Source organism: Tursiops truncatus, chromosome 3 (assembly GCF_011762595.2).
Source record: "Tursiops truncatus isolate mTurTru1 chromosome 3, mTurTru1.mat.Y, whole genome shotgun sequence".
Classification (NCBI taxonomy): Eukaryota; Metazoa; Chordata; class Mammalia; order Artiodactyla; family Delphinidae; genus Tursiops; species Tursiops truncatus.
The window spans coordinates 168,623,839-168,869,597 of NC_047036.1; the positions used below are offsets into that span (position 1 = coordinate 168,623,839).

At 48.2% G+C, this 245,759-nt stretch overlaps 4 protein-coding genes, 3 long non-coding RNA genes and 1 pseudogene across 27 annotated transcripts; 4 read left to right on the top strand and 4 right to left on the bottom strand.

The window, feature by feature from the left end:
- Window positions 1-5,923: 5,923 nt before the first annotated feature.
- Window positions 5,924-23,260, top strand: LOC117311810 (uncharacterized). Of its 5 annotated transcripts, none has more exons than XM_073803456.1 (5): window positions 5,954-6,088; window positions 8,039-8,474; window positions 18,669-18,840; window positions 20,860-21,040; window positions 21,671-23,260. In XM_073803456.1, exons 2-5 carry the CDS (start codon window positions 8,472-8,474, stop codon window positions 22,740-22,742), a joined length of 1,428 nt encoding a protein of 475 aa, XP_073659557.1. In that variant the 5' UTR covers window positions 5,954-6,088; window positions 8,039-8,471; the 3' UTR covers window positions 22,743-23,260. The 5 variants fall into 5 exon arrangements, with proteins under 5 accessions (XP_073659554.1, XP_073659556.1, XP_073659557.1 ...); XM_073803454.1 differs by having other exon boundaries at window positions 18,714-18,840; window positions 21,443-23,260; XM_073803453.1 differs by lacking the exon at window positions 8,039-8,474 and having other exon boundaries at window positions 5,924-6,088; window positions 21,443-23,260.
- Window positions 23,261-38,138: 14,878 nt separating this feature from the next.
- LOC141278407 (uncharacterized) lies at window positions 38,139-90,408 on the top strand. The gene is made up of 3 exons (XR_012331152.1): window positions 38,139-50,787; window positions 51,377-51,559; window positions 89,738-90,408. It is a non-coding gene; the product is annotated as an uncharacterized lncRNA (long non-coding RNA).
- LOC117311812 (uncharacterized) lies at window positions 69,551-122,279 on the bottom strand. Of its 2 annotated transcripts, none has more exons than XR_004526084.2 (4): window positions 122,148-122,279; window positions 121,373-121,555; window positions 98,781-98,906; window positions 69,551-72,534 (listed from the first exon to the last, which is right to left on the bottom strand). It is a non-coding gene; the product is annotated as an uncharacterized lncRNA (long non-coding RNA). The 2 variants fall into 2 exon arrangements; XR_004526082.2 differs by having other exon boundaries at window positions 69,551-74,949.
- Window positions 74,946-80,839, top strand: LOC141278406 (protein KHNYN pseudogene; annotated as a pseudogene).
- Window positions 122,280-129,666: 7,387 nt separating the features above from the next.
- LOC117311813 (uncharacterized) lies at window positions 129,667-166,482 on the bottom strand. Of its 5 annotated transcripts, XR_012331149.1 has the most exons (5): window positions 149,372-166,306; window positions 146,153-146,235; window positions 137,431-137,601; window positions 134,352-134,416; window positions 133,230-133,402 (listed from the first exon to the last, which is right to left on the bottom strand). It is a non-coding gene; the product is annotated as an uncharacterized lncRNA (long non-coding RNA). The 5 variants fall into 5 exon arrangements; XR_012331150.1 differs by lacking the exon at window positions 133,230-133,402 and adding an exon at window positions 129,667-130,583 and having other exon boundaries at window positions 137,431-146,235; window positions 149,372-166,482; XR_012331151.1 differs by lacking the exons at window positions 133,230-133,402; window positions 137,431-137,601 and adding an exon at window positions 129,667-130,583.
- Window positions 166,483-182,803: 16,321 nt separating this feature from the next.
- On the top strand, window positions 182,804-186,834 carry TLE6 (TLE family member 6, subcortical maternal complex member). The gene is given in 11 exon segments (XM_073803458.1): window positions 182,804-183,031; window positions 183,118-183,394; window positions 183,497-183,790; window positions 183,792-184,057; window positions 184,143-184,180; window positions 184,534-184,786; window positions 184,885-185,135; window positions 185,429-185,570; window positions 185,987-186,137; window positions 186,400-186,476; window positions 186,638-186,834. Coding segments are annotated over 11 exon segments (1,935 nt in total). The 5' UTR covers window positions 182,804-182,950; the 3' UTR covers window positions 186,743-186,834.
- A 1,760-nt stretch (window positions 186,835-188,594) lies between these two features.
- Window positions 188,595-208,600, bottom strand: TLE2 (TLE family member 2, transcriptional corepressor). 12 transcript variants are annotated; one of them, XM_033854715.2, is made up of 20 exons: window positions 208,288-208,595; window positions 208,113-208,210; window positions 207,665-207,728; window positions 207,136-207,180; window positions 204,638-204,700; window positions 202,213-202,287; window positions 201,811-201,991; window positions 201,448-201,467; window positions 199,750-199,857; window positions 199,358-199,402; window positions 198,620-198,769; window positions 196,966-197,104; window positions 195,975-196,135; window positions 194,842-194,918; window positions 193,824-194,073; window positions 193,147-193,394; window positions 192,870-193,017; window positions 191,139-191,289; window positions 190,275-190,351; window positions 188,595-188,886 (listed from the first exon to the last, which is right to left on the bottom strand). In XM_033854715.2, the coding sequence occupies exons 1-20, from the start codon at window positions 208,309-208,311 to the stop codon at window positions 188,779-188,781; spliced, it is 2,232 nt and encodes a 743-aa protein (XP_033710606.1). In that variant the 5' UTR covers window positions 208,312-208,595; the 3' UTR covers window positions 188,595-188,778. The 12 variants fall into 12 exon arrangements, 11 of the variants coding, with proteins under 11 accessions (XP_033710606.1, XP_033710604.1, XP_073659562.1 ...); XM_033854713.2 differs by having other exon boundaries at window positions 201,811-201,994; XM_073803461.1 differs by having other exon boundaries at window positions 201,811-201,994; window positions 207,136-207,194; window positions 208,288-208,594.
- Window positions 208,601-223,645: 15,045 nt separating this feature from the next.
- TLE5 (TLE family member 5, transcriptional modulator) lies at window positions 223,646-232,325 on the bottom strand. Its single transcript, XM_033854720.2, has 7 exons — window positions 232,104-232,325; window positions 230,911-231,008; window positions 228,484-228,547; window positions 227,041-227,085; window positions 226,323-226,385; window positions 224,858-224,932; window positions 223,646-224,768 (listed from the first exon to the last, which is right to left on the bottom strand). The coding sequence occupies exons 1-7, from the start codon at window positions 232,128-232,130 to the stop codon at window positions 224,547-224,549; spliced, it is 594 nt and encodes a 197-aa protein (XP_033710611.1). The 5' UTR covers window positions 232,131-232,325; the 3' UTR covers window positions 223,646-224,546.
- Between the last annotated feature and the right edge of the window lie 13,434 nt (window positions 232,326-245,759).

Consider the following 245,759-nt stretch of genomic DNA (forward strand, 5'->3'; position numbering starts at 1 on the left):
CACTTTTTGCTTCCTTTTATGGAGGAATTAAAGATATTCCATTGGTAAAAATGAGAAATTTTCTATGAAACAGCACGTTTCTAGAAAGTATAAACAGTTCTTGTAAGTTTGACAATTCTCCAAATGTTAATGTAAAGACAGTTGCTTACTTCTTAGTTCTAACTGTTAAGAATTCTAATTAATACATGTAATTAAAACTACTAAAAATAATTAGGGAAATAATTCTATTTTCGAGGAAAGTAAGATATGTTTTTTGTTTAGAAACAGTATGAGGTATGAGGGAAATGAAAGTGATTTTGTCTTACGGGACTTCATTGGCGGTCCAGTGGTTAAGACTCCCTGTTTCCACTGCAGGGGGCATGAGTTCCATCTGTGGTGGGGGAACTAAGATCCTGCATGCCGTGTGGCACGGCCAAAAAAAAAAGAAAAACAATTAAAAAAAAGAGAGAAAGTGATTTTGTCCTAAAGTAAAGCTGGTTATTTCCAAGAGAAAGAGAACAAGGGATAAACTAAAATGGACATAGAAAATTACAGAAAATTTATAAGAATGGAATCGGGGAAAATTTTTGTGTGTGATCGATAAATAAATATAAGAATTTTTAAAATTAGCTTTAATATCAATAGTGTACTTTTGTAAAACTGGGACTTCATTTAAATAACTAAGTTTGCTCAGAACTGTAATAGAGCGCTGCAGTGTGCAGCCCTTAGCCCTAGGCCGTTGCTACGAGCAGTTACCCCCCACCACCCACCACCTCCACCCTGTTACCAGGCAACTGTTACCGGGAGACCATTAACGCGGGAAGGTTAGAGCCACGTTAGAGGTCATGCTCAGCCATTGGTCGGCACAGTGGGCCCCGCCCCAAGCTAGCAGCTGTCAATGAGCAACCAGTGGAGGGGCATCGAGCCAAGGGTCGCCGGAGTGGTGGTCGTCAGGTGGAGAGTGGGGTAAGAGGCAGATCCTGGCCTTCTCCCCGGTGCCCTCCAGCTCACTCGGCCTCGGGTTGGCGGGTGAGCTGGGGGGCCCAGGGAACAGGCTGGGGGTGTGTCCTGCAGGGTTCCAGAGCCCTCACCAGGACCACCCACTGGCCGGGCCCAGGTCCTGAGGGGGCGGTGAACCTCTCCCCCATCCCCGCCTCTGCGACCTCATGGCAATGGTAGTCTGCGTGGGACACAGTCTGTGGGACCTGGCCCCCGCTGTTTGGGTGGCCTGAGGAGCCTGAGGGCCAATTGGGTCATGGGTGCCTTGCTCCCTCAGCGATGACAGCTGGGCAGGGTCTGGGGACCTGGCCCTGAGGGAGCCACCAACCGAGATCTGCCTCCTCTTAGCCAGCACCTGGACCTCAGAGAGTGAAAGTTGTGTCTTGGGACCTTGCCTTTTCTTGTCAGAGCAGAGAGTAACATTTGTTTGGTGGAGGTTTACAGGAATATCGTGACCTGACCGTGACCTGATCTCAAGAGCAAAGGCTCCGACACCAAGAAGTTGGCAACAACTAACTACGCCCCTCCCTCACTTTTCTTATAAAAGGGCTTTGCTGAAAGCTTTCGGGGAGTTTGGGGTTTTTCAGGCATGAGCCACCCATCTCCTTGCATGGCCCTGCAATAAACCTTTCTTTGTTCCAAACTCCAGTGTTTTGGTATTGTTTAGCCTCACTGTGCGTTGGGCACACGGACTTGCGTTACGGTAACAGTTCTCCTTGGGCCTATGAATGCTTGAATGGCTACCGCATAGCGGGCAATGCCTCTCACATTATCTAGCTGGGCTGCCACCTGTTTACAAACTTACTGAGACACCTTATTGCTCAACTCCCCTAAATTTACATTGTTAATTTAGAAAGGATTTTCCAGGAGGCGTCGATGACTCAGGATTTGCTTCCTTTGGCAGGACCCTACTTCCTGGTGAGGAATAAAGGTGAATGACACTTGATCAGGAACTGCCCCATAACTTCTGAAAGTATGGCAGAATCCACAGCTGCCCAACAAAGAACCTTAGACACTCTGGCCAGAGTTTTTCCTGATAATAGGATAGGCCTCGGTTATCTTACAGCTGAGCAAGGAGATGTGAATGCTGTGGCCAGCACCACCTGCTATCTGGATTAACACCTGGGAAAGTTGAAACTCAGTTACATGAGCTCACTGAGCAAGCCCCTTGGCTGAAAGAGGTGACTCTTTCGGTGGGGTCTTTCTTTGACTTACTTGATTTTCGATGGTTTGGATCTTGGGGAACATGGCTCTGAAGTGCACTCCGAACATTGGGCATTTTCCTGCTTATAATAATAACAATCATCATCATCATTGTCGTCGTCATCATCTTTCTGGTGCACTGTATTCATTCAAGAGCTTTATTATGTTTTATTTTTTTAATTTTAATTAATTAATTTCTAGTTGTCTGCAGTGAACATGGATTACTTGTAAAATTAGAAAGAAAACAATAAATGTCATTAAAAACAAAAAACCTGGGCATTAACTATCCCGCTACGTCCCCTTCATCCGTACTGCATATATTTTGTTATCTAGGTCTTTAACTAATTGTAGTTATATAAAACTCGTCTCATTTCCATTACAATGTCTTTTGGCCCCAGGGATGATAAATCGGTTTTGATTTGGGGTTTTTTTCTTTTGCAATTTGGTATAGGCTGACGTCCTTTTAGTGCACGTCGCTTTTTTTTTTTTTCCCCTCCCACCCCCGCGCCCAAAATGCACATCGCTTTAAGCCCATTGCAGATACTGGGGTTTTTTTTAATTTTTTTTTTTTTTTTTTTACAAATTTGTTTGTTAACACCAAAATAGTGGCTGGCAGTTGAATCAATACACGAAAATGGTATAGTCCTAGAAGGATAATAATAGATTAATAAAGTGAATGAAGGGCTAAGCGCAGGAAGATTGTAAATATCTTTGAACAAGAGATATTTGATATAAAATGATACATACTCTTTGATTCTATTTACGTGCAATATAAAACAGGGAAAATTATTGTATACTTAGGTGACGAAACTAGAGGGAGAAAGGAAATGACCTTTTATAAGTTTAGGATATTGGTGACTAAGCGGGCAGGTGGCTCTCCTGACAGGTCATCATAACCACTGGGATGTGAGGTGTAGCCGCAGCCTCTCTTTCTTGTCCAGTTTGTGATGTCATGATGTTTATTTTGTCATATTTCTGTCGAGTGTACATTTTGTGCATTTTTCTGCATTGCGTTTTCAAATATAAAATGCTGTGATATCATCAATATAACTCACCATAGTACCACATTTATAAAAAGCTATCTCAAATAATCTCAATGCATGGATAAAAAGTGTTTTATACTATTTAACATCCATGACAAATTTCTTACTAATTTAAGAATAGATGAGAACTTTCATAATCTTTTGAAAGGCATCTTCAAAATTTTTTTTCATGATAGAAAGTACACATAAGTAGTCAAAGGTCACTTATTCAATAAAATTGCATACCCATCACCCCTTTAGCAGTCTCCTAGATAGCCTAGCTGGTGCCAGGAGAAATAGGTATTTGAATTATAAAGGAAGAAAAAAAGTATCTTGTTGCTGAAACAGTTGTGCATATAGAACCTCAAAACCACATGGGGGTAACCATAAAAACGAAAGTGATTAACAGGTTTTCAGAATGCAAACCATATAAAAATAAACATCAATACCTTTCTAATCGTTACCAAAAAGAAGTTGAGTGTATAACTTAAAAGTTAACATGTCCAAAGGTAAAAATGAAATTATTCAATTATCAAAATAAGTCTAATTAATGAAACATATAGAGAGAACCATATGCAAAACATTTTTAATTATATTGAATGACATCAAAGCAGACTAAAATAAACGGAATGATGGAAAGGGTTCTAGGAAAGGAGAGAGCCATGTCACCACAATGTCAATATTTCACAAAGAGCTGTATGGTTGGTTTTTTTATATGTATACATTTATTTTATTTATTTATTTTTGGCTGCGTTGGGTTTTTCTTAATATATAAATTTATTTATTTATTTTTGGCTGAGTTGGGTCTTTGTTGCTGTGCGCGGGCTTTCTCTAGTTGCAGTGAGCGTGGACTACTCTTCGTTGCGGTGCGCAAGCTTCTCATTGTGGTGGCTTCTCTTGTTGCGGAGCACGGGCTCTAGGCGCGCGGGCTTCAGTAGTTGTGGCGCACGGGCTTCAGTAGTTGTGGCTCGCGGGCTTAGTTGCTCCGCGGCATGTGGGATCTTCCCGCATCAGGGCTTAAACCCGTGTCCCCTGCATTGGCAGACGGATTCTTATCCACTGCGCCACCAGGGAAGTCCGGGGATAAGGTTTTATTGTCCAGAATACATTAAAAACCTCACAGATCAGTAACAAAAATGCAAACAACCCAGTTAAAAAAACAACAAAGGACTTGACCTGCTGGAAGTCAAAGGCACAGTAATATATTTTCAATTTCATGCATCAAAATGACATACTGATATTTTACATGAAGTTCACCAAAGATACACCAAAGATACACCGTAAGCATGTACAAAGCAACCCCGTAAGTAACCATGACCCCTTACAAAGTTGGGAAAGAATGCTAATCTTCTAAGAAGCTACGTTGTTAGGGTCAGAAGAAAGGGAAAAAAAAAAAAAAAAGGATCTTTATGGTTGAGCAGGCATCCCATCTTTGAGGAGGTCTGGTTAATATATAAGGCAGATACTGCCCACTAAAGGGGAGGGAGGGAGGAGGCCAAAAAGGACAGAGAGAAATTTACATTTAAATTTTATTGTCCTGCCTCAAAATATACATTGTATTTCATAAAATGGATAAACAAAATATAGTCTGTACATAGGATGGAGCAGTATTTAACCATAAAATGGAAGAAAGCTCTGATATGCTGCAATGTGAATGAACCTTGAAATTATTATGCTGAGGAAAAAAGCCAGACACAAATGGCCAATATTGTATTATTCCATTTAGATATATAAAATGTCCAGAATAGGTAAATCCAGTGAGACAGAAAGTATTTTAGTGGTGATCAGGAGGTAGGGTTATCATGGATATAAAATAGCCTTATAATTTGTTTTTTTAAATGAAGATATATTTCACATACTCTCACATACGTTCACACTTTTAAGTGTAAAACTCAGTGGCTTTTTGTACATCGCACAGCTGTGCAACCACCGCTATACAATCTGAATAAGGAAATATAGACTTCTACGTTTCAAAATTCACTTGGACTGACTAAAGCCTGATCGGACACAAATTTCTTTGCAGTGTAAAATGCACACCTGAGAACGGTGACATTTCACACCTATGTATGTGCTGAGGCTGCAGGGAGGCTGGGGCCTCGGGGTCCGACTTCCCAGGGGGAAAGGTCCCTGGCTTTTGGGTTGCTGATCTCAAGCCCCAGAGGCAGGAAGCGGGGACGAAAAGTGGGACCTCCCCGTGTCAAGGGTCACACTTCAAAACCTAGCCTGACCCTGCCTTGCACGTGTTGATGTCACTGAGAGTTTGGTTCTTAACGGGCACATTCCCCCGGTGACTTCTCCCCAGTCAGTGTCCTGACTCCGGAGTTCACGAAGCCCTGTGTCTCGTCCTTTCTCATCCTCACTCCCGATATGGAGCGATCCGCGGGGAAACTGAATCTGGACTTCCAGGTGCAGGAGGAGGACACAGGGGAGCCGCCCAGCTGCGAGCAGATGCCACAGGGACCTCCTGGCTGGGAGCGGGTTCTTGCACGGAGGCCAAGTCCCGGGCTGGGGAATCAGCGACGCGTGTCCCTGTGGCCTGTCACTCGGAGCAGGGGCGGGGCCTGGTTGAACTGTCCAGTCAGCGGAGACTGGGCGGGGTCTCGACAACCAGCCAATCAGGGTAGGAAGGGACCAGGAGGACTGCCCATTGGGGCGGGGGCGGGGCAAGGGTTACCGCCCAATCAGGGCTCGGGCCCCGGAGCGCCGTCCAATGAGGGCGGGCGACGGGCGCGTTCCGAGCCCCCGGAAGTTTCTCTCAGCGGCCCGCACGCTGGTGCAAACTTGTCCCGCTCGGCCTTAGGTGTCGCGTCCCCGTCGGTCTTACCTGCCCAGGTCGGAGGGTCGCCTGGGGGACTCTTCAGAGAACCCGGAAGGAGGCGGAGATGGTGAGCTCGCGGCCCGGGGCCCGAACAAGGAAAAAGCTGCTTCGAACTGGCCGGACCTGCCGGAAGAGGCAGTCTGGCCAGGGTCTCCCTGCGTCCCACCCACTCCCGTGTCCAGACCCAATTCTCCCCCTCGGCCGCGGGGAGGGGACCCGGCTTCCAGTCCCGGGATCCCAACTTGACTCTCCCCCTTGGCGGCGGATTGGGGTCCGGGCATCCGGACTGAGCCCTGGGCGGAGTGGGCTTGCGAGGGAGGAAAGGACGGTCAGAAGCTGGGGGCGAGGGAGGTCTTCCCTGGATCTGACAGATAAAGTCAAGCCCGGACTTGGCAAGGAGACTGAATTGCAAATACTGTTGCGATAGCGCCGAGGCTCGGATCTCAGAGATATGTCAGCCTCTCCAACCGCGCAGAAAAAGGCTTTTTCTCTTCTGTGTGAGGAGGGAAGTTGGGCGAGTGAGGGCGGTGCGCGGACTGCGGGTCAGTGTGGCTGGACTGAACAGGGTCCCCTGGGTCTCCTATTCTCTGGAGAAGCTGACCAGGGGCTTTTTCGGAACCTCAGTGCTGCTCAGGTGTGGGGCCGTCCCAGCGTTCCCTCCTCCTGTGGGGAGGGAGCCTGGTGATGTGCGTAAGAAATGGGACGGGGAAAAGTTGGTGGAGCCCAGATGTGTGAGTAGGTCAGGAGGGCCGGACCTCCTAATGTCAAAGGTCAAAGTCAAACTGGCTCCTGCTTTGTTATAAAGCAGAAACTAACACACCGTTGTAAAGCAACTATACTCTAATAAAGGTGTTAAAAAAAAAAACCCACCAAAAAAACTGGCTCCTGCAATGCCTGCAGTGGTGTCACAGAGTGTCTTTGTTCTTAAAGGAAGGGCACAGATCCACAGTGACATTGCCCTCCATCCGTCCCCTGACCCAGGAGTTCGCCAGGTCCTCCTCTATCATGTTCAATAATAATCAGTATTGATGCCGCAAAGAACAAAGCGGTTTATTTGGGGGTCTTAAGAATTTCAATTTGGGGTACACAGGTTCTGGCAAAACCAGAGTGTTCTGGGGAAGAGAAAGAGTCAGGAGTTTATAAAGCACAAGTCACAAGGTTGTTAAAGTTGTCTGGCAGAAATTATGATTGACTCTGACAGACGCGGAGGAAAATTCAAGTAACCATTAAATTAAGAAGAAAGGGAATTTTATTCGAGCCAAACTAAGGATTATAACCCAGGAGACAGTCTCTCAGAAGCTCTGAGAACTGTTCCACCAGTTAGAAGTCGAAAACACAGTCATGTACATTTTTGAGATGAAAGATCGTACATCAAAATGACATACTGACATTTCACATAAAGTTCACCAAAGATACATAGTCCAGGTAAGCACGTACAAAAGGAGTAGTAAGACAGAAGTTACATTGCTAGCCTCAAAAGAAAGGGAAAATTTTGATCTTTACGTTTGAGAAGGCGTTCCCATCTTTGAAGAGGTGTGGTTACCGTGTAGTGCATATGCTTAAACACTAAGTGGGGAGGGAGGAGCTCCAAACAGACGGAGAGAGAGGGTTTTATGTTAAAATTTACTTGTGCTTTCTCAAAGTATAAATTTTATTTCATCACACAGGGAAGGAAATATTTGTCCTTAAGGGATAGGCTGTCACGAGTTATTTAGGGGAAGGGTCCAATAAGTATCTTGACTTTCTGGGTCATGGGGCAGATGTTCTGGATGCCTGCGTTAAGTCAGTAAGTGGTCAAAAGTTCAGATTCCATCTGGGCTGAGACCTGCATAAGCCCCACTTCCTCAGTGGCCTCCTGGCTCCATTTTAGAGCGCTCTCTTAGCAATACTGACTCCATTTTGATTTTCCTTTCACACCTGTCCCCTCGTGCCCCAGCCCTCGGACTAAAGGGCAGGGGCAGCCCTGGACAGGTGGGGATACTAGGAGGGGAGACTGAGTCAGCACTTTTCTGTTTAGGAGAAAGGGTCTGCAAGCTTTGGGCTGATGCTGTGTGGCCAGGAGCAGATTCTGCGTATAGCCCAGGATCCTGGCGGCCAGGTGTGGCGTCCCATAGAAAGCCAGGCGGTAAAGGGCTGAAGGCAACAAACGGCACTTCCGCCCTGCTCCGCCACGTGACCTACAGCTGGCCCTTCTCTCAGAATCAAGCCTGCAACGTTGTCAATCAGGGCCTGAAGGGGGTCCATCCAATCAGGGCGTGAGGGATCGAGCCTCATCCAATCAGAGCCGGGGGTGGGCGCATCCCCCCTGCGGGGACGTCGCTCTCCGCCTCCTGGGAGTCCAGCGCGCCACATGGGGTCCAGGTGTCCGCTCGCTGTCCCTCTCACCTGCGCGGGCGGTCGGGCCGCAGGGCCGCGGAGAGGACGCCGTGAGAACCGAGAGCAGGGCTGAGATGGTGAGTGCGCGGGCCATGCGCTGAGACCCGCCGGGGCTCGTTCCAACTGGCCGGAACGGGCCGCGGGCCCCGTCTCTCTGTCCGCAGTCCGCACTCAACTCTTTACCCTCTCCCACGAGTCCCATCCACGCACAGGGTCTGAGCGCCCTGATCTGTTCCTGGGCCGGGAGGGCAGGGGGTGGGGTCCGAGGTAGCACAAGCGGAGCAGACGCTCAGGCGCTGGTGGGGAGGGGACCCGCCCTGGACCTGACAGATGAAGTCCAGCCCAGACTTGTCAAGCAAGGAGCCTGTATTGCGAATGCTGTTGCGATAGCGCCGAGGCTGGGATCTCAGAGAGGTGCCAGCGTCTCCAACCACACAGCAAAGGGCTTTTCTCTTCTCTGTGAGGCGGGTGAGAGCAAGGCTGTTTTTCAGGATCGGGGCTCCCTGTGGTCAGCGCATTCTCGGCCCAGGTCTGCAAGGGCTTGTTCTGCAGCTCATTGTCTCTTGGGGTGGGGCTGCGGGTGAGGGTGGGGTTGAGGTGGGGGAGAAACCTAAAATCAGGGGCCTGTGGGTGAGAAGCCTGATCAAAGGTGGGCTAAGAAATAGTCGTTGACCTTAAAAATAAAAATCAGCTGTTTACCAGCAAAAATGGGTTTATTTGGGAACAACAAAGAATTGCAATTTGGGACAGACAACGAATAGTAAAAGCCATATGCAAGTCCAAGGAACTTACTTACTGGAGAGAAAGGATGGAGTTGGGAGAGGTTATAGTACTGAAGCAACTTCCACTGGAGAAAATGGAGAGTTCAGGGTGATGCTGGTTTCTCACTGGCTAGCTGCTGGGGTAGCCAGTTTCTTGAGCAGATGCCATGCATGCACATCTTTTCCTGTTGTGGCCTTCAATTGGTGATTCTTTCTTGTTTCCATTTGTTCTGTTGGGGTCTCTAATTGACACTTGTTCCTGTAACTGACATCACGTGGTACTGGCCGAGGCTCCCTCTTCTCCCCACCAACATCTTTTTTAGTGAGTTTTCTCTTAATTTTCACATGGCCACTGAGAATACTTGGTCAAGCCTGTAGCATAAAATAATCTAAACTTCAAAACAAGAGACCTTTATCCAAATGAGTTCCTGCAGGGGGAGAAGGGTCTGTTGCACCAGGCACAGGGGGCTCTGCAGGAAAGGGGACATCTGACCCTAAGATCTGCAAGCATCTCAGGAGTTGGGCAAAGAGAGTTTTTCTCTTATACAGAGGAGTAAACATCACCAGGAGGGACCAGGTGTGATGCTCGGATAGCAGATCCCTGAGGCCAGCCTGTCCTTAGGGGTCTGTCGTCTGGCTGCGGTGAGGCCAGGTCAGGGGGAAGGAGAGGAGCTGAACCAAAGTTTGGCCAACAAGCATTTGTTCTGCTTGGTCAGTGGGGGGAACAGTTCCACTAATCACTGATGAGGTGGAGATGGGGCTCTGAGGGGACTGCGTCTGGCCTTGTCCTGGATGAACAAGGAGCCTCCGTGTGAGTCTTATCTGAGTCAGGTGGGGCACGGGGGTGGTTTCTTGCAGCCTGCCATTTTCCAGAAGAACAAAGGGTGGGGGGTCCTTTCACCTTCCATCGAAGTTTCCAGGAGCACAGGGCTCAGGGAGGGTTCAGCATTGTCCCCTGACACCTGTGAGCAGCCTCCTCTGGGTCCAGCTCAGCACTAATAGCTTCCCCTGATCCAGCTTCCGGTTTCAGCAAGTGTAAAATTCCGCATTCTTTCTGCCTGGTTTCTTCTCCTTAGTGAGGGTAGTAAGCGTCTCAGGTCTTTGCCCTTTCCTGCTGACTTGTATTATTCTGGGTATTTGGGCCTTAACCAGAGATACCTCTGGGGAGAAGTGTGTCAGTACAGAAAATGTTTTCTCTTCCATTAGAATTTCAGGAAATGCAGGCAGTCCAACCCCTTCATGTGAAATGGGTGGACATACTGATTTAAAAGATTCATAGGAATCATAGTGGCTCTTCCATGCAGGGTGCAGAGTTCTGACACTGTCTGATTCTTGTCTACTTCCTGTTATTAGGTGGTCAACAGAGATGAATGGAAATTCTGTGAAATGTGACCAGTGCTACTGAGACTTGCTCACTTCTTTTTAGATGAGTTACAGCTCGTCATCATGAGGATATTAGTGAACTGATGCCTGTCTTCTGAAAGGGATGAGCAGTATCCTGTTCCTCAAATCATAAAAGTGCCCCAGAATTTCCCTAGGTGAAGGAACGTGGCCTTGGGTCCTGCTGTCCACCCTACCCCACTCCTACGCCGGTGGCCTCCAGGCCATAGAACCACCACAGAAGGATCTGTTTGTGGCATGAGCGTAGGGGAGGGGATCCACCTGCAGGAATGCTAGGGGTGGTTTGTCCTCTGAGGTTCTGCTGGCCTCAGCTGTTCCCTGACCTTTGCTTTTGGCTTCATCCAAGAGAGTTGATGCTCTGAGTGTTACGTGTGCACCCTGAGTGAGTCTGTGAAGGTCAGGCGTGGAGAAGGCTCCTTGAGCTCAACTGCTGTTGAGAGGGTTGATGAATTGGAGAGTTTCTCTGGGTCAGAACTTCAACTTGAGCGGTTTCCTCCTGGGTGAGAATTGAGACCCAGAAGGAGGGGGTATTTCCACACTGAGAGAGGCAGCACAGGCGTGTGGAGCTCTGGAGCTCAGTCCCTCCCCCTGCCCTGGGGGCGCCCAGCCAGGCTGTGTGTCAGCAGGGGGATCCCAGCCCCCCAGCTCGGATGGCTTTGACCTTCTGACTTGGGGTTTCCTTGTGCACCGTGGGCAGCAGGCCGCTGATCTGAGCGGCTCACACTTGGCTGCTCTTCCCTTTTGTTTCTTTGATGGAATCTTGTGTCATGTGACTCAGTGTGAGTACTGAAGACTTTTGTTCCTTTACTTGAAGGTGTAGATATTTATTCCCTTGGTTGGCTGGTAGCACTTCCCAGTGAGCGGCCCCCAGGGTGCCCATCATCCTGGTCTTATTTATTTATTTATTTATTTCCATACGCGGGCCTCTCACTGTTGTGGCCTCTCCCGTTGCGGAGCACAGGCTCCGGACGCGCAGGCTCAGCAGCCATGGCTCATGGGCCCTGCCGCTCCGCGGCATGTGGGATCTTCCCGGACCGGGGCACGAACCCGTGTCCCCTGCATCGGCAGGTGGACTCTCAACCACTGCACCACCAGGGAAGCCCCCGGTCTTTTTGTTATTCTTTGCAGCTTTACATATGTCCTTCATCACCAAGCATCATTTTGTTTGATTTTGCTTCTGCTGAATTTGTAATAAGTGAATATGACCCGTACCACACAAGTAATGCCACACAGAAGGCTTCTCTGTGGTTCTCAGCCCCAGTCTGTTTCACACGTGTTGGTTTCAGCGGTCACCTGGTTAAATCCTCCATCCAGTCGTGTGAGGCTTGAGTTGTCTCATGTTTAATTTTGATTTGTCAGCAGCGCCGTTAAACTCCTTGATTTCGTCTCCAAGTGCCAGTGCAATATAAATTTTGTACATGTGGAAGGAAAATTGTAGGATTGTAGATTATGGATATTTTCAAAATACTAGGAAGTGTGGATGGAGGGCTGGAGACGAGTGTTTATTCCACGTCATTTCCAGCAGATGGAGATTTGGAAATTCCAGCTTAATTTTGTTCATCTCAAGTGTGTAAAATGGATCTGCTTGTGATTGTATATTGGTCTTTACTGATAATCATTGAGTCTGAGCATTTCTTATAGGTGGTGGCTCATCTTCTGTGAGATAGTTTTCAGTTGTTTTCTCACCTTTAATTCATTTGTATATTTATTGATTTTTTATGTGTTATTTACATACACTGGACATTCATCTCTTTTCATTTCTAGGTATGGCAAAGATGTTCTCCCAAACTGTGGGTTATCGCTTCTTTTTTTCTTTTTTTTAATGTTTATTTATTTATTTATTTGGTTGCACCTGGTCTTAGTTGTGGCAGGCGGGCTCCTTAGTTGTGGCATGCAAACTCTTAGTTGCAGTGTGCATGTGGGAACTAGTTCCCTGACCAGGGATCGAACCCAGACCCCCTGCATTGGGAGTGCAGAGTCTTAACCAGTGCACCACCAGGGAAGTCCCTATCATTTCTTTTTATTCTACACTTCATGGACAATTCTTAACTTTAATAGCCTTGAACTGAATTTATCCACCTCTTCCGTTGTAGCTCTTTTTTCTTTTCGTGTATAGGAAAATTTCCCCTACTCTCAAGTCATGAGTGAGTTTGCCTGTAACTTCTCAATGTGTTCTACTTTCTTCTTTCACAGTTAAGTTCACAGTGAATTGGTTATTGCATGTGCAGTTACTAAGGAAAAAGATTTCTTATTCCCCTGTAAATACCCAGTAATCACTGCCCCTCAGGTCAAAGTGTCATCATCTGGCCCCTGCCCAGCAGCTTATGCTCTGGCGTTGATCCACTTGACAAAAACAGGTGGGCCTGTTTCAGTGCGCTGTTTTTCCATTGGTGTATTTGTCCATCCCTCTGTTAACACCATCCTGTCCTAATCACTGCAGTTTAAAACGCTTCAATGTCTGTTACGGAATATCCCACCACCTTGTTCCATAGAAAATTTTGGCTATTATTAGAAATTTGTTTTCCATTTCAGTTTTTAGAAGTAGTTTTTCTCTAAGTTCAAACAAAACAGAATCAAACCATCCCCAAAACAAGCCAATTTTAGATTTAATGGAATTTTCTTAAAACTCTTAACCTGTTCGGGAGAAGCTGACATCCTGGTCTCTTTTCTGTGGATATGCACCATCCCTTCATTCATTTCCTTCTAGGATGGTGTTAGTCAATAATGTTTTGAAATTTTTCCATTAAATTGTTTTATATTTTTTATTAAACATATTTTAGAAAGAAAGTTAATTTTAATGACAATTAGTTTAAATTATTTATTTATTTATTTTTGACTGCGCTACGTGTCATCTTAGTTCCCCAACCAGGGATCGAACCCATGCCCTCTGCAGTGGAAGCTCCAAGTCTTAACCACTGGACAGCCAGAGAAGTCCCCTAATGACAATTAGTTTTAAAAGTCTATGTTAAGAAAAGTCTGTTTAAACTTTTACATTTCTACTGCTTGTTTCTTTTTTTTTTTTAATTATTTTTTAAAATTGAAGTGTACTTGACTTACAGTGTTGTGTTAATTACTGCTGTATGGCAAAGTGATTCAGTTATTTCTTTTTTAAAATATTCTTTTCCATTATGGTATGTCATAGGATATTGAATATAGTTATCTGTGCTGTACAGTAGGACCTTGTTGTTTATCCATTCTGTATATAAAAGCTTACATCTGCTCACCCCAACCTCCCACCCCATTCTACCCCCAACTCCCTCCCCCTTGGCAACCACCAGTCTGTTCTCTGTGTCCGTGATTCTGTTTCTGTTTCAGAGGCAGGTTCATTTGTGTCATATTTTAGAGTCCACGTATAAGTGATATCATATGGTATTTGTCTTTCTCTATCTGACTTACTTCACTTAGTATGATAATCTCTAGTTGCATCCATTTTGCTGCCAATGGCATTATTTCATTCTTTTTTATGGCTGAGTAATATTCCATTGTGTACACATACCACATCTTCTTTATCCATTCCTCTGTTCATGGACACTTAGGTTGTTTCCATGTCTTGGCTATTGTGAACAGTGCTGCTATGAACATAGGGGTGCATGTATCTTTTTGAATTATGGTTTTGTCTGGACATATGTCTCAGAGTGGGATTGCTGGATCATATGGCAATTCTATTTTTAGTTTTATGGAGAATCTTCATACTGTTTTCCACAGTGACTGTACCAATTTACATTCCCACCAACAGTGTAGGAGGGTTCCCTTTCCTTTTCTCCGCACCTACTCTCCAGCGTTTGTTATTTGTAGACTTTTTAATGATGGCCATTGTCACTGGCATGAGGTGTAGTTTTTATTTCATTTCTCTAATAATTAGTGATGTTGAGCATCTTTTCATGTGCCTATTGGCCATCTGTATTTCTTCTTTGGAGAAATGCCTATTTAGGTCTTCTGCCCATTTTGGATTGGGTTGTTTTTGTTGTTGTTGTTGAGTTGTATGAGCTGTTTATATATTTTGGGTTTTTTTGTTTTTGTTTTTGTTTTTGTTTGCAGTACACGGGCCTCTCACCGCTGTGGCCTCTCCCGTTGCAGAGCACAGGCTCCAGAGGCGCAGGCTCAGCGGCCATGGCTCACAGGTCCAGCCGCTCCGCGGCATGGGGGATCCTCCCAGACCGGGGCATGAACCCGTGTCCCCTGCATTGGCAGGCGGACTCCCAACCACTGTGCCACCAGGGAATCCCTGTTTATATATTTTGGAATTAAGCCCTTGTTGGTCGCATCGTTTGCAAATATTTTCTCCTGTTGTGTAGGTTGTCTTCACTCTCCTCTATTAATAATTTTAAAAATCAAGCATGTATGGCAGATCAGTATTAGAGAGATTTCTGTGTCTGTTATTACCAAGAGCTCAGAGTGAGAAATATGTTTGAATACTTGAAAAGACTCTGAGCAGAAACAAGACTTGAAGTGTGGTTTTATGATAAACCACTCAGAAAACCTCAGTCATCCAATACTAAAAACACAGAAGATAAACAGGCATTTACTAAACTCATTGTCTCCAGCACATGACACATGACATATTAAGGCATCTTTTGCTCCCATCCTGGTATATGTAGCAAAACAACACGTTTTAAATAGAAACCAGCACTTCTGCTCAAATACATTGGGCAGCTTTTTTTTTTTTTTTTTTGCGGTACGCGGGCCTCTCACTGTTGTGGCCTCTCCCGTTGCGGAGCACAGGCTCGGACGCGCAGGCTCAGCGGCCATGGCTCACAGGCCTAGCCACTCAGCGGCATGTGGGATCCTCCCGGACCGGGGCACGAACCCGTGTCCCCTGCATCGGCAGGCGGACTCTCAACCACTGCGCCACCAGGGAAGCCCAGCAGATTTTTTAAAATATATTTTCCAATTCTACATACCCTGAAAGCTCTCATGGTCAATCACATCTTGACCCAAGGCAGCCCAGCAGTGTACACAGATATCTGTTTACTAAACAGGAGCAGTTCCCCATTGAACAATAGGAAGGAACTACAAAGCAGATAATGTTTAAAGTTCCAAGACTGGTATTTCAATTGCTTTCAAGCAATTTATGCCTTAGTGATAAGGAGATAGATGAGATGATTGAACGTGAGAGTCCATTAATATGGATCCTGCAGGGGAATAATTGTTCATTGGTATTTTGCCCCATTGGGATGAGAGTTTGAAAAGCACTTCATATTTCTTTCTTTCTTTCTTTTTTAATTTATATTTTTGGCTGCGTTGGGCCTTCATTGCTGCACACACGCTTTCTCTAGTTGTGGCGAGCTGGGGCTACTCTTCGTTGTGGTGTGTGGGCTTCTCATTGTGGTGGCTTCTCGTTGTGGAGTACGGGCTCTAGGCACATGGGCTTCAGTAGTTGTGAAACACAGGCTCAGTAGTTGTGGCACGCAGGCTCGGTAGTTGTGGCTCATGGGCTATAGAGCACAGGCTCAGTAGCTGTAGCACACAGGCTTAGTTGCTCCGTGACATGTGGGATCTTCCCGGACCAGGGCTCAAACCCGTGTCCCCTGCATTGGCAGGCGGATTCTCAACCACTGCACCACCAGGGAAGTCCTGAATCTATTTTTTAAACAGCTTTAGTTGACATATAATTTATATACCATAAGGTTTCCCTGTTCAGAGTGTAAAATTCCAGGGTGTTAGTATATTTACAATTGTGCAAGCATCCTCATATTCTGATTTTAAATCATTTTTATCACCCCAAAAGAAAACTTGTATCTGCTGGCAGTCACCCCTCATTCCAGGACTTCACCCGCCCTTGGTCTAGGCAGTTTATTAATCTACTTTCTTTTTCTTTTTTTAAGGGGAACTTTATTTTTATTTATTTATTTTTGGCTGTCTTGAGTCTTCGTTGCTGTGCAGGCTTTTCTCTAGTTGTGGCGAGCGGGGGCTACTCTTCGTTGCCGTGCGCAGGCTTCTCATTGCAGTGGATTATCTTGTTGTGGAGCATGGGCTTTAGGTGTGCGGTCTTCAGTAGTTGTGGCACGTGGGCTCAGTGGTTGCAGCACACAGGCTTAGTTGCTCCGCAACATGTGGGATCTTCCTGGACCAGGGCTCGAACCCGTGTCCCCCTGAATTGGCAGGCAGATTCTTAACCCCTGCACCACGGGGGAAGTCCTATTAATCTACATTCTATCTCTATAGATTTGCTCATTCTGTGCCTTTCGTATAAGTGTTATGTGGAGTCTTAATGTTCTTAAAGTTTATTGGTTTTGTGCCACCGATCAGTACAATATTCCTCTTCTGGCAAATAATATTCCACTGTGAGATTATATTGTGTTTGCTTATCCAAGTCACTTGATGATCTTTTGATTTGTTTCCACTTTTTGGCTGTCATAAGTCATGCTGCTGTGAATATCTGCGTATTAGTTTTTGTGTTGGTGTTCGCTTTCACCTCCTCTCTTGGGTAGATAGATACCTAGGGTGGAATTGCTGTGTTATGTGGTGACACTGTGTTATCATTTTGAGGATCTGCTGGACTGTCTTCCAAAGTGGCTTCACCATTTTACCTTCCCATCAACAGTGTGTGAGGTTCCAACTTCCCCACATCCTTGCCTGCCCCGCCTTGCCTTGTTTGTCCATCTTATATCCATCCTGGTGGGTGTGAAGTATCTGCCTGTAGCTTTGGCATTTCCCTGATGAGTGTCGTCCAGCATCTTTTCATGGGCTTATTGGCCACTTGTATTTATTCTTTGGAGAAATGTCTGCTCACATTATTTGTCCATTATTTATGCATTATTTGTTTTTCTCGTTGCCCTTTATTTTTTATTGTTATCCTATTAGTTTTTTAAAATGTATTTAAAATACAAGTTTCTTATCAGGTGTGTGATTAGCAAACCCCAGTCGCAGACTCAGGCGAGGCAGCCTTGCCTTCTTTGTAGCTGATGTATTTGGAATTTTTTATAATTTAGATTGTCAGACTATATTTTGGATTAAAATTCTAATTTATAAAAATAATTGCTTGCTTTATATTTCAGGGGTCTGGTGTCATCCATATTGTCCTAAAGATAATAACTAGGTGTTTTTTTCTCTCTGTTTAAGTCTCCTTTGGCCCTATTGCCGTCAGATCCTTCTGCGACTCTTCTTTGTGGAACATTTTCCTCCATTTCTGGGCACATGATTATCTGAGAGGCCCTGCTGGCTTGACAGATCCCTCAGGAAACAGGCTGTCTCTTACCCCACAGCTGTCCCAGGCCGTGGGCCCTGGCCTGCGTCTGTGCCCTCGGTGTCCACCTCATCCTGGCAGGGGGTCGTGTCTGCCTCTGTTGGATATGAGGGGACTGGCCCAGGCTTTTACATGCTGTTCAGTCCAGGCGAGAGTTGTTCAGATGCAGCGGCCCTGGAAAATCAGTGTTCACGACCTCCTGACAGTCTGCTCCTGCTTGGAGTTTCAAGGAAATAACTTTTGACCAAACCAAGTATTCATTTCCTTCTTATCTGAATGATGATTTTATTTTCAGTCTTTACCACCTCAGGTTCTGCTCTCTCACTAAAAACAATTTTTTTAAAAAATTGAAGTACAGTTGATTTACAGTATTGTGTTAGGGGACTTTCCTGGTGGTCCAATGGTTAAGACTCCGAGCTTCCACTTCAGGGGGTGCAGGTTCAATCCCTGGTCAGGGAACTAAGATCCCATGTCCTGGGTGGTGCAGCCAAAAAGTTAAAAAAAAATAAATTGTGTGTTAGTTTCAGGTGCACAGCAAAGTGATTCCCTTATACACACACACACACACACACACACACACACACACACACACACATATATGTCTGTATATATCTATAGTCTTTTTTTCCAATTATTTTCCATTATAGGTTATTACAGTATATTGAATATAGTTCCCTGTGTAAATTCTTATTGTTTATCTATTTTATATTTGGTAAAAAACAGTTCTTTTTAGTCATGTGTCTATAAGTCTACATCTGTTGTTGCTGTTACACGTTGCTTCAGTTTCCAGCACTTAGCATCACTGAGTAAAATGCATTTGATTGACTTGTGTGTGTTCATTTCCCACAAGAGTGTAAGCTCAGGAGTCCTAGGAATTGAGTCCGGTTTCCGACTGCCAGCCTCCCCATCCTCCCACACATAAGGGTGAAGAGGGAGCCTTGCTGACACGGAACCTGTGGCTGTTTCAGGACTTGGTGGTCTTTGAGGACGTGGCTGTGAACTTCACCGCAGAGGAGTGGGCTTTGCTGGACCTGGCTCAGAGGAAGCTCTACAGAGACGTGATGCTGGAGACCTTCAGGAACCTGGCCTCCGTGGGTGAGGACAGCTTCCTCCCTGCACTTAGTTTTTAGGGAACAAATATTTCTTACAATGTTCTTTCTTACTGGAACCAAGGAATAGGAATATGTTGAGAAACAGGCAGACGTGGTCCCCACCTTTATAGAACCTACCTAGAGTCAAATAGCTTTTCCATGACCATAAATATTTCTATATTGAATTGATTTTTATTGCTCTTGATCAGAATCCTGAGGCTCCCTAATTGTGTAAATGTGAGCGTGGTCTCCAGTGTTACTTTGGGGCAGTGAGAGCAGCGTTACGGTTTTCACCCTGTGAAAGTTACACTGTGATCAGTACACGTTTGACATGATAATCTTGCTGTAGTTAAACTCACACTCACCCATCCTCAGTGACTTGAGGACCAGAGAATCGGCCCATCTCATGGAGGGCTTGTTGTCCTCCATCCTCCCCCTGAGAAGCTTTTCTCCACGAGCAGGACAGCAGCCACGCACCATCTGATCTCCTAGTGGCAGCTGGGTCAGTGGAGATAGGCTTCGTCTAGGGCCTCTGTGCCTGCGATCACCAGGAGGGCACACCTCTCGGGAGGAGCAGGTTCTGTATCAGGGAGAGATATTTGGACATAACTGTTAGAAACATGACTCTGTCTTTGAGAAGTGACGTTTGTCGTTAACCTGGCTTCCCTGTTGGACTTTTAATCCATCGTTGCCCGCTTGAGAAGTCTTTCTGTAGCTCCTTTTATAAAGGGAGCATTTGGGAATGTGCATTTTGCCCAGTTTCTTGCTACTTTGCTTCTCTGGTAATATTGATCTCGACATCAGTCTCCATTCTTTTTGAGGTATTTCTTAGTGGACAGGCTGCCATTTTGACTCATTTTCTCTACCATTGCCAAAGTTCCAAATAGATGAGGTCTTCAGAGTTTTTCTTTGCTTGAGTGATAAGTTAGGTTCTGGACCCAATTGCATCATGTGTGTATCTGTGTGTTTGTGTGTTTAGGCTCCTCACAACTGGTCAACTCAATTCTGACAGCATCTACCCATGGTAGCCTCAAATTCCACAGCTTAAGGGTTCAGTCCTACAAGACTCACCCCTGGTCTTCACCTGCCCTCATCTGATACCAGTTTCAAGCTCAGGTTGTTACCAGTACTTGTGACCAACTGACTATAAATGAGAGAGGTTCCCGTGACCCCCCTCCTCAGGTTCAATTAATCTGCTAGTACACTCACAGGACTCAGAGAAACATTTCATGTACTTCATCACCAGTTTATTATAAAAGGATATAACTCAGGAACAGTCACATGGAAGAGATGCATAGGGCAGTATATGTCAGAAGGGTTTGGAGTTTCCATGCTGTCTCCAGGTGCCAGTCTTCCCATTATCTCCATGTTTTCACCAACATAGATGCTCTCTGAACTTCTTTTTGCTGGGGTGGGGGAGGTTATGGAGGCTTTATTACATATGCATGATTGATTAAATCATTGGCCATTGGCAAGTGATTGAAACTCTGGCTCCTCTCCCATCCCCAGAGGTGCTGGGGTGTCTGGGGGTGTGAGTGGGACTGAAAGTTCCACGCTTTAGTCACATGGTGTCTCCATTGGCAACGAGCCCCCATCCTGCGCTGCTTTTCAACAGTCACCTTCACGAATATAAACCCAATTGTGATGGAAAGGGCTTGTTATGAATAACAACACTTATTTCACCCTTCTGACCCTGAAGCATTTTCAGGAACTGAGAACAGGAGATCAAATATTATTCCATTGCTTTTATCACTCAGGAAATTCCAAAGGTTTTGGGAGCTGTGAGCAGGGAACTGTGGATGAGTACCTGATTTATGTGAGAAGTGTATGTTGGTCATCTGAATGACCAAATATATATGTATATATTTCTTATAAATCACAATATCACACATATATCCTTCCTTCCTTTATAAAACTATTTTACATTTTTGAATCAGCGTATGGAAAAAAAGTACAAATGGCCTCTTTCCTTTAACCCACCATTTCTTTCCCAAGGATTTAGTTATGTTACAAATTGTGGCAGGTTCTTGCCCTCAAGTTAAAACCAGTAGATCAAGTGCTCATTGGGATATTTTGGAGACTGGACTATGCAGTGAAGAGAAAATAGTAAGATTCACAAGAAATGATTCCTGCTCTTTTTTGGGAGAAAACTGGGCATTTCATAACATGAGAGATCAGCGTGTAACCCAGGAGAGGCATTTGAGGTGAGTGGCACTCCCACAAGGAGAAGGGGGATCTCGGCAGAGTGTTAGACTCACTTGAAATTAAATAAAAGTTATAAACCTAGGTAAACAATTGTGTACTCACAGAGTTTTTACAACACAATACTTTTATAAATGTGATGTAGACATTGAGCATCTGAAACTTAATTCAGTAGGAAATTTCAATGATCAGGAAACCCAATATGAAAAAAACACTGAAAGTTATGGCTCTGTTTGAGCCCTCAGCTGGAGCATTAAACTTGTTGAACTTTGTCACAATGCAGAGAGTGCCAAAAACATGCCAATTCAGTGCACATGGCAAATACGTAGTCAAAATAATCATTAACATCCATCAATAAATTATTAATAAAGAAATCTTTTTTTTTTTTTTTTTGCGGTACACAGGCCTCTCACTGTCGTGGCCTCTCCCGTTGCGGAGCACAGGCTCCGGACGCACAGGCTCAGTGGCTGTGGCTCACGGGCCCAGCCACTCCGCGGCATGTGGGATCTTCCCAGACCGGGGCACGAACCCGTGTCCCCTGCATCGGCAGGCGGACGCTCAACCACTGCACCACCAGGGGAGCCCAAGAAATCATTATTAATCCCTAATACTGTGCTTCCTACTTTGAACAGAAATCATTTGGTGGAGAGCCTCTGTGAAGGTAAAGAAGGCCATCAATGTCTAGAAACCCGGAACCAGCTTACAGACCTTACTGTGCATAAGGGTTATCTGACTGCAATTCAGCCCTGTAAATGCACTAAGTGTGGAAAAGCCTTCAGGGATTGTTCTTTCCAGAGGAATCAGCAAAGATCTCACACCAGACACAAACCTCATCCATGTAAAGAATGTGGGCAAACCTGCACCTGTGTCTCATGCCTAAATCCTCCTGGTGGAACAGACATTGTAGAGAAAACTGACAAACGTCAGGATGATGGGAGAGCATCTAAGAGATATGTGAAAAGTTACAGTAGCAAACAGTCTTTACAGTGTAAGAAATCTAAAAAATCATTCACTTGCCTGTCATCTGTCCAGCGACATGTGAGAGGTCATTATGGACAGAAAATCCACGTTTGTGAAGTATGTGGGAAATCCTTCAGTTATTATTCCCAGATTGCACGGCATGTGAGAACTCACACTGGAGAGAAACCCTATGAATGTAAAGAATGTGGGAAAGCTTTCACTCGCATCTCACACTTCCGAGAACATGTGAGAATGCACACTGGAGAGAAACCCTATGAATGTAAGCAGTGTGGCAAAGCTTTCAGTTGGTGCACTTACCTTCGAGAACACATGAGAACACACAGTGGAGAAAAACCCTATGAATGTAAGCAGTGCGGCAAAGCCTTCCCCTATCTCAAATCCCTGCAAGGACATGTGAGGATCCACACTGGAGAGAAACCTTATGTGTGTAAGGAATGTGGGAAATCCTACAGTTGTCCCAAATACTTTAGAAAACATGTGAAAACACACAGTGGAATAAAACCCTATGAATGTACAGAATGTGGGAAAATGTTTATTACTTCCTCATCCCTTCGACAACATATAAAAACACACAGTGAAGAGAAACCCTATCAGTGTCAGCAGTGTGGGAAAGCCTTCAGGTATCTGATATCCCTACAAAGACACATGAAGACACACACTGGTGAAAATTCTGAATACAAAACTGTGGAGAAGCCTTCCTTCTCCCTTAAAACCTCATTGTAAATGGAAGCAATCACATGGAGTGAAATCTTATGAATGGAAAGAATGTGGAAAAACCTTCAGCACTTCACTTATTTTGTAAATGAAAACTCAGGGCACAACAGAAATCTTTTGTTATAAACATGGTTTTTCCTTTGTAAGTGCCTCATCCTGAATAGGGATCCCAGTGTATTAATTTCTAGTTCGTGTTGCTGATCTGAACACTTAAGATAATTAATTATCCCTCCATGTCCCCTTCATCTGTACCTCATATAAAACTTGTCTCGTTTCCATTACACTGTCTTTTGAACCCAGGGATGTTAAGCGGTTTTTGGTTTTGGGGGTTTTTTCGGGTGCAACTTGGTATAATTTTAGATGAAAAAAGTTTTGATTCTTACGTCCCATTGTTTTCCTCATACGTGATCATGAGACCTGTATTGTTGAAATGTCTTTCCTGGTCTACTGTTACAGATACTGGAATTTTCTGACTCACTGTTTACCCTCCCCTGGAGTATTAAACTGAAATGTATGTCTTTTCCATGTTTCCTTGTTGCATATATGTCCTCACAGAAATTAGTAATTGTGCAAGGTCTTGGAGGACATTCTGTCTCATCTCATTATATTCATAAATTTGACCTCTGTTCATGTCCATGATCTTGGTTGGAAATTGGACATGATCCATGGAGTTAAGAAGAGTGACTTGCTGGCATGAAGATGAAAGTTCCTGTCCAGACAGTTCTACTGAATTGTGTTGTCAGCTTGGGTAAGGTGGGAAACTGTATATCCAGAGTCCTTCTATTAGTGGTTCTGAATTAAAGTTCATGGGAAGAAGAAGATGCATGAGGTCTGGAAAGCAGAAGCGGGGAAGCCATGATTCTTGGGTCTTCTGTACCATCAGGAGACAGAGATGCATGGCAACCTGGTGAGCCTGAGTTCCAGCACCGTTTTCTGACTTCTGGCTCTGCCCATGTGGAACAGCCCCCAACCAGACATGTGTTTGATGTTAGTTCCCTGTTGGGCAGCAGATTCCACACTTGTCCACAAGTTCTCTCATGGATCTTCTTTGGTTTTCAAGTGCACACAGATACTTGCATGTTCCTATGGCTCTTTGGTGTCCATCAGCCTACTTCTTCAGGCTTCAGAAGATCACCTAGTGATTTACTCATATCCTGTGACCCCCCCCCTTCATGTCCAATGATTCTCGTAATTATGTGATTTCTGTAAGAAGCATCTTGTTCCTTTAGTAGAGAGGCTGTTTTCTTCCCAACCAAATGCAGGAAACTTACTTCCCTGGTTGCACTGTTGAGGCTGCACTGACCCTACATTTGTTGTTTCTGGATACTTCTGTGATTGCAATAAGCACTTTTGAATGTATTTGGCCTATTGTGAGCGTTTTCTCTCTCTCTCTCTCTCTCTCTCTTTTTCTGACTCTGTTGGGTCTTCGTTGCTGCACATGGGTTTTCTCTAGTTGATGCAAGTGGGGGCTACTCTTCATTGCAGTGTGCAGGCTTCTCATTGTCATGGCTTCTCTTGTTGAAGAGCATGGGCTCTAGCAGGCTCAGTAGTTGTGGCACTTTGGCTTAGTTGCTCCACGGCATGTGGGATCTTCCCAGACCAGGGATCGAACCCGTGTCCCCTGCATTGGCAGGTGGATTCTTAATCACTGCACCACCAAGGAAGCCCATGTTTTCTCTTATAGCTGACTGCTCTCTAAGCCATAAACCTACTATATTTACTTACCTTGCATTTATAGATGTGATTACCCAGTGTTTAATTATTTCATTTTTTAAATGTTTTGTTTGTATTCATACTTGATATACCAGAGTTGTCAATAATTATACAATAATCAGAAAAACAAGCTGCAAGTTGGTGTCCCACTATCCCCTATGCATTGGTCCGTCTATCTGCATGATGGCTTATAGTACTGAGAGAAATAGCTTCTTCACCTGTACCTTCCAAACCTCTTGCAATTTAGGCTATTGGTGAATTATAACCCGAAATTATAAAGACGATTCTGGGAAGTATACATCCCAGCCTTACCCATAATGAAATAACGCAACGCAATAGAACCATATCTACCTTTCATTGACCTTTCATAATTAGCACAGTAGGGGCTAGAGGGATATGAAGATGGAGATTATATATATATGAAGTATATATATATATATATATATATATATATATATATGTGTGTGTGTATAAAATGTAAAATATTTCTGGTTCCAGAAAATAGTATAAGCAGAACAGTAAAATAACTATTTCAGATAACACTGGAAGTTGATACTTAAATGGATTATAAAATATATAAAAGTATACATATACTGAGTTCAGTAGTGTCCCCCCAAATTTTATGTCCATCTGGAACCTCAGAATATGATCTTTTTTGGAAATAAAATCTGATTTTATTTAAAAAAATCTGGGAGACAGTAGTCCAAAATGGAGTCACTTGTGTTAGGCAGCCAACCAAGACTTAATAACGAACCAAATTGCAGCGTCAACTTTTCCCAGGAATGTGGCCTTTAACCAGTGAACCTGGTATTTCCTGGTCTACAGTAGGAGGTATTTCACTGATAGACTGCCTACACTTCTGTTCCCCTCAGAAGGGTGACCTTGCCTGAAACAATGCACTCTTTGCTAATAACTTTCCTTTTTCTGTCCCTTCTCTGTCTTTAAAAAAACGATTATTTCTGCAGGTCTTTGGTCCTCCTTTCTGCTTGCTAGATGAAATGCTGCCTGATTCATGAGTCGTTTAATAAAGCCTATTAGATGTTTAAAAGTTACTCAGTTGAATTTTTGTTATTTAGCAGATTTGGTGGCAGTGATAGGATCTGAGGTGAACTTCTGATGGCATTTGGGAACAATGAGAAACACAGATGTGGTACGAGGGAACCCTTTGAGTTCACTGTCTTTCTGATTATCTCTGAGGGTTATGGGTAAGTTCCTCTTGGTTCTGATCTCTACTCTCTTTCCCTTGAGCTCTCACTCTTTTTAGTTTGCAATTTCCAGGTGTTTGAGTGGAAAACTCCAACCCTTTTTTTCTGTCCCAAGATCCACATGGGGACAGTTAGTAGCAGCTTGCGGTTCCCCAACCATGTGGAGTTCCTATTCCACAGTCCCCATTTATTGAGGTCTGCTGGATCAACCCTTTCCCTACTCCACAATTCCACAGAAATTGCTGGTGGTGCACACAGAGCTTCCTCTTGGGAAATCTGCAGTAATTAGGTTTGTGCTGTGACCAACACAACCTGCTGCACCTGGATCAACATTTCTGGGAAAGTTGAAACTCAGTTACGTGAGCTCACTGAGTAAGCCCTTTGGCTGAAAGAGGTGACTCTTTTGGTGGGGTCTTTCTTTGACTTATTTGATTTTGATTGGTTTGGGCCATGGAGAACGTGGCTGTAAAGTGCACTCTGAACATTGGGCATTATCTTCTTTCCACTAATAATAATAATACGCTTTCTGGTGCACTGTATCCCCTCAAGAGTCTTTAATGTGTGTTCATAGCTGCGAACCACCAGGCAAATGACCTAAGACTGGAATGTCAGAAAAGAAACAAGAGAATGACCAAATTTAAAATGGAAACCTGGGCTTCCCTGGTGGCGCAGTGGTTGAGAGTCCGCCTGCCGATGCAGGGGACAAGGATTCGTGCCCCAGTCCGGGAAGATCCCACATGCTGCGGAGCGGCTGGGCCTGTGAGCCACGGCCGCTGAGCCTGCGTGTCTGGAACCTGTGCTCCGCAATGGGAGAGGCCACAACAGTGAGAGGCCCGCATACCGAAAAGAAAAAAAAAGGAAACCTAAAGCTGTGACCTGTGAATATCACAAGGATTAAGCAAAAAGTGTCATGACATATGGATACCACACAAAGGATCAACAAAATTCACAAAGCTGTGAGAACTACAGGGTAACAGCTGAGTGGTACTAATGCCTTAAATTTTGAACACATTTCTCAGTAAAGCTGAGACTGATCAAAAGAGGGAAATGTTTAAAAAAGGAAACTATAGGCCTCAAATGGAGTCACTTGTGTTAGGCCCCAGCCCCACTGCAGCAAACTAAGTCTTAATACCTAACTGAATAGCAGTGTCAATTTTTCCCAGGAATGGGAGATCTCTTCCCAGGAAGAGATGCCAACCTGGCATCTCTTGGCCAACTGTAAGGTACTCCACTGGTAGACCCCTTCGGTTTCCCTTAGGAAGGTGACTTTGCCTGAAACAATGCATTCTTTGACGATAATTTCTTTTCTTCCACCTCATTCTTTCATTTTCTGTAGCTCTTTGGAGCTCCTTTCTACTTGCTAGATGAGATGTTGTCCAATTCATGACTCATTTAATAAACACAATTAAATCTTTTAAATATGATCAGTTGAATTTCTGTTTAACAGGTCTTTTCAGATATACTCAACACGAGTTCATAACAGATTAGAGTAGGTCTGGTCCAACGATGGACGTCCTTTTAGAAAGAGGGAACTTTGGACACAGACCTGCACAGAAGATAGATATGTCCTCACCACATGAGGTAAAAAGGAGCAAATTGGCATGATCTGTCCACAAGCCAAGGAATGCAAAGGGTTTTTGGCAACCACCAGAAGCTAGGAGAGGGGCCTGGAACATTCTCCGTCACAGCATCCAGAAGGAGCCAGTGCTGCCAACAGCTTGATTTCAGAATGTCAGACACCATTGCTTTGTTAGGGGACCTGAGCAGACTAATATAGTTCCTAAGGCAGCAGTAGGCCTTAGGTAATTTTAGGATAGCCAGAGGCCGGTGCACCTGGAGCAGAGTGAAATGATGAAACAACAGCAGAGGTCAGAGGACAGTGTGAGGGTGGTAGGCACATCATGTATTGATGCACTGGCCTGCCATGGTGCACTGACATTGGCCGTGAGTGACATGGAGCCTAAAATTGACCAGAGGAGGCAGCTTCACAAGATCCTTCTGTTTCCTTGAGAACAGGCACTAGGATGATGCTGTCAATCAAGGTAGTAGATCAGACTGGGTTGGTAGCAGTGGCAGTGTTGTATGGGGTTAGAGCCCAGACATAATTTGAAACTCAGGCTATTAGAATTTCTTGATGGCTGAAAGTTTGGGTGAGAGGAAGAATCAATGGTTCCTCCATTATTTTGCACAGAAAAAACAAAACCCAGCATGACTGAGTTGCTATAACTGAGATGCAGGTTGTCAGCCATGGAGAATAGTGCTGGAGTGTGATGAGTCCAACTCTAAGTGTGTCGGGATGGAGATGAGATCAAGACAAGCTGAAACAGAACATAAACCAATAAGACTTATTAGGTTTACTACAATTTAAATTTTTTTCAAAAATGTTACTAGAAACATTGGTCCAAAGAGTGAAAGTAACTGCTAGCAGTTGAATCAATACGTGAAAATGGTATTGTCCTACAAGGGTATGGATGACTAACCATTTTCAAAAGAAAGATATTTGATATAAAATTGTATATACCATTTATGTTTTCAAAGAACCAGCTGTGAATTTCATATATCTGTTCTATTTTTTTTAGTCTCTATTTATTTCTTCTCCAATCTTTGATTTCTTTCGTTCTGCTAACTTTGGGTTTTGTTTGTTCTCCTTTTTCTAGTTCCTTTAGGTGTAAGTTTAGATTGTTTACTTGAGATTTGTTTTGTTTCCTGAGGTAGGCTTGTATCACTGTGAACTTCCCTGTTAGAACTGCTTTTGTTACATCCCATAGATTTTGGAATGTTGTGTTTCCATTTTCATTTGTCTCCAGTTATTTTTTTATTTGCTCTTTGCTTTCTTCAGTCACTCATTTGTTATTTAGTAGCATATTATTTAGCCATCACGTATTTTTGGGTTTTGCCATTTTTTTTGCTTGTAGTTGATTTCTAGTCTCCTACTGTTGAGTTCAGGAACGATACTTAATATGATTTCAATCTTCTTAAATGTATTGAGACTTATTTTGTTACCTAGTATGTGGTCTATCCTGGAGAATGTTCCATGTGCACTTGAAAAGAATGTGTATTCTGCATTTGGGGGTGGAATGTTTATATATATATATATATAGTGATCTAATGTGTCATTTAAGGGCAGTGTTTCCTTATTGATTTTCTGTCTGGATGATCTGCCCATTGATGCAAGTGGGGTGTTAAATTTCCCTACTATTATTGAGTTACTGTCATTTCCTGTCTTTTTATTTGCTAATATTTATTTTATGTATTTAGGTGCTCCTATATTGGGTGCTCCAATATTTACAACTAGTATTGCTTCTTTTTTGTTTGATCCCTTGATCATTATGTTATGTCCTACTTTGTCCCCTGTTAGAGTCTTTGTTAAAGTCATTTTGTTTGATATAAGTATTCCTACCCCAGCTTTCTTTTCATTTCCATTTGCATGGAATACCTTTTTTTTTTTTTTTTTTTGCGGTACGCGGGACTCTCACTGTTGTGGCCTCTCCCATTGCAGAGCACAGGCTCCGGACGTGCAGGCTCAGCAGTCATGGCTCACAGGCCCAGCCGCTCCGCAGCATGTGGGATCTTCCCGGACCAGGCCACAAACCCGTGTCCCCTGCATTGGCAGGTGGACTCTCAACCACTGCGCCACCAGGGAAGCCTGGAATATCTCTTTTTATCCCCTCATTTTCAGTCTGTGTGTGTTTTTAGATCTGAATTGAGTCACCTGTAGGCAGCATATATATGGGTCTTGGTATTTTTGATCCATTCAGGCCCTCTTTTGATTGGGACATTTAGTCCATTTACATTGAAAGTAAGTATTGATTGGTGTGTATTTATTGTCACTTTGTTTATTGTTTTCTGGTTGTTTTGTAGTTCTTTTTTTGTTCCTTTCTTTTTCTTTCTTCCCTTGTGATTTGATGACTATCTTCAGTGTTATGTTTGGATTCCTTTCTCATTTCTATGTGTATATCTGTTATAGATTATGGTTTATGCTACCATGAGATTTTGTGGAACACCCTATATATATGTCATTATTTTAAGTTCATATCTTAAGTTCAGATGCTTTCTAGGAACCCTGGATCTTTACCACCACTACCCTCCCCTCAACATTTAATTTTTTTCTTTCTTTCTCTTTCTCTCTCTCTCTCGTTTTTTTTTTTTTTTTTTTTTTTTTTTTTTTTTTTTTTGCTGTGCCACACGGCATGTGGGATCTTAGTTCCCCAACCAGGGATCAAACCCATGCTCCCTGCAGTGGAAGCGCCATGTCCTAACCACTGAACCACCAGGGAAGTCCCACATGTAATGTTTTGACATCATATTTTGCATCTTTTATTTTGTGTGTATTCTTAAACTACTTATTGTGGATGTAGATGATTTTACTACTTTTGTCTTTTAATCTTCCTACTAGCTTTATAAGTGGTTGATCTACTACCTTTACTGTATGTTGCCTTTACCAAAGAAATATTTCCTTTCCTAATTTTCACATTTCTAGTTGTGATAGTTTCTTTTCCACTTACAGAAGTCCCTTTAATATTTCTGGTAAAGCTGGTTTAGAGGTGCTGAACTCTTTGAGCTTTTGCATGTCTCAAAAATGCTATCTCTCCTTCAAATCTGAATAATAGTTTGCTGGGTGGAGTATTCTTGGCTATGTGCTTTTCCCTTTCATAAGTTTTTATTTATTTACTTTTTTTAATTTTTGGCTGTGAGTCTGTTTCATAGACAGGTTCATTTGTGTCATATTTTAGATTCTACATATAAGTAATATCATACGGCATTTGTCTTTGTCTGACTTACTTCACTTAGTATGATAATCTGTACTTGCATCCATGTTGCTGCAAATGCCATTATTTCATTCATTTTTATGGCTGAGTAGTATTCCATTGTATACGTGTACCACATCTTCTTTATCCATTCATCTGTCAATGGACATTTAGGTGGTTTCCATGTCTTGGTTATCGTGAATAGTGCTGCTATGAACATAAGAGGTGCATGTATTGTTTTGAATTACAGTTTTGTCCAGGTACATGCCCAGGAGTGGGATTGCTGGATCATATGGTAATTCTGTTTTTAGTTTTCTGAGGAACCTCCATACTGTTCTCCATAGTGGCTGCACCAATTTACATTCCCACCAACAGTGTAGGAGGGTTCCCTTTTCTCCACACCCTCTCCAGCATTTGTTATTTCCTACTAGTGTATTTTTTATATAAATTTATTTAATTTTATTTTTTTTGGCTGCCTTGGGTCTTCATTGCTTCGTGAGGGCTTTCTCTGGTTGAGGCAAGTTGGGGCTACTCTTTGTTGCAGTGCGCAGGCTTCTCATTGCGTGGCTTCTCTTGTTGCAGAGCATGGGTTCTAGAGCGCAGGCTCAGTAGTTGTGGCACAGGGGCTCAGTAGTTGTGGCTCACGGGCTCTAGAGCGCAGGCTCAGTAGTTGTGGCTCACGGGCTTAGTTGCTCCATGGCATGTGGGGTCCTCCCAGACCAGGGCTCGAACCCGTGTCTCCTGCATTGGCAGGCGGATTCTTAACCAGTGCGCCACCACGGAAGCTCCCTACTGGTGTATTTAAAATTTCATTTATTGTATTCTTCAGCTCTGATTGGTTCTTCTTTATATTTTCTAACTCTTCATAAAAATCCTTGCTGTGTTCATTGTTCTTCTTCCAAGTTTGTTGAGCATCTTATGATCATTACCTTGAATTCTTTATTCATTTGATTGCTTATCTCCACTTCACTTAGTTCTTCTTCTGGGGTTTTGTCTTGTTCCTTCATTTGGAACATATTCCTTCTTCTCATTTTGTCTAATTCTCTGTGTCTATTTCTATGTATTATGTAGGTCAGTTTCATTTCCCAATCTTGTAGATGTGACCTTAATGTAAGAGACAACCTATGGTGCCCAGACGCAAACTCCCTTCTGGACACCTGTGCTATATGCTCGGGGGGTGCTCCCTAGGTGGGCTTATGGGTCCTTCTGTTGTGGTGAATCTGACCACTGTGGGTGCACTCATAGGTGGGACTGTTCCCTGGCCTGTTTGGCTCTCAGGCTTTGCTGACCCACTGGTGGTCAGGGGCCAGGTCCTGGAGTGACTGGTTGCTCATCCCATGGGGGACCCAGGACAGGTGCCGGCCTGCTGGTGGGCTAGCAAGCCCCCAGAGCTTATAGCCTAGATAGAGGACCCCAAAATGGTGCTTTTCAACAATGATGTCCTTGTGGTAAAACAAACTCCCCAAAATGGCTGTTGCCAGCCAAGATCGGTGTCCCTAAAGGGGATCCCAGATGCCTCCTACCTCTCTGAGATGTTCTACAAGATCAGCAAGTGGGACTGAACCAGTCCTGCAGGGAGGCTAGGGCCTCATGGTCCGGCTTCCCATGGTGGAGCCTTGGGTTGCTAACCTCAAGCCCCAGATGTGAGGGCGGGGATGAAGGACGAGGTCACCCCATGTCAAAGGTCACACGTCTGACAGAGTCTGACCCTGCCTTGAACGCGGTGACGTCACTGTCTTTGTTCTTAAACAAAGGGCATAGACCCAAGGCGATCTTAAATTGGGCAGACCACTGGCCCAGGACGTCACCAGATCCCCATCCCATCCTGTCCAGTCCTGGCTCCCTGGGGAAACTGAATCAAGACACACACATTGTTAAAAAAAAAAAAAAAAGACACACGTTTGGCTCCAGGAGGGTATGCCCACTCGGGACCAGGTTCAGCTCAGAGCCCAGGTCGGGGGTGGGCTGGTCAGCCACAGGTGTCCTGTTGACCTGTCACTGAAGAGGTGGGAGCAGGTCTTGGGAAATTGTCCAATCAGAGCCCTCCGTGAGAGGGTGAGCCCAGAGCACCCTCCAATCAGAGCTGGGGGCAGGCCCGCTGGCACCCTGCGTGGACCTCGCTCTCGCCCAGCTGCTGCGCTCACCTGCCACATGAGGTCCCAGGTGTACCGTCCCCATCGCTCTCACCTGCCTGGGCCGCGGAGCTGCAAGGAGAATGCCCCTGAGAGTCAGGAGGGCTGGAAGCAGCCATGGACCCGGTCCTACCCGATGGCTCACAATCCAAGTCTCCACCCTGCGCCGCGGGGTCAGGTACCGGCGTCCTGTCCGGACCTTACGCAGGGGTTCCGCCCCAGTCCTTTGCTGGGCAGTGGTCGGAGGGAGGATGGGACGGCCACTGGTTGCAGGGTGGATGTGGGGTGCAGTTCGTGTGGCTGCAGGGGACCCACCCTGGACCTGACGGTTCTGCGTTCACTCTGACCACAGGTTTCAGCAAAGGTAAAATAATGGATCTTTTCCCAATTTCCTCCACTTAGTGAAAATAAATGTTTCATTTCTGTTCTTTGCCTCCTGGTGGGGACGCTGTTGTTTTGACTTGTGCTGTTCTGGGGCTTAGTCTGGGAATGCGGCTGGGGAAGGAGTCACATCCGGCACAGGCAGAAAGTCCTGCCAGCACCCAGGAGAAAGGGGCCAGGTAGCAGGAGGACAGCGGGGTGAAAGCCGTGCTCAGCCTGGGCAAGGCGCCCCGAGCTGGGAGCTGCCCCTCCCCACCCCTAGTGTGAGTCAGGCCCTTGAGTACCTCATACACACGGAGATCACATCGGGCCGTGCCTGGCACCTAACAGCCCCTTCCTAGCACAGGCAACTAACCTGCAACGTGCTGACAGGGCCCTGGCCTCCTCCAGGCACCCGGGGACAGGAGGGAAGAGGCTCGGGACCAGAGATGCACTCCTGAGATGTGGGGGGCCCCCTGATACCCTGGGGATTCCACATCAGGCCCCACCCCCTCTGCCCCCAGCACTCCAGGACTCCCACCTCCCTGGGGTGGGGGGAAAGCCCAAGTCCTCCCCCGTGGCCGGCTAGGCCCTGCATGACCTGTGCTGTCCCCTCCCTGCCCTCACCCCCTCCCTCTCTCCCCCTTGTTCACACTGCTGCAGACACACGGGCCTCCTCACTATTCCTCCAACACACCAGGCCCGGTCCTGCCCCAGGACTTTTGCACATGCTGTGCCCTCTTCCTGAAACAGCCTTCCCTGTTCTCTCTAGGGTGGCAGGAACTCCTTATCTTCCATGTCTCACTGTGAACGTCACTTCCTCCGAGAAGCCCTTCCTGATTACTTTAGCTCAAAATCTTGACTCACTTTCACCCGTTCATCTTCTATTTTCTTTTAGGCGCTTACATTTTGTGAATCTTGTTTCTCTATTTATTTATTTGTCTCTCTTCTTCCCTTAGAGCTGCCGGGTCCTGTGAGGTAACCACTAGTCAAATGTGGCTCTTTAACCTTCAATCAGTTAAAATTCAGCTCCTTACAGGAGCTCAGTAGCCACATGTGGCTGGCGGGTGCCATATTGGACCCTGTTGATAGAAAACATCCCTATCATTGAGTCAGATCCTGTCCCTCCCCTGCTCAAACACCTCCCAGGGCTCTCAGTCTCCCAGAGTCAAAGCCGAAGTCCTCAGGTGGGTTTTGAAGGCCCCATGGGGTCTTTAGCACCCCTCTGACTTCAGTCCCTTTATTCCAGCCACACAGGCCTCCCTGCTAGTCCTTGAACACTACCTCAGGGCCTTTGCTCGGGCTGATTCTTGCCTGAAACAATCTTTGCTGGGACACTTGCAAAATGATGGTTTGAGCCCTGGAGAACTCCCCCAGCCTTGCCCTTGGGGCCTTGGCTTTCATCTCCTTAATTCTTTTAATGGCCCCATTGTCCCAGATTTGGCCAGTAGGAGCCCCTTCCGACTGGCTCCTGGGCTGTAGTGACAAGCCCCCATCATCTTCTGAGCACTTCCTGGCTTTCAGGAGTAACTAGATGCTCCAGGGTTACTGTCCCAGTCCCAGGATCATCTTTGTTGACATGCAGATTTCTGAGCTCAAGCCTGGTGCTTCTAGTTAGGGGATTCCTAGGAGAATGAGTAACTTTTTAAATTAAAAAAAAAAACCTTCCTGGTGGGTTAGGGTGGCAGGAAAACTAGGAGGAAGGTGGGTGTGATTATAAGGGCAACACAGGAGACCCTTGTGGTGATGAACATACTCTGTATCTTGACTGTGGATAAATGAACCCACCCAGGTGTTATAATTATATAGAACTTAATACACACAGACACACACACACACACACACACACACACAAACATACAAACACCCCTGAATAAAATAGATTGTATCAATGTTAAGATCCTGGTTGTGACATTGTACTATAGTTTTGAAAAATGTTACTACTGGGGAAAACTTGGAAAAATGTAGAAGAGATCTCTCTGAATTATTTCTTACAACTGCATGTGAATGTACAGTTCTCTCAATAAAAATTTTCAATTAAAAAAGAGACATACTGGGAATTCCCTGGCGGTCCGGTGGCTAGGACTCTGCCCAGTCACTGCTGAGGGCGCAGGTTCAATCTCTGGTCGGGGAACTAAGATTTCCAGAAGCCGTGCAGCGTGGTAAAAAAAAAAAAGAGAGAGAGAGAGACATACTAACAGAAACGTAAGAAAATGTTTTCATCATGGGAATGCCAATAACATGAGAGGCCATGAAAAAAATAAATAAAAGAGTACATGGGCTGCAGCTTCCAAGCAATGATTGTGTAGAGCTACATGAATGAATTTCCCCTGTCACTGTCCAACCTGCTTTTCAGAAATAAACATGAGATTAAAATTCAGGATGAAAAACAAAAAGAAAAAGGGTGACACAGAGAAGCAGCTTCATTTGGGACCCATTGTTTTCAACCACAGATAAGCTATTATAAAATTCCTTAAAGGGATGATCTTACCAGTTATATTCGTGGAAAACACAGCAATAAAACCAGGGATACAGTAAAACAAATGAAACCAAATGGTCACAGACAATTAAAAATGATGACTGGTGTTCTTTGTTCACTGGTTGGCTATCTATATGCTTTCTAGTACAAATTAGGAAACTATTTGCGGGGGGAACTTTTTATTTTGGTATAATTTCAAGCTTACAGAAAAGTTGCAAGATCAGTACAAAGAACTCCTGAATATTCCCTTCACCCAGTTTTCCCAACATTAATAGCTGGTCCCTTTTGCTTTTTCATTTTCTTTGTGTGTATATATACATATGTATATATAAATGATGCATATTTTCCCCCTTAACTGTGGGAGGAAATTGCATTCTGTGCCCCTATAACCAAGCAGGACCCTATGGGGCCTTTGCAGGACAAACCCACCCACCGTGTCCTCCACCTTCCTCTTGTCTGTAAAAAAACCTTTAGCCTCCTAGGCCTTCCTCGAGTTCCAAAGAATAAATTCAATCAGAGAAGGGAGAAAATGCAGAAAGAAAGTAAAACAGCCAAGCAAGACGAAATAGCAATGATATAGCCATTAAAGTCAAGGACCTGCCGTACCTCCTCAAGGGCTATAGATCATATTCTGAGCCGTGTCCTTTGAGCTGTTTTGGAGTTACTGAAAAAACCACTAGGTGGATGAAGTAAACTGCATGATGCCCACAAGCACGTAGACCCCAGACCAATTGGAACCAGGTTTATGATGTTGACGCCTGATTACCTCACCACCAACCAATCAGAAGAACGTCCACCAGCTGATCACGCACACACACCACCCCGTCCCTAACCCCGTCTTTAAAACCCTTTCCCTGAAAACTATTGGGGAGTGAGTCTGGGGCTTTTGAGCACTAGCTGCCTGGACTCCTGGCTTGGCGCCTGCGATAAACACTGCCCTTTCCTTCACCACAACCCGGGTCAGTAAACTGGCTTTACTGCCCGCAAGTGAGCAGACCCAGTTTGGTTCGGTAACATCCCCTTTATCCTGAAATACTTCAGTGGCTGTTCTGAAACAGCCAACTAGAAGGTTTTGCTAGTGAAAGGGCGCCCTCTTGTGGTCACTACTTTTCTCCACTGAACGCTTTCTTTGTATATTGTGGATACAATTACTTTGTCAGTGTCTGTTTCACAAATATCTTCTTGCTGTGGCTTGCCTGCTTGCTTTCTTCATAGTGCCTTTCAATGAGCAAATGTTTAAAAATTTAATGACCTACTTTATCTTTCCTTTGTGTGTATTTGCCGCATTTTGTATCCTAGCTAAGAAATCTTTGCCTAACCCAAGGTCACAAAGTTTTTTTTTTAATATTAATTTATTTATTTAGTTGCACTGGGTCTTAGTTGCGGCAGGTGGGCTCCTTAGTTGTGGCATGTGAACTCTTAGTTGTGGCATGCATGTGGGATCTAGTACCCTGACCAGGGATGGAACCCGGACCCCCTGCATTGGGAGCATGGAGTCCCAACCACTGCACCACCAGGGAAGTCCCAAGATTTTTCTCCTGTGTTTCTTCCAGATGTTTTAGAGTTTTATTTCTTACGTTCAGTTCCATGATTCACTCTGAATTGACTTGTGTACACTATATTATGATGAAGTTATCATTTCTGAATCGACAGACATGCCCTTAAAAAGAAGACCTATAAGAATTTTCAATTCTCCCAAAATTGAACCTGTTAATTTAATGCAAATAAACCAGCTGCAGCCCATCCTGGACACCATCCACTGCACATCTGAACTTCTCCAAGTGCCTAAGATGACAGTTCACAGCCAGGAACTGCTCGCAGAGCCCCCAGGCCTGTCCCAGCCTCACCTCAGTCACCCTGGCAGCCCTCCCTGTACCAGAAGCATCCTGCCTAGAACCTGGAAAAAGGCTGGGGATGGGTCCCTAAAGGGGGAGAGGGGGAGGTTAGGGCAGGGTAGAGGCTTCTCTGTGTGTGAGTGGAATCAAACAGCTGTGCAGGGCCCTGGGGAGGCAGCAGAAACAGCAGGTGCTCAGAGCCACTCCCCTGTCCACATTGGGATACATTATATTTATTATATATGCTCTTTATATAGTTAATTTTTGTCCCTCCCCACTGGAATCTAAGAAGGATGAGGGCAAGGATTTTTGCGTTCGTTTACTGCTGTCTCCCCCCGTGCAGACAATAGAGTCTGGAATACAGAGATGCTTAAAGAGCATTTTTTTTGAGGAATCCCCATGCATTTTTCCCGGATACACCCAATACAAATACATATATAGGTACAAAAGTGAAAACATGAGCTAGGTCGCCATCCAGTGGCCACCATAGGATATCACAAGGCATATATTAGTAACAAAAGCAACACGTAGAGAAATGAATAGAATATGACCCCATTTCCCCAAGAAATAAAAGACTTTAAGGGCAGAAACATTCCAACAATGGGAATGTCTTTTTATACGGGTGTGTTAGCATGAGGAACATGTTCGGAGAAATAAGCATTTATTGCTTATGCGAGCGGCCTTTGCTTATCAGAGTAACCTGGGCGTTCAAGGATTAGCGGGAGGCCACGCCCCCAGCAGCATCCCTGGGCCTTATTAGGCGATAACCATGCCCACGAAGGCGGATCCCTCCTCAACCGCGCCCACAACTTAATTTCGGTTTCAGGAATGACCTAGAGGGGAGAGGCCGGACATTGGGCCCAATCGCTTCCCGCGGGGGGGCGGGGGGAAAAAAAAAAATCGCCCTTCTCTGCTCGGCGATTGGAGGATGCTGTTGGCCCGCCCATCCTCGGGGCTCCACCAGTCCCAAGCCGAAGGCTTAGCCCCTTTTCCGCTCCCAGCAGCCCTGGAGCCGGAAGCAGAAGCGGTGGTCGTGGAGCGGGCGCCGGGGGCTGCGGTTGACTTTGCGCGCCATCCTGCTTCTCCAGAGGGAGGTTTTTCCTGTGTTCACCGCAGGTCCTGGCCCCGCGTCTGCTCGTCGGCCGAGGCTGGAGGAGTGGCGGGCGGCGGTGGGAATGAGTCAGAGGGCGGGGCATAGTTCCAAGAGTAGGGGGCGGGGTCATTAAAAGCGCGAATTCCCGGGTCCCGCCCGGGTGAAGGTCGGTGGGACTGTACTGAGACCCGGAGGTTTTGGTTAGCGCGGGACCTTCTGACCCCCTGGGCCTTAGGACCCGGGTCGGACTCACTGTAGGATTTTGGGGAAGGGTGGGTTGTAGGTGAGATGTAAATGCATCCTGGTTTCCATTGGCTCAGAGCAAAACTGAGCTCCGTGCAGAGGGGTCAGAGTTGGGTCTGAACGGCGACGTGGACCCAGGCCCTGTTTCCTTGGGAACCAAGAAGATAAGATGCCTGTGGATTGTATGTCCGGAAACCCCTTATCTGAGTCCTGCACCTGGGTGGAGATGGAGACGGATTCTTGGTATCTAAGAGAATCAGGCCTGACAGGCAGGAGAGGGACGTTGTCTTCCTTCTGATAGGACTTCGGTCAGAAGGTGTGCTTTTAATGGACAGAATACTCAGCGAGGTAGACGGGAATGGCTCAAAAGGGAGTTGTTTTGGCACTTTACAGCTGTAGCGTGTTCTTGGAGGATACGTTTCCCGATAATTTTGCATCTGGCTTTATCCGTCCTCCCAGCATGATGAATGACAGGGCAGGTACTTTCTCGGTTGATTTTTACTATCTCACTCGTGTCCCGTCAGACCTGCTCAGCTGGGCGCCAGTCGTAGCCCCAAGCCTTAATCAGCTCTCCGGTGGTAGTAGGCAAGTTGCTAAGCCTCAGAGCCTATTTCCAGCCTGTAAATCGAACGTACATAACGGGACGTGCATTTAGCAAGTGATGTGTGGGATGTAAAGTGTGGACTATTATTTGAATTCCCTGGCGGTCCAGTGGTTAGGCCTCTGAGCTTTCACCGACGAGGACCCGAGTTCAGTACCTGGTCGGGGAACTAAGATCCCGCATGCTAAGCGGTTTGGCCTAAAAAAAAAAAAAAAAAAGGTGTTGATTATTTTTAGTGTCAGCTCATCATTGTGGTCGTCCTCATATTAAAGTCTTAGACCCCTGAAATGCAGGCGGCAGAATGACAGCACTTACGACCTTGGACTTGGGAGAAAAGACGCTAGTATCAAATGAACGGTCTAGAGCAGTGATTTTTCAACCCTGGGACAGTTTTACCCCCAGGGACACTTGACAATATCTGGAGAAATTTTTGTACCACCTGGGGGATGGAGGTGGGGTGCTACTGGCATCTAGTGGGTGGAAGCCAGGGATGCTTCTCAACACCCTGCCCTGAATGGGGCCACACTTACAACTAAAATTATTTAATAGTGCAGATATGGAGAAACCCTGTCTAGAGTGAGTGATGCATGATGTGGAGTAGACATTCATTAGATACCATGATATCGTTATTCTATTATTGGTAATTTTTCAGAGAAATGATTTTCTTCCAGATCCAAAGTAATTCCTTAATCTTAACAAAACACCATTTCCATATTTGCTTTTTAATGAAATCATTCAAAGAAGTGTACACAGATTTTATATACAGAAGCAATATACAGATTTTCACACTTAGCCATACTTGCTGCACACATTTGTAAAACAGTATAGATATTTCTCCCCCTCCCTCCCCAGAGGTCGCCATTTCTAATTTGACATGTAGTCTTGTAGTTTATGTGTATATAGGCTTTTTTAAAACGTGTGTGCCCTTAAGCAGCACATGGTAATTTTTTGTGTGTTTTTAAAAACTGCCATAACAGCATCCTACTGTTAGGATTCATCGCCAGCTTTTTTTCTTTTCCTTCTTATTTTTGAGATTTAGTTTTTATACACCAGGGTTTCTGAAATTCAGCACCGCTGACGTTCAGGACCAGATCATTCCTTTTTGAGGGTCCTTTCTGTGCACTGTAGGGTGTGGACCAGCATCCCTGGTCTCCTTGCACCAGATCCCAGTAGCAACCCCTCCGCAGTCAGTCGTGAGGTTCAAACCTGTCTCCAAACACTGCCGGGGGTCCCCCCAGGGAGCAAAATTGCCCTTAGTGGAGAACCAGTTTATACAAAAAGATGTAATTAGTTCCTTACACCTGCCTTGTATATACCATGACTTATTTAACCATTTTCTTGTTGACGGTGTTTTGGTTTATTTTCTCAATGTTTCACTTTTGTTACCCACTCAGGTCCTCGGAGTCTGTAATCAATAGAAATTGATAAGAGGCCAAAGGAGAAATTCAGGAAAGGTCTCTTTGGGACTCGCTGTGAGGGAGTGAAAACAAGCAACAGGTGCCCTTGCTCGCCCTCCGAGGGGGTTGGATGGTTCCGTAAATGGGGTGGGGGGGGCAGACCTGGGTCGGGCCGGAGGCGTGGCTTAGACGGTCTGCCCCCGCTGCCGGTGGTGCCGTGTGCCGGGATCATGCACAGGACCCTGCTTTTCCAGAAATGGCAGTTGTGTTTTGGCCTTTTCCTATCTTATGTTCTTAATTGTCCCCGCTGGGCATGTTTGCAGTTACTTTTAGTCCCTTAGAGTTTCTTTGTATCCTGTTGCCGGAGAAGACGTTTGTCCAAGGGCAAGTGCAAGCACTGCAGTACAGGGTCCCAGCCTATCTCACTTTCACACACACCACCCATCCTTGCCCTTGAATCCTGTATGCAGCTGTGACAGTGGTCCAGAGAGGCGGTGCACAATCACAGGATCATTAACAGTTTGGTGACACAATTTTTATGGAGCCCCGTGTTTAAATATCATGATTTACGTGGAACACTTATGTGATTTGTGTCGCTAATTGAACAAATTCTCTGTGTGAAAAATTGGGCAAAGTATGGTACCAAATGGTATACTGTGAAAAGAGGTCCCATGCCAGTCCCCATGTCACTTCGTTGGGCCCATTGAAAGCCATCAGAATTTCCAGGTGCTTGTGGGGTTTTCAGATCTCTGCGTGTATCGACGTGTGATCTGTAAGCCCGAATGACCACTGACATGTACGTTTTAAATTGTAATAGAAACTGCCAGATTGTCGTTGGAATGGCTCCCAGGGTCTGAGAAGGGCTGTTCTCCCCCATTCTGGGCAATAGCTCTGAAGTTCATGGTCACATGGAAGGGTTGAGTCAGCCCTCAGTTGTGTTAGCTGGGTTCACCTTACTCACCGAAGCTAGCTTTGCATCTTTTCGAAGTTTCCTTCTATGGCAAGATTCCCTGGCCAGGTTTTGCAGAACTAGAAGATTTGATTCTTCTATTAATTTTAGTCCACACTTCTTTTTTTCCTACCATGTCTGACTTCTCAGAGTGAATTCTGGAAATTTTCAGTGTCCTACACGCTGTGGTTTTTCTGTTGTTTTTCTTTAACGGAGGCATGTGCTCTCCAATATGATAGCCAGTAGCCACATATCTTGTTTTTATTTAAAGAGTTTAGTGTGTATTTTTTAAAAAACAGCTTCATTGAACTATAACTCACATACCATACAATTCATCATTTAAAGTGTACGCTTTAGTGGCTTTTTGTATTCACAGACTTGTACAACCGTCATCACAAACATCTTTAGAATATCTTCACTACCTCAGAAAGAAACCCTATACCTTTTACCTGTCACCCCCTATCTCCCCAACCCCTACCCCAGCCCTAAGCAACCACTAATCTGCCTTCTTTCTCTATAGATTTCCTTCTTTGGGGTATTTCATATGAATAGGATCATATAGAATGTGGTCTTTTACGATTGGCTTCTTTCATAATGTTTTCATGGTTCATCCATGTTGTAGCCTGTGTCAGAATTTCCTTCCTTTTTAAGGCTGAATAATATTCCCGTGTAAGGATGGACCCCATGTTTATCCATTCATCTGCTGATGGACACTTGGGTGGCTAACATCTTTTGGCTGTTGTGAACACTTGTGTACAAGTATATGTTTGAAGCTGTTCTCAACTCTTTTGCTAGGTCCCTAGGAGTGGAATTGCTGGGTCATGTGGTAACTGTATGTTTACTCATTTGAGGAACTGCCAGACCTTTTTCCACAGCAGCTACACCATTTTACATTCCCACTAGCAGTGAATGAGGATTCTGATTTCTCCACGTGTCACCAAGACTCGTTATTTGACTTTTTGATTCCATCTGCCCTAGTGGGTGTGAGTGATACCTCGTCGTGGTTTGGGTTTGCACTTCCCTGGTGGCTCATGGTGTTGAGCATCCTTTCATGTGTTTATTGGCTCCCTTTGTACCTTTCTTGGAGAAATGTCTCTTTAGCTCCTTTGCCCACTTTTATTGGATAAGTTATCTTTTTATTCTTGAGTTGTAGGAGTGTTTAAAAATCTATGCTAGACACAATTCCCTTATCAGATTTATGATTTCCAATTATTTCCTCCTATTCTGTGGATTGGCTTTTCACTTTCTAGATCACGTAAACACATCCCCAGCCTTGTCCCAACCCCTGTTCAGTTACCTTGGGTGACCCCTCCAGCACCAGAAGCATTCCTTCTAGAACCTGGAAAAGGTTGGGGCTGGCTCTCTGGGGAGGTGGGGTGTGGGTGAGGTGGGGGTCAGGGCAGAGCAGAAGCTTCCCTGTGTGTGATGGGAAGTTTCAAGTTCTGTCCACATACCATGTGTCAATGCTTCATTCCTTTTCAAGACAGAATAATAATCGGCTGTGTTGATGGCTCACATCGGGTTTATCCACCCATCTGTTGATGGACACTTGAGTTGTTTCCACCTTTCAGTTGTGAGTAATACTGCAATGAACATTGATACACAAGTATCTATTTGAGTACTTGTTTTCAATTCCTTTGGATATATTTTGTTGACCTAAAACTATAAAACAGCAAAATGGGTTTATTTGGGAACAGCAAAATTGCAGTCCCGGACTTGTAATTTATGGTGAGCCACAGGCAAGTCTGGAGGACAAAAGAGAGCAGGATTCTTCTATAGAGGAGAAGGGGGAGTTGGGAGGGGCTGTTATAAACAGAGTCCATTGGAGGAAACTGGGGGTCCAGACTGTAGTGGTTTTTCATTGGCTGAGTGCTGGTGCTCTCTCATTGGCTGGGCTGTTGCCAGACAAGGAGAAATTCTTCCTCCTCCTGCTGAGTAGTAAAGTAGTAACCTTCCTGCTAGAGATGCAGAGATATGTCTCTTCCTATTGAGTTAGAAAGGCTTAAGAGCTCCCCCTTCTGGCCTCCCGAAATTTTAAGTGAGGATTTTGTTTATTTTCAGAATACCTAGGAGTGGAATTAATAGATCATATGCTAATTCTCTGTTTAACTTTTTGAGGAACCACCAAATATTTCTATAGCACCTGCCCCATCTTACACTCCCACCAGAAGTGTACAGGGGTTCCAGTTTCTCCACCTCCTCACCAATGCGTTACTCAAGGTTTTTTTTTTATTTTCTGTGTCCTGATGCTCTGACAGCCGGGGCCTCAATGACCCTAGAGGGATCTGCCCCTCCCAGGGGTGGCCAATCCCTAGACAGTAAACAACTCACCCATGAGTTCACCTTTCACACACAAACCAGCCAGTGCAGAGCTGCATCCCAGCCCCTCCTGTACGGGGCTCCCACACTCAGGGCCACTGTCCCCCTGTCCTAGTCACCCCAGCAGCCCCTCCTCCCCAGAGCCCTGGAATCATGCAAACTAGCCTATCCTGAGCCTGCTCATCCTGCCTGCCGGCTCCTTCCCCAGGGAACCGCAATAAAGCTTCTTGCCCACATTCTCCCTTCATCCCCCTGCCTCCTGAGCATGCCTGGTGCTTCCCCGTGTGGCCCTGTGTGCCCCCTCCCCTGGGGGGGGGGTGTCTGTGAGAACACATTATCTTTTCAGTGGCACTCACCTTCTAAACTGCTGGCCTCGCCATAGCTGAATAATAATAATCCCTGCATCTCAAAACAGCCAAGACTTGCTCCATTTTTTAACTTATAGCTTAATGAAATCTATTTTATCTTTTTTTTCTTCTTTTGTAGCTCATGCTTCCTGGGTTCTATCTAATAATTCTTTGTTCCTAGAACTCAAGGATAGACCCTAACGTTTCCTTCTCAAAGGTTTGCATTTTACAGATGGGCCAACAGGCACATGAAAAGATGCTCAACATCACTAATTAGTAGAGAAATGCAAATCAAAACTGCAATGAGATATCACCCCACACCAGTCAGAATGGCCATCATCTAAAAATCTACAAACGATAAATGCTGGAGAGGGTGTGGAGAAAAGGGAACCCTCCTACACTGTTGGTGGGAATGTAAATTAGTACAGCCACTATGAAGGACAGTATGGAGGGTCCTTTAGTATTTTTTTAAATATTTGTTTTTATTTCACTGCACCGGGTCTTAGTTTCGGCACAAGGGATCTTAGTTGCGGCATGTGGGATCTTTAGTTGTGGCATGCAGACTCTTAGTGGCGGCATGCATTCGGGATCTAGTTCCCTGACAGGGGATGGAACCTGGGCCCCCTGCATTGGGAGCATGGAGTCTTAACCGCTGGACCACCAGGGAAGTCCCTGGAGGTTCCTTTAACAACGAAAAATAGAGTTACCATATGATCCAGTAATCCCACTCCTGGGCATATAACCGAAAAAGACAAAAAAACTCTAATCTGAAAAGATACATGCACCCCATTGTTCACAGGAGCATTATTTACGATAGATAAGACATGGAAGCAACCACAGTGTCCACTGACAGATGAATGGATAAAGAAGATGTGAGATATATATATATATATATATATATATATACACACACCTACACAGTGGAATACTCCTCAGCCATAAAAAAGGAATGAGATAATGCCATTTGCAGCAACATGGATGGACTTAGAGATTATCATACTAAGTGAAGTAAGCCAGACAGAGAAAGACAAATACCATATGATATCACTTATATGTTGAATCTTAAAAAATGATATAAATGGGGCTTCCCTGGTGGCTCAGTGGTTGAGAGTCTGCCTGCCAGTGCAGGGGACGTGGGTTCGTGCCCCTGTCCGGGAGGATCCCACATGCTGCGGAGCGGCTGGGCCCGTGAGCCATGGCCTCGGAGCCTGCGTGTCCGGAGCCTGTGCTTCGCAACGGGAGAGGCCACGACAGTGAGAGGTCCGCGTATCGCAAAAAAAAAAAAAAAAAGATATAAATGAACTTATTTACAAAACAGAAATAGCCTCACAGACATAGAAAACAAACTTATGGTTACCAAAGAGGAAAGGTGGTATAAATTAGGAGTCTGGGATTAACAGATACTACTATATATGAAATAGATAAACAACAAGGTCCTGCTCTATAGCACAGGGAATTTTATACTCAATTTGTAATAACCTATAAGGGAAAAGAATCTGAAAAAGAATATAGGTAGATAGATATGTATAACTGAATCACTTTGTTGTACACCAGAAACAAACTATTTACAACTCTAGTTGTAAATCAACGGTACTTCAATAAATAAAAAGCTTTGTACTTTAGCTTTTACATTTAGATCTATAATCCATCTCAAAATAACTTTTGTTTATAGTGTGAAATTGGGATTAGAGTTTATTTTTGTATGGATTTCCAGGTGTTCCAGAACCATTTCTACCTTGAATTGCCTTTTGGCAAAATTAATGGAGCATATATGTAGGGTCTACCACTGGATATTTAAATTCCATTCATTGATGGAGTCAACTGTCCTTATGGCACTACAACACTGTCTTGATTACTACATGTATTGATTTGCTGGGGCTGCCATAGCAAAATACCACAGACTGGGTGGCTTAAACAACAGAAGTTTATTTTTCTTCCGATTCTAGAGGCTTAGAAGTTCAGACTTCTAAGATCCAGGTGTCAGCAGTGTTGGTTCTTTCTGAGGCCTCACCTTGGCTTGTAGTTGGCTGTATTCTCCCCTTCTCCCCGTGTCCTCACGTGGTTGTCCGTGTGTGTGTGTGTGTGTGTGTGTGTGTGTCCTAATCTCTTCTTATGAGGACACCAGTCAGATTGGATTAGTGTTGGAGTAAAATGAGGATTAGGGGAATTCCCTGGCGGTCCAGTGGTTAGGACTCAGCCGTTTCACTCCCTGGGCGCCGAGTTCAATACCCAGTCTTGGAACTAAGACCCCGAATGCCTCGGGGTGTGGCCAGAAAAAAAAAAAAGGGAAAAAAATAAAATGAGGATTAGGATCTCATTTTAACCTAATCACCTTTTTAAAGATCCCCGTCTCCAAATATAGTCACATTCTGAGATGTTGAGGGTCAGGGCTTTAACAAATGAATTGGGGGGCACACAATTCAGCTCTGCTGACACTAAACACTATCCTTATACTAAAATTTATAGAACTGCACACTGAAAGAATTAAATCAATTTTACTGTTTAATACTCTAAAAATAAAAAAAAGAAGATGCAACAAATGGTTTGTGTTGGATCTTGGTTAGGACAACCAGCTATAGAGAACACTTGGGGATAATTAAAGGAAATGAAGATACAGGCTATTGTCAACTAAAAAAAATGCACAACTTAAAAGCTGAGAATTGTTTTTTTGTGTGTGTTTTTTTTGTGGTACACGGGCCTCCTACTGTTGTGGCCTCTCCCGTTGGAGCACAGGCTCCGGACGCGCAGGCTCAGCAGCCATGGCTCACGGGCCTAGCCGCTCCGCGGCATGTGGGATCTTCCCAGACCGGGGCACAAACTCGTGTACTCTGCATCGGCAGGCGGACTCTCAACCATTGCGCCACCAGGGAAGCCCAAGAATTATGTTTTATTTGGTGGACTTTCGTAGGACTTCAGGCCCGGGAGACAGCATCTCAAATAACTCTGAGAGACTGCTCTGAAGAGGAAGGGGGGAAGCCAGGATATATAGGAGTCTTTGCAACAAAAGCAGGTAGAACAGAAAATGAATTTTTCTAGTTATAAGTAAAATGGTCAACTGTATAAAAGTTTACAGTTTTTTACTCCAACTCAAGTTGGAGGGTATTGTTTTTTAAATTTCTGTGAACTTTATTGACCCTCGCATGATACAGACCCTATGCTTAAGAACACACCTTGCAGCACTCGCCAGTTATTGCTGTATTTTATAGCAGAAATACACAAGCCATCTTTAAGGAAGAAAATATAAAAATGCTTATAAGTAGACATATGTTTTGCCAAAAGAAAGGTACGAAATGCCACATTCAAACTAAATGCTTCAAATGACCAATTGAAGGGGCTTCCCTGGATGGCGCATTGGTTAAGAATCTGCCTGCCAATGCAGAGGACACAGATTCGATCCCTGGTCTGGGAAGATCCCACATGCAGCGGAGCAACTAAGTCCATGCGCCCCAACTAGTGAGCCTGTGCTCTAGAGCCCGTGAGCCAGAGCTACTGAACCCACATGCCGCAACTAATAAGCCCATGTGCCTAGAGCCCATGCTCCACAACAAGAGAAGCCACTGCAATGAGAAGCCCTCACACCACAGCGAAGGGTAGTCCCTGCTGACCGCAACGAGAGAAAGCCCGCGCACAGCAACGAAGACCCAATGCAGCCAAAGATTATATATATATATATATATATGATTTTAAAAAAAGACCAGTTGGAGAACAAAACCGTCAGATTGGGAAGGTGTGTGGCATTTGGTTACAGTGAGACAATCACAAGACTGAGTGCTGAGGCCCCCAGACAAAATGGGTGCAGCCAGTGCAGAAAAGACAACTTCTAAAAGGTGTTGACAACCAGCCAGACACAGCCAGCCCACTGCCCCCACCTCCAAAAGGCCGTCTGTGCTTCTGGGTGAAGTCACCCAGCCATCAGCAGTGTGAGCAGATAAGCCACTAACTGCTGGGGTTCAGTGTCCAGAGGCTTCCGAGTGGCAGTCAATCTACCTTGAGTGCTGAGCTCACAGGTCTGGCTAAATACCACCAGTGGTTCATAGGCCCGAGGCAGCTCTTGTTGTAGCTCTAGTACCTGGTGTGTCTTTTAATAAAGGACTTGAAGTGGACAAACGCTAGCCTCAACCAGATGCCCTTAAAAACACATCAGCTGGGATTTTCCTGGTGGCATGGTGGTTAAGAAACAGCCTGCCAATGCAGGGGACATGAGTTTGACCCTTGGTCCAGGAAGATCCCACATGCTGTGGAGCAACTAAGCCCGTGTGCCACAACTATTGACCCTGCGCTCTAGAGCCCGCCACCCACAACTACTAAGCCCATGTGCTGCAACTACGCAAGCCCGCGGGGCTAGAGCCCGCGCTCCGCAACTAGAGAAGCCACCGCAATGAGAAGCCCGCGCACCACAACGAAGAGTAACCTCCGCTCGCCGCAACTAGAGAAAGCCCGTGGGCAGCAACAAAGACCCAACGCAGCCAAAAATAAATAAATAAATTTTTTTAAAAAATCAACTGATTTTCTTTGTCTACAGAAAGTAACAAACCAGGAGAGTATAGGGGAAGGTGACCCACTTTCAAAAGCCTGTCAAAGCACATCTTCCCCTAGAAGCTTCATCAACAGAAGACGTTTCCAATAAACTCAAGAGTAATTTGCCGCTTTACCTGGCAGATGGCGCGGTGTTGTTACCGTCCAGTAACTGCACGGCATCTACTAACTATTCACATCACCTCACTTAGCTGGGATCCCGTCTACCAGTCAGTGTAACCATCACTCATATTAGACTCTGACGTCAGCGTCAAGTCTTGAAACCACTGTCCGTTTGCAAATCTGAAGAACTCTAGATCAGAAAGCTGCTGTCTGCGCTGGCACTCTCAAGATCAGACAAGCAGCACGCTTTGGGGAACACGGCTCCATTTCTTTGATTCTTTCTCCAGCAATGGACAAAACTGATCTTTGGCTCATGCCTCACATAGGGAAACAAGCAGCTCCCTCATACAGAATACTCTCCGAAACACAAAATGAAATATGCTCAATTTTTATTGTTCAAGTTAAACTTGCACACTAGCAATTCGGTTCTATTTCCCCTAACCAAAATGTACCCCTTATAGAAATTAATAACAACCCAAATCTACTTTTCATTCAAAAAATCACGACAATTTTAAGAGTTTAAAAACTAGCTCCATTCCATTAACAAACCAAAACAATAACCACCCCTCAGACGTCTCTAGCTCAGGCCTCTGTCCTCTCCCTGTAACTCCCAGGCCAGTAGGCCAGCAGATAACTGGCCTTCCATCCTCAAGTTTACCCAGTAACTTCCCTGCTTCCAAAAAGCCTTTGTATTCCACCTCAAGAACTGCTACTCCAACAAGAGATGACAACGATTCGTATCAACAAATAAATGTCACACGTACTCAAATCAGTCCAGAATTGCTGCAAGAACTATTTCCCATTCCAGAGACCCAGAGGTTATTAACCCCCTTGGCAAGCAAGACCCTGCCACAGGCCAAGAAGAACACAGACACCTGGCTGAGAAACTGGCGGACACCAGCTCCTTTAAGAAAACCAAACAACCTTCCCTCGAGGTCCCAGGGAGGACAACAGTTTTACAAATCAGCAATATTTATGAAGGGTATTTTCTGAAATGAGCAGTCATATGAAATGCTATTAAGTGTTTTCGCCTAATTTAATCACAATATTAAGAGTTTTCACGTCCAATGGAAACTTATTTAAGCTTTTCTTGCTTTTTCTTATGTCAGTTAAAATAGTTCAGTTGCTTTAGGGATATCCCAGCCTTTTTGTATTTCAGAGTTTTCTAGCGACACAATAAAAAACGGAACTAAAAAACATTTCCTTGCAGTTTAAAATGCACACCTGAGAACTGTGGCATCTCACAACTGTGGATATGCTGACACGAGTTCTGCACGCCCGCTGCGGCCTCGGGGTCCGACTTCCCACGGGGGAAAGGTCCCTGGCCCTTGGGTTGCTGATCTCAAGCCCCAGAGGCGGGGGAGGGGACAAAGGGAGCGGCTTTCCCGTGTCAAAGGTGAACATGCTTTGCACGTGGTGATGTTAACTGCGAGTCTTTGTTTTTAAAGGGAACATTTCCACAGTGACCTCGGCCCTTGCAATGTCCCGCCTTTTCTCATCCTTACTCCGGATATGTAGCGAACAGCGGGGAAACTGAGTGTGGACTACCAGGTGCAGGAGGAGGACACAAGGGAGCCGCTCAGCTGTGGGCAGTTGCCACAGGGTCGGCCAAGCAGGGAGCCCAAGTTCCAGGCGATCGGATAAGCTACGCGTGTCCCTGTGGCCTATCACTCAGGAGTAGGGGCGGGGTCTGGTTAAAATGTCCAATCAGCGGCGACTGGGCGGCGTCCGGACAACTTGCAATCAGAGTAGGATGGGGTGAGGAGAATTGAGCGTGGGGGCGGGGCAAGGATTACTGTCCAATCAAGGTCGGGGGCGGACGCAATTTCTGTGCCAGGGAGAGGCTATGCGCCCTCTGCTTCGCTCGTGCGCACGCCGAGCTCGTGCGCGCCTGCCCCGCGTAGCCTCAGGTTTACGTTCCCCGTCGCTCTCACCTGCCCAAGTCTCGGGGCCGCTGACATGACGCCGGAGAGAGCTCTGAGCGAGGTGGAGATGGTGAGTGCCCGAGCCGGGGTCGGAGACCAGGAGGGGCTGGTTCGAACCGGCAAGGAACCCGCTGGAAGCTGACGGGGTCCCGCGTCTCCCTCCCCGCTCCCCCTGCTAGTCTCCACCCCAATAAGCTCTCCGCCCTGGGGTGGGGTCTTGGCGTCCTGTCCCGTCCCCACGCGGGGGTCCCTCCTCGAGTCCTTTGCTGGGTGGGGTCGGAGGGAGGACAGGACTTGGGGAGGGCGGTTGGGGTGGCTGCAGGGGACCCACCCTGGACCTGACGGTTCTGCTTTCACTCTGGCTTCAGTTTTCAGTTAAGGGAAAATAACGGATCCTTTCCCCCTCTCCTTCCACTTAGAGTAGTAAGTTCCTCAGGTCTGTTCTTGGTCTCCTGGCGCGGAGCGTGTTGTTTCGACTCGTGTTGTTCTGGGAAGGGTCTCAGGAATGTCCTGTCTTCCACTGCAGTTGTGGGGAAAATGCAGAAAGTTCTGTGGAATTAATTGAACGCTCAGCTAAAGTTGGAGTGGAAATGGGCCTATAGGGAGAGCTCTCTGCGTCCCCCTCCCTCTCCCCAAGCTTCATCAATTACTCCAAACAGGTAGAGACCACCCTCTACATCTCCAACGGAAAGGCGCATCTTACTACCCAGCAGAAAGAAGAAAACCTCTCTGGGCCAGGACAGCCCAGCCACTGAGAAGCCTCCATATTTTGGACGCCCAGCTCCTCCAATGGACTCCTCGGTTAATACAGCCCCTCCAAACTACTCCTTTTCCCTATAATAGTAAGCGCCCCTTCATTATTCTCTGGGTTTGCCGGTGGTCCGTCATAGATTGCGGTTACTCCCTCTATTGCTGAACTCACTTTTGCTGGTAAGATAAGTGGCTATTACACTGATAAACTTGACAGTACACTGAAATAAGGTCAACAAAGAGGTGGATTCATGTCTTTATAAAAATAATAGTGACTCTTCCATACAAGTTACAGAGTTCCTGACGCTCTGGTCCTGTTCCATTTCCTGTTAACACGTGGCATTCAGATTAATGAAAATTCTGTAAAATGTGACCTGTAAAAGCAACTAGTGTTCAATTCTGATTAATTTACAAACGCTGTGTTACCATGAGGGTATTAGCTGATAACTGTTACCTGGGTTCTTGGAGCCCTTAATCAGTAGAAATTGATCAGGCCAGGTGAAGAGTTCAGGCAAGGCTTTATTGAGGTTCCTGCTACAGCACGAGGGAGCGAGAACAAGTAACTGGTGCCTTTGCTGGATCCAGGAGGAGGGGCGGGCTGGTCCATTAAAGGGGGTGAGGGTGGGGGTAGGTGGGTGCGTCGGGCCGGGGGGCGGCTTAGATGGTCTAGGCCACCCCCTTGGTGGTGCAGTGTGCGGGGATCATGCACAGGACTCTGCTTTTGCTCCCGTACCTCGGAAGTGGCAATTGGGTTTTGGCCTTTTTGTATCTTGTTGTTCTTAATTTGCCCCCACTGCGCATGCGTGCAGTTATTTTTAGTCCCTTAGCGTTTCTTTGCATCTGTTGCTGGAGGAGATGGCTGTCCAGGTGCAAGCACTGCAGCAAAGGGTCCCAGGTCCCAGCCTGCCTCAATGCCTGTCTTCTGAAAGGAATAAGCAGGATCCAGTTATTAAAACCGTAAAAGTGCCCTAGAATTTTCCTCTGCGTTATCCGTGAACACAGGTGGAAGCAGATCCTGCAGGCTCCCATTCACAGTCTGGGAGGAGGGTCTTTGTCTCCTGTAAGTGACCCACGGAGCTTGAAGCAGGGGCATCCACTGGGGTGGGGGACAAGCTGAGCGCAAAGCTGAGCCTTCGAGGGAGGTGAAGGGAGGTGCCCTGGGGTCTTGCTGGCCCCTCACCCCATGCAGGTGGCCTCCAGACCATGGAACTACCACAGGAGGAGCTGTTGATGCCATGATCATGAGGGGAGGGGACCCACTTCCAGTAGTGCTGGGGGTAGTGTGTCCTCTCTGAGGTGTGCTGTGCTTGCCGTGGGGCTGCTCTTAAATCGTGTGACTTTTGCATTAAGTTAATGATGCCAAAATGATCTTGGCTCTGTGCACCGATGCGGAACAGAAATATGGAGAGAGAGTTTTGAGGAAAAGAAAGAATAGCTGGATTCTTTGCCAGGCAAAGAGGGGAACACAGGCTAGTGCCTCAAGAGCTGTGCCCCCTCGAGAGGGTAGAGAGAAGTTTTTTATACTCAGGACTCTCGGTCTGGGGTGGGTGATAAGGATCAAAGTTGTGAAGGTCTTGCATTTTTTTCTTGCATTATTTCAAAGTGGTCACAGCTGGCGTTAGGCAGCCTGGCAACCGGGTCTGGTATCCCTGAAGTTATAGGCCTGTGAAATAAAGAGCGCTACAAGGGAGTGTAGGGGGAGAAGAGTGCCAGGTGCAGAGTGTTGATTCATGTGGATTCCTAGAGTAATCAGCTTTGGGAAGGACAAGTCTAGCTACAGGTGTTTGTTAGTAGTAACAGCTACAGGATAACCAAGGTTGCTTATCTCTTTCAGGCCCGTTTGGCTGGTCTGTGCCTAAGCCCGTTTGCTTCTTTCTGTTTTGCTGCAACATTAATAACAACAGTATAAACACCTGTGGACTCAGCCCCCAGGTGTACAGGTAGGCCCTGGTACCTGTTGGCATCTCCGCACCTCCTGTGCTTCTCCCACATCTTCTCTCCCTCCTGTTGCCAAGGTGACCTCTGTCCTGATTCTTTGTTATTATTCATACCTTTACCATCTCTTATCACCATGCCGTGTGTCATCTGATTTTGCCCCTTCAGTTTCCAGTAAGTGAACGTTAGTTCGTAAATCACCAGTAATGTCACACAGAAGTTTCTCTGGGGTTTCTCAGCCCCAGTCTGTTTCACACGTGCTGGTGTCTGAGGCTCAGCTCTCCCCTTGACTCATGTGTTCCAGTGCCTTTGCTGCCGGGGTTCTTCCAAGAGTTTTTTTTCTTTTTTTGACTGCACCATGGCTTGTGGGATCTTAGTTCCTGGACCCCCTGCAGTAGAAGTGCAGAGCCCTAACCTCTGGATGTCCAGGGAATTCCCCCAAGTGCATTTTTTTTATTAGCTAGCAATGCTGCGACAGTCATTCTTGTTTTTATCTCCAAGTGCGAGATGCGACTTGAGTTTCTGCACTTCAGAGAAAAAAGCGTGGCTTCGTAGCTTATGGATAAGTTTAAATTTACTCAGAAAATGCTGGTCGTGTCTGGAGTGTATTCTTGCCCCGCTGTTTATTTCTTCCTTGTGGTCCCCATCGCTGAGTGACCTCGATAAATGTTTGTCCACCTCAAGTGGGAGCCGGGGTCTCTTCGTGGTTACGTAGGGTTCTTACCGGATGAGGGTGTGGTGGTTCATCTTCTGTGTGATGTGTGTATTTGTATATTGATTTCTTCAGTTTTCTTTAGATGCTCTGGGCATGAATCCTCTTTCGTTTGCAGGCACTGCCAATATTTTCTCCCCATGTGTGGTTTATCTTTTCATCCCCTTTATTCTGTGCTGGTGAATGGACTTAGGGTTAAAGGAAATAAATTGGTCAGGCTCCTCCTTTGTAGCTTCTTTTTTATTTTCCTTATATAAGAAAAATCTGTATACAGAAGTCGTGGAACACTTGCCTTTAACTTCTTAAAGTACTTCCCTGGTGGTCCAGTGGTAAAGACTCTGTGCTTCCACTGCAGGGGGTGCGGGTTCGATCCCTGGTCAGGAAACTAGGATCCCTCATGCCTCGGGGCTCGGCCGATGCCCCCCAATAATCTGCATTAAATGGATTATTATACATGACATTGACAGTGTTACCCACCCTCCTACCCCACCGCCCGTAGACAGCCGTTTGTCCTGCGCTGGAGGAGATTCCTGCCCCATGTCCATTCTTTCCCAGGTCTGTGAGTCCCTCCTCCTGCTAATGCTGTGTGGCCCCAACTACTGTCCGGACTTAAATGCTTTGATGTGTTTTAGGGAAAGTTCTTCCACCTTGTTCTGTAGGAAACTTGGCTATTCTTAGACATTTGACTCTCATTTGTTTTTAGAAGTAGTTTTTCATAAAGAAACCAAAAAACCCCACCTGGTTTTGGATGTAATGGAATTTTCTTAACACTCTGCATCTTTTTGGGAGAGTTTCTATCATGATGGCATTGCGTCTGTTTTCCGAGAACACGTGCTCTCTTTCTTTCTACTTTGATGTCGTTCGGTAACACTTTATAATTTTCCCTTTATGATCGTTTCAGGGACTTCCCTGGTGGTCCAGCGGTTAAGACTCTGAGCTTCCATTGCAGGGGGCCCGGGTTTGATCTCTCGTCGGGGAACTAAGATCCCGCAAGCCAAGTGGTGCGGCCGAAAAGATAAAAACCATCATTTTATGTCCTTCATTAGAGATTGCCTTGGAAGAAACTACAGCTGTCCGCACTGTGTTTGTCTGTTTTACTTTCACACAGAACATTTCACTTCTGATACTTCTGGTCACCAGAGCTATAGGGGTTTCCCAGACCCAGCAATTCTGTGACACCAACCAGGTGTCCTACAACCCAACTCAGTTCTGACACCGTCCACCTGGAGACAGTGTCAGACCCCCCCCACAGGTTAAGGGCTCAGTCCCTAAGGACCGTCCCCCCACCTTAGATGCTAATCAAAGGTAGTTGGTCCCTACGTTGCCCACAACTTCTGTCTGACTTGGCTACAGATCAGAGTTTCCCATCACCCCCTTCTCAGGTTCAGTTAATTTGCTAGAGTGGCTCTCAGACCTCAGGGAAACATTTGCTTATGTTTACCAGTTTAGTGAAGCATATGATAAAAGATACACACGGACGTCCAGATGAAGAGATACACAGGGCGAGGTCTGGGAGCGTCCCGAGTGCAGGAGCTTCTGTGCCCCTGGACCTGGGGTGTGTCACCCTCCTGGTGTGGATGTGTTCACCTTGAAGCTCTCAGAACCCCCTGCTACTGGGATTTTAAGGAGGCTTCTTCACACAGGCGTGATCACTTATTCACTCCGTTTCCGGCCCCTCTCCCCTTTGGAGGTTGGCGGGAGGGGTTAAAAAGCCCAAGCTTCCAATCATGGTGCAGCCTTTCTGCTGACCAGCCCCATCCTGGAGCCCATCCAGTTGCCTCCACAGAACAAAAGATGCTCCTGGTGCACTTATCGCTTAGGAATTTACAAGGGTTTTAAGAGCTCTGTGCCAGGAACTGGGGTAGAGATCCCTATATAAATTTGGTATTATTTCCCAGACATAGTTTAGGAGTTAAAATTTCTAACAAATTGAAAAGGTGCCATTAAAGTTAGTTTTAATGGTCTAGGTTATCCTCTCAAAATGTCTTTTAGCTGCTGTTAATAGTGATTCACAATGCACCAAGATCTGTTTTTGTATTGCATTTCTGGAAACTTACCAAAACCCCTATACTCTGATTTTAAGCTTATTCTCTGGTTCAGCTTCTTTGTGGATCTTCCATATGTAATACTTAGAGATATTTCATGTTGGACTGTATTTGGTTTACAATGTGATAGTTTCAGATGTACAGCAAAGTGATTCAGTTACACATATACATATATCTATTCTTTTTCAGTTTCTTTTCCCATTTAAGTTATTATGGAATATATATTTTTAAATTTTATTTATTTATGTTTGGCTGCGTTGGGTCTTCGTTGCTCCGCGGCATGTGGGATCTTCCCGGAGCAGGGCTCGAACCCGTGTTCCCTGCAGTGGCAAGCGGTTTCTTAACCACTGCGCCACCAGGGAAGCCCTATTATGGAATATTGAGTAGAGTTCCCGGTGGTCTTTTTGGTTCTTGTTGGTTATCTATTTTATATATAGTAGTGTGTGTATTTTTAAAAATTAATTTTTATTGGACTATAGTTGCTTTACATTGTTGTGTTAGAGTACTGTGTGTATGTTAATCCCAAGCTCCTAATTTATCCCACCCCCCAGGTTTACCCTTTGGTAACCATAAGTTCGTTTTCGAAATCTGTGAGTCTGTTTCTGTTTTGTAAATAAGTTCATTTGTATCATTTTTTTCAAATAAGATCCAACATATGAGTGTTATTATATATTTGTCTTTCTCTGTCTGACTTCACTTACTATGACAATTCCTAGGTTCATCCATGTTGCTGCAAATGACATTATTTCATTATTTTTAATGGCTAAAAAATTCCATTGTATATAGGTACCACATCTTCTTTATCCATTCATCTGTTGACGGACATTTAGGTTGTTTGCATGTCTTGGCTATTGTAAATAGCACTGCAGTGAACACTGGGGTGATGTATTCTTTCAAAGCATGGTTTTCTCCAGATATATGCCTAAGAGTAAGATTGCTGGATCATATGCTAGCTCTATTTTAAGTTTTTTTAAGGAACCTCCTTGCTGTTCTCTATAGTAGCTGTACAAATTTACATTAATACCAACAGGGTAGGAGGGTTCCCTTTTTTCCACACCCTCTCCAGCATTAGGATTTGTAGCCTGTTTGACGATGGCTATTCTGACTGGTGTGAGGTGATACCTCCTTGTTGTTTTGATTTGCATTTCTCTAATAATTAGCAATGTTGAGCATCTTTTTATGTGCCTCTTGGCCATCTGTATGTCTTCTTTGGAGAAATGTCTATTTAGGTCTTCTGCCTATTTTTTTCGTTTTTAAGATTATTTTTTTTGATGTGAACCATTTTTAAAGTCTTTATTGAATTTGTTACAATATTGCTTCTGTTTCGTGCCTTGGTTTTTTTGGCCATGAGACATGTGGGATCTTAGCTCCCCAACCAGGGATCGAACCCACCACCCTGCATTGGAAGGCGAGGTCTTAACCAGTGGACTGCCAGGGAAGTCCCTTTCTGCCTATGTTTTGATTGGGTGTTTGTTTTTTTGATATTGAGCTGCATGAGCTGTTTTTAAATATTGGCGATTAATCCCTTGTTGGTTGCATCGTTTCTAAATATATTCTCCCATTCTGTGGGTTGTCTTTTTGTTTTGTTTATGGTTTCCTTTGCTGTGGAAAAGCTTTTGAGTTTAATGAGGTCCCATATGTTTATTTTTGTCTTTATTTTCATTACTGTAGGAGATGGATCAAAAATACTGCTGCGATTTATGTCAAAGAGTGTTCTGCCTATGCTTTCCTCTAAGAATTTTATAGTGTCTGGTCTTACATTTAGGTCTTTAATCCATTTTATTTTTGTGTATGTTGTTAGAGAATATTCTAATTCCATTCTTTACATGCAGGTGTCCAGTTTTCCCAGCACCACTTACTGAAGAGACTGTTTTCTCCATTGTATATTCTTGCCTCCTTTATTGTACGTTAATTGACCATAGGTGCGTGGGTTTATCTCTGGGCTTTCTGTCCCGTTCCATTGATCTATATTTCTGTTTTTGCGTTAGTGACACACGGTCTTGATCACAGTAGCTCCGTAGTATAGTCTGAAGTTAGGGAGCCTGATTCCTCCAGCTCCGTTCTTTGTTGACCCAAAGATTGCTTTGGCTATTTGGGGGTCTTCTGTGTTTCCATACAAATTAAAAAATTTTTTGTTCTAGTTCTGTGAAAATTGCCATTGGTAATTTGATAGGGATTGCACTGATTCTGCAGATTGCCTTGGGTAGTATAGTCATTTTGACAATATTGATTCTGTCAATCCAAGAAAATGGTATATCATTCCATCTGTTTTTGTCATGTTCAGTTTCTGTCATCAGCATCTTACAGTTTTCAGAGTACAGGTCTTTGCCTCCTTAGGTAGGTTTATTCCTAGGCATTTTATTTTATTTTATTTTTTATTTTTTATTTTTTTGCGGTACGAGGGCCTCTTACCGCTGTGGCCTCTCCCGTTGCGGAGCACAGGCTCCGGATGCGCAGGCTCAGCGGCCATGGCTCACGGGCCCAGCCGCTCCGCGGCATGTGGGATCTTCCCAGACCGGGGCATGAACCCGTGTCCCCTGCATTGGCAGGCGGACTCTCAACCACTGCGCCACCAGGGAAGCCCCGGTATTTTATTCTTTTTGATGTGATGGTAAATGGAATTGTTTCCTTAATTTCTCTTTCTGATCTTTTGTTGTTAGTGTATAGGCATGCAACAGGTTTCTGTGTATTAATTTTGTATCCTGCAACTTTACCGAATTCCTTGATGAGCTCTAGTAGTTTTCTGTAGCATCTTTATGGTTTTCTATGTATAGTATCATGTCATCTGCAAAGAGTGACAGTTTTACTTCTTCTTTTCCTTTTATTTCTATTTCTTCTCTGATTGCCATGGCCAGAACTTGCAAAACTATGCTGAGTAAAAGTGGCGAGAGTGGACATCCTTGTCTTGTTCCTGATCTTAGAGGAAATGCTTTCAGCTTTTCACCATTGAGTGTGATGTTAGTTGTGGATTTGTCATATATGGACTTCATTATGTTGAGGTATGTTCCCTCTATGCCCACTCCCTGGAGGATTTTATCATAAATCGGTTTTGAATTTTGTCAAAAACCTTTTTTCTATCTATTGAGATGATCAGATGGTTAAAGTGGTGTATCACAGTGATCGATCTGCAGATATTGAAGCATCCTTATATCCCTGGGGTAAATCCCACTTGATCTTGGTGTATGATCCTTTTCATGTATTGTTGGATTTGGTTTGCTAGTTATTTATTTATTTATTTATTTATTTATTGCAATGCTGCATGGCTTATGGGGTTTTAGTTCCCTGACCAGAGATTGAACCCAGATCTTCAGCAGTGAGAGCATGGAGTCCTAACCCCTGGACCGCCAGGGAATTCCCACGGTTTGCTAGTATTTTGTTCAGGATTTTTGCGTGTGTGTTCACCACTGATATTGGACTACAATTTTCTTTTTGTTGTGGTATCTTTGTCTGGTTTTGGTATCAGAGTGATGGTGGCCTCATAAAATGAGTTTGGGAGTGTTCCTTCCTTTGCAGTGTTTTGGAATAGTTTCAGAAGCATAGGCATTAACGCTTCTCTAAATGTTTGATAGAATTCACCTGTGAAACAGTCTTGTCCTGGACTTTTGTTTGTTGGGAGTTTTTAAATCACAGTTTCAATTTTAATACTTGTGATTTTTCTCTTCATATTTTCTGTTTCTTCCTAGTTCAGTCTTGGGAGATTGTACTTTTCTAAGAATTTGTCCATTTCTTCTAGGTTGTCCATTTTATTGGCATATAGTTGCTTGTAGTAGTCTCTTATGATCCTTTGTATTTCTGTGGTGTCTGTTGTAACTTCTCCATTTTCATTTCTAATTTTTTTGATTTGAGCCCTTTCCATTTTTTCCTAGATGAGTCTGGCTAAAGGTTTATCAGTTTTGTTGTTTATCTTTTGAAAGAAGCAGCTTTTACTTTCATTGATCTTTTCTATTCCTTTGTCTTTAATTTTATTCATTTCTGCTCTGATCTTGATGACTTCTTTCCTTCTACTAACTTTGGGTTTTATTTATTCTTCTTTCTCTAGTTGCTTTAGGTGTAAAGTTAGGTTATTTATTTGATATTTTTCTTGTTTCCTGAGGTACAACTGTATTGCTATAAACTGCCTTCTTAGAACTGTTTTTGCTGCGTCTTGTAGGTTTTGAATCGTGTTTTCGTTTTCATTTGTCTCTAGGTATTTTTGATTTCTGCTTTGATGTCTTCAGTGATCCATTGGTTGTTTAGTAGCATATTGTTTATTTAGCCTATATGTGTTTGTGTTTTTTACAGTTTTTTCTTGTTGAATTATACTCTCATAGCGTTGTGATCAGAAAAGATGCTTGATATGATTTCAGTTTTATAAATTTACCGAGGCTTGCTTTGTGGCTCAGTATGTGTTCTATTTTGGAGAATGTTCCATGTGCCCTTGAGAAGGATGTGTATTCTGCTGCTTCTGGTTGGAATGCTCTATAAATATCAATTAAGTCCATCTGATCTAGGACTGCCATGGTGGCACAGTGGTTAAGAATCCGCCTGCCAATGCAGGGGACACAGGTTAGAGCCCTGGTCTGGGAAGATCCCACATGCTGCGGAGCAGCTAAGCCCATGCGCCACAATTACTGAGCCTATGCTCTAGAGCCTGTGAGCCAAAACACTGAGCCCGCGTGCCACAACTACTGAAGGCCCCGCGCCTAGAGCCTGTGCTCCACAACAAGAGAAGCCACTGAAATGAGAATCCTGTGCACCACAATCAACAGTAACCCCTGCTCACCGCAACTAAAGAAAGCCCATGCGCAGCAATGAAGACCCCTCGCAGCCAAAAATAAATAAATAAGTAAGTATTAAAAAGAGTCAATGTGGGGCTTCCCTGGTGGCGCAGTGTTTGGGAGTCCACCTGCCAGTGCAGGGGACGCGGGTTCGATCCCTGGCCCTGGAGGATCCCACATGCCACGGAGCAGCTGAGCCCGTGCACCACGGCTGCTGGGCCTGTGCTCTGGAGCCCATGAGCCACAAGTACTGAAGCCAGTACACCACGGCTGCTGAATCCGGTGTGCCTGGAGCCTGTGCTGTGCAGCGGGAGGGGCCACGACAATGAGAAGCCCGCACACCTCAGGGAGGAGTGGCCCCGGCTCACCACAGCTGGAGAGGGCCTGCTTCCGGGCTCTGTCCAGCTATTCCTGCCATGCTTTTGTGCAGCCTCGCCAGGGCTGTCTACCCCCATGCAATGAAAGGCCCCTTCAGGGAAACTGCCCCTGCCCTGGCTGGGCAACGAATAGTCCTCAGCCAGGCGGTCAGCAGCTCCACGGAAAGCATCTAAACACAAGGCGTCTGCTGCACGTGGCTCGAGTATTTGGGTATTTCCTGAGTGCCACCTGGGTTGTGGGCCCACAAGACCATCGTCACGTGGGAGGTGCTGGGGCACCAGTTCACCTCTGTCCTGCCAGCGCCAGTTCAGGAAGGAGGCCTCTGCAGGGGTGAGCCTGTGTGGTGCTGCAGGCACAGCCCAAGGCATCAGGGCAGCTGGGCGCCAGCAGCCCAGTCTCAGGGCCTGGAGGGCCTCAGCTCCAGCAGGGCCCAGCGCGTGGTCGTCGTGGTGCGCCACTGCTCTGTAGCGCTAGGAGGGCTACCAGATGCCCGAGCAGCTAACAGCACATAAATTGCCTGCCGTAAATTGGGCCTGTCGGCCTACAGACCCCTGGACGTGTGAGACGGTGTGTTTGTTCCAGTGGATGAACCTACACTGACATGTTGTCATCACCCACAGTCCACAGCTGACTTTGCATGTATGTTCTGTGGGTTTAGACGAAGATGCGTCCACCTTTATAGTGTCCTGCAAAGCATGTTCGCTGCCCTAAAAAATGCCCTGTGCGCCTCCTAGTCACCCCTCCCCCAACCCCAATCGCCAGCAACCACTGATCCTTTTACTACCATCTCCATAGTCTTGCCTTTTCAAATAGATTTAGAAAAATCTTTTGATATGCTGTGATTTTTGTTTAGACTGTTGAAGTGGTTTTTTTAAATTATTTTATTTTTATTATTTTTGGCTGTGTTGGGTCTTAGTTGCCGTACGTGGGATCTTTGTTGTGGCATGTGGGATCTTTCGTTGCAGCGCATGGGCTTCTCTCTAGTTGTGGCCCGCGGGCTTCCTAGTTGTGGTGCACGGGCTCCAGAGCACATGGGCTCTGTAGTTTGCAGCATGCTGGCTCCCTAGTTGAGGCGCGCAGGCTCAGTATTTGTGGTGCGTGGGCTTAGTTGCCCTGTGGCATGTGGGATCTTAGTTCCCTCACCAGGGATCAAACCCACGTCCCCTGCATTGGAAGGTGAATTCTTAACTACTGGACCACCAAGGAAGTCCCCTGAAGTGAATTTTGAATGTTGAGCCAGCCTTGCATACCTGGGATAAATACCACTTGGTTATGGTGTATAATTCTTCTATATTATTTGATTCAGTTTGTTAATATTTTTAAAAAATATTTATTTTGACTGCACTGGGTCTTAGTTGTGGCTTGCGGGATCTTCCTTGAGGCATGCGGTCTTCTTAGTTGCGGCATGCAAACTCTTAGTTGCGGCATGTGGGATCTAGTTCCCCGACCAGGGATCAAACCTGGGCCCCCCATGGAGTCTTACCCAATGGACTACCAGGGAAATCCCCAGTTTGTTAATATTTTGTTTGGGATTTTTACATCACTGTTTATGAGAGAGACTGATCTATAGCTTCCTTGTAATGTCTGTCTGGTTTTGTTATTAGGGAAATGCTTACCTCATAGAATGAGTTAGTGCACATTCCCTCTGCTTCTGTCCTCTGAAACTATTTGTAGAGAATTAATTTCTTCCTTAAATGTTTGGTAGAATTCACCAGTGAACCCATCTGGATCTGGTGTTTTCTGCTTTGGAAGGTTAGTAATTATATTATTTTTTACTTTACTTTTTTACTGAAGTATAGTTGATTTACAATAGTGTGTTAGTTTCAGGTGTACAGCACAGCGATTCAGTTTTATACACACACACGCACACGTATCTTTTTCAGATTCTTTACTCTTACAGGTTGTTATAAAATATTGAGTATAGTTCCCTGTGCTATACAGTAGGTCCTTGTTAGTTATCTATTTTATATATAGTAGTGTGTATATGTTAATCCCAACTTCCTAATATATCCCTCTGTCCATGCCCCTTTCTCCTTTGGTAACCATAAGTTTGTTTCCTATGTCTGTGAGTCTCTTTCTATTTTGGAAATAAGTTCATTTGTATGTTTTATTTTCTTTTACTTATTTTATGTTTTAGGTTCTACATATAAGCGATATATGATATTTGTCTTTCTCTGGTTTACTTCATTTAGTATGACTATCTCTAGGTCCATCCATGTTGCTGCAAATGGCATTATTTCATTCTTTTTTATGGCTGAGTAATATTCCATTGTATGTGTACCACATCTTCTTTATCCAGTCATCTGTTGATAGAAATTTAGGTTGCTTCCATGTCTTGGCTATTGTAAATAGTGCTGCTGTGAACATTGGGATGTATGTATCTTTTTGAGTTACAGTTTTGTCCAGATATATGCCCAGTAGTGGGATTGCTGGATCATATGGTAATTCTGTTTTCAGTTTTTTAAGGACCCTCCATACTGTTTTCCATAGTGGCTGCACCAATTTACATTGCCACCAACAGTGTAGCAAGGTTCCTGGAAGGTTACTGATTGTTCATTCAGTTTCTTTCATAGACATAGGGCTATTCAGATTATCTATTTCTTCTTCTGTGAATTCTTGCAGGCTGTGTCTTTCAAGGAATAGGGCCATTCCATCGAGGTTATTAAATTTTGGGGTATAGTTATTCATAGTATTCCATTATTACCCTTTCAATGTCCATAAGATGTGTAATGATATCCCCTAGTTCTTTGCTGATAATAATAATTTCTGTCTTCTCTATTTTTTTCCTAGTTAGCATATGATTTTATTGATCTTTTCAGAGAGCCAGCTTTTGGTTTAGTTGATGTTCTCTACCAATTTCCTGTTTTAAATTTTATTGATTTCTGCTCCAAATTTTAGTATTTTTTTCTTCTGATTTAGTATTGTTTTCTACTTTAGATTTAATTTGCCCTTTTTCTAGTTTCTTAAGGTAGAGGTTTAGATTATTGATTTTTGATCTTGCTTCTTTTTTAATATATCCTTTCAGTGCTTTCTCTAAGCATTGCTTTCACTGCATCCCTCGCATTTAAAAAAAATTTATTTTATTTTTGGCTGCATTGGGTATTCATTGCTTCGTGCGGGCTTTTCTCTAGTTGTGGCGAGCACGGGCTTCTCATTGCAGTGGCTTCTCTTGCTGCAGAGCATGGGCTCTAGGCACGCATGCTTCAGTAGTTGTGGCTCATTAGTTGTGGCACATGGGCTTAGTTGCTCCATGGCATCTTCCTGTACCAGGGCTTGAACCCGTGTCCCCTGCATTGCCAGGTGGTTCTTAACCACTGTACCACCAGGGAAGCCCGCCAGGCAGATTCTTTTTTTTTTTTTTTTTTTTTCCACCAGGCAGATTCTTAACCACTGGGCAGGTGGTTCTTAACCACTGAGCCACCAGGGAAGCCCTGCATCCCTCAAATTCTGATAAGTGTTATTTTCGTTTTCATTAAGTTCAAAATATTTTTTATTTCTCCGGAGATTTCTTCTTTGATCCATTTGTTATTTGGAAGTTTGTTGTTTACGAGTACTTGGGGGACTTTCCAGCTACCTTTATGTTATTTCCAACTTAATTCCACTGTGGCCTAAGAGCATCCAGTGTGATTTCTTCTTTTAAATTCATTAAGGTTTGTTTCATGGCCCAAGATATGGTGTTTGTTGGTGATGGTCCCGTGTGCACTTGAGAGGATCTGTGTGCTGCTGTCTTTGGATGACGTCGTCTGTAGTTGTGAATTATATCCAGTTGTGGATGGTACTGTTGAGTTCATTTATCTTCTTACTCACTTTTTGCCTCCAGGATCTGTCATTTCTGATAGAGATATACTGAAGTCTCTAACTTAAATAGTGGATTCATCCATTTTTCGATGCAGTCATATCAGTTTTTGTCTCTAGCATGTGGACTCTGTTGTTAGGCGCACACGCACTAAGGGTTGTTATGTCTTTTTGGAGAATCGATGCCTTTATCATCATGTCGTGCCTCTCTTTATCTCTGAGAATTTTCCTTCCTCTGAAATCTGCTCTGTGTGAAATACAGCTACTCAAGTTTTGTGGGTTTTTTGTTTTTCGGGGGTTTTTTTTTGGGGGGGGGGCTGCGTTGGGTCTTCGTTGCTGTGTGCAGGCTTTCTCTAGTTGCAGCGAGCGGGGGCTGCTCTTTGTTGTGGAGCATGGGCTCTAGGCGTGTGGGCTTCAGTAGTTGTGGCATGCGGGCTCAGTAGTTGTGGCTCGCGGGCTCTAGAGCACAGGCTCAGTAGTTGTGGTGCACGGGCTTAGCTGCTCCACGGCATGTGGGATCTTCCAGGGCCAGGGCTTGAACCCATGGCCCCTGCATTGGCAGGTGGATTCCCAAACACTGCACCACCAGGGAATTCCCTGCTGGGTGGCTTTTAATATTTGATGTTGCTCCTATGCCCCCCAGTCCATTGGTGATTGCCAGTCCCAACAGGACAGGGACAGGATGGCCCTTTCTGTGAGCAGGACAGCTCTAGTGGAAAAGTGTCAGAAGAGTGAAGGGTGTTGGGATCCTAAAAGGAAAAGTATTGTAACCGTAGGGGTTATCTCTGTGGATATGCTGCAGACTGGGCAGGGTCCAGTGGGCTTGCTCCTGACTGCTCGAGGCAGGTCCAAAGCAGAATCTGAATGAGGTGTTAATTATCATTTGGGGGCCGTGAGTGTACAGGGTGAGGGGCAGGCTTTGTGCTTGCATACAGTTAGTAGTAGCCTTTAGAAAGTACCACCACGACGGTGGGGGGGGGGGGTGGTTATTCTGGTTATCCTGATGCTTACCCTCAGGGTGCCCCGTACGGGGTCCTGATTAGGGGTTTGTTTAGCCTGAGTGAGGCTCAAGGTATTTTGGAGGGAATTAGCACACAGCTGATCACTGTGAGGAACTGCAGGTTAGTGACCTGGGGATGTAGGTCTGGCCCTGCGTAAAGACAGACAGCGTTGTTTTGCTTGTAAGGCCGAGGCTGCTGTCAGAGGTTTGCACAAATACATGTGTCCTGGCAGGTTGTGGCCTACTTGGTCGTGGTGTTGGAGGGGATTCTGGCGTATAGCGGGGAGTGGCTTGTGCCTACGATGTGGGTACAAAGGAGGGCAGCAGCTTTGAGTACAGAAGGTGGTGGTGGGAATAACGAGGGAGTCGGATCTGTTGTGGCTGCATCGGGTGGGGAGCAAACGCTGTCATCAGCGCATCAGCCGGCACACACGGTGGCAAGAGGTCCCTGATCACAGGCTCTAGGTAGGTCAAGGTAGGACCGTTGTGAGGAGGTGCCCCCGTGGCCGATGGGGGTTAGAACACACGGCTTGACTTGTCATGAAAGCCAAATGACGTTACTGGTGCCATGCAGTTGGCAGGGGACCTACTGTTTGTTTTTTTGCCTTTTTTTTAATTGGGGTAGTTGTTTTACAGTGTTGTTAGTTTCTACTGTACAGCAAAGTGGAGTTCCCTGTGCTATACAACAGGTTCTTAACAGTTCCCTATTTTATATATGGTAGTGCCTAGTAAGTATTGTGACAGCGGCAAGGAATTAGCCATTTCACAAAAACAGTCTTCTCGAGGGCCCCCAGCGTCTGTCACCTGGAGGCACTGGGGCAGCTCGACCTTGAGGTTGACCGTCACCAGTCTCTTCCCTGCTGATGTGAAGGTGTCCGGGAGGGGAAGGTCCCACCGTCCCACGAGCTTGGGGAGCATGATTTCCCTCGTAATTCTCTTGGGTTGAGACGTCACCCACTGAGACATTGGTGTGCCTGGGGTGGCCTTCCCAGGTGGAGACCCGTGAAGGGCAGAGTGGCTGAGAGGTGTTAAGTTCCGGGCAGATCTGCTGGAGGCCTGTGCAGGGCACAGATACAAGCACAGGCTCTGCCGGCGGTTGAGCGGATCAGCGCCATCGGAGCAGCAGGGGTGCATCTTGGGAAGGGCACGGCCGTGTCCAAGACCGAGCCTTGTGGGGACCCCATCCATGATGCACACAGATTCCGGACACATTGATGGGCTGATTGTAGGCACACGTTGCGGCCTACAGCTTCAGAATCCGGAGTTCACCCTATGAGACCATGGTAGGATCATGACAGCCCAAAACTGCCAGCCATCTGGGTCTGATTCGGTTAACACTGGGAAGGCCGTTTTTGCCTGGGATGTATAACTTGAGGTTTTGTAAAAGGAGGGAGCAACTTGTTTCAGCATCGTTTCTACCGGCACCATTTAACGTGGAGAGAGGTGAGCTCTGGTTAGAATCTACACCCAGTCACGTGCCAGCCGAAGCTCTTCTCACAGGGCCTGCCTGCACTGGCACTCAGCCATCCCGTGGTGCAGTCACGCACTTGGCTGACGTGTTCCCGCACAGCTCCTGGGACGGCACTGGGCTCCAGGGGTCCACTAGCAACCCTGCTCTCCGGGCTGTACACACTAAGAGCCACAACCAAGGAGAGTCAGATGTGCACTTGGCTTGCTGGGGCCGCCTTCGAGTTGAGAAGTGTGGATACTGTGTGTAGCTGCTCTGGGGCAAGAGGCTGTTTGTCTCTTTCTCTAAAGTCGGGTAGGGACCTGGCCCATGTCTGCTGATAGTGACACTGGACTCCGGGCTTCCCCTGTGGATTTCATTTCCTAACGACACCAGCATCCACTAGGTGGGGAGCCTCTTGTCTTTTCTCTGAGATCCACGCAAGTTTCGCTAGTGGGTCCTGGAGCTGTAATTTCAATCTCCTGCAAAACTTTTGATGAATATGGTTTAATAAACCAGCTGTTCAAAAAGTGAGGCGAAGCCAGAGGCCTTAAGATTTGCGGCTAGTCCTGGGCCATCATGTGGGCCAATAAAATCTGTGTAATCATGATCTCTAAGCAGTTGGGCAGGGGCTTGTCCCCTTGGGGGCTCTCTGTCTATATCACGTTGCACAACCAGCCCTTGATCGACCTGATTAGGTGCGTGGAAGACGGTGAGATGGTGGGCAAGGGGGGCATTCCTCTGCTGAGCAGATGTGAACGATGCCTGACGTCAGAGGACTGAGGGTTCCCTTTACGTGCTCACAGAGGAGTCCGTGGAGAAGACTGGCAGCTGGTGTGTGTATGGTGGGGTGTGGAGATCTGAGGGCCGGGGGTTAGGCAGTGTTAGAGCTTGTGGTCATGTTTTTTTGTCCATTTTGGGGACCACCTTTGTTTAAAGGCTTTGGGGGCGGGGGCCTGCCTTTGAGTAGACCATGGTATATCTCTAAGTTTAGCCACTTGGGGCTGCTAAGTTAGTTGGAAATTTTACAAGAGTCCATGTGCCAGAGCCCATGACCGAACAGACTGGGCGGTGAAATGGGTACCTTGATCTGAATCCATGATGCCTGGTGGGCCAAAAGGGACGGGCACATACCTGGTCAAGAAGGAGATTACAGCATTTCTGGAGGGAGTGGCCAGCAGAAGTCCAGGGGAGGAATCAATGACAGTGGTTGAATACCCACTACCTCTAGCAGAGGGTGGCAGCAGCCTGATAAAATCTATTTCTCACCAGAAGTAGGGTCTGTCACCCGGGGTGTATGCATGTGCCTACCTGGGAGGCTTCCAGAATTTTGTTTGAGAGCAGAGGGGGCAACTATCTACCACCACTTAGGCTTCCCCGTGGACCCACTGTGTTAGCAGGTGTGCATCTCTGGAGGAATAGCTGTGTCTGGACCTGTGTCACAGCTCACGTCGGGCTCTGGAACAGGTCTCCTTCTGGTGTTGGCATGTGTATGCAGAGCCACGAGTATCCATCATCAGTGTGTGTGTTGCCATCTCTTTCCAAGTGGAGGTGCCCCAAGGAGGCCATTGTCCAGACCAGACTGTGAGCCCATTGGCTACTGCTCGGGAGTCAGTGAAAATCTGTGTCCTTGGGGGTCTCGTTTTGATGGCCAGTGGTAGAGCCAGGCACACCACCATCAACTCTGCCAGGCAAGCCCTCCTAGATGGGGGATATGCCACCAGCAGGAAAGCACGGCACAGCTGTCCAGCAGGCGGCCTTGTGTACAGGGGTGGTGCTTCTGTCAGTGAAGAACACCAGCTCCCTTTCCGTGTCAGACAGTTGGTCCCAAGGGGCTTCGCAACTGTTAGGCCGACACTATCTTCATGTCAGAGGGCAAGGGGCTGAGCATGGGGGAAGCCACATCCTCCTGTATTCGGGAAAGGCCCTTGACATCAGGTATAGCCCTTTCCTTAAGGTGTAATTTCCATTTCAGCAGTGAGGCCTGCTGACGGAAAATCAAATAACAGTCAAGTTAAGAAAAAAGAAAAGAGAATTTTATTCGAGTCAAACTGAGGATTATAACCCAGGAAACATTCTCAGAAAGTCTGAAAACGGCTCCATTGATCAGGAGTCAGAGATGCAGTTTTATACATTTTTGAGACAAATTATGTCTCATATTGACAGGTTAGCACTGTGTACATAGCTCAATCCACAAGTTGGGGTTTTTTTCCCCTTAATATTGCATGTACAGACAAGCCTTTGGTCAGTGCGACCCCCTGTACCCTTGTATGAGATGAAAAAGAGATATATTAGTCATAGAATTACAATATTGAAATGCTGGCGTCTAAAGAAAGGGTCATGTTTTTCTCAAAGGTGGATTTCATCCTGCTGCTTTGAGGAGAGCCGGTTAATGTAGCCTATAGATATGCACACTGAACACTGGGAAAAGCTTGTCACAAAGGGAGCATGTCATTTGTTTTCTTTCTTAGTTTGATTGTCCTGCCATAAAATATTTATGATTTCCCTCATCATCTTCCCCCTTTAGATCATAAATCTTTTGCTAGAAAGCATTAGATGATCAACTATTTGGTCCTTTGGTGCCGAGGTGGTTGCTTACCTGCCTCCGATTCATCATGTCCCTCCATGCTGGGTCTCGAGAGCCCGGTCCTTTTTTTTCTTTTGCGGGGAGGGGGATGCGCTAGTAGGATGCTTGGCAAGGACTGGTAGCCAATTCTAGGGTGTCCAATAGGACTGAGGCCAGTTGTACTTTATGTGCACTGTATATGTCCATTACCTTATACAGAATTATAGAAATGATCAGCAGTTTCAATTTGTTTAAGCATCATTATATATTTTATCATAGTAATTTAATGCAGTAATCATAGAAATACACTGATGAAGGCAAGTTTTATAGATTATACATTTGATCAGTCATCTCAGTTTGTTGTACAATCATTGTAGGTGTGCTTTTGGCCGTAGACTTAGAACAAGCAGGGATACATGTCGTGAGTAATTTGATAGCCAGGAAAAGAATGGCAGTGCATAGAATAGCAATTGTCTGTAAAGCAAGAGGAAAATGTTGCCTAGTCCTGAGGGTAGCTGACTAAAAAGGTCACTTAAAGCAGGGGTCCCCAACCCTTGGGACGCGGACCACTACCAGTCCTCGGCCTGTTAGGAACCGGGCCGCACAGCAGGAGGTGAGTGGCACCTGCCACCCCCCATTACTTGCATCACTGCCTGAACCATACCTCCCTGCCCCCGCCCCGGTCCATGGAAAAACTGTCTTCCATGAAACCGGTCCCTGGTGCCAAAAAGACTGGGGACCGCTGACTTAAAGGATCACTCTTTCTTACATCTTGTAACCATTTTGCTCTTCGGAAAATTTTACCCGGGCATGTCTCAACCTCTGGAGGTGTTAACCTAAGTGCAACACGTGTGGCCAATAGCACAAACACCTCCCTGTTTGGGCAGTAGGAGATCTAGGGCAATTCCGTTATCTCACACAACTTGGGCTAAGGAATCTAAGCATTTCTGCTGTGCCGCAGTGCTTCTTGGAGTTTCTTCAACCATCTGACCAATGGTGGATGATAGGTTTCTAAACGTATCCCTGTTCACATATACTCCTGCGCTAGGAACCAAGATTCCAAAAAGACTTTGCCACCAGGTTTCTTTGGTATCCTCCTCTCGTGGATCTCCTGACTCTGTAATGGGGAGAAAAAGGAGGTCCATCTCTCTTTTTGGATAGACAATGGGGTAACGTAACGTCCCGCCTTCTACTTGCCAGCTCTTCACACATTTATGTGAATACCCTTGGGAAGGTGGGTCCGTTCCAATACCATATATGAAGACAAAACCTGGGGGAGCACAAGTGACTCCTCCCAGAGGGCTTTTGTTGATGGCTTCGTTAACTGGAAGTTCTCGTAACACAGTATTAAACCGTGGGCCATTTCTTTTGCAGACTTTCCAAAAGCTATCCGTATGATACTGGAGGTGGGGGAGTTGCTGGCATACGTGACTTGTATCTTTCTCTTTAAGACCTCTGTTAATTAAGTACGGGACACGGGGACTTCCCCGGCGGTCCAGTGGCTACGACTCCGTGCTTCCACTGCAGGGGGCTCGGGTCTGATCCCTGGTCGGGGAACTAAGATCCCGCAAGCTGTGCGGCACGGCCAAAAAAAAGTAAGCGACAGAGTGAGGAGGGCCTAGGGTGAGTTGTGTGCCATCTCTAAGAACCGAAGATAGTGTCAGTCAAGGGACGGACATATTAGTGTTTTGGAGAATTTGAACCTGAAAAGTTAGGCCAGAGGGAGGTGTGTCTGAGTAAGTGGTACCATTAGAAACATCTGAAAAGTCAGTGGCAGGAATTACAAGGGGTTTAATCGGCCTTGTACTGACAGATTAATGTGATGACAGCAATCAGTTAACCTCCCCCAGTACCTATACTTTGTGATAGTTTTACTAAAGAGTTTTCCTTCCACCCTAAACATTGGCCTAAGAACACAGCTAGAAACAGAACAGTAACTTTCCATTTCTTTTTCTATTTTTTGGCTGTGCCGCGCGGCATGCGGGATCTTAGTTCCCTGATCAGGGATGGAACCCGTGACCCCTGCAGGGAAGGCGGGGTGTCTTAACCACTGGGCCGCCAGGGAAGTCCCATAACTTTCCATTTTGATGGAGAGAGGCGGTTTCTTACAGGTCTGGTCTGGACTCTTGGGTTGGCTGTCTACCACTGCTGTCGTGTTCCTCTCATCCTGGTCTGATGGAGCCTCTCTTAGTGCAAGTGGGGTGTCACAAATAGGGGCTGCAGTCCATTCAGGAGGGGAGGCCCTTCTGAGGTGAGAGACGTGACTCCAAGAGATTAGTCCTTTAAGTTTTGCCCCCCCAGGGATTTGTTAAGAGTAGCTGGTATGGTCCTTTCCAACGTGGTTGTAGAGAGTCCCTTTTTTGACGTCTTTTCCAATATCTCCAGGCTGTAACCCGTGACCCTTAATAAGGTCGTCGTCTCCCAGGAGCTCACTGTGGAAGGAAATCAGTTACTAATTTTTCATTTTCTTTAAGCACTTTGATGAGTCCCTGACAGTAATGTAGAATGTGACCTTGAAGCAGCGCTGGTTCATACGTACCTTCATCTAAAGGCACAGGTCGCCACCCAGTAATTATTTCAAAGAGAGACAACTGATGTTTACCAAAGCGGGTAGAGCTAAGGTTGAGGAGTTACCAAGGGAAGAGCTTTTGGCCGTGGAAGATGAAAAGCCTCTGAAAATTTAGCCAATTGTGTTTTAATAGTGCTCTCACATTCAATATATTTTTCTTTTGGTGTTGGAGGAGGGAGAACAGGAAGGGCAGGGCAGAGCAGGGCAACTCAGAAAGAAGAGAACATAAAGAAGCTGGAGACGGAGGTTGAGGCTTTCTCTAATTCAGCCACCACCGTTTCTAATCATTTTTGGTTTGTTTCTTACAATGAAGCCATTTTATTATTTCCTCACTTGTGAGGATTCCAGGTCCCAATTAGAATATGCCTCCCTATATACACTACCGAATGTAAAATAGATCGCTAGTGGGAAGCAGCCGCATAGCACAGGGAGATCTGCTTGGTGCAGCTCGGTGCTTTGTGACCACCTAGAGGGGTGGGGTAGGGAGGGTGGGAGGGTGGGGTAGGGAGGGTGGGAGGGAGACGCAAGAGGGAGGGGATATGGGGACATGTGCATGCATATGGTGGATTCGCTTTGGTGTACAACAGAAACTAACACAGCATCGTGAAGCAATTATATACTCCAATAAAGATGTATGCTTTTTCTAATTAAACGTGCAAATAAACCAATGTAGGTAAATCAAAAGTACCCCATTTTGGCCATTTCAGGGACAAGTTATCTTTGGTCAGGTTTTCCCATTTGGTTAAATACTTGCAAGTATCAGTTCCATGGGCATCATACATAAACTCAGCTGGTGTTAGCACAGGTGGCTGTCTGTCCAGGAGCTATTCAGCTTTCAAGGCACGGTTTCCCACTGTTAATTTTGCTAGCCTGATTCAGATATGAGACATGATCTGAACAGTTTTCTAAGGGCAGTGCGATGGATCAGATGTGTGCGGCTTCTGAGTCTAGCTCGTCAGGGAGTAGCCCTTGGGTCGGTTTGACTCTGTTAAGTGCCTCGGTTTCTCCTTCTGACAGCCTAAAACTGCTGTGGGTGCTCGGGGCATCGGGGGATCAGCCTTTATTATGCCCCCCCGTGGTGAGCAGAACTGACCTAATGGTTGCAGCGGGATCCCCTGTGGGACTGGTACACATCATGAGGCTCTATCCTCAGACAACAAAAAATAAAATTAAGAAAAGTGGAAGCAAGTTGAGGTTGTGAGTCTTCAATTATTGGGGCCAAGTAAAACCTGTTGGCCGGATCCTGGACAGCTAGAGGTTGTGAGTCTTCAATTATTGGGGCCAAGTAAAACCTGTTGGCCGGATCCTGGACAGCTAAATAGGAGCCTTGAGATGTCAGTATCATGTCTGTAATACTGGGGATGGGAACCTTTGTGGCAGGAGCTGTGCGTCTGTTTCAACAGCACTGGCAGAGCGGGCTGTCACAGGATGACCCCTCTCTGATGATGGGCTGAAGGCCCCCTGCACATCACTCCAGGTGATACAGCTACCAATTCATGTTGCTGGTGGCACTGCAGGTGGTGCTTGGCCTGGTTCCCAGTTCCTATTCCCTGAGGTCAGTTGCAAGCATGACTCCATCCATCCTGTTTGTGATGCCAGTTTTTTCTTTGTTGTTTATTTACTTATTTAATTTTGTGCGTGGGCTTTCTCTAGTTGCGACGAGCGGGGGCCACTCCTTGCGGTGCGCGGGCTTCCCATTGCGGTGGCTTCTCTTCATATTCATAACTTTGAATGTGTTATCCCATTACCTGTAACCTCCCTGATTTCAGCTGAAAAGCCAGCTCATGGTCTTACAGTGGTTCGCTTTTAGGGGACAAGGTGTTTTTCTTGCTGCTTTCAAGCTTTTCTCCTTGTCTTTGACTTTCACCATGTTCACTGTGACGTATCTGTGTGTGGAACACTTGCAGTTTATTCTTCAGAGTCCATTGGACACCTCTATATGTAGTTTGGTGATTTTCAATAACTTTAGCACGTTTTCAGCCAGCACGTCTTTGAGTATTTGTCCTCTTCTTTCTCTCCTGCTGCCATCACCCGGTATTGGTGCACTAAACGCTGCCCCACATTTCTCTGAGGCTCTTCCACCTTCATTCATATTATTCTCTCTGTTCTTCAGATTGTACCATCAGTCAGTGTTCAAGTTCACTAATTCTTTCCTCTGCCAGTTTCAGTTGACTGTGAAGATCCTCTAGTGAATTACTTCTTATCATATTGTGGGGTGTCAGGGGTGTCCAAGACCAGCCCCAGGTCTGGGGATTCACTACAGAGCTCACAGGAGCACCTGTTTCAGAAAAGCAGTTATACACAGTTTATATTACAGGGAAAGGACATGTATTTAAATTAGTGAATTAGTACTTAGGGCAGAATCCAGGAGAAACTAGGCTCAGAGTTTGTTATCCTCAGTGGAGTTGCATGGGCAGAGCTTAATTTGCGACAACAGGTATGAAATATTACTGCTAACAGGAGAGCTCACCCTAACCTTGGAGTTGCGAGCCTGGGTTGTTTTATTTTCCTTTTTGTTTTTACTATTTTTGGCTGTGTTGGATCTTTGTTGCTGTTCACAGGCTTTCTCTAGTTGCGGTGAGCAGGAGCTACTCTTTGTTGTGGTGCACAGGCTTCTCATCACTGTGGCTTCTCTCGTTGCGGAGCACAGGCTCTAGGCACGCAAGCTTCAGTAGTTGTGGTGCTCAGGCTTAGTTGCTTCAAAGCATGTGGGATGTTCCTGGACCAGGGCTTGAACCCATGTCACCTGCATTGGCAGGCGGATTCTTAACCACTGTGCCAACAGAGAAGTCACCCACTCTCACCACTTTTTTGGAAGTCCTAGCCATGGCAATCAGAGAATAAAAAGAAATAATAGGAATCCAACTTGGAAAAGAAGAAGTAAAACTCACTGCAGATGAGATGATACTATATGTAGAAAATTGTAAAGATGCTACCAGAAAACTACTAGAGCTCATCAATGAATCTGGTAAAGTTGCAGGATACAAAAAATTGAGATACAAATTTGAGAAATCTGTTGCATTTCTGTATGCTAACAACGAAAGATCAGAAAGAGAAATTAAGGAATCTTTACTACCGCATCAAAAAGAATAAACTTACCTAAGGAGGCAAAAGACCCGTACTCCGAAAACTATAAGAAGTCAAAGATGACACAAACAGAAAGGTATACCATGTTTTTGGGTTGAAAGAATCAATATTTTCAAAATGACTATAACTACCCAAGGCAATCTATAGATTCAGTGCAATCCCTATCAAATCACCAATGTCATTCACAGAACTAGAACAAAAAAATTTTAAAATTCGGATGGAGACACAAAAGACCCCAAATAGACAAAGCAATCTTGAGAAAGAATATCAGAGCTGGAGGAATCGGGCTCCCTGCCTTCATACTATACTACAAACATGATGAAAACAGTACGGAACTGGCACAAAAGAACAGAAATATAGATCAATGGAACAGGATAGAAAGCCCAGAAGTAAACCCATGCACTATGGCCAAGTAATCTAAGAAAAGGACGCAAGAATATACAATGGCCAGTCTCTTCAACAAGTGGTGCTGGGAAAACTGGACTTCTACACATAACACCATGTACAAAATAAACTCAAAATGGATTAAAGACCTAAACATAGGAAGAACACTCTTTCACATAAATTGCAGCAATATCTTTTTTGATCTGTCTCCTAGAGTAATGGAAATAAAAACAAAAATAAACAAATGGAACCTTAATTAAACTCAAAAGCTTTTGCACAGCAAAGGAAACCATAAAGAAATGCAAAGACAACCCAGAGAAGGGGAGAAAATATTTGCAAATGATGCTAGAGACAAGGGATTAATCTCCAAAATCTACAAACAGCCCATGCAACTAAATATCAAAAAAAAACAAACACCCAATCAAAAAATGGGCAGAAGACCTAAAAAGACATTTCTCCAAAGAAGACACAAATGGCCAACAGGCATATGAAAAGATGCTCAACATCACCAATTATTAGAGAAATGCAAATCAAAACTGCAAAGAGATACCACCTTACACCAGTCAGAATGGCCATCATCAAAAAGTCTACACGTAATGCTGGAGAGGGTGTGGAGAAAAGGGACCCCTCCTACACTGTTGGTGTCAATGTAAATTTGTACAGCCACTATGGAGAACAGTATGGAGGTTCCTTAAAAAACTTAAAATAGAGCTACCAGCAATCCCACTCTGGGTATATATCTGGAGAAACATGGTTCGAAAGGATACATGCACCCCAATGTTCACTGCAGCACTGTTTCACTGTTTACAATAGCCAAGACATGAAAGGCAACCTAAATGTCTGTCAGAGGAATGGATAAAGAAGATGTGGTGCATATATACAATGGAGTATTACTCGGCCATTAAAAAGAAATAATGCCATTTGCAGCAACATGGATGGACCTGGAGATTATCATACTAAGTGATACTAAGTGAAGTAAGTCAGAGAAAGACATATCATATGATATCACTTACATGAGGAATCTTTAAATAAAAAAATGATACAAGTGAACTTATTTACAAAACAAATACACAAACTTAGAAAACAAACGTATGGTTACCAAAGGGGAAAGATGTAGGGGGAGGGATATATTGGGAGTTCGGGATTGACATATACACACTACTATATTTAAAATAGGACCTACTGTACTACTGTATAGCACAGGACACTCTGCTCAATATTCTGTAATAACCTAAATGGGAAAATAATTTGAAAAATAGATACATGTATAAGTACACTTGAAAGTAACACAATATTGTTAACCAACTATATATACCCCAATATTTTTTGCAGAAGGAGAAACCCATCATAAAATTCAAATTAGAATCTCAAGGGGTCTTGAAAAGCCGAAACAATATTGATAAAGAAGAATAAAACTGGACAACTCCTATATCCTGATTTCAAAGCTACAGTACTCAAAACAGTGTGGTACTGGTATAAAGACAGATGTATAGACCAAGGGAATAGAGTGAAAAGACCATCCAATGGGGGAGAGGACAGCATTTTCAATTAACTCTGGGGGGCTTGGGCCTGGGCCAAGGCTCTGGCCGCAGGCAGGGAGAAGCCTGCAGCTGGCAGGGGCAGGCGTGCGCTGGGGCTCAGTGTGCAGGCCCAGCCCCAGGAGGGGCCCAGCTTACTCCACCCCTGGCCAGGAAATGACTCAAAAAACTGTTCGTGATGTGGGGAAGAGAGGTCCCCGTTGGGGCTGGGCGGCCAAGGAGCCATGCCTACCTGGGGGGCTGGCTCCCCATCCCATGACCGTTTTGCGGTGTCTGCAGAGGCCGAGGACAAGGTGCAAGAACAGCAACCCCATGTGGAGCGCATCTTCAGGGTGGGGATGAGCGTCCTCCCGAAGGACTGTCCTGAGAACCCTCACATCTGGCTGCAGCTGGAGGGCCCCAAGGAGAACGCCAGCAGAGCCAAGGAGTACCTGAAGGGTCTCTGCAGCCCAGAGCTACAGAATGCAATTCACTACTCACCCAAACTGCACTGCGTCTTTCTGGGAGCCCAGGGCTTCTTCCTTGATTGTCTGACTTGGAGCACATCAGCCCACCTGGTGCCAGGGGCGCCCGGCTCGCTGATGGTCAGCGGCCTGACCGAGGCCTTTGTCATGGTCCTGGAGGAGCTGGTGGAGCGGCTGAGCTGGGACTTTCGGCTGGGGCCATCCCCTGGAGCCTCTCAGTGCGCTGGAGAGCTGAGAGAATTCTCTTCTCTGCTGCAGTCCCGGGGGGATGCCCACACAGAGGCCCTGCTGCAGCTGCCCCTTGCTGTCCAGGAAGAACTGCTGAGCCTGGTTCAAGAGGCATCCGGGGGGCAGGGGCCCCAAGCATTCCCGTCCTAGGAGTGGGGAAGCCCAGGTCTGCTGGGTGCTCAGCACCAGGGAGTCAGGAGTCCCCTGAGTGATGGCAGGGGTGGCAGGAGTCGAGGGGAGAGAGACATGCTATGGGGAAGGAGGGGACAAGCACGGTGGTCCCAGGGAGATGGATTTGGGGTAGAAGGAGTGGCCCGGGGAAGAGGCCTGGGAGAGACAAGTGGCCTTCAGGCCACAGGAGGAGGAGAGGCAGGGCAGGCAGTGCCTCTGAAAGGGAAGGCTCTGGGGAAGGAGGGGGTGCCTCAGGAGAGAGGAAGGTTCTGGGTCCAGGGCGAACCTCCTGGCACCCAGGGCCCCTTCAGAAGGCAGCCCAACCCCAGGGAGCCTCTCTCCTGCAGCAGCTCCATAATGGGGAAGCCTCACCTCCAAGAGTGTGCAGCCCCCCACCAGCGCCTGAACCCCCTTGGCACTGCGGAGATGGAGGGGACACAGGAGACTGGGCAGACAAGCAGCAGGTCGTGGCTCAAGGTAGGTCATGGTTCAAGGTCGGGGGTCTCCGTGGAAACGAGGCACCTGGGGGGGTAACTTGGTGACTGGCACGCAGCGTTTCCAGGAGGCCCTCCAGGACCCTTTCACCCTGTGCCTTGCCAATGTGCCACGCAAGCCAGACCTCCGCCATATTGTCATCGATGGCAGCAACGTGGCCATGGTGCATGGCCTCCAGCCGGGGCATTGCCATTGCTGTGCAGTACTTCTGGGACCGTGGCCACCGCGACATAACTGTCTTTGTGCCTCAGTGGCATTTCAGTAGGGACTCCAAGGTGTCAGAGAGGGTCACTTCCTGCATAAGCTGTATTCCCTCAGCCTGCTCTCCCTCACTCCCTCCTGGGTCTTGGATGGCAAGAGGATCTCTTCCTATGACGACAGGTTCATGGTGAAGCTGGCTGAAGAGACCAATGGGATCATCGGGACCTGGCAGAGGAGTCTGAGAAGTGGATGGCAATCATTAGAGCGCCTGCTGCCCCTCACCTTCGTGGGAAACCATGGTGCCTGATGACCCACTGAGGCGAAATGGCCCTACACTGGATGAGTTCCTGAAGAAGCCGGTCAGGGCACAGGGGTCTTCTAAGGCGCAGCATTCTGCCAGGGGCTTCACAGAACACAGTCAGCAGCAGCGGGGGAGAAAAGAAGAGGAAAAAGGCAGTGGTGGCATTCGGAAGACGCAGGAGCCAGAGCGGCTCCGGCACCAGCTGCTGGGTGTTTTGGACTTCATCCTGCGGCGGGAGCCGTACTGCCGGGACGTACTGCCGGGACGTCAACCAGCTCTCTGAGGCCCTGCTCAGTCTCACCTGTCTGAGTGACTGCCACCCCGTCAGCCCCAGCCTCATCCAGCTCAGCTCATTCTGTGAGGGTCCCTCTGCTGCTCAGACCCTGACCCAGTCTCACCGAGTTGGTGCTTTGTGTCAGGGAAGCACCAAGGAAGCGCATTCGTGTGTGGGGAATGCTCTTGCCTGGGGCACTTTGGGGACAGGTCTGGAAGGTGACCTGATCTCATCTTGAGTCAGGACCTCAACCAGCTCTCAGGAGGTTCTGCTCAGCCTTAACTTCTTAACCTTGCTTTATGCAGGGTTTCTGTAGGGAATGAGGGCTGCTGGGAAGGGTGGGTCACGGAGATGGGGACTGTCGGCCTCTCCTCTATGCTGAGCTGGGGATGGAGGCTAGAGTGGGTGGGAGGGGAATGTAGAACCGGTGGCTAGGAAGCTAAGCCTTCCTCCTCCTGGCTGCTGCTCTGACGGCCAGAGGACAGGACGAGTCCCAGGCCTGGCTGGGCTCCTGGGAGCATCAAAGGGAATGCTGGGCCCTGGAAAGGCTAGTGTTATGGGGTCTGGGTCACAGTGGGGCAGCAGGGATCTGCTGGAGAAGGCAGAGGGAGACTGGGCTTCTGGTCTCAGCTATGCCTGCCTGTGACCTTACAAGTCAGGGGTAAAAAAGCCTGTTGGGAGGAGAGATGAGAACGTGGAGGAAAGCTCCTTGGAGGAAAGGTACTTGGACCAAGCCTCAGGTGTGTCTGTCTGTGGTTGCACAGGCTTCCTAACCAAAACCTCACTTTCAGAGAGCTGAGGGTCTTCTGGCCCCAGGACCTGTGCCCTAGATTTTTTAACACTGCATCCTCAGTATAATATGCCCTATAATGGCTGCGTCCCTTTTAGGCAACCCCCCTGCAAATCCACATACAAAACGGTTAATTAGGGTTTGCAGAAAACTCTCAGGGTTCCTTCCTATCAATGGCAGCTCTCCTGTTGCATTCAGGTGTTTGTTTACAGTTGAACGAATGTGTCAGAAAGTCCGAAGTCCCTGGTTAATGCACTTGCTTGAGCGCTGAGCAGTCAAATAGCTCAAGGACCTAAATGTAAGACCTACAACAATAAAACTCTTGGAAGAAGACAGGACAAAAGTTTTGCAACAATGGATTTGGCAATAATTTCCTGGATATGACACCTGGATATGATACCAAAAGCCCAGGTAACAGAACAAAACAGTAAGGATAAATTGGGCTGCCTGAGATTAAAGTTGTGAATCTAAAGACATTCTCATCAGAGTAAAAAGGCAACACATAGAATGTGAGAAAACATTTGCAAATCATGTATCTGATAAGGGATTAATATCCAGAATATATAAAGAACTCCTGATGGCAGAAAAAAGGTAGACGGGAAATTGTTACGCTGGCTGTGCACACTTTCATACAAACGGGTCCTTCACAAGACCAAAGAGCAGAGGAAGCACCTGAGCGGTTGTTCCCGTGCCAGCCACCAGGAGAAGCAGCAAGAAAACACTTCCTACATCTGCAATTCAAAATGAAATCCTAAAGAAAAAATCCAGGCTTGAGTTGATCACAACCAATGGCGATAGCTCTGGACTCACCAGGCACTGACCACTCTGTCATCTTTGCCCAAAGTTGAAGGCTGATTCTCAATACCAAGCATCTCAGATGAGAGCCAAAATGAACCAGATGGAGAAAACCCACAAAGAAGTTACAGAACAATTGCAGGCCAAAAACCGAGAGCTCCTGAAGCCAAGCAGCTGCCTTGTCCAAGAACAAGAAGTCAGAGAAGTCAGCAGCTATAACCTCTCCATGAGAAACCACGAGAGACCACAAGAGACCACAAGGACGCTCCTGGCAATAGCAACGGATTCCTGGGTTAGGGTGGCAACCTGGCTGTTCTCTGGGAATTGCAAGCTTTCTTAAGAAATCTCTATTTTACTATAGTTACCCTTCTTTGTGCGATTGCAGTGGGCTGAATGGAAACACCTGCTTTGTGCTGTATTATGACTGCATGCTTGAATGATTTGGGGTTTCAGGCTCGCGCTCTCTCATACTCTCCCTCACTCCCCTCTCTCTATCCCAAACCCTTCTCTCAGTACTACTGTCTCTCTCGTTACTTGTGCGTGTGTGTGATGGTCACTGCAGAATGGTTTTTTGTTTTTGGTCCATCATTGCATCCTGCCACACCCGTGAGCAAACAGTTTGGCATTAATTACATCACTGCCACCCTCTGAACTTTGAAAACTGCCACCTTAAGACTTCGTACCGTGGAAGAGACTTTTTCTCTCCAATAAACCTTTTGCTTCAGGGTATACTCTTTGGGTTTTTTCCAGGTATATTATGTATGAACTTTATACTACGTATAGCCAGAGTTTTTAAAAAAACAAACTTTTTCTTGATAAAGGAATAATGATAGCCTAGCTCATTCTTCTTGTAAAAGTGATGCCTCTTAAAAAAAAGTCCTACTCTCTAGCGTTTAGCAAAAGAATCAGATCTTTTCTTTGTTACCTTGGAGTCTTAAAAACTGATGGCTAAGGTGAAACAATTCAATATGTAAGTATGGAGTTAAGTATCTTCTTACATGCTCTTCCAAGAAATCCTCCAAAAGGCACTTAAGGGCAGAAAGAAAGGTTGTCCAGGTTGTACTGGACACTTCTCTCCCCTACCGCTTTCTTGACTGTTTTATGTGACTGATTTTAAATTCTCACACTGCCACCTGTTTTTTAAAAAATACCCTTATATCCGTTGTCATACTGGGCCATTTTCAGGTAACTTTTTTTTTTTTTACCTGATTCAAAATGGGATAATATTTGGACTACAGAGCATTCTGGAGGTTAGTCTGAGCTGCTCTAGTAGGGACCGTAAGTCTGACTGGGGCAGTGACATCACTCCACCTCTTCCCCACTCCTCCCTACCCAGCCCTGCTTTTAATGGAAATGTGTTGAAAACAGGTGCTTCTCTATCAAAAGCAGCTTGGCCCCAGCCTGAATTTTGTCCTGTTTTCCCTTCAGGCCTTTTCCAGGTGAGAGGATAGATTGGCATTTCTAGCCATTGTCTCAGGTCCTCTATATGATGTTTGTGAAAGGAACTAGAGATGTGTATGTAGTGTGCCATGAAACAGGAAAACCAGCTACCTTGGAATCATTAATGCAGGGGGCGGAACTACAGTTAGAGGTAATCATAAGGGCAGACGACATTTGTACCTCAGTCTACCAAAAGTGTAGCAGTAAGTTTAACTTGCTAGGCGTTTCCGAGGAGCAAATGCTTCTAATCGGTGAGCATTCTCACAAGGCTCAGCTATGGCCTTAGAAAGGCCCTGTCACAGTCCGATAAATTGTAGCTGGGCCTGTGTGTATTTTTGATTGGACTAGCACAACCAACAGGTGTAATTTAATTAATGGTTACAGGACATGGTACTCCATTATTCCCCCCGGGCTCAAAAAACTCTATCTCATAGGGGTTTAACCCCCCCTTACCCCTCACAAAACTGATCGTCTGCTTTAATATTCACCACCCCCCTACACTGCTTCGTCCCTAGATCTACGCGCACTTTGATCGTCTGCTTTAATATTCACCACCCCCCTACACTGCTTCGTCCCTAGATCTACGCGCACTTTTTTTAATAAATCAATACTAAATCTGACACAAGCCCCATAATGCAATTATACAAATAATTTTCTACTCCACGGGTTAATGTAGCTTAAATTTTTATAAAGCAAGACACTGAAAATGTCTAGATGGGCATTACTGCCCCATCAACACAAAGGTTTGGTCCTAGCCTTTCTATTAGTTCTTAGCAGACTTACACATGCAAGCATCCGCATCCCAGTGAGAATGCCCTCCAAATCATTAGAGACTAAAAGGAGCGGGTATCAAGCACACTACGCTAGTAGCTCATAATGGCTAACTAGGGTTGGTAAATTTCGTGCCAGCCACCGCGGTCATATGATTGACCCAAATTAACAGACACCCGGCGTAAAGAGTGTCAAGGAGCAATACAAAAATAAAGTCAAGCCTTAATTAAGCTGTAAAAAGCCATAATTAAAATGAAGTTAAACTACGAAAGTAACTTCATCATAAACTGAGTACACGACAACTAAGACCCAAACTGGGATTAGATACCCCACTATGCTTAGTCGTAAACTTAAATAGTCCTATAACAAGACTATTCGCCAGAGTGCTCTCGGCAATAGCCCACAACTCAAAGGACTTGGCGGTGCTTCGCATCCTTCTAGAGGAGCCTGTTCTGTAAACGATAAACCCCGATCAACCTCACCAATCCTTGCTACTTCAGTCTATATACCGCCATCTTCAGCAAACCCTAAAAAAGGAACGAAAGTAAGCACAACTATCGCACATAAAAACGTTAGGTCAAGGTGTAACCTACGGATTGGGAAGAAATGGGCTACATTTTCTATAATAAGAACACCCCTTATAACCCACACGAAAGTTTTTATGAAACCTAAAAACTAAAGGAGGATTTAGCAGTAAATTAAGAATAGAATGCTTAATTGAATAAGGCCATGAAGCACGCACACACTGCCCGTCACCCTCCTCAAGTGCCATAGCAAAGCCCCAGATCGCTAACCCATGCTAAGCAAGCGTACAAGAGGAGACAAGTCGTAACAAGGTAAGCATACCGGAAGGTGTGCTTGGATAAACAAGATGTAGCTTAAATAAAGCATCTAGTTTACACCTAGAAGATTTCACAACTTGTGCACATCTTGAACTATATCTAGCCCATACCCCTCCCCATCACTACTACTATAAGTTAATCAAATAAAACATTTACCATACATTTAAAGTATAGGAGATAGAAATTTAAATATCAGTGGCGCTACAGAGAAAGTACCGTAAGGGAAAGATGAAAGAATTATTAAAAGTAGAAAAAAGCAAAGTTTACCCCTTGTACCTTTTGCATAATGACTTAACTAGTAATAATTTAGCAAAGAGACCTTAAGTTAAATTACCCGAAACCAGACGAGCTACTTATAAGCAGTAACTAGAACAAACTCATCAATGTGGCAAAATAGTGAGAAGACTTGTAAGTAGAGGTGAAAAGCCTAACGAGCCTGGTGATAGCTGGTCGTCCAAGAAAGGAATTTCAGTTCAACATTAAACAATACTAAAAACCACAGCAAGTTTCAACGTATGTTTAATTGTTAGTCTAAAAAGGTACAGCTTTTTAGAAATGGATACAACCTTTACTAGAGAGTAATATAAAACTTAAACCATAGTTGGCCTAAAAGCAGCCACCAATTAAGAAGGCGTTCAAGCTCAACAACAAAAATAAGTTTTAATTTCAACAATAAGTAAAATAACTCCTAGCCTGACTATTGGACTAATCTATTTAATTATAGAAGAAATACTGTTAACATGAGTAACAAGAAAAATTTTCTCCTCGAACAAGCTTATATCAGTGACTGATAATATACTGATAGTTAACAGCCAATAAATATAACCTAACACTAAACTATTTATTAAACATACTGTTAACCCAACACAGGTGTGCACCAAGGAAAGATTAAAAAAAGTAAAAGGAACTCGGCAAACACAAACCCCGCCTGTTTACCAAAAACATCACCTCTAGCATAACCAGTATTAGAGGCACTGCCTGCCCAGTGACAATCGTTAAACGGCCGCGGTATCTTGACCGTGCAAAGGCAGCATAATCACTTGTTCTCTAAATAAGGACTTGTATGAATGGCCACACGAGGGTTTTACTGTCTCTTACTCTTAATCAGTGAAATTGACCTCCCCGTGAAGAGGCGGGGATAACACAATAAGATGAGAAGACCCTATGGAGCTTTAATTAATCAACCCAAAAAGCACAAAATAATACCACCAAGGGATAACAAAGCTTTATATGAATTGACAATTTCGGTTGGGGTGACCTCAGAGTATAAAAAACCCTCCGAGTGATTAAAACCTAGGCCTACTAGCCAAAGTATAATATCACTTATTGATCCAAAATTTTGATCAACGGAACAAGTTACCCTAGGGATAACAGCGCAATCCTATTCTAGAGTCCATATCGACAATAGGGTTTACGACCTCGATGTTGGATCAGGACATCCTAATGGTGCAGCAGCTATTAAGGGTTCGTTTGTTCAACGATTAAAGTCCTACGTGATCTGAGTTCAGACCGGAGTAATCCAGGTCGGTTTCTATCTATTACGCATTTCTCCCAGTACGAAAGGACAAGAGAAGTAAGGCCAACTTTAAAAAAAGCGCCTTCAAACAATTAGTGACCCAGTCTCAACCTAATAAACTAGCGCAAACATACTCTGCCCAAGACCAGGGCTTTGTTGAAGTAGCAGAGTACGGCAATTGCATAAAACTTAAGCTTTTATACCCAGAGGTTCAAATCGTCTCTTCAACAAATGTTTATAATTAACATTTTAACACTCATCCTTCCCATTCTTTTAGCTGTAGCATTTCTAACATTAGTAGAACGCAAAATCCTAGGCTATATACAACTCCGAAAAGGACCCAACATCGTAGGTCCATATGGCTTATTACAACCCTTCGCCGATGCAATCAAACTATTCACCAAAGAACCCTTAGGACCAGCCACATCCTCCACCACCATATTCATCATCGCACCCGTACTCGCACTAACCCTGGCCCGCACAATATGAGCTCCCCTACCCATACCACACCCCCTCATCAACATAAACCTAGGAGTACTCTTCATATCAGCAATATCAAGCCTAGCGGTCTACTCTATTCTATGATCTGGATGAGCTTCTAATTCAAAATACGCCTTAATCGGAGCACTACGAGCAGTAGCACAAACAATCTCACATGAAGTAACATTAGCTATTATTCTTCTATCTGTACTTCTAATAAATGGCTCCTTCACTCTATCCACACTAAACACTACACAAGAAAAACTATGACTGCTCTTCCCCTCATGACCATTAGCCATAATATGATTTATTTCCACCTTAGCAGAAACTAACCGAGCCCCTTTCGACCTCACAGAAGGAGAATCAGAACTCGTATCTGGCTTTAATGTAGAATATGCAGCAGGCCCTTTCGCCCTGTGCTTCCCAGCAGAATATGCTAACATTATCGTAATAAACATATTCACAACTATCTTATTTCTAGGAGCATTCCACGACCCCTACACACCAGAACTATGCACAACAAACCTAATCATTAAATCGCTACTATTAACAATATCCTTCCTATGAATCCGAGCATCCTACCCCCGATTCCGATATGACCAACTAATACACCTCCTCTGAAAAAACTTCCTCCCACTGACACTAGCTCTCTGCCTATGACACATCTCACTACCCATTAATAACAGCAGGTATCCCACCCCAAACATAAAATAAGAAATATGTCTTACAAAAGAATTACTTTGATAGAGTAAATAATAGAGGTTTGAGTCCTCTTATTTCTAGAATAATAGGAATCGAACCTACCCTTAAGAATTCAAAATTCTCCGTGCTACCACACTACACCATAATCTACAGTAAGGTCAGCTAAATAAGCTCCCGGGCCCGCACCCCGGAAATGTTGGTTCATAGCCTTCCCATACTAATTAACCCATTCGTCTCCATCACCCTACTAACAACCCTCGTCCTAAGCACAATAATTGTCACCATTAGCTCCCATTGACTGTTCGCCTGAATTGGACTAGAAATAAACATGATAGCCATCATTCCTATCATAATAAAAAAACTAACCCCCGAGCCACAGAAGCCTCAGCCAAATACTTTCTAACACAGGCCACAGCGTCCTCATTACTCATACTAGCCATTATTATTAACCTAATACACGCCAGCCAATGAACTATCATAAAATTATTCGACCCAACAGCATCCGTTCTAATAACAATAGCTTTAGCCATTAAACTAGGATTATCCCCTTTTCACTTCTGAGTACCAGAAGTTACACAAGGTGTTCCCCTAAGCACAGGACTAATTCTACTTACGTGACAAAAACTCGCACCCATCTCAATCCTTTATCAAATCTCACCAATCAATCTACACCTAATAATCACTATATCCTTTCTATCGATTCTAATCGGAGGCTGAGGTGGACTAAACCAAACGCAACTCCGAAAAATCATAGCCTATTCATCAATTGCTCACATAGGATGAATAACCGCTATTTTATTATACAATCCAGCCCTCACCCTACTAAATCTATTAATTTACATTGTAATAACCTTCACCATATTTATACTACTCATCCAAAACTCCACTACCACCACACTACTACTATCCCAAACATGAAATACAATACCTGTTATAACAACCTTTACTATGCTCACCCTACTCTCCGTAGGAGGACTTCCTCCACTCACAGGCTTTATACCCAAATGAATGATTATTCAAGAACTAACAAAAAATGATACCCTCATCCTACCCACCCTCATAGCCATCACAGCTCTACTCAACCTATATTTCTATATACGCCTTACCTACTCCACAGCATTAACCCTATTCCAACAACATAAAAATAAAATGACAATTCCACTCCACAAAACAAATAACCCTTTTACCAACAGCAATCGTACTATCCACAATACTTCTACCTCTTACACCAGCACTCTTTGTCCTACTATAGGGGTTTAGGTTAAATAAGACCAAGAGCCTTCAAAGCCCTAAGCAAGTATAATTCTACTTAACCCCTGGCCAATAAGGATTGCAAGACCATATCTCACATCAACTGAATGCAAATCAAACACTTTAATTAAGCTAAATCCTCACTAGATTGGAGGGATACATCTCCCACGAACTTTTAGTTAACAGCTAAATACCCTAATAAACTGGCTTCAATCTACTTCTCCCGCCGCGAGAAAAAAAAGGTGGCAGAAGTCCCGGCAGGATTGAAGCTGCTTCTTTGAATTTGCAATTCAAAATGATTACTCACCACAGGACTTGGCAAAAAGAGGACTTTACCCCTGTCTTTAGATTTACAGTCTAATGCCTACTCGGCCATTTTACCTATGTTCATAAACCGATGACTATTCTCTACCAATCACAAAGACATTGGTACCCTGTATTTACTATTTGGCGCCTGGGCAGGAATAGTGGGTACTGGTCTCAGCTTGCTGATTCGTGCTGAATTAGGTCAGCCTGGCACACTTATCGGAGACGACCAACTTTATAATGTTCTAGTAACAGCCCACGCCTTCGTAATAATTTTCTTTATGGTTATACCTATCATAATTGGGGGATTTGGAAACTGACTAGTTCCCTTGATAATTGGAGCCCCTAACATAGCATTCCCTCGTCTAAACAACATAAGCTTCTGACTACTTCCCCCCCTTCCTTTCTACTACTGACAGCATCTTCAATAACTGAAGCCGGCGCAGGCACAGGCTGAACTGTATATCCTCCTCTAGCCGGAAACCTAGCACACGCAGGAGCCTCAGTAGACCTTACTATTTTCTCTCTACATTTAGCCAGTATATCTTCAATCCTTGGGGCTATTAACTTCATTACAACTATTATTAATATAAAACCGCCCGCTATAACCCAATACCAAACACCTCTCTTCGTGTGATCAGTCTTGGTCACAGCAGTTTTACTCTTACTGTCGCTACCCGTCTTAGCAGCCGGAATTACCATACTATTAACTGATCGAAACCTAAACACCACCTTTTTCGACCCGGCAGGAGGAGGCGACCCAATCCTGTATCAACACCTGTTCTGATTTTTTGGCCATCCCGAAGTATATATTCTAGTTCTGCCCGGCTTCGGAGTAATTTCACATTATCGTTACCTATTATTCGGGGAAAAAAGAACCTTTCGGGTATATGGGAATAGTATGAGCTATAGTTTCTATTGGTTTCCTGGGTTTTACTGTATGAGCTCATCATATATTTACAGTTGGAACAGACGTAGATACACGAGCATACTTTACATCAGCCACTATAATTATCGCTTATTCCTACAGGAGTAAAAGTCTTCAGCTGACTGGCAACACTTCACGGAGGAAATATTAAATGATCTCCCGCCCTAATATGAGCTTTAGGCTTTATTTTCTTATTCACAGTAGGAGGTCTAACTGGTATTATCCTGGCTAATTCATCCCTAGACATTATTCTCCACGACACCTATTATGTAGTTGCCCATTTTCACTATGTGCTTTCAACAGGAGCTGTCTTCGCCATCATAGGAGGTTTCGTCCACTGATTTCCACTATTTTCAGGCTATACACTTAACCCAACATGAACAAAAATCCAATTTATAATTATATTCGTAGGTGTAAATATGACATTCTTTCCACAGCACTTGCTAGGCCTATCTGGAATACCTCGCCGATACTCCGACTATCCAGATGCCTACACAACATGAAATACCATCTCGTCAATAGGCTCCTTTACCTCACTGACAGCAGTCATACTGATAATCTTCATTATCTGAGAAGCATTCGCATCTAAACGGGAAGTATTGGCAGTAGACCTCACCTCCACAAACCTTGAATGACTAAACGGATGTCCTCCACCATATCACACATTTGAGGAACCAGTATATGTTAACCTAAAATATTCAAGAAAGGAAGGAATCGAACCCCCTCTAATCGGTTTCAAGCCAACATCATAACCATTATGTCTTTCTTTATGAGTGAGATATTAGTAAAGTCTTACGTAACTTTGTCAAAGTTAAATCACAAGTGAAAATCCTGTATATCTCCATGGCATACCTTTTCCAACTAGGCTTACAAGACGCAGCATCACCTGTTATAGAAGAACTCCTACAGTTTCATGACCACGCATTACTGATTGTTTTCCTAATTAGCTCCCTAGTCCTCTATATTATTACCCTAATACTTACAACCAAATTAACACACACTAGTACAACAGACGCTCAAGAAGTAGAAACTATTTGAACTGTCCTCCCTGCCGTTATCTTAATTATAATCGCCTACCTTCTCTACGAATTCTCTACATAATAGACGAAATTAACAATCCCTCCCTTACCGTAAAAACAATAGGACATCAATGATATTGAAGCTATGAATATACTGACTACGAAGACCTAAATTTTGACTCCTACATGATTCCAACCTCGGACCTAAAACCAGGAGAACTATGATTGCTAGAAGTAGATAATCGAATGGTCCTACCCATACAAATAACAATCCGAATACTAGTTTCCTCAGAAGATGTATTACACTCATGAGCTGTTCCTTCCCTGGGTCTAAAAACAGATGCAATTCCTGGACGCCTAAACCAAACAACCCCAATATCAACACGACCTGGCCTGTTCTATGGACAATGTTCAGAAATCTGTGGCTCAAATCACAGCTTTATGCCAATCGTTCTCGAATTAGTACCCTTAGAGAACTTTGAAAAATGATCTGCATCCATATTATAACTTCATTAAGAAGCTGAACTAGCGTTAACCTTTTAAGTTAAAGATTGAGAGTTATAAACTCCCCTTAATGATATGCCACAACTAGATACATCAACATGGCTCCTTACCATCCTCTCTATGACCTTTACCCTCTTCACATTACTTCAACTAAAAATCTCAAAGCATTTTTATTCTCCTTCCCCCAAACCAATGTGCACTAAATTACAAAAACAACAAACCCCCTGAAATTACACATGAACGAAAATCTATTTGCCCCTTTCATAATCCCGATTATACTAGGTATTCCTATCACTACTCTAATTATTATATTTCCCACCATACTATTCCCAACACCAAATCGATTAATCAACAATCGTATAATCGCTATCCAACAATGACTAACCAAACTCACATCAAAGCAACTGATAGTTACACATAACCACAAAGGACAAACCTGATCTCTAATACTTATCTCACTTTTCCTATTCATCGCTTCCACAAATCTTCTTGGAATACTACCCCACTCATTTACACCCACTACTCAACTCTCTATAAATTTAGGCATAGCTATTCCATTATGAGCTGGCACTGTCTTTATCGGTTTCTGTAACAAGACAAAAATATCCCTAGCCCACCTTCTACCACTAGGCACACCCACTTTCCTGATCCCTATATTAGTAATAATCGAAACTATCAGCCTATTTATTCAGCCTTTAGCTCTAGCAGTACGGCTAACAGCGAACATCACAGCAGGTCACCTATTACTACACCTAATCGGAAGTGCAACTCTTGCATTAATAGATATTAGTCTATTCACAGCCCTCATCACATTCACCATCCTCACCTTATTAATCATCCTCGAATTCGCCGTAGCCCTAATCCAAGCCTACGTATTCACCTTACTAGTGAGCCTATACTTGCAGGACAATACATAATGACCCACCAAACCCACTCATATCATATAGTAAACCCCAGTCCTTGACCACTTACAGGAGCTCTCTCAGCATTTCTTATAACATCAGGCCTAATCATATGATTCCACTTCAACTCAATAATCTTACTGACTTTAAGCTTTTTGACAAATACCCTAACAATATACCAATGATGACGAGATATCGTCCGAGAAAGCACTTTCCAAGGCCACCACACACCAACCGTTGAAAAAGGACTTCGATATGGTATAATCTTATTTATCTTATCAGAAGTCCTATTCTTTACAGGCTTCTTCTGAGCCTTTTACCATTCAAGTCTTGCCCCTACTCCTGAACTAGGAGGCTCCTGACCACCAACGGGTATCCACCCCCTAAATCCACTAGAAGTCCCACTCCTCAATACCTCCGTGCTATTAGCTTCCGGTGTATCTATCACTTGAGCCCATCACAGTCTCATGGAAGGCGACCGCAAACACATACTCCAAGCTCTTCTCATCACAATCACACTCGGCCTCTATTTCACCCTACTTCAAGCATCAGAATACTATGAAGCCCCATTTACGATCTCAGACGGAGTTTATGGATCTACCTTCTTCGTAGCCACAGGCTTCCACGGACTACACGTCATCATCGGATCCACTTTCCTCATCGTCTGCTTCATACGCCAATTAACGTTCCACTTTACATCAAACCACCACTTTGGCTTCGAAGCCGCTGCTTGATACTGACATTTCGTAGACGTTGTATGATTATTCCTCTATGTATTAATCTATTGATGAGGTTCGTAGTCCTTTTAGTATTAACAAGTACAACTGACTTCCAATCAGTTAGTTTCGGTACACCCCGAAAAAGAACAATAAACCTTCTATTAACGTTACTGACGAATACAACCCTAGCCTTACTGCTCATACTTATCGGTTTTTGACTCCCCCAACTAAACGTCTATGCAGAAAAAACCAGCCCTTACGAATGTGGCTTTGACCCAATAGGATCTGCTCGCCTACCTTTTTCCATAAAATTTTTCCTAGTAGCAATTACTTTCCTCCTTCTTCGACCTAGAAATTGCCCTCCTGCTCCCCTTACCTTGAGCAATCCAAACAAATAACTTAACAACAATACTCCTTATGGCCCTATTCCTAATCTCCCTACTAGCAGCTAGCCTAGCCTATGAATGAACCCAAAAAGGCCTAGAATGAGATAAATATGATACTTAGTTTAAAATAAAACAATGTTTTATGCACATAATTGGACAGAGCCATGTTACTTATCTATCACTCTAGTAGAGGATGTAATTTTCCCTTCTAAGCAAGGGAAATGGCAGTGCTAAATAGTTTTGTAACTTTTGAATGAGAAACGTTTAGGTAAAAAACTGTCAGATAATATTTTTCAGATGCATTTACATTGACTATGGGGAAAAGACTGAAAAAAGTCATTTTTTTTTTAATTTTAAAGACTTGAGAAATTCTGTTACATGAAGTGACAATGTAAAACCACATTTAGTTTTATACTAAATCTTTTTTTAAGGTCTTGGCATTTAATATAAAGCAAATCCACACATTTTCTAACTTTCCACAAGTTCTAAAAAGGGAAGGCAGAAACCTCAGTCTTGAAATTTTGGTTTTTAAAAATCATGACACTCTTTTACCATGAAATTGAGTAGCTAACTTTTGGTGACACCTTTTGTTTATTTGTATGTTTGTAATAATGGACCTTTTAAAACACAGGAATGTTTTGATTTGTACAGACTTTGAAAAATGTGTGTTAATAAAAATTCATATTGAATAAAAAAAAGAAAAAAAAAGAAACATACGAGTGGCCAATAAGCACATGAAAAGATGCTCAGAATCACTAATCATTAGGGAAATGCAAACCCAAACTACAATAAGGTATCACCTCACACACATTAGGATGGCTATTATCAAAAAAAAAAAAAAAAAAAAACCCAGAAAGCAAGTATGGACAAGGATGTGGAAAAACTGGAATCCTTGTGCACTGCTGGTAGGGATGTAAGATGGAAAGCAGTTGTGGAAACAGTATGGTAGTTCCTCAGAAAACTGAAAGAATTACCATATTCTCCCGCAATTCCACTTCTGGGTATATACCCTTAAAGAATTGAAAGCAGGGTCTCCAAGAGATGCTTGTTTACCCATGTTCATGGCAGCATGATTCACAATCGTTAAAATATGTAAAGCAATGTAAGTGTTCAAAGAGTGAATGGATACACAAAGTGTGGTCCATCCATACACTGGAATAAAAGGAAGGAACTTCTTTACTGTGCTACAACATGCATGAACCTTGAGGGCATTGTGTTCATTGGAATCAGCTAATCACGAGTGACAAATACTGTATGATTCTACTTATAGGAGGTATGGAGTCACATCTCATAAAGACAGTAGAATGGTGGTTGCAGGGGCTGGGGGGGAGGGAGTAGGAGTTACTGTTTCAGTTTTACAAGATGAAGAGTTATGGGCTTGGACTATGATGGTTGCACAACAATGTGAATGTATTTAATACCACTTAAAATGGTTAAGATGGTAAATTTTATGTGTATCTATGATTTTAAAAAATGATTTTTAGAAGGATGTGAAAAGACACAATAAAACTGTATATATCCATTACTTTCCTAAAACACTTTTCAATTTTTGTTTCTACTCCACTCATTTCTCCACATAATTTTGAAGAAACTCTCAGATATACCATTTAATCCATGAATATTTGGGAATATATGTTTTTTTAAAAACATAATCTAAAGTCCATTATCACACCTAAAAATAAACAACCTGCGTTTACCATATTCAAATAACCACGAGCAGCAGTCAGCTTCCCTAATGATCCCTACAGGGATATAACAAGATCCATACATTTCCTTTTGTTCAAATGTCCTTGACCTGATAAGGGTTTAGTACCCGGAATATAAAGAACTCTTTCAGCAAGGCAACCCAGTTTTCAAAAATGGGCAATAGACTTGAACAGACATTTGTCTAATGAAGATACACAGTCAGCAAATACACGAGTAGAAGTTCAACATCATTGGTCACTTAGGCTATCACGGCATACCCACTATGGGGAGGTCACTTAGTCTATCACGGCATACCCACTATGGGGATTATAATGTAAAAAAAAAAACACAGGTTTTCCCAAAAGATGTGGAGAAATAGGAAACCTTGTACACTGCTGATGGGAATGTAAATGGTGCAGGTGCAGCCACTATGGAAAACAGTTTGGCAGTACCTCAAAAAGTCAAAGAATCACCACATGACCCAGCAACTCCACTCACAGGTATCCGCCTCACAGAGATGAATACTTAGGTGCACACAGAAACTTGTACACGGATGCTCAGAGCAGCAGGGGTTTCCTTCCACAACCAAAAGGTGGAAACAACCCCAATATCTATCAACGTACGAATGGATAGGCAAACTGTGGTGCACACAGACACAGTGGAATCACACGCTGCCATAAAAAGGAAAGAGGTGCTGACACAGGCTGCAACGTGCATGAGCCACAAAAACATTCTGAGTAAACACCAGACCCAAATGATCACATATTGTGTGACTGGGTTTTTTTTTTTGGGGGGGGTGGCCACACAGCATGGCATGTGGGAACTTGGTTCCCCAACCAGGGGTCCAACCTGCACCCCCTGCAGGGAGAGTCTTAACCACTGGACCCCCAGGGAAGTCCCCGTGTGACTGCTTTTATAAAAAATCACCAGAACGGGCAAATCCATACAGGCAGAGAGTAGACGAGCGCTTGCCGGGAAGGCTGCAGGGGAAAGAGGGGGCCACTGCTTAAAGGGCACAGGGTGTCCTGGCGTGAGGAAGAGGCTTTCACATTAGAGATGGTGGTTGCACAACACAGTGAACGGACCAAATTGTATATTATTAAATGGTTAGCTGTAGGTTTGTGAATTTCATCTCGATTTTTTTACAAAGCCGTGCAGATCTTTGCAAAAGACCGTCTAGATTTGGGGATATTTCCATTGACTGTGTTTGGTAACCTAGGACCCTGTCTTCGGGGAAAAAACATTTTTATTTCTAGGAAATTTCTGTGTTACAGTTGCCCTCCTCTCTTTAGAGGTTTAAATGCCACTGCAAGGACTTCCCTGGCGGTGCAGTGGTTAAGACTCCACTGCTCCCAATGCAGGGGGCCCGAGTTCGATCCCTGGTCAGGGAACTAGATCCCGCATGTGACAACTAAGAGCCCACATGTCACAACTAAAGATCCCGTGTGCCGCAACTAAGACCCAGTGCAGCCAAATAAATATTTAAAAAAAATAAATGCAGGGCTTCCCTGGTGGCGCAGTGGTTGAGAGTCTGCCTACCGATGCAGGGGACACGGATTCGTGCCCCGGTCCGGGAAGATCCCACGTGCCGCGGAGCAGCTGGGCCCGTGAGCCATGGCCGCTGAGCCTGCGCGTCGAAACCTGTGCTCCGCAACGGGAGAGGCCACAACAGTGAGAGGCCCGCGTACCGCAAAATAAATAAATAAATAAATGCAACTGCACAGCCATTGTCGCATCAGAGGATTCATCTGATCATTTTGCATCCAAAAAAAAAAAAAAAAAGGCAGGCGAGACTAATCCTATTCCAAGTACAGACATTCTCTGGACAAAATCTGTAATAAAGTTCTGGGTACCACACAGTAGGCTCTTGAGGCTGGACTTCATCTGCTTGTGGACAAAAGAACGGGCTGCCTGACAGCCCAACAGCTGACCTGGCACATACTGCCGGCGCTCACAGAATGGTCCACGGGTTCTGTTAAACAATCCGTGGGGCATAAAACCACACTACCGCTCTGATGGGGATGGAGAACACCCATAAGGCCACTGCACAGTCATGTCTAAAAACACAAGAAGTATTGCCCAAACCAAAAATAAGACCAGCTCTCAAACCTATTGTATCAATATTTGGAGGAACTTTCTCCACTTTCCCCAATTACAAGTTAGCTCCACTCCATTTTTCCAGCTCTGTAGGTAAGAATTCCTAAAATCCTTTCCATACACTACCCCATAAGTACGTCCAATCCACAAATCCTGCTTCCTTGCTCCTTCCACAAACCTGGCGGACACGGGGCGAGATCCCCTGATCAGGTCTCTCACACCGTCCTCCTGAGCGAACACACGGCTCCTCGTGGACTCACTGCAGTCAGTAAGCGGACGCTATTCCACCGTAACTGTGCTGCTGGGTGTGAGGAAGGAATAAAGGTTCTCCCACGTCTCACACTTACAAGGTGAGTGCTTTTATATATCGGGTAATGACGACGAGAGCCTTTCCCGCATTCCTTATATTCCCAAGACTTTATTCCATTATGAGTAGTCACGGGTCTTCTAAGGGCACAGCAATAAGTAAGAACCTTGCCATGTTCTTCCCCTTCATAGGTTTTCTGCTCACTTGTGACCACTGCCATGTCTGAAAAGATGAGTGACGGTAGAGTTCTGCCACATTCCTCACGTGGCATTTACCAGGGAGACATGTTTCTGAAGAGGAGAGAAAAGGAAAGGCCGTCCCACATTCCTGACACGGATAGGTTTTGTCTACAGCGTGAGATCTCACATCAGCGCTTAGATACGAGACCCGTCTGCCCAGCCTCACACTGAAGGCGGGAGTCTAGACTTGGGTATCCACTGCAGCCCCCCAGCACTCGGTACATTTGTAGGATTCGACTCCAGTAGGGTGTCCTTGTTTCACAATAAGACTGTAGTCTCGCTTTGGTTTCTCCCCACTGATCATCTGCAGCACTGTTGTCCCACATATGGACGAAGTACATTAACAATTCATAATCGGGCTTCCCTGGTGGCGCAGGGTTTAAGCACCCGCCCGCCAGTGCAGGGGACACGGGTTCCAGCCCTGGTCTGGAAAGAACCCACATGCCGCGGAGCAACTGAGCCCACGTGCCACAACTACTGAGCCTGCGCTCTAGAGCCCATGTGCCACCACTACAGAGCCTGCGCTCTAGAGCCCGTGAGCCACAACTACTGAGCCCGCGAACCACAACTACTGAAGCCCGCGCACCTAGAGCCCACGCTCCGCCACAAAAGAAGCCACTGCAATGAGAAGCCCACGCACCGCAACGAAGATCCAACGCAGCCAAAAATAAATAAATATTTTTAAAAATTCATAATCATTAATGATGTAAGGACTGATAGTTTTTCACGATTATTATAACGACACATTTCCCAATATTTGTGACTATGTTTTTGATGCTGCAGTGTGTTTTAAGCATAGTAATCCTCGGATAAGGGTGCCCCAACCCAACATTTGAAAACTATGCTCGCTTCTCAGTTTAAGGAGCCTCAAGAGAGAAATAAAAAGTCAGCTTAGGGACTTCCTGGCGGTCCAGTGGTTAAGGCTCCACGCTCCCAATGCGGGGGGGCCCGGGTTCGATCCCTGGTGGGGGAACTAGATAACCGCATGTTGCAAGGAAGATCTCGCACGTGGCAACGAAGATCCCGTGCGCCGCAACTAAGACCCAGGGCAGGCAAATAAATATTTTTTTAAAAAGTCAGCTTCAAACATCTTAAAAGATGTTGAAGCAGATCTTTGTTTTCACAGTAAAGCTGTTCATTAGTCTCAAGACTCCATGAGGCCTCTGACCACATCTGTGTGTCTGCTAACGTGTGCCCGCTTCTCAGCCCAAATCTCGGAACAAGGTCAACAGAGTAAGATAGGTTGTTCTCTAAAAGGACAAGTGAAGGAATGATGCCACCCCTACCTGCTGAGGCCGAGTTCCTGAAGGTTCGAAGCCTCACATCTCTGTGGAGTTCCTCTGAACAGGACTTAGCAAAGCCCACTCTGCCCAGGTGAAGTCCGCAGCCGCATCCTCAGAGAGCACTGAGTCCTGAAACAGAACACATGTGTTAGAGCAACAAACCCACGTCCTCCAGCACAAGCAGGAAGGCTGGTGCAGCTCACAGCCCAGGGGAACTGGACTCAATCATCCTACGTTCACCCAAGGCTCTGTCGTCCTCCAGCTTCAAATCTAAGCCTTAGGGGTCAGACCTTTCCACTCTATCCAGAGTCCTCTTGTTCACTGATCTCATCACATCCCATAGATCTAACAGCACCTGTGACAGCTTTTTTTTTTTTTTTCTTTTTTTGCCAAGCCACGGCAGCATGCAAGGTCCTAGTTCCCCGACCACAGACTGAACCCACGCCCCCTCAAGTGGAAGCATGGAGTCTTAAGCACTGGACTGCCAGGGAATTCCCCAAGCACCTCTGACATCCTGAACTTATTTCCCCAGCAGTTACATTGTGACCATTCCTGGTTTATTTTGTCCCCATGTGCACTATGAAGAAATGACAGAAATGCGCTAGAAATGAACCATGTCTGCATCAAGATCACCCATTTCAAATGACAACAACTATTTTATCTCCCTTTTCTTTGCCCAACACAGCTATCGGCACATGAGACAAGCATCAGATCTACCGAGGTGGTTAACAATGAGAAAACACTGAAGGACTGGGGAGCTGGTATTCTTTTTCATGCACCTTCCAAACTGTCAGAAACCCAGACGGAAATTAGAACGGCCACCACCAGTCTTGACTGGCCATCTTTCTGGAAGAACACTAGGCCATTAAGAGAACACAGGCTTACCGTGCACCACAACAAAGAGTAGCCCCCGCTCCCCGCAACTAGAGAAAGCCTGCGCACAGCAACAAAGACTCAACGCAGCCAATAATAAATAAAATAAAAAATAATAAATTAAAAAATAAAAAAGAACACAGGCCTACTTTCCCAATCGGAATGTTATTTTGGAGAATTTTTAGTTTGGACTTAAGTGTGAAGTTTTGTGCAAATTAACTGTGAGGGAGAAGCGCAAAGCTCTTGACACTGAACCCAAGGCCCCAAAGAAGTAAACAGGATTCTCTGAATTCAGATCCATCAAATATTGACAGGAATATGAAAACACCAAACACCCGTCAAGGTAAAGTTCATAATGTCTGGCATCTGATCAAATATAAGGCATTCGAAAAAGTTGAAATGTAGGGACTTCCCTGGCGGTCCAGTGGTTAAGACTCCACGCTTCTACTGCAGGGGGCATGGTTTCCATCCCTGATCGGGGAACTAAGATCTCACGTGCCTCGAGGTGTGGCCAAAAAAGAAATAAAAATTTTTAAAAGGTTGAAATGCAAGACTGATGATGATGAGACACCCCAGCACGGACACCATGTTAAACTTAGAGAAGGAACTTTTATAATTGTCTTCTATATCAGTGATCCCCAACCTTTCTGGCACCAGGGACCGGTTTTGTGGAAGACAATTTTTCCACGGATGGGGGGAGGGGGGGGGGTTCAGGCGGTAATGTGAGCAATGGGGACCGGCAGACGACGCTTCGCTTGCTTGCCCACCACTCACCTCCTGCTGTGCGGCCTGGTTCCTAACAGGCCCAGGTGTTGGGGACCCCTGTTCTATATGACAAAAACCTTATATAGAGAAATGGAGATATTATTTTAAAAGACCCAAATCAAACATCAGGACACGGAAACTACGACATCTCCGATGAAAAATATACTGAATGGAGGGACTTGCCTGGTGGTGCAGTGGTTAAGAATCCGCCTACCAATGCAGGGGACCGGGTTCGAGCCCTGGTCCGGGAAGATCCCACATGCCACGGAGCAGCTAAGCCCGTGCGCCACAACTACTGAGCCTGCACTCTAGAGCCCGCGAGCCACAACTACTGAGCCCGCACGCCTACAGCCTGTGCTCTGCAACAAGAGAGGCCACCGCAATGAGAAGCCCGTGCACCGCAACGAGGAGTAGCCCCCGCTCGCCCGAAGTAGAGAAAGCCCGCATGCAACAACAAAGACCCAACGCAGCCTAAAATAACGCAGCCTAAAATAACTAACTAAATTAACACACACACACACTGCATGGCATTAAAAGCAGATAAAATACTGCAGAAAAAAGAGAGGTGAACATAAAAGGATGGGTCTTTACTGCAAAGATGTGAACTCTGCAATAAAGTATCAAAAAACGTAGAGAGTATCTGTGAGCCGTGAAAGGACCCCTAACAACCAACTACACATGTAACTAGATTCCCAAATGAGAGAAGGAAGCTAGAAGAAAGTCTTCTAGCTATAATAATCAAAATTATTGCTGAGAATTTTTCAAAGTGAATGAAAAATATAAAGCCCATATCTAAGAAGGCTGACAATCAGCAAGCACAGGAAACAAGGAAATCTCCACCACGGCTTGTCATAACTGTATTTCTCAAAGCCAGAGACGAGGGAATGCCCCAGCTGTACGGTGGTTAGCACTCCATGCTTTCACTGCCCAGGGCCTGGGTTCCAACCCTGGCCAGGGAACTAAGATCCCACAAGCCATGCAGTGAGGCAAAATAAAACAAAAACCAGAGATGAAGAGAATATCTTCAAAGCACCCAGAGAAAAACAACACACAATACACAGATGAACAAACATAAGGTTGACACGAGTTCTCACTGGAAATAATGCCAGTGCACATACATTGCTGTAACATACTTAAAATGCTCAGAGCAAAACTGTATGTCACAGAAAATGTCTATACTAAGAGGAAACACCTTTCTACACTACGGCAACTGAGTCAGACACACAAATGCTGAAAGAATCCATTCCCAGCAAACTGGCACTACCAGAAAAGGGAAAGGAAGTCTTTCAGGCAGAAGAGACAGGACGTCAGCTAGAATGGGAGATCTGTACAAAGCTTGGAAGGTTCTGGATGTGTAGATACATGGACATAGATATAAGATGGAGGACTTCCCTGGTGGTGCACTAGTTAAGAATCTTCCTTCCAATGCAGGGGACACAGGTTTGATCCCTGGTCAGGGAACTAGGATCCTGGATGCCGCAGGGCAACTAAGCCCGTGCACCACAACTACTGAGCCTGAGCTCTAGAGCCCGCGACCCACAACTGCTGAAGCCTGTGCGCCTAGAGCCCATGCTCCGCAACAAGAAGCCACCACAGTGAGAAGCCTGCTCACCGCAACAAAGAGTAGCCCCCACTCGCCACAACTAAAGAAGGCCCACGCGCGGCAATGAAGACCCAACACAGCCAAAAAACAAACAAAAAAAAAAGCTTAGATGGTTTTTCATTTTTTTGTCATTTTAGTCTGAGAAATACTTGATTATTTCAATAAAACGCCGATATACTGGAGGGCTAGTATATATCTAGAAGTAAAACACATGACGACAGTTGCAGGAAGACCAAGAGAGTGGAAATGATGTCTTTTCTGTAGCGTTAGGTTTTTTCACTTCCTTTCCCGTTGGCTTACTTCCTTTTAAAGTTAGAACCGGTAATATCCTTTTTCCTCGTTTTCTCTACTGCTGTTCATTTGCTGTGAAGCCAGGGTAAGTGGCCCCTCATCTTGAAGAATGTCAACATGGGTGAGGGTCAGTCCTTTGACCCCTGGCTTCTGGCCCCATTCTCAAGGCCAACAGGTAGGAGCACCACATCTCTGCCATGAAGGTCAAGCTCAATTCGGGTGTCGACTCCCCAGGTGGCACTGCCACAGTGTGAAATCCTTGAGGGACCTGTAGATGCATAATCTACAATGCACCGATTTCTCCCCAACGTGAAGAAAATTTCTGATGTATTTGCAGTTAAGGATAAAAACAATTGGGACTTCCCTGGCGGTCCAGTGGTTAAGACTTCACGCTTCCACTGCAGGGGGCCCAGGTTTGATCCCTGATCGGGGGAGTAAGATCCCACAAGCTGCGCAGCACAGCCAAAAAAAAAAAAAAGGATAAAAACAAGACTGCAATTGCACTGCTGAACACACACACGCACACACCCCTGAAACAACAGAGGCCCCAAGAGCAAATGGATGAGTTAATCAGATGACTCACAGGTTCAGATACCAGCTTGCGTGAAACAGACGAGGCAAAGACAGAAAACATTTTCAATATGATATCAGTAGTATATTACTGGGAATACCCATTGATTAAAAGTTCGAAAGAAGCAAAATTACACCAAACACTCTTTGGTGATAAATAGGAGAGGGCAGGGGCTTCCCTGGTGGTGCAGTGGTTAAGAATCCCCCTGCCAATGCAGGGGCCATGGGTTCGCACCCTGGTCCTGGAAGATACCACATGCCATGGAGCAGCTAAGCCTGTACACCACAACTACTGAGCCTGTGCTCTAGAGCTCGCGAGCCACAACTACTGAGCCTGCGTGCCACAACTACTGAAGCCCACATGCCTGAGTCCATGCTCCGCTACAAGAGAAGCCACCGCAGTAAGAAGCCCGTGCACTGCAACGAAGAGCAACCCCTGCTCACCTCAACTAGAGAAAGCCTGCACACAGCAACTAAGACCCAACACAGCCGGAAAAAAAACAAAAAAAAAAAACGAAAAACGAAAAAAACACAAAACTTGAGTAGCTGTATTTCACATAGAGCAGATTTCAGAGGAAGGAAAATTCTCAGAGATAAAGGGAGGCATGACATGATGATAAAGGCATCGATTCTCCAAGAAGACATAACAACCCTTAGTGCGTGTGCACCTAACAACAGAGTCCACATGCTAGAGACAAAAACTGATATGACTGCATAGAGAAATGGATGAATCCACTATTTAAGTTAGAGACTTCAATATATCTCTATCAGAAATGACAGATGCTGGAGGCAAAAAGTGAGTAAGAAGATAAATGAACTCAACAGTACCATCCACAACTGGATATAATTCACAACTACGGACGACGTCATCCAAAGACAGCAGCACACAGATCCTCTCAAGTGCACACGGGACCATCACCAACAAACACCATATCTTGGGCCATGAAACAAACCTTAATGAATTTAAAAGAAGAAATCACACTGGATGCTCTTAGGCCACAGTAGAATTAAACTGGAAATAACATAAAGGTAGCTGGAAAGTCCTCCAAGTACTTGTAAACAACAAACTTCCAAATAACAAATGGATCAAAGAAGAAATCTCCAGAGAAATAAAAAATATTTTGAACTTAATGAAAACGAAAATAACACTTATCAGAATTTGAGGGATGCAGGGCTTCCCTGGTGGCTCAGTGGTTAAGAACCACCTGCCCAGTGGTTAAGAATCTGCCTGGCGGGCTTCCCTGGTGGCACAGTGGTTGAGAGTCCACCTGCCGACGCAGGGGACACGGGTTCGTGCCCCGGTCTGGGAAGATCCCATATGCCGCGGAGCGGCTGGGCCCGTGAGCCATGGCCGCTGAGCTTGCGCGTTCGGAGCCTGTGCTCCGCAACGGGAGAGGCCACAACAGTGAGATGCCTGCATACCACAAAAAAAAAATAATAAAAAAAATTTTTTTAAAAATCAATAATCTAAACCTCTACCTTAAGAAACTAGAAAAAGGGCAAATTAAATCTAAAGTAATCAGAAGAAAAAAATACTAAAATTTGGAGCAGAAATCAATAAAATTTAAAACAGGAAATTGGTAGAGAACATCAACTAAACCAAAAGCTGGCTCTCTGAAAAGATCAATAAAATCATACGCTAACTAGGAAAAAAATAGAGAAGACAGAAATTATTACTATCAGCAAAGAACTAGGTGATATCATTACATGTCTTATGGATGTTGAAAGGGTAATAATGGAATACTATTAATAACTATACCCACAAATTTAATAACCTCGATGGAATGGCCCTATTTCTTGAAAGACACAGCCTGCAAGAACTCACACAAGAAGAAACAGATAATCTGAATAGCCCTACATCTATGAAAGAAACTGAATGAACAATCAGTAACCTTCCAGGAACCTTGCTACACTGTTGGTGGCAATGTAAATTGGTGCAGCCACTATGGAAAATAGTATGGAGGGTCCTTAAAAAACTGAAAACAGAATTACCATATGATCCAGCAATCCTACTACTGGGCATATATCTGGACAAAACTGTAATTCAAAAAGATACATACATCCCAATGTTCACAGCAGCACTATTTACAATAGCCAAGACATGGAAGCAACCTAAATTTCTATCAACAGATGACTGGATAAAGAAGATGTGGTACACATACAATGGAATATTACTCAGCCATAAAAAAGAATGAAATAATGCCATTTGCAGCAACATGGATGGACCCAGAGATAGTCATACTAAGTGAAGTAAACCAGAGAAAGACAAATATCATATACCGCTTATATGTAGAATCTAAAACAGTAAATAAATAAAAGAAAATAAAATATACAAATGAACTTATTTCCAAAATAGAAAGAGACTCACAGACATAGGAAACAAACTTATGGTTACCAAAGGAGAAAGGGGCATGGACAGAGGGATATATTAGGAAGTTGGGATTAACATATACACACTATTATATATAAAATAGATAACCAACAAGGACCTACTGTATAGCACAGGGAACTATACTCAATATTTTGTAACAATCTGTAAGAGTAAAGAATCTGAAAAAGATATGTGTGCGTGTGTGTGTATAAAACTGAATCGCTGTGCTGTACACCTGAAACTAACACACTATTGTAAATCAACTATACTTCAGTAAAAAAGTAAAGTAAAAAATAATATAATTACTAACCTTCCAAAGCAGAAAACACCAGATCCAGATGGGTTCACTGGTGAATTCTACCTAACATTTAAGGACGAAATTAATTCTCTACAATTAGTTTCAGAGGACAGAAGCAGAGGGAATGTGTACTAACTCATTATATGAGGTAAGCATTTCCATAATAACAAAACCAGACAGGGACATGACAAGGAAACTACAGATCAGTCTCTCTCATAAACAGTGATGTAAAAGTCACAAACAAAGTATTAACAAACTGGGGACTTCCCTGGTAGTCCAGTGGGTAAGACTCCACGGGGGGCCCAGGTTTGATCCCTGGTCGAGGAACTAGATCCCACATGCCGCAACTAAGAGTTTGCCCGCCGCAACTAAGAAGACCGCATGCCTCATTGAAGATCCCACAAGCCACAGCTAAGACCCAGTGCAGTCAAAATAAATAAACATTTTTTTAAAATATTAACAAAATTGGGCTTCCCTGGTGGCGCAGTGGTTGAGAGTCTGCCTGCCAATGCAGGGGACACGGGTTCGTGCCCCAGTCCAGGAAGATGCCGCGGAGCAGCTGGGCCCGTGAGCTATGTCTGCTGAGCCTGTGCATCCGGAGCCTGTGCTATGCAACGGGAGAGGCCACAACAGTGAGAGGCCCGCGTACCGGGAAAAATAATAATAATAATAATATTAACAAACTGAAGCCAGTAATATAGAAGAATTATACACCATAAGCAAGTGGTATTTATCCCAGGTATGCAAGGTTGGCTCAACATTCAAGAATCACTTCAGGGGACTTCCTGGATGGACCAGTGGCTAAGAATCCACCTTCCAATGCAGGGGACATGGGTTTGATCCCTGGTGAGGGAACTAAGATCCCACATGACACAGGGCAACTAAGCCCAGGCACCACAACTACTGAGCCCGCGTGCCTCAACTAGAGAGCCAGCATGCTGCAAACTACAGAGCCCATGCGCTCTGGATCCTATGCATCACAACTAGAGAGCCCGTGGGCCGCAACTAGAGACAAGCCCATGCGCTGCAACGAACGATCCCACATGCCACAACGAAGATCCCACATACGGCAACTAAGACCCAACACAGCAAAAAATCATAAAAATAAATAATTTTTAAAAATCACTTCAACGGTCTAAAGAAGAAAAATCACAGCATATCAAAAGATTTTTCTAAATCTGTTTGAAAAGACAAGACTGTGGAGATGGCAGTAAAAGGACCAGTGGTTGCCGGGGATCGGGGTTGGGGGAGGGGTGACTAGGAGGCGCACAGGGCATTTTTTAGGGCAGCGAACGTGTTTCGCAGGACACTATAAAGGTGGACGCATCTTCATCTAGACCCACAGAACATACATGCAAAGTCAGCTGTGGACTGTGGGTGGTGACGACATGTCAGTGTAGGTTCATCCACTGGAACAAACACACCACCATCTCACACGTCCAAGGTTCTGTAGGCTGGCAGGCCCAATTTACCATGCGCCGTTAACTGCCCACGGGCATCTGGTAGCCCTCCTAGCAATACAGAGCAGTGGCGCACCACGACGGCTACTCCCTGGGCCCTGCTGGAGCCGAGGCCCTCCAGGCCCTGAGACCGGGCTGCTGGCCCCCAGCTGCCCTGATGCCTTGGGTTGCACATGCAGCACCACACAGGCTCACCCCTGCAGAGGCCTCCTTCCTGAACTGGCGCTGGCAGGACAGAGGTGAGCCAGAGCCCCGGCACCTCCCACGTGACGATGGTCTTGTGGGCCCACAGCCCAGGTGGCACTCAGGAAATACCCCAATACTCGAGCCACGTGCAGCAGATGCCTTGTGTTTAGATGCTTTCCGTGGAGCTGCTGGCCGCCTGGCTGAGAACTATTCGTTGCCCAGCCAGGGCAGGGGCAGTTTCCCTGAAGGGGCCTTTCACTGCATGTGGGTAGACAGCCCTGGCGAGGCTGCACAAAAGCATGGCAGGAATAGCTGGACAGAGCCCGGAAGCCCCCAGGGTGTCTCCCGCCCCTCTCCAATGCCCTGGGATTAAGCAGATTCCAACGCTCTTCCGACGTCTGCTGTCTCAACTACATTACACTGCTTGGGCACTAGGCTTCTAAGCTTCACACTCAGACAAGTTCATATTCGATTAGATGAGATGAGGTGTGTCAGTCTTCAACCAAACATCGGAGGTGAATTACAGTAAAGAGGCTGGATCCATTCGTGTTGGGATCTGTGGTCTGACTAGGAAGAACTTCCAGAGCCCCACCCTCTTCCCTGCCCTGCCCGGTCTATGCGAATGGATAAGGAGGCCCACGAGTGCCATGTGTCCTGTGGGTGGGAAGATCAAACCTCATAAACGCCCAGCCACGACGGAGGCCCCACCAGCTCTTCCTCTGGCCACCTGCAAGAGCGTACACCTGCGTCCATCTCCGCAGATTACCAACTATCTTCTGATCCTCTTGGTGCAAATGGCATCATCTTGACAACCAAGCCCATCTTGGGTGGGGGGCAGGGTTGATCCCCGTCCTATAGGGCAACCACAGAACAGAAGAGAAGATGTTTGGGGGCTGAGAAACAGGGGTCTAGTATGGGCAATTTGGAGAAGATGAGGCCGAGACATCCAAGTGTATACGATTTCCAAAGTTTTCAGAAGCACATATCATAGCAGAAAACCCTCGAGGCCACCCAAGTGGCTACTAGCAGTAGAATCAAGAAATGAACAGGGTGCAGCCCCATCACAGGGCCCTACAGACTAGCAAAAGTGACCAGACTGCCATCCCAGGGGCAGCTAACAGCACTGGGTAACGGAAAACTGACAGAATGCCATTTGCACTCCAAAGAAAGCACACAGAATTAAAACACAGTGACCCAGGGAGGCACACACTTGTCACTCACCCGACAGAGGAGGCCTGTCTGGGAGTCATGTTGAGCAGGGGCTGGTGTGAGGGATTCATCCAGGCCTTGGCCTGGCCGTCCTTCTGTGGATGTCCACTTTAGTAGGTTTAGGTGGGTCCCGCAATGGCTTATGCATTTTCTACAGACAGTATATTTGACAATTAAATCCTATGAAGTGGGGGCTTGGAGAGAAGATGGCAGAGTGGAAGGACGTTGAGTTCGCCCCCCTCATGAAAATACCAAAATCACAACTAACTGCTGAAAAACAACTGACCAAAAACTGCAGGAACCAAAAAAGTTACCCTACATCTAAAGACAAAGAAGAAGCCACAAAGAGACAGTAGGAGGGGCACAATCACGATGAAATCAAACTCCATCCCCACCGGCTGGGCAACCCACAAACTAGAAAATATTTACACTGGAAAGGTTCACACACAGGAGTTAAAGTTCTGAGCCCCACATCCGTCTCCCCAGCCAGCGAGTCTGGCATCGGGAGGGTGAGTGCCCAAACCAGCTGGGCTTGAAGGCCACTGGGGTTTGATCAGCAAATTCCACACGACTGGGGGAAACAGAAGCCCTACTCTCGCAGGAGGCACACAAGGTCTCGAGCACACCAGGACCCGGGAGGAAAAGCAGTGACCTCATAAGGGCCTGGGCCAGACCTACCTGCTGATGTTGGAGGATGTCCCGTGGAGGTGGGGGGGGGGGGGGTGCGGGCGGCTGTGGCTCACTGTGGGGACAGAGACACTGGCAGTGTAAGTTCTGGGAAGTGCTCATTGGCGTGAGACCACCTGGAGGCCAAGCTTTTCTCACTAAGACCCAGCCCCACCCAACAGCCTGTAGGCTCCAGTGCTGGGATGCCTCAGGCCAAAAAACCAACAGGGCGGGAACACAGCCCTGCCCATCGGAAGACAGGCTGCCTAATGTCTTCCTGATCCTACAGCTTCCTACTAAACACACCCCTTGACACGCCCTGCCAACCAGAGGGACAAGACCCAGCTATACCCACCAGTGAGCAGAAACCAGTCCCTCCTACCAGGAAGCCAGCACAAGCCCTTCGCCAGTCTCACCCACCAGGGGGCAGACACCTGAATCAAGAACTACAATCCCGGGCTTCCCTGGTGGCGCAGTGGTTGAGAATCTGCCTGCCAATGCAGGGGACACAGGTTCGAGCCCTGATCCAGGAAGATCCCACATGCCGCAGAGGAACTAAGCCCATGTGCCACAACTACTGAGCCTGCACTCTAGAGCCTGCGCACCTACTAAGACCGAGTGCCACAACTACTGAAGCTCACGCACCTAGAGCCCATGCTCCGCAACAAGAGGAGCCACCGCAATGAGAAGCCCGCGCACAACGAAGAGTAGCCCCTGCTCGTCACAACTAGAGAAAGCCCATGTGCAGCAATGAAGACTCAATGCAGCCAAAAATAAAATTAATTAATTAATTTAAAATAGAACTACAATCTTGCAGCCTGTGGAATGGAAACCACAATCACAGAAAGTTAGACAAAATTAGACAGCAGAGGAATATGTCCCAGACGAAGGAACAAGATAAAAGCCCAGAAGAACAACTAAGTAAAGTGGAGATAAGCAATTTACCCAAAAAAGAATCAGAGTAATGACAGTAAAGATGATCCAAGATCTCGGAAAAAGAATGGAGGCACAGACCAAGAAAATACAAGAAATGGTTAACAAAGACCTAGAGGATCTAAACAACAAACAGAAATGAACAATACAATAACTGAAATGAAAAATACACTAGAAGGAAACAATAGCAGAATAAGTGAGGCAGAAAAACAGATAAGTGAGCTGGAAGACAGAATAATGGAAATCACTACCCTGGAACGGAATAAAGAAAAAAGAATGAAAAGAAATAATGACAGTCTAAGAGGCCCTCTAGAACAACATTAAACACACCAAAATTTGTTCACATTATAGGGGTCCCAGAAGGATAAGAAAGGACCCGAGGAAATATTCGAAGAAATAATAGCTGAAAACTTCCTTATCACAAGAAAGGAAGCACAGAGAGTCCAGGCAGGATAAACCCAAGGAGGAACAAGCCAAGGCACATATTAATTAAATTTACAAAAACTGGGACTTCCCTGGTGGTCCAGTGGAGAAGACTGCACGCTCCCAATGCAGGGGGCCCAGGTTCCATCCCTCGTCAGGGAACTAGATCCTACATGCCACAACTGAGAGTTCACATGCCGCACTAAGGGTTTGCATGCCACAACTAAGAGTTTGCATGCCACAATAAAAGATGCTGCATGCTGCAACTCAAAATTCCACATGCCACAACAAAGACTGAAGATCCTGCGTGCCACAAATAAGACCCAGCATAGCCAAATACATAAAGATTTTATTAACTTACAAAAATTAAAGACAGAAAGAAAATACTAAAAGTAACAAGGGAAAAGCAACAAATAACATAAAAGGGAATCCCCATAAGGTGATAGGGTGATTTTCCAACAGAAACGCTACAGGCCCAAAGAAAGTGGCACAATATATTTAAAGTTATGAAAGGGAAAAACCTACAACCAACAATACCCTACTCAGCAAGGCTCTCATTCAGATTCAATGGAGAAATAGAAGCTTTGCAAAGAAACAAAAGCTAAGAGAATTCAGCACCACCAAACTAGCTTGACAACAAATGCTAAAGAAACTTCTCTAGGTGGAAAAGAAAAGGCCAAAACTACAAACAAGAAAATTACAAATGGGAAAGCTCACCACTAAAGGCAAACATACAGCAGAGGTAGGAAATCATCCACATACAAATATAATATCAAAACCAGCAATCGTGAGAAGAGGAAAGTACAAATACAGGATACTGGAAATGCATTCGAAATTAAAAGACCAGCAACTGAAAACAATCTTGTATGTATATAGACTGCTATATCATAATTCCATGATAACCTCAAACCGAAAATCTACAATAGATACACACACACAAAAGAATCCAAATACAACACTAAAGTCAGTCATCAAATCACAAGAGAAAAAAATCCTACAAAACCAAATCCAAAACGATTAACAAAATGGCAATAAGAACATACAAATCAATAATTACCTTAAACATAAATGGATTAAATACTCTAACCAAAAGACATAGACTGGCTGAATGGATACAAAAACAAGACTTGTACATATGCTGTCTAAAAAAGACCCACTTCATATCTAGGGACACATACAGACTGAAAGTGAAGGGATGTAAAAAGGTATTCCACACAAATGGAAATCAAATAAAAGCTCAGTAGCAATACTCATATCGGACGGAACAGACATGAAAATAAAAGCTGTTACAAGAGACAAAGAAAGACACTACGTAATGATCAAGGGATCAATCCAAGAAGAAGATATAACAATCGTAAAAATATACGCATACAACAGAGGAGCACCTCAATATATAAGGCAAATGCTAACAGCCATCGAAGGAGAAATTCACAGTAACTCAATAATACTGGGGAAACTTAACACCCCACTTTCATCAATGGACAGATCATCCAGACAGAAAACCAATAAGGAAACATAGGTCTTAAATGACATGTTACACCAGATGGACTTATTTACTTTTTATTTATTTATACATTGAGTCTTTTTAATGCTTATTTATTTATTTTTGGCTGCAATGGTACTTCATTGCTGCATGTGGACTTTCTTTAGTTGCAGCGAGCGGGGGTTACTCTTGATTGTGGTGCACAGGCTTCTCATTGCAGTAGCTTCTCTTGTTGTGGAGCACAGGCTCTAGGCGTGGGGGCTTCAGTAGTTGTGGCACGCAGGCTCAGTAGTTGTGGCTCACAGGCTCTAGAGCACAGGCTCAGTAGTTGTGGCGCATGGGCTTAGTTGCTCTGCAGCATGTGGGATCTTCCCAGACCAGGGCTCAAACCCATGTCCCCTGAATTGGCAGGCGGATTCTTAACCACTGTGCCACCATGGAAGTCCCTAGATCTGATGGACTTAATTGATATTTATAGAGCATTCCAACCAGAAGCAGCAGAATACAGATTCTTCTCAAGTGTACATGGAACATTCTCCAAAATAGAATACATGCTGAGCCACAAAGCAAGTCTCGGTAAATTTATGAAACTGAAATCATATCAAGCATCTTTTCTGATCACAATGCTATGAGATTATAATTCAACAAGAAAAAACTGTAAAAGACACAAACACATACAGGCTAAATATGCTACTGAACAACCAATGGATCACTGAAGAAGTCAAAGCAGAAATCGAAAATACCTAGAGACAAATGAAAACGAAAACACGATTCAAAACCTCCAGGACGCAGCAAAAAGAGTTCTAAGAAGGAAGTTTATAGCAATACAGTTGTGCCTCAGGAAACAAGAAAAATATCAAATAAACAACCTAACCTTACACCTAAAGCAACTAGAGAAAGAAAAACAAACAAAACCCAAACTTAGTAGAAGGAAAGAAATCATCAAGATCAGAGCAGAAATGAATGAAATTAGAGACAAAGTAATAGAAAAGATCAATGAGACTAAAAGCCGGTTCTTTCAAAAGATAAACAACAAAACTGATAAACCTTTAGCCAGACTAATCCAGAAAAAAATGGAGAGGGCTCAAATCAAAAAAATTAGAAATGCAAATGGAGAAGTTAAAACAGACACCACAGAAATACAAAGGATCATAAGAGACTACTACAAGCAACTATATGCCAATAAAATGGATAACCTAGAAGAAATGGACAAATTCTTAGGAAAGTACAATCTCCCAAGACTGAACTAGGAAGAAATAGAAAATATGAAGAGAAAAATCACAAGTACTGAAATTGAAACTGTGATTTAAAAACTCCCAACAAACGGAAGTCCAGGACAAGACTGTTTCACAGGTGAATTCTATCAAACACTTAGAGAAGAGTTAATGCCTATGCTTCTGAAACTATTCCAAAACACTGCAAAGGAAGGAACACTCCCAAACTCATTTTATGAGGCCACCATCACTCTGATACCAAAACCAGACAAAGATACCACAACAAAAAGAAAATTGTAGTCCAATATCACTGGTGAACACACACGCAAAAATCCTCAACAAAATACTAGCAAACCGTGGGAATTCCCTGGCGGTCCAGGGGTTAGGACTCCATGCTCTCACTACTGAGGGTCAGGGTTCGATCTCTGGTCAGGGAACTAAAACCCCATAAGCCATGCAGCATGGCCAAAAAAAAAAAATACTAGCAAACCAAATCCAACAATACATTAAAAGGATCATACACCATGATCAAGTGGGATTTACCCCAGGGATATAAGGATTCTTCAATATCTGCAGATCGATCACTGTGATACACCACTTTAACCATCTGATCATCTCGATAGAGAAAAGGTTTTTAACAAAATTCAAAACCGATTTATGATAAAAACTCTCCAGAGAGTGGGCATAGAGGGAACATACCTCAACATAATGAAGTCCATATATGACAAATCCACAACTAACATCACACTCAATGGTGAAAAGCTGAAAGCATTTCCTCTAAGATCAGGAACAAGACAAGGATGTCCACTCTCGCCACTTTTACTCAGCATAGTTTTGGAAGTTCTGGCCATGACAATCAGAGAAGAAAATGAAATAAAAGAAAAAGTAAAACTGTCACTCTTTACAGATGACATGATTCTATACATAGAAAACCATAAAGATGCTGCAGAAAACTACTAGAGCTCATCAAGGAATTCAGTAAAGTTGCAGGATACAAAATTAATACACAGAAACCTGTTGCATGCCTATACACTAACAACAAAAGATCAGAAAGAGAAATTAAGGAAACAGTTCCATTTACCATCACATCAAAAAGAATAAAATACCTAGGAATAAACCTACCTATGGAGGCAAAGACCTGTATTCTGAAAACTATGATATGCTGATGAAAGAAACTGAACATGACACAAACAGATGGAAAAACATACCATTTTCTTGGATTGACAGAATCAATATTGTCAAAATGACTATACTACCCAAGACTATCTACAGATTCAATGCAAGCCCTATCAAATTACCAATGGCATTTTTCACAGAACTAGAACAAAAAATTTTTTAATTTGTATGGAAACACAGAAGACCCCCAAAGAGCCAAAGCAATCTTTGGGTCAACAAAGAATGGAGCTGGAGGAATCAGGCTCCCTAACTTCAGACTATACTACGGAGCTACTGTGATCAAGACAGTGTGTTACTGACGCAAAAACAGAAATATAGATCAATGGAACGGGACAGAAAGCCCAGAGATAAACCCACGCACCTATGGTCAATTAACGTACAATAAAGGAGGCAAGAATATACAATGGAGGAAACAGTCTCTTCGGTAAGTGGTGCTGGGAAAACTGGACAGCTGCATATAAAAGAATGAAATTAGAACAATCTCTAACAACATACACAAAAATAAACTCAAAATGGATTAAAGACCTAAATGTAAGTCCGGACACTATAAAACTCTTAGAGGAAAGCATAGGCAGAACACTCTTTGACATAAATCGCAACCGTATTTTTGATCCATCTCCTACAGTAATGAAAATAAAGACAAAAATAAACATATGGGACCTCATTAAACTCAAAAGCTTTTCCACAGCAAAGGAAACCATAAACAAAAAGACAACCCACAGAATGGGAGAATATATTTAGAAACGATGCAACCAACAAGGGATTAATCGCCAACATTTACGAACAGCTCATACAGCTCAATATCAAAAAAACAAACACCCAATCAAAACATAGGCAGAAAGGGACTTCCCTGGCAGTCCACTGGTTAAGACCTCGCCTTCCAATGTATGGGGTGGGTTCGATCCCTGATCGGGAAGCTAAGAAACCACATGCCTCGTGGCCAAAAAAACCAAGGCATAAAACAGAAGCAATATTGTAACAAATTCAATAAAGACTTTAAAAATGGTTCACATCAAAAAAAAAAAATCTTTAAAAAAATTGGCAGACCTAAATAGACATTTCTCCAAAGAAGACATACAGATGGCCAGAGGCACATGAAAAGATGCTCAACATCGCTAATTATTAGAGAAATACAAATCAAAACTACGAGATACCACCTCACACCATTCAGAATAGCCATCATCAAAAAGTCTACAAATAGGGCTTCCCTGGTGGCGCAGTGGTTGAGAGTCCGCCAGCCGATGCAGGGGACACAGGTTTGTGCCCCGGTCTGGGAAGATCCCACATGCCGCAGAGCTGCTAGGCCCGTGAGCCATGGCTGCTGAGCCTGCGCGACCGGAGCCTGTGCTCCGCAAAAGGAGAGGCCACAACAGTGAGAGGTCCGTGTACTGCCAAAAAAAAAAAAAAAAAAAAAAAAAAGTCTACAAATAATAAATGCTGGAGAGGGTGTGGAAAAAAGGGAACCCTCCTACCCTGTTGGTATTAATGTAAACCTGTACAGCCACTATAGAGAACAGCATGGAGGTTCCTTAAAAAACTTAAAATAGAGCTAGCATATGATCCAGCAATCCTACTCTTGGGCATATATCTGTAGAAAACCATGCTTCGAAAGAATACGTCACCACAGTGTTCACTGAAGTACTGTTTACAATGGCCAAGACATGCAAGCAACCTAAATGTCCATCAACAGATGAATGGACAAAGATGTGGTACCTATATACAATGTAATTTTTCAGCCATTAACAAGAATGAAATAATGCCATTTGCAGCAACATGGATGGACCTAGAGATTGTCATACTAAGTGAAGTAAGTCAAACAGAGAAAGACAAATATATGATAACACTCATATGTTGGATCTTATTTGAAAAAAATGATACAAATGAACTTATTTACAAAACAGAAACAAACTCACAGATTTCAAAAGCGAACTTATGGTTACAAAGGGTAAACCTGGGGGGTGGGATAAATTAGGAGCTTGGGATTAACATACACACAGTACTCTAACACAACAATGTAAAGCAACTATAGTCCAATAAAAATTAATTTTAAAAAATACACGCACTACTATATATAAAATAGATAACCAACAAGACCACCGGGAACTCTACTCAATATTCCATAATAGGGCTTCCCTGGTGGCGCAGTGGTTAAGAATACGCTTGCCAATGCAGGGGACACGGGTTCGAGCCCTGCTCCGGGAAGATCCCACATGCCGTGGAGCAACGAAGACCCAACGCAGCCAAAAATAATAAAATTTAAAAATATATATTCCATAATAAATGGGAAAAGAAACTGAAAAAGAATAGATATATGTATATGTGTAACTGAATCACTTTGCTGTACATCTGAAACTATCATACTGTAAATCAAATACAGTCCAACATGAAATAACTCTAAGTATTACATATGGAAGATCCACAAAGAAGCTGAACCAGAGAATAAGCTTATAATCAGAGTACAGGGGTTTTGGTACGTTTCCAGAAATGCGATACAAAAACAGATCTTGGTGCATTGTGAATCACTAGTAACAGCAGCTAAAAGACATTTTGAGAGGATAACCTAGACCATTAAAACTAACTTTAATGGCACCTTTTCAATTTGTTAGAAATTTTAACTCCTAAACTATGTCTGGGAAATAATACCAAATTTATATAGGGATCCCTACCCCAGTTCCTGGCACAGAGCTCTTAAAACCCTTGTAAATTCCTAAGCGATAAGTGCACCAGGAGCATCTTTCGTTCTGTGGAGGCAACTGGGTGGGCTCCAGGATGGGGCTGGTCAGCAGAAAGGCTGTGCCATGATTGGAAGCTTGGGATTTTTAGCCCCACCCCCCAACCTCCAGAGAGGGGAGAGGGCCTGGAAACAGTGAATAAGTGATCACACCTGTGTGAAGAAGCCTCCTTAAAATCCCAGTTGCAGGGGGTTCTGAGAGCTTCAAGGTGAACACATCCACACCAGGAGGGTGACACACCCCAGGTCCAGGGGCACAGAAGCTCCTGCACTCGGGACGCTCCCAGACCTCGCCCTGTGTATCTCTTCATCTGGACGTCCGTGTGTATCTTTTATCATATCCTTCACTCAACTGGTAAACATAAGCAAATGTTCCCCTGAGGTCTGAGAGCCACTCTAGCAAATTAACTGAACCTGAGAAGGGGGTGATGGGAAACTCTGATCTGTAGCCAAGTCAGACAGAAGTTGTGGGCAACGTAGGGACCAACTACCTTCGATTAGCATCTAAGGTGGGGGGACGGTCCTTAGGGACTGAGCCCTTAACCTGTGGGGGGGGTCTGACACTGTCTCCAGGTGGACGGTGTCAGAACTGAGTTGGGTTGTAGGACACCTGGTTGGTGTCACAGAATTGCTGGGTCTGGGAAACCCCTATAGCTCTGGTGACCAGAAGTATCAGAAGTGAAATGTTCTGTGTGGAAGTAAAACAGACCGACACAGTGCGGACAGCTGTAGTTTCTTCCAAGGCAATCTCTAATGAAGGACATAAAATGATGTTTTTTTTCTTTTCATCCGCACCACTTGGCTTGCGGGATCTTAGTTCCCCGACGAGAGATCAAACCCGGGCCCCCTGCAATGGAAGCTCGGAGTCTTAACCGCTGGACCGCCAGGGAAGTCCCTGAAACGATCATAAAGGGAAAATTATAAAGTGTTACCGAACGACATCAATGTAGAAAGAAAGAGAGAGTACGTGTTCTCGGAAAAGAGACACAATGCCATCACGATAGCAACTCTCCCAAACAGATGCAGAGTGTTAACAAAATTCCATTACATCCAAAACTAGGTCTGGTTTTTTGCTTTATGAAAAACGACTTCTAAAAGCTGAAATGAGAGCCAAATGTCTAAAAATAGCCACGTTTCCTACAGAACAAGGTGGAAGAACTTTCCCTAAAACACATCAAAGCATTTAAGTCTGGACAGTAGTTGGGGCCACACAGCATTAGCAGGAGGAGGGACTCACAGACCTGGGGAAACAATGGACATGGGGCAGGAATCTCCTCCAGCGCAGGACAAACGGCTGTCTACGGGACGTGGGGTAGGAGGGTGGGTAACACTGTCAATGTCATGTATAATAATCCATTTAATGCAGATTTTGGGGGGTTTCTTTGGCCGAGGCCCGAGGCATTAGGGATCCTAGTTTCCTGACCAGGGATCGAACCCACACCCCCTGCAGTGGAAGCACAAAGTCTTTACCACTGGACCGCCAGGGAAGTACTTTCAGAAGTTAAAGGCAAGTGTCCCACGACTTCTGTATACAGATTTTTCTTATATAAAGAAAATAAAAAAGAAGCTACAAAGGAGGAGATTGACCTGTTAACCTTGAGTTCACTCACCACAGAATAAAGGGGATGAAAAGATAAACCACACATGGGGAGAAAATATTGGCAGTGCCTGCAAACGAAAGAGGATTCATGCCCAAAGCATCTAAAGAAAACTGAAGAAATCAATAAACATACAAATAAACACATCACACAGAAGATGAACCACCACACCCTCATCCGGTAAGAACCCTACATAACCACAAAGAGACCCCGGCTCCCACTCGAGGTGGACATTTATTGAGGTCACTCAGCAATGGGGACCACAAGGAAGAAATAAACAGCGGGGCAAGAATACACTCCAGACACGACCAGCATTTTCTGAGTAAATTTAAACTTATCCATAAGCTACGAAGCCACGCTTTTTTCTCTGAAGTGCAGAAACTCAAGTCGCATCTCGCACTTGGAGATAAAAAGAAGAATCACTGTCGCAGCATTGCTAACTAATCAAAAAATGCACTTGGGGAATTCCCTGGACATCCAGAGGTTAGGGCTCTGCGCTTCTACTGCAGGGGGCCCAGGAACTAAGATCCCACAAGCCATGGTGCAGCCAAAAAAAGAAAAAAAACACTTGGAAGAACCCAGGCAGCAAAGGCACTGGAACACATGAGTCAAGGGGAGAGCTGAGCCTCAGACACCAGCACGTGTGAAACAGACTGGGGCTGAGAAACCCCAGAGAAACTTCTGTGTGACATTACTGGTGATTTACGAACTAACGTTCACTTACTGGAAACTGAAGGGGCAAAATCAGATGACACACGGCATGGTGATAAGAGATGGTAAAGGTATGAATAATAACAAAGAATCAGGACAGAGGTCACCTTGGCAACAGGAGGGAGAGAAGATGTGGGAGAAGCACAGGAGGTGCGGAGATGCCAACAGGTACCAGGGCCTACCTGTACACCTGGGGGCTGAGTCCACAGGTGTTTATACTGTTGTTATTAATGTTGCAGCAAAACAGAAAGAAGCAAACGGGCTTAGGCACAGACCAGCCAAACGGGCCTGAAAGAGATAAGCAACCTTGGTTATCCTGTAGCTGTTACTACTAACAAACACCTGTAGCTAGACTTGTCCTTCCCAAAGCTGATTACTCTAGGAATCCACATGAATCAACACTCTGCACCTGGCACTCTTCTCCCCTACACTCCCTTGTAGCGCTCTTTATTTCACAGGCCTGTAACTTCAGGGATACCAGACCCGGCTGCCAGGCTGCCTAACGCCAGCTGTGACCACTTTCAAATAATGCAAGAAAAAAATGCAAGACCTTCACAACTTTGATCCTTATCACCCACCCCAGACCAAGAGTCCTGAGTATAAAAAACTTCTCTCTACCCTCTGGAGGGGGCACAGCTCTTGAGGCGCTAGCCTACTGTGTTCCCCCCTTTGCCTGGCAAAGAATCCAGCTATTCTTTCTTTTCCTCAAAACTCTCTCTCCATATTTCTGTTCCGCATCAGTGCACAGAGAGCCAAGATCATTTTGGCATCATTAACTTAATGCAAAAGTCACACGATTTAAGAGCAGCCCCACGGCAAGCACAGCACACCTCAGAGAGGACACACTACCCCCAGCACTACTGGAAGTGGGTCCCCTCCCCTCATGATCATGGCATCGACAGCTCCTCCTGTGGTAGTTCCATGGTCTGGAGGCCACCTGCATGGGGTGAGGGGGCAGCAAGACCCCAGGGCACCTCCCTTCACCTCCCTCGCAGGCTCAGCTTTGTGCTCAGCTTGTCCCCCACCCCAGGTGATGCCCCTGCTTCAAGCTCCGTGGGTCATTTACAGGAGACAAAGACCCTCCTCCCAGACTGTGAATGGGAGCCTGCAGGATCCCTGCTTCCACCTGTGCTCACGGATAACATAGAGGGAAATTCTAGGGCACTTTTACGGTTTTAATAAATGGATCCTGCTTATTCCTTTCAGAAGACAGGTATTGAGGCAGGCTGGGACCTGGGACCCTTTGCTGCAGTGCTTGCACCTGGACAGCCATCTCCTCCAGCAACAGATGCAAAGAAACGCTAAGGGACTAAAAATAACTGCACGCATGCGCAGTGGGGGCAAATTAAGAACAAGCTACAAAAAGGCCAAAACCCAATTGCCACTTCCGAGGTACGGGAGCAAAAGCAGAGTCCTGTGCATGATCCCCGCACACTGCACCACCAAGGGGGTGGCCTAGACCATCTAAGCCGCCCCTCCGGCCCCACGCACCCACCTACCCCCACCCTCACCCCCTTTAAGGGACCAGCCCGCCCCTCCTCCTGCATCCAGCAAAGGCACCAGTTACTTGTTCTCGCTCCCTCGTGCTGTAGCAGGAACCTCAATAAAGCCTTGCCTGAACTCTTCACCTGGTCTGATCAATTTCTACTGATTAAGGGCTCCAAGAACCCAGGTAACAGTTATCAGCTAATACCCTCATGGTAACACAGCGTTTGTAAATTAACCAGAATTGAACACTAGTTGCTTTTACAGGTCACATTTTACAGAATTTTCATTAATCTGAATGCCACGTGTTAACAGGAAATGGAACAGGACCAGAGCGTCAGGAACTCTGTACATTGTATGGAAGAGTCACTATTATTTTTATAAAGACATGAATCCACCTCTTTGTTGACCTTATTTCAGTGTACTGTCAAGTTTATCAGTGTAATAGCCACTTATCTTACCAGCAAAAGTGAGTTCAGCAATAGAGGGAGTAATTGCAATCTATGACGGACCACCGGCAAACCCAGAGAATAATGAAGGGGCGCTTACTATTATAGGGAAAAGGAGTAGTTTGGAGGGGCTGTAATAACCGAGGAGTCCATTGGAGGAGCTGGGCGTCCAAAATATGGAGGCTTCTCAGTGGCTGGGCTGTCCTGGCCCAGAGAGGTTTTCTTCTTTCTGCTGGGTAGTAAGATGCGCCTTTCCGTTGGAGATGTAGAGGGTGGTCTCTACCTGTTTGGAGTAATTGATGAAGCTTGGGGAGAGGGAGGGGGACGCAGAGAGCTCTCCCTATAGACCCATTTCCACTCCAACTTTAGCTGAGCTGTCTTCAATTAATTCCACAGAACTTTCTGCATTTTCCCCACAACTGCAGTGGAAGACAGGACATTCCTGAGACCCTTCCCAGAACAACACGAGTCGAAACAACACGCTCCGCGCCAGGAGACCAAGAACAGACCTGAGGAACTTACTACTCTAAGTGGAAAGAGAGGGGGAAAGGAGCCGTTCTTTTACCTTTACTGAAAACTGAGGCCAGAGTGAAAGCAGAACCGTCAGGTCCAGGGTGGGTCCCCTGCAGACACCCCAACCGCCCTCCCCAAGTCCTGTCCTCCCTCCGACCCCACCCAGCCAAGGACTCGGGGAGGGGCCCCCGTGTGGGGACGGGACAGGACGCCAAGACCCCACCCCGGGGCGGAGGACTTATTGGGGTGGAGACTAGCAGGGGGAGCGGGGAGGGAGACGCGGGGCCCCGTCAGCTTCCAGCGGGTTCTTTGCCGGTTGGAACCAGCCCCTCCTGGTCTCCGGCCCCAGCTCGGGCACTCACCATCTCCTCCTCGTTCTGAGCTCTCCCCGGCGTCACGCCAGCGGCCCCGAGACTTGGGCAGGTGAGAGCGATGGGGAACGTACACCTAGGATACCGTGGGCCAAGCGCGCAAGAGCTCGGCGTGCTCACGAGCTCAGCGTGCGCACCAGCGCTGCTTAAGTACAAGAGCCACGACAACACGGGCCGAAATTGCGCCCGCCCCAGACCCTAATTGGACGGTGCCCTGGGCCCCGCGCCCTGATTGGACGGAGTTCGGGACTCCAGCCCTGATTGGCGGGTTTCCAAATTCTTCCCTGACACTTGATTGGGCAGTTCTCCAGCCCCTACTTACAGGTGAGAGGTTAGTCCTCCAGGCCCCGCCCCCGCCGTTCCTAATTGAACAGCATCACGGACTCTCTGGGAACCCGAGCAAAAGGCCGGCTGAGGTCACGTGTTGTCTGCCTCAGACGGTACCTACGTGGCCTCCTTCCCGGGACGGGTCTCCGAGGGGAAACCCCTCCCTGCAAGGCGGACTCGCCGTCCGCCCCTTGTCCGGAGCGGGGACTGGAAGGACGAGAATGGGACAGGGCAGGGGGTCCTGTTGTGGTGACCTTCGGGGTCAGGGGTCGGCCCGATGCGCGGTCATCCTAGGCCTGTGCCCTTTAAGAACAAAGACTCAGTGACGTCACCGCGTGCAACGAAGGGTCAGGTTCCGTCCCACAGGTGACCTTTGACACGGGGAGGGCCCGCCTTCCATCCCCTTCCCCATCTCTTGGGCTAGAGGTCAGCAGTCCTCAGCTAGGGACCTTTGCCCCGTGGGAATTCGGACCCCCAGTCCCCAGACTACGTGCAGGACTGGTCTTAGCACAGCCACAGGTGTGAGAGGCCACAGACCTCAGGTGTGCATTTTACACTACAAGGAAATTTATGTCAGATCAGGCTTTAGTCAGTCCATGTGAAATTTGAAACGTTAAAAGCTATTATTTCCTTTTTCAGATTATAGAGTGATGGTTGCACAGGTGAGCGACATACAAAAAACAGTGAGTTTTACACTTAAAAGAGTGAACGGGGCTTCCCTGGTGGCGCAGTCGTTGAGAGTACGCCTGCCAATGCAGGGGACTCGGGTTCGTGCCCTGGTCTGGGAGGATCCGACATGGTGCAGAGCGGCTGGCCCCGTGAGCCATGGCCGCTGAGCCTGCGCGTCCGGAGCCTGTGCTCCGCAACGGGAGAGGCCACAACAGTGAGAGGCCCGCGTACCGCCAAAAAAAAAAAAAGTGAACGTTATGGTATGTGAGTTATATCGCCATTGAAAAAGAATTAAAAGCAGTAATAGCCATGATAACTCTACCTCCTACCTCCATTTAGTCACCACTAAAATGTTTTCTGACTCTAGATTTGCCTATTCTGGATCTTATATGTATATATAAATCATACAATATTGGCCTTTTCTGCCTGTTTTTTTCCTCAGCATGTTTTCAAGGTTCATCCACGTTGCAGCATGTGTCAGAGCTTCCTTCCTTTTTGTGACTATTATTCTCATCTTATGTACAGGTTACACTTTATCCATTCATCCACTGATAGACATTTGGAATGTTTCACCTTTTAGCTATTTTAAATAGTACTGCAACCAGTATTCATGTACACGTATTTGAGCATCTCTTTCAGTAAAGACAGGAGTGGAATAGTTGGGTCATAGGCTAATTCTATGTTTAACTTTCTGAGGAACTACCAACATCTTATCTGTAGTGGCTGCACCATTTTACATTCCCCCCAGCAGTGTACAGGGTTCTAATTTCTCCATATCCTTGACATTTCTTTTCTGACTTTTTAATTCTACCCGTCCTGGTGGTTGCAAAGTGGTTATCTCATTGTGGTTTTGACTTGCATTTCCCTGATGATTAGTGATGAATATTTTCATGTCTTTATTGGCTACTAGTATGTTATCCTTGGATAAATGTCTGTTTACCTCCTTGGCCCGTTTTTTGTGTTTTTGTTTTTTTTGTGTGTGGTACGCGGGCCTCTCACTCTTGTGGCCTCTCCCGTTGCAGAGCACAGGCTCCGGACGCGCAGGCTCAGCGGCCATGGCTCACGGGCCTAGCCGCTCTGCGGCATGTGGGAACCTCCTGGACCGGGGCACGAACCCGTGTCCCCTGCATCGGCAGGCGGACTCTCAACCACTGCGCCACCAGGGAAGCCCTTGGCCCGTTTTTTAATTGAGTTGTTTGCATTTTTGTGATTGACATGTTAGGCTTTTTAATGTTCTCTGGACAATAAAACCTTATCACATTTATGATTTGCAAATATGTTCTTCTATTCTGTAGGGATGTCTTTCCAGTATCCTTTGATGCACAAGAGATTTTAATTTTGATGATGTCCACTTTATTTTTTCTTGTGTTGCTTGTGCCTTTGGTGTCATATTAAGAAATCATTATGAAATCCAAGTTCATAGATTTATCCCTGTGTTTCCTTCATTCACTGGGTTACTCAGGATAGCCCGTGGGGTGGGGATGGGATTCTCAGCAGACACTTTCAACTCCTGGAACTGGAAAGAAGCTCCTGGTAAAGCAGGTGTCCCTAGGTAAATTTTTAATGTGAAAGCCAGTGAAGTTTAAGGTATATCACTCTTTTTTTTTTTTTACATCTTTATTGGTGTATAATTGCTTTACAATGGTGTGTTAGTTTCTGCTTTATAACAAAGTGAATCAGTTATACATATACATATGTTCCCATATCTCTTCCCTCTTGCGTCTCCCTCCCTCCCACCCTCCCTATCCCACCCCTCTAGGTGGTCACAAAGCACCGAGCTGTTCTCCCTGTGTTATGCGGCTGCTTCCCACTAGCTATCTATTTTACGTTTGGTAGTGTATATATGTTCATGCCACTCTCTCACTTTGTCACAGCTTACCCTTCTCCCTCCCCATATCCTCAAGTCTATTCTCTGGTAGGTCTGTGTCTTTATTCCTGTCTTACCCCTAGGTTCTTCATGACATTTTTTTTTCTTAGATTCCATATATATGTGTTAGCATACGGTATTTGTCTTTCTGACTTACTTCACTCTGTATGATGGACTCTAGGTCCATCCACCTCACTAGAAATAACTCAATTTCGTTTCTTTTTATGGCTGAGTAATATTCCATTGTATATATGTGCCACATCTTCTTTATCCATTCATCCATTCATCCGATGATGGACACTTAGGTTGTTTCCATCGCCTAGCTATTGTAAATACAGCTGCAATGAACATTTTGGTACATGACTTTTTGAATTGTAGTTTTCTCAGGGTATATGCCCAATAGTGGGATTGCTGGGTCATATGGTAGTTCTATTTGTAGTTTTTTAAGGAACCTCCATACTGTTCTCCATAGTGGCTGTATCAATTCACATTCCCACCAGCAGGGCAAGAGGGTTCCCTTTTCTCCACACCCTCTCCAGCACTTATTGTTTCTAGATTTTTTGATGATGGCCATTCTGACCAGTGTGAGATGATATCTCATTGTAGTTTTGATTTGCATTTATCTAATGATTAATAATGTTGAGCATTCTTTCATGTGTTTGTTGGCAGTCTGTATATCTTTCTTTGGAGAAATGTCTATTTAGGTCTTCTGCCCATTTTCACTCTTTTAAATGGTAATCATCCATTCCTATGGGAACATACTTTACTTTCATATTTTCATAATTAAGCTACCAATGTAAGTTTTTAATCCTTGATCATTTTAAGCTAACCACCCCCCAACGTTGTTTAGAAAAACACTGCTACTACTAAACATTTGTTCTTATTTGTAAAGCTTAGAAGTGAGATTTGTGAAGTTCTAAGAAACACTAATTGTAGAAAAAAGGGATTTTATGAAGACACTATAGGTATTTGTGAAGAATTGACATCACGGTGATACTGCTCTCTCCTTTCTTAGAACATGCTTTACCTTTCCATTTATTTGGTTTGATGTCATTCAACATAATCCTACATTTTTTACATTAGGTTCAATCTTTCATTAGACTTATTTTGACATGACTGTCATTTCTACTTTTGGACACATTATCTTTTTTTTTTTTTTTTTTTTTTGCGGTACGCGGGCCTCTCACTGTTGTGGCCTCTCCCGTTGCGGAGTACAGGCTCCGGACGCGCAGGCTCAGCGGCCATGGCTCACGGGTGCAGCCGCTCCGAGGCATGTGGGATCTTCCCGGACCGGGGCACGAACCCGTGCCCCCTGCATCGGCAGGCGTACTCTCAACCACTGCACCCAATGAAGCCCGACACATTATCTTTTAAATTAAATCCTCAACCTCTTTTCCATAGTGATTAGAAATGTAGTGACTTTTTTTTTTTTGTCTGTGTTGGGTCTTTGTTGCTGCACAGGCTTTCTCTAGTTGCGGTGAGCGGGGGCTACTCTTCGTTGTGGTGCGCGGGCTTCTCATTGCGGTGGCTTCTCTTGTTGTAGAGCACGGGCTCTAGGCATGCGGGCTTCAGTAGTTGTGGCACGTGGGCTCAGTAGTTGTGGCTCACATGCTCTAGAGCTCAGGCTCAGTAATTGTGGTACAAGGGCTTAGTTGCTCCACGGCATGTGGTATCTTCCTGGGCCAGGGCTCGAACCCGTGTCTCCTGCATTGGCAGGCGGATTCTTAACCACTGCGCCACCAAGGAAGTCCCAGATGGGGCCCTGTTGATAATTTAAAATTCTCTGGATCACCTGTCTTACTAGTTTACTATGATCCAGGAAATGTTTTCCCCTGTTGCTTTTTCCCATACCTAGAATTACACTATTACAATTGTTCTGTCTAGAGTTATAAATGAGATCTATTTCCTCAAGATGTTTAGCCATCATCAATTTTGTTGGAGGCCTGGTTACATACTGGGTAATGTAAGAGACAACAATCTTATAAAACAGACAGGATATAAGTAATATACCTAGTAACATTAATGAAGTCACAAGTAGGGATTTAAGCTACGAGCTTCCAGAGCAAAACCAGCTTCCCAAAAGTTCACCAAGGCTAGGAAGTAGGTCCTCTAAGGCAGCAATCTGATTTTTCAGGTAGCTTATTAAATGTACTATATTGGAGTATTCATCTGGTATGAAAACACAGGATTCCGTTTGAATTATGGCACAGGTGCCTCCCTGAGATGTTGTAAGGATATCAAGGACCATATGATTTTGTAACACAGCTTTCCTCATCATAGAGACTGTAAGGTCGGATCTTAACAAACGGCACCGCGAAACAAAGGAAAGCTTCATGTGAGCTTTATTAGGGAGCGCTCCCGGGCGAGGTTCACTGGTCTGAAAGAAAGGGGCCAGAGAAGTCGCGTCCAGTACTGGATGAGGGGGATTTTTATTGGGGTAAAAGCAGAAGGCGGCTTGCAAGGGGAGGGGGTGGTTTGCTATACAGGGTAATTCCTTATTTGGTGAGGATACAGCAGGGCCAGGTGTTGGTTGGTCTGTTGTGGGGCGTAAGCCCATTTTCCCTTCCCGTCAGCCCCATTGTTTTCTGGGCAGGAAGTTAGAGTCTCTTGTTGATTCCCAGAACAGGTGAAGTCGTTATGTCTCAATGCCTCTCCTACCTCATACTGGTCGATGTTTTCTCTTACCCCCCGGGCCTCCTTTCACCCGAACCAACGGACCTTACAGAGACCTCAGAATTCAGTAGGCTAATAGCCTGGTTACTATCATTTAAGGCCTTATGGTGAATTCTGTTAAGACTTCACTGTGGGAAATTACATCTTCCAGTCCTACTGAAGGTACAAAATAGCTGTTAAGTGATCCTACCAGTGAGACACAGATCTTTTGGTTCATCGGGCTCATATTGATGGTAAATTTGCTGGGGTTGCGTCTAAGGGAATCCCAAAGTACATCTTCCTATCCATCATGGCAGAAGTCAGGGCCATAGGTTGAACCCACAAAGCCATCGAGTCCCATTAGGTGCAACCCATTATATTCCTGGTCACCTGACCCAAAATGCTCCATACCAATCACTATCCTTTTTTTTTTTTTGGCCACAGCAAACGGCTTGTGGGATCTTAGTTCCCCAACCAGGGATCGAACCCCACTCTCCCAATGCAGGGGGCCCGTGTTTGATCCCTGTTCAGGGAACTAGATCCTGCATGCATGCCACAACCAAGAGTCCGCATACCGCAACTAAAGATCCCACGTGCCTCAACTAAAGATCCCGCTTGCCACAACTGAAGATCCTGAATGCTGCAACTAAGATCCGGCGCAACAAAAATAAATAAATAAAAATAACAAATAAATAAATATTAAAATCAATTTCCCTACTGATTGTGCTGTGGCACATCTACATGGGAATGCCTCAACCCAGTGTGAAAACGTACAAATCATAACAAGAACATATTGATAACCATGGGAAGGAGGCATTTGTATAAAACCAACCTGGTATACTTCAAAAGGACCCACAGGTAATGGAAAATGTCCTTGAGAACAATGGATTGGCTTCCATGGGTTATATTTGGGACAAGGACTGTATCCTGAATAGACTTTTGGAGGTATAGTAAAAGAAGGCTTCCAAAAATATTGTTTACCCCATAACACCATCTTATCTGGGTTCCAACGGGTTAACTCATGAGTATATTGTAAAATAGGATATTGAGCTCCAAACAGAAGGATAGGCTTCCCTTTTGGGCCTATCCACAGCTCTGTATTGGAGTTGAATCTTCCTGCATTCTGTGTCCAGGTGTCTTTTTCTTTGTCTGGTACCATTCTCTGAAACTTGAACAATATGTCAGTAAGGTTACTGGGAGGCTGAAAGGGAAAGGCAGCGGTTAGTTGGTCCTTGTTGGCTTGTAAAGCTTCTGCTTGGGAGTGTTATCCACTAGAGAATTTCCTTTTGCTTCTGCAGTGTCACCCTTAGAATGATCTGATGCCTTAACAATGGCAAGTGCCCTTGGTAGCAGAATTGCATCTAGGGACTTCCCTGGTGGTGCAGTGGTTAAGAATCCGCCTGCCAATGCAGGGGACACAGGTTCGAGCCCTGGTCCGGGAAGATCCCACATGCCGTGGAGCAACTAAGCCCGTGCGCCACTACTGAGCCTGCGCTCTAGAGCCCACAAGCCACAACTACTGAGCCCACGTGCCACAACTACTGAAGCCCACGCACCTAGAGCCCGTGCTCCGCAACAAGAGAAGCCACCGTAATGAGAAGCCTACCCACCGCGACGAAGAGTAGCCCCTGCTCGCCGCAACTAGAGAAAGCCCGAGGGCTGCAACAAAGACTCAAATTTAAATAAATTTAAAAAAAAAAAGAATTGCATCTAGTAACTCCACTACTTATTTCCTATTTTTTTAAATTTAAGTATAGCTGATTTTCAATGTTGTATTACTTTCTACTGTCCAGCAAAGTGATTCAGTTATGCATATATATATATATATATACATTCTTTTTTATACATATATTCTTTTCCAATATGGTTTATCACGGATATTGAATATGGTTCCCTGTGCTATATAGTAGGACCTTGTTGTCTATCCATTCTATATATAGTAGTTTGCATCTGCTAACCCCAAACTCCCAACCCATCCCTCCTCCACCACCCCCTCTGCCTTGGCATCTACAAGTCTATTCTCTCTCTCTTTTTTTTTTTAAATAAATTTATTTATTTATTTATTATTTATTTTTGGCTGTGTTGGGTCTTTGTTGCTGCACTCCGGCTTTCTCTAGTTGTGGCGAGCGGGGGCCACTCTTCGTTGCGGTGTACAGCTTCTCATTGCTGTGGCTTCTCTTGCTGCGGAGCACAGGCTCTAGGCGCTCAGGCTTCAGTAGTTGTGGCACGCGGGCTCAGTAGTTGTGGCTCGAGGGCTCTAGAGCTCAGGCTCAGTAGTTGTGGCGCGTGGGCTTAGTTGCTCCGCGGCATGTGGGATCTTCCCAGACCAGGGCTCGAACCCGTGTCCCCTGCATTGGCAGGCGGATTCTTAACCACTGCACCACCAGGGAAGTCCCCACAAGTCTATTCTCTATGTCTGTGAGTTTGTCTGTTTTGTAGATAGGTTCATTTGTGTCTGTTTCCCATTTTTGATACACGGTCCTGAGGATGTTAAAAAGTCCTCTTTGGAACTTCCCTGGCTGTCCAGTGGTTAAGACTCTACTTCCAATACAGGTGATATGGGTTCGATCCCTGGTTGGGGCACTAAGATTCCACATGCAGTGAGGCCCCAAAAAAAAAAAAAAGTCCTCTTTGTTTCCAAAGCATACCAAAATCATATGCCACTCCAAAAGCATACTAGTTGTGTAAATATTAACAAATTTTCCTTTTGCCAACAAACAGGCTCTTATTAGTGCTATTAATTCAGCCTGTTGGGTGGAAGAGATATAAGGCAAGGGACCATTTTCAAAGATAGACACTGGAGAAACAATGGCATAGCCAGCCTGGTACCTTCCTGAGGTCCTTGTAGACATGAACCATCAGTGAGTAATATAAAATCAGCATTATCCATTGGGCTTTCTCGAAGGTCAATCCTAGGAGATAAAGGATTGTCAGTTAATAAAAATAGAGTTGCCAGGTAAGCCAGCAATCCCACTCGTGGGCATATATCTAGACAAAACTGTAATTCAAAAAGATACATGCACCCCTATGTTCATAGCAGCACTATTTATAATAGCCAAGGCATGGAAACAACCTAAATGTCTATCGACAGATGACTAGATAAAGAAGATATGGTATATATATACAATGGAATATTACTCAGCCATAAAAAAGAATGAAATAATGCCATTTGCAGCAACATGGATGGCCCCAGAGATTACCATACTAAGTGAAGTAAGCCAGAAAGAGAAAGACAAATACCATAGGATATCATTTATATGTGGAATCTAAAATATGACACAGGGAATTCCCTGGAGCTCCAGTGGTTAGGATTCCATGCTCTCACTGCTGAGGGCCCGGGTTCAATCCCTGGTCAGGGAACTAAGATCCCACAAGCCTCGTGGTGCAGCCAAAAATTAAAAAATAAAGTAAAATACAACACAAATGAACTTATCTACAAAACAGAAACAGACTCACAGACATAGAGAACAGACTTGTGGTTGCCAAGGGAAGGGGGTGGAGGTGGGAAGGTGTGGGAGTTTGGGGTTAGCAGATGCAAACTATTATATATAGGATGCATAAACAAGGTCCTACTGTCTAGCACAGGGAACTATATTCAATATCCTGTGATAAACCATAATGGAAGAGAATATGAAGAAGAGTGTACACTTTGCTGTACAGCAGAAATTAACAACTCTACTTCAATAAAAATAATAATAATAATAAAATAGAGTAGCCAATTCACCATCTATGCCTTCTAAAAAGGCAGAGTTAAGTAGAGGATCATTTTGGTGGTTAGAGAATGAGTCAGGTGTCACGCCTGAATATTGTTTCGAAGTTTTCTCGAAGCCCTCATAGTAATCCACGATTGATTCCTCTGGTCTTTGTCTACATTGCTGAATCTTTGCCCAGTCTAAGGCTTTGGGGAAAAGCCCTGGGATAAGTCTGAGTAGTTTACCAGCCAACTGCCTGCATTCTGCTCCAGTCTGCGGGCTACGTAGATGGAAATTCTCTGAGGGTGTCTTTCAGCTTGCTTTCTCTATCCACTCCTGTGCTTTACTTTCGGAAACTAACAGCTATATTAATTGATATAGATCTGCAAAGCTGGGCTCATAGGTTCGGATGGTGAACTCAAACTCCTTAGCAAATCCCGGTGGATCTTGACTAGGTTTGGGAAATTCCTTAGCTAAAGCTCTAAGTTCTGCTCTGGTCCAAGGGTGTGCACCTAAGCACCAAGGACAGTTCATCTCTCCCTGTAACAGGTTTCTCCATAAAGGGAGCTGTGATTGCTTCTGATTTTCTGTCTTCCTTTGCTGGGAAAGGGGAAGCAGCAGGAGGCGAGGTTGATGGGGGGGGGAGAGAGAGAGAGAGAGAGAGAGCGAGCCTTGGGATCAGGCAATTCAGATAAAAGAGGAAGAGACAGTTAAGGCTAGTGGCTTTTTAAATTCCAAGATACACCTCAGCTATCTGGGGCCAGTATCCTGGGCTTTCTCATCCTGAGTGTCCTCAGGGTGCATCATTGGAGGGTGGGGGGTGGCTGCAGAGGCTGACAGCTTGCTGGGGGACATCCTGTCTCCACCTTGAGTTCCCTCGGGGCTCCCCTTCAGGGGTGGCTGTCCTGTGATGGCTGCAATGTCCTTTGTTTACTGATAGGGAAGGCAGCATTTTAATTTTTTTTATTTTTATTTAGTTTTTGGCTGCCCCGCAGGGCTTTGGGATCTTAGTTCCCCGAAAAGGGACTGAACCCGGGCCCCCCAGCAGTGAAAGCACCGAGTCCTAACCACTGGACCACCAGGGAATTCCCGGCAAGTAGCATTTTTAATTCACAAAGAGTTCAAAACAAGACCTCCTGCCAACCCAGAAAACCTCTCACAAATGTAGAAAAGAAAGAAAACAGATATAGAGTCATAGGTGTAGAAAACAAACTTATGGTTACCAGCGGGGAAAAGGGGGGAGGGATAAATTGGGAGATTGGGATTGACATACACACACTATTATATATAAAACAGATAACTAATAAGGACCTACTGTATAGCACAGGGAACTCTGCTCAATATTCTGTAATGATCTATATGGAAAAAGAATCTAAAAAAGAGTAGATATATGTATAACTTATTCACTTTGCTGTACAGCAGAAACTAACACAGCATTGTGAATCAACTATACTCCAATAAAAATTAAAAAAAAAACTTTTATTATTGACAGCACTAAGCCAAAATGTGAGGCACATGGCAGGCAATCCGCTAAGAGGTTGCAAAAACAGAAAAACATTTCGTCCCCTTTTGGAGCTAAATGGATGCAACTCATGAATACCTGTTCTCAAGATAAGCCATAACCAGTCCTCAGGTGAGAGACCCCGAGAGCATCGGTCACGCTTAGTTCAAATTCACTCCTCCTGGTAATTGGGTGACCGTCTGTGTTAGTTAACTGACTTTATTCAAAGGCAAAACCCACTTTTACCTTTAGGACAGGAGGGAGTTTTGCACAGAGGGGCACGGGCTCCCCTGACAATTGCATTTCAGGGAGAAGGCTCTCAGGTCCTCCCGAAAGACTCCCGGGTGGTAAAGCTCGCAAGAGCCTTATTTAGTTTTTAAAAAGGTTTATTTACATTTCAAAGGACAGAGAAAGAATTTACCCCACCACACGTTCTCTAAAGAAAATGCTCTACCAAAAGGAGAAGGGATAAATCTCTTTCCTTATTTTCAACAGGGAGAGTTAGGGCTCTTGTTCTCAATTTGATTTGCCCTTACATCTGTAAAAAACAAAAACAAAAACAAAACAATGGTTAAGTTTCAAGGGACCGGAATGAAAGATTTTAGAAGCTCTTCCAAACCAAGATTGGAATCAAAACTGGGAGGGACGGAGCCTGTGCTCCGCAACGGGAGAGGCCACAACAGTGAGAGGCCCGCGTACCGCAAAAAAAAAAAAAAAAAAACTGGGAGGGGGTGACCTAATATGGTGAAGAAAATATTGGAAAACTGGATATTGTTTCATGCTTAAAATCGCGTTTGAAATATTATGGAGAAGTACAATACGTGGCACTCAGAAAAGAATGCACTAAATGTTGTACGCTACATTTAATCATTTTAAGTTAAAAAAATCGTGTTCAGATTGTGAATGAAAAATGTTGCCTGCCACATCAGCAGACAAAGGGTGCTGTGGCCATAAAGCCATCAGCCACTACCAGCCCTACCCCGCCGCCCCCAAGCCCCAACAGTGAGCCAGGAGGGAACTCAGGATGGAGACAAAGGGGCTGCTGCCCGCCAAGTCCTCGGCCACTGCAGCCACCCCCCAAAACGGTGCACACTGGGGGCGGGGGGGTGGGGACTCAGGATTAGAAAGAACAAGATACTGGTCCTAGACAGTCAAGGTGCACAGCAAAGGAATGATGTCAATGAGCCCAGACTCCTGCATCTTCACATACCCAGAAAAGTGCTAAATTCATTAACTTGAGATGTCTGGATTTCTTTTTTTTTTTTTCCTTTTAATTTGTTTTTTTGTATTTTGCCCACACCGAGTGGCATGCGGGATGCTTCCCGGACCAGGGATCGAAACCAGGCCTTTGCAGTGAAAAGTCCAAATCCTAACCACTAGGCCACCAGGGAACTCCCTGGTTTTCTTTAATTAACAGTAATCTTTTTGCTGTTCCAACTACTTGGGTTTTGTTGCAAAACTTCTCTGTACCCTGGTTCCTCCCTTACCTCTTTGGAGCGGTCCCTCAGAGTGATCTGAGAAGCTGTCTTCTGGGCTTGAGTACTCAGAACATCTGCCAAATAAAACATAATTCTCAACATTTAGGTTGTGCTTTTTTTTTTTCTCTCGCTAAGCTTAAGGAATAAATAATAAACGGGCACCATAGACTGGGCACCCACACTTATGAACAGACTGAGGCAACTCCTGGTCTTTTGAGGGTGCCCCACTCTGACTGCTACTCCCCCAGCCCCCAGCGGTCACCACCACCCTGAATTTTGTGGTAATTCTTCATAACTTGTACCATCTATTATTTATTACTAAGCAGGGTTGGGTGTAATTCTGCCGCCTTTGAAATTTCAGAAACTATTCCTGGAATTACCCTGAAAAGCCTTTCCTGTGGTGTGTATGTGTCTATGTGTTCTTACCAGGCTCTGTTCAACCGAGTGTGTGCAGTTTCTTTTCTTTTTTTAAAAATTAATTAATTAATTAATTAATTTTATTTTTGGCTGCGTTGGGTCTTCGTAGCTGCGCCCGGGCTTTCTCTAGTTGCGGCAAGCGGGGGGCTACTCTTCCTTGTGGTGCACAGGCTTCTCATTGCGGTGGCTTCCCTTGTTGTGGAGCACTGGCTGTAGACGCACGGGCTTCAGTAGTTGTGGCGCACGGGCTCAGTAGTTGTGGCACACGGGCTTCAGTAGTTGTGGCGCCCAGGCTTAGCTGCTCCACAGCATGTGGGATCTTCCCGGACCAGGGCTCGAACCCGTGTCCCCTTCATTGGCAGGCAGAGTCTCAACCACCGCGCCACCAGGGAAGTCACTGTGTACAGTTTCTTAAGCTCACCTAGTGTTTCCCTCGGAGAAAACTGCACCCAAACAAATGTGAAGTTCATGTTATGCTCAATTCACTCCCTTATATGCAAGTCATCTTGTAAGCCATCTGTGCTCAAAACGCAGTTGTTCAGGCAGCCCTGACAGTGCCTGTCCTGGACTAAGAATGTTGCCTGCCCCATCAATAAACAAAGGATGTTGGGCCTGGCCAACCAGCAGCCCCTGCAGCCGCCCTCAGCGGTGCACCCTGGGGCGATTCAGGATGGAGAAAAGCAGGATACTGGCCCTAGATGGTTAAGGTGCATAGGAAAGGAATTATTTCAATCAGCCCAGACTAAAACAGAATAGAGGGACTTGCCTGGGTGGTCCAGTGGGTAAGACTCCCCACTCCCAAGGCAGGGGGCCCCGGTTCGATCCCTGGTCGGGGAACTAGATCCCGCGTGCCACAACTAAGAGTTTGCATGCCGCAGTGAAGACCCAGCACAGCCAAAACTAAAACACGCACACACACGCACACACACACACACACACACACACACACACACACACACAAAACAAGTACAGTACTGCAAAACTAGCATAGCGTCTTAAAAGAAAAAAGAATAAAATAACAGGGACCTACTCTATAGCACAGGAACTATGCTAAATATCTTGTAATAACCTATAATGGAAAAGAATCTGAAAAAGAATATAGATATATATGTATAATTGTATCACTTTGCTGTACACCTGAAACTAACACAACACTGTAAATCAGCTATACTTAAATTAATAAAGTTCAAAAAATAAAAATAAGCCCAGACTCCGCATCTTCCCTTACCTAGAAAAGTGCTAAATTCACTAACTTAAAAGATGTCTGGTTTCCTTTAATTAGCTGTTCTGACTACCTGGGGATTTTTTTGTTTTGCAAAAACTCATATGGGACTTCCCTGGTGGTCCAGTGGTTAAGACTCCGCCCTCCCAATGCAGGGGGCCAGGGTTCCATCCCTGGTTGGGGAACTAGATCCCACATGCATGCCACAATTAAGAGTGCCTGCCACAACTAAGGAGCCCGTCTGGTGCAACTAAGACCCAGCGCAACCAGATAAATAAACTACATAAAATTTAAAAAAAAACAAAACTCATATATATTCTGGCCCCTCCGTTATCTCTTTGGAGCAGTCCCTTAGACCTATCTGAAAGGCGTAATTCTCAACTTTTAGGTTGTGCATTCCTTCTCAATTGACAGTGCATATTTACTATTTATATCTAAGTCAAAATTGAAGGCAATGTTCACATCCCTGAATACTTCCAATTAGTTTTCCCCAACAAACTAATACATCTAGTAATCAAGACAGTGTTGTATTGCCATAAAGACAGTTGAATTGGGCTTCCCTGGTGGTGCAGTGGTTGGGAAGCCACCTGCCAATGCAGGGGACATGGGTTCGAGCCCTGGTCCGGGAAGATCCCACATGCGTGGAACAACTAAGCCCACGCGCCACAGCTACTGAGCCTGTGCTCTAGAGTCTGCAAGCCACAACTACTGAGCCCGCGTCCCACAACTACTGAAGCTCGTGCATCTAGAGGCTGTGCTCTGCAACAAGAGAAGCCATCGAAATGGGAAGACCACACACCGCAACAAGGAGTAGCCCCCGCTCGCCGCAACTAGAGAAAGTCCAAGCACAGCAACGAAGACCCAATGCAGCCAAAAATAAATAAGTTTATTTAAAATTTTTTTTTAAAAGATAGTTGAATTGATGGATGAAATGGAATTTAAAAATCCAGTGGTAGACCCTACATATATGTTCAATTAATTTTGCCAAAAGGCAATACAAGGTAGAAATTGTTCTGCAACACCTGGAAATCCATATATAAATAAATTCTAATCCCAATTTCACACTATAAACAAAAATTATTTTGAGATGAATTATAGATCAAAATGTAAGTGCTAAAGTACAAAGCTTTTTATTTATTGAAGTATAGTTGGTTTGCAATGTTGTGATAGTTTCTGGTGCACAGCAAAGTGATTCAGTTATACATGTATCTGTCTATCTATCTATACATGTATATATTCTTTTTCAGATTCTTTTCCATTATAGAGTATTACAAGATATTAAATATAGTTCCCTGTGCTATACAGTAGGACTTTATTTTATATATAGTAGTATCTGTTAATCCCAAACTCCTAATTAATCTCTCCCCACCTTCCCCTCTGATAACCATGTTTGTTTTCTATGTCTGTGAGTCTGTTTCTGTTTTGTAAATAAGTTCATTTCTGGCTTACTTAGTATGATCATCTCTAGGTCCATCCATGTTGCTGCAAATGGCATTATTTCATTTTTTTATGGCTGAGTAGTATTCCAGTGTGTGTGTGTGTACCACATCTTCTTTATCCATTCATCTGTTGATGGACACGTAGGTTGCTTCCATGTCTTGGCTACTGTAAATAGTGCTGCTATAATGTAAATAGTGCTGCTATGAACATAGGGGTACATGTATCTTTTTATTTTAATACATCTTTACTGGAGTATAATTGCTTCACAATACTGTGTTAGTTTCTGTTGCACAACAAAGCAAATCAGCCATATGCATACACATGTCCCCATATCCCCTCCCTCTTGAGCCTCCCTGCCATCCTCCCTATCCCACCCCTCTAGATCATCGCAAAGCACAGAGCCGATCTCCCTATGCTATGCTGCTGCTTCCCACTAGCTATCTATTTTACATTCAGTAGTGTACATATGTCGATGCTACTCTCACTTCGCCCCAGCTTTGCCCTCCCACCCCATGTCCTCAAGTCCATTCTCTATGTCTACCTCTTTATTCCTGCCGTGCCACTAGGTACATCAGTACCAATTTTTTTCCCCTAGATTCCATATATATGTGTTAGCATATGGTATTTGTTTTTCTCTTTCTGACTTACTTCACTCTGTATGACAGACTCTAGGTCCATCCACCTCACTACAAATGACTAAATTTCTTTTCTTTTTATGGCTAAGTAATATTCCATTGTATATATGTGCCACATCTTCTTTATCCATGCATCTGTTGATGGACATTTAGGTTGGTTCCGTGTCCTGGCCATTGTAAATAGTGCTGCAATGAACATTGTGGTACATGTCTCTTTCTGAATTATGGTTTTCTCAGGGTATATGCCCAGTAGTGGGATTGCTGGGTCACATGGTAGTTCTATTTTTAGTTTTTTAAGGAACCTCCATACTGTTCTCCATAGTGGCTGTATCAATTTACATTCCCATCAACAGTGCAAGAGGGTTCCCTTCTCACCACATCCTTTCCAGCATTTACTATTTCGAGATTTTTGGATAATGGTCATTCTGACCAGTGTGAGGTGATAACTCCTCGTAGTTTTGATTTGCATTTCTCTAGTAATAAGTGATGTTGAGCACCTTTTCATGTGCCTCTTGGCCATTTGTACGTCTTCCTTGGTGAAATGTCTATTTAGGTCTTCCGCCTTTTTTTTTTTTTTTTTTTTTTTTTTTGCGGTACGTGGACCTCTCACTGTTGTGGCCTCTCCCGTTGCAGAGCACAGCCTCCGGACGCACAGGCTTAGCGGCCATGGCTCACGGGACCAGCCGTTCTGCGACATGTGGGATCCTCCTGGGCCGGGAAATGAACTCGTGTCCCCCGCATCGGCAGGCGGACTCTCAACTACTGCGCCACCAGGGAAGCCCCCACCCATTTTTTAACTGGATTATTTGTTTTTTTGATATTGAGCTCCATGAGCTGTTTGTATATTTTGGAAATTAATCCTTTGTCTGTTGTTCCATTTGCAAATATTTCCTCCCATTCTGAGGGTTGTCTTTTTGTCTTGTTTATGGTTTCCTTTGCTGTGCAAAAGGTTTTAAGTCCCATTTGTTTATTTTTGTTTTTATTTCCATTACTTTAGGAGGTGGGTCAAAAAAGATCTTGCTGTGGTTTATGTCAAAGAGTGTTTTTCCAATATTTTCCTCTAAGAGTTTTATAGTGTCTGGTCTTACATTTAAGTCTTCAATCCATTTGGAGTTTATTTTTCTGTATGGTGTTAGGTAGTGTTCTAATTTCATTCTTTTACATGTAGCTGTCCAGTTTCCCCAGCACCACTTATTGAAGAGGCTGTCTTTTCTCCATTGTATATTCCTGACTCCTTTGTCATAAATTAGGTGCCCATATGTGCGTGGGTTTATCTCTGGCATTCTATCCTGTACCATTGATCTATATTTCTGTTTTTTTGCCAGTACCATACTGTCTTAATTACTGTAGCCTTGTGGTATAGTTTGAAGTCAGGGAGCCTGATTCCTCCATTTTTCTTTCTCAAGATTGCTTTGGCTATTCAGGGTCTTTTGTGTTTCCATACGAATTGTAAGATTTTTGTTCTAATTCTGTGAAGAATGCCATTGGTAGTTTGATAGGGATGGCATTGAATCTGTAGATTGCTTTGGGTACTATAGTCATTTTCACAATATTGATTCTTCCAATCCAAGAACATGGTATATTTCCCCATTTGTTTATGTCATCTTTGATTTCCTTCATCAGTGTATTATAGTTTTCTGAGTATGAGTCTTTCACCTCCTTAGGCAGGTTTATTCCTAGGTATTTTATTCTTTCTCTTGCGATGGTAAATGAGAGTGTTTCCTTAATTTCTCTTCCTGATTTTTCATTGTTGGTGTATAGGAATGCCAGAGATTTCTGTGCATTAATTTTGTATCCTGCAACCTTACCAAATTCATTGATTAGTTCTAGTAGTTTTCTGGTGGCATCTTTATGATTTTCTATGTACACTATCATGTCATCAGCAAACAGTGACAGTTTTACTTCTTCTTTTCCAATTTGTATTCCTTTTATTTCTTTTTCTTCTCTGATTGCTGTGGCTAGGACTTCCAAAACTATGTTGAATAAGAGTGGCAAGAGTGGATATCCTTGTCTTGTTCCTGATCTTAGTGGAAATGCTTTCAGTTTCTTATCATTGAGTATGATGCTTGCTGTGGGTTTATCATATATGGCCTCTATTATGTTGAGGTAGGTTCCCTCTATGCCCATTTTCTGGAGAGTTTTTATCATAAATGGTGTTGAATTTTGTCAAAAGGTTTTTCTGCATCTATTGAAATGATCATATGGTTTTTATTCCTTAATTTGTTAATGTGATGTATCACATTGATTGATTTCCATATATTGAAGAATCCTTGCATCCCTGGGATAAACCCCAGTTGATCATGGTGTATGATCCCTTTGATGTGCTGTTGGATTCTGTTTGCTAGTATTTTGTTCAGCATTTTTGCATCTATGTTCATCAGTGATACTGGTCTATAATTTTCTTTTTTTGTGATATCTTTTTTTGGTTTTGGTATCAGGGTGATGGTGGCTTCGTAGAATGAATTTGAGAGTGTTTCTCCCTCTCCAAGTTTTTGGAAGAGTTTGAGAAGGATTGGCCTTAGCTCCTCTCTAAATGTTTGACAGAATTTGCCTGTGAAGCCATCTGGCCCTGGACTTTTGTTTGTTGGAAGATTTGTAATTACGGTTTCAATTTCATTACTTGTGATAGGTCTGTTTATATTTTCTAATTCTTCCTGGTTCAGTCTTGGAAAATTGTACATTTCCAAGAATTTGTCCATTTCTTCATGGTTGTCCATTTTATTGGTATATAGTTGTTTGTAATAGTCTTATAATCCTTTGTATTTCTGCAGTGTCAGTTGTGATTTCTCCTTTTTCATTTCTGATTTTATTGATTTGCGTCCTCTCCCTTTTTTTCTTGATGAGTCTAGCTAAGGTTTATCAATTTTGTTTTTCTCAAAGAACCAGCTTTTAGTTTTATTGACCTTTGCTATTGTTTTCTTCATTTCTATTTCATTTATTTCTGCTCTGATCTTTATGATTGCTTTCCTTCTACTGACTTTGGGTTTTCTTTGTTCTTCTTTCTCTAGTTGTTTTAAGTGTAGGGTTAGATTGTTTGAGATTTTTCTTCTTTCTTGAGGTGAGATTGAATTGCTATAAACTTCCATCTTAGAACTGCTTTTGCTGCATTCCTGTAATTGATTTCCAATCTCATAGTGTTGTGGTCAGAAAAGATCTTGACATGATTTCAATTTTCTTAAATTTTCCGAGGCTTGATTTGTGACCCAAGATGTGATCTATCCTGGAGAATGTTCTGTGTGCCCTTGAGAAGAAAGTGTATTCTGCCACTTTTGGGTGGAATGTTCTATAAATATCAATTAGACCTATCTGGTATATTGTGTCATTTAAAGCTTGTGATTCCTTGTTTATTTTCTGTTTGGATGATCTGTCCATTTGTGTAAGTGGGGTGTTAAAGTCCCCTACTATTAATGTGTTACTGTCGATTTCTCCTTTCATGGTTGTTAGCATTTGCCTTATGTATTGAGGGGCTCCTATATTGGGTGCATAAACATTTATAGTTCTTATATCTTCTTCTTGGATTGATCCTTTGATAATTATGTAGTGTCCCTCCTTATCTCTTGTAACAGTCTTTATTTTAAAGTCTACTTTATCTGATACGAGTATTGCTACTCTAGCTTTCTTTTGATTTCCATTTGCATGGAATATCTTTTTCCATCCCTTCACTTTCAGTCTGTATGTGTCCCTAGGTCTGAAGTGGGTCTCTTGTAGACAGCATATATATATATATATATATATATATATATATAGGTCTTGTTTTGTATCCATTCAGCCAGTCTATATTTTTTGTTTGGGGCATTTAATCCATTTACATTCAAGGTTATTATCAATATGTATGTTTCTATTACCAGTTTCTTAATTCTTTTGGGTTTGTTTGTTTAATTTATTTATGTATCTTTGGCTGCACTGGGTCTTCTTTGTTGTGTGCGGGCTTTCTCTAGTTGCAGCAACTTCTTCATCATGGTACACGGGCTTCTCATTGTGGTGGCTTCTCTTGTTGCAGAGCATGGGCTCTAGGCATGCGGACTTTAGTTGTTGTTGTGCACAGGCTCAGTAGTTATGGCACACAGGCTTAGTTGCTCCATGGCATGTGGGATCTTCCCAGACCAGGGCTCAAACCTGTGTCCCCTACATTGGCAGGCAGATTCTTAACCACTGCGCCACCAAGGAAGTCCATTTGGGTGTGTTTTTGTGGGTCTTTTTCTTCTCTTGTGTTTCCTGCTTAGAGAAGTTTCTTTAGCATTTGTTGTAAAGCTGGTTTGGTGGTGCTGAATTCTCTTGGCTTTTGCTTGTCTGAAAAGCTTTTGATTTCCCCATCGAATCTGAATGAGTTCCTTGCTGGGTAGAGTAATCTTGGTTGTAGGTTTTTCTCTTTCATCACTTTAAGTTTATCCTGCCACTCCCTTCTGGCCTGCAGAGTTTCTGCTGAAAAATCAGTTGATAATGTTATGGGGATTCCATTGTATGTTATTTTTTGTTTTTCCCTTGCTGCTTTGAATACTTTTCCTTTGAATTTAATTTTTGTTAGTTTGATTAATATGTGCCTTGGTGTGTTTTTCCTAGGGTTTATCCTGTATGGGACTCTGTGCTTCCTGGACTTGGGTGACTATTTCCTTTCCCATGTTAAGGAGTGTATATATACATTCTTTTTCTTACTCTTTTCTATTATGGTTTATCACAGGACATTGTTACTGCTGTACATTGAATATAGTTCCCTGTGCTGTATAGTAAGACCTGTTGTTTATCCATTTATGTATTATAGTCTGCATCTGCTAATCCCAAACTCCCAGTCCAGCCCTTCCCCATCCCCTCTCCCGCTTGGCAACCACAGGTCTGTTCTCTATGTCTGCGAGTCTGTTTCTGGTTTGTAGGTAAGTACATCTGTGTCCTGTTTTAGATTCAACATATGAGTGACATCATTGGGTATTTGTCTTTCTCTTTCAGACTTACTTCACTTAGTATGAGAATCTCTAGGTCCATCCATGTTGCTGCAAATGGCATTATTTCATTCTTTTTTATGGTCAAGTAGTATTCTATTGTATATGTGTACCACATCTTTATCTGCTCATCTGTCAATGGAAGATGCAGTAATAGTACAGAGACCTCTCGTGTGCTTTTTCCCCAGCTTCCCCCAGCGGTAACATCTTATGTAACTGCAGTGTGGTGTCAAAACCAGGAGACTGGCTTTGGTACAATACAAAGGCCTTATTCAGATTTCGCCATTTTCTCATGCACACATTTGTGTGTGTGTGTGTGTGTGTGTGTGTGTGTGTATTTACATGTGTGTGGAGTCCTGTGCCATTTTACCATGTGAGTAGGTTCTTGCACCTGCCAACAAAATCAGGTCACACTGCTGTTTTTTGTTTTTAATTTTTATTTATTTGGTTGCATTGGGTCTTCGTTGCTGCGTGTAGGCTTTCTCTAGTTGCGGTGAGTGGGGTCTCCTCTTTGTTGTGGTTCGTGGGCTTTTCATTGCATTGGCTTCTCTTCTTGCGGAGCTTGGGCTTTAGGCGTGCGGGCTTCAGTAGTTGTGGCTCGTGGGCTCTAGAGCGCAGGCTCAGTAGTTGTGGTGCATGGGCTTAGTTGCTCCATGGCATGTGGGATCTTCCCAGACCAGGGCTCGAACCCATGTCCCCTGCATTGGCAGGTGGATTCTTTTTTTTTTTTTTTGCGGTACGCGGGCCTCTCACCGCTGTGGCCTTTCCCGTTGTGGAGCACAGGCTCCAGATGCACAGGCTCAGCGGCCATGGCTCATGGGCCCAGCCACTCCATGGCACGTGGGATCTTCCCGGACCAGGGCACGAACCCGTGTCCCCTGCATCGGCAGGCGGACTCTCAACCACTGCGCCACCAGGGAAGCCCCAGCAGGTGGATTCTTAACCACTGTGCAACCAGGGGAGTCCCCACACTGCTGTTTGTCACTACATAGATCCCTCTTTTAAAAAAAAAAATTATTTATTTATCTATTTCGGCTGAGCCAGGTCTTCATTGAGGCACGTGGGATCTTCGTTGCAGCATGTGTACTCTTAGTTGTGGCATGCGGACTTCTTCACCGTGGCATGTGAACTCTTAGTTGCAGCATGCATGCGGGATCTAGTTCTCCAACCAGGGATCAAACCCGGACCCCCTGCATTGGGAGCCTGATGTCTTACCCACTGGACCACCAGGGAAGTCCCTATAGATACGTTGTTTTTTTTTTTTGGAGATGTTGGGGGTAGGAGTTTATTAATTAATTAATTTATTTTTGCTGTGTTGCGTCTTCGTTTCTGTGCGAGGGCTTTCTCTAGTTGTGGCAAGCGGGGGCCACTCTTCATCGCGGTGAGCGGGCCTCTCACTGTTGCGGCCTCTCTTGTTGCAGAGCACAGGCTCCAGACGCACAGGCTCAGTAGTTGTGGCTCACGGGCCTAGTTGCTCCGCGGCATGTGGGATCCTCCCAGACCAGGGCTCAAGCCCGTGTCCCCTGCATTAACAGGCAGATTCTCAACCACTGTGCCATCAGGGAAGCCCTATAGATCCCTCTTGAAGCCATTGTTTTAAGGATGCTTGCAATCCCTGATGCGTCCAATATGTTGTTACTTTAACGTTAACTCTCCATGTGGGTTCGTTATGATTGTGTATTTTCTAATTGTTGGTTTAATAGTTTTATGTAAGTTCATTAGATCAAGCTATGAGAAAACCTGAAAAACAACTGTGTAAACTAATTTTTAACTGCTGGAACTTCCTCTTACTCAGAGAGTTGTGCCTAAATCTCCTTTTTTTTTTTTTTGCGGTACGCGGGCCTCTCACTGCTGTGGCCTCTCCCGTCGCAGAGCACAGGCTCCAGATGCACATGCTCAGCGGCCATGGCTCACGGGCCCAGCCGCTCCACGGCATGTGGGATCTTCCCGGACCGGGGCACGAACCCATGTCCCCTGCATTGGCAGGAGGACTCTCAACCACTGTGCCACGAGGGAAGCCCTAAATCTCCCATTTTGACTGTGAATTTTGCAGTTTCTCCTTTAATTTAATTTAATTTAATTCCTTTAATTCTTTTTTTCCTTACAGTATTTTGAGGCCAAGTTATTAGGTGCATACAGGTTTAGAAATTTTATAGAGCTCCCCAGACCCTTATCTGCAATTCCAAAATCCACAAGTCTTTGAATGTGTAATTTTGGCAACTCATTTTGCAGTAATGTAAGATCATTTCTGCATTAATTTTTGGGAAAATCTGACCTCAACTTTTGTACAGCACTTTGTAGTATTATTTATCCCACTTAGGATGACTCTTTCTACATTTCACTGTAGAATTATTAATATGTTTTGTGTGGGCTGAAGGCTCTGAGCACTGGGCATCCTTGCAGGGCCTGCCCCTGGTGAGTTCTCACACGCTTCCAGAAGGATGACGGACTTCCCAAGTTTCCTGCCGGTGCTTGTGCCACATCTGGGCTCCTCCTGGAGGCTCTTCTGCCCCATAGGGCCTTCCCCAGCACGAGCCCGGCTGTGATCACAGACGCAGAGTCTCTGGTTCTGGGCGAGTGTGAGCAAGTGAGAGAGGTGCCTGGGTCCTGAGTAAGTGTGTGTGAAGCGAGGAGGGTGAATGCATTGCCAGAGACTCAATCACATTTGTGGCTCTCCTGAGGCAGATTACAGGAAGTCAGTTTTGGATCCCTGTTTAATTCTGAATTCTCCTTCAAACACTCACTCCAACTGAGGAACGTCTGTGGAAATGTTTACTTCTGGGAATGTTCCAGAAAAAAAACTTTTGAGTTAGGTTTAGGGTGGGGCCGGCAAACTCTGGCCTGCCGGCCAAATCCAACCCCATGTAAATAAAGGGTTACTGGGAGGGAAAAAGGGGGTTATTGGAACACGGACACGTTCCTTCCTTTATTGCCTGAGGTGCTGTCATAGAAAACCCACGGACCTCAAAACCAAAAACATTTGCCAACTGGCTTTAGGCAGAAAAAGTTTGCATTAGTTTTCTCCTGATTCATACTTTTCAAAGACTTTCCCCAGAGATACAATTTGTCTTGAATAAAAGTCATTTGCCTCACATTTCTCTCCTGACCCCAACTGACTTTACTGAGAGCAAAGGACCAGGATCTATCCCTTCTGAATCTTACCATTTTTATGCCCTCAAATGTGTTTTCTCCAAAAATATCCTGTTTAGAAGTTGACTCCTTGGTTGTAAGCTGAGTCCTCCAGTCTACAATAAAATGGACAAAAAAATTACTAAAGTCTTAGAAAAAGAGAGTGACACTGAACAATAGAAAGAAAAAAAAACAATTAAAAATGGACAAAGGGGCTTCCCTGGTGGCGCAGTGGTTGAGAGTCTGCCTGCCGATGCAGGGGACACAGGTTCGTGCCCTGGTCCGGGAAGATCCCACATGCTGTGGAGCGGCTAGGTCCCTGAGCTATGGCTGCTGAGCCTGCGCATCCGGAGCCTGTGCTCCGCAACGGGAGAGGCCACAACAGTGAGAGGCCTGCGTACCGCAAAAAAAAAAAAAAAAAAAATGGACAAAGGATTTTAATACACATTTCTCCAAATAAGACATATAAATGGCCAATAAGCAGATGAAAAGATGTTCAACATCACTACTCAATAGGGAAATGTAAATCAAAACGACAATGAGATACCACTTCACACATAGTAGGATCAAGAAGACTCATACAGGGACTTTCCTGGTGGCTCAGTGGTTAGGAATCTGCCTGCCAATGCAGGGGACACAGGTTTGATCCCTGGTCCAGGAAGATCCCACATGCCGCGGAGCAACTAAGGCTGTGTGCCAAAACTACTGAGCCTGTGCTCTAGAGCCCACGAGCCGCAATTACTGAAGCCCATGCGCCTAGAGCCTGTGCTCAGCAACAACAGAAGCCACCTCAATAAGAAGCCCGAACACCGCAACAAAGAGTAGCCCCCGCTCGCTGCAACCAGAGAAAGCCCACATGCAGCAACAAAGACCCAATGCAGCCAAAACTAAATAAATTAATTAATTTATTAAAAAAAAAAAGAAGACTCATACAGGGGACTTCCCTGGTGATCCAGTGGTTAAGACTCCATGCTTCCACTGCAGGGGGGGCGGATTTGATTCCATGCTGCACAGCATGGCCGAAAACAAAAACTCATACAAAAGAGTGTTGGCGAAGATGTGGAGAAAGTGGACCTCATGCACTGCTGGTGGGAATGTTAAACTGTGCAGCCACTGTGGAAAAGTTTGGCAGTTCCCCAAGAAGTTAAACATGGAGTTACAAGAGAAATGAAAACAGATGTCCACACAAAAACTTGTACCCAAATGTTCACAGCAGCATGATTCACAACAGCCAAAACGTAGAAACAACCCAACCAAAACGTAGAAACAACCCACCCAAAACGTAGAAACAACCCAAATGTCCATCAATTGGTGATGGACATCCATTGTATGGATGTGTGCATCCATACAATGGAATATTACTCAGCCATGAAAAGGAGAGAAGCACTGACACTCACTACAACATGGATGGACCTTGAGAACACGATGCTCAGTGAGAGAAGCCAGACACAAAAGGACACACAGAGTGTGATTCCATTGATGCAAAACATCCAGAACAGACTTCCCTAGTGGCGCAGGGGTTAAGATTCTGCCTGCCAACGCAGGGGACACGGGTTCAATCCCTGGTCCGGGAAGATCCCACATGCCACGGAGCAACTAAGCCCATGCGCCACAACTACTGAGCCCACATGCCACAACTACTGAGGCTGCGTGCTGCAACTACCGAAGCATGTGCGCCTAGAGCCTGTGCGCCACAACAAAAGAATCCACTGCAATGAGCAGCCCGTGCACCACAACGAAGAGTAGCCCCTGCTCGCCACAACTAGGGAAAGCCCATGCACAGCAACGAAGACCTAAGGCAACCAAAAATAATAATAATAAAATAAAATAAAAATAATTTTTAAAAATTAAAAAAAAAAAACCCATCCAGAACAGGCAAATCTATAGAGAGTGCACCTGTGGTTGTCAGGGGCTGGGGAAGGAGGGTGGGGACTGACTACTAATGGGCAGGGGGTCTTGTTTTGGGAGTGATGAGAATGTTCTGGAACTAGATAGTGGTGATGGCTGCACAACCCTGTGAATATACTATAAACAAGTGAATTGGACCGTTTAAAATGGTGACTTTTATGGTATGTGAATTATATCTCAATTTTAAAATGCTAGAAAGAAAGAAAGAAATGGCTGGACAAAGGTGAGTAAAACCAGGCAAACCCCATAGAGATATCTTAAAACATGGGCCCCAAAATGTGAAGGGAAATGTGGGGAAGCAGCATCCACCACTGGGTAGAGAACAGGGCTGGTGTTGACCTCCGAGGGGTCTGCTGATGTTGGCAACAAAGGGTAGAAATAACAAATACTTTTTTTTTTTTTTTTTTTAGTTTTTTTAATTTAGTTTTTTCTCCAGGTGCCCTGGACAATTTTTCCATCCAGAGTCCCTGACTCTTCTTGGTCCCACTGGGAGATCCTGGGAGGTCTGTGGGGCTTCCTGATCGCACAGGAAGATGCGGGATGGATGGTGTAGGAGGACGCAGCCCCGAACTACAAATCCTTCCCTCAGACTGGAGCCGATACTGCCGTCTCCAGGGCTCCAAGGATTGGCAAATCTGACCCTAGACCTGCCAACGGGGACCCAGACTTCTGTGGACGCAGGTGATGGTTTTCACGGGACCAAATCCCCCAGCCGCCCTCACCCTGCACGCCAAAGGGGATCAGGAAACAGGAGGTCGAGTCACTGCTGGGGAAACGTGGCCGCCTGGGGAGGGCTCTTCACTGAGGGCGGGTCCCGGTGCTGTTGCCACGGCTCCCGAATCCGGGGGAACACTCCAGCAAGAGCATAAGCCAAATAAACACACCTTGCCTTAAGGTGTGAATCTGCCTGTTCTCACCCAGGTGAGCTTGCCCCTGGACACGCGCACATGTCTGGCGACCTCTGGGATTGTTACGACTGGGGGGCTCCCGGCATCGAGGGGGCGGGGCCAGGGATGCCACTCCAAACCCCACAGCGCCCAGGACGGCCCCCATGTCAGCAGTGCTGGGGAGCCCTGGCCCAGGGAACGTGGAGGAGTGGACAGTGTTCCCAAGCAAGGCCAGGTCTCCAGCATCATTTCTCTGTGGACATTCCTTTGGGAAGGATTCGGCAACACCCACCCCTCGGGGTGAAGTCCACGGCCACATCCTCAAACACTCCGGAGTCCTACGCCACCCCACACGCCTACGGGGCTGGCTGAGGAGGGGAACCAGCACACGCAGCGCTGTTCTGAGCCCGCCCTCCAACCTGGCCGGCACTGTGGGCGCCTGGCGGTGATCACCTACCAGCTAGAGGTTGCAGAATCTCTCTGATGCAGGTCTGGAGGCTGAATGTGGCTCTCTGCTGTCAGACGGGCTCGTCCTACCTCACCCAGACCTGTCCCGGGTCCACAGAGGCCCAGGCCCACTGAGGGCACGGAGGGAACATCCAGTGAACAAGTCAACATCTCCCCACGGGGACCACGAGTTCTTGGGACGTTGGGGCCTCACAGCTCCTTCTGTGTCCCCACAGGACCTCAGGACATGCAGCAACTAGTCGACTAAAAAGAGGTGTGAGAGAGACCCGTGTGTCAGGGCAGCCCCTCCAGCCCCTAAGAGGCCCAGGGACTTGAGGGAAACCGGAGCCCGGCCTTGGCTGGCTGCTGACTCCAGGCTGGGAAGGAGAGGTGTCCACCCTTGAGAAAATGGAAAGTCCTGGGACTTCCCTGGAGGTCCAGTGGTTAAGACTGCACCTTCCAGTGCAGGGGGTGTGGGTTCGATACCTGGTTGGGGAGCTAAGATCCCACATGCCTCGCAGCCAAAAGACCAAAACATAAAAACAGAAGCAATAGTGTAACAAGTTCAATAAAGACTTTAAAAGTGGTCCACGTGAAAAGAATCTTAAAAAAAAAAAGAAAAGGGAAAGTCCTTCTGAAGGAGGAGGGATTTTCCATTCATTCACTTACAACCAAATCATCAGCAAACGTCCCATCTTCTACTGAGTCCCCCTCATGGAGAGGACAAGATCCTGAGCAGGCAGGGCTGGAGGGAGTTGGGGAGACAGAGGCCAGGTGACGCCACGCATCCCCAAGTCCTCCAGGCCACCACACTCCCACCCCCAGAGACCTGTGGCCGCATCACACCCAGGGCCCACCCGCACAGCCCACGGAAGGGGTGACAATATCCCCGGTGTGCACGGGAGGAGACCAGCTCAGAGAGATTGGCTGTTTAAGGGGGCAAATGAACTTTTGAGTGGGGTTCTGGAGTTGCACCCTCAGAAAATGCCCTGCCCAACTCAGACATCAGCCAGCTGGGCGCCTGGGCCTCCATCTGGCCAGCCTCTGGCAGGACCATGCAGCATCCCCACTGAGGGAAGGTGCCCACACCAAGACCAGGGATTCACCTCACTCGGGGTGCCAGTCAGCAGCTGCCGTCTGGTGAGAACATCCGTACCACTGTTGCTGGGCTCAGCAGCAGCAATGCCAGAATGTTCCCCTTCATGGCCCTGTGGCCTCTCAGGGAATGGTTTCTGGGTCCTGTCTGAGCCATCAGTCACTAATGCCAGCCCCGAACAGGTCCCCATCCCAGAGGAAGAGGCTTAACATGAAAACCACCCCAAGTTTAAGATAGGGAACAGTCTTATTAATAATAAAAGACGCCACCCCTGAGCAATGATGACACACCAGATGGGCTGGGAACTCGGCACAGGTGAGTTCAGTAAATTTCATAATTCAGTGCCTGCTCAGGCTGCCATAACAGAATCCACAGACTGGGCACTAATCCCATCATGGGGCCCCACCCTCATGACTAATGACCTCCCAAAGGCCCCATCTCCCAACACCATCCCACGGAAGGGAGGGAGTAGGAGTCAGCATGAACTTGGGGGGACACATTCAGTCTACAGCAGATACTAAGCGTGGATATAAAAGGATGATAAAAGCAACAGAGTTCAAAGTGACCAAATACCGCACTGAAGTGTCAGAGAGTATAATGAACTTTATCAGGACCATGCAAGGGAACTATGCAGTGGTGCAAACAGGTGAGACTCCATATGGACATGGAAATTTGGCCATGTGGGAGAACAAAGGGAAGAGAGGGGGTGAACGTTCCCAGAACTGAAAGAACTCTGGACAGAGTGCTCCCTTGGGCCCCCCTCCTGGCTGCCACTGCACAGCCTCTTCTGTCCTAGGTCCTAAGTCTCTCTTTGCAATCAGGACAATGACTGGTACTGCTGGTGAGCAGGACAGTTTGTCCATTCCCAAAGGCTCTTCCGCCTATTTCTGCTACCCACACTCCCCCAAGTCATCCTCTCCCCATTGCCATCACCAACTTCCTCTCCGGTCTCTGTCACATCCCCCTCCCCTGTTCACTCCCCTTCTCCCTCTGGTGCTACCTAGCACCCTCGGAGCTGCATCATTCAGGGTCCCAAAGTCCCCAACAAGGACACTCCCAGTGCTCTGTCCTCCACATCCTGGACTCCTCACCGCCTAACCCGCCCCCCAACTCCCATGGCCTCTGCTCCTGCCTTGTCATCACCCGCCAGGGTCCCCCCTCTGCTGCAGGTCAAGTTGTGTCCTCCAAAAAGATATGTTCAAAGCCCAACCCCTGGCACCTGAGAAGTGGGCTTTATTTGGAAACAAGTCATGGCAGATTTCATTAGCTGAGATGAAGTCATACTGGAGTAGGGTGGGCCTTTATCTAATGACTGGTGACCTTATAAGAGGGAAACCCGACACAGACACACAAGGAAACGGCCATATGAAGGGACTTCCCAGGTGGTCCAATGGATAAGACTCTGCGCTCCCAATGCAGGGGGCCCGGCTTTGATCCCTGGTCAGGAACTAGATCCCACATGCCACGACTAAGACCTGGTGCAGCCTAAATAAAAAAATAAATATTAAAAAAAAAAGGCCACATGAAGATGCTGGCAGAGACTGGCGTGATGGTCTACAAGCCAAGGAGCACCAAGGGATTGCCAGCCACCAGAAGCTGGAGGAGACAGGAAGCATCCTCTTTCAGAGCCTTCAGACAACTGCCAACACCTTAATAAGCTCCCCGTTTGATGCCATCTGAGTTGGTGGTCCTTTGTTATGGCAGCCCCAGCCCAGGGGCCCTTCCCCTCAGCGCTCACCCACGCTCAGATCATTTTGATCTCAAACCAAAACTTTCAGCTGACTCCCTCTTCCCTCCTGCTATGTCTCTCTTACGGCACCCACAGGCCACCTGAAAGGCCCTGGCGCCAGCCAAGCTCTCCCAGATGTGATCTGTACCCACCCGTGCAACTGAGACACAGCACTTCCACCTGCAACCTCAACACCCCCACGATCCATGAAAGAAAGAATTGATAGGGACTTCTCTTGTGGCGTGGTGGTTAAGACTCCATGCTCCCAATGCAGGGGTTCAATCCCTGGTCAGGGAACTAGATCCCACATGCATGTCGCAACTAAGAGCTCACATGCCACAACTAAGGAGCTGGCAAGCCGCAACTAAGGAGCCCACGTGCCACAACTAAGACCCAGTGCAACAAAATAAATACATAAACATTTTTTTAAAAAAAGTTTGACAAGCTGGACTTCCTGCCCTGTGACAGGCGCTGCTAAGAGAATGAGAAGACAAGCCACAGACTGGCAGAAAAAAAATCTGCAAAACACACATCTGGGGCTTCCCTGGTGGCACAGTGGTTGGGAGTCCGCCTGCCAGTGCGGGGGACATGGGTTCGTGCCCCAGCCCGGGAAGATCCTACATGCCGTGGAGCGGCTGGGCCCGTGAGCCATGGCTGCTGAGCCTGAGCGTCCGGAGCCTGTGCTCTGCAAGGGGTAAGGCCACAGCAGTGAGAGGCCCGCGTACCGCAAAAAAAAAAAAACAAAAAAACAAAAAAACATAGATCTGATACAGGACTTGTGTTGAAAATATACAAAGCATGCTTCAAATTCAACAATAAGGAAACAAATGACCCAATCTAAAAATGGGCAGAAGACCTAAACAGACACCTCAGCAAAGAAGATACCAATGAGCATATGAAAAGATGCTCTACATCCTGTGTCATCAGGGAAATGCAAATTAAAATGAGAAACCACTACACATCTATGAGCATGGCCAAAATCCAGAACACTGACACCACCAAGTGCTGACAAGGATGTGGAGCTACAGGAACTCTCATCCATTGCTGGTGGGAATGCAAAGTGGTCCAGCCACTCTGGAAGGTTGGCGATTTCACAGGTTGGTGATTTCTTACAAAACTAAACATACTCTCACCATACGATCCAGCAATAGCACTCCCTGGTATTTATCCAAAGGAGTTGAAAACTTATATCCACACAAAAATTTGCACATGGATGTTTACAGCAGCCTTATTTGTAACTGACCAAAACTGGGAGCAACCAAGATATCCTTCAGTAGGTAAATGGATAAAGTATGGTACATTCAGACAGTGGAATGTTATTCAGTGATAAAGAGAAATGAGCCATCAAGCCACAAAAAGACACAGAGAAACCTCAAATGCATATTACTAAGTTAAAGAAGCCAATCTCAAAAGGCTACACACTATGATTCCAACTCTAGGACATTCTGAAAAAGGCAAAACTATGGAGACAATAAAAAGATAAGTGGCTGGACTTCCCTGGTGGCGCAGTGGTTAAGAATCCACCTGCCAGTGCAGGGGACATGGGTTCAAGCCCTGGTCCAGGAAGATTCCACATGCCGCAGAGCAACTAAGCCCATGCGCCACAACTACGGAGCCTTGCTCTAGAACCTGTGAGCCACAACTACTGAGCCCACGTGCCACAACTACTGAAGCCCACATGACTAGAGCCTGTGCTCAGCAAAAAGAGAAGCCACCTCAATGAGAAGCCTGCACACTGCAATGAAGAGTAGCCCCCGCTCGCCACAACTAGAGAAAGCCCATGCGCAGCATCGAAGACCCAATGCAGCCAAAAATAAAAAAAATAAAAAACTTTAAAAAGAAAATCAGTGGTTGCCAGGGGTTGGGGGAGGGAGGGATGAAGAGGTGGAGCACAGGGGATTTTTAGGGCAGTGACCCTATTCTGTATAATACAATAATGATGGACACATGCCATTATACATGTGTCGAAAACCACTGAACTGTACAAAGCCAAGGGTGAAACCTAATGTCAGCTAAGAACTTTAGTTAATAATAATGTATCTGGATAAACAAGGTCCTACTGTATAGTACAGGCAACTATATTCAATATCCTGTGATAAAACATAATGGAAAAGAATATTAAAAGAAAGGATGTCTATACGTGTATAACTGAGCCACTTTACTGTACAGCAGAGACTGGCACAACATTGTAAATCAACTATACTTCAATAAAAAATGTTAAAAATAATAATGAATCAATATCAGCTCATCAATTGTAACAAATGTACTACATGAATGCAAGGCAGGGAAACTCTCTGTGTGTGTGTGTGTGTGTGGGTGTGTGTGTGTGTGTGGTGGGCAAAGCGTAGGTGGGAACTTTCTGTACCCTCTGCTCAAATTTTCTACAAACCTAAAACTGCTCTAAAAGATAAGGTTTATTAATTAAAAAAAAATTTAACCAATTAAGATTATATATATATATATATATATCACAAAAAAAGAAAACTACAGGCCAGTATCATTGATGAAAAATAGATGTAAGAATCCTCAACAAAATACTAGCAAACCAACTCCAACAATACATCAAAAGGATCATACACCATGATCAAGTAGGATTTATCCCAGGGATGCAAAGATTCTTCAATATCCACAAATCAATCAATGTGATATACCACATTAACAAACTGAAGAATAAAAACCATATGATCACCTCAAGAGGTGTAGAAAAAGCTCTTCATAAAATTCAACATCCATTTATGATAAAAACTCTCAAAAAAGTGGGCATAGAGGGACTATATCTCAATATAATCAAGGCCATATATGACAAACCCATAGCTAACATCATACTCAATGGTGAAAAGCTGAAAGCATTTCCTCTAAATCAGGAACAAGACAAGGATGCCCACTCTCACCACTTTTATTCGACACAGCTTTGGAATTCCTAGCCACAGCAATCAGAGAAGACAAAGTAATAAAAGTAGTGCAAATTAGAAAAGAAGAAGTAGAAGTAAAACTGTCACTGTTTTGCAGACGACATGATACTATATGTACAAAATCCGAAAGATGCCAGAGAATTACTAGAACTCATTAATGAATTAGGTAAAGTTGTGGGATACAAAATTGATATACAGAAATTGCATTTCTATACACTAACAATGAAATAGCAGAAAGAGAAATTAAGGAAACAACCCCATTTACCACTGCATCGGAGAATAAAATACCTAGGAATAAACCTACCTAAGGGAGCAAAAGACTTGTACTCTGAAAACTATAAGATACTGATGAAAGAAATCAAAGAGGACAGAAACAGATGGAGAGATGTACCATGTTCTTGGATTGGAAGAATCAATATTGTTAAAATGACCATACTACCCAAGGCAATCTATAGATTCAATGCAATCCCTATCAAATTACCAATGGCATTTTTCACAGAACTAGAACAAAAATTTAAAAATTTGTATGGAAACACAAAAGATCCCAAAAAGCCAAAGCAATCTTGAGAAAGAAAAACAGAGCTGGAGGAATCAGGTTCCCTGACTTCAGACCATACTACAAAGCTACAGTCATCAAAACAGTATGGTAGGGCTTCCCTGGTGGCGCCGTGGTTGAGAGTCCGCCTGCTGATGCAGGGGACACGGGTTTGTGCCCCGGTCTGGGTAGATCCCACATGCTGCGGTGCGGCTGGGCCCGTGAGCCATGGCTGCTGAGCCTGTGCATCCAGAGCCTGTGCTCCGCAACAGGAGAGGCCACAACAGTGAGAGGCCTGCGTACTGCAAAAAACAAACAAACAAAAAACAAACAAAAAAACAGTACGGTAAGGGCACAAAGACAGAAACATTAAATCAATGGAACAGGATAGAAAGCCCAGAAATAAACCCATGAACTTATGGTCAATTAATCTACGACAAAGGAGGCAAGAATATACAATGGAGAAAAGACAGTCCCTTCAACAAGTGGTGCTGGGAAAACTGGACATCTACACATAAAAGAATCGAATTAGAACATTCTCTAACACCATGTACAAAATAAACTCAAAATGGATTAAAGACCTAAATGTAAGACCGGATACTATAAAACTCCTAGAGGACAACAGGCAGAACACTCTTTGACATAAATCGCAACAATATTTTTTTGGATCTCTGTCCTAGAGTGATAGAAATAAAAATAAACAAATGGGACCTAATTAAACTCAAAAGCTTTTGCTCAGCAAAGGAAATCATGAACAAAATGAAAAGACAACCTACAGAATAGGAGAAAATATTTGCAAATGATGTGACCCAGAAGGGATTAATTTCCAAAATATCCAAATGGCTCATACAGCTCTATATATAAAAAAATAAAAATAAAACAATGGGCAGAAGATCTAAATAGACATATCTCCAAAGAAGATGTACAGATGGCCAAAAAGCGCATGAAAATATGCTCAATATCACTAATTATTAGAGAAATGCAAATCAAAACTACAATGAGATATCACTTCACACCAGTCAGAATGGCCATCATCAAAAAGTCTACCAATAATAAATGCTAGAGAGGATGTGGAGAAAAGGGAACCCTCCTATGTTGTTGGTACGAATATAAATTGGTGCAGCCACTATGTAAAACAGTATGGAGGGTCCTTTAAAAAGTAAAAATAGAGTTACCATATGATCCAGTAATCCTGCTCCTGGGTATATATCCAGACAAAACCATAATTTGAAAAGATACACATACCCCAATGTTCATAGCAGCACTATTTACAATAGCCAAGACATGGAAGCAACCTAAGTGTCCCTCTACACATGAATGGATAAAGAAGATGCAGTACATATATGCAATGGAATACTACTCAGCCATAAAAATGAATGAAATATTGGCATTTGCAGCAACATGGATGGACCTAGAGATTATCATGCTAACTGAAGGAAGTCAGACAGAGAAAGACAAATATCATATGATATTGCTTATATGTGGAATCTAAAAAAAAAAAAAAAGAGATACAAATGAACTTACTTACAAAACAGAAACAGACTCACAGACATAGAAAACAAACTTATGGTTACCAAAGGGGAAAGTGGGGAGGGATAAATTAGGAGTTTGTGATTAAAATATATATACTACTGTATATAAAATAGATAACCAATAAGGTCCTACTGTAGAGCACAGGGAACTATACTCAATATCTTGTAATAATCTATAATGGAAAATAATCTTAAAAAGAATAGATATATATGTATAACTGAGTCACTTTGCCGTATACCTCAAACTACACATTGTAAATCAACTATATTTCAACAAAAATTTTAAAAAATTATATTATACATACTGCTTTGTAACATTTTCATTTAATAATATATATTGAACACTTTCCTCTGTCATCAGATAATTTAAATACAATTTTAATGACTGTTTCATAGTCTTTCAAAGATAGCTATGTGGGGCTTCCCTGGTGGCGCAGTGGTTGAGAGTCCGCCTGCCGATGCAGGGGACACAGGTTCGTGTCCCGGTCCGGGAATATCCCACATGCTGCGGAGAGGCTAGGCCCATGAGCCATGGACGCTGAGTCTGTGCGTCCGGAGCCTGTTGCTCCGCAACGGGAGAGGCCACAACAGTGAGAGGCCCGCGTACCGCAAAAAAAAAAAAAAAAAAAAAAAGATAGCTATGTGAAATACAATAAATACCATTTACATTTATGTAAACTTTCCAAAGCCAGAGAAGAATTCCACACACTGCTCAAGGATGCTCACTCAGGTAGTAAAAGTGTAACAACAGAAACAGAAAGACTCACAGACGCTAAACCCTGCTTACCTCTGGGGAGAGTGGAAGGGGCTTCAAAGGGAGCTTCAAATACATGTTTTATATTTTTATGCAGCCAAAATGCCACACTGTTCAATTTTATTAAACCTGGGTGGCAAATATGCGAGGGATTTGTTTTATTGGTCTCTGAACTTTCCTTTGTTTGAACTATTTCACACTCAACAAGAAATAAAATGCAGATGGAAGGAAATGGTTTAAATGCCCGAACACAAGATTCAAGAATTGGCTTCTGAAAGTAATTTGCGATGAAATTGAATAGTAATGAGGATGTCCCGTTTGTCAGAAATTGGTCTGCACCCTTTTGCACGTGCGATGGATGATGATAAAAATCTCAGCTGCACTAATACAATACTTGCCAGGTGCCGACACTGCTGGAAATGCTTCTGTGTTAGCCCATCAGGGCCTCCCCAGGCAAAGACCACCAGGCACATGCCTGTGGTTGAACAGAGTGGGTTTATCACTCCCTGCAGCCAGGAAGAACACATAGCATAAGGAATCATGGGGTTGCTCTAAGAGGGTGCTTGAAAAGACTTACAGTGATTTGGCTTAGGTGCGATGATACTGAGGGAATTCCCTGGCGGCCAGTGGTTAGGACTTGGTGCTTTCACTGCTGGGGGCACAGGTTCCATCCCTGGTTGGGGAACTAAGATCCCGCAAGCGGAGGTGGGGGGGCAAAAAAAAAAAAAAAAAATAAAAAGAAAGAAGGAAACTAGGTTTGGTGATATTGAGGAAGGCTTAAAGAGAGCCAGGCTTGGGCTTCCCTGGTGGCACAGGAGTTAAGAATCCGCCTGCCAATGCAGGGCACACGAGTTCGAGCCCTGGTCCGAGAAGATCCCACATACCATGGAGCAACTAAGCCCGTGCGCCACAACTACTGAGCCTGCGTTCTAGAGCCCGCGAGCCACAACTACTGAGCCTGTATGCCACAACTACTGAAGCCCACGCGCCTAGAGCCCGTGTCCAGCAACAAAGAGAAGCCACGGCAATGAGAAGCCCGCGCACCACAATGAAGAGTAGCCCACGCTCACCGCAACTAGAGAAAGCCCGCGTGCAACAATGAAAACCCAACGCAGCCAAAACTCAAATAAATAAATAAATAAATAGAGAATCTGAGGCAGTGGGAGGGGGCGCAACTCGCCCACCATGGCAGTGGCGCCGGCAGAGGAGTCTGGCGGCGGGACCATCGGGGGTCCCGGACTCCCGGGGTGAAAACGTCGGGAGCCCCTACCTAGGTCCCCGAGGTCCACCGGCCTTGGGAGCTACCTCCACGGGGCAGGAGACGTGTCAAAACGACCCTACCCGCTGCCCGTAGAGCTCCGCCCTGGCCTGTGACCACCCCACCCCTCGCTGAGCCCCGCTGGCCTCGGAGAACTGGGGCCGCAGCCAGCGGTGGCGGAAGCTACCACCACCACTCCGAGGCCGGAAGAGATGGGACGTTCTGGGAATTGGCGGAACCTCTGGGGTAGGAGGGGCGAGCAGCATCCGCTGATCATGGGCGGAAGCACTGGAGTTCCCGCCCACTGCAACGCGATTGGGCTCTAAGACAGAATCCGTGCATCTAGGGCGTGTTTTGAGGCTGAGACCGCCCCATGGGCGTAGCTGTATCTGTCCCCGCCCTTCTGGGGGCGTACCTAACAGATGCCGCTTCCTCGGGGGTGTGGTTTCTATTTGTCTCCACCTCTGCGTCGTAGTCTTTGTCCCCCACACCCACCCCGTCCCCCACACCCACCCCGTGCTCGAGGACAATATGCCCATATTCAGGATTTTCTCTTAATTTTTTTAGAAAAATGGGATCGTTTCATACACATTTCTATGCAACTAGTTTAAAAAAAAACAACTAAATAATACAATGATAATCTGCCCAAACCAAAGCATAGGGTCTCTTTGAAGGATAAGGATTTTTTGTGGCAATCCATTATCAATCAAAAGATCCTCTCAGTCCCAACACCCTGTCCCCCAGCGCTCTCCCCAAAGACTTTCTGTGTGTGCACAAACAAAAATGCGGCTGATTCCTCTAATAAATACTCATTAAACATCTCCTATGTCCCGGACCGGTCTCTGCACTGGACAATATGGTGGTAAATGACCGCAAAAATCCCTTACCCTTCTTAGATTCCAGTGAGGAGGGACAAGAAATAACCATATTGGGAATTCCCTGGCTGTCCAGTGGTTAGGACTCCATGCTTCCACTGCCAGGGGACCGGGTTCAATCTTTGGTGGGGGAACTAAGATCGCACAAGCCTCTGGGCAAGGCCAAAAAAATAAACAATGGATGCAACTAGAGATTATCATACTAAGTGAAGTAAGTTAGAAAGAGAAAGACAAATACCAAATAATATCACTTATATGTGGAATCTAAAATATGGCATAAGTGAACCCATCTACAAAACAGAAACAGACTCACAGACACAGAGATCAGACTTGTGGTTACCAAGGGGGAGGGGGCTGGGGGGAGAGATGGACTGGGATTTTGGGGTTGATAGATGCAAACTATTACATTTAGAATGGATAAGCAACAAGGTCCTAATGTATAGCACAGGGAACTATATTCAATATCCTGATAAACCATAATGGAAAAGAATTATAAAAAAATAATGTACATATATGTGTACGTATTTGTATAACTGAGTCACTCTGCTATACAGCAGAGACTGGCACAGTATTGTAAATCAACTATACTTCAATTTAAAATAAAGAAATAACCGTGCTTCCCTGGTGGCGCAGTTGTTGAGAGTCCACCTGCCGATGCAGGGGACACAGGTTCGTGCCCCGGTCCAGGAAGATCCCACATGCCGCAGAGCTGCTAGGCCCGTGAGCCATGGCTGCTGAGCCTGCGCGACCGGAGCCTGTGCTCCACAACGGGAGAGGCCACAACAGCGAGAGGCCCGCGTACCGCAAAGAAAAAAAAAAAAGAAAGAATTAACCATATTAAGAGCATATATAATAAATATAATATATCCCAGTATGGGGGCACATGTTAAGGGCATAGTACACAGGTAAGGAATAGGGGAGTGTCTGTGAGCACCTGTCCTCTGCTGCCTCTCCCAGGCCCAGCACAGCTGTTTGATTCCCATCACACACAGGGAAGCCTCTGCTCTGCCGACCCCCACCTCACCCACACCCCACCTCCCCAGAGAGCCAGCCCCAACCTTTTCCAGGTTCTAGAAGGAATGCTTCTGGTGCTGGAGGGCTCACCCAGGGTGACTGAACAGGGGTTGGGGCAAGACTGGGGATGTGTTTACGTGATCTAGAAAGTGAAAAGCCAATCCACAGAATAGGAGGAAATAATTGGAAATCATATATGTGATAAGGGAATTGTATCTAGAATGGATTTTTAAACACTCCTACAACTCAAGAATAAAAAGATGTTATCCAATAAAAGTGGGCAAAGGAGCTAAAGAGACATTTCTCCAAGAAAGGTACACAGGGAGCCAATAAACACATGAAAAGATGCTCAACACCATGAGCCACCAGGGAAGTGCAAACCCAAACCACGACGAGGTAACACTCACACCCACTAGGGCAGTTGGAGTCAAAAAGTCAAATAACAACGAGTCTTGGTGACATGTGGAGAAATCAGAATCCTCATTCACTGCTAGTGGGAATGTAAAATGGTGTAGCTGCTGTGGAAAAAGGTCTGGCAGTTCCTCAAATGAGTAAACATACAGTTACCACATGACCCAGCAATTCCACTCCCAGGGATCTAGCAAAAGAGTTGAGAACAGCTTCAAACACATACTTGTACACAAATGTTCACAACAGCCAAAAGGTGTTAGCCACCCAAGTGTCCATCAGCAGATGAATGGATAAACATGGGGTCCATCCTTACACAGGAATATTATTCAGCCTTAAAAAGGAAATTCTGACATATGCTACAACATGGATGAACCATGAAAACATAAATGAAGCCAATCACAAAAGACCACATATTGTATGATTCTATTTATATGAAATATCCCAAAGAGGGAAATCTCATAAGACAGAAGTAGATTGGTGGTTGCTTAGGGCTGGGGTAGGGGTTGGGGAGATAGGGGGCGACAGGTAAAGGGTACAGGGTTTCTTTTTGAGGTAGTGAAGATATTCTTAAAATGACTGCGACAGGAGTTCCCTGGTGGTGCAGTGGTTAAGAATCCGCCTACCAATGCAGGGGACACGGGTTCGATCCCTGGTCCGGGAAGATCCCACATGCCACGGAGCGACTAAGCCAGTGCGCCGCAACTACTGAGCCTGCGAGCCACAACTACTGAGTCCACATGCCACAACTACTGAGCCCGCGCACCTAGAGCTCGTGTTCTGCAACGAGAAGCCACCATAATGAGAAGCCCGAGCTCGCCACAACTAGAGAAGGCCCACACCCAGCAACGAAGACCCAATGCAGCTAAAAATAAATATAAATAAATTTATTTTAAAAAATGACTGTGATGATGGTTGTACAACTCTGTGAATAGGAAAAGCCATTAAAGTGTACACTTCAAATGGTGAATGGTATGGTACGTGAGTTATATTTCAATGAAGCTTTTTGAAAAAAAAATACACACTAAGCTGTTTAAATAAAAACAAGATTTGTGGCTACTGGCTATCATACTGGTCAGCACATGCCTCCGTGAAAGAAAAACACCAGAAAAATCAGAGCTTGCAGGACACTGAGAACTGCAAGTATTCACTCTGAGAAATCAGACATGGTAGAAAAAAAAAAAAACTGTGGACTAAAATTGACAGAAGAATCAAATCTTCTTAGCAAAAGTGAGCTCTGCAAAACCTGGCCAGGGAATCTTGCCATAGAAGGAAACTTCAAAAAGATGCAAAGCTAGCTTAGGTGAGTAAGGTGAACCCAGCCACACAAGTGAGAGCTGACTCAACCCTTCCACCTCACCATGAACTTGAGAGCTGTGTGCTTTCAAGTACTGGCCAGAATTCGGGGGGGGGGGGGAGCTCGTTTCACACCCCGGGGAGCCACTCTGAGGACAATGTGGCATTTTCTATTACAATCGAAAATGTCTCCATCAGTTGTCTTCTTGGGCTTAAAGAACACGCGTTGGTACACGCAGAGATCTAAAAACTCACAAAAGCAACTGGAAATTTTGATGGCTTTCAAGGAGCTCAACCAAATGACATGAGGACTGGCATGGGAGACCTCTTTTTCACAGTATACCATTTGGTGCCATACGTTGCCCAGTTTTTAACAAGGAGAATTTGTTCACTTAACTACACAAATTGAGGTAGGCTGGGACCTGAGACCCTTTGCTGCAGTGCTTGCACCTGGACAAACATCTCCTGGAGCACCAGAATCTCCGCAACAGAATACAGAGAAACTATAAGGGACTAAAAATAACTGCATCCAAGCATAGTTGTGGCGAATTCTGAACAAGATATAAAATGACCAAAAACCCAGTTGCTACTTCTGAGGTGCTGGGGGAAAAGCAGTGTACTGTGCATGATACCTGCACACAGCACCACCAAGGGCGTGAGGCCACCTACGCCACCCCTCTGGGGGGACTCATGGACCTGCCCCCCCATCCCATTTAAAGGACCAGCTCCCCCACCTCAGGGAGCGAGCAAGGGCCCCCGATCCTTGTTTTCTCTCCTTCACAGCACGAGTCCCAGTAAAGCCCTGCCTGAATTCCTCATCTGGCTTCCTATCAATTTCTATTGATTAAAGAGTCCAAGGAGCCAAGTGGGTAACAAAAGTAAAACACTGAGAAAAAAAATACCACATACAAAGGAGATGTCTGGAACTAATTACATCTTAACATATATACTGGTTCTCTACCAGGGGCAATTTTGCCCCCTGGTGGGACCTTGGCAGTGTCTGGAGACAGTTTTGAACGTCACGACTGATTGGGGAGGGGCTGTCACTGGCATCTGGTGAGTGGAGGCCAGGGATGCTGCTCAACACCCTACAGTGCACAGAACAGCCCCCCAAAAAAGAACTATCTGGTACTGAATGTCAACAGTGCTAAGTTTGAGAAACCCTGGGGTATAAAAACTAAATCCCAAAAATAATGTTGGAGGGGGGCAAAAAAAAAAAACGCAGGCGATAACTACACACAGTAGTATTCCGTTAGGGCAGTTTTTAAAAACACACACACACACACACACACACACACACACATACACACGCGCACACACACACCAATCAAACAAACAGGGCTTTCCTGGTGGCGCAGTGGCTGAGAATCTGCCTGCTAATGCAGGGGACACGGGTTCGAGCCCTGGTCTGGGAGGATACCACATGCCGCGGAGCAGCTAAGCCCGTGAGCCACAAAACTACTGAGCTTGTGCGTCTGGAGCCTGTGCTCCGCAACAAGAGAGGCCGTGATAGTGAGAGGCCCGCGCACCGCGATGAAGAGTGGCCCCCGCTTGCCACAACTAAAGAAAGCCCTCGCACAGAAATGAAGAACCAACACAGGAAAAATAAATAAACTGCTACCCCCAACATCTTCTAAAAAACAAACAAACAAAAAGCCTACATACACAGACTAGAAAGTGATATGTTGAATTACAGATGGCTACCTCTGGGGAGGGAGGGGGACAAATATCTGTACTGTTTTACCAGTGTGTGCAGCAAATATGGCTAAATGTTAAAATTGGTATATTACTTCTGTACATTTCTTTGAATTATTTCATTAAAAAGCAAATATGGAACTGGTGTTTCGTTGAGATTAAGGAATTACTTTGGATCTGGAAGAAAATCATTTCTCTGTGAAAACTCACCAATAATAGAATAATAACGATATCATGGTAGTTAATGAATGTCTACTCCACATCATGCATCACTCACTCTAGACAGGGTATCTCCGTATCTGCATTATTAAGCATTGGGGGATAATTCTTAGTTGTAAGTGCAGCCCCATTCAGGGCAGGGTGTTGAGAAGTATCCCTGGCTTCCACCCACTAGATGCCAGTAGTACCCCACCTCCACCCGCCAGGTGGTACAAAAATGTCTCCAGATATTGTCAAGTGTCCCTGGGGGTAAAATTATCCCAGGGTTGAAAAATCACTGCTCTAGACCGTTCATTTGATACTAGCGTCTTTTCTCCCAAGTCCAAGGTCGTTAAGTGCTGTCATTCTGCCGCCTGCATTTCAGGGGTCTAAGACTTTAATATGAGGAGGACGACCACAATGATGAGCTGACACTAAAAATAATCAACATCTTTTTTTTTTTTTTTTTTTTATTTTTTAGGCCAAACCGCTTAGCATGCGGGATCTTAGTTCCCCGACCAGGTACTGAACTCGGGTCCTCGTCGGTGAAAGCTCAGAGTCCTAACCACTGGACCGCCAGGGAATTCAAATAATAGTCCACACTTTACATCCCACACATTACTTGCTAAATGCACGTACCGTTATGTACGTTCGATTTACAGGCTGGAAATAGGCTCTGAGGCTTAGCAACTTGTCTACTACCACCAGAGAGCTGATTAAGGCTTGGGGCCACGACTGGCGCCCAGCTGAGCAGAAGGTCTGACGGGACACGAGATAGTAAAAATCAACTGAGAAAGTACCTGCCCTGTCATTCATCATGCTGGGAGGACGGATAAAGCCAGATGCAAAATTATCGGGAAACGTATCCTCCAAGAACACGCTACAGCTGTAAAGTGACAAAACAACTCCCTTTTGAGCCATTCCCGTCTACCTCGCTGAATACTCTGTCCATTAAAAGCACAGCTTCTGACCGAAGTCCAATCAGAAGGAAGACAACGTCCCTCTCCTGCCTGTCAGGCCTGATTCTCTTAGATACCAAGAATCCGTCTCCATCTCCACCCAGGTGCAGGGCTCAGATAAGAGGTTTCCGGACATACAATCCACAGGCATCTTATCTTCTTGGTTCCCAAGGACACAGGGCCTGGGTCCACTCGCCGTCCAGACCCAACGCTGACCCCTCTGCATGGAGCTCAGTTTTGCTCTGAGCCAATGGAAACCAGGATGCATTTACATCTCACCTACATCCACCCTTCCCCAAAATCCTACAGTGAGTCCGACCCAGGTCCTAAGGCCCAGGGGGTCAGAAGGTCCCACGCTAACCAAAACCTCCGGGGCTCAGTCCAGTCCCACCGACCTTCACCCGGGCGGGACCCGGGAATTCAAGCTTTTAAAGACCCCGTCCCCTACTCTTGGAACTGCGCCCCGCCCTCTGACTCATTCCCACCGCCGCCCGCCACTCCTCCAGCCTCGGCCGACGAGCAGACGCGGGGCCAGGACCTGCGGTGGACACAGGAAAAACCTCCCTCTGGAGAAGCAGGCTGGGCCGTGAAGGCAACCGCAACGCCCGACGCCCACTCTCCGACCGCCGCTCCCGCTTCCGGCTCCAGGGCTGCTGGGAGCGGAAAAGGGGGCAAGCCTTCGGCTTGGGACTGGTGGAGCCCCGAGGATGGGAGGGCCAACGGCATCCTCCAATCACCGAGCAGAGAAAGGCGATTTCCCCCGCCCCCCCCGCGGGACGCGGTTGGGCCCAATGTCCGGCCTCTCCCCGCTAGGTCATTCCTGAAACCAAAATTAAGTTGTGGGCGCGGTTAAGGAGGGATCCGCCTAGTGGGCGTGGTTATCGCCTAACGAGGCCCGGGGATACTGCTGGGGGCGTGGCCTCCCACTAATCTCTGAGCGCCCAGGTTACTCTGATAAGCAATGGCCGCTCGCATAAGCAATAAATGCTTATTTCTCCGAACATGTTCCTCATGCTAACACACCCGTATAAAAAGACATTCCCATTGTTGGAATGTTTCTCCCCTGAAAGTCTTTTATTTCTTGGGGAAATGGGGTCATATTTTATTCATTTCTCTACGTGTTGCTTTTGTTACTAAAATATGCCTTGTGATATCCTATAGTGGCCACTGGATGGCGACCTAGCTCATGTTTTCACTTTTGTACCTATATATGTATTTGTATTGGGTGATGGAAAAATGCATGGGGACTCCTAAAAAAAATGCTCTTTAAGCATCTCTGTATTCCAGACTCTATTGTCTGCACGGGGGAAGACAGCAGTAAACGAACACAAAAATCGTTGCCCTCCTCCTTCTTAGATTCCAGTGGGGAGGGACAAAAATTAACCATATAAAGAGCATATATAATATAATGTATCCCAATGTGGACAGGAGAGTGGCTCTGAGCACCTGCTGCTTCTGCTGCCTCCCCAGGGCCCTGCACAGATGTTTGTTCCAATCGCACACAGAGAAGCCTCTACTCTGCCCTAACCGCCCCCTCTCCCCTTTTAGGGACCCATCCCCAGCCTTTTTCCAGGTTCTAGGCAGGATGCTTCTCGTACAGGGAGGGCTGCCAGGGTGACTGAGGACAGGTGAGGCTGGGACAGGCCTGGGGACTCTGCGAGCAGTTCCTGGCTGTGAACTGTCATCTCAGGCGTTTGGAGAAGTTCAGATGTGCAGTGGATGGTGTCCAGGATGGGCTGCAGCTGGTTTATTTGCATTAAATTAACAGGCTCAATTTGGGGAGAATTGAAAATTCGTATAGGTATCCTTTTTTAAGGGCATGTCTGTCGATTCAGAAACGATAACTTCATCATAATATAGTGTACACAAGTCAGTTCAGAGTGAATTATGGAACTGAATGTAAGAGATAAAACACTAAAACATCCGGAAGAAACACAGGAGAAAAATCTTGGGACTTCCGTGGTGGCGCAGTGGTTGGGACTCCACGCTCCCAATGCAGGGCCCAGGTTCCATCCCTAGCCAGGGAACTAGATCCCACATGCATGCCACAACTAAGAGTTCACATGCCACAACTAAGGAGCCCACCTGCCGCAACTAAGGAGCCCATCCGCAACGAAGACCCAGCGCAACCAAATAAATAAATAAATATTAAAAAAAAAATCTTTGTGACCTTGGGTTAGGCAAAGAATTTTCAGCTAGGATACAAAATGTGGCAAATACACACAATGAAAAGATCAAGTTGGTCATTAAACTTTTAAACATTTGCTCATTGAAAGTCACTATGAAGAAAGCAAGCAGGCAAGCCACAACAAGGAGAAGATATTTGTGAAATAGACACAGACAAAGTAATTGTAACCACAATATACAAAGAAAACGTTCGGTGGAGAAAAATAGTGACCACAAGAGGGCGCCCTTTCACTAGCAAAACCTCCTAGTTGGCTGCTTCGAAACAGCCACTGAAGTATTTCAGGATAAAGGAGATGTTACTGAACCAAACTGGGTGTGCTCACCTGCGGGCAGTAAAGCCAGTTTACTGACCCGGGTTGTGGTGAAGGAAAGGGCAGTGTTTATCGCAGGCGCCAAGCCAGAAGTCCAGGAAGCTAGTGCTCAAAAGCCCCAGACTCACTCCCCAATAGTTTTCAGGGAAAGGGTTTTGAAGACGGGGTGAGGGAGGGGGTGGTGTGTGTGCGTGATCAGCTGGTGGTCGTTCTTCTGATTGGTTGGTGGTGAGGTAATCAGGCGTCAACATCATAAACCTGGTTCCAATTGGTCTGGGGTCTACGTGCTTGTGGGCATCATGCAGTTTACTTCATCCACCTAGTGGTTTTTTCAGTAACTCCAAAACAGCTCAAAGGACACGGCTCAGAATATGATCTATAGCCCTTGAGGAGATACGGAAGGTCCTTGACTTTAATGGCTAAATCATTGCTAGTTCGTCTTGCTTGGCTGTTTTACTTTCTTTCTGCATTTTCTCCCTTCTCTGATTGAATTTATTCTTCGGAACTCGAGGAAGGCCTAGGAGGCTAAAGGTTTTTTTACAGACAAGAGGAAGGTGGAGGACATGGTGGGTGGGTTTGTCCTGCAAAGGCCCCATAGGGTCCTGCTTGGTTACAGGGGCACAGAATGCAATTTACAGAGTTAAGGGGGGAAATATGAATAATTTACATATACGTATGTATATATACACAGAGAGAAGATGAAAAAGAAAAAGGGACAAGATATTAACATTGGGGAAAGTGGATGAATGGTATGTTCAGGAGTTCTTGGTCTGATCTTGCAACTTTTCTGTAAGCTTGAAATTATACCAAAATAAAAAGTTATCCCCAAATAATGTCCTAGTTTGTACTAGAAAGCATATAGATAGCCAACCAGTGATAAAAGAACATGAGTAATCTATTTTAATTGTCCGCGACCATTTGCTTTCATTCTTTTTCCTGGTTTTATTGCTGTGTTTTCCAAGAATATAACTGGTAAGATCATCCCTTTAAGGAATTTTATAATAGCTTATGTGTGGTTGAAAACAGTGGGTCCCAAATGAAGCTACTTCCCTCAGTCACGTGGAAGCTTTTTCTTTTTGGTTTTTCATGCCGAATTTTATTCTCACATGTATTTCCTTAAATAATAAACTAGACACACAGATTGGGACAGTAACAGGAGAAATTCTCCATCATCACGTGGAATCATCATGTCCAGCACTGCAAATCCAGGGAGAGCACAGGTTCTCACACTGGGATGGCCAGACCAACGGCATCAGCTACCCACTCCCCCCACCCCCGGCCTGGCTAGAAATGCAAATTCTCAAGCTCCCCCCGCCCACCAGTAGGGGTTCTTATTCACACACAAGTTTAAGAACCATTGACTCAAAAATATGAAGGTAAATAACCTAAGAAAAGTAACAAACAGCAGACTCCAAGGAACCCCACCGAGGACACGGCAGGGGATGCTCATTTGTCATTTGAGATCTTTGGGTTCCATTTGCTTCACTTTATTTTGTGTTTATATTTTTTAAATTGAAATCTAGTTGCTTTACAATATATTAGCGTCAGGTGTACAGCATTGTGATTCAGTATTATTACAGATTACACTCTTAAAAGTCATTACCGGGGCTTCCCTGGTGGCGCAGTGGTTGGGAGTCCGCCTGCCGATGCAGGGGACGCGGGTTCGTGCCCCGGTCCGGGCGGATCCCACATGCCGCGGAGCGGCTGGTCCCGTGGGCCATGGCCGCTGAGCCTGCGCGTCCGGAGCCTGTGCTCCGCAGCGGGAGAGGCCACAGCAGTGAGAGGCCCGTGTGCCGCAAAAAAAAAAAAAAAAAAAAAAAAAAAGTTATTACCAAAGAATGGATTTATTTCATGTTTAGAAGCAACGTGTCAGTGTACTTCTTTGGTGGAACATTATTTTAAAGTATCCTAGATGCTAGATAATAGAAAGATGGATAAACAGAGGAACTGAAGGGTCAGGGCTCCACCCACCACAACGACCCAGATCCATCTGACTCTGTGATTCTGGCATCCCATCTCAGAGGATGGGCAGAAATGAGCCTCTAAATCAGGACTGGAGGTGGACAGCCTAGAGGCTGATGAGGGAAAGCTGGCATCTGGCTACCAGGAGATCCCTTCTGAGAAGGAAGAAGTTCCTACCACCGTGAATCCCCTAATGTGAAAGGTTTCCCACTGGGAGGGTGTGAAGCAACTGGGCCCTCAGGCACTGCTGGGAAGGAGGGAACCACTCAAAACGGACAAAAGGGACATTTCTGAGGTGATGGAAAGTTGCTCAAATTGGATTGTGGTGATGGTTGTACAATTGGACAAATTTACTAAAAATCAAGGAACCCTGTGCTTAAACACAGGTCAACTCACATTTTGTACACGTCAATGAAGCTGTAATAAAAAGTTTCCCCAGAAGAGGGCGCCAGAGACCACAAATTCAACTCAGAACATGCCTTGGGTATGAGATCTACGGCCACCTTCCTCTCTTTCCACCTCATAAAGGGGGTGAGCTGGACCCCCAGGAAGGTGTTCTGCAGCCTCTCCACACCGTGGGGGTCTCGCTGGGCTAAAGCCACCACCTTCCTTTAGATGATGCCATTGGAGTGAACAACTGGCCAACTGGGAGTTTGCCCGTAAGCCCTCAGCAGCCTAAAATGCCTGGTTTAACCAACCTTAGTCCCGCTGAGCCTTAAATGTACACCAGGGGGCTGGATGGACAAGTCAGTTAAGCACGTGACACGGAGGGGTGATGTTGGGACATCACCTGGGTCACATCCCTTCACCAAGTCACAGCGGAGGGGTCTTTACAGGGCAAAGTATGAATTGGGATGAATTGACAATATGGGATGTAACAAGGAGGCCAGGGCTTGGCCATCAAAAGACCACCTCAGGGGACTTCCCTGGTGGTCCAGTGGTTAAGACTCTGCGCTCCCAGTGCAGGGGGCCTGGGTTCGATCCCTGATCAGGGAACTAGATCCCTCATGCCGCAAATAAGACCCAGTGCAGCCAAATAAAAAAGAAAGAAAGACAAAAAAGACAACCTCAGTACCACCACCCTGCCCAGCCCTGGTGGGGAAAAGTCAGAGGACGCAGAGCTTCCTGTGGGGGGCCATCTTGGACCCCCACCTGCGACCCAGCCATCTGGGAGAAATAAGCCCCCCAAAAATGCACTTGGAGGAACACAAGAGTCATCCACCCAGCCACCCTTTCAGCCACGCATGGACAGCACGGACAAGAAAGAATTAAATAGGGATTTCCCTGGTGGTCCAGTGGTTAAGAATCCTCCTTCCAATGCAGGGGACGCGGGTTCGATTCCTGGTCAGGGAACTAAGATCCCACATGCCGTGAGGCAACTAAGCCCGCATGCTGCGACTACTGAGCCTACGCACCACAGCTAAAGAGAAGCCTGTGTGCCACGACAAAGAGCCTGCGAACGGCAACAAAAGATCCCAAGTGCCACAACTAAGACCCGACACAGCCAAAAATAAAATAAATTGCAAAATAAGAATTAAATAAAACCAAAAAAATCACGGGGTGATGAGCAGGATTAGGGGAGCAAGAGAGAGAAAGTGATGGAGCCTTACTGAGAAGAGATTTTAAGTTGAGTTCTGGATGGCAGAAGATGATCCCTGTAAAAAGGGAAACAAGAAAGGCTGAAACATGGATAAATGTTCACCAGTGACCCAGCATTGAACCAGTGAAGCCACCTCCAGATTCCTGACCACTAGAACTCATGTGAGGTGATGTTTCTTATTTCAAGGCACTCAGCTAGGGGTCACTTTGTTATGCAGCAGTAGCTAACTAACACATCTGGATTTCTTCAGAAGTTGCAGGTCCCAGAGACCAAAAATCCACTTCTGGGATGGACACACCTTCCTCTAAGCTTAGGTCCATGGGATGGCTCAACCTATCGCTACATGGACAGTTCAAATGTGGGGCTTCCATGGGCTTCCCTGGTGGCGCAGTGGTTGAGAGTCTGCCTGCCGATGCAGGGGACACAGGTTCGTGCCCCGGTCTGGGAAGATCCCACATGCCGCGGAGCGGCTAGGCCCATGAGCCATGGCCGCTGAACCTGCACGTCCGGAGCCTGTGCTCCATAACGGGAGAGGCCACAACAGTGAGAGGCCTGTGTACCTCAAAAAAAAAAAAAAAAGTGGGGCTTCCAGCAATCCCACTCCTGGGCATATATCCTGAGAAAACCATAATTAGAAAAAATACATGCGCCCCAATGTTCATTGCAGCACTATTTACAATAGCCAAAACATGGAAGCAACCTAAACGTCTGTCAACAGAGGAATGGATAAAGAAGTTGTGGTACATATATTCAGTGGAATATTACTCAGCCATAAAAAAGAATGAAATAGTGCCATTTGCAGCAACATGGGTGGACCAAGAGATTGTCATACTAAGTGAAGTAAGTCAGACAGAGAAAGACAAATATCATATGATATCACTTATATTTGGAATCTAATTTTAAAAAATGATACAAATGAACTTATTTACAAAACAGAAACAGTCTTACGGATATCGGAAAAAAACTTAATGGCTACCAAAGGGGAAACGTGGTGAGGGTGAGGGATAAATCAGGAGCTTGGGAATAACATATACACACTACTATATATGAGATAGATAACCAACAAGGACCTACTGTATAGCACAGGGAACTCTACTCAATATTCTGTGATAACCTATATAAGAATCTGAAAAAATGAATATATGTATATGTATAACTGAATCACTTTGCTGTACACCTGAAACTAACACAGTATTGTAAATCAACTCTACTCCAATAAAAAAAATTTTTTTGTTTTTGGCTACACCACGTGGCTTGTGGAATCTTATTCCCCAACCAGGGATCAAACCCAAGCCCTCAGCAGTGAGAGCGTGGACCCCTAACCACTGGACTTCCAGGGCAGTCCCAACTATACTCCAATAAAATTTTTTTTGAAAATGAACCATTTCAGCAAGTCCTGAAATAAAGGAAAATTAATTTCATTTCGCAAAAAAAAAAAAAAATGTGGGAGCTTAATTTAGATCTGGGCATTAGGGCATAAGGGTTATGCATGTACGTCACGGGTTCAAATCCCAGCTTAGCCACTTAGTAACGGCACGACCCGGGGCAGGTCAGTTAACCTCTCTGAGCTTCATTTTCCTCCTCTGTAAAAGGGGGATGTCAGGATTCATGGAGGATAGAGTGGGTTGCTATAGTTACTTAATTTTTCTTTTGAGCCTTGTAGGGCGTAGAATTGTATCCCCTAAAAACATACATTTAAATCCTAACCCGCGTTAGCTGGGAACGGGACCTTGTTTGGAAAGAGGGTCTTTGCAGATGTAATTAGTTAAGATGAGGTCATACTGGAGTGGGGTGGCCCCAAACCCAGCGACTGGTGTCCTTGTAAGAAAAGGGACATTTGGATACAGGCATACACACGCACACAGACACCATGTGAAGACACAGGCAGAGCTTAGGGTGACGCTTCTGCCAACCAAGGATGCCAAGGATGGGCAGCAACTCCAGAAGCTGGAAGAGGCGGGAAGGATCCTCGCCTGAGCCTTCAGAGGGAGCAGGGCCCTGCCTGCCAAAGCCTTGATTTTGGACTTTCCGTCTCCGTCTCCAGAATGTGAGAGAAGAAATTTCTGTTGTTTTAAGCCACCCAGTCTGTGGTTATTTGTGACAGCGGTGCCAGGAAAGGAACACAAACCTCTTTCCACCAGGTGGCAGAAAGCAAACCTCAATCAATTCTGAGTAATTTGATAAATTCACTTTTCCTGGGGCCAGGCTAAGTTCAAGGAGATTCATGTGGTGGCTGAGTGGGGACAGCTGGGGGCATTGGGCCCTTGAGCAGCTCCCAGCCCGGCCAGTGTCTCTGGAGGGTCCCTGTCCTGCTGCTTCTTGGTCATTCATCTGTTGCCTGGACAGGAGGGCTGTTTACCTACAGGCTTCTGCAGCTTCCCCCTCATTCCTGTCACTTGGCTATGGTCTGTGGCCCACGAGGCCCACTGGGAGGTTCTGGGGATGGGGGAGAGAATTTGGGGGGTTGAAACCTGTCACTACCTCCCAGCTGTCACCTCCCTGAGGTCACTCCACAGGCCCCTCTCCACCCTGGGCTCTCTCTTGAGCCCTCTGGCTGGTCTACACCCAACCCAGGTGACCCTGTGGCCTCTGGGCATCCAGGTCTGAGGTCTCTGGGGGTGAGCCCAGGGAATTCCAAAGCTTTGGAAATGCAAACTGTTTTCCTCTCAAACTTTCATCCAGACCTTGGATTTCCAAAGTAAACCACAGCGACTTGAGAGCCAAGAAGGAAATCTTTGCTTCCTTCTCTCCTAGCTGCTGTGTCATCCATCCCCTTCCTGAGGGCTCAGGGAGGATGCTTCTCTGCCCGCCAGGCTGGAGCAAGCGGGGGACAGTTAAAGGAAGAAGCAGAGGTGAGCCCACACCAGCCAAAGGGCCAGCTATCACCCCAGCCCCAGGTGCGGGGGGCTTTCCACGAGTGAGGATGAAATGGCTGCTATAAAACGGCTCCCATTTCTACAAGGACCTAGGAATTTCTCTTTTTTAAGAACCTCAGATCTATGAAACTAATACAACATTGTATATCAATTATACTCCAATATAAAATAAAAATTAAAAGAAAAAAAAGAGACTCTCAGATCTGCACTGACCAGCAGAACTTTCTAAGATGATGGGAATGTTCTAGATCTGCAGTGCGGACAGTCAGGTGTGGATACTAAGCAATTGAAATTCATTTGGTCAGTGGCCCCCAGGAACTGAGGTTTAAATTTTATTTAATTGTAATTCATTTTAATTTAAATAACCACAGGTACCCGGTGGATACAGTAGAAGACAAGATAGCCTCGGATAAACTGGTATGTCCAGCTGACTGTCTACAAACAGGGAGAGGGGCAATTAGCAGTCTGGACCATAAATAAAATACACTTCCATTAAGGGCCAGTGGAGGGATTGTGGGTGAAAACCTTTATTTGTGGCTCGTACATGGCAGCCCTCACTTTGTCCTCCATAGACAAGCCACAAAACCCAATTTGTGTGTTTACATCATAACCTCTGGGGGCTACGCATCCGAAGATCTGAACCCTCAGTCACCCGTTTCCTTCCATCCTCCCCCCATGGCAAAGCACAGACTTGGGTGGGGGGAAAGAGAGAGTGCTCTGGTTGTGTGGATCCCGAGCCAGCATACCCACCCAAGTGCCTGTGACCAGGTGCAAGCAAGTGGGAAAATCCCGTCAGCATTCAGTGAATTTTGAACACAGCAGAGTATAGGGCCATGGAGATTACGAGATTAGCTCCAACAGAAGCCAGATTTGGAGAAAAATAAGAAAGGGGGGATGGAGGCCTCCCTGAGGTGCTAACCTCTGTACCAGAGCCGAAGGTGAGGGATCCAGCCAGTGGCAGTCAGGGGACAGGCTCTCCCTGGCCCAGGAAGGAACAGCCAGTGCCAATGTTCTGGGGTTGACCTCTCACCCCCAGACTCTGATCTGACCACTTGCCATCTCAAGCAGGCATTTCACACGAAAACAGGACTCCTGAATCCCTCCACATACACCCCACCACTTATCTCTGAGGTACCCTAAGCCTAGAGTAGGCACTACGCTTCCCTCCTTGGCCTTGAACCTGGAAAAATTGTACCAGCCTCAAGGCCTTTGCAGTTCCAGCTTTTTATTCTCAGATTTCTCAGAGTCTCGGTCCCCGGGCTTAAAGGGCAGCTGGGAAAATTCGCTGATAAGATGCACAGCCCCGGGCTTGGCTCCTAGGAAGCCTGGATAAAAGGGAGCCATTGAGTTTTCCCCAAGAAAGGGGACTGAAGCTTCGTTTGCATTGCACTTTATTTAATATTGAGGAAAAGGTTCTTAGTCCAGATCTAAGGATTGGAGTGAGAGTGCAGAAGACTCTCCCCATCTCCACCCCCAGCCCCGAGCCACTCCTGGGCAAGACGAAAAATTGACAGGACTTCTCACCAAACAAGGCAAATACACACCGCCCAGTCCCTCCTCAAGTTGCACCCGCTGACTCCAAGCCCCTTGCCCTTCTAAATATCCTCATCCCTGCCTGGATCCCAACCTGCCTGCGACTCTGCACGCTGCCCTTCCCCGCAGCGGGACCGCAAGGGTTAAGCGGCGGCGCCCCGCGCGCTGATTGACAGCCCGGCCAGAGGCTGGGGAGAGCCGACCAATCACCGACGGCGACCGTGGCCCACGTGGGCAAGCGGCCTCGCGATTGGTCGGCACTACCAGCGGCCGCCCGCGGAGCCTGAGCCCACGTGCAGCTGCTGCTAGTTCACGGACCAGCTTCGCGTTGCAGGTGGCGGCGGGGCGGGGCCGGGGCGGGGCGGGGCGGGGCCCGATGGGTCAATTGGCCCCCGGGGATGGGGGGACGTGCTTCCTGTCAGCCTGAACTTGGCTGATCCCGCGGCTTCCTCCTCGTTCCTCCTGGGCCACCATCCTAAGGGAGGCGGGTAGGCCTGCCAGTCTCCCGGAGGGCCCCATGGTCCCTGGGCTGGGGAGGAGCCTAGAGGGGAGCTGAGGGGCAGAAGCGAAGTAAAGAAGGGGCTTGGTGCCGCAGGAATGATTGGGGGTAGAGAGACGTCTCTTTCCTCCTGTCTGAGAAATTTCTCCGAATTCACCTGGCCAACTCTTACTCATCCTTCAAAACCCCTTTCCAAATGATGTTCTCCCGTGCTTTAGGAAATTGTCTCAAAACTAAGGTTGAGCTTTGATATCTTTCTCTGGGGTACCTCCAGCCCTGACTGCTCCTGTCAGGGAGTATGTTTGGCACCGTACGGCGCCCCCACCTCAAAGGGTGAGGCCCCAGGGGGTCCCCACCACTAATCAGCACAGCTGGAAGCACCAGAGTGATGAATGAAAGAACAGAGGATGTAGGGAATGCAGTGGGGTGCTGGCAGTCAGGGAGGGGTTTGGGGGCCCGGGACTGAGTCCTGGAGGAGAGAAGACCAAGGTGGGTGGTGCTGGAGGCCGAGGGTGGGGTGGGGCTAGTTCTGTCCTCTGCTACTGCCCAGCCTTCTGCGTTCAGGATCTGACATCCCCTCTTTACTTTTACAGTCCCTGGCTAAAGTCCTTGTGACTCCAGCCTGAAGACTGACTTCTTGGGGCCATCTCAGCCCCCACGGGCACCCTCAAAGGATGGTGAGGCATTATCCCCTGGGGGAGGGGGCAAGAGGCTCAAATCTTGTTCTCCTGCTCCTGAGGGACAGACATGGGCCGGCTGGCCAGGCCTTCAGCTGGGGACAGTAACCCATCATACTTTAAGGCCTTTCTCTTTAAACTTATTATTACCCAGGTGATAAAACATAGGGCTACATCACCTACTCAGTTACTATTTTATAAGCAAAAGTCCCTCTCTGCGCCTCCCCACCCGCCATTACTTCCCAGGGAAAACTATTTCTATCAGTTTAGGCCAGGGGCAGGCAAGCTTCTGTAAAGGGCCAGAGAGTAAATATTTTCATCTTTAGGCCAAAAATCAAGATGGAAGATACCCTGTGGGTACTTAAGTAATAAGAGAGAAAGCAAACTACCCTCAGGCCTCAGGAGGCCCCACCTCACCCTCTTTGGGGCTGATGACCTGACGGCAGGGATACGGGGAGGCTGTGGGTTTTCTTCATCCCTCCTTCGACCTCTCCAGGCTCATCCTGAGGCCGGCTACTATCAGAATGCCCTGGATCAGCTCAAGCAGCACTTCCCCAGGTGAGGGCGATTCTCGGGGGCTGGAGGCCCCGCTGGGGCCCTAAGTCCCACCGAGGGAAAGAATCCCATCCTTGTCTCCATGGCCCAAAAGACAGGACCAGTGCTGGTGGGGGGCGGGGAGGGGGGAGGAGCCATACTGAAGGCTGAAGCAAAAGGAAAGGAAAGCCAGTAATACCGATCCTGGCTTTCATTTAAATTTTTGATTTTGTTGTTGTTCAGTGTGAATTTGCTTGCATTCAATTACGTTTTTTTAAAATACCGCATTAAAATCATATTCGTCTTGGCGCCTTCTTCAATGTGGCACCTGGAAGGGACTAGCTCACTTGCCAGAACTGCCCTGATGGGAGGCTGGGGGCAGGGCTCATTCTGGGGAAGGGTCTTGAGGCCTCCTCTTGCAGCGGGTTTGTCTTCCCTGGCAGGTTCCCCACTCACTTGACGACACAGATGGACAGCGCTTACTACTTGGTGAGCCCCGGCCCGGGAAGTCCCGCCCTCTCCAGGAAGCCCCGCCCCTACTCTCCCCACCACCACCACCACCAGGTAGCCCCTCAGGAGCCTCCTGGAAAGGCTGTTGAGTTTGACCTCAGGATCCGGGTTTGGGGGCACCCTCTCCTCTACTTACTTTGCTTATTTTAGGCAAGTGAGTTAACCCAGTGAGCAACAACTTCATGTGAGTTTTTCTTAATTAATAAAAACCTTGCTGTGAAAACAAGTAATTCTGTATTTAAATTAAGGAGAAGTTTCTTCAGCCCACGGTTGATGAGTTAGGGGTACAGCACGTGATGGGAGTCCCTGCCCTTCAGGAATGTATATTCTAGTGTGTGCTGTCTTCTGGAACTTTCCACAAAGATAAGAATGTTCTCTATCAACAGGGTCCAATATGGCACCCGCCAGCCACATGTGGCTACTGAGCTCCTGTAAGGAGCTGAATTTTAATTGACTGAAAGTTAAAGAGCCACGTTTGACTAGTGGCTACCCCATAGGACCCGGCAGCTCTAAGGGAAGGAGAGAGACAAATAAGTAAATAGAGAAACAAGATTCACAAAATGTAAGTGCTTGAAAGAAAATAGAAGGTGAAGCAGTGAAAGTGAGTCAAGATTTTGAGCTAAGGTAGTCAGGAAGGGCTTCTTGAACATGAGACACAGTGACACCATGTCTCACTGTGTCTCACGTTCACAGTGAGACATGGAAGATACGGAGTTCCTGCCACCCTAGAGAGAACAGGGAAGGCTGTTTCAGGCAGAGGGCACAGCCCGTGCAAAGGTCCTGGGGCAGGATCGGGCCTGATGTGTTGGAGGAACAGCCAGGAGGCCTGTGTGTCTGGAGCAGAGTGAGCGAGGGGGAGAGAGGGAGGAGGGGAGGGCAGGGAAAGAGCAAGGGCAGGTTGTGCCCCTCTTTGACCTCCACTTCATACCTAGAATGAAAACCAGGGGTCTCCCTAATACTTCCTACTCTGAGTATGGTAGGCAGTATCCCATTTGATGAGAGCAGGGACCAGAGAGGTAGCATGACTTGCCCAGGGTCATACAGCTGGGGAGAAACATGCACAGCATTCAGTTCTGCACTCTTGCCCACTTCCATTGACCACCTCCCAGTGTGACCGCTGTTGTTCCTTTGCAGTTCCAGGAGATCCGGCAGGGGCTCCAGGAACATCACAAGCAGGTGAATGGGCCTTGTGGGCCGCGGAGGTGGACTTGAGCTTTTCACCCTGAGGGAGGTGGGAGTCCTGGAGTGCTGGGGGCAGAGGGAGTGGGGCCTGAAGTGGAATCCCCACGGTATCAGTGGATCCCCCACGTCTCAGGAGTGCATCTCTGGTCCTGAGCCTCTTCCCTCCTGTCCTGCTCGCTGGTCCCCGTGTGCCTGGAGGAGGCCAGGGGCCTGTCAGCACATCGCAGGTTAGTTGCCTGTGCTAGGAAGGGGCTTTTATGTGCCAGGCATGGCCGGATGCGGTCTCCATGTGTCTGAGGTTCCCAAGGGCCTGGCTCACACTCGGGGGTGGGGGGAGGGACAGGCCTGCACTGGGGGCCCAGCTCCCAGCACGGGGAGCCTTGCCCAGGCTGAGCATGGCGTCCACCCCGCCTGTCCTCCTGCCACCTGGCCCCTTTCTCCTGGGTGCTGGCAGGACTTTCTGCCTGTGCCAGATGTGACTGGCAGAGGGCCAGGGCTGTGTCTGCGACTTAGTGGGGCCTGGGGTGGGTAGCTCAGGGAACAGGGAAAGACAGATCCAGAGGCGGGGGTGGGGTGGGGCAGGAAGCAACCAGAACACGGTTATTCATTCAACAGATATTTATCCATCACCTCCTTGCCAAGTGCAGTTGTAGGCGCCAGGGAAATAGCAAAGGAGAACACAGACAAACCGCTGCCCTTGGGGTGAGAGGAGCTTGGTAAACAGAAGTGTCAGATGGTGAGGGCTGGGCAAGGCGGGGGTGGAATTGAGCAGCCCCAAGGCGACGTGGGGGGAACCAAGGTGGGAATGGGTTACAATTCAGGGTGGTCAGGGAAGGCTCGATGAGAAGGTGACATTTGGGCAAACTCTTGAAGGAGATCAGAGAGGGAGTGTAGATGTCTGGAAGGAGTAGACCAGGCAGAGGGCACAGCCTGTGCAAAGGCCCTGGGGCAGGACCAGGCCTGGTTCATTGGAGGAACAGCAAGGAGGCCCGTGTGTCTGGAGCAGAGTGAGCGAGGGGGAGAGGGGGAGAGAGGGAGGAGGGGAGGGCGGGGAGGGGTCGCGGCAGGTTGTGCAGGGCCTTGTGGGCCACAGGGAGGACTCTGGCTTTTACCCCCCCCCCCGGGAGGTGGGACCCTGGAGGGCTGTGGGCAGAGGAGGGGCGGGTCCTGACTCAGGTGCTCACTCGCGCCCTCTGGTGGCTGCTTTGGGGAGGATGGATATTTGGGGGCCAGGATGGGAGTTGGGGTCCAGTTGGACCATCCAGGTGCGGGAGGCTGGTCACCGAGCCAGTTTGGCGGTGAGAAGCAGTCAGAGTGTGGATGTGTCAGGAAACTGACAGCATGTGCTGAGTATCAAGACATAAGGGGAGGAATTCCTTGGTGGTGCAGTGGTTAGGACTCCGTACTTCCACTGCAGGGGACACAGGTTCGATGATCCCTGGTCGGGGCAGTTCTGCATGCCATGGGGTGCTGCCAAAAAAAATAAATAAGATGTAAGGGGGTGAGGAGGACCCAGGAGGGTCGCCCCTAAGCACCCTCCTCCCCCAACAGAAGGCCCCAGGTGGTGATCCCTAGCTGACTTGTGGTTTCACAGGGACCGCCTCCCCCTCCCCTGTTTCCTGTTCCTCGTCTCCCAGCCTCCTTGCTGTGTATTTAAAATCCTGAGCAGCAGCAGTGGCAACGCCCCCGGCTCCGCAGCCCGCCTGCACACAGCTCTCCCCAGGGAGGACCCGCATGCAGGCAGGGGGCAGCAGCACTTTTCATGCTGAGTGCATTAAAGTGCCAGTAAATTGCGCATTAACGAGCCAGGGAGGATTGGGGAAGGCTCCCCTGGGCCTCGTGCTGCTGGGAGGCCCAGCTGGGGAATCCATCGCCTGCTACCCTAGGAGGCGGCCACCTGGAGCGCCCAGAGCTCAGGGAGGGGGGTCCTCCATTCCAGCCTCTCCCTCCACCATCCTGCTTGCCCCCCACCCCAGCCAGCGAGGGGCAGGGGGTGGGACCAGGCTGCCAGTGGAGGCAGGGAAACACTGCTGGGCCCCAGGTGTCCTGACTTTAGGAAATTGACTTTGATGCTCTGAGCCTCAGTTTTCTCATCTGCAGAACGGAAACGCCAGTGGTGCCCGTTCAACAGAACTGACAGCCACAGGCCTTATGCCACGTTCCTTAGCAATTATTTCTTCCTGTGAATCACAATATTTCCCCAGGATTTTGGAATTCGCTCCGGGCCAGACAGCTTCCTGGCATCCACCGTGGAGGTGCATGTGCATTCGGAAGGCCCACGGCACTGCCTCCAAAGCCAAAGGCCCAAGACTAAATCCGTGTCACCCTCTGCAGTAGCCACGGGACACACGTGGCTGTTTACACTTTAATTGGCAATCAGGTGGCACCGTCCACGTTTCAAGTATTCAACCTTAGCTGGCAGGTCTAGAACATTCCTCATATCACTGTATTTAGTCCATCTGGACTAAATATAGCTGCACATTCCCGTAGAGCCCCTTATCGGGCCGAGAAGGTGGGTCTCCTCGCAGCAAATTCCTGGCACTACTGGCAGGTCGTGTCTTGCGTGGTCTGTGTCCTCAGCTGGCTGCCAGGCACATTCTAGGTTCGTGCCTCGCCGTCTCCTCTGGCAGCCCCCAGCCCCACGTGGCTATTGAGCCCTTGAAATGTGGCCCGTGGGACAGGAGGGATCGCATTTTTAATTAAACTTAACTTTCTATTTAAATAGTGACCTGCAGCCAGTAGCCGCTGTGCAGGGAGGTTCAGTCTTGAGGAAGGAGAGGTTAAACACAAATCTGGTACCCGGGCCAGATAAATGCTCTTGAGAAAAGCAGTGGGACGTGTCATAGGAGGGAGCCTGTCCTAAAGGAACAGATGGGCAGCCTGCTGGGAGGGAGAAAAAGAAAATTTAGGGTGCCTTCCATGACCACAGAAACTGTTCACTTAAATCTGGAATCGGTAGCAGCCACGTGGCTTGATTTTAAATATAAAATAAGTGACCCTCCCACCAGGGCCCCTAACATCCCCATCGCCAGCCCTGCTCCCCAAGAGGTAACCATTGGTTTCTTAGGATCTTTGTAATGTTTCAGCAGCTTCAAATGTCATCCCCATAAGGGGGACATGTGTACACACGGCCTTGCTTCTTGAAGCCATTTTAAGCAAGGGGGTGGCATTCAGGCTTTTGTTTCCAAACACCCCAAGAAAAGCAGCTGGGATGCGAACCCAGATTTGACTTGACTTGCGACCATATTATACTGGTGACGGGTCATTAGGGCTCAATTTTGTCAGCCGCCGCCAAGGGTGGCCTCTGGGTACCGAGAGCTTGCTTTTTGCTAGGTGATCATGAATCCACCCAAAAACGTTCAAGGGAGGTGGTGTAGCCTCACTTTGTGAACAGGGAAACTGGCTTGTAAGAAGGTATTCGCACCCAGGGCTGTCCTTGCATGAAGCTTTAGCCGGGATGACGTTCCCCTTCCAGGCAGAAAACTTCCTACAGATAGTGGAGACCTGCAGCCAATCCCTGGGCTTCCAGCTGGGGGAGGTAGGTTCCTGGGTCCTTGAGTAGGGGGGGGATAGGCTTGGGGCAAAGGGTGCATCCTCATGTCCCTCACGACCCTGTGCTTACAGCACCAGGGAAACCAAGAGTTCCCCAGTGAGCAGCCCAACCGGGACCCCCAGTGCCCAGAGGCCAAGACCCCACAGCCCTCCGGTCTCCAGGGGCCAGACTTCGAAGACATGGCCACGAGGTCATCCGACTGGCTCCAGCAGACCCCCGGAGTGGACACAGTCCACCAGCTAGACACGTGGCCATCCTGGGACTCGGAGCCCCGGTTTTGGCAGGATGTTCTGACAGAGCAGCTCTGGCAGATTTTTACTGGGACCCAGGAGCACCCAAGACGCAGGAGTGAGTCTCCCTGAGGGTGAGGGGAAGTGGGGAATCAGGCCGCCTGGAGGGACAGCACCAGTTGAACTGGCTTCTCCCCCTCATCCCCTTCTGTTGTCATAGCGACAGAGCAGGCGCCACGCCAGGTAAGTAACTGGAATCCTCGGTACCTGGAAGGGTGGGCTTTGCCCTGGCTGGGCCCCCTGGCTTTGACCTCTAGATGCCTGTGGGATTGGCATGCCTCCCCCACCCTCAGCCCTTGGATACCCTCAGAGGACCTGAGCCTGTCTGCAGCTCTGCCTGGATGGGAGGATGGGACTTCAGGCAGTTGGAGCATCCTGTCCACACTGCCTGGGCCCGCCTGCCATGTTCCAGTTCTCAGACCAACCCTGGTCAGGTCCTTTGGTCTGAACTGATCTCCCCAATTCCCACGGGCAGGAAAGCCAGGAGCCAGCACCACGATACTTGGGAGTGAAACTGCTCCCCAAGGACACTTTGGGTAATCCTGGTGGGAGGAGGGCAGTCCGCCCTGGGGGAGGGGAGCCACACCTGCCACTGATCCACTCTTGTCTCTGCCCAGTTCTCAGCCCAGCTACGCCCTCCCCCAGCTCCTCTGAGGGCTCCCGAAAGGGAAGCACAGGACTGGGCACTGTAGGAGAGGGGGTGTTCTCCCACATGGCCCAGGTGAGATCCCCGCACCCCACACAAAGGCTGGGGTGGCTGGGGTGGGAGGAGAATGTGGCTCAGCTGTGACCTCATCCACCCGCAGGAGCTTCCTGTAAAAACCTATCAATTTCTGAAGCCCATGTAAGTATGTCCCAACCTTGTGGTCTGAGGCTAAGGGAGCCCAGATGTGGGGGTGAGAAGGCTTCCTGGAGGAAGGGACATAATGGTTAGGACCTTGAAGGATGAGTAGGAGTTTGCTGGGATAGGGCAAAACATGTCAGGCAGAAGGGAGCAGTGTTTGGTCATGGGAGAAGGAGAATACTTGGAGGGGTGTGGGTAGAACCTGGGGGGATATAGAGTGCCGTGGAGAAATGAAGCCTGAGAGAACCCAAAATCTGACAAAGAACGAAGCCCCTCTGGGGCTTGATAGGTGCCCTGCTCCGGGCAGAGAGGCTCACAGGCGGGCTGGTGACCCTGAGGCCTCCTCTCCCAAGATGCTGGGACCCTGAGGACTTTGAAAACACGTGGAATAGGCCTGATGCTTTGCCCTGGCAGTCCAAGAAGCTGGCCGTGCCACACAGAGTGGAGAAGATACGGAGGCTAGAACATGGGGAGCCTGTGCTGGCCACGGCCGTCAGCAGCTTCACGCGGCACGCCTTCACCTGTGGCAGGGGCGGCGTCAAGGTGTGGAGCCTGGTCGGCCGGGTGGTGGAGGCCAGGTTTCCGGAGAGCTACCTGCGTGTACAGGTGAGGGTAGGGCTGGCTCTGGGGCGGAGCTTGTGGGAGCAGGGAGAGCCCCCCACCCTGCAGGGGAGGAAGCTCACCCCAGGCTCTGCCCACCCCAGACCCAGGGGGCCTACCTGCGCACCTGCTTGCTGTTCTCAAACAGCACGGCCCTGCTGACGGGCGGCCACAACCTGACCAGCGTGAGCCTGTGGGACCTGACGGCACCTTCCCTGTACGTGAGAGCAGAGCTGCCCTGTGCAGGCCTCACCTGCCAGGCCCTGGCCGCCAGCCCTGAGGACAACCTGGCCTTTGCCGGTTTCACCGATGGCAGCGTCAGGATCTGGGACCTGCGGAACCAGAGTGTGGTCAGGTGTGGCCCAGGGGTGGGCGGGGCCACCCTGAGGGCCGCTTCCCACCTGGATCCCTGAGTAGGGACCCAGCAGTCTCAAGGCCAAAGCCCCTTTCCCTAAAGAACTCTTGCATTTGAGAGTTGAAGACCCAGGTTCAAACCGTGGCTGGGCCCTTGAAGCCCAGTTGTGGTACTTCTTGCCTGCCTCAGTTTCCCCATCTGTCACCCGGGTGTGATTGGAGGGGGGGTGTCCTCGGGGGCCCAAAGCTTAGAGTTTCAGCCCTGACCTCCCTTCCAATGCCTCTCCTGGCCAGGGACCTGCCGGGTCACCTGAACGGTGCCAAGAGCATCGCTGTCAAAGACCAGCACATCTGGACAGGGGGTCTGGACGCCTGCCTGCGGTGCTGGGACCTGAGGACCACTGGGGAGCCCCAGGAATACCAGTTCGAGTCTCAGGTGTGCAGCTGGGATGGGGCCTGCTTGGCCAGGTAGCAGCTGGGCTGTGGACTGAAGGAGGTGGAGGCTGGCGGGAAGGGCAGGGGTTAGTGGTACCTCAAGTCTCAGTGATGCCCTGAAGAGAGGGGTCCTTAGCTACATCCTCCCCAGTTGCCCAGATAACATTGGATGCTTTCATACTCTGTATCAGGGGTTCCTATTCTCATTGAGTCTCTGTGATAATCCCACAAAGTAGAGAGGACCACACCCATTTTGCAGATGAGCCAGCCAAGGCCGGATATGTGAAGTTGCTTTCTGGGGGTTTCACAACCAGGAAGCGGGCAGGCAGTCGGCCCCCGGGATGGGTCCCTGTGCTCCTGCCACCTCTCGGGCCCCGCTGGGACCTGGACAATGTTTCCCTGCTGCCTTCTCCCCAGATAATGAGCCTGTCCCCCAGCCCCTGGGAGGACTGGGTGCTGGTGGGCACAGCCAACGGCCAGCAGTGGCTGCAGCCCAGCCTTGGGGGCCAGAAGCACATGGTGGGGTGTAAGGACGGCACCATCCTCGGTCTCAAGTTCTCCCCGCTGGGTGAGTGGCCAGGATCGCGGCGGGGAGTCTGCCGTCGTCCCCAGCCTCCCACGGGGCCCTGCCTCACTAAGACTGACTCCACCCAGCCCTTTCTGACCCTTCCTGACCCCCCCAAGCCCTTCATCAGCAGGAACCGCCCTGAGTGATGCTCTCCGCAGGGGTGTGAGGGAGATGGGGAGCTCCCTGTTTCCCAGATCCCCAGGGGTCCAGCCCTCAGCTGCCAGCTTTCCCTATGACCGGGCCCCCCTCTGCCTTCTCCCAGGCCAGTGGTGGGTGAGCGTGGGGACGGACAACCTGGTCAGCGTCTTCAGCATGCCCATGGGGACCACAGTGGTCCAGGTACGGGGGTGGGGCAGGTGGGCGGCGTTCATTGGGCTGAGCCCGGGGTTCCAAATGCAGAGACCCCCCCCCCCCGACCCAGGGACCACGTTTGAATCTATGGGCAGATGTTAAGGGCAAGGATGGGTGAACCCTGTCGCTCTGCTCCCCGACTCTTCCAGGTACCCGAGACATCCTCCATCATGTGCTGCGACGTGTCCCCCAGCAACCACCTGATCGTCACGGGGTCCAGGGACCATGCCTCAGTGTACCAGATCACATACTGAGGGCTCGCCAGGGCGGGTGGGGTGAGCACAACTGGACCTATGATCTTTGTCACGTGTAATAAAGCATTTGGAAAAAGCACGGATGCAGTGCTGCATCCTGTCCCCTGGTCATCTTGTGGAGATTTGGAAGGACTTTTCCAGCCTGGGTCTCTGAGCCTTTTGAGTCCACATTCCCTGAGAATCGGATCAGAGCCACTGACCCTTGCCGTCGGGGGAACTGGACGTAGAGCCCTTCTTTTTTTTTTTTTTCCTCTGTTTTTGGCCACGCCACGCAGCATGTGGGATCTTAGTTCCCCAACCTGGGATGGAACCCGGGCCACGGCAGTGAAAGCATGAAGTCCTAACCACTGGACCGCCAGGGAGTTGCCTGGAGCCCTTCTTTCTGCTCCACTGAGCTCATCTGATGTCATGGAGAGATGTTTCCCAGCCCTGCCTGCACAGTCCCAGGGATGGGGTCCTCGGTCCTTCCCAAGTTACCTGTGTCCCGTTAGATCAGTGCTTCTCACCTGGCGGTGACTCTAACCCCCAGGGGACACAGGGCCATGTCTGGGGACACATGTGGTTTGTCACGACTGGGAGGGCTCCTGGCCTTGAGCGGTTGGGGGCCAGGGATACTGCTTAACACCCCACAGTGCCTGGGATGGCCCCACAACCAAGAATTACGCAGCCAGTGTCAGCTGTGCCGCGGGGAAGACTAGTTTACAGGGGTGGCTCTTGCTGGCCAGCACTTTTCCACCCTCTTAGTAGGGCTCTGAAATCACCATTTGCTCACCCCATCCTTCTGGGATAAGCAGTGTCCCAGGTGGCGTCAACGGGTCTGGCCTCCTTAACTGGAGAATTATCCTATCTCCGTCCCATGCCTTCAGAAACCCCCTGGGCACGACTGTTTCCAGCAGCGACCCTGCCACCTCCCTCCAGAAGTTTCCCAGCAGCAGCCCTACTTTGCCCCCCAGCCCCCCCAACCCATGGTCCTCGTGGCAGCCCCTGGGAACTTCCAGAACCCAGCTCTGATGGCTTTACCACCCCCACCGGCCTCTCCCGAAATCTGGCTCACATTTCCATGGGCTTTCTCTGCTTAAGCCTGATCTGAAGCTGAGGAGGAAACCCCACGCCCCTGCTCTCCTGACTTCCACAACGGCCAAGCTCTTTACCTCTGAGCCTTTGCACATGCTGTTCCCTCTGTTCCCAGCACATCCTTCCATCACTCTTCCAAATGGCTGTTTCTCCTCCTTTAGCTCTTCTCTTTGCTGTCACCTCCTCTGGAACTGTGACCTCCGCTCAGCACCTGACGGTGGGCTGGGCACCGTGTGCCAGGCTCTTAGGAATTATCACGGAGTCTCAAAGGAAACATGACTGCACCCCAAATACCTTCGTGCTCTACCATATTCCCTAACGCTCTGTACGTGGGCAGGGTCTTGGGGTGAGTCTGTCCCACAGGCTGGCAGTAGAGCACATAGGTGAAGCTTTGGGGCCAAGGATGTAGAAGCAGCCCCCCTGCTACGTTGGCCTCAAAAGCTACACACTGAGGTGGCAAAGCCTCCACCTGGAGCCCTGAGTGTCTGCTTGGAGTCGAGCCCCACCCGCCACATGGGCATGGGTGAGAAATAAACATCTATCGTTTCAACCAACTGAGATCTGGGGGCTGTTTGTTACGTGGCACAATGGAAGCCACACGGCCCAAGACAACCCCCATTTCCTGTGGTCGACCCCTCAGCATTTCATGCGGAATGAATTCTTTCAATGTCCAGGTGAGGAAAAAGAGGCTGACACAGCTAGCAAGTGGCCTTCCCTCCGGAACCGTGCCCAGGAAGAGCAAAGGTTCCTGGCTCCTCAGCCCAAGACAGAAAGGCGGTTGTGATAAATACATTTATTTCCCCAAAGTCCCCCTGCACATCTGGACCCACATCCAGCAGGGGAGGACGTAAGGGGGTCAGCCAGAGAGCAGATGAGATTTAGTGCTCAGGGTAGGACTGGAGAGGCGGTCCTGGATGCCTCTCCCTCGGGAGTTGGGCCAGGGGTGCAGGAAGAGTGGTGTCTCAGTAGACCACCTCATACACGGTGGCCTTCTTGTCCCCAGAGCCTGTCACGATGTATTTGTTATTCCCGGAGATGTCACAGCTCAGCACGGAGGATGACTCCTTGGACTGTCGACAGGGAGGGGAAGGGGGAGAGAGAAGGGAGGGTGAGGCACGGCCAAGGCCAGCACGGTCTGGTTCGTGCTCCCGACCACCAGCAAGTTCAGAGCAAAGAGGCAAGGAGACTGCCCACAAGGGTGAATCTGTGGTCCAGGCTGGGCCCAAGATAGGACTCAGGGGAGCCCAGTGTGGGGAGCCTAGCCGGGGGGAGGGAAGGAGAGTGACACATTTTCCAGAGAAAGGTCCTTTGGAGCTGAGCCTCTGGACAGGTCACAATGCTCCTGGGAAGAGCGAGACCTCGGTTCTCTGGAACAGGAGAACTGCCCTTTCCTGGGAAGCTCAGAGAGGGTGTGCAACAAGCATGAGGCCACACAGCACAGCAGAGGGCTGAGCTCACAGCAGGATGACCTACACCAGCGCTCTGCAAACTTTTTCTGTAAAGGGGCCAATAGTAAATTTTTAGGCTTTGACCTGAAAGCTCATTTAAGTCCAAATGCGCTCTGGCCATACGTCCAGAGACCAAATCAGTCTGTGTTACATCATCTCCTTCTTCTTTTACAACCCTTTAAAAAATGTAAAAACCACTCCACATCCAGCAGGATGGCTATAAGAAAGACAACAGAACAAGTGTTGTTGAGGAGGGGGAGAAATCAGAACTCTCACACTCTGCTAGTGGGAACAGAAAATTTGGAAAACGGTCTGGCCGTTTCTCCAAAGATTAAACAATTATCAGCAATTCCACTCCAAGATATCTGCCCAGGAGAAATGAAAGCATGCATGCACACCAGAACTTGTACATGAATATTCACAGCAGCCAAAAAGTGGAAACAACCCTAGTGTCCATCGACGGGTGATGGATAAACACAATGTGGTCCATCCATACAGTGGAATATTAGCCTTAAAAGGGAAGGAGATTCTGACACCTGCTACAACGTTCATGGACCTTGGGAACATGATGCTCAGTGAGAGAAGCCAGACACAGAAGGATAAATCTTGTGTGATCCCACTCATATGAGTCATCAAATCCATAGAGACAGGAAGTAGACGGTGGGGGCCAGGGGCTGGGGGAGGGGACGGAGAGTCAGTGTTTCATGGGGACGGAGTTTCAGTTTGGGAAGATGAGAAAGTTCTGGGGATGGATGGTGGGGATGGCTGCGCGACAGTGTGAATGTGCTTAATGCCACTGAGCTGTGCGCTTACAAATGGTTAAACTGGCAACTTTTATATATATTTTATCACAATTAAGAACAAAAACAGGCTGTGCACAGATGTGGCCCTCGGGCTGACCGCTCTGCTTTAGTAGCTCGTGGCTGGTGGGGACACTTCCCTGTTCAATCCCCACGGGGTCCCCGGGCACCTGGTGTCCTGCGGGGCTGGGGACCTCAGACACGAAGTACCTGGAAGATGCTGGCTCCGTACGGCGTCCTCCAGGCATTGAGCAGGTTGTCTTTGCCGGTGCTCACGAACCACCGCCCTGGGGGAAGCAGGGCAGGGAGTTCAGGCGGGGGGCAGACTGGAGGAAGCCAGGGCTGGGGGCTGCGGGCAGAGCCGGGGCAGCCTGGTCTGGCCTCTCTTCTCCCTCCCTTTCTCACACCTCTGCCCGTCTCTGGGGGACAGGAGGCCCCTTAGCTGATGCTCGAGCTTCCCCGCCACATTCCAGATACCGAAGCCAAGGCCTCAAAGGGCTCCAACTGGCCTTCAAGAAGGGGGAGCCCCAGGAGAACGTTGCCAGATAAAAACAGGGTGCCCAGTTACATCTGAATCCGAGATCAACCACACATCATTTTTAGTACCGGTGGGTCCCATATAGTACATTATCTGTTTGTTCGGGTTTTTTTTTAAGTATATGTAAGTTCCATGAAATACTTGGGACATACCTATACTAAAAAAAAAAAAAAAAATTTAGTGTAAGTATATCCCATGCAATATTTGAGATATATCTGCACTAACACATTAGTTGCTTTTTAGTGTAAGTATGTCCCACGTATTTGAGGGACATACTTATGCTAATAAATTATGTGTTGTTTAGTGTAAGTATGTCCCACAAAATACTTGGGATCTACTTACTTATGCTAACTAATTCTTTGTCCTTTAGAGTATGTCCCATGCAATACTAAGAATGGAATGACTGCTGTTTACCTAAGATTCAAATTAAACCAGGGATCCTCTTTTTCTGTCATGGGTTTTTTTTGTTGTGGTTGTGTTTTGGCAACCCTGCCCCAGCACCCTGGAGTCCCCACCCCAGACCGGCAGACACACACCACAGGAGGCAAATTTGAGGGAGAGCACACAGCTCTCGTGAAGATGCAGCTGGTATTTCTCGGGCTTTCGGACGTGCAGGATCTCCACGTTGCTGCTCTCCATGCCAACCGCCAGCCAGTCCTGGTTGGGGCAGTGGCCCAGGGAAAAAATCTGGGGGTGAAGAGGGAAGACAGGAGATGAAAAACCCCTTGGGATGTGGGGGGGATGCCCAGAGCTGGGGGGCCAGGGCGGGGAGGGGAGATGTCCAACACTCTCCCGCTGCAGCTCCCGCGTGGAGAAGCAGCTGGCCCTGGGCCTGGAGCACAGCAGGCAACTGCGTGTTGAATCATTAATATTAATCAGAATTACACGGAACCCTGGGGCCTCATATCCATTATCTGCTCTGAACGCACAACAGCTCTGGGAGGGAGGGAGGGAGGGAGGGGGCGAAGTCAGCAAGGACAGTAGCTCCCCTTTAGCAGATGGTGGAAGGGAAGCTGAGGCCACATCCAGCTCAAGGTCATATAGCAAGTCCATCAAAGAACAGGCCTTCTGACTCCCAACTTGGAACTTTCCCCACTTGTCAACACCAATTTTTACTTTGATTTGAAAGTACGTGGTGGCTACATAAGTCTGTGCCCCATGCCCAGCGCCACACAGAGAGGCATAAGACCCTGACCCATCCTAAGCCTCTCAGAGTCTTACTGACAAATGAGACATGTGTGGAAAGAACCATAAATTCACAGCAAAGCCTGGAAGGTTTCACGGGTTCCTGGACATATAGAAGTGTTCCTGTATAAAGAAGGGCCCGGTGGGATGGGAGATATTCACCATGGGATCACCAGATACCTATGCCACCCATTTAAATTTTGGGGACACGGGATGGACAACTATACCCACCTGCACCCCTGATTTTCCTATCAAAGGAAGCTTCAAGCTAAAGAAAAGGTAAAAAAAGAAAGAGTTTGGGGGCTAGTGCCCACCAGATTTCAAGGAGGGGGCAAACTGGAGATGGGTTTTGAAGGGTGTGTAGGAGTTTACCAATGGGAGAAAGGAAAGGAAAGGCATCTCAGCCAGAGAGAACTGTAAGTGGGGAGGTCCAGAGGTATCACATGGCATGGTGTGTGTGAGACTAGAGCACAGAGGTCTTAAAGAACAGGCCAAGGAGCTCACAACCTGCCCCTAAGGCAATGGGAGACAGGATCTGGGTCCAGGGTATCTGGAGACCTGTCCTTGACTCTTTGCTCAGCCCTGGGGAGCCCCATGATTCTGTCCAACCCCTTCACCACATCCTTCAATCTGGCCTTCCACAGCACCCCCAATAGAGACCTCTCTGTGTCCGGCTCCTATCTGTCCCCTGGGGTCAGCAGCTCCCCCACGATGAGTCCTGGTGGGGGGAGGGGGTCAAGAGCTCTCAGTAGGGTCAAGGGGTTGAAGGCTGGCAGGAGAAACCAGCTACACAAGAGACAAAGGAACAGAGGAATGGCTTGGCAAGAACATCTGGGAAGATGATCTGAGGGTCTTAGTAGCCCCACAGCTTGATACAAATCAGCTCCTTTGTGCTTCCCTGTGCTGTCTTTGAAGAATTAAAGAGGAAGGTCTGTGAATTTGTCTCAAGGACAAGAAAGATGGGCACAGAGAGCAGGTATTTGGTGCTGCCCGGCATCTGGAAGTGGGTGCCTCAGGGGGAGAGGAAGGGAGGCCGGATTCCTGGAGCTTGTGTCCCCCTTCTGCCAGATCCCGTGCGGCACCTGGGAGCTGAAGTCATGCTGCTGCAGCTGGCGGCCCTCCCGCAGGTCCCAGCAGCGCACGGTGTTGTCCAGGCCCCCTGTCCAGAGCCGAGTGCCGTAATCAGAAATGTCGATGCAGCTGGCCCCATCCGTGTGGCCCTGGAATTGCCTGGAGGAAGGAGGGCCCAGGTGTCCATCCTGGAGGAGGTGCTGTTCCAGCATCCTCCCAGGCCGCTCCCACAGCACAAAGGGGAGACGGCAGGGGCTTGCCCGAGGTCACAGGGCACCGGCCACCCACCTGACCATGGTCTGGTTCTGCAGGTCCCAGACCACGATGTTGCCGTCGCTGCAGCAGGAAAAGCAGACCTTGGCGTCGGGGCTGACGGCCAGGGCGTAGCAGGCGGGCGCCGAGGAGGTCAGCTCCGCCTTGATGCGAGGGGTGGGGGCCGCCAGGTCCCAGATGGACAAGGTGCTGGCCTCACCACCCACTATCAGACTCCGGCCGTCCGGCAGCAGCTTGCAGGAACGAATGTAGTTGTCCCGGTTCTGGGAGGGGAGAGAAGCAAGGGCGTGGGGTAGCACCCTTAGCCATGCCTGCCAGAGCCCAGCTGAAAAAACCACCCCAGTAGGCCTGTAAGCTCTGCCCCTGGTTGGCCTATAAGCGCCACCCTACTGGCGTTAATCTCCAATCCTGTTGGACTGTAAGTTCCACCCTCATTGGCCTATAAATCCTGCCCCTGGTTGGCCCATAAGCTCCACCTCACTGGCCCATAAGCCCCAACCCTGTTGGGCTATAATCTCCACCTGTGGGTGCCCTAAGAGCTCTGCCCCAAACTGGCCAACAAGCCCCACCCTGGTTGGCCTATAAACTCCACCCATTGGCCTATAGCCCCACCCCTAGGTGGCCTGTAAGGTCCGCCCGGGTCGGCCTATAAGCCCCGCCCCGCTGGCCTGCAAGCTCCGCCCCGCCCTCACCAGGCAGTCCAGCTGAGCCACTGGCGTCTTGGCGCCCGGCTGGCCCACGTCCCACACCTTCACACAGCCCTTGCCGCCCGTGTACACATGCTGCGTGGTGCCGCTGATGGTGACCGCGCAGACCACCTCGCCGTGCGCCAGCGTGTGCAGCTGCCGCGCGTGCCGCGGGATGCCGGCGCCCACCAGCGCGTCAGAAGGGAAGGGCACCGGCTGCATCTGCCCGTCCGCAGACACATGGAAGGAGTACGCCCTGGACGGGAGGTGGGGCATGACGCACGGGGAGCCGGGACCCTCCCCACCCTCACCCCCCTGCCTGTGCCCCCATGCGTTTAGGGACGGGGCCCCAGGATCAAAGGTCAGCGTGATACTGAAGAGGAAGGGGTCCGGCCGTGGCCTGATGCATGGTAAGCAAGCACTTAGTGAATCTCCGTGGAACAGAGGATCCAGGAAGATGCCCTGTGAGCTCCAGAGAACGCAGTCCAATGGCAGCCACCAGCCACAGGGCCAGTTAAATGGAAAGAAATTTAAAATTTCAGTTCCTCAGTCGCAGTGACCACATTTCAAGTGCTCAAAAGCCACAGATAGCTGATGGCAATCAGACTGGACAGCTGTTAAGTGTAGAACATTCCCGTCACGGCAGAAAGTTTTACTGATCTTGGGGCCGGGTCATTCTCTGGGATGGGGCAGTCCTGTGCACTGTAGTGTGTTGAGTATGATCCCTGGGCCCCCACCCACTAGAGGCTAGAAGCACTTGGGTGTGACAACCAAAAATGTCACCAGACATCACTAAATGTCCTGAGGTTGGTAGGGGAGGGCAGTAAGGAAGCACAAAATCCACCCCCTGCTGAGAACCACTAGTGTAGGCTTTGCTTGTTACATAACCCTCTCTCCAGAGAGCAACTCCGGGAGCCCCGATTATCTTACAGAAGAGACTTTCTGGAAAGGCAGCAGGGAAGCCCAACACCCACCCCACAATGTAAGCACCTGAGGAGGCAGGGAGCCCCACCCTGGTACTCACGGCTTTCCCCCGGGGATGGTGGGCAGGGAGGAAGAGATGGACGACCCTCGGAGATGTGGATGAGACTCAAATGCCATCTGCCAAAACGCCAACGGGGGTGTCATGGGCGGATGACTCAAACCCACAACTGCCCTCTCCCGTGCTCACTTGCCATATTCCTCTCTGTTTATCAGAGAACACACCCCCCAATTTGTTTATCAGCCCCTCCCCAAGAAAGGGGAGGTGCCCTTTCCTTTACCCATCCTACAGATGGGAAAGGGGAGGCTTTCACATGAGGGAACCCCAAGGTCTCTGGCTGGGGAATCCTACGGCCCCAGAGGTGGAAGGATCCTGATGAATCTTCTGTCCAATGCACAGAACAGGGGTCAGCAAACTCCAGCCCCCTGCTTGTTTTCATAAATAAAGTTTTATTGGCACACAGCCATTACTGTGTATGTTGTCTATGGTGGCTTTTGAGCTATGAAGGCAGAGTTGAGTAGTTGTGATAGGGATCAACTGGTCTGCAAGGCCAAAAATACTTACCATCTGGCCCTTTACAGAAAACACTGCTGACCTCTGTTCTACAACACCCCTTGCAAGTGCCCCCCCAGCCTCAGGCCTTGAATAACTCCAATGACAGGCATTTTCTTCCCTCTGGAGGCATCTACACCCACTGCAGGATGGCTCACTCTAGCAAGCATCTGTCCCAGTACTGCCCTCTGGGGCCCACGCACCAGCTCAGGAGTCTCATGCCTCTCCTTCAACTCTTTCCCATGGTACATCACTTCCAGTCCTCTCCCTGGGGTAGTCCTTCCTCTACAATCTACCAGAATCACCAACGTCCCTTAAAAATCAGGGCAAGCAACTGTACACCAGGCTGAAGCACACCCTCACATCCCATGGCTGAGGTTCTCTGGTTCTCTTAACGCAACATAATCACAGTTGTTTCTTCCACAGTCACAGGTGCTTATTTGTATTAAGCTTGTGGGGCTACTGAGACCCTCAGATCATCTTCCCACATGCACTTGCCAGGCCAGGACTTTCCTCCGTTTCCCAATTCCCTGGTCTTTGGGTGTGGACCTGGTTTCTCCTCCCAGCCCCCAGCCCCTGGGCCCTGCTCACACCTCCTGGCATCTCCCACCCTGACGACTCACCATGGGGGAGCGTCCATACATCACAGAGCCGCTGACCTGGGGGGACAGGTGGAGGCTGACGTAGGAGCTGGGCACAGAGAGGTCCCCATTAAGGGCGCTGTGGGAGCCCAGGCTGAAGGATGTGGTGAAGGGACTGGAAAGGGTCAGGGGACTCCTCAGGGCTAAGAAGAGACAAAGACAGATCTTCAGACACGTTGGATCCAGATCCTGCCTTCCACTGCCTTGGGGGAGCTCCAGGGCTCTCATGCTCTGGCCCAGCATCCACCATACCCTGTCCTATCTCCAGACATTTACAGCTGCTGTTGCCTCTGGCCAACAAGCCTTTCCTTTTCCTTTTTCAGTTACTGAATTCTTACTCATCCTTCAAAACCCAGACTCAATGTCCAGCAACGTCTCAGGAACATCCTTGAGCCTCCCCACTCCACCCCTTGCCTCCAACCTGGCCCATCTTGGGTCCCTTCCTCCACCCCAGCCCTGATCACACAGAGCTGGGAATTTTAGGGTCTGGGTCTCCTCCCCCACCACCTGGGAGCTCCCTGAAGGCAAGTTCCAGGGCTAGTTTCTTTCTGGGATTCCAGAACCAGCCAGAGCCCGGCCATAAGACAGAAAAGAGGAGCACTGTCATCCCCATATTAATGATGGGGAAAGTGAGGCTCAGAGAGGTTGATCACTTGCCCGAGGTCACACAGCTGGTGAGTGTCCAAAGCTGGCCTGAAACCCAAGCCTGTCTAACTCCAAAGCTTGTCTCTCCAGCACTGGGCTGAAGCCCCAGAGCAAGTCACTTCCCCTCTCTGGGTCTCAGTTTCCCTTGTCTGGGCCAAGACAATGAAGAAACGGAGGCCCAGAGTGAGGCAGTGTCTATTCTGAGTCATGGAAAGGGCAAGGCAATGCCCCAGCTGGAATCCACACGTCCTGCCTCCCCCACCCCCCACCCTTGTTTCAAACTCCCCGGAAAGGAGGCCTGTCCTGGCAGGCACCAGCAGGTGCTCACCAATACTGTCCGTGGAAGGTGCTGGCTTGGCCGCGAGCTGGCGGAGGTGACTGGCGGAGCTGGGCCCAGGGGTGGACGCGTCCTGGGGCGGGGAGGAGTCTGAGGACTTGGAGGCAGGGGTGCCGGCAGGAAGATCGTTCTGGGGGAGAGAGGGCAGCACTGAACACCCCCAGGCACCTGGTGCCTTGCAGCCCAAGGATCTGGGCAGAAGGTGAGTTGGAGGAGGGAGTACACCTGGAGCAGGCCAGGGCTCACGCAGGGACACACACACCAGGGGAGCGGGCCCCACAGCCGACCTCCTGAGCATGGGGCCCGCTCCCCTGGGGTGTGTCCCTGCACGCATCGGAACACCAGGCGGGCGCCTGAGCATCCACCCCACGGGGTGCACACACGTGCGTGCCCACGGGAACCCGGGCAATCTTGGGAGAACTGCGCATGCGGGTGATAAGGTACACAGGGCAACCACAGGGTCAGGGATGCGGTGAACATTCCTACATCTGGGGCATGGTGGGCGCACAGGGATCACGAGAGAAGGCGACGCACAAAGTTAGAGGCTGGCGCATCCTTCAGGGCCGAGGAACAAACTCTAGGATGGGCTCTCGAAGTAGGAGACCACAGTATGCTCCCAGATGCAAGACCCTCACCCGGTACTGCTGGGCACCCCCTTGCTCCCCACGAGGAGCTCCCCCACTGCTGTCTGTCCCCGTGGGGACCCTGGAGGAGAGGGGAAGCCGGACCTCCTTCACGGAGGAACAAGCTCTGTCTCGGCTTCCTGCCATCGCTTCCTTTGCCTTTCAAGAAACTTCACATCCTCGTCTTGTGTGGGCTGCGCCCTATCCTTCCTTTACAAGGTCACACATTTTGTGACAGCCACACTCACACACCCACGACAGGGAGCGGATGGTGCCAACGTGGGGACCAGGGGGGCCTTCTCCATTAGGACAGCGCCGCCCCTCCCCCTCTTTGTCTCCTTGGAGTGGGAGGAGGGCACAAGAGATGCGATGGGAGCCCCAACCTTGGCGGTTGCCATAGCAACCTGCTGGGAGGGGAAGCCTAGAAACCGACACAGTCTCCCTGGTAAGGGCAGGGCAGGGGTCTGGGGAAGATTTGGGGGCAGGGACAAAAGGAGCTGAATTGAGAATGCCTGGGGGAGTGCTTTCAGGTGGTCCTGACGGCTGGCATTAAACATCGGGAGGCCCAAGGAGAGAGCTGTTCTGATATGGGTCATCTTTTCTTGCAGGGACCACATCTCAGGTTGGGGCTGGTGTGTTCCCAAGGCCTTAACACTCCCAGGGCTGGAATCAGCCTGGCCAAGCCAGCAATTCTATAGTTTCACTGTGTTTATTTTCACCAGATTTCCTATTTATTGCAAGAGATACTTGGTTTCCACATAAGATGGTGAGCTGCCTTTTAATATTATTTACAAAGTTGCCTTTTCAGATTTACTGAGGTTCCGCAGAGTGAGTCCACTTAGGAAAAATTACTGGACTAATGTAGAGGTGTTTTTTAGGAAGGCAGCAAAATAATCACTAAGGAAATCCTGGACCACAACAGCCTGTTTCATTTCTCATCACTCCACATCTAATGTGGTAGAATCTGTTTCCAGGTCCCCAGGATGAACAAAATGAGTTTCAAGGCTTCCCCTACTCCTTACCAAGACGAGCTCCTTGGTTCTGGGGAGCGGTGAGCCAAGGCTGGAGGCCAAGGAGGCTGGACTGTCCACCAGGTCCCGACGGGCAGGGATGCAGATGGGTGCCTTTCCACATGGGGTGGTTGCTGGGCTGGGGGGCTCGGAGGGTTGGTCCTGGGTTGGAGGAGGTGATGATGAGTGGGGGGGGGGGGGGGGCGGGGTAAAGTGGCAGGGGAAGGAGAGGCCCTCTCTATACCCTGCTCGTGTCCTACCCCAACCTCTAGACTGGGCACCTAGGACCCACCTTGGGAGGATTATGAAACCTCCCTGAGCCTCAGTGGACTCATCCGTAAAATGGGTTAAATGACATAAGCACACATAGCAAGGACTATATATGGGCTTGGTTTTGTTTTCCCTCATTGAACAGATGGGGAAAAGTGAGGCCGGGGAAGGGGGTGTCACTCTCTCAAAGTGACACGGTGAGCCAGGGCTTGAAGCCGCTTCCGTTGCCCACATCCAGGGTTCTCTGGGTCTCAGTTTCCCCACCTGTGCTATGGAGAGGAGGTCAGCCTGGGGTGCCCCAGTTTCTCCTACTTCCCCTGGCCCCGTGCCATCCCCATCCCAGCCATCCCATAGAGAGGGGAACACCAGGACACCCACTCCCTCTGGGTCCCCCAAATCCCCGGATAACCCACTGCCTGCTCTGTGCCCAGACCTCCTAGTCCTGAGGTCAGAGTGGGAGGAGGCTGGACCCCGACTCACCTCGTCCACCACCAGGTTGTAATCGCTCTTGTCCTCATCACTCTCCTGGGGGGACAGGGGGGAGAGAGCTCACCCTGGCCATGCTCCTGCCTCCATGCCCCTTACATCTCTTCAGGAGGGTTTGACTGGGATTCTGTGGTTTGGTTCATTTGCTCAAGTACAAGGGAGGCCGGGGAGAGGGGGGAATCCTTCAATGGAGGAGATGGAGCTGAGTGCCCAGGAGGTGCTGTGTGGCCTCACTTTACTCCTCTGTGCAGTGGGGGAAGAGCCAGAGACCAGGAGGCATCCTTACCTCCTTCCCAGCTCCTGACCCACAGGGGCAATCAATCTCTCAGGCTGGTCCGCCTCCCACACTGTCTGCCCACCCCAGTCCATGTGTGCCCCCGACTCACATAAGGTCCCGACAGATCCTTCTCCTCCGCTCTCTGCTTCCCATTGCCACCCGGGCCGCTGGGTCGCTCCTCTTCCGCCACACTCTCTGGGGGTGAGGGGGATGCACTCTGCAGAGACACAGGGCCCCAGACTGCGTCCTGGTCCAGCCAAAACCAAGGATCCCCATCACTGTTATTAGGATCTGTGCCTCAAGCTTCCCATCTGGGAAAAGGGACCTTCCGAGGGCAGACTCAGTGGGGTCATGACAACCACAAATGTCCCTAGACATCGCCCAGGGTCCCCTGGGGGGGGGCACTAATGTGAACTGAGATGAGCTCTAAGTGCAAAATGCATTCGGATCTTGGAGGCATAATACAATAAAAAGAACGGAAAAGATCCCATTAAAACTGTTTTATGTTGGGAGTTTGGGTTTTGTGGGGGGCATGAGCCAACCTTGCAGGTCTCCTTGCATGACCCTGCAATAAACCTTTCTCTGCTCCAAAAAAAAACACCCAAAAAACAAAAAAACAGACTGTTTTATGTTGATTACAGGTTGAAATATTTTAGATGCATTGTGTTAAATAAAATTTACTATTGAAATTCATTTCACCTCATTAACTTTTTTTTTTTTTTTTTTTTTTTTTTGCGCGGTATGCAGGCCTCTCACTGTTGTGGCCTCTCCCGTTGCGGAGCACAGGCTCCGGACGCGCAGGCTCAGCGGCCATGGCTCACGGGCCCAGCCGCTCCGCGGCATGTGGGATCTTCGCGGACCGGGGCACGAACCCATGTCCCCTGCATCGGCAGGCGGACTCTCAACCACTGCGCCACCAGGGAAGCCCAAACTTTTTTAATGTGCCTACTAGAAAATTTACAGTGATGTTTACACAAAGCTAAACGTGTGACTGAAGCTGCATAAACACACACACACACACACACACACACACACACACGAGTACATGTAAAACCGTGAAGTGGGAATAAGCCCTGTGGGTTGCACCCATGTCTGTTTCCTGGCTTTGATATGGTATTTTAGTTTTGCAAGATGTTATCATTGGGTGAGGGGTGCATGGGACCTCCTTGTACATTTCTTTGCAACCTCCTGGGCATCTGTAATGATTTCAAAATTAAACAAGTTTAGGGCTTCCCTAGTGGCACAGTGGTTGAGAGTCCGCCACCGATGCAGGGGACACAGGTTCATGACCCGGTCCGGGAAGATCCCACATGCCGCGGAGTGGCTGGGCCCGTGAGCCATGGCCGCTGGGCCTGCGCGTCCGGAGCCTGTGCTCTGCAACGGGAGAGGCCACAGCAGTGAGAGGCCCACGTACCGCAAAAAAAAAAAAAAAAAAAAAAAAAATTAAACAAGTTTAAAAAAATTACCTACGGGGCTCACATGATATTTCTATTGGTCAGCACTCTTGTAAATGATAAAATGGAGTGGATGAGGGATAAATTAATGATGGAGGGATGGATGGAATGCTACCCGAGCATGCATTCATTTATTCAATTGCAAAAACCCGCTAGAGATGGAAAATTTAAAATAAATAAAACTCTAGTCTTACGGGCATCCCCCCCACCAAAAAAAATGGCTACACAGTGTGAAAGCAGGATGCGGTCTCCTTCTGAGGCCCCTATCAGCTCAGAACAAGCAGCTTCAGCCACATGTGAAGACAAAGCAAATGTGAGATAAGAGGGCAAATCCCCCATGCCCCTCAACTTACCCTGCTCGGGGCTCTCTCCACTGACAGGCGGGGGCGTGGTGAAGAGAGAGAAGGAAAAAGAATGAGGTGTTTGTGCCACCGTGCCAGAGCGCAGAGCCCTCCACAGTGTATAAAGCCCCCTTCCCAGGTCAGAACCCCCCCCTTCTCCTTCCAACACCCTTGCAAGGGGTGGACAATCCCTTCCCCGCACCATTCAGATAGACGCTCAGAGAGGGATAGAACTTGCCCAAGGACACACAGCCCACTGGGAACAGAGCTGAACCCGCGACCCTGCAGCCCCTTTGGTGAGTTTGATGGTCCAGCTATCCTCTCCACGGGCCCCTGCGGGCCCCCAGCCCGCAGCATCTGGTGATGTCCACTCACCTCTGGACCCCTCGGCCTCCACGCCTGTCCGGTCCTCCTTGGCAACCGCGGCCAGCTGAGCCTGGGCAGCCAGGGCTCCCGACAGGGCCAGCAGCCCCGTAGCACTGCCGCCCACCAGCCCAGCCGGGCGAGGGGTGAGGGGCACAGGGGGGGCGTGGTGCGACAGTGGCTGGAGCTGCTGCTGCTGGAGAGGAGGGGGGTGGGCCAGGGGCGGGCGGGGGCGGGGCCCCGGCCGTGCCCTACCACCCCCTACAAGAGGCTATGGAGAGAGAGCCGGGACAGGCAGGGTCCAGGCAGAAGGGGCACCCTTGAGGTCTCCAGGGCGGCCAGAACCCAGGCCAGCTGCCCACCCGGCACCCCCAGCTTCACCACCCACGGCGGGGCGGGGGCCGGAAGACTCACGCCGATGAGGCTGTTCAGCTCCCCCACGGTCACCTGCTTGGCCCGCTCCACGGCCTGCAGGACCTGCTGTTGGTGCTGGGGGTGGGTGGGGGGAGGGCGCTCAGGAGAGCCCCCCATCTGCTCGGCAACCCCACCTCCCAGGCCATGCCCTCCGGGGCCCCTCTTCTTCTCTCACTTTTTTTTTTTTGGCGTCGGGATCTTAGTTCCCTGACCAGGGATCGAACCCGTGCCCCCTGCCATGGGAGCGTGGAGTCCTAACCACTGGACCGCCAGGGAAGTCCCTTTTCTCGCTTGCTCTTTGTAGTTTCTTTCTCTCCCTCTCTCCCTTTCCTTTCAAAATCATGAAACAGACAGACAAAGAAACAAAGCATTTAAGTGCAGTTCAAACTAATAATTAGAAATCGGGGTTTATATATCAGGGTCCCTCCCTCGGCACTGCTTACATGGGGGCCGGGTCACCCTCTGTGGGCGTTCGTCCCAGGCACTGTGGGGTGTGGAGCAGCATCCTCAGCCCCCCACTCACTCGATGCCAGGAGCACCCCCAGGGGTGATGACCACAAATGTCCCCAACATCACCCAGTGTCCCCTGGGGGCAGAGTCACCCCCAGTAAAGAACCACTGTACAAATCAGTACCCGAGTACCAACCACCCAGGTCACAAAATACAAACTGGCAGCCTGTAGAGGCCCCGTACACCCCACCCTCATCCCACCCTCCTTCCTTCCTCTCCCCACCTTCCTGCAGTGATAAAATGTCCTCAGTCTGCACTGTTGGATACGGAAGCCACATGTGGCCATGGGCACTTGATATGTGGCTGGTGCAACTGGGAACGGGATGCCTCCTTTAATTTAATTTAATAGAAATTTACATGTAAATTTAATGTAATACATTTTAAAAGAAATATAAATTAATACAAATGTAAATGGCCACACATGGCTGGTTGCTCCTGTGTGTGCTCTAAGGCCACTTGTGCACCTGCAACTACCCAGGATGGGGATTTGGGCTGCATGACACCACTAAGGAGGTGTCAGGATGCTAACCAGGCGCTCCTGTACAGGTCATGCCTGTCAGAGTGTGTCCAGGCCATGGATTAGTACATTTTGACTGTAAAGGGCCAGAGAGTCAATATTTTCAGTTTTGCAGGCCAGAGGGTCTCTATGGAAACTCCACAACTCTGCCATTTTATGCGGAAAGCTGCCATAGACAATAAGGCCATGAGTGGGCATGGCTGTGTGCCAATAAAACTTTATTTACAAAACAAGTGAAGAGCCAGTAACTTGGCCCTCGGGCTGTACTTTGCTGACTCCTAGTCTAGAAGCATGGAATTTGCTGGGGCACCCATGTGTCTTAATTCACTCCTTCCTAAAGTCTTTTTACCCTGTTTCCTGTGGTTTTGGCCTTTCTCACTCCGGGCCACCTTGTCCCCATCCTGGGCTTTCAGACACCATCTCTAAGTCTGAGACCAGAGAGAATCTCACTCCATCCCAAGAGCCCAGAAACCTCAGATTCAATGAGGTCCAAACCAAGAGGAGAACCTTTCCCTTTTTTGGTCCCCAACACAGTGAGGGCCCCCTTGTATCCACCCTGTGTCAGAATCCGTCCTCTTGTCTCTCTGGAGACAGGATACTCCAGATGGAAGCAGGAACAGGGGATGCAAAGGTCCTGAATAACTTGGGGCATTCGCACAAGGGCTAACTTTATTTTTTTAAGTTTCAATGAAGTGCTCATACTCTATAGTTTTATCTGCCCTGTTCCACCTTTTTGTACTATTGTGGTTACAAATACGTAAGAGTTACCCTTTTAACCATCTTTAAGTGCACAGCTCAGTGGCATTAAGCACATTCACACTGTCCTGCGACCAGCCCCACCATCCATCTCCAGAACTTTCTCATCTTCCCAAAAGGAAACTCCGTCCCCAGGAAACATTGACTCCCAACCCCCCTCCCCCAGCCCCTGGCCCCCACCATCTACTTCCTGTCTCTATGGATGTGATGACTCTAGGCACCTCCTATGAGTGGAATCAGACAGTATTTGTCCTTTTGTGACTGGCTGATTTCACTCAACATAATGTAAGGACAAAGTGCTAAGGACTAATTTTTATTGGATATTTACTAAGCACCCAGCATCATCTTCACCACCTTGTATGTATCAACTGCTCTAAATTTCATGACAGAGGCACAGAGAGGGCAAGCCACTAGCCCAAGGCCACACAGCCAGGACTTGGACCGAGGCAGCCTGGCTGTAGGCTTGAGCCCCCCCTCCTCCCCCTCAGCCAACACTCCCCCTCCATCCCTAAGGCCCCAGCCCAGCCAGTGCCCAGGGCCCCAGGCCACCCAGCAGAACCAGTGCCTGTGGCATCCAGCCAGACCCCCTCCCCCACCCTTCTTCCAGCTCCGCTCCCCATCCCCCCCACCAAGCCCACTCACCTCCTGCGTCAGGAAGGGGATAATCTGAGCACAGATACCACTGAGGCGCTTCACAATCTCAGCCTGGCAGGAAGCAATGGGGAGGAGGCTTGGAGGGGAGGCTGTCAATCCAGAACCTCCACTCCAGGGCATAACAAGCCTTTGCAAAGCTTGGGGTGAGGGGCTTGTCACCCGCAGCTGCAAGTGTAGGGCACGGGCTCCGGGACAGACTGAGAGCCTGGCGAGGACACCGTCCACCTGATGTCCAGGGCAGCCTTGAGCCGGAAGACAGGACAGACAGATCCACCACCCGCCAGACCCACTCAACAGAGATTTCCAGAAAGCAGCTGCGCAGCCACCCAGCGCAGACTGTGACCCCGAGAAACTTTGAGTTTGAGCCCTGGCTGGGCCCAGGTCTCTCTCGGGCATGGCCCCTCTCTGGGTCGTGCCTGCGCCCAGGGGCTGTAGTCAGGGGCGATCCCAGAGCACCACACTCAGGGGTGTGATGCTGTGATATAAGAAATATACATTTGGGGGAAAAGAATTTGAAAAAGAATAGATACATGCATATTGTATAACTGAATCACTTTGTTGTACACCTGAAATGAACACAACATTGTTAATCAACTATAGTCCAACATAAAATAAAAAGTTAAAAAAAAAGAAAGAAATATATATTTGGTCTTTGCCTCAGTTCCTGGCACAGAGCTCCTAAACCCCTAGAGACTTCTGAGTATTAGAGGCAAGAGGAGCATCTTCTGTTATTCACAATAAGCCCGTTTCACCTGCACGTGAGTTTATTAAGAGGGATGGAACTTTCAATCCCACCCCCAACTCCGACCGCCGGGGAGTCAAGAGGAGCTGGAGATTGAGTCAATCACCAGTGGCCAGTGGTGAAATCAATCGTGCCTAGGTAATGAAGCCTCCCTAAAAACGCCTAACTGAAGTGGTTTCCAGAGCTTCTGGTGGGTGGACACATGGGAGGTGCAGGGAGGGGGCGCCCGGAGCGGGCACGGAAGCTCCATGCCCTTCTCCATACCTTGCCCTGTGTATCCCTTCCATCTGGCTGTTCCTGAGTTATATCCTTTATCATGAAAGGGTGATAGTAAGAGCTTTCCCAAGTTCTGTGAGCCATTATAGCAAATTATCAGACCAAGGAGTGGGTCGCGGGAACCTTGATGTATAGCTGGTGGGTCAGAAGCCCAGGAGGTCTGGACTTGCGATAGGCATCTGAAGTGGGGGCAGTCCTGGGGAGCTGATCCTGAACCTGTGGGGTCTACACTGACTCTGGGTAGTGTGTTAGGATTGAGCAGAAGTGTAGGACACCCAGCTGGTGTCAGAGCTGGAGAACTCGGTGTGGCAAAAGCGAAATATTTGGTGTCAGAGGATAGAGATAGGATACGAAGAGTGTGGGTTTACTTGTAGGTTTCACCTGGGACCGGGGCTGGGCCGGGGACGCCAATAGAGGCTGAACAGAGGGGAAGCATGTGGGTGGGTAAGGGGGTGTTTTGTCAGCCTGTGCTTTGTCTCTGCCTCAGTTACAGGAGTGCTGGGTGCTGTGTGTATCTGGGTGAGGTTTGTGTCTTCCATCTGCTACCAGGAGGGTGGAACGAAGGCTCCTGGGGCCGGTACCCTACCCCTTACCCTCCATCCTATAAGGGGATCTATCTCATGCACCCATGGGACCACACCACGCTCCAGGCATACAAGCCCCCCGTCACCTACACCAGATGCAACAGAGCCCCCAGACCCAGAAAAGCACGCCAAGGCAGGTGCCCCCAGGCACTCCCAGTGTACCCCTACTTCTTCCCACCCACCAGAAAGACCCTAGGTTCTGCCCATTTATTCTAATATTTGGATGGACAAAATCCAAAATTCCTTCAACCTCAGGATCTTGGGGTCCCTTTCATCTCCTTAGAAAACATCAGGGTGCATGGGTGGTAGAATCCTCGCCTGCCCTTAGAAACCATCAGAAAATCTTGAGCTCAGGATCTGGGGGTTAATCTTGAGCAACTGAAGTCAATTGCAGAACCTTCAGGTCTAACTCAGAACCTTGAGATCACACTCAGAAGCTGAGGACAATCTCAGAACCTCAGATCATTAGGGTTAATCTCAGAACATTCAAAACAGCGACAGAACCTTGGGGTCCATCTCAGACTCTCAGGATCCATCTCCAAATGTCAGACATGCTGATCTGAAAGGGACCTCTAAGACTGTCCGTTTGTCCCCCTCCTGGGACAGAAGGCCCACCCCAGCCTGGCTGACCTGGCTGCTGGCTTCTGCTATGAGCCTTCCTTGACAGGGATGCCTGGTCCCTGTCCACTGCCCGACTCTCTCGTAGACAAGGTCTCCAGAAGTTCATTTTCCTTTCATGAGGCTGAAATCTGGCCCCCTGATCCCAGAGATTTCAGGATAAGACCTCTGTTCCCTGGAGCAGAGGGAGCGACGGGTCCCTCTCACAACTTCCATCCCCACCCCACCCCCGCCACTGGACACCCTTACCCCCAACACACAGTTACCTGCTTATGCATTTCAATGTTGAGCCCGTAGGACATTTCATAGTACTGCAAAGGAAAAGCTGTCTGGCAATGTCCACCGTGCCCATGGATGTCCAGCTGCTCTGGGTGACGCTGGGTCTTCCAACAGCCCCCAGACTGGGGGGGATCACAGCAGGACCCAGAGCCTCCCAGCTCCTTGGGGGCCCAGAGGGGGAGCCCAGAGAAGAAAGCAGGAACCCCCTTCATTCTCCCCACGGGAGTGGGGGAGGGGGGCAGTACCCAGATACCCTAGCCCCTCAGAGATGCTCATGAGGAAAGTGGGCATCCTTGCCTTATTGTTCTTAAGAGCTGGGAGGGCCCTGGGAGACAGCCTGGAATCCCAAGCTGCCCACTTTACAGATGAGGGAAAATGAGGCCCAGAGCAGGCCGGGGACTTGCCCCAGAGTGGTACTGGAGTCGGGATTCACACCCCACGTGTTTTCACTCACAGCCAAGCTCTCTTCCCCACTCTCCCCCACCCCCCCCGCCCCGTTTTGACAACCCGCCTTACCATGACATAATGTCGCTGCATTTCTGTCTTCTCACTGGCCAACTTCTCACACTCCAGCTTGAGGCTGGGAAGGAGACGGGGCATCGGGATCCCACTCTCCCTGCCCCCGCAGCAGGGACACCCACGGACCCCTTCTGGGCCAGTTTCCAAAGCGATGGGATTGGCTCTCCCCCGCCCCACTTCCTCACACACACACCCCCACCTCCCGCCCCCAGGCCCACCCCATCCCTTCCCAGGCTCAAAATGTCCCAGCACTGGACCATCCGTCCTCCTCACCTGCGATTCTACCTGGAAGCCCTCCCTCCCCACGCCCCTGGGGCCCCTCCCTCCCCCCTGCACGCTGGAGGCCCCGCCCCTTCGCCCCAGCGGGCCCCGCCCTTCGCCCCCAGGTGAGCCCCCGGGTGAGATCCCGGGGCCCCTGGGGCGGGACGCCCCCGCCCCCCCTCACCTGTGGTACTGAGCCTGAAGAAACTGGAATTCTTCTTTGATGCGGTCGCAGATCTCCAAGATTGAGAACTTGAAGGGCTGGCCGGACTGAAGCGGGGTCTGGGGGTGGGAAGCCGGGGTCTGAGTTCCCGGACGCGCGACCCTCCCTACCCCCCGCAGCCCGGCCCCCCACTCACCGGGTGCCTTCCCTGGGGGTACATCCTGTCGATTCGAGAGGCCCCCCCTCCCACGCCGCCTGAGCTTGACGATATGGGGACGGGGGCGGAGAGGCGGCGGCGGCGGGATGGGGGAGAGGCTGGGGTGGGGGGCTGCCCGAGAAATAAGGGGGCAGCGGCGTGGGGCAGGGGACCCCGGAGTCCCCCGCCCCCCGAGCGAGCGCGCGGGGTCGCGGGGACTGAGGGGCGCCGAGGCCCCTGCCGGGCTGGGGGCGCGAGGCCGGCGCAGAAGGTCGGGCGAGCAGCGGCCGGTTTCAGAGGCGCGGGCGACGGGCCCCGCGCAGAGCCGCCTCCCTCCGGCGGGGCTCGGCCGGGAGCCGCGGGCAGAGCCGCCTTAAGGTGGCGCCGCCGCCCCCCGGCCCACCCACCCCGTGCACCCCCGCGACCGCGGCCGCGGCCTTGGGACCAACCCCTCCCTTCCACCAGGGACGAGCGGGGAAACTGAGGCTCGCGTCCAGCCCCGCAAACGTCGCCCCCTCGCCCTCCCTGAGGGCCCATGAGAGAAAAGCGCAATAAATACCTAGTGGCCCACTGTGGGAGTAGCTTGGCGGGGAGGGGGGCAGTTGGGGGCCAGAAATGGCCTTTCTGAGGAAGTGGGCTAAGACAAGTGTCGGGAGGAAGCAGCCTGCCGAGTGCTGGCTGGGAAACCTGCCTGCACAGAAAGGGACCAGGTGAGGGATGGGGCTGGGGGGCAGAGGTAGGCCCTCGCCTTTTCCTGGCCTCAGTATTCGCATCTGTAAAATGGCAGAGGCAGGGGCTATTTTTAAAGGACACGGTACATGAACAGCCCTCAGCCTGGCCTGGCACAGAGTAGACTCCGAGAGCTGGGAGTTGGGTTCCGGTGGCCACAACCAGCAGACTGGGCTGTCTCCCCTTTCAGACGATGGGCTCCTAGAAAGCAGAGGTCCCAAGGAGGATGAAAACGAATTTCTGCCATCAGACTGAGGTCTCGCTGAGGACAGGGGCTCCATCTCCCATCGCAGACCACAGATATCCTGTGAGGTAGGAGGTGGGACATTCTTATTCCCATCATGCTTCTGAGAAACTTCAGGGTTGTTTGTAAAGTCAATCAACAAACACGTGTTGACAGCCTACTGTGGACCAGACACTGTTCTAGGCACTGGAGCTCAGCAGGGAAGCAGACAGAGAAAATCCCTGGCCTCCTGTTAATAGCTGCCCCTGTGTCATTAGGTGAGTAAGCAGAAGCATACAAAAGCCCTAACAAATTCATTGGGCATCTATGGCATGCCAGGCATCCTTCCAGGCACCAGGGTGGATGGAGAACAGATCCCTGCCTTCTCTGAGTTCAGGGGATAAGGCAAGATCACAGCTTGGAAATTATGGAATTCTGTGTGCATACAAAGAGGAGTTTAGGGGGCAGTTATAGAGGTAGCGGAGGGAATCTGCTTATCTGGGGTGTCTGGGAGAGACCTCTTGGAAGAGGTAATGTTGGAGATGAAACCTGGAGGATAAAGATGGGCAGCCATGGGAAGGGAGGAGAAGAGAGATCCTGAGGATAAAGATATGAGTGTGTATGTGTGTAAGAGGGAGTGAGTATTTGACGGCTCCCTATTGCCATCAAGATAAAATCCAAACTCCTCCCTCTTCCCACAAGGCCCTGCATAAACCCCCTCCCCACTCTCCCTTCCCTCATCCCAACTTCCTTCACTTTCACCCTCATTCACTCTGCTCCAGCTACACAGGCTTCTCCTGCTCACCTGGTACAGTCCTGCCCCAGGGCCTTTGCACTTCCTGCTCCCTTTACCTGGAATGCTGTTCCCTTGCTTCTCAGTCATTCAGGTCTCAGCTCAGATGTCATCTCCTCAGAAAGGCCCTTCCCGGCCACCCATCTAAGCAGTGCTCACCCACTCCACCCTGTAATTCTCAAACACTGCCTCCTATTCTCTCTCTTTCTAGGTCCTATCAGAGTTTGTTTCCGTTTGTGTTTTGTTTTGACATGATTGTGTTTCTTCTTGGGTTGTTGTACTCATTATTTGGTTCCCTCGCTAGGTTGTGTAGGGACAGAGCCCATCTTGGTGCCTGCAGAGACTGGCATACAATAAGTGCTCAGTAAATGAACAGGCACTGGCGTGAGAAGAAGAAACAGCAGATTCAGCTAAAACCAGAAATCACTGGCCACACTCCTGCTGGAGAATTCTAAGAAACAGGGGGTTCCACAATTCCATGATGCCGAAGGTTCATCATTCCAAGTTTGGGGGCATCTGTGAATTCCTAATTCCAAAACCTTTCCAGGAGGTGCCTTACCTCCCCTGGGAAGACAACAGGTCCCCTCTCTGGGCCACTAGTCCAAGCAGTGGTACCCCTTCCTCATCCTCTTCTCCTTTAGAGCCTCTGTCTTCTCCTGGGCCTTCTCTTGACAGAAGCCCTCCTTCTGGGGCTTCCCTGGTGGCACGGCGGTTAAGAATCCTCCTGCCAATGCAGGGGACACGGGTTCGAGCCCTGGTCTGGGAAGATCCCAGACACTGGGATCATCCCATAAGCCCGTGCGCCACAACTACTGAGCCCACACGCCACAACTACTGAAGCCTGCGCGCCTACAGCCCATGCTCTGCACAAAGAGAAGCCACCACAATGAGAAGCCCATGCACTGTAACGAGAGTAGCCCCTGATCACCACAACTAGAGAAAGCCCGCATGCAGCAACAAAGGCCCAATGCAGGGCTTCCCTGGTGGCGCAGTGGTTGAGAGTCCGCCTGCCGATGCAGGGGACGCGCGTTCTTGCCCTGGTTCGGGAAGATCCCACATGCCGCGGAGCGGTTGGGCCCATGAGCCATGGCTGCTGAGCCCGCGCGTCCGGAGCCTGTGCTCCGCAACGGGAGAGGCCACAACAGTGAGAGGCCCGCGTACCGCAAAAACAACAAAAAAAAGACCCAATGCAGCCAAACAAACAAAAAAAAGCCTTCCATCTCTTCAAGTTCAACAGCTCTTTCTTGACCCTCATCTCGCAGCTCTGCCCAGAGCAGCCTTTCCTCTCCCTGCCCCCATGCCCTCCTGATCTGTTGGCCCTCCTTCCTCTCTGAGGGCTGGTCCTCCTAGCCTAGTCACCTGAATGTCACCTTTGCCCACACCTCTGGTTGCCCAGGCTCTGAGCCACCACGTTCTCTTGGAGGCTTCAGGCATCACCTTCATGGAGATGGTTCCAAGCTCTGGCTCCACTCCTGGTTCTACCCTGAGACCAAGCCCTGTGAGTAGAGCCACCAACTAATGGATGTCCCCTTGGATGTTCCCCAGGCCACTAGATGCAGCACCTCTGCCCAGACCTGTCCCTCACCCTGTCAGGCCCCAGTCCACCCTGATCCCCCAGGACAGAGCATCAGCATAGCCTCTTTTCTCCCCTTCTCCTGCCATGCAACCCTGCTCCCCATTCACACAGCCCCCTACCTGCACCAGCCCTTCATCCTCTCCCATCTGGACCTCAAGCCACCTTCTCACTCTGAGCAGCTTTCACTATTGTCACCTTCTGTTTGAGTCTGGCCCTCCCTCACCTAAAACCCTCCCATGGCTTCCTATGGTCCTTGGGACAAAGTTCCAGATCTTTAGGCATCAGATGCCCTGCACCACCTGGCCCAGCCCAGCTTCACTTCCCTCCACCGGTTCAAACACTCTCTGCTCTGGCCACATCAGCCAGATTACCTAATCTGTGTTCCTCTCCACCTCTGGGTCTTTGTTTATGTTGTTATCTCTTTCGAGAATTCCCTCCCTCTCCTTTTCTGCCTGGAGAAAATCCATTCTGTCAAAGCCCAACCCAAAAGGCACCTCCTCCAGGCAGCTTCTCCGAAAGGCATCTCCCCTTCCACACACAGACTGTTTAAAGTTGGCAGGTACATGGGTATTTATTCTATAAACACCTCTTCATGGGGAAGATGATGGGGCCCTGGCGAGGACCAGCCCCAGGCCTAGCCTGGGAGGTTCCTAAGGTGGGTGGGACAGAGCTGAGGACACACCGCAGGCCCACCTAATCAGTGCCAGGAAAACTGTGCCCAGGGCCTAAAGGACCCAGAGGACGAACAGGAGCTCTGCCTGGTGAGTTCAGAGAAGGCTTCCTGGAAGAGGGGACTTTTACCCATCAGTGTTTAGATCCCTCAGCCAGGCACACTCCACAGGGGAGGGTAAATACAGATTTGTGGATTGCCTGAGAAGCCACAAAACCACACACACACACACACACACACACACACACACACACACACACACACACACACACACACACACACACCCCTCTTAGTGTGTGTAATCTGCCAGGAAGGAGGAGATGATTTGCTCTGAGCAGCAGCAACCCGTTTGGGGAGCAGCTTTGAGAATTTGGGGAGGCTCAGCAGTCTGTGAGATGGGGATGAAACAGGAGGGGAGGGGGCAGGGCACAACCTTGAATGACATAGCCTGAGGACATGACATAAACTGATTACAACCAAATGGGTCCAAGATGGCAGATAAGTCGGACAAGTCAACTTCCAGTAGACCCTGAGCCTCAGTGTATGCTCACATACAGTGTATGTAACACATCAACAAGCTGAATGACACACCCACAGGCGCCATGACAATTCCAAGACCAACCATAAGGATCAAAAAGTGGGCAGTGGCCCAATTCCTGGAAATCCCCACCCCTTCACGAAATAGCTGGAATACTCCTCCCCCTCATTAGCCTATGAAATTACCCACTCCTATAAAAACTGACAACCCCATAGCCTGGTGCATTCCTCACCTTCTGAGATGGCCCACACTCTGTGGAGTGTGTTTCTCTCTAAATAAATCCACTTCTTACCTATCACTTGTCTCTCACTGAATTCTTTCTGCGTTGAGACATCAAGAACCTGAGCTTCGGGGCTTCCCTGGTTGCACAGTGGTTAGGAATCTGCCTGCCAGTGCAGGGGACACGGGTTCGAGCCCTGGTCCGGGAAGATCCCACATGCCGGGAGCAACTAAGCCCGTGCGCCACAGCTACTGAGCCTGCACTCTAGAGCCCGCGAGCCGCAACTACTGAGACCGTGAGCCACAGCTACTGAAGCCCGCGTGCCTAGAGCCCGTGTTCCACAACAAGAGAAACCACTGCAGTGAGAAGCCCGCACACCACAATGAAGAGTAGCCCCCTCTCGCTGCAACTGGAGAAAGCCCGCGGGCTGCAACGAAGACCCAATGCAGCCAAAAATAATAAACAAATAAAATAAATAAATAAAATAAAAATAAAACTTAAAAAAAAAAGAACCTGAGCTTCATTAAGTCCTGAAACCAGGTGTGTGATCTCAGTTGGAAGAGTGTGGGTTTTGGCCGGGTTTGAGTCCCAGCCACGTGGGTTCAAGTCCCAATCTGAGGTGCACAGTTTCAGGGGGGCCCCTAGGCAGCACTTACTTGATAACTTACTGAAATGCCACATCCGGCCAGAGCAGGAGGCAGGGAAAGGACTGCCAGGCATGAGTTACAGCCTGGGCAGTCTAGCACAACCTTCTCATTTCTCCGGGAAGGCTTTCCCCAGCTAACTCATTTGCCATACAGGGCTTCAAAGCCGCACTCCTCTGGGGTCTCAGTTTCCCCATCTGCAAAACCCAGGGGGAAGGTGCAAAACTGGGGAAAGGGGTTTAGCTTTTGATCTCTCCCCTCCCACTGTACAGAAAGACGCAGCCCCGGTTCCTGGCTGGGTTTTTATGATGTGGATGTTTTTGCTTTTTTTTTTTTTAAAGTAAAAAGCTGAGAAGCAGCCCTGGGACACGGGATTGCTCAGACCACCTTAAATCAGCCTCACCGCCCCAGCTACTGTGGAAATTCCTTTCTCCGCGGTGGTTGGCTGGGCGCACCAGCCAATCAGCCCGCGGAGCTCCCACATGGGTCCGTGACGTCACAATGAGCGCTGGCCAATGGGGATCAAGGAACCGGCAACCAATGGCAGAAGGCGCTAGGATCGGCTGGGCCAATCGGAAGGCGGCGAGGCACTCCCAGCGGGGTATGGAGAGTGTGGCTCCTCCTCCCTAAGAGAACTGAGACCCTCGTGGACGCCTGATCCTGGCGGGTTTGGGGCGGGGTGGGGGGGGGGAATCTCCGGCTCGGTTAGTATCCAAAAAACAGGGAGAAGCGATCCACCACCTAAGCCTGGCGGGTCTTCCTTTAAAAACAAGAGTCCCTCGTCCAACATACTACTTTGCAAAAGCCAGGCCAGCAAGCTGGACCGACTAGCGTCTTTCGCCCTCTTTCGCAGATAGGTAAACTGAGGTAGAGACGTTAAGTCACTGCGGACGCTCGGGGAAGAACTGAGACTCTCACTCGAGCCCGGAAGCTCCCAGCATGGTTCAGTTTCTGTCTTCAGGTCGGATGGGGAGGAATGGGCCCAGGGGTAGGCGAGGAGAGGGGGTTGCTGGTCCCCGCGCCTCAGTTTCCCCGGGCGCGAGCGGGAGAGTAGACTGGAACAGGGGTTCTACGAAAGACTACGAGCCCCAGAAGCTCCTGCGCGGCGCTCGCCCGGGTTGTCAATCAAAGTAACGTGGGTCCCTCTCCGACCCGCGCTCCCCCGCCCGCCGCCTCTCTCCTGCCAGCGCCCGCTCCCTCCCCGTCGGCTCCGGGCCCGGCGCGGTATAATTACAGCCCATTGATCCGACCCGGGCCGGGAAAGCGGCTCCCTCGGGGAGGCCAAGCCTTTGGCTTCCGACTTCGCCAACCTCTGCCTACCGCCCCCCTAGCCGAGCTGCTGGGCCACCAGCCAGGCCTGTCCCCTCCTGCTGGCCAGGGCTCGTAGGTGACCTCTGAGCCTCGGTTACCTTGGCGGTGAGCCCCCCTCAGAAAAATTACACACAGGTTTCCTTCCACCCAAGAACTTGGGACGCCCTCCTGCCCTGTTCTAGCGCCCCCGACCTCCTCATGTGACCTAGAGACTCTTGAGGGCCTCTCCCTGGGCCACAGTTTTCCCACCTGTACAGTGAGATGGTTGCACAAGACTTATTCATGAAACCAATGCTTTCTGCTGGCCCCAAGCGAGCAGCCAGCGCTAGGCCATGCAGGAGGGGTTCCTGAGTTTGGGGAAGTAGGGGGAAAACAAGCACATAGCTCTCAGACCCCTGAGAGTGGTCAGGGCTGGGGAAAAGGGAGGCACTGGGGTGGAGGTGGGGGTGTGGGCAGAGCCAGGAGTGAGGTGTCTGCTTGGGAAGATGGAAAGGCTTCCTAGATGTCAGGTGGGGGTGTTTAAGCTGGGGTTCTGCAGAATGCATAGGAGTTGCCTCATTTGAGCTGTGCCTTTATATAACCCTAGACCAACATGGAAGAGGAAAGATGGGGCAACTTTAAACCCTGCCCTGGAATTGAGGAGCCTTGAGCTCTGACCCCTTGCCTTGCTGAGTGGACGTCTGAACATTCCCTGGCTGTGAAGTGGGGAGTGGACACACCCATGGGTGTAATACCCCTCTGCCTACTTTCACAAGGGTCCATAAAGTCCCAGTAGGCTCTGACCAGTGGGAGATGAGAAACTGCAGCCAATGGCTAGAGGCACTAGCATTGGCTGCGGGCTCCAAACTCCAGCCTTCCCCTGGGCAAGAACTGGACAGCTCAGGGGGAAAAAAGAAAGGGCTTTTGGAAGTCCAGGGTGGACCTGGGCTCAGTGGGTAACCTTATCTGGAATACGAGGTTGATAATAGAATCTTCAAATAAGTTCATGTCTATAAAGTACTTAAAATAATTCATAGTAAATGCTCAGAACGGGGTAGCCATTTGCACTCCCTTTATGCTCCAAAGGGCCCTCCTCTCCCAGCCTTATTTCATACCCCACAGCTGGGCTATGCACTCACTCTCCACTCCTCCCATATTTTTGATCACCCAAATGTGAATCAGATCTCACTCTTCCCTCTGCTCAAGAATCTTCCATAGCTCCCCATCACCCTCAGAGTAAAATCCAAACTCCCCACCTCTGTCTACATGATCTGACCCCCATCAATTTCCTACTCTCACCCCTCCCTCTCTCCTCCTCACTCACTCCCTTCCAGCCACACCGGCCTCCTTGCTGTTCCTCCAACACACCAGACATGGTCCTGCCTCAGGGCCTTTGCACAAGCTGTTTCCTTTGCCTAGACCACAGCTGGTTCAAAACATCAGCACCTGGGGAGGCCTGGCCTGGCCAGCCTGGCTGCAATAGCCCCCAACCTCCCTACCTGGTCAGCCTCTATCATTTCACTTCCTTCAGAAGCCTCATCACTCTGAACACTTACAGTTTATTTGCTTATGTGTTTATGGTCTGTCCAGGCCCAACACAATGCCTGTTCCACGTATTTGTTGGGAAGATAAAGGGATGAGCTTAGAGAGGGTCAGAGCCTCTCCCAGGTCACCCAACATGTGGGGCAGGGCCCCAGAGCCCCTGACAACCTGCCCAGTGCTAACCCAACCTGCGGGGGTCCGCTGCAACCTGAAGGCCTGGGTTCAAATCCTACCTTAGCCGTTGTGTTGCTGTGATTCTGTCAAATGGGGGTAATGACAGAAATTTCTTCATCCCGTGTTATAGGACTCCTGGCACGGCATGCAGAACTTCCCAGACCAGGGATCGAACCCCTGTCCCTGCAGTGGAAGCGCCGAGTCTTAACTACTGGATTGCCAGGGAAGTCCGAGGCATCTCCTATTTTTAAACTCCTGGGGTCTCCTAGTCAATGTAGCCATCCCAGACCCTCACCCTCTGGACCCTTCCGTCTGGCATCTCTGTGAGCTGTGCCTCCATCTCTTTCCTGGGGCCGGGGGGTGGGGGGGTGCTCCCTGCTGGACCGCAGACTCACCCAGCCCCCAGGCACTGCACAGGTGTGGGTGGAGCCCTGTGGCCTCATATGAATCTTACTCCCCAACTTCTGGTTTGTAGGGAGACATTTTATCCTCTCTGGGCCTCAGTTTACTCATCCGGAAAAGGGGGCTGCCCTTGATAATGGTACCCATGGCGGTTATTACTCTGGGCTAGCTGCTTTATTCAGTTGACCTTGTGTCTGACGCTCACAACTGCACTGCAAAGTAGGGGATGAGAACCTGCGGTGGACCAGGCAGAACTGCCTCCAGGCTTCTGCCCTGGGCTCCCTCTGCCTGGAACACCTCCCTGCCCCTAGCCATCTCCCTGAGGCAGGCTCCTTCTGTGATCCAGGTCTCGGCTCAAATGTCACCTCCTCAGAGAGGCCTCCTCCCATCTCCTGGCTCAAGTAGCCCCCTGTCATTCTCTGTCTCCTGCCCCTGGTGGAGTTTTCTTCCTAGCACTTGACTGTTCTTGGAAATTATCTTATTCGCTGGTTTATTTGTTGTCTGTCTTCCCTACACGCTGTGGGTTCCACTAAGGGCAAGATGGGCCCTGTCCTGGGTCCAGGGCAGCCACCACAGAGCCTGGCACACATCAGGCGCCCAATAAATTCCGGTTGCCGGTCAGTCTGGCTTGGGAGTGGGGGGAGGGGAGGCGGCCAGGGCCAGAGACGCCTAGGGATCTATCCAGGGTCACAGAGAGCCGCGCTCCGGGTGGGCGCTCGGTGGCTGGCGTCCTGGGGTCCCGGGGCCACCCCCCCGCAGTTCAGGCCGAGGGGGCCGCGTGCCAGGTGGTCGTCCCCTCGTTCCCCGCGCCGCCGCGGCTGGGGAACACACCGGTAACCACGTGGGCCGGGCCAGCGCGTCACCCCAACTGGCCGGGACAGGCCCAGCGGGGCACGGGGAGCGCGGGCACCGCCCCTTCCCCGCCCGGGATCCGGGAGGCCGAGGAGGGGGAGTAGGAAACGGAGGGGACAAAGCGGGTGGAGGCGGAGTGGCGGGGGGAGGGGCAGAGGGCGAAGGGGGCGGAGGAGGAAGGGGTTGAGGGGCGGGGAGGGGGAGGAGGACGCCAGGGGGCGGAGGGTCAAGGGCGGGGAGAAGCGGGCTTCCTGGCCTGGCCGGCGCGCAGCAACCCGGCCCGGGGGGCCTGGGTGGGTGGGAGAGGTTTGCGGGGGAGGGTGTGGGGAGAGTACTGGCGAGGTCGGCTGAGAGGCGAGGATGGCGGGGAGGGAGCTTAGTAGGAGGGAGAGATCAAGGGGGAGGAGAGAGAGATAGAGAAGGACCTTGAAGGAGAGAAACAAAGCTGGAGAGACAGAGACCCAGAGGTTCCCGGAAGCAGTGGGGGTGAAGAAAGAGAGAGGGGCAGATCCCGGGAGAGACCCTCAGAGCAGGATGCTTGGCTGTGGGACGGGGGCTTGGGGTTCATGCAGCTCCCTCTTGCAGCTCCTAAAGTCAGAAAACATCTAAATACTGCGCGGGCTTCCTCCTGCGGCCCTGCCTCTGTCTCCCCTCCAGCTGGGCCCCTCTGCGACCCCAGAAGATCTTGCTCATCGTGCACCTGGCTGTGCCCCTCCTCCGCTCAAACACCTTCCATGCTCCCTGCAGCTGTCTCTCCCACTGAGCAGGCATCTTCCTGCAGGGCTGGCCCAGGCCCACCCATCTCGCTGGCTCCTTTGCCATTTTCTCACTTTCTCCCTAGATCTTCCGTGAACACATATTGTGTGCCAGGCAGGAGTCTAAGCCCTGGGGATTCAGCAGTGACCAAAACAGACCCAATTCCTATTGTCCTGAAACTCATCTCAGAGTGGGGAAAAGCAGAGGACAGGGAATATTTGTTGACCTAAGTTGTTCACAGCGATCAATGCTGTGAAGATAAAGCGAGCAGGAGAGAGGGGGTGGTGATGGCCGGGAGTGCGCTGACTGTGGGGACAGTGTGTTCCACGCAGAGGGTCAGGCCCAGAGGTGGCACCGTGCTTGGTCACCCTCAGACACGGAAAAGAGGCCAATTAGAATGAAGGCCCTGAGCAAGGGGAGCGGCCATAGCTCTACCCACGTGCACAGGATCCAGGCTAAGGTCTGGACCCGGCAGTTTGCATCTTCCCACATCAGAATCCTGGTTCCGTGGCTGTGTGCCAGGGGCGAGTCACTTTATATCTCAAGCCTCAGTTTCTTTATCTGTAAAATGGTCCTTCCTTCACCAGGCATTTTCAAGAACTGATAGCGAGCTGTAGCTGGAGCCCTGAGCCGAAGCCAGAGCATGGTAGATGTTCAGATTGCAGCCATCTATGATTTCTGTTATCCTTAGGATTTGTGTTGCTTTCCTGATTATTTTTTAAATACGTATTTATTTATTTATTTGGTTGCACCGAGTCTTAGTTGCAGCAGGTGGGCTCCTTAGTTGTGGTATGCGAACTCTTAGTTGTGGCATGCATGGGGGATCTAGTCCCCTGACCAGGGATGGAACCCGAGCCCCCTGCATTGGGAGCGCGGAGTCTTAACCACTGGACCACCAGGGAAGTCCCCTGATTATTTCTATTTGTGCCTAGCGGGGCTGAGAGCTCTGCTAGCCAGCAGAGGGCAGGAGACTGGCTGTGGCCCTGCCTTGTTTTGCGACTTTGACAGCTTCCTACCCTTCCTCCGGCCTCAGTTTTCCTGTCTGCACAATGGGGAGAGCATGTGGTCAGTCCAAGATCTCTGATTCCACGTCACTGCAGCTTCTTTTTGTTTCTCCTCCAAGTCCAAGTCCAAGGCGCAAACACACAGACTTTGGAAGGAGGAAGGCCACGTAAATATTTCAGGCAGTAGACGTACCTGGCCCGCCTGGACTGTGAATGTTTAACGCGTCACATCCTAGTTTTCGCTGGCCTTCACAGGATGTTCTTCTCCCTGGCTGGGGAATCTGTTAGTCCTTGACCCCTCCTGAGCCCTGGAGGCCAAACCAGGAGGAGGTGGGCCTGGCTCTGGGGGGGGCTGGGGTGCAGGAGGGGTGTGTGGGGACGGGGCTGGGTCAGTCTCATGCCACTCTGGGGCCTGTGGGACTCTCCAGCACTGTGGACATCATTGTGTGCACGGTGAAGTCAAGGCTCAGAGAGAGTCAGGGAGCCTCACACCCCGGTGTACACAGATCCCTCCCTGGAAAGACCCCTATAAAGGGGGAGGGGGCCGGAAGAGGGGACTCCCAGAAGGGCCTGGGGTCTAGGTGGGGGGCGGGGAGTCAGAAGGGATGGGTTCACCCAGTCCTGTGCCCCAGGAGCTGGGAGCGTAGCTCTGGCTCCTCCTCCTCCTTTCTGCCCCTCCCCCTCGCCTCCCTCCCCCCCCATTGCTCCTTCATTCTCTCTCATCCCTCCTCCCCATCGCCCTCCGTCCCCCTCACTTTGCTTCTCTCCCTCCTCCCTCCTTTCCCTAACCCCCCCTCCTCCCTCCGGCCCTCCCTCCCTCCCTCTCTCCCTCCTCTCCCCCTCCCCCCTCCCTTATCTCCATCCTCCCTCTTCCCCTCCTCCTCCCACCCGCCTTCCCCCTCCTCCCCTTCCTCCCGCCTCATTAGGCGTGCCCGCGGCGCGGGGCCCATTAGCGGATCAATTAGCCGAGGTCGCCGGCAGCCCGGTCGTTAAGCGCGGGAGGCCGCACCTCCGCCCGCCCCGGCTTCCCGGCCGCGATCGCGTACCTCCAGGACCCTCTGGTCTCGCTCCCCACTGCGGACTCCTGGGCCCGCCCTATACCCTCCCCAGCCCCACGGGCGGGATGAGGGGCTTCGAAGCCCTCAGAGAGACCCCAGGTCACAGATGTGTCCGTGGCTAGGCAGGACCCCCTTCTGCTTCGAAGACCCCTGAGGTGGACTGTCGGGTTTGCCCCTCTCCCCAACGCCCTTCATCTGCCAGCAACATCAGTAATAATAATGTCAGCTGACGGCCGGTGAGCCCTTGCAGGCTTTCTGCTAATCCTCGGAACCCTCTTCCCAGAAACAGATGAGACAAGTGATTTCACTCGCCTCACTCGCCATAGCTCCTCTGCTTGCTGACACCTGCTGACACATTTTGTATTTTCCTACCGCCGGCCACAGGGCGGGGACTTAAGTGTCCTGTTTCCTGCTGTGTCCCCAGGGCTCAGAGTAGGGGTGCAATAAATGAATGAATGAAAAAGATGAATGAATGAATGGGTGAGGGTCTGCTAAAGCACTTTCCACGGAGTCAGTAATAGGATCTTCATGACAACCGTGTGTTCTGTGATTATACCCATTTTACAGATAGGGAGGGAAAACCAAAAACCAGAGTGGTGAAGCCACTTGCTTGGATCACCCTGCTGTGAGAGGAAGAGCCAGGATTTAAACCCACGCTGGAGACCCCATGCCCAGAATCAGTATGTGACAAATTAATAACAACCACTGTTCCCCTCCAGGGGTGGGGGTGTCCCAGAGCCTTGCTTTGGGGGGAGGGTCAGGGGTGGCCTTCAGAAAAGTGACTTCTGGGAGTCCTGGGGGATTAGAACGGGGGGGAGGGGAAAAAAAAGAACACTGTTCCAAGCAGAAGGAACAGCATGTGCAAAGGCCGCTAGGCAAGAAACAGCCAGTTGTTTCAACCTGGCTGCAGCCTGCTGGGAAGGAATGATTACAGGGCTGGGTAGCAGGCCCTTGCGGTCTCCTGGGCCTAGAATTTATTCCAAGGACCATGGAGGCCAAAGATTATCTATTCTTTAAATCCTTTTTAAAAACTGTGAAATAAAACACACAGAAGAGTGCCCTGATTGTAAGCAAACAATTCGATGAATTATCACAAAGTGAATACACTTGTGTAATCAACTCCCAAATTACCATCACCCTTAGAAGTCTCCTTTGGTAACTCCATGACATCTGGTGCTATAGGTCCCTTGGGCCTGTCTTTGTTCTTTATATAAGTGGAGTCACACAGCATTGACTTTTCCATACCTGGCTTCTTCAGTGTTCTGTGTGCCAGATGTACGGTGTCAAGCGCGGTGAGGTCTGGTTCTTTTTCTGGCTGCGTAGTATTCCACGGGCAGCTAATGTCACAACTTACCCTTCTGCCCTTTGATGGACAGCTGGTGGTTTCCAGTTTGGGGCAATGAGGACTAATTACAGCTGCTGTAAACATTCTTGTGGCACGTGTGTTGGGTGGATCCAGCATTCAAATCTGGGGGTATCACTGGGTGCTAAGCAGCCTTCTGAGGCAGATGTAACAATTTACACTCCCCAAGCGAGGGGCAGAGATGAGTTCTGGTTTTCAGCACAAGGATATACATTAAGCAGGGAGTGATTCCATCTCACTGGCATTTTTGGAGGTGATTTGGCTGCAGTGGGGGAGGGGCGGGGCCCAGCAGGAGGGTCCCCCTGTCCCCTCTCTGCCTCCTCTTTCTCTCCTTAGGGACAGGAGACATTTACCCTGAGGTTGGCTGTCCATCATTACCCCTCTGTCTCTCCTTCCTTCCCTTCCTGTGCCCTTGGCCCCCATGCAAACCCACTGGATTGGGCAGACAGCTGAGAATTCCTTGCATCCTTCGTGCTCCCAGTTCCTTGAGGGTGGGATTTCTGTAGCATGAAGCCCTTGTGAAGATCTTACCAAGTCCAGATGACTGTCCCCACTCTCCACCCACCTCCCCGCCACCAGGCCCATATCCTGGGTGGGGAGCCTGAACTTCTCTTAGTTTTTTTTTTTTGTTTTTTTGTTTTTTTTTTGCAGTATGCGGGCCTCTCACTGTTGTGGCCTCTCCCGTTGCGGAGCACAGGCTCCGGACGCGCAGGCTCAGCGGCCACGGCTCATGGGCCCAGCCGCTCCGCGGCATGTGGGATCTTCCCGGACCGGGGCACGAACCCGTGTCCCCTGCATCAGCAGGCGGACTCTCAACCACTGCGCCACCAGGGAAGCCCTCTTAGTTTTTATTATTAAATTTTTTGGCCACAGCACGGGGTATGTGGGATCTTAGTTCCCCAACCAGGGATCGAACCCACACCCCCTGCATCGGGAGCGCAGAGTCTTAACCACTGGACCACCAGGGAAGTCCCTGAAGTTCTCTTGACTGAAATGCCAAGTGTGCTGGGAATCACCTTTCCTGCTGGCTCCCCCTCCTGGGCTGGTCCAGCTTGGATGCAGGGGGGCTAGGGTGGGCTCCAAGTGGTCCTTGGAGAGTTGAGGTCCAGCTGGGGGTCTGTTCTCTGATCTGGAAAAAAGCGTTTTGTGTGTGCAGTGTGACTGTCCAGTCTCAGCAGCTGTCTCTAAGGGTAAAGACTGTCATTTAGGAACCCTCTGGCCTGGGACTCAGAAACTAGTGACCCCTTAGCTTTTCTGAATCCCTTTGCCTACCTGTCAAAACGGCTGGCTAGACCTCAAGCACATAGGCTGTGCTGTGTGACCTAGAGCCTCCAGCTGGCCCTCTCTGGGCTAGGCGCCAAGTTCAGGAGCTAGACTACATTTACAAGCTGGACTCAGCTAGGACTCTCAATATCCAGTCCTGTAACAGACGAGGGGATCTCAGACTTGAAGGAAGCCCTCTCCTCCTCCGGGAAGGGGGGGCACCGCGGGCAACTCGCAACACAGAGGCAGGAACACGGCAACCAACCTTCTCACATCTTTATTTGAAAGGCACAGCTAAGCCCACCCTCGATACAGCATTTTCACTTCTCTCCGTAGAGATCAAACGACTGAACACAACAAAGGCTGACAGTCTAAAAGGCTATATACAGACACAGGTGTGGGTGTTGCTTTTTTTTTTTAACATTTTTCTGTCTTTTTCTTTTTTTTAATATCCCTTTTCTTAAAAGACAAGCTAGTATACTGGAAAAAGGAAAAATAAAAAATAAAAACCAAGACAACTCGAGTACCCTCATCTTTATTTGGGAAAAGGGAGAAAGGGAATTCTGGGTCGCCCATCCCACCCTGTTCCCCGGGCAAAGCTTGCTGTCCATGGCCCCTCTTTCTTTCATGGGTGAGGGGACAGGACTAGGTGGGTGTGGGCGGCGGGAACTAGCAGAGGGTGAGTGAGTGGGAAGGGGAGACGCGGGGCGCCCAGGGCGGGGAGGGGCAGCTAGCATTGTGTTTGCATGCAGTGCCAGGGTGTGAGGCCAGGGTGTGCCCCGGGGAGGGGCGGGGGGGGCAGCGGGCTGTCAGTTACAGGTGTGCGAATTGGGGAAGTGCAGGGGGTATTGGACCTCTTGAGGTCTTGCTCCCTTCGGACCTGGCCTCCCACTTGTGCCTCCAGGCCTCAGCTTGCCTCATCTGTGGTATGAGCAGGTAATGACCCATTCAGGCTGCAGGGGAGGAGGAGGGAGGCTGGGAGTCGGGGGTAGGAGTCAAGTCAGGGGGTGGCACACAAGCAGGGCGAGGGCCCCAGCAGGCGGCTACCATAAATACTACCAGAGTTGAGCCAATCCCGAGCTATACTGTGTCTTATGCTGACTCTTCCTCTCTCTCCGTGTCTGTCTCCCCTTTGTCCCCCTGCCCCCATCCCAGCCACCCACTAATCCGACTTCTCGCCATCATCCTCCTGGTGGGTGTCACCGTCATGCCCATTCTTGTCTTCCTTGGAGAGGTGGGCCTGGGAGCCCAGCGCCGACAGCGAGAGGAGGCCGGTGCCTGCACTGACCGCCGGCAGCGAAGGGGGCTGCAGCCCCACAGGCAGTGGGGTCAGAGGCAGGGCCAGAGCCTGCAGCTGGGACAGCTGGTGGGCTTGGAGCTGCTGCTGCAGGGCAGAGGAAGGGGAGCGTTAGCCCCCTTGGGCCCACCTGTCCTTCTCCCACCCGCTGCTTCCCCCGAAGACCCCAAACATACTCGGATGATGGAGTTCAGCTCAGGAGCAGTGACCTGCTTAGCCCTCTCGATGGCTCCCAAGACTTGCTGCTGGTGCTGGATGTGGAGAGAAATCAACTGATTAGCCCCGATCTTGTTAGGGCTTGTGGCTCAAAGCCCAGAAGCCCCGCTCCCATCTGGGCTATTAGAGCCCTCCCTCTCCACAGCTTCCCACGCCTCCCGAAACCCCCCTCTCTCCAGCTGATTCCTTTCATCCAGCCTCAGTCTCTTCATCTGGAAAATGGGATACACGGAGATGCAGAGAAGACCCAAAGGGCTTGGTACCAAAATCTTAGGAAAAAGCTTTTGGGTGAGTCTGAGAAAGCCTGAACCACGACCAATGCCATGTGCAAAGAAGCAGAAGTGCAGTGCACAACCTGGTCAACAGTACAGGGAAGTCCTGGTTCTAAGAGCTCAGACCAGGACTGCTGGTCCAAGAGATCTGAGATCTGCTAACCCAAGCTCCTCTTTCTCCAGAGCCTGGGAAGGCCCAGTGAATTCTGGCAGGGCTGGGGCACGAGTCTCAGTTCAGGGCAATCCCCCACCCTGTACCCCAGCCCTCCCTGAACGTCTGTCTCTCTGGCCATCAGATGCTAGAATCTGCCAAGCTCCTTCTTTGCCTTGGCTACCAGGGAGCCCCTGTTGTGAACGGAAACCACAAGGCTAGGTCTTCAGGGTCCTAAGAGTCCCCTTCTTTGGGGCTTTCATGGTGTCCTCCTGGAATTGTTCCTGGGCATCACCTGAGGGACCCCAAGATATGGGTGGGGGCTAAAGAGAAAATGATGAATTATCAAGAGTAAATCTGGCAGAGAGCAGATGGGCCTTACATGACTCAGACGTGTGTGTGTGTGTGTGTGTGTGTGTGTGTGTCTGTCTGTCTGTACAGAGTGGGCCTCACACCAAGAGTCTTAGAACCCCAGGAAACAAAAGAGGAAGAGTTGGGTACCTGGTTCCTCCGTGTGTCCGTGTGCATCTCTGTGTGTCTGTGTGCCGTGTGTTTAAGTGTCACCTCTGCGCATACCTGTGGCTGTTTGTATGTCTGCCTATGTGTGCTGGGAGCCCCCCTGTCCACACTGTGGCCAGCAGGGCCCCGCAGATGAATCTCAGGGGGTGAAAGACGGAAGCAAAACAGGGCAAGAGAATTCTTGGTGCAGTCTTCAGCGTAGCTGACATTTTTACAGTGCAATGACTCACTCAGGCTGGGAATTCCACAGCAGGGTGAGGCCCCTCCCTCCACTGCCCTGCACCCCTGGGGTTTCTCCAACCTGGGGATTCTTCTGCACAGACTGGCTGGTGGCTGAGAGGTCCAGAGAGGGAAGGCATGTGCCCCGGGGTACCCAGCACGCTGCTGCCCCAGATGGCTGCAGGACGGAGGGCCTGGGGAAAGTTCACGATCCATCTACCGCCTCCTCCCCGCAGCCCTGGGAGGCCTGGGGGCTCCACTCACCTCTTGGGAAAGGTAGGGCAGGACCTGGGCACAGATCCCATTCAGCCTCTTGACGATTTCAGCCTGAAACACACAGACGCTTCAGCCCTGGGCAGCAGCTGGGGCAGGCGCAGACCAGCCCCGGGAGGCCTGGGGGTTCTGTCTAATCTAAGAAGAGGCCAGCTCGGCTCAGGGTCAGGTCAACTCATCGGGCCCACGGGCACCCAATCAGCAGCAAAGGTGGAATCTGAGGCTGGCTCTCTGCCCTGTAGGCTAAGAGCACAGTGACAAACCCACGCCCAGCCGCTTGGGGTCCCGGTGGCCCTGGGAAGATGATGCCCAGTGCCTGATAGGTAGTGAGTGCTCCGTGGGGGAGAGGGGAAAAGGGGTGGGGGCAGCTGGCATCAGTGTTCTACAACATACCCGAGGGTAGCCTCATCAGGGCACAGGTGGCAAGAGCAAGGCTGCAGGGCAAGGGGCAATCTGGGGGTTCCAGGGTGGGTTGGCACATCACCCCTCCCCTGCTGTTTGCAAAGGGGAGACAGTGGGGTGGGGGGTGGCAGGTCCCCGGAAAGTCTCTGCCCCTCCCCCTCAGGGAGGCCTAAGAAAGGGGGGTGGGTTGGGAGGTAACAGGATACCAGGGCAGACTTAGAGCTCAGGCAAAGGGTGGGCAAGCTCCTACCTGCCTGGGGGAGTGCCGAAGTAAGCGTGGGACGGAGGAGGGGGGAAGAGGGCGTACCTGCTTGTGCATCTCGATGTTCAAGCCGTAGGACATCTCGTAGTACTGCGTGGGGGCGGAGAGGAGACAGAGAGAAATGGCGGCGGGTGAAGAATGGGGGGCTCCAGAGACAAAGAGATGGGGGGAGTGACAGAGAGACAAAGAGGGGGAGAGGGGGAGAAGGGGAGAAGTGGAGAGATGGGGAGGGGAGGGCAGGCGAAAGAGATGGAGATGGAAGTGGGGAGACACCCACACCAGGCGCTGGGGCCCAGGTGCCTGGTGGGGCTGCTGCGGAAGCTGGGGGAGCTTCAGGGCCCCAGCAGCGGTGTGGGTGCCCTGGTTTCTGGAATAATGATCACACCCCAACCTCTAACACACACACAGACACACACACAGACACACATAGACACACACATACTCTCGCGCACTCTCTCTCTCTCTCTCTCCAAGGCTCCTAATCTTTTATCTTTATGTGTCTTGTCTGCGGGTGGCCCTGGACTCCAGGAAAGTTTGCCTTCCTGGGTATAAATAATCGAGGATAAACAAATCCTGCTGGGTCTGGCTCTGGGGCCAGCAGCGCCCCCCCTCACGCCCCAGATCTGACCCTGCCCCTTCCCTTGCTCTAAACAGTCCCATGGCACCCCTCTGTCACTCCAGGGAGGGTGGGGGGGAAGACGTTTGTTCCCAGGCCTTTGTGTGGTCTCCCCTTCTCTGCCCAGCAAGCTCCTACTCATTCTTCAAGACCCCAGCTGCAATGCCCCATCCTCCAGGCAGTCTTTCTCAAACCGGGAGCACCCCCTTCTGGAGTCCCCCAGTCCTGGGTCCCTCTCTCTGCCCCAGCCCCATCCCTCTCTCTGAGGCCAGAGGTTCAGTGTCTGGCTCTGCTTCCCCCACAGCCTGGGAGAAGTGGGCTCTGGGCTGGACGGAGGTGGCGCAGTGGGGCGTGGGGGTGGGGTGGGGTTGACGCAGAAATCGCCACCTGGTGGGTAGGAAACCTAGCAAGTGATTCTGGCAGTGTGCACGCGGGCAGGGTCTCAAATGTCAGGCCCAAGAACGCAGTGACACCCCTTCCCTCCCACCCACGTCAGAGTCCTCCTCCCAGGCTTGGGCAAGGAGGGGTTAAGCCTGGGATGCCTGGACCATGGGGGTGGGGAGGGATCTGGCTGCTCCCTCAGTCAGATCCTGGCTTTCCCAGCCATTGGCTCCTTTCCTGCCAAGGACAGCCGGGGGACCTGGCAGGCCCAGGCTGCAACCCGGTGGTTTGGCACCTCGGCCACTGCCTGGGCCAGCAGCCAGGCCAGCAAGACGGACTCAGCCCGGCCCAGGGGCAGGCTGAATGGAGAGCTGACCCTGACTCCTCATACATCCCAGAGGTGGCGGCCAGGGTTCAGGCAACAGCTGCTGGTGCTGGAGGGGGATCTGGGGTCCCCCATCCCTGCCTACTGGACCCCAGGGCTGGCTTACCATCACGTAATGACGCTGCATCTCTGACTTCTCGCTGGCCAGCTTGTCACATTCGAGTTTCAGACTGAAAAAGAACACGGGGAGGGGCGGGGGCTGGGCTGAGGTCCCCCCCATTGTGCAGGGGAGCCCCTAACTTTGGTGGGGGACAGGCAGAAAATGGGGCAGGGGGAGCCTCAGGTGCCCTAGCCAGAAAATGTGGATTATGAAACCAACTTTGCAGATCTGGGGGCAGAGAAAGCAATGAAAATAATAAAAATAACAAAAGTCAGAGCAAATGCCCTGACTGTAGCTGAGACAGGGATTCAAAAAAACTTTTACCTCTCCTGAAACCCAAAGAGGTCAGGGCTGTTAACATCACTCTGTTTTTACAGATGATGCAATGGACGCCCAGAGAGGTTGAGTGAACGGGCTCAAGGACACACAGCCAGGAAGCTGGCTTCAGAGGCCATACTCTCAAGCACTGAGGAAAACTCTCCAGCAAAGGAGGAACAAACAGACACGGTGGAGAGGCTGCTGCGGGAGCCGAGTTGGCTGGTAGGGCTCTGGATTGGATTTACCAAGGAATCTTCAAAGGCACCCAAGGCCCTCTTGTGGGTCCTGATTTCCCTAGCAGTGGGTCATAAATTTCCACCATTGGGTAACAGAGATGGTGACCGCCCCTGCCTCTCTCAAGCTCCCCCAGCAAGGATAAGCTTTGGGTATCTCTCAAAGGCCCCTCACGAGGGTGTCAGGGTGACAGGTAAAGAGCTGAGAGCACAAACTCAAGCCAGATAGACTGGGTCCAAAGTTCAACCCTGCTATTTTGATGCTGTGTGACTCTGGGCAAACCCCTCTACCTCTCTGGGTCTTGGTCTCCAAGTCTGTTGAGTTCCAACCTCCGAGGGTTAGGTGGTGAGGATGAAATGAATTAAGACCAGAAACACTCTTAATGCTGGTATTCAGCAAGTACCCAATAAAAACTTAGTTGCTCTTGTAGTCACCCCAGGAGACTGGAGTTTCTCTTCACCAGACTGACCACGACTTGTATACCCCAGTTGGGAGGACAGCCACAGTTGGTTTCTCCAACTTTCTTTAAAAATATGCATTTGTTGCCACCGTTAAAAACAAAATCAGGCAATTTCATTCCAAACTCTGCATTTCTGGCCCTTCCTGAAGGACTGGTGGATCCTGTGTGAGCCCCCAACATGGTAGGACCCCTCAGTGTAAAGCAGGAAGCCCAGGCCCAGCAGATGGAGACTCCAAAGCTCAGAGAGGGGGTGTGGCCTACCCGAGGTCACATAGCACTGTGGCAGCAAACGTCAGATTGCTGGGTCTCTGGAACTGGATCAGCCCCAGTGCTCACTGTGACATGGGCATGGGCCAGGTCGGGGGGCGGGGGGGTGGAGGGGAAGAGGCTCAGAAAGGCCAGGCCTGCCAGGCAAAGCCCCTAAACCCTCCACATCACAGGACCAGAACAAAGTTCCTAGGCCTGCCCTTCAACCATCTGTGCCTCAGTTTCCTCATCTTTGAAATGAGCACAACGATAGGGCAGCAGTAAAGATTAAACAAATGGATGTATGTTCCATCTTCAGCAAATGGGGAGAATGGGAAGTACCTCCAAAAGAACAAATATATCACTGTTCCCAATTTCTTCTTGGAGACAACTCGGGACCCTTCAAAGAATACTTTCGTGTGGGTAAAGTAAGGTCCAGAGAGGGCCTAAGACCCCACAGGTATTTGTGGCCATGGACCCCCTTTTGATTCTTAGTTCAAAGCCCCCCTCCATAGCAAAACCTTGAGAATCTGCATTCTTCAACCCAGAGACTGGGTACAAATCTCAGTTCTGCCACTTCTTTGCTGTGCAACCCCAGGAAATTCCTATCGTCTCTGGGCTTAAGTTTCTCTAAGTGTAAAATGAAGACAATAATAGTTCCTTTCTCTTTAGATTTGGCACATTGGCAAGTCCTTTAGAAACGTTAGATTCAGTTCTGGAAAGAGAATCGCCTTTCTGCGGGCTGGCAGGAACCCTTTCTCCAAAACTAGGCAGAGAGAGAGAACATGCTACAGATTTTGGTGGGGGGGGGGGGGGTGGGGGGGGAGGTGGAGGGCCCATCCCCAACTCCATCTGTTGGGAGGTCTTTTATCCAATGCAGATTGGGGTGGGGAGAGGGGCTCTGACACCAGACAGCTGAGGCTTTGGGCAAATTATTGAAATTTTTGTGCCTCAGTTTTCTCATCTACAAAATGGGACTGTCTTAAAGACTAAATGAATTTCATATCAGCAAAGTGCTAAAGACAGTGCCTGCCACCTAAGACATTCAACGCCTCTACTTTTTCGGAGCCTAGATATATAGCAGGGGCCACAACCTCCGCTGCAGGCTTCAGTCTTGCCATCTGAGCAGGGGTCTCCAGCTTCTCCCGGGGCGGGTACCACCAGCCCCAGCTCACCTGTGGTACTGAGCCTGCAGCAGCTGAAACTCATCTTTGATGCGGTCGCAGGAGTCCGAGGTGGTGAATTTCAGTTGCTGGGGGAGGTGCGACGAGCCCTGTGGGGAGGGGCGGCCCGGGTCAGGATCCGGTGGAGCCACCACCCACCTCTCTCCCCCGCTGCCCCGAGGCAGCGGCCGGCGCAGCTGCAGCGTCCCCCCCCCCCCACCCGCCCTACTTCCCGGGCCCGTGTTTACAGCCCCCGGAGCGGCCCCCGCCCGCACTTCCTGCCCCCGCCTCTCCGCCCGAAGCCGAGGGGGGTGGGCGCGCCCGGAGGCTCTCGTCCCCCGCCCCCCGCAGGCTGTGGAGGTGCGTTTGAAGGCCCGCCCTTGGTGGGGGGCAGGGTGCGCCCTCTACCGCGCCTCCAAAGCGCCGAGAGGGGGTGCACATCTGAGCGCCCCAACTGCCTCTGGGAGGGGGGGAGAACGCGTCCTAGAGGGTCCCCCTCCCCAAGCTGGCGGTGTGGGAGGGGGGAATGAGGCTTCCTTGCAAACTCCCCTTGGGGGAGGGGCCTCTCTAAGCACCCGAAATCTTCCGGGGGGGCCCACCCCAGATTCCTAGCACCCTTCCTCCGGGCCGCGCTCTTCCGGGAGGGGTGCGCCTCCGGTCTCCCCCCACTCCCAAGCCCCGAAAGCAGCCCCGGCGTTAGAAGTGCCTGGTGGGGCTCCCGGGGCGCCCCAGGCCCGAGGCAAAGGCCGCCGAGGCCCTGGCTGGCTTGATGGGGGGGGGGGCACAGGGCCCAGGAGCTGGGGCCGGGGCTGGGGGGATCTGAGTTGGGATCTGGAGGAGACCTGGCTTGGGAGCTAGGGGGGGTGCTCTGGGCCCGGAAGCTGGGAGGGGGACAGGGAGCTACCGGGGATGGGAGGGAGCCCCGGAGCTGGGGGTGGGGAGTAGCGCTGGGCCCAGAGCTGGAGGGGACTGGGCCTAGGAGGTGGGGGGGAGACGCCGAGCTGGGGGTGGGGAGGTCCGGCTGGGATCTGGAGCGGGGTGCGCAGGGCCCGAACCTGGGGGAGGGAAGGGTCCGGCTGGGAACTGGGGGGACCGGGTCAGGACCTGGGCGGACGCAGGGCCCAGAGCTGGGGGGATGGCCCGGCCGGGAACTGAGGGGTGCCGGGCCCGGATGGGGGGGCGCCGGGCCGGCGGGCCCCGCTTACCGAATGCCTGCTTTGTGGAAACATCATGTCAGTCGCGGCGGGGGGCGCGGGTTGCGCCCCGGCTGTGCGCCCCGGCTCGGGCTGCTCGGGGCGCCGGGCGGCCGCGCCTTTGTCCCGGCGCCGATCGGCAGCTCCCGGGGCCGCCGCCGCCGCCTCCCGCGCCCGGCCTCGCCCGCTTCCTGCGCCCCCTCCCCGCGCGCCCGGCCCCGGCGCGCCCCGGGCCCCGCTTCCTGCGCGCCCGGCGCCCCTCCCCGCCCCTCCCCGCCGCCCGCCTCCCCGCACGCCCGGCCGCCGCTCCTATTGTCTAATGGCGGCGACGCCGGCAGTGGCCGCGGCCTCGGCTAAGCGGAGGCTCCGGCTCCACCTGCTGCTGCCGCCGCTGCCGCTGCTGCTGCTTCCCGGGCCCCGTGCGCGCCGCCGAGGGGGGGGGGGCGCGCGCCCGGGGAGGCCCGCGGATCCCCACCCATCCGCCTCCCCCGGGCCGGCCGGCGCAGTGACCTTGGGCCCGGCGCGCCGCCGCCTCGCTGCGGTCCCTCCCGGCCGGGTGGCCCAGGCAGCCGCCAGGGCCTCGGTTTCCCCATGTGTCAGAGCCGGGGGGCCCGGCTGCCCCCATCGAAACCGCCGGCGCAGTCATGGCGCGACCCGGACGCGTGCCAGGGACATGCTCTGTAATCTTGGCTCACGGGCTGTTCTCTGAGCCTCGGTTTCCTTTTCAGTAGAAAGGAGGTGGTGATACCGACTTCCTGGGAGCCATGCCTTCAACACACATTTACGGAGCGCCTACTGTGTTCCAGGCCCCGCTCCAGGACGTGGGGGTGGGAAGGGGTACAAAGTCCCGACCCTGGTGGAGATGACATGAGACGGCAAACACGTGAACCAAATCCCTGGCAGGTCAGAAGGTGGTAACAGCTATGGAGAAAACAAAGCAGGAGGGAGGGCTGGGAAGGTGCGATTTTTCGCAGAGGGAGGTCAGAGGGGGCCTGCTTGGCCTCTAAGAGGGCCCGAAGGTGAGAGAGCTGAGAGAGCGAGCCAGTAGGCTGTGGGGGTGGTGGCTTATTCAAGTAGGGAGAAACGCCAGTGCAAAGGCCCTGAGGCAGCACTGTGGCTGGCACGGAGTGGGGTGCTTGGGAGGAGATGGGGGCAGGGAGGCAGCAGCTTCCTGCATTCACACATGGGCGCTGCTCCCAGAAGGGCCTGCGCTTGGGTTAATGATCTGCCGTTTTGGTCTGGAAATTCCTAATAATTTTTGAACAAGGGGCCTCACAGTTTTGTTTTGCAATTATTTACTTATTTTTTTTTGCGGTACGCGGGCCTCTCACTGTTGTGGCCACTCCCGTTGCGGAGCACAGGCTCCGGACGCGCAGGCTCAGCGGCCATGGCTCACGGGCCTAGCCGCTCCGCGGCATGTGGGATCTTCCCAGACCGGGGCACGAACCCGTGTCCCCTGCATCAGCAGGCGGACTCTCAACCACTGCGCCACCAGGGAAGCCCTTGTTTTGCAGTTTTTGAACAAGGGCCCTGCAAATTCAGTAGCTGGTGATGGGACGGGACAGATGGTGCAGGGCCTCGGGGTCTGTGGGAAGGACTTAGGCTTTTACTCAGTGAGGTCGGAGCCCTGGAGGGCTGTGGGCAGAGGAGGGACAGGACTGACTCAGGCCTCGAAGAAGCTGTTGAAATAATACACGTGAACCCCCAGCAAGTGCTAAATAGACAAGCTCTTCATTATCACCATCGCCATCAACTATGCACCTTGCCTCCTGGATGGGCCTTGGGTTTTCCCATCTGGAGTTAGGACTCTGGTCACCTTTCCTGGGCAGAGGAAGGGTTAGGACTAGGTTGACATGAGTAAGCAAAATTGAAGCCCCTTCCACCCAAAAAGCCCTTCAAGATAAAACAGTACTTTAACACCGTATTTTTTTTTTTTTTTTTCCCTGTGGCCACCCAGCGCGGCTTGCGGGATCTCGGTTCCCTGACCGGGGATTGAACCCAGGCCATGGTAGTGAAAGCCCGGAACACGATATTTTTTAAAATAAAAATTAATGCCAGAAATTCATCACGAGCAAGGTAACACATTAAATAAGACAGCATGTTGGACTTCCCTGGCAGTCCAGTGGTTAGGATGCCAGGCTTCCACTGTAGGGGGCCGGGTTCAATCCCTGGTCAGGGAACTAAGGTCCCACATGCCACAGGGCATGCCCTAAATAAACAAACTAGCAAATAAATAAATAAAACAGCATCCAGTGGGGCCAGAGACGAGTTAGGAGGATGCAGGATCTCCCTAGTCCCGATTCCCTAAGAGAAAAAGCGCAAACTTTTAGAAAGTTTACTATTCCTGGGGAATTCCCTGGTGGTCCAGTGGTTAGGACTCATTGCTTCCACTGCTGGGGACATGGGATGGATCCCTGGTCAGGGAACTAAGATCCCACAAGCTGTGTGGTGCGGCCAAAAAAAAAAAAAAAGTTATAGAAAGTTTACTATTCCGAATGGTTCCGGAATATGCACACCTCACAAATTGTATTCGGGTCCCTGAGTGGAACAGGCTACAGAATTTTCAGGGCCCAGGGCCAAATGAAAACGCAGGGCCTCAGGTTCAAAAAGGATCAGGAATTTTAGGATGGTAACAACAGAGCATTAAACTAAGATCAGGGCCCTTCCTTCAAGTACAGGGTCCTGTAAGACTGCGTGAGTCACAGGCCCAACAAACCAGCCCTGCTCGCAAATCTCCCCACTCCCACACAGGGACCAGACACCGTTTCTCCTGGGAGGCCCTCTGCATCTAGGCAGGCAGCTCCAAGTATTAGGGCTCTTGGTGACCATTTTAGCAGACCGTAGCCTTGGGTGGGCAGAGATGGACACAGACATCTCCAGTACAGACATCTCCAGTATAGCCTTGGGTGGGCAGAGATGGACACAGACATCTCCAGTACATCTCCAGTACAGTGGGGTCAGGGCAGGCCTTTCACCATGTAGTAGAGAAGCCTGGATGTGTGACCCAGACTATGAATAAACCGACCCACCAGTTTAATTAATTTATTCATTTATATTTGGCTGCGTTGGGTCTTCGTTGCTGCGCACCAGCTTCCTCTAGTTGTGGTGAGCGGGGGCTACTGTTCGTTGCGTTGTGCGGGCTTCTCACTGTGGTGGCTTCTCTTGTTGCGGAGCGCGAGCTCTATAGGCGCGTGCGCTTCAGTAGTTGTGGTGCACGGGCTTAGCTGCTCTGCGGCATGTGCGATCGTCCTGGACCAGGGCTCGAACCCGTGTCCCCTGCATTGGCGGGCGTATTCTTAACCACTGTGCCACCAGGGAAGTCCCTGTTTAAGTTTTTAGGTGTACAGCAAAGTGAATCAGTTATACATATACATATATCCACTCTTTTTTTAGATTCTTTTCCCATATAGGCCATTACAGAGTATAGAGTTCACTGTGCTATATAGTAGGTCCTTATTATCAATTTTGTATATAGTAGTATGTATATGTCAATCCCAATCTCCCAATTTATCCCTCCCCCCCTTACCCCCTTGGTAACCATAAGTTTGATTTTTACATCTGTGACTCTACTTCTGTTTTGTAAATAAGTTCATTTGTACCCTTTTTTTAGATTCCACATGTAAGCGATATCATACGATATTTGTCTTTTTCTGTCTGATTTACCTCACTCAGTATAACAATCTCTAGGTCCGTCCATGTTGCTGCAAATGGCATTATTTTGTTCTTTTTTATGGCTGAGTAGTATTCTATTGTATATATGTACCACATCTTCTTTATTCATTCCTCTGTCGATGGACATTGAAGTTGTTTCCATGTCTTGGCTATTGTAAATAGTGCTGCTATGAACATTGGGGTGCATGTCTCTTTTCAAATCATGGTTTTCTCCGGGTATATGCCTAGGAGTGGGATTGCTGGGGCATATGGTAGCTCTATTTTTAGTTTTTTAAGGAACCTTCATACTGTTCATACCAGGTTACATTCCCACCACCAGTGTAAGAAGGTTCCACTTTCTCTACACCCTCCTACCTGTTTGAGTTTTTACCATGAACCAGTCACTGCTTTAGCATTTTAACCTTGCGTACTACCATTATGCCCATTTGAAATATGGGGAAATTAAGGCACCGAGAGGTTAAGAGACTTGGCCAAAATCACATAGCTGGTGGGTGGCAGCACCATGATGTCAACCCAGGTCCTTGGGCCTTTGATCGCTATGCAGTCCTGCCCCTCCAGGTGGGGCGTGAACGCAAGTCACGGTGGGAACACTGGCTGGAGAGGGCCAGGACCCCAGATGATGCAGGACCCTGCATTCTGCACTGAGGAGTTGGGCTTGTACCTGGAGAGCACTAGGGAGCCATGGAAGAGTTCAGAGCAGGGTTTGTCAGTCTGTACTCTCGACATTCTGGCCCGAATCATTCTCTGGTGGGGGGGGGCGTTCTGGGCACTGTGGGGTGTTGAGAAGCATCCCTGGCCCCCACTCACTAGATCCCAGGAGTACCCCCAGTCCCAAGTGTCCCTCAGGGCAGAATTGCCCCCAGCTGAGAAGCCCTGGCTTAGAGCAGCAGAGAGAGACCACCAGGGCGAGTGGTAGAAAATGCTTACTGGTAGTGGGAAGGGATGCAGATGAGGCGGGAGGTCAGGAGACCAGGGGGGATCCCCAAACTAAGGCTCAGGAGAGGTGCAGGCTGAGCCGGGCCCGCTGTGTGGAGGAGCTTTTGCGGGTAGAAAGAGCAGAAGGCCAGCAAGTCGGGGAAAGGCAGGGCAGAAGGCTGCAGCCCAGGAGGGAATAGTCTTCATCGTATAATTAATTTGGGGGAAACTGGGGCTTTTGAAGACCTTCCTGTCTGGGAAGCTGCCATCCCACACCCCCCAGCTCCTACCCATCACCTACTCCTTGGGTCCATATCCTGATCTTTCCTCTTCCTGGGGTTCTTAGGGCCACATCTGGGGCCAAGTTGGGGCGGGGATCTGTCTCATGTATCCAACAGCCTGAGACCAGCCTCGCAGCCTGCTTACAAATGAGCGCTGGGCCCCGCGCCTCCAGGGCAGAGCCAGGCGCTGGCTGGTGCATGATGGATGGGGCTGCAGGGTCATTAATCAGAGGCGGGGGAGGAAACAGGTGGCTGCCGTGCGCACAGGGACCTCCCTGTGATAGGCCTGGTGGAGCTGGGGCCTCAGCTGTCCCGGCCTGGGTTTGTGCCCCTGGCTGCCATAACCTGGCTAAGTGACCCCAGGGCAGTATGAGTTTCCTGGTCTGTACCCTAGTGCCCCCCTCCCCAAAGGGAGCTGTTATTCATTCATTCCCTCAGTAAACATTTATTGCACCTACTGTGTGCCAAGCATGGCTCTAGGTGGAGGTTTATAGCAGTGATGAAGGAGGACAAAAATCCTTCCCCTTGCAGAGCAGACAGGCTTTAAATACTTGACTCAGGTCCTGCCCCTCCTCTGCCCACAGCCTGCCAGGGTCCCACCGCCCTCGGGGTAAAAGCCCAAGTCCTCCCCAAGGCCCTGCAAGACCTGCCCCGTCCCCTCCCTGCCCTCCCCTCCTCCCTCTCTCCCCCTCGCTCACTCTGCTCCAGACACACGGGCCTCCTGGCTGTTCCTCCAACACACCAGGCCCGGTCCTGCCCCAGGGCCTTTGCACTGACTGTTCCCTCTGCCTGGAAAGCTCATCCCCACAACCCAGTTTGGCTAATTCCTTTGTCTCCTTCCAGTCTTGACTTAAATGTCACCTTCTCAATGAAGCTGTATTGTGACTTTCCTATTTAATTCTGGTAGGGCTGGGACTAGGATGAGTGTACTTTCTAGTAAGGCACTTTCTTCAGGCGTAAAATTTAAGACCAAAATCTCAGTCAACAAGATAAATACTATTTTAGCGCAATCGATTTTTGAATTGTGGTAAAATACACATACAACTTACTATGAGAGACATTTACTACATTCACAATGGCGTGCAACCATCATGTCTATCCAGTTCCAAAACATTCCATCAGGAATTCCCTGGCGGTCCAGTGGTTAGGACTCCAAGATTCCACTGCTGGGGGCCCAGGTTCGATCCCTGGTTGGGGAACTAAAATCCCACAAACTGTGCGGTGTAGCCAATAAATAAATAAATAAAATTTATAAGGAAAAGAAACCATTCCATCACCCCCATAAGAAGCCCCATCCCCATTAGCATCCCCCCACCCCGCCTCTGGAAACGACTAGTACACTTTCTGTTTCTGTGGATTTGCCTGTTCTAGACATTTCATATAAATGAATCGTATACTATGTGACCTTTCGTGTCTGGCTTGTCTCACTGAGTATCATGTTTTCAAGGCCCATGCACATTGTATCGTATGTCAGGGCTTCATTCCTTTCTGTGGCTAATGTTCCATTGTAAGGATGGACCACATTTTGTGTATTCATTTATTCGTCTGTTGATGGACACTTGGGTTGTTTCCACTTTTTGACCATTGTGAATAATGCTGCTGTGACCATTCATATATAAGTTTTTATGTGAATGTATTATTTTATTTCCCTTGGGTGTAGACCCAGAAATGGAATTGCTGGGTCATAGGGTAAGTCCTATGCTTAATTTTCGAGGAATCGCCAAACTATAGTCCACAGCAGCTGTACCATTTTACATTCCCAATCGCAGTGCACGAGGGTTCCAATTTCTCCACATCCTTGCCAATAATTGAAATTGTCCTTAAAAAAAAAAAAAAATATATATATATATATATATATATAAAAAATACACATTCTAGCAGGTGTGAAGTTGTATCTCAATGTGGTTTTGATTTGCATAAGGTAATATTTGAACAAATCAAAAGTAATGAAAAAATTTCCATGATGAACAAAATTTCGAAATTTTAAATAAAAACAGGATCCAGCCCTTCACTTGCATCACCAGCTTTACTTGACTCCCTCCTCCCAGCCCTGTAGCAACTGTTCCTCGTCCCCCACCCTTCCTAAGCCAGTAATGAGGTCAATGAGGGATTTTAGTTCCCCGACCAGGGATTGAACCCACACACCCTGCAGTGGAAGCGCCGAGTCCTAACCACTGGACTGCCAGGGAAGTGAATGGGGGAGGAGGGGGATGAACCAGAGGGGAAGATGCAGACTGGGGTGCAGATCCTTTGCTGTGCAACTTCTGTGCAACCTCCAAGCCATGATTTTCCTTCTCCATAACGTGGAAACCCTCTCTAAAAAATGGGGACCGTGGCAGGAGAGTGACCCCCAATTCCACTCCTAGGTATATACCCAAAAGAATTTAAAAAGCAAGGATTCGGGGACTTCCCTGGTGGCACAGTGGTTAAGAATCCGCCTGCCAGTGCAGGGGACACGGGTTCGAGCCCTGGTCCGGGAAGATCCCACATGCCGCGGAGCAACTACTGAGCCTGCGTGCCACAACTACTGAAACCTGCGCACCTAGAGCCCGTGCTCCACAACAAGAGAAGCCACCGCAATGAGAAACTGGTGCACTGCAACGAAGAGTAGCCCCCGCTCGCCGCAACTAGCGAAAGCCCACGCGCCGCAACTAGCGAAAGCCCACGCGCAGCAGCAAAGACTCAATGCAGCCAAAAATAAAATGAAAATAAAAAGCAAGTATTCAAATAGATATTTGTACACCAATGTCCATAGCACCGTTATTCACAATAGCCAAGAGTGGAAACGAATCTCCATCAACAGAGGAATGGATAAACAAAATTAACCATCTTACCTGTTTTTAAGTGCACAGCTCAGTGGCACTAAGCACATTCACAGTCATGCAGCCATCGCCACCATCCATCTCCAGAACTTTCTCATCTTCACAAACTGACACTCTGTCCCCATGAAACACTCCCCATCCCCTCCCCCAGCCCCTGGCCCCCACCAACTATTTTCTGTCTCTATGGTTTTGACTCCTCTAGGACCTCCTATGAGTGGGATCAGACAGTATTTGTCCTTCCGTATCTGTCTTATTTCATTCAACATCCCTTAAAGAAGCCCCGTCCCCATGAGCAATCACCCCATCCCCCTCCCCCAGCCCCTGGCAACCAGGAATCCATTCTGTCTCTGTGGATTTGCCTGTTCTGGACGTTTCCCATCAATGGAATCACACACTGGGTGTCCTTCTGTATCTGGCTTCTCTCACTGAGCATCGTGTTCTCAAGGTTCATCAACGTTGTAGTGAGTGTCAGGGCTTCACCCCTTTTCGTGGCCGAGTGATGTTCCTGTGTGTGGAGGGACCACCTTTTGTTCATCTATTCATCTGTTGATGGACGTTTGGGGTGTTTCTACTTTTGGGCTATCGTGAGTAGTGCTGCTGTGAATATTCATGTACAGATTTTCATGTCGACACGTATGTTCATTTCTCTTAGGTAGGTACCAAGGAGTGGAATTGCTGCATCAGATGGAAACTCCAGGTTTAACTTTTAGAGAAACCACCAAACGGATTTCCACCGTGGCTGCCCCATTTTCCATTCCCAGCAGCTCTGGAGGAGGGTTCAGATCTCCCTACATCTTTGCCAGGACTTATTATTGCCCGTAACTTTTTTTTTTTTTTTTTTTGGCCCTGCACATGCGCGGGATCTTAGTTCTCCCAACCACGGATGGAACCTGGCCACAGCAACAAACAATAGTAATGATACTGCGGATGGCACAGACTTCCCGCATGCTGGGAACCAGTCCTCTTTGCGCATTTATTTACTAGTAACCCATTTTGCAAATGGGGACAAGAGAGGCTCAGAGAGAGTGTGGCCCATCTGGAGGTCACCAGCCTGGCAGGGGCTGGGAACCCAGGCCTCTAGGCCTTGTCACTGCCCCCCAGGGCTGAGCTTGACAATAAGTGTGTTTTGTTTTTGTGCTTATCCTTCTCCCCGGAGCTTCTGCCTGCACCCTTGGGAGCCTGGCGTTGGCAGGGCCGGGAGCCACTGTTGGGGTGTTTAAAGGCCTTTAAAAGGTGTTCCCAGGGGACTTCCCTGGTGGCGCAGTGGTTAAGAATCCGTCTGCCAATGCAGGGGACACGGATGGGTTCGAGCCCTGGTCCGGGAAGATCCCACATGCCATGGAGCAACTGAGCCTATGAGCCACAACAACCGAGCCTGTGCTCTAGAGCCCGCCAGCCACAACTACTGAAGCCTGCGTGCCTAGAGCCTGTGCTCCGCAACAAGAGAAGCCACCCAATGAGAAGAGTAGCCCCCACTCCCCGCAACTAGAGAAAGCCCGCAGCAATGAAGACCCAACGCAGCCATAAATAAATAAAAAAAAAAAAAAAAAAAAAGTGTTCCCAGCCTTTCCCTGGGGCTGCGTGGTAATTAGGTGCTGTAATTAGGAGGCATGATTAGGAGGCCACCCACAGCAGGCGTGTCTCTGGGGACATCTGGGGACTGTGGGGAGCAGGGAGGCATGGCTGCCCACCTGGCCTGCCCTTCAGAGGCCCCCACTGCCTCCTCTGAGATACCTAAGGGCCAAGTGCTAGCTGCAGCTTTGCAGCTGGTGGGCTGAGTGGCTCTGGACAACTCTCTGTCCCTCTCTGGGCCTTTGCTTTCCCATCTATGTAGTAGGGGAGGGCATAGTGCAGACCCCACAGGACCTGCACCGCTCCCCTCGCTCTCTGGTACCTAGATCCCTCCACCTATCCCCCACCCCAACAAAATAAATACCCTCTTCGTTGTAAGAGGCCAGAGTCTACTAAGTTCTTTCATATCCCCAGCACTGCTCCGAGCCCTTGAGGTGGGCATGATGATCACTCCCATTTTACAGCTGAGGAAACTGAGGCCCAGGGAATTTGAGAAATGGACTCAGGAACACACAGCCTATGAAAGGAAGAGCCAGGATTTCAATCTCAATTGCCATCCTAAGACCACCAGCAAATATTTCCCTACATGCTACTGAATGTGGGCAACACTTTTAGTGTTTTGCATGAGTGCTATGGAATAAATGGTGTCTTCCCTACAACAAACTTGTGCTGAAGCCCTGATCCTCTGTGGGCTGGTATTTGGAGGTGGGGTCTTCGGGAGGAGGTTAGGGTTAGATGAGGTCATGAGGGTGGGGCCCTCATGGTGGGATTAGTGTACTTATAAGAAGAGGAAGAGGCCAGAACTATCTCTCTGCTATGTGAGGACACAGCAAGAGGCGGCTCTCTGCCACCTAAGGAGAGAGCTCTCACCAGACACTGACTCTGCTGGCGCCTTGGTCTTAGACTTCCAGTCTCCAGAATGGTGAGAAAATAAATTTCAGTTGTTTAAGTCAATCAATCTATGGTGTCATGTTATGGCAGCCCAAGTAGACTAAGGCAATGAGTTATGTGATTTAATCCCCAGAATAATCCCAGGAGGAAGTAGCTATAGCTGAGGAGACCCAGAGGCTCAGAGAGGGCAAGACACACCCCTAAGGTCACACAGACAGGAATGACAGAGATGAGATTCCAACTCCAGTCTGGCTAGTTCTGAGTCCCGCCTGTGCCTGTATGTCCCTAAACTTCCCCATCCCCACCCCCACCCCAAGCCAGTCCTGGGAGGCAGTGTAGCCTCCTGGTTAATAGACAGAGGTGAGTTCAAATCCTCACTCTGGCCTTCTACTTGCTGAGTGACTGGGACCAAGGCATGTCCTCTGTCTGCACCTCCGTCTCCTCATCACAAACAGGAGTCCTAACAGTTCCAGAAAGTTGTGAGGATGGAATGAAATGAGATGTGAGGGTCCCTTAGCTGGGCATTAGCACAAAGTAAGAGCACTTGGTAAAAAAAAATTATCATTTTTCTTTCTCTTTCTTTCTTTCTTTCTTTCTTTCTTTCTTTCTTTCTTTCTTTCTCTCTCTCTCTCTCTCTCCCCCTCCCTCCCTCTCTCTCTCTCTCTCTCTCTCTCTCTCTCTCTCTCTCTCTCTCTCTCTCTCTCTCTCTCTCTCCCTCTCTCTCTCTCCCTCTCTCTCCCTCCCTCCCTCCCTCCCTCCCTTCCTTCCTTCCTTCCTTGCCACACCATGCAGCATGTGGGATCATAGTTCCCTGACCAGGGATTGAAGCCGTGCCCCCTGCAGTGGAAGCGTGGAGTCCTAACCACTAGACTGCCAGGGAGTTCCCTAAAAAATTTTTTTTAATTAAATTTTTTAAAAATTTAGAAAGAGCACATGGGCAGCTGTCTTCTCTGAACCTCAGTTTCTTCTTCTATACAATGAGCATAATGTCAGTACTTACCTTTGTAAAGTGCTTGAGTCAATGACAGTAAAGTGCTCAGAACAGGGTCTGGTGCCAATGAATGCTTGATATACAATAATTTTTTTAAAAGTTCATAAATTCAAATACATCCACCAACGTGGAGACACCCAATGCCCACGGACACACACACACACACCGGGACCCTCCTGCCCAGGGATGAGTGGATGAGTGGCTGCCTTCTCTACCAGTTGGGTTGTCCACCCTGGTTACTGCAGAGCTCCCCTGCCTATGTGCATTAAATGTAAATTAACTGAATGAAAGGAAATTTAAAAATTGAGTTCCTAGGCTGCACAGGCCACATCTCAGGGGCTCATTAGTCACTGGGGCTGGTGACCATCACACTGGACAGTGAAGGTGCCCATTATCGCTCACCACAGCAGGGTATTCTATGGAGAGCATGGTCTCGAACGTTCTAGAGCAGTGGTTTTCAGCCAGGGGTGATTCTGCCACCAGGGGACACCAGGTGATGTCTGGGGGCATCTGTGGTTGTCCCGAATGGGGGGATCCTGGCATTGAGTGGGTGGGGGCCAGGGAGGCTGCTCCACACCCACAGAGCCCAAGATGGACCCCCAGAGAATGATCTGGCCCCAAATGTAATAGAGGGGGGAGACCCCGTATTAATTATTTTGGGAAAATTTGAGTCTGATCCCTGCTCACATAACATGCCAGGATAAATCCCCGATGGTCAGGCAGTGTAAACCACGGGGGTCCCCAGTGTCTGAGTCACCTCCCCTCCCTCCCTCTCCGTTGTGTATTTAAATATGTGCAGCATCCCAGGACCTCAGAGGTCCCGTGGTCGTGGAACCCAGTCTCCTGGGGGTCCGTGGAATCCCTAACACCGGGGGTCTCAACTTGGGTGACCGTGCCCCCAGGGGACACTGGGAGATGTCGAGATATTTGTGGTTCTCATACTGGGGGGGCTCCTGGCATCAAGCCGGCCCCATGTCAGCAGTGCTGGGGCGACCGTGGGGTAGGGCAATGGATCTCAAACCTGTCCCCAGACCGGCTTCCTCTGGGAGCTTGGAGGAATGCAAAGTCTCTGGCCCTGCCCCAGCCAGGACTGCTGCTCTCATTCCACAATGCACAGCTCGGCCCCAATGTCCACAGTGCGGGGGGGTGGGCAGAGGAGGGTACCCTGGACTAGAGCTGTGGGAGCCACTTACCCTGCACCGTTATATTATTACACTGAAATTGATGGAAATGAGATGAAATGAAAGACGCATGTCCGCAGTTGCCCTGGCAACCTCTCAGGGGCTCAGCGGACACAGGCGGCGAGGATGTTGGGCAGCACCGAGTTAGAATACTGCCCTCCTGGCGGACAGTGCAGGTGGGCAGCGCCCCGTCGAGACCCTCCCCGGGGTCAGGCCAGGCTGGCAGCGCTGGCTCCACTCCCAGCACAGGGGAGCGGAGGCCGCGGTTCCACGACCGTCCACATGGGGGCAGCGTGTCCCAGGACCTGCGCCCCGGGAGGGAGGCTGAGCAAGGAGCCCTCATCCCCTCCGCTCCGCACATCCTTGGGGAGCGCCCACCGTGGGCCAGGCTCTGGGCTGCACACGGAGCTGCACACCAGACAGTCTAGTCCAGTTAACCCCCTCTGCGCTTGGACACTGGTGCAGGTCATCCTCTGGGTGGGGCCGGCCTGGGCACTGTGGGGTGTTGAGCAGCCCCTATCCAGTTGACGCCGAAAGCCCCCCACAATGTGACAACCACAGAAGTCCCCTGACATCTCCCGGTGTCCCCTGGGGGCAGAATCACCCCCCCCCCCAGTCATGACAAGTAGAAATGTCACCAACATTGCTGACCGTCTCTTGGTGGGGCAACATTACCCCCAGTTGGGAATCACCATTCCAGTGAATCAACTCATCACACACATCAATATTTAAATTATGAAATAAGATGCAGTCTAAGGAGTTCCCGGTGGCATAGTGGTTAGGATTCTGGGCTTTCACTGCCGTGGCCCAGGTTCAATCCCTGGTGCGGGAACATCCTGCAAGCCGTGTGGTGTGACCAAAAAAAAAAAAAAAAAGTAAGAAAAGGACATTAAAAAAAAAAAAGACTCAGTCTATAAGGGGGGAGGGGGGTTTCAAACTTTTTTCACCATGATATCTTCACCCAGTAAAACTAAATTAATTAATTAATTAAAAAATTTATACACACATGCTCAGGACACACATTTAAATACAGACATCACTCCAATAAAAGGTGCCCAAGATAACAGTTGCTGTTGCCCAGCATGAAGCATTGTATTTCCTCTACTGTATCACTGAAAATAAAAATGTGGGTCATGACCCACTAAATTGATTTCTCGACCTGTAGATGGCCAAAAGCAATGACTCAGAGTCCAGGCTGGGAAGGACCCAAACCGGAAACTCTAACCCTGAAGCCTGTTGACCTCAAGCAAGATAGCTTTATGCTGGGGTCACAGCATGAAAAATGGTCAATGGCTACTGTCACGACCTTGACACGTCTTGCAGACACAACGTGGATGGAGGCT

Excerpts from the sequence above, each read along its gene's own strand:
- LOC117311810 (XM_073803453.1), top strand. Across the intron at positions 18,841-20,859 it reads CAGGAACCTGGCCTCCGTGG|GTTCTTGCCCTCAAGTTAAA; the intron begins GTGAGGACAGCT and ends AAATTGTGGCAG. Across the intron at positions 21,041-21,442 it reads ACCCAGGAGAGGCATTTGAG|GCCTCTCACTGTCGTGGCCT; the intron begins GTGAGTGGCACT and ends TGCGGTACACAG.
- TLE2 (XM_033854713.2), bottom strand. The coding sequence starts at position 208,311 with ATGTACCCCCAGGGAAGGCACCCG. Across the intron at positions 198,770-199,357 it reads ACAACCTGGTGGTGGACGAG|GACCAACCCTCCGAGCCCCC; the intron begins GTGAGTCGGGGT and ends CCTCCAACCCAG. Across the intron at positions 193,018-193,146 it reads CAGAACCAGACCATGGTCAG|GCAATTCCAGGGCCACACGG; the intron begins GTGGGTGGCCGG and ends TCCTTCCTCCAG.
- TLE5 (XM_033854720.2), bottom strand. The coding sequence starts at position 232,130 with ATGATGTTTCCACAAAGCAGGCATTCG. Across the intron at positions 231,009-232,103 it reads TTCCACAAAGCAGGCATTCG|GGCTCGTCGCACCTCCCCCA; the intron begins GTAAGCGGGGCC and ends CCCTCCCCACAG. Across the intron at positions 227,086-228,483 it reads TGCAGCGTCATTACGTGATG|TACTACGAGATGTCCTACGG; the intron begins GTAAGCCAGCCC and ends GCCCCCACGCAG.